Below are 288358 nucleotides of genomic sequence, written 5' to 3'. Positions count from 1 at the left end.
CACCATGGAGAAAATGGAGTCCAGGCATCAGTATGGAATTTGAGTCTTCAATCTCAAGTAATGGCTTGGGTTGGGGGCAAAGGAGAGGATACACAGATTTTATTCTGCCACTTTAATCTGGCAGCCTTGGGCAAGGCAGACTTGGAAGAGAGGAAAAACTGGGATCAGGAGAGAGCCAGACATGGATAGGAAGGGAAGAAGACCTAGGTATGCTCAGAGTCGTAAACCAGCAACAGAAAAATGGTCCCATTTGAGTGCCTTCATTAGTACTGGAATTAGATCACTCATGAGTGGAGAGACCAGGCTGAGGTAGATTCAGCCCAAAGAAAGCTCCAATGTCATGTGCTCCGTGAGCACGAGGGATTGCACGTGGCCGCCGTCCAGGTGTGGAGTGTTGAGGTCGTTCCAGTGAATAAATAACACGACTGGGAAGGAGGCTGAGCGAGGGCTGCAGTTAGAGCTGAGGTTAGAGTTGTGGCTAACCTTCTCACCTTCACGTGCAAACACTGGGCTTCAGCATTCCAAAATGTGTCTTTGGGGATTTGTTGTTCCTGAGACACCATGGGGACAAGTATGTGCAGGGTTATGAATGGGAAATTTGTTAATCCTGCAGGCGGTGGGACCGTGTTATTTTGTGATACAGAGCAGAGAGAAGAAAGACCTCCTTTAACTCCTTTCTTGTTTGCAAAACCAGTGCAGCTTAAGTTTCATCTCATAGTCATCCCTACTCATGTATGTCCGACTCCTACTTGTTCTCTTCCCATGGAGTAAAACTCACTGAAGACTTTATGGAAGTCACTGGGGATTCAGTCTGGCTCTGAACAGCATGAATGGAGCCCCCAGGAAACATGGAGTTTTAGGATGTATCCTACTAGTGCCTGCCACCAACCCAGGGTTCCCACTGAGCTGTCACTGAAGAATAAATATAAAATGGACCCACCATCATCTGGGAATAACCTAAATGGCATGGCCCCCTTTGGCACAATGAGAGGCGTGGGTCAGATCTACCACTGCAAAATGAGTAAAGATCTTTTTTATAAGACCTCAAAATAATAAAAATAGTGAACTAAAATATGTTTATTTCAGTGAACTTTATTTTTCAGGGAGATAGATAGTTTATTTGGTCTACACTATGGAGATAAGAGTCTTGATCCTTCATTCCTGTTGTGTGCAGAAGTGGAGTTTATTTTAAATTAGCAATGCTGAATTTTTTGTGAGATTTGGCTTTCATGGGGAGAACAAAAATGTTATTTTGGGCACCGGGTAGTGAGGGCGATTATGTGGCATTCTCAGATCAGAAAGAATAAATCCCCTGAAAATTCCTGGTTATAAATAATCATCTAATCTTCAAAACAATACCAAAGTCATCTACAATAGCCCTCCCTTAAGGTGTGTAGATCCTGGATTTTAGAGCAACTCATAGAGAAAAATGACATTGTGGTGACGCACAAAACTAGTCTGGGAGAGGAAAATTTAATTAAAATCCACCGATCATTTTCAAATAAACCTCTAATTTCTGTTATTTATTTAATAATATTTTCTTAAAGAAAGTTATTGTTAAACTATACTAACTTTTTATGGTTACCCCAACCAAACCAAAGTGTGTCTTTTTGTGGCAATAGAAGTGTCAGAATGCTATTAGCCCTGAGATTGGAGCCTGGGTGTCCTTGTGAGAAATTGTAATCCTCATCTGACTGCTCAAGCTCTTGCAATATGCAAGTATTGTTCTAGTTTATTCCTTTACTCCTGTAAGGAATCTGGACTCAAGTTACTTCTTTCTCTGTTAAGTTTCCAGGTGCACTGTTGGTATTGCTAGAATAATAACCCTGGAAACATGAGGTCGGCAAGCAGAGCAGTCACGTAAGTGACAAGCCCTCCACACCCATCCTGGCTTTTTCCCATGCCCAGTTCCAGACATAGAGGAACTGGTTGAATCATGTGTGCCTCGGATTCTAACCAAAAACAGATCACTCTGTGCCCTTAGAACATCCCCAAATTTCATAAATGTTCAATTACATGAGAAAAGACAAGTGAAATCCCGTTCAGTTGGCAAAGAAAGGAAAACTGCCAACTAGGGCCTTGAAGCCCTGAGCACAAGAGAAGGAATCTCAGGCCGTGGGAGGGGGGAAGGGCAGTGGTTTCTAATAATCAGAGAGAGAAAATGGGCCTGAGATCTATGCACGGTGGCCTTGCTGGAGTCAGAGGTTCTGACACCCTAAGAAGGCTTTAAAAGGAAAGGATGGAAATGTCTATGCTGTCGTCTGAGAAGTCAAAATGATAAACTAGACAACTTCTTAAGTTCAGGGTCCAGGTCACTACATTGAAGATGTCAATGAGAGTATATTGGAAGATACCACCGAAATTCAAAGTTGTGCTCTCACGCTTGAGCCTTCTCCTCTCACCGTGGGTACCATTCCATGGGCATCGTTCCGTGGCCACTGTTCTGTGAACACTATTCCGTGGGCCTTGTCCTGCAGCCACTTCATGGGCTGCTGGTTACCTGCACGCTCTACTGCTCTGCCAGGCTCGAACCTCCTCGCCAACGAGGGCTAGACTTAGACATCACTGCACCCCCTCTGTGTTTCTCCCTAAGAGTTTCATGGAAGGGCAATTCCATATGTGGTATTTGAAGAACATTTCTATGATGCCTAAAGTTTTCTGATTCCAGTAGACAGATTAGAAACTGTTCAAACTATTTAAAAATAGCTCTCTTCGGAAGATGAACACAGCTTGTATCAGTCCACGTAGTCAGATTGTAGCCATCTCCAAAAGTTCAGTAAAGACCACCCAAACAAGAAATAAAGCACCCAAATTTTGTATATGGAGGCCAGAGGGGAGACATAAGAGGGAAAGATCATCTTCTTCCCTTTGTAACTTGTACAAGTGAAAACGTCTGTTTTGGATGTCACTCAAACACAGTATGTGAATGACCAGGAAAAGGGCTGAGTGTGGGTTTCAGATGGGACAAGGTGAGTAACACTCTCACTTCTCTGTGTCATATAAAAATCGAAGCTCAATCATTTCCAGGTCACTGGATTCTGACATGTCTGTGCTGGTCTAAGCCCTCATGCTGTTAACCATAACACACTTCCTTTCAAGAAGCCTGAGAGATTGGAGTTAACGTTGAGGCATGTGGTTTATAGAATGAGCTTTGACGGATACCAAGCTCTGTTAGATGAGTTATTGAACTTCTTTCTCTGTCAGGTTTCCCAGCTATAGAGTAGGGATAATTCAGGGAAATAAACTCAATAGATTAGTGAGCTATTTTTCCCATACCTTGATTCTAAGAGGGTATGGAAAATTATAGTGAGCAATTTAATGATTTTACACTTTTTTAAAATGCCAAATGAATATGTTCAGGAGGCAGATGCTACTTACAGCTTCATTATAGGCCTCTGAAGGTGAAATAAGTTTATGGGTAGGATAATGCCCCAGATACACCGTGGGAACCCACATCATCAAAGACTGAACTGTGCCCAGCCTTGCACAGTCACCAACACAGGGAAGTGAGCTCATGGGCTAGAAAGATGTTTAACAACTGAATTTGAAATTCTAGGAACCATTGGTTGAAATTCTCTTTATTCCTGGGTGGAAGAGATAATCCAGGTAATTCACTTAAACCAGACCACCCCATTCCTGAAGCACTTTCAATCAACAAAGTTTTACAGCAAAGTCAATACTGAATCTTGTGAGTACAAATGAGTTTCAAAATGTATATAAGCTTATGTATGGATCAGGAAAGCTCTTCACATTTGTACCTATATAACCGTATAATCTGTATAACAATTTTTTGTGTGGTTTCCATAGAGGTGGCACCTTTTGGTGCTACCCTGGTGAAACTTCTACCAATGGAAATATAGATAAATTGCATCTTGGGTGTGGCCAGACTTCTGGAAACCAAACTTCTCTTTCCCTGGGATAACACTTACCTTTAAAGTAACTGGCCAATTTTAACTCTCCCATTGTTTTAACATTTCTACAAAGCCAGGAATATTTATAGCTGATTCCAAAAACTAAACAAATTTTGAGATTAATGAAACCTGTGCTCAGACAGCTTAACTAAAGACAATAAAATACTGTCAATGTCTTTTACCTGGGCATTTCTCACTTATTCATTGTACCAGTAAGTTACATTCAATGTAGAAAATTGTAATGATTCAAATAAGCTTAAAAAAAAAAAAAAGGAAGTCAGGAAAGCAGCAAGCAGGAAGGAAGGGAGGAAGGAGAAAGAAAAGAGGGAAGGAAATAGCACGTACAGTAAATATATGAGTTTATTTATGTTTGTAACTAAAACCGGATCACTGCTTTTAGTATACACTATTTTGCTGTGCTCTTTTCTTACCTGATGATACATCATCAGCTGCTTCCCAAGTCAGTAACTAGGAGCGGATTGTAGATGTCTTTGACCTTACTCCCTTCTGCTGTGGGACTCAGTCCCTGCACTTTAACCACCTTGCCAATGGCCCGCCCGGCTATTCCTTTAACATGATGGGTAGTTGCCTGAGAACCAAGGGAGCTGATAATGTGCATCTTAATCTGAACGAAGGATAAGATAGAATGAGATCTTCCAATCAAGCAGTGAGGTGGGGAAAACAGGGGCAAATTCCTTCTTTCTCCACCTTTTGTTACATTCAGGCCTTTAATAGATTGGATGATGTCTACCACGTCTAGTGGGGAGGGCAATCTACTTTGCTGAGTCCTCTGACTCAAATGTAAATCTCATCCCAAAACAACCCCCAGACACACCCAGAAATAACGTTTGATCTGGGCATCTCCTGGCGCAGTCAAGTTGATGCATAAAATTAACCACTGCATTGGCACACCCTTAGCATCACAAGCGCTGCCCAGAACATAATAGGTACACGATATTGTTGAATAAATAATACTTGTGACGGCTACATTGTAAGTAATTCTAAAACTTATTTACTGTGAATTTTTTTCATCGTTATTTTGGGCATTTGGGTTGTTTTCCTTTTTGTGTTGTCAACACTACTATTATAAGCATTTTTGTACACACCAGTTGAGAATGCCTCTTTAGCATAAATTATTATACATGTAATTGCTGGGTAAAAGGGTCCACATTTTTTGTTTAAAGCTCTTACAACATTCAACCAAATTGCCATCCAGAAAGGCTGCCCCTATTTACATTCTACCAGAGGTCCAATCCACTGACCACATAAGCAACCGAACCAGATGCAAGAACATTTAAAGAATTGGACCAGGTCTTTCTCAGCTGCCAGAACCTGTGACCACTTGAGCCATTCGGCCACATGACTGGGCCAGTTATAAAGAAGGAACTAATATCAGACATTGGGCAAAAACTTTCCTAGGGTGGAACTCAGATGATTGATACAATTTTCAGAGATAATATCCCAATCATTAAGCCAATTGATCCTCACAAGAACCCACTAAGGAATGGCACACAGTGTTGACCCATTGGTAGATGGTGAACCAAACCCAAGTTCACATGGGTAGGTGATCACCAGGATTTGTAATCAGAGTCAGGATTCCAGGCCTCTGGCCTTGAACTCTTTCCCTCTTTGCTCTCTCAACATCCAAGATCCACTCTTCAATCCACATTCACACTGGCCAGGAGTGTCCAAGATGGGTCCTTTAGAAGTGATTTTAAGAGATTCAGCAACACTGTAGTAGTATATTAACTTACGGAAATACTGTTATAACTTGTAGACTTGAGGGATGGGGAGAAAGGGGAGTTGGTGGGGAGAGAAGGAGAAAGAGAGAAGAACAATCCAGCTAAGGGCAGTTTCTTAAGAGAGAAGAACAATCCAGCTAAGGGCAGTTTCTTAACAATAGCTTTTGTAGTCTACTTGGCCATAGTAGACTACCATGGCTCTGAGTTTTTCCCTCTGAGTTCATAAACTGTTATTAGTTTCACATGTGTAAGAATATCATTAAAGAGATGCCATGATTTCTGCTGATACTATACACAAAAGATAAAAATCCCTTCCTCCAGGGACTTCCCTGGAAGTCCAGTGGTTAGGACTCCAAACTTCCACTGTAGGGGGCAAAGGTTTGATCCCTGGCCCTGGGAACTGATTCTGCAAGCCGTGGGGCACAGCCAAAAAAAAAAAGTCCCTTCTTCTTGCCCCCATCATTCCACTCCAACCCAGGAGCAAGTCAGCATAATATATCTCAGTAGACAGAGTCATGTCTCCCTTTATTAGCTGATATCCCCCTTAAAACCTTAGAAAAGTATATACTCATTTGAGGACTGAAGGTTTTTGCTTTTTAACAGAAGGGAAAAAAATTTTTTTTTACTATGTGAGATTTTTACCTGTCTTATTTTAAAACATTGAAAAATGCTTTCTTATCAAAGCAGGATATTTAAAAGTTTTGTTTTCAAAACTTCAACTGAGAAATAGCAAAAAGATAACAATTGTCATCAACATCTGTAAATTATGTGTAAGCTAATAGAAAAAGAAATCCCTTTCCCTGGCTATGTCTTTCATTTATAAAAATACAATTTCATAGATATTTTAACAATTCAGTTTTGCCAGTGTCTCTGATATCTAGTGACTTACCCACATTTTACAGATGGTAAGACTGGGGCTCAGAAGGAAATATCTTCTCCATCCACCATAGCCTTTCTAGAGCAAAAAAAACAAAAAACAAAAACAAAAAAAAAAAACTAGTAGCGCATTATTGACATTTTTTAAATTTGGAAGAAATGAAATCCACTGGGAACAACTCTCAAAAGGCATTTTGCAGTGGCTGATCTGGAGTGGAATTTTCCATGACCAGTAAAGACTCTGAAGCAAATCTGATGACCATTCTAAGGAAAGACAACAGAACCAGGCTAGAATCAGCGGCCAAAATACTCAAACAAGCGATGCTCTGGACAACCTTGGCCATCCAGCCACACAGATTCAACAGGTCTGTGGTGCATGCATGCACGCACACACACACACACACACGCACACACACGTACCGCTTCAGAGCCTCCCAAATGATTTTAAAGGGCAGCCAGGGTGAAGAACCCACAACAGCCAGTGCACACAGCCCAGCATTCAAGGTTCACTATATGACAATAATAGGAATCTTCCCTTAAACTTTCTCACTGAGCTCCAGCACAGGAAGTGATTTGCCATCTACAATCTCGTTTGATCGTCACTCCCTCAGCAGACAGGGATTGGGTCCTACTGGGTCCTAGGTGCTGCAGTACCACTCAAGGGCTTTTCCTACTAAGGGGTGGAGAGAATATAACAGTTATAGTGCTGGTGGGTGTGGGATCACTGCCCCCCAGATGGGTGAGGGGCAGTTGTGAAAGACCTCTGGGGGAGCCCAGCATTAGAAGCCAAGCTTTCCCCCCGATGAACTCGGGAAATCGGAGGTGGCCGTGGGGAAGGACAGGGGCTTGGTGGGATGAGGGAGCCAGGGGAGAGGATGTGAAGACGGGGTGAAGGGCCAAACCACAGGGACCCGGTGTGCCACCAACAGGACCTTAGCTTTCATCCCAGAGGCAACCGAAAGCCAAAGCAAGATTTTAGGCAAGGCAGCAGAAGGGACACATTTGCTTCTAGAAAAATGATACTTGTGTTTATCTAAAGGCAATATCAGTAGCAATACTTAATTTGTCAGTGAGACAGGCCATTGTGGGGAATAATAGAGCTTATTTTTAGATCCACCATTTCCTGGTGCCCCCAGCTGACCCCACTTCTGCCAAAACCACACCCTGAAGGCCGTTTCCATGTGATCTGCATCTCAGGGCTTCTCACCGGGCATGAGAGTGGACGTGAAACCTATGCGTGTGGGTTCCAGGTGAGCAGGCCCTTGGCTGACGTGGCAGGTCATCCCTCCTGCCATGGGCGGCCCCGACTGGGCTTCTCTTCCCCTTTCCCACGGCTTCACCAGCATGGGGGTGGACGTCACAGGAGTCACTGTCCTCACACAGTCCTGTGACTGACTTACTGCTCTCCCTCCTCGCTGGGCAGCCCCTTGGGGATGGCTGAACACAGAGACAGGATGGGGGCCCACACCCCAACCAGGGGTCTGCAAGGTAACAGCTGACCAGGCTTCCTTGCAGGGCTGCCTTCAAAAGATTTTCCAACCCCAATCAGCTTCCTAGAATGGAGAGAACCCCGTTCTCTCCAAATCTGTCTTCCCAGTATTTAGAAATTCGGTTTAAATCCCTTAGCAAGATGAAGGAGCCTGTGTGAGTTCCTGCAGGCAAATCTCGGGCTTTCACAAGAACCAGCTCCCTGCTGGCTTTGTGATTCATCCCAGCCTGCTGTCCGTTCCTCGGAGAGAGCCTGGGCAGGAGATGAATTCCCAGCGGTCCTGGCATCAGACACTTGCCTCTTCTCTTCCTTTTTAAAGAGCAAATCCTGTGCTCCAGGCACTGCCTTTGCACGCCTCTGTTTTTGGCAGGGATGTGTCTGCCAGCGTGGTATCCCCACTGCCTCTGGGACCCTGGTTGATTCTCCCCAAAGACTGTTAGCTTTTCTGTTCCCCTGATAGACATCAGCTCCTGCCAGAGAGAAACCCTGAGTGTTCCCACAAGGCTTCGGTGAGTTTGTTCACCTCTGGTCCACATACCACCCTTGAGTCTCCTCCAGGACACGGGAGGGCAGGGTCCTGCCCTCCTAGCCATGCTGTGGTCTCCAGGTTCACCTTGGGGCTTAAGAAAGGTCACCTCTGCACTTTCATGACCCACGAGAAATGCACACCTCCCACCCGACGCACCAGGCACCACCCAACAGAGGTACGACCACAACCAAACCCACAGTCAGGTTGGTAAGAAGCCCCAAGCCCCCCATGAGCTTTATTCTTTCAAGTAAAAACAGATGTGTGACATCACTGGCCATCCCAAAGGACTTCGGAAACGTCAGCAGTTTTTACGGACCAACAGGAACTTCTCTGACGTTTGAGAGAAACGGTCCTTTTTTTTTTTTAATTTTTAATTTTTATTTAATTTTTTTTTATTTTTTAAATTTTTATGGTAGTATAGTAGATTTACAATGTTGTGTTAGTTTCTGCTGTACAGCGAATCAGTTATACATATACATATATCCACTCTTTTTTAGATTATTTTCCCATGTGCAGAGTATTGAGTAGGTTTCCCTGTGCTATACAGTAGGTCCTTATTAGTTATCTATTTTATATATAGTAGTGTGTATATGCCAATCCCAATCTCCCAACTTATCCAATCTCCCAATTTATCCCTCCCCCTACCTTACACCCTCTACAAAACAGAAATAGAGTTACAGATGCAGAAAACAAACTTACGGAAACAGTCCTGGTTTTAGGGGTATGACTTTACCCTGAGAAACTTCAAGATTCTACACTGAGACTTCACCCTGAGTTTCCATCTTTCAAAATAGGGAACTGGAACAGGGTACCACTGTCAGGCTTAGGGTGGGTCTCTGACGCCCTTGGCCTCCGCCTCACAGCCCCTCTGTCCCTGATCCCCTCCCTCCAACAACTCCCCCTGCCTTAACGGAGCCAGTGGAGGATGGAGGATGTTTCGGGGTGATGGGAGAGATGGAGGCAGAGAGGGCTGTGCACTGTTAACCACAGACACTGTCCAAAGAATGACCTCCAGGAGGGGGGAAGGCCAGCACCTCAGGAAGGTGGTGGGAGGCGGGAGTGGGGATAGAGATGCTGAGTCCTGGGGAGGAGGTGTGGGGACAGGGGTTACCGTCTTCAAAGCAGGGATGCTGTCTTCAGGAGAAAGAAAGCCTACTCTAGTTAAGAGTGCTAATGCTCCTCCACTAGGAGCAGACGTCCCAAAGGAGCTATTAATGGGATCATGAATGGATAAAGAAGATGTGGCACATATATACAATGGAATATTACTCAGCCATAAAAAGAAATGAAATTGAGCTATTTGTAATGAGGTGGATGGACCTAGAGTCTGTCATACAGAGTGAAGTAAGTCAGAAAGAGAAAGACAAATACCGTATGCTAACACATATATATGGAATTTAAGAAAAAAAAAAGTCATGAAGAACCTAGGGGTAAGACAGGAATAAAGACACAGACCTACTAGAGAATGGACTTGAGGATATGGGGAGGGGGAAGGGTAAGCTGTGACAAAGCGAGAGAGAGGCATGGACATATATATACTACCAAATGTAAAACCAATAGCTAGTGGAAGCAGCCACATAGCACAGGGAGATCAGCTCGGTGCTTTGTGGCCACCTAGAGGGGTGGGATGGGGAGGGTGGGAGGGAGGGAGACGCAAGAGGGAAGAGATATGGGGATATATGTATATGTATAGCTGATTCACTTTGTTATAAAGCAGAAACTAACACACCACTGTAAAGCAATTATACTCCGATAAAGATGTAAAAAAAAAAAAAAAAAAAAAAAAAAAAAAGATGGCCAGGTTCCCACTCTATCCTGGCTGATTCTAGGTTCTTCCCATTTTCCAGCAGCTGAACTTGTGGTTCTTGATCTTGTGGGTCTTTGGGGACAAAGCCATGTTGCCTCATGAACCTTTAAGAAAAACCCTTCTCTTCCTCATCTCTAAATGCCAGGACAGTTAACTCGGGATTCAGAAAGAAGCTGATTTGGCATAATTTGAAGTTGTGTGTGTTTCTCTTCCTTGTTTGGCACATGTAATTTTAGTTAGAAATTAGTAAACAGGATACTGTGAACACAGTTTTAAAATAAAGTGATATTCTCTAGGTTCTTTTGAAAAACATGCAATGGGAATCATCGCTCCAGTGTTAACAAAAGAAAGTTGGAGAAAATGTCGATATATTGCTGCTTTATTTTCCTTAAACTGCTTAAGAATGGTCTCAAAAGTTGTAAGCCAGATTTTCTAGACAGTTAAATTAATATTGCCCATGGGAGTCAAGGGGTCCAAGTGTTGATTCTGTGTGATAAGTTCATGTTTCTCAAACTTTAATGTGCTCAGGAACCATCTGCGTCTCTTATTAAAATACAGATTCTGATTCAATAGTTCTGGGCTGGAGCCTGGGGTCCTACCTTTCTGACAAGCTCCCTGGTGATGCGGATGCTGCAAGGCTCTGAGTAACTTCCGCTGACTGGCCGAGCGCCTTGTTCCCTTTATGAGTTTAGACAGACTTCAAGGAAGGATGAATAATCCGCTTCTAGAACCAAGCTTCTCAGGTCATCTCCTTTATGTCTTTGGTTTTTGTTCTGTTTTCTTTTGTTTTGTTTCTGAATGGTTAAGCAAGAATCACAAGGCTTCCGGAAGTTAAAAAGTGGTAAAGGATGACAGGGTTTTGATTACACTATAAGTTAACAGATCAGTTTAAGATTTTGGAGGGCATGATGTTGAAGAGGATCCGAGAGAAGAAAGAGAGAGGAAGAGGCCAGCTCTGCTTCTGTGTGTCTATTTTGGACACGGCTCTGGGTTATGTATATAGTGTGTCTCTGCAAAAAGGAGTTACGGGAACTTGGAAGAGGTTATTTATTGAAGTATTTTAGAAGTAAATTCTACCCTTTTCAATCTTTTTAAAACAAACATCTCTAAATGGAAGGACCAAGGAAACCTCAGTTGCTATCCTAGGAATATAATCCAGAACCCAAGGTAGCACTTGTTGGAAAGAAATGTCAAAAGGCATATGGAAGGACAGTCAGCAGAGTGGAGTAAAGAAAGCCCTCCCTCTGCCATGGGGGACAGACCACACAAATAGCCAGTTACACAGGGGTGTATTGGTGCAGGTTTTGAACAAAGAACTCAACATATTTCTGCAAAAAGGGGGACAAGATCAAAAGAATACCCAGGAACTTGGTGAAAAGCTGTGGAAGGAACCAGATGAGTGACAAAGAAGGGGAAAATTCTTGGGAGTGCTCACTTTCCTGAACTGTAATTTCTTCTTAAAAAAACTTCTTAAGAAAACTATCGTAAGCCATTGTTAGGACCAGCAGTAGACAAACTGGAGGTTGCCTTAGACATCCTAAGCCTCAGGCCCATCCTGCACCCCTTTTCTCATCTTGTCTCCCCATCTTTGCCCAGCCTTTAGTCTCTACCATTGCCTCTACCCAGTTTCCTGACTTATACTAAAATAGAAGGGCTCTAAATGAGCAACATGGCTTCTAAGTACATTTGCCCAAATATATTCCACATTTTTCAATCCATTCATACTTACCAGAAAAGCCACATTTTCAAAACTGATACAGAAGAAATATTGAAGAATACTAATATCCATTATTAGATCTGGAGTGAGAGCTTGGTTATTCTGTGTCCTTTCCTAAATTTTTTTTTAATTTATTAATTTATTTTTATTTTTGGCTGCGTTGAGTCTTTGTTGCTGTGTGCGGGCTTTTCTCTAGTTTTGGCGAGCAATGGCTACTCTTCGTTGCGGTGCACGGCCTTCTCATTGCAGTGGCTTCTCTTGTTGTGAAACACGGGCTCTAAGCACGTGGGCTTCAGTAGTTGTGGCATGCGGCCTCAGTAGTTGTGGCTCACGGGCTCTAGAGCGCAGGCTCATCCCGGACCAGGGCTCGAACCCGTGTGCCCTGCATTGGCAGGCAGATTCTTAACCACTGCCCCAACCAGGGAAGTCTCATCCTAAATTTTTATAATATCTTATAGTAAATAATAAGAAATGAAGTTATACTTCAATAAAAAAAGAGAAATGAAGTGGGTGGCTTTATTATTGACCAGATTGACAACAAGCTTGTTCCTTCAGAAGAGGTAGGGGGACCTGAGTCCCCCTCTCTGTTACCTGCGGCTGACTGGGATGCTCTGTTTGACCTCCAGTGGTTCTGCACATCAGCATCTCCGGAGGAGATTTAATAATATATCCACATCTGTTCCTCACCCCAAACTAGTTAAATCAGAATCACAGCGGGGAGCAGCCTCTGCGTTGTATGTTTTCAAAGCTCCCCACATGCTTTTACTGGACAGCCAGGGTTGAGAACCATTAGTTTAAAGAATAACCATCAGGATGCCTTAAAAACATACCTGAAAATTATTAAACATTTAAACTCCCAACGTGAAAATCTTTTACCTTTTTCTTATTGCCTAGAACCATTTAAAACTCATGTGATGGATACCCCCCCTCCCCATCCCACAGCATCACCATCCCCAGCATCATCACCACCACCACTGACAACAACAAAAAGGTCAAAATACAGAGCTGAGGCACTTATCTTAAATTATCAGCTTTTGTATTTGGATATTCAAACCTTTAAAATGTGTAAAGTAGTGGCCATGGAAGGAGGTGGTAGCTGGGAGCTAAAAAAACATTGCAACCTGGGCCCCCAAGGGTATTTCTAGCTTTCATTGGGTATAAGAAACTGTGAAAACAGTCTCTCTTATCCAAACATCATACAAGTAATCGATCTATCAACCTTCCTTTTTACAAAATTAAAATATGCATTAAAGCTTTGTATTTGTAACTTTTAGAGACACGTGTAAACGATGCTTTAAAATCCTTGGTTTTCCAACTAGTATGGACCTTTGATAAGTGAAAGGCCAAATTTTGATCAATATATATAAGGTATTTTTGCTACAACTAAAATGACATACTGTGCAGAGTGGACAGAGAAAGGGGGGTGGGGGAGAGAAACTGTGTGTGTGGATGTGAGCTCCCTTAACCTACTAACTTGCTTTAGTAAAAGAGATGTTCACCTTTTAATCTCTTCAGTGTCCTGCTGAGAGGTCCAGCCTATGAAACTATTCTATAAAAACAAAAAAGGAGAAAAATCTCCTGCCCTGAGCGTTCCATTCCTTGTATTCTGTCTATAACTCACCTTTCTAGGATAATTGAACATTATTTACTTAGAGTCAAGAGATCAGGGTATACCCTCAGAATTCCTTGTGTTTAACTTCAGGGAGAAATTTCTCGAATTTCTCACCAGACTTTCAATACACATTATTTTACAGGAAACATTTTTATGAAGTTGCCCCCGTACGCCATCTTGCTATATTCGATTCTGCAAAGCTTTGGGGGGAAAAGGCAGTAGGTTCCAGCTTCACGTGGGGTTTGTTTTGTTTGCTGCCTCGCTTGCTGCTTGCTGGAGTGTGGAGGAGGTGGGGAGAATTACAGTTGGCATTCTCCTGAATTATACCAACGTGGTGCGCTTGCCATGTCTGTGGGGCGTGTAGGGGAAACCTTTTGACACAAAGAGTTGCCACCTATTATGCGTGGTTCTTTTCAGCCCCCAGAAATCAGAAGTCTCGGGGTGAGTTTCACCTACAGGAGGTGTGAGCCCGATCATGGGTGGGTGTGCTGCACAGACCTGCACATCTCACCAGGTCAGGATTCTAGAGCCACAGCGGCTGCCTAGAAGCAGAAGGATTGTGTGCTGTCAGTTCCTTACTCTCAGAAAGAAATGGGCCTTTCCTGAAGAGTTTATGAACAGATTTATAGGTCTCAACTCTTTGCCTTAGAAATGTGAATCGATTATAAAACACCTTTGAGAAAGATGTAAGTTCTGCCATCTGATTTCTCTAAACCCAGCATCCGACCAGGAAACCAACTAAAGAAATGGGTTTCTGCAGCCTAATTTACTACCATGAATTGAATTGTGTCCCTCAAAAAAGACATGCAGATGTCCTAACCCTGGTACCTGTGAATGTGGCCTTATTGGGAAATAGCTTTTGCAGACATAATCAAGTCAAAATGAGGTCATTAGGACGAGCCCTAATCCAACATGAGAGGTGTCGTTATAAGAACAGAGAAGATGATGCGATGGCAGGGAGGGAAGAGGCCGTGTGAAGACGAAGGCTGAGACTGAAGTGATGTGTCTACAACCCAAGGGATGCCAAGAATGGCCAGCAACACCAGAAGCTGAGAGACAGGCATGGAACCGATTCTCCCCTAAAGCATTCAGCTGGCTCTGCCAAAGCCTGGATTTTGGGCTTCTGGCCTCCACAACTATTAGGGCTTTAAGGTTTTAAGCCATAAGGTTTTAGGTTTCTGTGGTTTTAAGCCATCCCAGCTTGTGGTACTTTGTTACCGCAGCCCCCTAGGAAACAGATACACTATCCAAGATCCTTCCTCTCACGAGGCAGCCAGCCCTGAGCAAAACCGTATCTCTCACAGCTCTGCCCTGATCCCACTCTGGCCCTTCCTTCTGCGTTAGACCACCTTCTCCAAGGACCCTGACATGGGTATTCCAGCGAGCTTGTCACACATTGAGCCTTATTTCTCTTGGTGAAATGGAAGGCTCTTCTGCCTGTTGAAATAATCTGTAAGAAATCGCAATAAGAATCTCACCATCATAAAACTTAAAGTGGGCTTCCTTGGTGGCGCAGTGGTTAAGAATCCACCTGCCAGTGCAGGGGACACGGGTTCAAGCCCTGGTCCAGGAAGATCCCACATGCCGTGGAGCAACTAAACCCGTGTGCCACAACCACTGAGCCTGCACTCTAGAGCCTGCAAGCCACAACTACTGAGCCCACGTGTCACAGCTACCGAAGCCTGCACGCCTAGAGCCCGTGCTCTGCAACAAGAGAAGCCACTGCGATGAGAAGTCCGTGCACCACAACGAAGAGTAACCCCACTCGCCGCAACTAGAGAAAGCCCGCGCGCAACAATGGAGACCCAACACAGCCAAAAATTAATTAATTAATTGATTGATTGATTGACAAAACTTAAAGCGTTCAGAGGAGAAAGTCCACTTCCCTAGATCTGAGCCCACATGAGCCCCCATGAATGGAAAGTAGCAGGAAAACTCTTGCCAATTGACAGTAAACTCAGTCCCTTATGATTTAGGTCTGTGCAGGGGCCTGAGCCCACATACTGCTCCCCCCTCCCTTGCAGAGCATGTGGGCTTGGCGGTGGGAGTGGGACGGTTGGCACAGTGATGCCCTAGGTCTCGGCTCGATCTGCTGCCTGGTCCCCACAGGACCCGGCTCCGCCTCCTAGCCCTGTGGTCTCTGCCAGCCCACACACCTCTGGACCCTCCAACTCCCAATGCTGGTCTAAGTCTAGATGCCAGGATCTCAAACAGGTTTGCAATTCCCTGGGCCAAACATGAGCAAGCGAGCTGCAAATCTCCTCTGCACTGTGGTCCCCAAGCTCATCCCCTGCCCCCTCCAGGTTTCCAGCTTCAAGGAGACAGCTGGGGGGCGACCCCACACTCTCCTCTCACCTGGCCGAGTCTTCCCCACCTTCCCCCCACCGCCAGAGTGAGGTTTCTTGTCTCCTATTGGGTGACAGAAGAGCTGCTGTGTCATCACATCTTCTTTCCTCTTCAGGAGCGTATAGGCTTTCTGCTCTCCCAAGCTGCCCAGGCTCTGTGCCTGGTATCTGAAGCCAAACTTGGGAGAACTCACAAAAAAAGTCTGTCTGGCTCTTGAATTCCAAAACCCTGGCCCCCAAGACTGTTCTGGAGGTCAAAGCCAAGAATACCACCATTTGTCTTGCAGTGTTCTTTTCTGTCACCCTTCCCTGGGCTGAGGAGCCTTCTTCACCTGTGGATTGAAGGGTGGGAAAGCTAAGAGGAAAAAGGAATTAGGAGGATGCCGGGGGGGAGGGGGCATTAGGAGCTGGGAGGGAATGAGGTGTTTAGAGGGGATGGCAAAGGTTTACCGGCACCCTAAAATCTCACCTTGTAGAGAAGCTGCCTGAAACACTTTCACCATCCCCAGCATCAACACTGCTGAGTCAGAGAAGCCAGCCCTGTCCTCACAGGCCTATCACAAGAGGAGTGCAAACTGCCTATCCCAGTTTCTGTGGACCCCACCAAGCGCCTCCCCAGACTCTCTGCTCAGTCCTCAGACATCCAGCCACGGCAGCCACAAGACGAACACTTGCTGTGGCTGGCCCAGCCCCACACAGCTCCCAAACACCAACTGCCCAGCTGGGGCTACCAGTTATGGTCAAATAAGTGGAGGACTCTAACCTTCCTCACAACTGCCTTCCTTTGCTTTATCCCAGTTCACCTGACTTTCCTCCTGTATTTCCAGGGGTAAAGAAAAGAGAAGCTGTATCCAAATCATCAATGCATTAAGGTGGTGAAGTGCTTGAAGTCAAGCTACTTCTAACCTCAGGACCTTTGCACTTACTGTTCTCTCTGCCTACATCCTTTTCCCCCCACCCCCAGGAAATGTGCATCTTATTTCTTCTCAAAGAAATGTGCTTTCTATCTCATCAGAGAGGGAACCCCACCCTAAAACCACCCCATTACTCTTAATCTTCTTACACCCTTTAGTTTATAGCACATACTATCTCCTGAAATTTACACCTATAATATGCAGCTATTAGTTCCTGCTTTGATCTCCCACCAAAATGTAAGCTCCATGAGGGTAGGACTTTGTCTTGCTCATTGCTGTGTTCCCAGGACCTGGAACAGTAACTGACATAGAGTAGGCACTTAAGAAAGACTTGATAAGTGAATGGTGACAGCATCCACTGGAAACTATAACCAAACTTGAATGGGGCTTGGTTTTGCAACAAGCCAACCTGTGATTAATATTTGAGAGAGAGGTTGTCTTAGTAAACACAGGATCCCATGCTGACTCGGGGGTAAGGCATGATTATAAAACAGGATAATCCTACTGTAGCCCTACAAAGTTGGCCTAAGAGTTCTTTCACCTTGGAAGCTTCCGACACACAGAACTTCCACTAGTATCTGGGCCGTGGGCGTCAGAAACTCCTCCGTCAAAAGGAGACCACGCTGAGCCCTCAAACAAGCTCAGTAATGTGAGAGTATTCATTCAAGAGGGTGGGCATGGAGGAAACTGCTTTGTGGGTGAGAGTGATTGGGGGTGGGGCTGGTCCATGCTCCTGTGCATCAAGCTGGACAGAGAGAGAGTAGAATTTAGGAAAGAATCAGAAGTCCAAGGTTGGATCCGTCAGGGGAAAACATTAGTGAATTTTAACTAATTAAATCAACATACCACGAGGCTTCTTTTTGTTCCGGCACAGTGCTGGGACTGGGAAGAAGACCCCCAAAGTCACAGTTCCAGCCCTCAAGGAGCATAAGCCAGAGGTTCTAGAAATGGCTGTGAGGCCAGAGTGAGAGCTAAACTTTGAAGAGGCTGAACTGCAGCAAAGTGGCAACAGCAGAGCAGCAGCTCCCGGCAGCTCCCCCTCTGCTGGGACAGGTCCTCGATTCCAGCTTCCTCCAGTGGGTATATCCTCAGACTTAATCACAGGTTATATTTAAAAGTATCCTGCATGTGTGACACCTTATTAAAAGTGCCTTTCACTGACTATTTTTAGAGGAGATTAATCATGTTGCCTTTGGATTTGAAATTGAAGCAGGTTAGCTCTAATTACACGAGATTCTTCACGAAGCTTGAAAAGACCCAGATGATCCACCCCCAAGACCACATTATCCCTGACCCTGTGCTCTTGCTCTCAGGGAAAAGCCACTGGTCAGAGGCAGGGTGGGGACACTAGGGATGGTGCCCAGGTGTCACCACCCAGGACTGGGGAGCAAAGGCTATCGCAGTAAACAGGTGGGCAACCACACATCCTAGTCCATTATTTAAAACATAACCTTGTCTCTGATGTAGACTTCGGTTCCCTTGAAGTTCTTGATAAAAAAGATAAAGGGTCTTTTTTTATTTAACTTTTTTGTTCAATTTTTCAGAGGATTGCAGCCAACACATCAGGAATTTTGGCAGCAGGTTGCAAAAAGAGTTCTTAGAATGTACGTAGGATCCGCTTTCCTTCCACCCCACTCTGTTCTGGAGAATGTCTCATCCATAACAAAACTTGCCCCTCTTGTCATTTCATCTGCCAGGAGATGGCAGCCCTGCCAGGACTTCGGGAGCCTGACGGGGGCAGAGTATTAATAAATCAAAAAGGTGGGCTTCCCTGGTGGCGCAGTGGTTGAGAGTCTGCCTGCCGATGCAGGGGACACGGGTTCGTGCCCCGGTCTGGGAAGATCCCACATGCCGCAGAGCAGCTGGGCCCGTGAGCCATGGCCGTTGAGCCTGTGCATCCGGAGCCTGTGCTCCGCAAGGGGAGAGGCCACAACAGTGAGAGGCCCGCGTAACAAAAAAATAATAATAAATAAATAAATAAATAAATAAATAAATAAATCACAAAGGAAATGATCTTGAGAAAGCGTGTTTTAGAGAGGAGAAAGCATGCGGTAGTCCTATTGCAATTAACAAATTACCACAAACTGTAAGGCTTTCACGTCACTCCTTTATTATACCATGGTTTCCGGGGGTCGGACGTCAGGTGCAGCCTAGTGGGGTCCTCTGCTCAGGGTTCCACAAGGCTGCAATCAAGGTGTCTGCAGGGGTTGCAGTCCTTTCTGGGTCCTGTTGCAAACTCACATGGTTGTTGACAGAAGTTGGTTCCTTGAGGTTTTAGGACTGTTGGTTGCAGGCCCAGGACTGGGCTCAGCTCCTAAAGGCTGCCCACAGTTCCTTGCCATGTAGCCCTGTCCATGTGCCCTCTCAGCCTTGAATCCTTCTCTTGCTTCGAATCTCTCCTGTAAGGAGGAGCCCAATCTCTATGAAGTGCTCACCTGATTAGTTCAGGCCCACCCAGGATCATCTCACTCCCTTAAAGTCAACTGATTTCAGATCTTAATTACATCTGCAAAATCCCTTCACAGAAAAGCATCTAGTTTAGCATTCGAATGGGTCACTGGGAGGAGGTGTGTGGGCATCAGGGGGTAGGGATCTGGGGGACCACCATGGAATTCTGCCAACCACAAGACACCTTCGTCCATGTCTTCAAGATTTCAGTGGTATATCAACCCACTGTGCCTGTTTTAAAACTTTCCCTCTGCTCCCCACCGGTCCCACCCTGAAAGTAGGACTCGGTAAGCCTTGCTGTGTGTGCGGAAGGGACCTTTTCTAAGAACCAGGTCTCAACTCAGAACTAATTCTAATCCATCCCTCTGCCAAGCGGTCCAGGTGCAGTCAAGTTGGGGATGGGACAGGCAGAATGAGTGGATGTGCTGGATGGATGAAATCCAACACATGGCATCCTCTGCTGTGCTCAGGGACCCAGGGATGAATTGGAATTGGAAGAAGGTTTCTCTGAGGATGAGAAACTCTAGGCCCATATGGAAGAATAACAAAGAGAAAAGAGGGCAGGAAGCTGTGCAGCAGCAGAAGGCTGAGAGGCAAGAGGGCGCATGGTATAGTTCGGGTTATTTATCATTTATGACCTGGGGACTTCCCTGGTGGTCCAGTGGTTAAGACCTCATGCTTCCAGTGCAGGGGGGCAGGTTCAATCCCTGGTCGGGGAACTAAGATCCCATATGCTGTACGGCATGGCGGGGGCAGGAGTGGGGAACCTCTATAATTAATGACCTTCACTATTTTATTCTGACTCTTGAAGTAACACGCATTGTCATTTAGCAGATTCAAGGGCTGATGAGACTAGCTTGGTTTGAGCAGGGTTCCTGGAGGCTGTGGTTCTCAGCCCAGTAACTGGGCCCAGTCCTGACCCATTGAACCCAGGCACGGGGCATGAGATCCAGACATCTTTATTAGTGACGACTTTCTGAGATAAAAATAAAGACGCAGATGGGAGACTAGGAGAGTATAGACGCCTGAGTTTTAGTGAAGTTTGGGTTTTGCTTTTGGCTTTGGGCAGTTGTGAAGTTTTTCTGAATAAAGGAAAACTTGTGACATCAGTGAGCAAACTGCCACCTTTGGAAGGTTAATCTGGCAACAGGGTAGACACTTGGGTCTCTGCCCGAAGAGGAAAGAGAAAGGCAGAGAGCTGATGCTCCCCGAGGTGGAGATGGGAGAGGAGATCAGGGAGGGGGGCACGGGATGGAGATCAAGACTCACTCGTTGGTAACTCTGGGTCTGTCCAGAGAGCCTGTGAACTTGGGGGCAGTAACAAGTGAGTGCCTGGGTCCACCTCCAGAGCCACATTGCCATAATGCACTTCCAGAGGCTTTCTTAGGAGAGATGCAGAGACATTCATTGAGCCTGGACGACATGCCCACGGTGTCTGGCTCTGACATCTCAAGCCTCCGCTCAGCCAACACACGCTGGGAATCAAGAATGCTGCAAGCGGTTCCCTGAGCAGAAAGGTTTCTCTGCCTGCAAAGCAGCAACGTGGCCCCATCACTTTAGACATTTTAAATAGATGCCAATGTTGAGGGAAATCTTTCTACCATGGACAACCCATGAATCACAAAGACAAAGACAGGTGAACCAAGAAGCAGGGATGGCTCTGAGGGTCACAGCTCGACCTCCAGCAGATGGGCAGCTTCCTTCAGGCCAGTGTCCTGAGGCCAGGCCTGGACCACGGGTAAGGGCTCCCTGGGGTGCAGTGTGGGAGGGACTGGGCAAGCTGAGTGTTTAGCTACAAGGGAACGCAAAACACCCTGCTCTCAAGCAGCACTAAGGGTAAATTGCACGATTTCATATCCAGAAGGAATCTGAACAGTTTCAAACACAGTTACCCAAGCAACCAGAGAAGTGAACTGACCTGGGCAAAGCCATACAGTTAGGGAGCAAAGTGAGGATTCAACCCTCCCTCCAGAAACAGAGGCAGAGGGTGTCAGCCTCCCGGCCCCCAAATCAGAGCTGTGTCCCCACTACCCTGTATTGACCGCTTGGTCAAATGGGAGCATCAGATGACAAACTCCGCAGGAGGGTGAAACATCTACCTTGGCAGCAACCGATTCACTGGGCCAGGGGAGCCGGTAGTGCTGGAGCTGAAAGGGGTCATCTGCAGGGTCCTGCAGCTATGCCAGGCCACACTACCACCTCTTTTTACAAGGCCTGAGCTCAGAGTGGCTTTTACAGTTTTGAAAAGTTGAGGGAAAAAAAGAAGAATATTCAACGGAGACTATGTGTGCATTGTAAAGAATAATATACTTAAAAGCTGGCCCTTTCCAGAAAAAGCTTGCCAACCCCTAGATTCCGGGGCAAGCCTACATTTCCAAGAATTGCCAATGAACAAGGGAGGTGGAGAGACTCCTGGAAGGTGACCCAGCTATTTGGAGACAGAGCTGGAAACCAGGACCCAAGCAGTTTATTTCTACTACCTAGAGGGAGGGCCTACATGAGTGTAAAACATGTGAACACACACACTCACATGCACATGCACATACAGACACACATATATAGTCACGCATGAGTGCTCATGTATACACAAACTTGCACACATGCATACACAAATGTCCACACAATCACGCACATACCACATACTCATGCACACACGTGAATGCACACATGACCTACTCATGTACACACACAGGCTCCAGAGACCCCCTGAGGACTTTGCATCAGGACCTATGATTCAGGAATAATGATACTACTTTTTCTTTTCTTTTTTTTTTTTTTTACTGTTTTCTTGTCTTTTTTTTTTATTGGAGCATAGTTGATTAACAATGTTGTGTTAGTTTCAGGTGTACAGCAAAGTGATTCCGTTATACATATACATGTATCTATTCTTTTTCAGATTCTTTTCCCATTTAGGTTATTACAGAATATTAAGCAGAGTTCCCTGTGCTCTACAGTAGGTCCTTGTTTGTTATCCATTTCAACTATAGCAGTGTGATACTACTTTTTCATTCTGGCCTGCAAAACATTCCATTCATAAAGGCAGTTTGCAAACTCTGAAACACAAAGTGGTGTCTTATTTACAAAGCATCTCAAGCATGATGCTCAGTTCCTGGCACAGACTCACTCAAGTAACTCAAACTTTCATGAACTGTTGTGGCTTCAAATCTTCTTCCTCATTGGTGTCAATAGAGCGAGCTTCTTGTGTTAAAACCCTTCCTCCTTCCTGAGCCATCTCTGCTCATGGGTTCTTCTCCATACATTCTCTGAATTCCTTTTTTGGGGGAGGTAATGACTCTTTTAATACGTGTATCACACATGTTCACAATATCAATGCATTCTTGTTGGTATGCAAGACAGAGATATTATTTTTAAAGACCTTTAGAAAATATTTTGACCTTTGTTCTCCCTTCACACTCATTTTTTAATTGATTTGATGATGTCTGTAATGTCAATGCAAAGAAAAAATATGGAAAGAAGTTTGCCTTCTGAAAACTTAGAGCCAGTTCTCACTCTGTTTTCCTTGGAGCATGTGGTCTGTGAGCTCTCAGTGTTTCCCACCAAAAAGATTTCAGAGTCAAACCAGCTTGGGAAACACTCCACAAGTGGAGAGGCCCAAGTAAAAACACTTAGTGTTTCATTGAACCCAGAATTATCTAAATATATTTGCTCAAAAAACTTGCTGCAGACAACCTTGAAGGACTGACGGAACATGGAACTCAAAACCCTTGCTTCATTCTACACTCCCTTCTTCTTCCTTCACTATTGCAAACCTTCAGCTGACAGAATCACATTCCATGAGGCTCCCAACCAAGCCTACTTTTGGGAGAAGAATTAAAATCCAGAGGACCATCCTCCCCACCTTCCCCACTTCCCTTGAGGGGTAAGAAGATGATGACCTTGACCGGTAGCCCTGGAGTGGCCCAAGCCCTCCCTGTATAGCAGACTCTGAGTTTCCCCCAAACCAAGACTTTCGTTGTTTCTCTCCAGAAGTGGGAGGTGGTATACAAGGTGCTTGACAAAATCTGGTGTGACCCCTTTTTCATAGACAATGCCTACAGTTTTTCCTTTTGAAATGGAAAGCTATACATTTCAGGACCCCCAAGAAGCCTATACATCAGTCAAAACATTATTCTGCTGCTGCTTGGAGTTCTACAAAACCCAGGTCACCTTCAATCCAAGCTTGGGAGAGTTCTGCTTCTTTTTGAACTTGGTTTTATCCAACCTGGAACTACTGACTGTGTCTCCTCCCAACCCAACAAGTGTGCATGCATGCACACACACACACACACACACACGTGCACACACACACACCTCTTTGTAAGGCAGGCACTGATTTTTCCCAACAGCTGGGACTCTGCTTCGAGCTCTCTGATGTCACTTTGTCTGTGATGCTAAACTATAAACCACAGAGCCCAGACTTTAGGAGGGGGGAAGGAGATGTTATTTTGGACCATAGGTCTTTCCCTGTACCTGGGAATGACCTCGGGTGAACCCAAGGCACAATAAGCTTAAAGCTGTCCTGTCCTTAACTGACCCAGTGGTGGAGTCAGAGCAGCCAATGTTTGTCACAGCTGACCCCTCACCACCGCCACTAAGCTGCCTTGCTCTGGCGCAGGGAAGACTCATAATTAAGAGCTTGGTATTATAAACAGAGGACCACTAGGAAGCCATTGAGAATGCAAGTGCTGCTGCAGTCTGAAAATGCAGCCCAACTTTGTTCTGGGGACATCGCACACTGCCTTGTCCTCAGAGGAAACTGTAGTCAACACCCTGACTCGTACACATTTTCTGTGGAGCTGGCCATAAACCTGCTATGACCCTATCTGGACTGTGAGCAATTTGAGGGGAGGAACGGTGTCTTGCTCTTGCTCTCCTCCCATCTCTCAGCACTCAGCTAACCATCAGTAGCTGATCCACCCACAGCAGGAGGTAATCGACGTTTGTTGAATTGACTTGCTGTGAAGAACAGATTCCTTTTGCTTTCTCAGTCATTCCTTCTACAGACCTCACCAAAGAGCCATATGTGAGCATGAAAAATGATCAATAGACAGTGCTGGTCCTCAAGGAGTTTACAGTCTAGCACTGGATTCAGGCGTAGGTGGTATGCAAGACACAACTAAGCGTATCAGGACATCATGGAGGGTCACCATTGTCAGAGTGGGTGCCTGAGAAAGAAAACAGCCCTGCGATGGGGTCAGGCTGGCCCTCCCTATTCCCTTGACCTCCTTCCAACATGCCACTTCGGCCTTCCTTTTCTTCCTACCCCATGACCCCCATCCTACTCACCTTTACTTTTCCCTTTGTGACTCAGTGGTAGGCATAGTTTACTCGATACTCTAGGTGCCCTGATACGATTTCACCTGAGCAAAAATACAAGCAAACAAACATGACTGGAACAAACTGGTTCCCCAGTTTCTGATGTTGGGCACAGCTCTTGGCAAGGGTCTGATGCTAACACCTTCCATCACCCTGGCCAGTCCTGGCTCCTGGCTGTGGAGCTGAGCTGTACTGAAGGAGGAGGCTGGTTGACCAGCAAGCCTGCTGGAGGGAAGCCTGACCCATTCAGGAACTTCTTGAGAGTTTATGTATCGAACCTGCTTTGCCACTCACCCAACTCACAATGCTGCTAAATAAATCGTTGCCGTCCCACAAAGCTATTTGCTTGGAATTTCAAGTCACAGTTCAAGGAAAGAGGTAGAAGATGAGCATATTATAAGAAATACTTATTACCTCTGTTCCTCCTTAAGGAAGGTAATTAAAAAAAAAAACTCCCTCTAAACCCAGCAATAGTCACAATGCGATGTGACATTATAACTTCAGGCACAGGAATAATTCAATTATCTTTGAAGGTTACGTAGTTTTAAACGAGCATTTTGCTGTGTTCTGTCTCTCAAGCCTCAGCTGTTCAAAGCTGAATGCTTTTTGTTCTCACGATGCAGACTGACAGCAGCCAGGAAATCCCCAAAGGAGCTCAGCCCCTAAATGAAACCATTTAGCCATCACGTCTATGGAGGATATTGTCAGATGTAAGTCATTTTTTTTTTTTTGACTTACGCTTTCTTTAAGAAAATCTCATGATCCCCTTTCTTTCTTTGAGTTTCTCTTCTCCAACTTGTGTTTTATCTTGCAAAATGTCAAACAAATTAAGTTTATGAACCTCTGGTGCATTCCAGAGAAAGAGACAGACAATACACACCCATGTTTGTTCTGAAACCTGGTATTCTGTTAAGTACAAACTAAAACCAGTGCCTAAATCCACAGTCCCAGGAAATAAGGCCTCTGGACAGGGAGAGTAAGGGGGCCGAGCAGCCTCAGAGCACACCTCTAGACGCCCAGCTGCGGATGGGTGGAAACCCAGGGGGTCCAGCAACATTTCTCTGTTTCACCTTCCAGAAGGAAGAGCAAACTCCCCTGTGGGGTTAAATCTCAGTGGCCCTTTAGCCTAACCAGAATTTCTCATGTCACTCACTCCACATTAGGTCTGATGACTTCACAAAACATCCCGGCTCTTTCCCTTAATTTGGAAAGCAAATTATTCAGCTGGATTTTATACTTGAGCCTCAAGTTTTCCTGTTTAGAGGGGAAGAAGCATCTCTTGGATCAGCGATGTTTTCCCCATACACATCCTGCAGAGAGATGTGTTGACGCCATTAGATAAAAACCACAGGAATATTCTCATGCAGTTGCTTCTCCTAACAACCCTTGACTGGTGTAGAAATTGCAGATGATGCCAGTAGGCTATCTGCAGGGAAGAGGGGTAGTCCTGCTTTAGGCTTTCTGAGTTGTCACGAGAAACCTGGAAAGGAATGTGAGGAGGACTGGCTAGGGCAAGGGGCGGCAGGGAGCGGCAGGGAGGGGGGTGGTCCATGGTTTAATCATCATGATTGAATCAGTTGCTGTTTTCAAACCAGTTGTTGTCTTTTTATTTAATCTTCCACCCTGGAGTCACTGTTTTGGGTACAGCATGTGCAAATAGTGTTTGAATGGCACCCAGGTGCAAAACAGTTTCTATCAAACCATCAACTCCAGAGCTGAGCACTTTGAAACATGACTGAAGAATAAAAACGTTAAGTTTCCTTGACCTTGGACCACATGAGATAAATTAAACAGTGAAGCTATGGGCATTTACAGGTGGGCTGGTCGAGCTTCAAGCACTTCCACTGGATGATTTCTTAGGTAGTTGAACTGAGGTTGCCTCGGGTCTGATATCTTTGGGCTCTTGTTTGGTCTTTCCAAAATATGTGATTTCATGAATTCAATTATCCAAAATGCTGCTCTGAGCTTGGGCTTGGCCACCTTATCCATTTGCTGCTGGGTTATCCAGACTGAGTCCATTTGGGTCCACGATGTACATTTCCTACTGTGTGTTTGTTCAACTATCAACCCACAGACATGTGAAACTGTGCCTGGGGTTTTTGGTTTTCTTTATTAAATTTTAAAAATGTTTACACAATTTTTAAAGGTTACACTCCATTTATAGTTTTCAAAATATTGACTATATTCCCCATGTTGTACAATATATCCTTGAGCGCCTCTTACCCTCGATAGTGTGTATCTCCCACTCCTCCTGTATCTCCCCTCCCCCCCCTCCACTGGTAACCAACCACTAGTTTGTTCTCTGTATCTGTGAGCCTTCTTTTTTTTTGTTGTTTTATTCACCAGTTTGTTGTATTTTTTAGGCTCTACATATAAGTGATATCATACAGTATTTGTCTTTCTCTGTCTGACTTATTTCACTTAGCATAAACTCTCCAAGTCCATCCGTGTTGCTGCAAATGGCAAAATTTCTTTTCTTATGGCTGAATAGTATTCCATTGTATATATATACCACATCTTCTTTATCCATTCATTCATCAGTGGACACTTAGGTTGTTTCAATATCTTGACTATTGTAAATAATGATGCTAAGAACAGTGGGGTGCACGGATCTCTTTGAACTGGTGTTTTTGTTTTATTTTACTTTATGATTATTATTTTTTTCGGTACACAGGCCTCTCACTGTTGTGGCCTCTCCCGTGGCGGAGCACAGGCTCCGGACGTGCAGGCTCAGCGGCCACGGCTCACAGGCCCAGCCGCTCCGCGGCATGTGGGATCTTCCCGGACCGGGGCACAAACCCGCGTCCCCTGCATCGGCAGGTGGACTCTCAACCACTGCGCCACCAGGGAAGCCCATGTTTTATTTTAGATATATGCTCAGGGTGGAATTGCTTTATCACATGGTCGTTTTCATACATAGACAAGTAGCTGTCCCTCTGAGGATTGTTGCTCTGGGTTCACTGCCTAGAATTGAACGCTGGCTCTCCTGATTATTAGTTGGGTTGGGTGACTTTGGGCAAGTAACTTAACCTCTAAAAGCCTCAGTTTGTTCATCTGTAAAATGGAAACAAGAGAAGTTTTTCTCTTGAAGGGTTTTGGTGAGAATGAAGTATGGACCCTCAAGGCTTACATGGTCAGTGCCCAGTCACGGACCACATCCTATGAATTTTCACAGGGCCCTGTGCTCAGAAGGGCCCTATGCTTAGTTTACCACTCTGCTGTCATCATGAAATTCTTAATTTTTAAACAAGGAACCCGGCATTTTCATTTTGCACTGAGCCCTGCAAATTCTGCAGCCTGTCCTGAGCCCAGTCAATGTTAGTTGATATTATCAATCATCCCTACTGGTACTTCATTATTTCCAAGTTCAACACACAGTCAAAACCACAGATCTTTACTAATTACCTTTTAATTATATAAACCATCCAGCAATGTCGTTAGGGCTCTGAATTATTTAGTAATTTAAAAATAAGTTAGAACCCGAGCGGTCTGCCAGACATGTCCTTGCACTGAAGCGTCTACAAGCAAACATGGGGAGGATGGGGCACAGTCTGCTGGCAGGCACCAGCCCTGAGGTGTCTGTCCTGGAAAGGGCCAAGGTTATCCTTCGTAATAAGGAAAAATCGAAACAATGGGCTGTTAGCAGCCGCATGGGCAGCAGCAATCTCAGATGCACAAAGCCTCCAGCAGTGAAAGCCAAGGAAGCCCAGAGCAGAAGGTGGGAGACCCCAGTGGCCTGGTCCCTCGGGGGGGTTACTGGCCACTTGCTCTTCTATCTACCCTCACTCCCCACCCCAGGCTCTCCAGGTCAGCTCGGGGACAAAAGCACTGGGCTGGAGAAAGACGAGGACACAGGATGGGGGATTGGCATTTGGCATTCCTAGGAAGGGGGCAGATGCCCCACCGAGAGCTGGGCCTGGGGAATCAGAGCCAGGCAGCCACAGTTCCAGTTCTTGGCAGGCAGATTTCTGCTTTCAGCTTCCTTTTTCTTTTAAGAAGATTTTTTTCCTTACAAAAATAATTCCTGTTCATTGGAGAGAGTACTGATTCACCCTGGAAGGGGTGACCATGTCCAGAAAGGGCACCACAAACCTTGCACCTTCATTTCTAGAATCAGTGGTGGAGATGGAGCTGCCGCCTGAGCCTGCCCTGGGCTGAGGGCAGTGGGGGAGCACGTGTCCACCCTCAGGTGGTCCCTGCTCACTGGGACCTCAGGGAGGGGAGTGCAGGCCTTAGTGTGACTTTGGCCTTGTTGAGAGAAGGGAAGAGGAGGATTCTGAGCAGAGGACTTATGTTTTGAAAGGACCCCTGTGTTGAGAATATGTTTTCAGGGACATGATGGATGCAGAGAGGTTGGTCATGAAGCTGCTGCAGAGATGGTGGCGTGAACCAGGAGGGAGGTGGCGGTGGATCCGAGACTGTCAGACATGTGAGTCTGGAGTTCAAGGGAGGACCAGGTGGAGACATAAATTATAAACTTGGCTATCATCAGCACACAGTCAGGTATTTAAATCCAGAGTGAGAATGGAGAGGAGAACAGGTCTGAGGGCTGAGCCCTGGGGCATCCTAAATAATGAGGAACCAGCCAAGGAAACAAAGAAAAAGCGCAACAATAGCAATGAGAAGCCACGTGAAGAGGATGTGTCAGTGGCGGGGGGGGGGGAGGGGGGGTTGGGGGGGCAGGGTTGTGATCAAGTGTGCCACCTGTCACGGATGGTTCAGCAGGACAGGTCCCGTGGGCCAGTGGTGGCGTCCACCAGGCAGGAGCAGCTCACAAGGGAAGGGAGAGGGCAACCCCCAAGTGCAATGAGTTTAAGAGAGATGGAGGGCGAAGTATGAGTAGGTCTTCTAAGGAGTTTGCTGTAAAAGTGAGCAGAGAAATGGTGGTAGAGGTTAACGGGGGAAGGGGACAAGAAAAGATTTTCTTTTTAGGATAAGTAATGACAGAAGACGGGAAGAAGCTGAAAATGCTAAGAAAGAAGAGAAATGCTGAGCCATGGTGTCTGTTAGAAGGCCAAAGGGAAGGGGGCGGGATCAGAAGTACAGTGTGGGGATGGGCTGCCTAGGATGGGAGCCTGGGTAGTTCCTGGCTAGTAACAGGACCGAGGGCAGAGGAGAGAGGCAAGGATGCGGGCAGGTGGGCGGGTGGCACCTGTTAACCTGTGGGCGTTTCCCTATGAGGGCATCAGCTTTCTCAGTCAAAGAGGAAGCTGGGTCTTTGGCTGAGAGTGAGGATGGGGAGAGAGCTGGAGGTTTGAGGAGAGAGGAAAAAGAGAGTGGGAAGGTGGATCATTGCTCATCTTATCATCTCTAGTCCCTACATAATGGGCTCTTTTTTTTTAATGAAGATGGGAATAAATTTATTTATTTTTGGCTGTGTTGGGTCTTCATTGCTGCGCACGGGCTTTCTCTAGTTGCGGTAAGCTTGGGCTACTCTTCGTTGTGGTGCACGGGCTTCTCACTGTGGTGGCTTCTCTTGTTGCGGAGCACAGGCTCTAGGCATGCGGGCTTCAGTAGTCGTGGCTCACGGGCTCTAGAACGCAGGCTCAGTAGTTGTGGAGCACGGGCTTAGAAGCTCCACAGCATGTGGGATCTTCCTGGACCAGGGATCAAACCTGTGTCCCCTTCATTGGCAGGTGGATTCTTAACCACTGCACCACCAGGAAAGTTCCCATAAGGGGTTCTTAACGAAGGTTCTTGAATTCATGAACACTTATAAATCAAGGTTAATTAAATGACATCAGTCCAGACAGGTCTGCAAACCCTGGCTGTTTAGGGCTGGTATGTTTCCTGAGCTAGTTTAGGAGGTCAGTCAGTGTATGGTTGGACACATGGACTCTGCACTGCCCTGGCTGACCTCAGTCCAAGCGTCCCCACTGACTGTTAGCTATTTGATTTTTGGAAAAGTCATTTGTTTGATTTACTCTCAGTTTTCTCAACTGTAAACTATGACTGATACTAGTCCCATAGAACCACTGTGAGGATTTACTGGAAGGATTCATGCAAGGTGCATGGCACATGATAAGCCAGGAAAGAATGGTAGGCATCATCATCACTCTCAGTATAATTACATTAATAAGAAATGACTGCAGTGCGTTCACGGTTGGGATGGTGATATGGTCCTGGACGAGCCTGGTGAGTGATGACTGGAGTTATTGCCGTGTTCCAGGATCTGGACCTCAGGCCCCAAGAGCAGCAACTTGACTTTGTCAGGTCTGTAGAGAATGTTGAGCTCAGGGAGACAAACTCACATGAACTAAACTCACAGAAGACTGATGTATAAACCAGAAAGCCAACCTAGGAAACATCACTGCCAGTAGAAAAATCTACTGAGGGAGCCAAGTTATAATCAGAAGGCTGTTCAAAGAGTCTGGTTGAGTAACGTGAATGAATGAATGTCATCAGGATGCAATAATTACTCATCCACCTTTTGTCTCTACAGATTGGGTCTCTTGGGTGGAATGACAACTTTCTGCCAGTAGCCAGGGCGCCCTGTTCCTTAACTGATGCCAGTGACACAAAGGAAAACTTGCCCTTTGAGGTTCACAGGTCCAGACTCCAGACAATCCTCTTACTTAGGTTTATCCACATATTTTCTCCAGGAACCGTAAGAGCTGTGGTCCCTTTCACATCCAGGTAGCGTTGATGAGACTTCTAGGCCTGGGTTGTGCCTAGAAGAAGCCCTTAGAGTATCCATACCTTACAAATATTTATTTTGATTTGCATGTAAACCTTTGTTTAATAAACTCCCCCCACCCAATAAAAAAAAAGCTAAACTCTATTTTCATGGGGAATTTTACTTTTATTTTAAAATTCACACATTCAATTTAAGAAAAATGAAATCCATATGTTTCCAACTTATTTATTCTAAATCCATCAAAACATTTTAACAGTGGCCTAATGCCCAAGAATCATTTTGATGTCTCTTAATAGCTTTTTAAAAAGCTTTTCTTTAAACAATACAAGAAGAAACAGGTGGTTAAACTTCGTGAGTCAGAAATATATCCAAACACCAAACTTCTGTTGCTTTGGACACATTTTACTCTACAGGCTCACTTTTTTCCATCTCTGTTTATCTACAGTCCCCCCATCTGTCTGCCAGTTTACTCATCTGTCTGCAGAAACACATTGTTTTATTTTGGGGGGTGGAGTTGGTTTTTTTTTTTTTTTTTGGCTGCATTGGGTCTTTGTTGCTGTGCACAGGCTTTTTCTAGTTGCAGTGAGCAGGGGCTACTCTTCATTGCAGTGCACGGGCTTCTCATTGCGGTGGCTTCTCTTGTTGCGGAGCACAGCCTCTAGATGCGTGGGCTCAGTAGTTCCGTCACACGGGCTCAGTTGCTCGGCGGTGTACGGGATCTTTCCGGATCAGGGTCAAACCCATGTCCCCTGCACTGGCAGGCAGATTTTTAACCACTGCGCCACCAGGGAAGTCCAGCACATTGTTCTTTGAATGACTTCTTCCAGATTTTAGGATGGAGCCATGAGTCACATGTGAAGAATATCCAAGAGTATAAATCCTGCTGTTATTCAGGAAAAAGTCTCAGAGCCCAGCATGTGATTGTGCCCAGACCCCTGTCCTCTTGTCAAGAGTAGAATTGGCCTCTGACCCTCACCTGGCCCTCACCTGGCCCTCCACCTGGACATTCTGCTAGGGAGGTGGGTGGGAGTGCACAGGGTGCACATCAGCCTTGCATTTCACCTCTCAATTCCCATCCACCCAGAACTCTCAGCCCCAGACTTTGGTTTGAGCTCCTGCATTCATCTGAGGTTACGGCACAGGCAGAGCAGAGCAGAACATCAGGGTCAGAGGAATGTACACAACTTACGTCCAATGACAATCATGGCTGTGAGGTCCCCCAAGCTATGTCCTCAGTTCAGGACCCACAGCTTGGCTGAGTCCACCCACCCTGCCCTTCCCTGTGTTAGTTCTCATCCACTCAGGACTCTCCCCTCCACTGTTATTAAATTCATGTGTCAGTGGACAGCCAGTGCCAGACACTGGAGCCCTCAAGGACAGAAGGGGAAATAAAAATGGGGAATGGAAGGCAGTGGATGAGAAAGAAGAACTGGCAAAGTAGAAAGAAGCCTTGAGCTTGACAAAAAAAAATCTGGAGTGACAGAGATAATGGTGCATCCCCCAGTGGAAATGGTGTCTGAGTCTACGAGATCGACAAAGATTTCCCCAGTTCCTACTATGAGGCTCTCATGAGTGCCCAGGCCAAGCTGTAGTGCCAGAAGCAAAACCCAGCCAAGCACCAGGTGAAGTGCATGTAGGGACACAAAGAACCACAGTGGACAATGGCCTCATCAGTCCACCTTTGGATCACCTTTTAGATTGGACCCTTGAAGGGTCACTCCAGAATTTACATATTTCTTCATCAAATATAAACATCTGATAATAAGAAACCAAAACATTCAGGCATACACTGTACTGTGTACGTGTTCTCTCTGAAATGATTTATAACTCATTTAAATCCCTTCCCAAGAGCTGATTTTGAAAACAAAACAAGACAAATAATTCTTGAATTGCTTCCATTTTCTAATGCACTATCTGGAATAGCTCAGAATTGTTCTAACAGACCTCTGAAACCCAGAGAGACAGCTTTCAATTCTGGCCGTCTGGAGTTTTTAGATCTCAAGAGGCAACTCTGGGGATAGGTTTGGGTCCTTGCCAGCTAGGTACTTGGGCCTGAGCCAAAGAGATAAATACTGGGCCGCAAGTACAACAGATGCTTAAATGGTCTGTTCCACTCCTGAGATATCTGTTTAAAGGTGGCTGTTGCTGACATTATTCTTAAATTTTTAAGTTATCTAAGCAGACTTATAATGCCACATGACCTCCCGTGTTTCCGCAGGCCTGAGAAACTCCATCAGTTGTGTGGCCTCCTAGTTATTGCAACACACATGAGCAACAGAAAAGGGATAACTCAGCATCTAGTGAGGGCTCCCACCTCCCATGCTTCCAGGATGTAAGACATTGCTATGTAAGGAGCTCCCTTTGGAGAACTGTGATCTCGTTTTTTTTTCTTCCCAATATTCTCCCAGAGATCTGTACCATTGGCTGCCTGGCTTGCCTCTGCCTGTTCTGGTGCTTTGCTTTTCAACTCCTGCTACCCATAACACCTCACCCCTCAAGTCTGACCTCAGGAGAATTCAGTCCCTCGTTTAAATTGCTATGTCCTGGAACCCAGACTTTACGACTTAGTGCCTAGCAAAGGTGCCACAACCATCTGGTCAGCCAGCATGCTAATGGAAGAAGATGAGTTGGCTTTCCCAGCTCATCCTTTAAGGAGTCCTAAATAGGACTTTGCTGCCTTATTTGTAAGTGTGAACAACATCATAGATTTAAAACATATAGAAGGATAAAGGTGCCATGTTACCTGAATGGTGGGAGAAGCTACAAAGGGAAAGATAGAACGTATTTACTTCCTTCAAATCACTACAAGTCACCAACCCCCTGCATCATATCTATAAATTCTTCCAACTCCTGACGGGACTTAAAATGAGCAGAGTAAGCTAAACTCAAATTATACAAACATGTGAAAGCCTGAGGCAAATGTTCCCATCAGAACCCTGCTTAAGCAGATCCACGAATTATTGAACCTGACAACTCAGGAAAACGGTTATACATTGAAAACACAAACTGTAGCTAACTTACCTGATGAGTTTTTCCACTCTAGTCTGTAAAAACACCTCCTGGATTATTTCTATGAATTAATACATGGAAAGAAATGCCTGGCACATAGTAGGTGCTCAATAAATGTTAGCCATGACTAAGATCAGAAGAGGGGTCACCAGTATGAAGCACGTGCTTTGGAGGCTCCGGATATGTCAATAGCAGGCCTGTGTCAATAGTAGCTCATCACACTCAGGAAACCATATTCCTTCCCTGCCCTCACAATATGTGATTCATTATTTACTCCCAGACCCTCCAGGGGACTGAGTCGGGCTGCTTTGATAATCCCAAGAAACAATTCACTGCCTCGTGCTCAGCTCAGGGATCTGCAAAGTCTGGTTCGCCCCTCCCCCATCCCAGGGCCACTGTGAATTTGTTGCACAACCTGCAAAAGACCTCATTGGTACCTACTTTCCTTTTTCCCTCTTCTAAACTATGAGTGAGATAGCAAACACACAGCTTGAGAACCATGTTTTTTAAAACTGTCACTCACATAAAAGACTTCCAAGCATTTTCTGTACTATGAATTCTGAGGAACATTTTAGTTTTATTTGAAAATTGCCAGGTCCTCTTTCTTACTCACCCCACTCCTGCCCATGGTGGGAGCCCAGTGTAACTACTCTTAGGATATGACACGGGTTTTGAGCTACATGGATCCACACAGAGATTGCCCCCTGACTGGTACATTTCCAGGGCTCTGAGGCTGGTCCTCTTAATTTTCCAACCACCATTTATGTCCAACTCCCTCTTCCCTTGCTCAAAACACATGCACTGCTGCTGCCTCTGGACTTTTCCAGTTCTGTCTATATTTTCCCCACACATCCCAGGGAGATGTTCTTCCTCTCTTGTCTGGAGTTCAGCTTTAGTCTAGATCCTTCTCTTAACAGCCGTCCCTAGATAGAGTGTTAATATATTATCTCAGTTTCCCAAATGCTTTTCTTGATAAAGTGTGTAATTTACCTCCTGAGACACACAATATTTTTATTGACACGTATTCAATTTAATTCTGTGATATTTTCCTTAAAAAGACCTTTAGGAAAGTTTTTTAGAATTACATTCCGGACAGTATAAATCTCCATACTCACTGATCTCATACCATTCACCTTGAAATGTGCAGTAATTCTCTCTCTCAGCCCAACGACATATATTAAGAAAATAGTAGAAAGTGCCCCCCCGCTCCATTTATTGCATTGTTTACAGAGTGCTCATTGACCCTTGTCATTGCCATCCCCACCATCACCATGGTGCTGGAGACAGCATGGCGGACAGGACACCTGCCAAGTGGGAGACGTGTGCTCCAATGTTCCAATGATGTCTTAGGGCAGGGATGGTCCCTATCCCTGCTCCAGTGTATCCATTCAGAGGGGAGAATTAGCAATGTCTGTTGCCCCAGGCCTGCACTCTTCTGCGCGCCCCCCCGCACCTGCAAGTGGAAGGCCAAGTGTTCTTGAAAGTGAAACCACACTTGGCTCTTCAGAGACTGTTGACATAAATCCAACCTGCAACGTACCTTAATATCTCAGACCTGGTGACCTTGGGTGATGCCCTCCCTCCTCATCTTTTACTTTCTGTTCATCGGTCTCATTAGCTGCCTGCCTGTTGTTATGATATATTTACCATGTAGCCTTCTGTTATTTTTATCAGATGGTTTTTCACCATCTGCTCTGTGGTTCTGCAGAGGACATTGCTCTTTGTAAGGTGAGGTCTGGCCTGCTAGACAATCTATTATTTTTTCTCCTTTTACCCTCTGTTCCACTTCAAACGTAGTTTTTGGAAGCAGGTAAGATAGAAATCACACCTACATAAACAAATGTGTATATAAATATGAAACACAGAGGGCTCATTTAACTCTTCTTCCAAAAACTATAAAAGCATCTCTTGATGTTAATCTCAAAGGGAAGGATACAGGATCTGAATTTTACCCTAATTTAAAAAGAAAAATGAAAAAGTTTACTTTTATTTACATTGTCTGTGCTGCAAGCATGGCTGCATGGGCCTTTCTGGGGCCTGGTGACCTTTCAGCTTCCCTCAAACATAAAATGAACACAGACCAAATATTACATTTAACTCATTAATTAAACAAGGAAATCATACAGATGTTACAACAGGTTCAAAGCAGTCAAACCACAAATTTATATGGAGGAAAGTAATGTTGAATTGTTTTTTCCCATCAGGAAAGAGATTGATTGAACCTCCACCTGGCAGAATTTATTTGTAGGTCTATATACAATAATTGTTTGATTGGTAATTATAATTGCATTGCAATCAGTTCTCTACCATTTACAAATTACAAAAATATCTCCACGGCAATGAACAGCTCAAATCAGAAAACCCAGAAGGGTGTGCTCTAAATAATGCATCGTTTTCCACTGAGAACACCCAGTTATCTTCATTGCTTATTCCTAAATTTCCACACCCAAAGTCTGGCTTCCTGTTCTCCGTCTTCCCTTGTCTTTCTGGCAGCCGTTGGCTGTCTTAAGCTCATCTTGTGACCTCTCATCTTGACCATGACCTGGTGGCAGGTAAACCTGCTGATGCTCTGTTTTCCTAAGAATCACCAATTGATCATTCCAACTCCTTTCTGTCAGGGTTTCTGATCTACACGTCTCTTGCCCTCTCTCCCTCTTCCCACCAGTGCCCGGTAGGTGTGAACCAATGTCCCTCAGTCTTTATATCAGAATGCAATCCGGACCTCAATGTCCCAGCAGGGCCAGGTCTTCTTCTGCAATAAGAGTTGCACAAAAGCATATGAACAATCAGGCTTCTGGTTCCATGAAGTAAGAATAAGTGGCCTGTGGCCACTCAAGCCTTTTCTTTCTCTTTCCATCCATATACGGAAACCTCATGAGATGCTCCCAACACATCAGATCCACTTTTGTTTTTTGTGGGTTGTGCCGCTGCATGGCTTGCGGGATCTTATTCCCCAACCAGGGATCAAACCCATGCCCCCTGCAATGGAAACGCGGAGTTCTAACCACTGGACCACCAGAGAATTCCTCATCAGATCCAGTTTTTAACTACAATTGCTCTCTTGGTGTATCCGTCAAGGTTCAACCAGAGAACCAGGACCAGCAGGAGATATACATTAAGAGATTTATTGGAAGGAATTGGCTTCCATGATTAAGAGGCTGGTTGGTCATGTCAGAAATCTCTAGGGCAGGCTGTCAAGAAGGGAAGACAGAGGACTTCCCTGGTGGCGCAGTGGTTGAGAGTCCGCCTGCCGATGCAGGGGACGCGGGTTCGTGCCCCGGTCTGGGAGGATCCCACATGCCGCGGAGCGGCTGGGCCCGTGAGCCATGGCCACTGAGCCTGCACGTCCGGAGCCTGTGCTCCACAGTGGGAGAGGCCACAACAGTGAGAGGCCCGTGTACCGCAAAAAAAAAGAAGAGAAGACAGAAGCTCTCAGGCAGCAGCTGAAGTTGTCATCCACAGGGAGAATTTCTTCTCTCAAGGAAGTCTCAACCCTCCCCTTTGGGCCTTTCAACTGATCAAGTCAGGCCCACACAGGTAATGTAGGATCAAGTCAACTGATTACCTCTATGAAATACTCTCATAGCACCACCTCCATTAGTGATGAGTGAATAGCCAGGAACTGTAGCCCAGCCAAACTAACACACCACTTGGGAAATGAACAAGTGTGTCAATGACACAAGTCAGGTTATACTGTGGCCAAAAAAAAAAACAACAACAAACACTTGATGTGTAGTTGTCACAAACCCTGGGCTCTAGACCTGTCTCTGTCACTGGAGCCATTCAGGCTCCATGTACATCCATTCCTTCCCTTGTATAATGGTCAGATCTGGTCTGGGTAGGATTCCTGGTCTACTGAGCTAGTCAGGGCGTGATGTTTTATATTTGTGAGGGGTTGTTACTAATATGCTTCTAGGTAACTAATTGGAAACACTGCATATGTCTTCTGGTTTACTCTCAATAAGACAACTTCAAGTTTTAACAAATTACCTTAGAGTAACCTGTCGCATAGTGGGAGTGGAATAGCAGAGGAAACCTTGCCTTTAGACCTGACAGGAAGGACAAGAACCAGAAGACCAACAGTAAGTCCATTTTATTTCTTTGTCCTTTGACATGTTCAGAGTCAGAGAAGTGAGTGCTGTGTGGAGTTAGGAAGAAAACTCTAAACCCCAGTCTGTGTTAGCTTGCTTTGTGGTATGCAAATACCAACCAAGCAGAGAGAGAAGTTTACTGCCCATTTCCCCTACTTTGAAGCTCAAAGATTGTGAGGATAAGCCCCCTAAGAAGGGGAATTGGTTAGACCCTCAATTTGGAGAATTTGCATGTTGCAAACTTTGTCTTTCACACAGTTGAGTTGAAGAGGTTTTTTGTTTTCCTTCCAGTTCTTTAATCATGAAAAATTAGAGCTCACACTTCCGGCATATGGTTCTACTCACCTCATCAGGCTGCAAAGAGGAGGGACTGGGACTTGATCAAATTGGAGGATATTCACTGGTTCATCTCTAAGGTGTTGAAAAAAATCCATTGTTGAAATAAGTCCTAGCTTGAAAAAATTCACTTACTCTCCGCATAAAACTCATCACTCCCTTCAACATAGGCCCTTGGTTTTTAACTCAATCACTAAATTATAAGACCTACCATTAAGACCTAAGAAACAAGGGATGGGACCAAGGTCCTCAGTTATTGTATGTTAAAGTGTCAGCAAGAGCATAGCTCTTTAAAGGGAAGTCCCAGCTAACTCTCAAATTCTTTCTAAGCTGGCTCCCACACTTACAGAATGATTAAATTGGTCAGCTGAGGTTGGTGGTTCTACTTCTGGCTTTCCAGCAGAGGAGCTGAAATCCACATTCCATGGAAGAGAAATGCAAGTTCTGAAAGGTCAGACACATTGCTCCTCCCGACCCTGTGCCTTTCTCTCTCTTCTTCTCTTCTTGTCCCCTGCAAAATGGCCAAGAACTGCAGGTAGACATGAGTGGCACGTGGGTATCAAAAAACAACATCCAATTATCTGACCATGTTTGCATGAGGCCTCTTCCACTTTTTTTTCTGTACCACGGTCACTTCTATTTTTCATGTCAGCTGAAGTAGAATATGTCTTAGCTATTTCAGTATCACATGGAAGATACAGCTCTCTTTCACCTGGCACAAAAACAACAGTTTGAACATGTATCTGAATTCAAATATTCAAATTATATGCAAATCACCTGGTCAAAGGTGACTCCAGCTTTTCCTACACTCCCATCGAGTTCTCTTGCACAAGTTAAGTTTGGGGTTAGGGCTAGGGCTCTCTATCCAGGAGACACTTGGGGTCTAGTTCTAAGAAATGAACACAAGGAAACCAACATCTTTGAAGCTTCATGGGCCTAGAGAATGTCTTTTTGTGTGCTTGACTTTTCTGTTTGTTTATTTGGGGGAGACTGTAGGCTGATGGAATCATGGGTGTGCTAAAGACCCCAAAATCATTCCTTGGTACCATCACTTCAGTAGAAGTAAAATAAAGTGTCATCTCCATTTTGAGAGGGGGCATTGGTAAGGCGTATATTTGCTGGAAACTAGTGCCTTTTTAGAGACACTCCTGTGATAGTCCAAATTAGGGCAATTCAATCACATGACCTCAGCAGAAGGGCCTGACACCCTCCCACCCCTGAACCCCAGTCATATTTTTTTCATGAGTTAATGATATCTTTAATTCAAATAGGACTACAGGATTATTACTTATTTTTTAATTTATTGTATTGAAGTATAGTTGATTTACAATGTTGTGTTAATTTCTGCTGTACAGCAAAGTGATTCAGTTATACATATACATACATTCTTTTTCATTTTCTTTTCCATTATGGTTTATCACAGGATATTGAATACAGTTCTCTGTTCTACACAGTAGGACCTTGTTGTTTATCCATTCTCTATATAATAGTTTGCATCTGCTCATCCCAAACTCCCAGTCCATCCCTCCCCACCCCCACCCCCTTGGCAACCACAAGTCTGTTCTCTATGTCTATGAGTCTGTTTCTGTTTCTTAGATAAGTTAATTGTGTCATATTTTAGATTCCACATATAAGCAATGTCAAATGGTATTTGTCTTTGTCCTGCCCAGTCATGTTTTTAAATCTTCGTATTTTAAGGTACCTAACCACAAACAGAGCTTACAAGTCTGGGTAAATTGTTGTTTACTTCCGTTTAGGTTTTATCTCTTCCCTGACTCATCTTGCAATGTGTTGAACAATGGCGAGTAAATATTTAATTTGAATGCTGACATTTTAAAAAGAAAAACTGTTAAAGAGTGGAAGGTTCCTTTCCACGCCTATATCAAACATCAGGTGTGGATTGATGCATCGACACAGATGGCTTTCACACCAGCCTCAGCCCTACAGCCTGGCTTGTGATGCCTGATGACACACTGGCCATAAAAAGCCCACATTTTCAAAGGATTTCTCTGAGAGTCCAGTCATTTCAAGCAGTTTAAGCTCAAGCTCCAAATTGTCAATATAGTGTAAGCTCTTCCCTCTCTGCTGCCCTGCCACAAAAAATACCAAGCTCCATATTTTTTAATTGCTTCAAGAGATAATACAAAACAATAAGACTTTGGTAATCTATAGAACAATTTGTTTCTTACACAAGTCACAGCAAGTCATGTAAGTACAAGCTGAACATTATTTTAGAAGGGGAGCTTTTATGTATAATGGGCTTATAAACCCATTAGCTCCTAAATCCTGATAATTATGCATTTTGTCACAAATAGCCAAGTGCCTGTGAAAACCTATTTTAATAATATTTTAATAATGTCATTTCTTTATGCACAAAAATTGATTTTAGATGTTAACCGCACATTGTGAATAAAGCAAAATTGAGTCCAAAACATTAAAAATAAGAATGTCGGGCACCAGATGTACTTTTTCTGAAGAATAAACTCTCAAGGACACAATTATAAAATAGACACAGGCTTTTTCTCTGCACCCAGTCTAAACCAGGTCTTCAATAAATCCAAGCTGGTACTACTGGTGATACAGCCATCAAAATGAAGAAGTTGAGGGCATAGCATACGGCCAAAGAGCCATTCAGTTTCTCCTTATCATCAGATATCACTGTCTTGTTTACTTTTAAAGGCACAGTCCAGCCATAATAATCTCTGAATTTCAAAATCTTTGAACCTAAAAGAGTATTAATTCAAAATCAGTAACTTCTAACTAATTTAAATGAAGAGAACCTAAGAGATAAAGAATTATTTCTCTAAAATATTAATGACTCAAATAATACAAAATAAAACACATTTTTTGAAGAAAAGAATTCAAAACATGTTTTGCCTCACCCCTCAGTTTTCCTGGATTGATTCAGCAACAATTTCTTCCCAGCTCTTAATGTCAAGTATCTGAATTCCTCAAGGGGATTGCTCTGCTGTTCGCTGTCTTGAACTCACCTTGTCAGAATCTTTTTTCCTTTTTAAGAGTCTGTTCTACATCCTGGAAAATCTCCCAGCTGTGGTTATTCTTGTGTAAATCTGACCGCTTCATCTTTGCCTCAATTCTGCTTTTTTTTAATAGTGGCAACAAAGAATGTCACATGCCAGTCAAGATGCCTGCCCTAACTTTCCAATTAAACCCCGAGGCTGTCTATGAGAATGACTCAGCAACTTACATTTTTAGGGGCTTATACTCTTTCACAAAACCACCAAAGTATGTTCAACTAAATCACCCTACCAAACAGCACAAATATAAGAGGAGAAAACCTAATATTTCACATTCCCCTGACCATCCATACCTGGTAACTACAGTCCCTGTAGCTTCTATTTCAAAGTCAAAATGTACAGATTGGTGCCCAGAGTAAAGCAGGATCCCCAAAGCTGACAGATGCTGTCTTTAGGTTTTTTGTGGTATTTTGGCTTAAACTAGGATCATAATTTTTTCTGCAGTTTGAACTACTTAATAAAGCCTTCCTGTTTTAGACCTGATTTAGATACCAGGTCCTTACAGAGGTAAGGCAAAAATGTATGTGTGTGTGTGTGTGTGTGTGGTGTATGTGTGTGGTGTGTGTCTGGTGTGTGTGTGTGAGTGGTGTGTGTATGTGTGGTGTGTGTGTGTGGTATGTGTGTGTGGTGTGGGTGATGTGTGTGTGAGTGTATGTGTGTGTGTGGTGTGTGTGTGTGGTGTGGGTGATGTGTTTGTGAGTGTATGTGTGTGTGGTGTGAGTGTGTCTGGTGTGTGTGTGGTATGTGTGGTGTGTGTATGCGTGGTGTGTGTGGTGTGTGATATGTGTATGTGTGGTGTGTGTGGTGTGTAGTATGTGGGGTGTGTGTGTGGTGTGTGTGTGTGGTGTATATGTGTGTGCGGTGTGTGTGGTGTGTGTGGTGTGTGTGGTGTGTGTGTGGTGGGGTGTGTGTGTGGTGTATATGTGTGTGCAGTGTGGGTGGTATGTGTGGTGTGTGTGTGTGGTGTGTGTGGGGGGAGTGGGTGGCTGGCTGGGTGTGTGTGTGTGTGGTGTGTCTGGTGTGTGTGGTGTGTGTGTGTGTGTGTGGTGGTGTGTGTGTGTGGTGTGTCTGGTGTAGCTGTGTGTTTGTATACATGTATAAAGGCCACATGTACAAACAAAAAACACAAATTAGAAGGCTTCCTTTTGCCAAAAGAGGTACACTATTTTTTGCTTTAAATAGTGACCCAACCCCCAAACCTGACCACTGTGCATTTAAGGTAAACTTGGATTTAAAATTCACAACCAAGCTTTGGAGAATTTAACAGTAGTATAGAGTGAGGTTTACCTGATCATAAACGAGTAAAATATAGCCCTTTTCCACAGCACTCACAGGAGAAATTCCAACCACTGGTGATTCCAACACGTAAGATCAGAAGCTGCTTCCAAGAAGGGCTGTCTTCCAAGCCTCAGTCCAGGAGAGGAGAGCCAAGGATTGAACTTGGTTTGTTCCTTTGATGAGAATGGAGATCTGTCCTGCTGGAGGGCTGGAACCACCTGCTTACCGTGGGCTGACCTGCAGCCACACTACCAAAAGCTCAGGGTTCTCTGTGCCTCCCTATCCTTCCCAGTCTCTAAGCCACCAAAGAGCCCAGCAGCACCAGCTCCTCAGTGAAGCTGGTGGACCCTTCACAAGCCCTCAGCTTGTTCCTCAAATGCCTCCTCTGCTCAGGGTTCATGGCTGCCCTGTGCTTCATGGACATAGGACAGAGCAAGAGACGTGGGTAGGAGGCACTCTTGTGCTTTCAAGGGATGGTTATGAAGAAACTGAATATACCAGATGTAGCAAGAGACCGGAGGGAAGAAGCACTCCCATTCGTTCAAGAGATAGTTATGGACAAACTGAAATATGCTAAACATACTTCTACCTGCTGACGTGCGGAGCTCACCAGGCTGTAAACCTTAAGCTCCAGATGTTAAGGGCTGAATTGTGTCCCCTCAGAATTCAGAAGCTGAAACGCTAACTTCCAATACCTCAGAATGGGATCATATTTGGAAGTAAGGTCTTAAAAGAGGTAGTTAATTTAAAATGAGGTCCTTAGGGTGAGTGCTAATCCAGTATGACTGGTGTCTTTATAAGAAGAGGAAATTAGGACACAGACAGGTACAGAAGGCAGATTATGTGGGGAAACAAGAAGAGGAATATCTACAAGCCAAGGAGAGAGGCCTCAGAGGAAACCAACCCTGCTGACACCTTGATGTCAGACTTCTGCCTTCCAGAACAGTGAGGAAATCAATTTCTGTGGTTAAAGCCACTCAGTCTGCACTGCTTTGTTACTGCAGCCCTAGCAAACTAAAACACCAGAGTGGCAATCTAGGGTAGTGACTGAGGCAACTGTGAGTAAATAAATACCAATTTTATAATATAACAAATACTTAGTCTTCATCTTCTGCCTGCCACCCTTCTAAGGGCTTTTCATCCCTCACAAGAGTCCCATAAGCTGGGTGTCACACTACCTCCACTTTACAGATGAGAAAGAATTAAGGATTCACTTAAGATTAAGGATTTGCTTAACTATATATCTTGGAGATTTTTCCATGATAATTACCTAGAGCTATATTTTGATTTTTCATATATGAGTTATTATTTTACATTAAGCCTTCAAATCTTTAAAATATTTTTATTGTTCCTTATCTTCCATTTTATGGTCTAGGTTTCCTTTGCTTTGTTGTGTGATCCAATTTCTGCTGCATATGGTGCATATCCTTTATACATAGTTTGAGATTATAGACATTTCCTAGTTTCACAAAAAAAATAATACAATTCTTTTTTGTTTCTTTGTCTCCGTGCTGTTTTCTGAAGGAGACAAAGAAGCTCTTGTCTTATCATCTTAAAAGTAGGTGTCTCCACAAACAATGGTTTAAATAAATACTACTTGTTCTTTGTTTCTACCCCTAGAGAGTTCAAGTCAATATGTCTGCAATGGAGCCTAATCACCTCTAGGCTTAGAAAGAGCCCACAGGCAAAGAATCTGAAGCATTTAAGATGCCACTCAATGGTACTCCTATTCAGAGTATGGACTGATGAACCATATAAGGTGATCTCACACTGGAAGGAAATCAAGTAACCATCATATTTATCCATAGCAGCACCCTAGCCAGACACCTCCCCCAGTGCAGAGACCATTGATCAGACCTAAGACTGAAGAGAGGTGGCTTATTGTCACCATGCTGGTCTTTCCCATTTTTGCTTTAATTTTGAAAATTTTTGGACGAACAGAAGTCACAAAAGTAACAATACAGTACACATCCTTGTACCCTTCACCCTTCACATTTGCCTATTTGTGGATTCCCTATCTCTCTCTTTTGGACCATTTGAGAATTAGTTGTAGATGTCAAGATACTTCACCCCTAAGTATCTTAGCATGAATATCCTGGGAACAAGGACATTCTCCACATTGGTTTGAATACCACCTGCTCCACAGGCTCCCTTGCTGATCTCAGTAGAGATAGGGAGTCAGGAACAGAAAGGGTAGATTCCCACATAGGAGCCAGAAGCACAAAATCACCCTGAGCTCAGGACGTGAAAGAATGAATTGGGGAGAGGGCAAGAAAAATGCTAGCAGGGCTTCCCAGGGGAAGGGTCCAGGCCACAGGAAGGAATTGAAAACGTTTACGCTGGTTACTGCTCTACGTTGAGTAATTCTATCCCCACCCCTACACCAGAGAACGTGATCCAGTGAACGCCACAATATTGTATAGAATTGCCTCTGTGATATTTAGAAAGCAAACTTGAGTGATTTTAAAATGCAGGGAGCCTGAAGAGCTTCAAAAATGATGTTTGGATGCCCCCATCCCCCATGCTTCTGGCCGTGACTCCCTGACTGATGGAGAAAGCAAACACCATCTGCCCAATGTCCAGCCCCAAAGAGGTTCCAGGCTTAGGAAAGAATTTTTGCCTTGAGCTCCCTGAATCCTACCTCCACCCCTCCCCCTTGCCTTCTGCTGTCCTCTGGGACAGGGAGCCTGAGCATCTGCTGCCTATCAGAAACTGAGGCTCCTGGCTGTGCTGGGCCAAACAGCCCACCTTGTAACTAATAGTGGCAGGAGTCATTTTCTTTTCCTATGGATAAATATCAAACAATTGGGGATCACTGAATTGTCAGTGGGAAGCCCATTAGTGGGAATACATGGTTTAGAGAAAGATTCACTATTTGGGTGCAGGACTGGGCTTCCTAGCTCAGCAGCACTGAGAGGCCCATGTGAACACAGCACAAAATTATGCAATGACTGGTCCACAGGGAGAGAGGCTCCCCAGCAGATGCAGTCACTCTCGGCTTCTGCCTTTTGAATTGGAAATTTACGGTCGAATTTTTAGGTCTCATAAGGCATAAAGAAAGCTATTTTTTTCTGCTCCACTTATTTTTTTTTTGTCTCAAAATGGCTTAAACTGCACAAATGATGCAAACCCATTTTCAGTGACACAGACTAGGAATCTCAACCATCTTCTTCTCTCCTCTGGTTTTGTATAGAAAGGTCCCAGGGATAGTTAGAACAAAACAAGGTGAAGCTCATATTCATTCTCCAAAAGGAGAGCCTCTCCAATAGAGAGGCTTACGAGAATGAAAATTCCATTTCTCTCTTTCCTCTAAAGCCCTAGGACATGAAAGCCACATCCCACTCCAAAATCTTTTCATTAACTGCATCCTCACTGGAACACTTAGAATGAGGGCAGGCCTGAGTGGCAGAAGAAGAAGCCAGTGGCGTGAAGAGAAGAAAAGAAAAAATACATAGAAAAGACAAAAACAGGGAAAAAAAATTTTTTTTTAGTTTAATTCCCTTTTGGTCAGAGAACATAGTCCATGTGATTTTAATTCTTTTAAGTTTGTTAAGGTTTGTTTTATGGCCCAAGATATGTTGCATCTTGGTATACATTCTGTGGGCACCTTAAAAGAATGTACATTCTGCTGCTGTTGGGTAGAGTACGCTATGAATGTTGATTAGATCCTATTGGTCAATGGTGTTGCTGAGTTCCTCTATATTTCTGCTGATTTTCTCTCTGGTTGTTCTAACAATTGTTAAGGAGTTGAAGTTTTCAACTATACTTGTGGATTTGCATAGTCATCCTTCCAGTTCTATCAGTTTTTGCTTTACATATTTTACATCTCTGTTGTTTGATGTGTATTCATTTAAGATTGCTACATGTTCTTGGTTGGTTGACCCTTTGTCACTATGTAATGTTTTTCTTCATCCCTGGTATTTTCTGTGCTCTGAAGCCTATTCTATATGCTAATATAAAGCCATACCAGCTTCCTTTTCATTCACGTTTGTGTGTTATATCTTTTTCCATCTTTTTTACTTTCAACATATTTATACCATTACGGGAAACAAAGTCTACTGTGTTTACCTCCATATTTGCTCTTTCTATGTCTTTTCTCAGTTTAGGGTGTACCAGAAATTCTTCTTTTATCATTGTCTCTTTGTTTAGATAACTTCCTTCGCCATTCTTTTAGAGTGAGTCTGCTTTTGACAACTTCTCTTTGTTTTCCTTCATCTAAGAATGGCTTGATTTCCTCTTAATTCATGAAGGATGTTTTTGCTGGTATAGAATTCTGGGCTGATGATTCTTTGCTTTCAGTAACTGAAAAACATTGTGCTACTGCCTTCTGGCTTCCATAGTTTCTGATGAGAAATCCGCTGTCATTTGAATTCTTTTTCCCCTGTAAGGAATGTGTCGTTTCTCTGGATTCTCTCAAGATTGAGAAAATGGCATGGACATATATACATTACCAAATGTAAAATACATAGCTAGTGGGAAGCAGCCGCATAGCACAGGGAGATCAGCTCGGTGCTTTGTGACCACCTAGAGGGGTGGGATGGGGAGGGTGGGAGGGAGGGAGATGCAAGAGAGAGGAGATATGGGGATATATGTATATGTATAGCTGATTCACTTTGTTATACAGCAGAAACTAACACACCTTTGTAAAGCAATTATTCTCCAATAAAGATGTTTTTAAAAAAAAGATTTTTTCTAGTTTTCAGAAGTTTGATTATGATGTGTCTTTGTGTGGGTTTATTTGGATTTATCCTGTACTGGATTTACTAAGCTTCTTGAATTTGTAGGTTATTTTTTAACTTGGGAAGATTTGAATACTCTTTTAGTCCCAGCCTCTTTCTGCTCTTCTTCTGGTACTCTACGGCATAATTCTTAGATCTTTATTATAGCCCCACAGGTTCCCAAGCCTCTGCTCATTCCTTATTCAGTCTATTTTCTCTCTATTGTTCTGATTGAATAATTTATATTATTCTGTCTTCAAGTTCACTGCTTTTTTCCTCTGTCCCCTTCACTCTACTGCTGAGCCCACTCACTGAGCATTTTTTGCAGGAACTGTAATTTTTAGTTCTAGTATTTCCATTTGGTTCTTCTCTACACTTGCTAAAATTTTTTGCTGAAGCTTACCATTCTTTGCTAAGATTTTTTTTAAATTTGTTTCATCATGTTTGTAATTGCTTATTGAATCCTTTGTATGATGGCTGCTTTAAAATTCTCAGATAATTCTGAAATCTGTATCATGTCAATGTTGGTGTTTGTCTTTTCTCATTCAGTCTGAGCTCTTTCTCTTCCTTATTGTGACAAGTGAATTTTTTAATTGAAACCTAGGCATCAGAAGGATTGTGAGGCTCTGGATCTTATTTACATCCTATATTACAGCAGTTCTCCTCTGACACCACTCTGGTGGTTGTGGGGTTTCACCTAATTACTACCTAGTATGATGTCAGTCTCCACTGACATAAGGATGAGGGAGGATCCTTGTTACTACTGGGTGGGAATGAGAGTTTAAGCTCCTCAATGAGTCTCCAGTGATACCACCCTGGACAAGAGGGGTACCTCATTGATGCTTCCCCTGTGGTCTCCACTACACTTTGTGGAAGTGGCATTGTTATTGATGAGTAGTAGTGGAAGTCCTGACTCTGTACTAGGATTCTCCTAATGCTACCCCAGTGGGGATGGGGAGGGCTGCTTCACTACTGCTGAGTCTGGGGAGAAGTCCAGGCTCCCCATGTGGTCTCTAGGGGGAAGCTATTACGCCTCAGAAAGAATGAAAATCTGGGTTTCTCACTCTGTGTTCTCTGATACACCCCTGGCAGGAGGTTTGGGGTGCCTTGCTACACCTGGCAAGGGTAGGAGTCTAGCTTCCCCACTCATCCTCTGCTCTCAGGGTGATGTCACAGTTTTTTTCCATGTAGTTTTGGCTGGAGTACAGCTGTTATTATCTAAAAGTTTTCTGTCTTTCTAGACTACCTCTTTCCTAGTCCTTCGGCTAGAGAAGGCAGACTTTTGTGGGGGGGTGGAGGGGCATTTCTGTCTGTATCTATTGACATTTCCAAGTTGCCAGCTTCTATAGTGTCTGGTCTAGGACATAAGAAGCAAAAAGGAAAAACAAAAACAAAACACAGGAAACTCACCACCATGTTGTTCTTCAGGCTCAAGGTCCCTGGTTACTCTGCCATCTTCTCTCCACTTTTTATGTTTGTTATATGTATTGATATATATACAGGCAGACCTCGTTTTATTGTGCTTCACTTTATTGCACTTAGCCAACACTGCATTTTTTACAAATTGAAGGTTTGGGGCAACCCTACGTCAAGCAAGTCTATTGACACCATTTTTTTCATCAGCATTTACTAACTTCCTGTCTCTATGTCACATTTTGGTAATTCTCACAATATTTCAAACCCTCCACCAGCACAAAGATTACAACTTGCTGAAGGCTCAGGTGATGGTTAGCATTTTTAGCAATAAAATATTTTTTAATTAAGGTATGCGTATTTTTTTAGACCTGGTGTTATTGCACACTTAACAGATTATTGTGTAAACGTAACTTTCATATGCAATGGGAAACCCAAACAATTGTGCGACTCACTTTATTATGATATTTACTTTATTGCGGTGGTCTGGAACCTAACCCACTATATCTCTGAGGTATGATTGTAATATTCATGGTTTTTTAGTTGTACTTAGTGGGAAGAATAGAGAAAAGTACACGTATGCCATTTTCCCAGAAGCTCAATTTGGATGATTAATTGTAAATAGAGAGAAAAAAAAAGGAGGACAAAGCACAAAAGACAAAGGATAAAGTACTGTTTTCTTGTTTTCCTTTCTTCTCAGAGATGTGTGCTGCCTAGAATCAGCCATGAGGTACTTAATGAAGGGGTTACCATCTCTCCTTTCCCTCCTCTGCCCAAACAGAAGTCCAAGCTGAAAATGGGCAAGAAGCACAAGAATATGATATGATTTTTGTCAGTAAATGTTCCTCCATTCTCCACCCCTGTAAATGTCACATTTGGTTATGAAATTGCATTTTGCAAAATAACATTTTTAAAATATTCCTCCAACTTAGTATCTTAGTATTGACACAGATGAGAGATTGAAGTATCGCATCTCCTTTTCCCCTGCATCCTTTCTCACACATGTGTAAGTAACAGGCTGACTCCTGGTGACTCCAATAGCTGGGGCTCTCAGCTACCCATTTGGCTCCCCTAAGACCCAGTCCAGCAGGGATGGTGTCTGTTTTGAAAAGAAGCATCCACACCACTTCCCTGGACACCAACAGTGCCCAAGAGTGGCCTGGCTTGGGAAGGAACTGTTACTATGATCCACTGGGCTCCCCATATCACTGGGGAATTTCCACATGGGTTATCCAATATTGGGCAGCCTAGTCCTAAATTTCACCATTGAATTAATCTCCTTTCAAAAAACTTGATCATGGCCCTCCCAAAGGCTGTTCATGATTGTACCTCACAAAGCTGAGCATAAATGAATGCATGAATGGTTGGATGAATGAATGAATGAATCCCTTGATCTTCGCTACAACCCAGCCAGTTCTTGAGGGAGAACATGGCAAATTGCCTCATGGCAACACAGCACAGCCCTAGCGAAGGAAGCTATCTCATTCCTGCCAATGGAAACTATAGGTAGAAGTTAAAAGGCAAGGAAGTCATGAACTCTGAGCAACTGTTTTATCTGGGTAAACTGGAAACTGGAGAAAAATTGTTTTCTCTGGGAAATGGGCCTGGAGAGCTGCCACAGTACCTTTGTACAGGGCTCCCCAATACAACATTCAGTCATTAGCCAAACATAAGACATTCTAGGGACCATATGTAGCTCACCATTGGACTTGAGCTAGTCTTTAAAAGAGGATTCAACCTGCTGGGTGAGGTGAATTTTTCTAAACATCCCTTACATGGCAGAGTAACCAGGGACCAGTTGTTTTTCCAGTCTGTTCCTGTCATTTCTCCCACTTCACCTTCACCACCACCTCCATCACCCACCTCTGATCAGATAACAAAAACAACTCCATACAAACAAAAGCAAAAGAAATTAAGGATTTTTTTCCCCTTTGAAACAATTTTAGAAGGGCTCTTACAGGTCATTCTATTGCACCACTTCGTGGAGCAGAAATCCTTCTGGAGCTTTCAGGACAAATGATGACTCAGCATCCCATGTCAGGAAACTCACAACTGCTCAAGGAAACCTTATTCATTCTATTCATTCTTTTTTTTAAACAACAGTAATTTATTTTATTTTTTTAACGTCTCTGTTGGGGTATAATTGCTTTACAATGGTGTGTTAGTTTCTGCTTTATAACAAAATGAATCAGTTATACATATACGTATGTCCCCATATCTCTTCCCTCTTGCATCTCCCTCCCTCCCACCCTCCCCATCCCACCCCTCTAGGTGGTCACAAACCACGGAGCTGATCTTCCTGTGCTATGCAGCTGCTTCCCACTAGCTATCTATTTTACGTTTGGTAGTGTATATATGTCCATGCCACTCTCACTTTGTCACAGCTTACCCTTCCCCCTCCCCATGTCCTCAAGTCCATTCTCTAGTAGGTATGGATCTTTATTCCCGTCTTGCCCCTAGGTTCTTCATGACCTTATTTTTTTTTTTTTAGATTCCATATATACGTGTTAGCATATGGTATTTGTTTTTCTCTTTCTGACTTACTTCACTCTGTATGCCAGTCTCTAGGTCCATCCACCTCACTACAAATAACTTAGTTTTGTTCCTTTTTATGGCTGAGTAATATTCCATTGTATATATGTGCCACATCTTCTTTATCCATTCATCTGATGATGGACACTTCGGTTGCTTCCATGTCCTGGCTATTGTAAATAGAGCTGCAATGAACATTTTGGTACATGACTCTTTTTGAATTATGGTTTTCTCAGGGTATATGCCCAGTAGTGGGATTGATGGGTCATATGGTAGTTCTATTTTTAGTTTTTAAAGGAACTTCCATACTGTTCTCCATAGTGTCTGTATCCATTTACATTCCCACCAACAGTGCAAGAGGGTTCCCTCTTCTCCACACCCCCTCCAGCATTTATGGTTTGTAGATTTTTTGATGATGGCCATTCTGACTGTTGTGAGGTGATACCTCATTGTAGTTTTGATTTTCATTTCTCTAATGATTAGTGATGTTGAGCATCCTTTCATGTGTTTGTTGGCAGTCTCTATATCTTCTTTGGAGAAATGTCTATTTAGGTCTTCTGCTCATTTTTGGATTGGGTTTTTTGTTTTTTGTAATATTGAGCTTCATGAACTGCTTGTAAATTTTGGAGATTAATCCTTTGTCAGTTGCTTCATGTGCAAATATTTTCTCCCATTCTGAGGATTGTCTTTTCATCTTGTTTATGGTTTCCTTTGCTGTGCAAAAGCTTTTAAGTTTCATTAGGTCCCATTTGTTTATCTTTGTTTTTATTTCCATTTCTCTAGGAGGTGGGTCCAAAAGGATCTTGCTGTGATTTATGTCATAGAGTGCTCTGCCTATGTTTTCCTCTATGAGTTTGATAGTTTCTGGCCTTACATTTAGGTCTTTAATCCATTTTTAGTTTATTTTTGTGTATGGTGATAGGGAGTGTTCTAATTTCATTCTTTTACATGTAGCTGTCCAGTTTTCCCAGCACCACTTATTGAGGAGGCTATCTTTTCTCCACTGTATATTCTTGCCTCCTTAATCAAAGATAAGGTGACCATATGTGCGTGGGTTTATCTCTGGACTTTCTATCCTGTTCCATTCTATTCATTCTTTAGTTTTATTTGGGGATTTTGTTTTCTCTTCTTTAGAAAGCAAGGGATGAATTCCTTTTAGTTTTCCAGTTGTTCCTGAAGTTGTCATCATTATTACCTCTGGAAGTCATGGCTCTGAGAAGGAGAAGTCCTATGACAGAAGTATGTGCAGGTGATGGGGTACAGAGAGAACAGTCACTAGAAAATGGGTAGCTGGGTACAATGTCAAACAAGAGGTCAAATCTGAACTGATCCTTGAAGACAAGTAGGAGTTAAGTGTGCAGGCAAAGAAGATGTAAGGAGGGATGGAGCAATGCAATGCGTTCTGGTGCCAAAAGGGGCTCATTTGGCTGGAACATAGTTTAGAGGCAAGAAGTGATGGGGATTGGGCCTGGAGAGGTAGGTGGAAGCCAGGTCTCCAAGGGAAGTGTCCTGACTTACCACGAAATGCGGCAGAGTTGGGAGTGCAGAGCAGCGATTAGAGGACTCACTGGGCTCAGAACTTGTATGGTGGCTGAAAGGGAAAAAAAGGAAATAATTATGGAAACTTCTCCCTTTTCGCTTGTAAACAGAGACGGTTTAGCAAAGCTGATGCCTCTGATGAAAGTGAATGGGAGAGGCATCGGCCCCTGTAAGGGCTAGGATTCCTGGAAGATAGCTCTGGAGGTGACAAGAGCCTCAGAGAGATGCTGGCCCAGAAGGGAGGCAATAGATTGAGTGAAATGAGACCAAGAGAGAATTCCAGGCTGCTTCCAAGATTCAGTACTTCTCAGTTGAGTCCTGGGAAGCTGGAGTGAACCTAGCACAGGTGTGTCCTGGGACAGGAGTGCCTACCTGAGTTGGCAGCAATGAGAACGGTGTCTGTGTGTTTCAGCTGCCCAGGTCTCCTCTGTGCCTCTCTGCAGGCTGGCTCAGTATTCTCTTTAAAGGAAACTTCTTGATATGACGTGGGTGATAATGCTTGTCTTATATTTTATGGTATGTCCAGGAGCTCTAGGAAAGGAGGAATGAGTCACTCATCAATATTCCAAGAAACCTGTCACACTGGGCATTCACGAAACATTGCTGGGAGGTCGATGCAGGAAGTCTAGACTGTAGCCCATGGGGTTTCGAGCAGGGGAGGACACACGCAGAGGTTTGGAGAAATTCTGCAGCCATGGGATCCAGCAGTTTCTAACCCTTATCCCCACAACCTGTCCCTCTCGAAAGAAGTTCATGTGCTCAGCATACTTCCAAGAAAGAATCCAGGGTGATGTTCCAAATCCTCTCCTCCCACCTAAGACTAAGGGCACAGGGGAACTGAGATGATATGAGTACAAGCACAACCTTGAATTCATTTAATTTATTTTTGTAAGACATCCTAATGCCTCCACGCAGTAGAACCCTCCCTAGTCTGGTCAACATGGCTGCAGTGAAGCATCCTAGGGAGCCCCACAGGGTGACCTGTATACAAGGGACCTTAGAAAGGGTGTCTAGGGGAGACAGGGCCTCTCACCTTGTGCAGGGGAGGCCATATCTCCAAAAGCCTCCTGCGTGGCCTGCCCAGTATGAATTTCACCTCCTCCTTCAAACACGCCCCTACAAATTGTTTTACCCCATATCCTATCTTTAGATCACCCTAGGAGCCTTTCACTGAGTAAATCAAGGATAAAAACTAACTGTCCCATGTAAAATTGTACCGCACTCTAATGGACAATTTCTTAATTCCTCAAACCCCCTTGTCCCTTGGCTTCTAAGAGGGAGCTCTCTGGGTTTCTCCAAGGTTCAGGCCTTGGCACCAGCCTCCTCCTCCCACAGCTTCACACATCACCCCAACTCCAGCCCCGGTCTCCCTCCTGAGCGACTCAGCCTGCCCACCTTGGTCCTCCACAGTTTACACCCTAATTTTCTAAGCTGGCCCTCTGCTACTCTTCTTGCTCTTGACCTCAGTCTACCTGCGATCTGCTCTTCCTCGGGTACCAAGTTTCCCCACCTCTGTTTCTCCACCTGGAATATTCTGCCTCATGTCTCCCCTCCCCCATCACTCTTAGACCCCATCCCCCCTTTTTTGGGGGGCCACTCTGTGAGGCTTGCAGGATCTTAGTTTCCCGACCAGGGGTTGAACTGAGGCCCTTGGCAGTGAAAGGGCAACGTCCAAACCACTGGACTGCCAGGGAATTCCCTCTTCGACCCTTCTTGACACAGCAAAGCTCTTCCTCTAACTCTGGCTCCATGAGTCAGAACTTCTGTGTTTGACATTCAGCTCCACTCCTTCCCAGCTCTGTGACCCAAGGCAGTTTGCTGAACCTCTCTGTGCCTCAATGTCTCCATCCCCAAAGTTGGAGGTAATAGCCTTTATTCCATAGGGTCATGGTGGAAATTAAATGAGATAGTCTAGCCATGCACTTAACATAGTGCCAGGGTGTAATAAATGTTAAATAAATGTGAGGCATTACTATGTTATTGTCCCAAACCACAGCTGCATGCTGACTACTCATTTCCATGAGTTTTTTATTAGGCAAAAAGCTACTTCGTGGTTCTTAAATCCTCTGACCGATATTTTTCTCTAGCCACTCAAGGCAATATGTGGTACCACGTTATAAGAACACTTACTTGATTGGTTACCAGAGGATGGGGGCATTTCCCTTTTACATCAGTCCTCCGGTGACCTGCTATGGCATCATGTCAGGAAAGTGGAAAAGGGAAGCTGTGGATGGAGGCCACAGCTGGCACATTTATTGAGAAACCTAAGAATAAGGTGGGAGATGTGTGGCCCCTGTTTTAACCTGGAGGTGAGGTCCAATGAGCATACAAACTCATAAGATAACATTATCATTTCCCACTTTATATAAATGTTCCTTTAAGTGGTTGTAACTTTAAAAAAATCACAGTTTTCTGATGAATATAAGCGTACATTTTTAGAGAGATAAAAATATCCAGAATGCAAATATGACTGGTTTGAAATATATCAGCTATGACGAGTTTCCCCCTCATCCTTAAAAGCCTACTTCTGGGTTCCAGAAAGTAATGCAGTCGCACTGTTCAACCCACAGACCTCACTCAGCTGCACCAACTGCTGCCCTCTGTGTGCAAGGGAGCCCCGTGCAGCAGAAAATCCCCTCCTCCACCCTCTCTAAAACTTGGCATTCATGAATCAACCCCCCCACCCAATACACACACAGTGTCTTACTCGTAGCTGTGAGCTACAGCCAAACTCTGTTATAATTGCCCTCATTAAAAGCCCGTCTGTCATTTCAGAGAGAAGTATGTATCTGGCATGGTTCCAGTAGAAAGCCACATTCACCCTCACTGAAACAGAAGTATGGGTATAAATCTCCACACACACAACACACATCTCAAGCAAACTGCTGAGCTTTTATTTATATTCCCAGGTAGGGTAGAGAGAACACAGTCATACAGTAAGAAAATTAAATACCCACGGGCCCTGAGGGTCAATACTCTCCCCAAGGAGTTTGGTATGATTTTAACAAGACAATCGGGATTTTTTTCAGCATTTGTGGACATAGTTTGCTCAAACATGTCATCATGATTCCCCCAAACTCTAAATGTTTTTGTTATTCCATTAAATGTATGACAGCACAATTGTAAGTGGAATTCCTCTTAGAGCAAAAGAACCCAGCTCTTTCAAGAAGTGTGCCAAGGTTCTAGAACCTTGTGTTCTGGTGGAGGGTGTTGCAAATGGGGGTGTGGGGTGCATGGCCACCAGCTGTTGACACTTATGATGAGTGGTCTCCTGGAAAGTAGGCAGCCTTGGGTCTTATTAGTTTCAGGGAAAATTGATCTGTTGTATTTGGTACAAATGCCAGAGGTCAGTATTTGTCCTCTAATAGCAAGAACAGACTATAACCCTTGACCCCCACATGGTAGCCAAAGGGAATAATGATCACACACACACACACACACACACACACAAGGATATAACACTTGGGTGCATTAATACACATTTTCTCATTTGCTCTTTACAATGGGCCTGTGAATGAAGAAACACAGATAGATACTACTTATCCCCACTTTACAGATAAGCAAACTGAAGCTTCCAGAGGTTAATATAGTAAGTGGATAGGAAGTAAAACCAACACGAAAACCTTTTAAAGTCCCCAACCTCTACACTTCTCACTCACTCACATTCTCAAAATAATAACATCCAAGCAGCACAGACACAGTAAATAAGAACAATAAATTTTCAGACCAGATAGGCTCTTTTCTCCAAGACAGTAAGATTCCTGTATCGTTTTAGTTTTACAATGAGTAAACCAGTTGATTATGTCAACTATCAAAGCCTTTGGCTCCCAGAGCAAAGATATTGCTTAAGGACTCAAAGCAAACATATCTGTCTTTTTCATCTTAAAATATCACCAATACTCACACTCTCTCCCCAGCTAAGTGTGTACAGGTGCCCTCTTCACATAGCTGACTACTTCTAGGGGCACCTCAGCAAAGAGCAAACCATGTCTGAAATGAACAGACCAGGAAACTGTGGCCAAAATGTAAAGTGCCTTGCTCAGGATCCTAGGGTGTTTCCGTGGCAGAGACTTCTGGTCTACCATACACTTCCTCCCACCATGATGGTTGTGCCAATGGGAGCCTCTGGAAGAGGCTACTGGGATGTGGACTTGACTTTTCCAAAGGTCTCAGAATCCCTTACACAAATAATAAATTATGCAGTGATACACGATCACGTATGAGCATGCTTAGAAACAAAACTCAGAAAAGATGGTCAGGAGGAGTAGGGGGAAACTGCAGAGATTGACTGGTACCCAGGGAAGTTCTTAGGGATAAATTTGGGAGCACAAGGAGGAAATGGAAATTGGGTGATTGCCAAGGCAGGAAGGTACCTACAACTAGGGTGTGACAGGTAAAGACAGAACCATCCAGACAGCCTGCCCTGGTTAAAAGACAAGGATTGCATGCTTACTTGCTAGAGAAGAACTGACATATTTCAAGCAGGGGTGCCTGGGTCAAGCCTGCATTTTAGATAGATCCCCAAGGATTGTTTCAAGATAAACCTTCAGTGTTGCAGGAGACACAGGGAAGAAATATCAACATTCCCTTTAAGAGACGGCTGTGAAGGGAGGTCAAATTTAAGCTAAGTGAAATATCGGGGGTGAGAAAGAAAAAGGAGATGGGGAGTTCCCAGATTTCTGGCTTAGGTATAATGTGGGTTGTGATCCCATAAACCAAAGAGAGAATGGAAGAAATCGCCCAGGTGTGAGGGGCTGAGGGTTGGCTGGTGGAAAGTGTGTGGGAATGGAGAGTAACCGTGAACACGTTGCTTTGAAACATGCACTAGACATCTGTGTGGTGCTGTCCAGTCGACGATATTTCAATGTAGACGTCAGAGCTGGATGTACAAATTTGGAAGCCATCAGCCATTTGTGGATATTGGAACCATTGTTGTGAATGAGACTGCTCCAAGAAAGAACACAGAGAAGACAAATCTGAGAAACTCCAACCCAGCACCAGGATTGTTGTATAAGGACTCTTGTCACAATATATCCCTGTATGGTAGACCTTGAGGTTCTCGGGGAGTAGCGGTTGACAAGGAGAAGAGACCAGCTTGGTGGAACTTCCTTTCTTGGCATGGGCTTCAGTTTCATCAAGTGCATCACTGTGGAGTTGGACTTGACATTCCTGAAAAGATTCTCTTCCAGGTTTAACATGCTGTCGTTCCAAATCTCTTCCAGTATTGTAAATCCCATAACCAGGAATTTTACTTAGGAGGAAGCTCTTGGCTTTAGAAAAAGGAGGAGAATTTGCTTGAATGAAATGTAAATCCTTTATCGAGTATACATGTCATGTAATTGCAAACCTCAACTTTCCGATAATGAGGGAAGGACATAAGGAGTTTAAAGGCATCTCCTCGAATGACTAAACCACTTACACAGAAACATATGTCATGATTTCCACCATAAGTTATGCCATAGATGAGTCAAACTGGGAGAGCTAAATTTAGGACTTTTAAGGGCTCCTCCCCTCTCAATGTCAGAAGTTTCAATCTGGCACAGGGAAGAGGAAAATGCTGACACAGGCAGTATTTGATTTCTCCAGGATATCCAACACATCTGGATAAAAATAGCTGCAAGGAGCACCCACCAGCAAGACTGGAGTACAAAAGGTGGCGGGGTCCCTGGGTCATAAGAGATAACACAGTGATACACACACAAGAAGACAGACAAACTTGACAGGGCTTTGTAAGGCTATAATGCCTGGAATCTGGGTGCCTGTGGTTTGGGGACTCTCACCACTGGGGCCATTAGAAGAGGACCAAGCTGAAGAGGTGAGTGATACAGAGTAAGACTTGATATAGCACAGGGAACAAAGGGAAAGCAAATCATAGACCAGGATACAAGGGGAGATGGTGTAACTAGAGAGGCCAAACCAGCAGCAGAACTAGGCTAAGAGGTGAAGTGGAAAGTCAAGGACAGAGCAAGCAGAGACAGAACAAGTTTCCTCCAGGTCAAGGATGAATTTCACTGAGTTCTCACCATGGAGTTGCATCTATGCATGAATTGCCATCAACCACTAGGGTAGACTCGTCTTTGAAGCGGCCTCTGTGCACGCACCTGTGAACCCGCGTTGCTGTGAGATGTTCCTCTCTGCCAGTCTTGTCTCTGCCACCCAACGCTCTTAGCCTCTCCAGTAGCTGTGCTTTTTCTTTACATCTTGAAATAAATCACATGGCAGGCTAAACATCATAGGTTAATGCCACCACAGTAGGGTTGTAGATTATGGTTTCTTAGCTCCTTCTGTTCTCAAGGGCAATTATTAGTTTAAGTAAGAGGCAGTGCCCTGGTTTCACTGCGTTATTGCAGGGCTTGTGCAAGTCAAGTGTACTTGTGGTGTGCAAAGTTGTTTATTGACACTCAACACAGATCCTTTTAGTTTGGGAATGGTGGCTCTAGAAGAATGAATAATGATGCTAATTGTACTTCATCACCCAAGCCATGACACGTTGACTCTAGTGCTAGCCAAGCAGCTGTGAAGAACTCAACACTAAACTGTGGCCATGGGGGAAAATAAATGCCACCTTTGGCTTCTAAGAACCAGAGTGTTGATGGCACAGGAGCTAGAGGACAGCTACACGACAGAGTCAATGACATACCTACTCCATGTGAAAGCATGCTACTGTCGTTCATAAACAGAAGGTCGGAGAAAGAAAATTGACAGTATAAAAGCACAAGATACCACTTTTTGCTTATCAGTTTGGCAAAGATTGGGGAGGACTGCTAAAGCCACTGGCAAGTTGGCAAGAATATACAGGAACAAATGTTTTTGAACATTGTCAGAGCCAAAGTTTGCGGGGGACAATTGAGCAATACGTGTCAGAATTCTTAATAGTCATACTTTTTAACCAAATCATACCTAACTCTGATATTTATCCTCAGTGTTGATAGGACAAGGGTACAAATATGTGAGTTCAAGGATGCTCATCACAGCGTTTTATAAAATAGTGACAATCTGAAGCAAATTCAGTGGAATCTGGTTGAGGAAATTATGGTGTAATTCATGATGAATGCTATGCAGTCACTAAAAAATGATGATGTATTCTACCTTTATTGACACAAAAGATGTATGATACGGAGTTAAGTGAGAGTAGCTTACAACATCGTATGTATAGTATAGATATTTATAAAAAGGGGATTATATTTCCGTATCTGTATATATTTACAGGTATAGAAATGGTAATAGAAAGATTTTCACCAAAATATTACAGTGGTTTTCTCGTGGGGTGGCATCATGAGAGAACTATATTTTCTGATTTATAATTTTTCAATATTTTCTGAGTTTTTAAATAGTGAGCATGTGTTAGTTTCACCATCAGAAAAAAAATAAGGCTGTAAAAAAAACGTAAAATAATAGCAGCCAATGTTTCAGGTACTACACATGTTAGGAGCCTAAGGAAATTAAAGAAATTGAAGAGAACTTTCAGAAGAGATGACCATTATTCTTAATAGCTCTGAAGAGATCTTCTAATTAGGACAGATTCAATTTATGTATGTATCACTCTCACTCTCAGACTCAGTGGGTTATAGCCTACATCTGAGTTGAAACAAAATGTTTTCAGCCCAAAATAGATAAGGTCATAAACCCATCAAAAGCGATGACTTTCAAAAACACTCCAGGAATTCACAAAAAGTAAGACAAAGAAAAATGTACAAAATCTATTTAGCTTTTAGGAAAAAATGAGACCAAATGACTACAAAAATACCAGCTCCAAAAATACCAAAAATGCTTCAACAGGAGAAAATAGAGAGAAAATAGAGAGCAAAAGACTGGCATATGGATGTCAAAACTCCAGTGTCAAGGAGGTTTTGAAAACTGGCCGTGTGTCACCAATTATATATATCCAAGATCAATGTGACAGACGTTCATTTCCAAGAGCACTGGCAAGTTTTTTAGGATTCTAAAAATCTCTTTTCAGTGACTGACTGATCATATAGCAAAAATGTGAGATTTTAAAATTCATTTCATCATTGGTGACCAAATTCTAACATAAGAGAAAGGGAGAGAGAGAGAAAGAGAGAGCTGCTGTTACAGACCCATTGTGTTGACTCACATTTAAGATGTGCTTCATACATAATTATCTTTTCTTCTCACCTCCAGGAAAAGCACAAAGAGGAAATTTCAACGATGGCCAAGTTGACAGAATCCATGAGTAAGTAACATGAAATTTATTCTTCATTTTTGGTTTTGAATGGAAAACCACAAAATCTTGCAAAAAGCACCTCCCCTTGTGAATATCTGATTTGTCTTTCACTCTTGTGATAGCCAAGGTCTATTTAACACAGATCATATTGTGTTAATGTTACGTTATGTGTTATTCAAAATTCATCTCTCATGGTGTCCAATTCTATGCTGAAATTGTTCCCCAACATTATGGAGCTAAAGAGTCAAAATGAATTTTATTTGTAACACTGCGTTGAGCACTGGGACCCACAATAATTTTAAACTGATGTTTAAGAGGTTTAGACAAAGTCTAAAGCTGAAGTTTTATGCACAGATATTCCATAGGCTGGATAATCTAAAGAGAGGAAAGACTGGCTTATTGTTGTTAGACTTCTTAGGTGCTGTTCAGAAATTTCAGAGAGAACCATTAAAAAAATGGAGTACTTGAGATGTAAGCAGCTTGCAATGATTTAGGTTTCGAATCTATCAGTGGTATAATGCTCTAAGCTCTTAAGCCAAATAAACAGGATACACAAAGCGTTTTGAAGAGAAAAGAAAAATTAATTATAATAAATCCTCCTGCAAACTGAGAAATGCAATTTCCTGTGTTGACGTTTAACTATTAAAGACCATGTGGATATGAAATAAATAGACAATGCAGACTTTTTTCCTTTGAAAAGGTACATTTTCCTCATGATAGATTTCACATCTAAAGTGACAAGGGAAGCTTGCAAACGCTTCTCCATTATCATTAGGGCCATAAACACTTACTTAAAATTGGCCTGCAAAATTAGCCATGGATCTTGCACAAATTTAACTGGCCCCTGTCTCCTCCTTCTACTATTCCTCAAATCCTGAGACTGTTAAATACAAGTGTTCTCCTGCAGCACAGTCAATGAGCCCTTATCTCCAAAGGTACACCTCCTCCAAGAAAAAGTGATGTTACAAGGTTCTGTACATTGCATTTCTTTAATTCCTGACCCAAAACCTCTGCCTAATTTCATATGTCTTGAACACATGCTAATTTCACAATGGAAATGGCAGCTCACAGGGACTAAGGGAAGGACAAGATGCTCCCACGCCTCTCTTCTGCTCTCCTTTCTGGGTCACTCCCTGACCTCACTCCGTTCCACCCTTCTCTCTACCTCTAGCTTTGCAGATGGAAAAACGTTCCGAGGATTTGCCACTTGGTTTGAAGAACACCAAACTGGTTCTCTGTCAGGGAAAGGCCCTTGAGTCGTAGAGGGTGTTCTTCTCAGACCTGGAATGAAATAGTGAGGGTACCAGAACCACCATGAAACTGACATGCCTATGCTGTCAAAATATGGAGCGAGATTGGGACATACCAAGTAATTCACAATCCACAGCACTTTCACAGACTTAGTCCTAATCTCTAAGTCCAAAGTCGCCAACACAAAAGACTCACAGATTCCCTGAATGCTAGAAAGATCAACGGCTTGGAATTTAGCATCGTTTTCCATGAGTGGAGTCTGGGGTGTATGGTGCATTAAATCAAATAGTGTCTTGTGTGAGTTGTGATGCTAACAGGTTTTACCATGAGTCTCCTGTTAGAATTTGATCTCTAGTTCAGTGAATATTTTTTTAACTCACCTAACTGAATTATAAACCATTTAGGGCACTATAAGAGATCTACTGGTCAATATTTCTGATAAAGGTATTTTAATTTTTCTATATCTATTGAATTCAGATGCATTTAAATAAGAGCCCCTCCCTGATGTGTTGGTTTTCAGTTTCATGTTTGCCTCTGCAATAATTCTAAGGACTTTGACCTATGCATCCACTGGCTTAAGAGAATTCTGCCAAAATTGAATTCCAAACCCTTCGGCAGATGAAAGGGCATGGCCATTCTTCTAATTTGCTCTGTCTTAAAAAAAAAAAAAAAAAAAGAAGAAGAAGAAGAAAAGAAAAGATCACATAGATAAGCTCAATGCACAAAGGAAATTTAAAGTTTGAAAACGGACCTTGGACTCATACCCACCATTCCAGTCCACTGATCCTGACAAGGATTAAAAAACATTATAAAATATATGACATACTCCTACTCTTCAAGGCGCTCACTATGAAAGTTCATCACACGGTCAACACTAACAAATAGTTCATCAAAATTAAATTCCTGAATCACGTTATATACAAGTATACATTTATTCTACATAGGAAGCCTGCAAGGAAATAAATACCTAATTATGGAAGGAGAGCCTATCAGTGGGCTAAGCAAAGAATTAATATTCAATTACTGCACAATAAATGTGATGGGAGCATCAAACCCATGGCCACCAGAGAAAATGGACAAAAACAGAACCACAAATGCCTAGGACACAGTGCGCTGAATGAGTTTTCAGAGCCAGTAAACACTCTGCTTGTTAAACTGCCAAGCAAAAGCCATCTGGTTACTAGAATATCTCTCTGTCTAACTAGAACTAGAGAGCGATTCTTCTCCAATCACCATAGGGGTCCAAATGCTTTTGATGGCTATGCAAGTACCATCATGGGGATGGGATATCTTCTTCATCTCCTAGAGCAGGATGAGGAGTATTTCTTTCGATCGCGTGCCATTAATCAACCACGTCAAAAACAACAGCCTTCATCATTTTTTAAAGGGCAAACAAGGGACACAAAAATATGAACAGGTTTTCAAATGTTTAAGGAAAAACAACTTTATTTAATAAATACATGATAAGACTTCAAAATATATTTGTCACATTGTTGAAGGGAGGAGGGTCATGATAAGGAAGAAAAAACAGAGAAAGGAAGAAAAAAAGATGAAATATAAGAAAATGCACATGAGAAAAATACAGGGGGAAACATATATATAAAAAAGATCCAGGGACACCCCTGGTGGTCCAGTGGTTAAGACTCTGAGCTTCCAGTGCAGGGGGTGTGGGTTTGATCCCTGTTCAGGGAACTAAAATCCCACATACCATGAGGCATGGCCAGGAAATGAAAATAAATAAATAAATAATAAATAAATATTTTAAAGACCCAGAGAAGGAGCTATTAAGGAGGAGAGAGACAAAATCAAGGGCAAAGAGAAGATGAGAAGGCAAAGAGAAGGGAGGCAAGGACAGATATTGACAAGGAGGCTCAGGGGGTCTAAAATTCATAAACTACACACTTGCATTCATTGGCTGTGGTCATTGAACGTTTCAAAGCCTATTGTTTTTTTTTTTACCATTGCCCTTTGACATTTTAATCTCTGTTAGCATCTTAGAAACGGATATTCTCATACTTCATCCATCAGAAACCCTGTTCCAAATGGGACAGCAGAAAACCCCGCACTAGAGGAAGTTACTCTGAACTTGCTGGTCAGTAACCAGGATTTTACTACCCACGCACTAACGGAAACTTAGCTGAAAGCCTGACCCAAGTGGAGACTCCCAACCTTGTCCATAAATAGGCACACAGTGACCCAAACAAGGAAACCAAATCCCACACTGTGCTGTCCTTAGAGGTGACATTGAGGCTGTCGGGCTCTGTCCTGGCCACTCGAATCTAAGTCAGAGGGTGACAAATTGCAGGTGTCGAGAGGCATGCAAATAGCCTGGGGCTCCGGAATTGTGATCTGTACAGAGTACCTTTGTAGGTTGTTCTTACATAGATTTCTGCAAGTAATTCTCTTCATGGTTGTCACCTGCCAATGTATCCCCCCACACCTGGGAACCTGTCAGACACCACAGGGGTCCATTAGTACTGTGGATTACAATCAAATGTCTGTCTTGTGCATAGTGATGAAGTGGCAAGGGCCGGACAGGTGGGGATGCTTGGCCCCCATGCCTTCTGCAAGTTTCAGGGCCCCTTCCCGAGCCCCACCCCCAGGGCCCTGCAAGCATTCTTGGAGTCCCACTTCTGCCTCTTTCTGCACATCAGTCACAGGTATGCAGTGCATCCCTGCAGCAGGAGACGGTGCGCAGGGCCAGCCGTGGCTCACTCTGAATCATGGCGGGAAGAGTTGACTTCTGTTGCTTTCTGTCACCATCTGCCAGCCTCTCTCGGGCACGTGAGCCCCAGAGGATCCCTTCTGGTCCTCCCCACGAATCATTCTACCCAGGTTGTCCCCCCAGTTATCCCCGTGGTTATCACAACCGTAACACATCTGCACAGGAAACAGTTACTCATCATCATCTTCAAATGAAGAGCAGAGTGGCCACTGTATCCTGAGTAGCTTCAGGGGGTCCTTTCCCGGCCAGGACAGAAATGAGGGGACCCTGGTTCCTCCCACTGCCCGGAGCCAGAGGCCTGTTTCGTGAGGCACTTAGAGGTCTTGGTTGTCTGCATTAATGTAGAGGGAATTCCTCCTCCTACGATTAAAGAAATTGTTCAAATTTAGCCCAGACTTGCAATGTTCTAGTGTCAAATGAAATGAAGAGTGAGAACCAATTACAATCACCTCATATTAAATTAACTTCATTAAAGCACAGTGGTTTTTAAATCATTTATTCTCTCCTCATGGAGCTGCTATTATCACATCAGCATTGTGTTAAGCCCTGGAAGGATAGGGAAATGGGGTCCTGGCCCAAACCATGTGCAGCGTTTGGGGGTGAAGGGGGTGGGAGACTATGGCACAGAGAATCAGGGTCTTGCAGAAGCCACCTGGTAAGCACTGTAGCTGGAGGTGCATGCTTGCATGCGTGGGCATCATAAAGGCACACAAAGGTTACGCAGGTTTTACCAGGCAGCCAGTGAGAACATGAGTGCCCGGATCCAGGACCCAGGACCCAGCGTGGGGAAGCAAGGGCAGGCGGGGGAGACAGCAGATGGCTGGGCACATAGGCAAGAGTCAGGTCATAAAAGGACTAGTCTGCAGCTTCTGTTTTTTCCTGTGGATGATGGGGAGGCACTTAAGATCTGCAGGAAAGCTAAGACAGGAAAGGTGAGGCAGGGAGCTGAGGCCAAAGAGCCAGGATGGGCCCAGGGGAAACCAGAATAATCCACAAGATCAGGAATGGCCACCACGACTGCTCCAGAACCATCCCCCTAAGAAGAGGAAGCTCAAGTTGGAACCACCAAGGCCAGGAGCCAGGAAAGCAGGCATCAGGATTCTCCACAGGAGCACATTTGTCCCAAAGCATTAGGGTTCCTGTCAGTGGGAGAATAGAGACACCGTTCCCTTTGGTATTAAACCCATGGGGCCTGTCCCCCTTGCTGGGGTACTGAAAGCTCCTTATCCCCATGGGGAAATGCCCGCCTACCCTCTCAAACACACTATTGCCAGTGCCCTGCCCTACGCCCTCTTGGGTGAAAGGAAGATGTCACAGGTCCAGGCTGATGTGGGTACCCAGACTTTGGCTTCTGTTCATGGCTGGTAAGAGACCCCATAGCTGGATTGGGAGTTTAGAGCGATAGAGGTTATTTAGGACAGGGCAGAGATATTCTTTGCACTAGGGTGCGAAATGGCCCTCTATCCTCAGGGACTAAGGCTACACCAGGCCCACCAGATGGTGCTTTTTAAAATGTATCTCCTCCCTCCTGATAAAACTCAGACACTTTAATATGGAAATCTGTCTCTCAGGCTCGCACTCACACAGGTAGTCACAGCATCATCTCAAAAGTCACACGACTTGATTTTTAAAGGTTATACTCCATTTATAGTTATTATAAAATATCTGCTCTATTCCCCATAACCTTTAAAAACTGTGAATCACTGTATCATTCACCTGTAATTTATATAATGTTATACATCAACTCTGCTTCAATTAAAAAACTTTAAAAAGACAACAGAATACTAAATTCAAATTCTGAGGGAAATGATTTTCCACCTGAGAATTCATACCCAGCTGATAGATAAGTGGAAGGAAAGAATACAGGCATATTACAATCAGAAAGCATCCTTTAAAAAAAGGATCCCGGGCTTCCCTGGTGGCGCAGTGGTTGAGAGTCCGCCTGCCGATGCAGGGGACACGGGTTCGTGCCCCGGTCTGGGAAGATCCCACATGCCGCAGAGCGGCTGGGCCCGTGAGCCATGGCCGCTGAGCCTGCATGTCCGGAGCCTGTGCTCCGCAACGGGAGAGGTCACAACAGCGAGAGGCCCGCGTACCGCAAAAAAAAAAAAAAAAGGATCCCATGCATCCTTTAAAAAAAAAAAAACTTCAAGAAAGAGAAAAGAATACAAGAGGACACCATGCGTTATAAGAGCAGTGAAATTTTTAGAAAATAAAGGTGTAAGTCTAGTTCATTAAATTCATGCTAATCGCTAGGAAAACTAAAACCAGATACTGTTGACAGCATTTCCTCTGATGATTGGAAGTGGGTAGGAAGACCTTTTCCTCTGTATTTTATACTCTTCTTTATTATCTGCATTTATTTTTGTTTTGGATACAATTACTTGTAATAAAAGATTTAATAAAACTTCAAAAAGGCACCCCCTAAGAAAAGAGTAACATCGGGCTTCCCTGGTGGCGCAGTGGTTGAGAGTCCGCCCGCCGATGCAGGGGACACGGGTTCGTGCCCCGGTCAGGGAAGATCCCACATGCCACAGAGCGGCTGGGCCCGTGACCCATGGCCGCTGAGCCTGCGCGTCCGGAGCCTGTGCTCCGCAGCGGGAGAGGCCACAGCAGTGAGAGGCCCGCGTACAGCAAAAATAAAAAAAAATTAAAAACAAAATAAAGGAGTAACACCACTTAAAGACAAACCCATGCTCTTGAGCACTCATTCTTGCCCTTACACCGTTTAAATCGTCACTTTGTTACTTGTGATTATTATGTAAATGAACTCCTCTGTGACAGCCTCGCAGGGAAGCATCGCTACCTCTTGTTCCTGGAAAAGGGAGGTTTCAGGTCTTCTTAAACCCTGCCCCACACGCCCCATCCCTGTCAGCTCTCCCTGGCAGTGTGCCCTTGACCCTCCTTGCGGTCTTGACTTTCTCTTCCCGTCAAGTCTCCCTTCTCATGTGCCTTCCTCCTCAACAGAGGGCACCTGTTGCTCTGGCCACCTAGCATCTCCTCCAGACTCTCCTTTGGTAGTTAGTTTCCCACCTCCCTTCCTTTTGCATCTCCCAGCCTGAGACCGTGACCCCCTCCATCCTGCAGGTGAGTTGATGCAGATGGGCCACAGGGCTGGGTGCCAGCCAGCACAGGTGCAGACAAGCAGCCCCTCCCCTTCCCAGCAGCTCTGCCATGTGCTTCTGGGAATAGGTTCTGGAAGCCCAGCCTCCAGGCTGGGTCTCTCACTCCCCCCTGACTCTGGGAGCCCCGTCTTATCCCTTATCCATCCTGGTTGCCCACACTCGCCGGATTGCTCTGACACCACAACTAGCAGCTCTGACCAGAGCACCCTCCTTTCTGTATCTTCTTTCCTGGGTTACCTGCAGGACACTGGGAGGGGGGCACAAGAGTGGATGCTCAGAGAAGCCAGCGTGGAGGGGCATCAGAACGCAGATGGATGCAGAAGATTGTATTGTAGGATACGTTGGGTCCCTTCACAATATATCATTTCCGTCCCACCATTAGGCAGAAATGCTTCCTTTGATCCAAAGCAGAAGAGAGAGATCCAGCAGCCTCTTCCCTGCTTGTGCTCCTCTAAAAAGCTGTTATTTTTTTTTTTACTAAGAGGCATGTGCTTTCCTTACTGGAATATATCTTTTAAATTCAAGGATAATCACTTTCTGCTTGAAATAATGGGCCTGTTCAGTTGGAATCAGAGATTCTAGCTTGAGTTCAGAGGACCTGAAATGGATCATTGTCTTCATGCGGCTTAATGGCCCCAGCCACCACCTCCATGGGGATGGGCTTCATGCCCTGCCTGGTCCCCCCTTTTCCTCCCTCCCGTGTCCCTCAATGTGGGGACTTCGTTGCTTCTTTGGTTTCCATCTGCTTCCTGCCTTCTGAGGCTCCCCCGGCAACAGCCTGCTCCAGATAAGAATGCAGCTTCCTTCCTTGCCATCTCCAGAACGAGCATGTAACTTAAAGGATTTGACTGGTAGAAACACACAGCAATGTTCAAAGCAGCAAACTAAGTGAGTAAATTTCAGCTTAGGGTTCCTTACAGTTGTATAGATTATTACTGTTCTTCGTGAAAATGGAAATGGAGAAAATCTGTTTTCTCAAGTTCATTTTCCTTCCTTTAAGATTTTGGAGATCACTTTCACCCTCACCTTCTGATGACTGTTTGTGACTTGGTTGGTAAGAAACTCATCTCTGACACCGACAACTTCTCTCGGGCACTAGGAAGATCTAGACTGCTTTTCTTGCCTTGGGTACCATTGACATTCAGATCTGGATAATTCTTCATTGTGAAGCTCTGTGTATTGAAGGATATTTAACAGCACCCTTGACTTCAACTCACTAGGTGCCAGGAGCACCTTCCCCCACTTGTCACAATCCATGTCTTCAGACATTACTAAATTTGCTCTGCAGGGCAGGTCACTCCCCATTGAAAGACTGGGAATCACTGCTCTAGATAAACCAGGAAGAACCAGTCCTTTCTTCTTAGGCAGCAACAGTGGGACTTTCTAGTCAATTGCAGATCCTCCCGAGGTTTCGGTCTCCAGTATCACTCGCTGCTACAGCCTCTACTTGATTAATGCAGAGATGGAAACCTGAGTCACTCTTGGTGGCCACCAAGAGAATCCATCTCCCTCGGCCACCTGGCTTTGGGGACCATCAAGTCAAGAGTATTTCTATTTTATTGATGAAGCCATTGGATGAAGCTCCGAAGGATAAAGGGATTTTCCCAGTGTAATAATGTCCAAGAGGAGAGTTGGAAACACCATGGCTCCTAGGACTGGCAGAAATCGGGGAGGTGGAAGGTGCTTGGGGAGAGAAGCTGGAGACCTCCTTTCTCCCAGAAGCTGGGAGGGGTATCATTCCTTCCAAAACAGCAGTTTTTAGGACCTGCCCATTAGCTGTGGCAACAACAATTCTTCTCTCTCACTTTGCCATTCCGAGCCGTGGATGGTGGGAGGCCCGGCTCGGGGGCAGCTGCCTCCGCTCGGCCCTTCGTCACTGGTTTCCGTGTGCCCTGACCTCAGAGGGCACCAGTGCCATCGGCGTCTCACTGGAGTGTCTCCCTCTCTCATTTGAGATCACAAGGCCTCTGGTCCTCCTTCAGTTTCCACTCTTTTTACAGAAGGTCGTGGCACACAAAGCAGGTGTTCAAGGCATGAGTCACCACGCCACCAGCCCAGGTTGGCAACTTGGAGACAGTCGCCCTAGCCAGGCTGCCACCACCGTCCACGGGGGCCACGAGCAACCAAAAATCTCTGTCTCCATCACCACCACCCCGCATCCACACACATCTCAGCAGCAGGCCGTGCTCCCCAGGCCCTCTTTGCCAAGCCCACGGGAGTGCGTAGGTGACACCCCAGGGTTGTGGAGGAGCTGTGACGACCCCTCGGGACCCAAGTGCCGAGTACCCCCCCAATTGGGGATCCAGCTCCTCCCTTGTCTTTGCTCCAGCCCAAAGGAAAAAAATAAACAAATGCTTTTTTTTTTTTTTTTTGCGGTACGCGGGCCTCTCACTGTCGTGGCCTCTCCCGTTGCGGAGCACAGGATCCAGACGCGCAGGCTCAGCGGCCATGGCTCACGGGCCCAGCCGCTCCGCGGCATGTGGGATCTTCCCTGACCGGGGCACGAACCCGTGTCCCCTGCATCGGCAGGCGGACTCTCAACCACTGTGCCACCAGGGAAGCCCAACAAATGCATTTTAAAACTCTCTCACCTCCCACTTCCTCCAGTCCCCTTCCCTGTGCCCCACCCACTGCTGCCCCGGCTCTCTGCCCTCCCCTCCCCCCTCCCACGCACTGCCACCTGCTCCCAGGGCCCGCTCCACCCTCCCTCCACCTGCCACCGTCTCTCGATCCCTCCTTCCTCCCACTGCTCCCCATTCCTCCCCCTCCTCACATCAGCCGCCAAACCCCCTTCTCCACGTCTCTGCCGGCAGCAAGTTTCATCAGGGGAGAGAGTGGGCACTCAGGGTCTCAGGCGTCCCTCTGTGCCCTCAGGTTGCAGAGAGAAGGGTCCCCTGCGCAGAGGTGTGGCCGTGAGGAAGGCCAGAGGGCAGGGGGACCCATGGCCAACAGGGCTAGCGAGTATGGCCAACCCAGAGCCGGAGGATGTGAGCCGGTGTGCGTATAGGAAGCGCTTCCCTTAATATAAGGCATCTGAGATGTGAGCGAGCCGATCATCAGAGGGAAGAGCAGGGAACACTGAACTCTAAAGCCCGGGCTCCCAAGAGCACAGCACAGGCAGCGGAGAGACCCTGCCCAAACCTGAGGGCAGACCTGGACTCCTGAACATCTGGGTGGAGGAATTTGCTTTTTTACCTGTGCAGCCCTCTTGGCCTCAATGCTACTCCCCAGCAAAAGGGAATGAGGCCCTTCAGAGACGTTGTCATCACTCGTCTGTCACCCGCTGGTCCCCTGGTGCTAGGCTGCGGCCCCCTCCCCCCTCCCCGCCCTGCTCTTCCTCCCGGGGACAGGTGTGTGAGCTGGGACAGCCCCTGGGCTCCCCGCGGCTCCCTCTTGCCTCTCCCCTGGAGAGGGGAGGCCTGCCGGGGAAGCACCTGGCTCCTGGCGCTGGGGAAGACTAAAATCGGCTGACAGTGGATGTCACCTGGTGGGAGGGAGTCACTTCCCAGATCTCACCGAGTCTCGGCTTCACCAAGAGGAAAGAGCTGGTGGGGGCGTGTTCGACAGTAACAACATCACTGCCTACATTTCTCGTGCACTTTTCGGCTTTGATTTAATCTCTCACAAGATATTACAATTTCAGGCTCAAAGGCGTTAAAAGGAAGGGAGGTGGGAGGCGGGGGGTGTGTCTTGATGTTTAAATACTGACTCAGAGAATCGCTCTGCAGCCCAGAACTGCATTCATAAAGGTTTCTACACAGTTAGCAAAACATCTCTGGCATGCAGTCGACCTTCTAGGGAGAGCGTCATCCGTCAGCATGGTCTTCCCAGGGTCTGACTGCCACTCAGCCGCCTCCTAGCTGTGAGCACCCATGAATTACTTAACCCTTCTTCTCTGAGTTCCTGCCATGGAGCATAACAGCCACCTGGCAGTGTTTTGATAATGTGTATAAAGGTAATAGATATGTATATATAAGCTAATATATATACTTATCCATATAAGCTTGTATAAATAATTGCATTTGAATATGTATATACATGCATACGCTAACAGATATGATTGAAAGCTCATAAACATATATATTCATATAGTCACGTAAGTATAATGCATGTAAAGCATTTAGCATAGCAATTGTCCCCTATCAGGCCCTCAAAAACAAAAATGAAACTTCTTATGATCCCCACACCTCACTTTACTCACTATTCTCAAGCCCATTATAAAGCTATTCATATTGTGGGGTTTTGTTACCTTGTACTATACCTAACTCTCTTAAAGATCCAAGGGCTGTGGCATGGCCGTATGATTTTATAAGCTGGCATTAGGTACTAAAAAGTTCTTGTTGACTGCTTTCAGCTACCTTAGGGATTTTAATATGTGGTGGTTTTTACCTGTTGTACCTTTGCTCTGACAAGTAATATTTCACCTTATACATGGACTTTCATCCTTGCCAAAGAGTCTCATTGTGGGTTTCATTGCTAAATACTGTAATCCTTTCAACTCAGTATGCGGACACTTTCCTCCCAATATCATATGCTCTCTGCTGCAACAGATGTGATATTGATGATGTTTGCTCCCTAGATTCACACACAGTCCAGTTCACAGAATTAAGAGAGATAAACCTGGCTTTGGATTTCCTGAAGTCAAAGCCAAACCAAACATCACTCCCTGCTGGGTTGCTAGGGATGCTTTCTTAGTAGATATTTAATTTAGACTATGGCCCTGGCTCTCACCTAGGAGTCAATGTCCAACTAAATCAAAGAAAAGTGCCCCATGGTCATTGTATTCTGACTTCTAAATAATACCCTTCCCCAAATTACTATCTCCTCCAAGTTGCTGGGTCCCTAACCTGCAGGCTCACGACTTTGCAGTCCATTTTTCCACACACATTTTCAAAAAGGATGCTCTCATAGGAAAATGGATAGGAAGAAAAAAGTCTAGATTTTTTAAAATCCAGAATGTTCTTATTCCCGTGTAAGATGCGCATATTTTCCCCATGGCTTTAATGAAAAGGAAGATGTCAGATGCATGTCTCAGAGCCTCCCATGGAAAAGGTTTTCTCTCCATTTTCTCCTGTCAGACTTGTACATGTTACTCCACGACCATCAAGGAAGGAAGGAATAAGACTTTGAATAAATCAAGCGTTGTGTTCCTCAAAATGCAGGATTCTTCCTTGTGTAAAATTTTTTAATCTAACTTTTTAAATAAATCAATGGTGAGTCCATCACAAATAATTAACCAAGTAATCAATAAGTACTTACCAGCAGGCACGGAGAGTGTGTGGGAGGGGTGATAAATTATAAAACACGAGTCAGGACCTTAAGGCTGACATTAAAAATATAACACAACTTCGGACAACAAACTAACTCTTGTCCTGTTTTAAGGAAGTAGATGATAAAATTCCAAGTAAGTGAGGACCTACAGACCTCACCTTTTTTTTTTTTAACCAAGACATAAAATCAAATGAAGTTCAACTCACAACAACCCATTTCCTAGAGAAAAGTCAAGATTACATTGTAGTTCACCTCCCTGTCTTTCCATATTGGAAAGACCACAAGGTCATTATAAGGATAACCTTGAATCTGCTGGTTGTAAAACGAAAAAGTAAAGATTTGGACATTTCTGTACTTAATTATTATTGACCCTGGGGTATCTCAACACTAAAGGTGAGATTTGAAAAGAGAGAGACTCCTTCTTGGAAGAACCAGGAAGAATTTGGGAAAGCTGGGCCTTCAAGAATGGACAGGGTTTTTCCGAGGAGGTGAAGGAGGTGACAGTGCTGCTGATTAGGGGGTGGCAGGGAGCTGGGGGGTCGAGATGAGGTGGGTGGTCATTATCTTAGGAGAAAGTGGAGGCAGGAGAGCACAGGTGTATTTGGAGAACAATGATCAGGACACGTTGACTAAAGCTGGACATTTTAAGTAAGAAAATAGTAAGAGAGAAATCTAGGAATGGTGGATGGGATCCGTAATGCTGGAGAAGAAGTTTCTAAGTTATCCTAAAGCCAAACATTTTCTGAAGTTTATTCCTAGGGCCATTAGTCACATGACATCCTCAGACTAATTTTTGTGGTGTTGGTGATTCAACTCTTGTAGGGGGTACTTGCCTCTCCCCTTGAGATTCCCACTGCCTATTAGTGTAGTAATGGCTTTAAGATGCTCTGCAGGAAAGAAATCTGTTTAACGTCTTTAGTAGAGTGAAAAACTGGGCTCCACAAGAGATCCACATCCTGATCCCTGGAACTTGTGAATGCTACCTCATATGGAGATAAAAGGGGGAGAGACCTTTGCAAATGGAATCAAGTTAAGGATCTTGACTTGGGGAGATTATCCTGCATTATCCAGGTGGACCCTAAATGCAATCACATATGTAGAACAGAGGTGACAAAGTGAAGACAGAGCAGAGAGATTTGAAGATGCTGGCCTTGAAGATTGGAATGATTCAACCACAAACCAAGCACTGCTAGCAGCCCCCAGAAAGTGGAAGAGGCAAGGAAGTGGGAGTGTGGTCCTGCCAACACCTTGTCTCAAACTGCTCACCTCCAGAATTGGGAGAGAACAAATTTCTGCAGTTGTGAGCCACGCAGGATTGGGTAGTCTGTAGTGGAGGGCCTAAGAAATGAACACAAGGGGGGATGTTGGCCTAATGACAATTTTCCTCAGAATTACCTTTGTCTAACATTTATATGATTATAAAGATTATAAAGGTGCTAAATGGGAGATTAAGAAAAGATCTGGGATATAGAAGATCTAGGGGATTTACTAACTGGGAATTTTGAAATATCCTGATACTTACTGACCCTCTAAGTTGACCAGAACAAAAATATGCACTGTTTTGTATAAAGGCCCCTTTTAAATGTCAGTTTCACTAAAGCAAATTGTGCTGTCATATAAGACACACTCTAAATGTTTGTTAGAAATGGCTTGGCTCTGTGGCTCCAAGAAAGAGCACCTGTCTTTCAGTGAACCTAAGATGGGTGGTGAGAGTTAAATCCTTATAAAAGAGAAATGAAGTTATGTAGATTTAAAGTTTTTTAAGAAATCCCCTCTCACTGGTCCACAGGCACCAGCTCCAGCAAAACCATGGACCCCAACACCCAAAGGAAAGAAGGCATCTTCTCATGTCAAGCATATTGTCAGCAAAATATTCTTCTCTGTGCTGAGAAGGAAAACACAATTAAGAAAATTGTCTGGACAGATAATCCCCCACATAAAACAATAGCCAGACATCAGTTAGAGGCTCTGGAGCACAGAGCTGTGTGGGTTTTCAGAAATGAGAGCTCCCAGGTTGTAGGAGCCCCAGAGCTGGTCCAGGGATGCTGGATGCTGAGTGGGGCTGAGGGGACAGAATTGGGCACCTGGGGACACCGCCTTCCCCACCCACAAGGCGTGGGGTCGCTGCCGTATCCTGACACACTCTTCATTGTCAAATGGTGTCTGGGGGCTACACCCCAACGCCCAGACCTTACGTAACGAGGGACTTGTCATCTTCCATGTGCATCCCGATGGTGCTTACAGCTGTCTCTCAAAAGGGCAACTTCCAGGCAACTGGCTCATCCAGAACGGTAGCTGCAAGTTGCAGTTCAGTTCAGTTCTGAATGTCTCCTTTGAAACACTGTGAATGCAATGCTTTTTTTTTTTTTTAAATAAATTTTATTTATTTATTTATTTATTTTTGGCTGTGTTGGATCTTCATTGCTGTGTGTGAGCTTTCTGTATTTGTGGTGAGCAGAGGCTACTCTTCGTTGCAGAGCACAGGCTCCAGGCCCACGGGCTTCAGTAGTTGCGGTGTGAGGGCTTCTCACTGTGGTGGTTTTTCTTGTTGTGGAGCACAGGCTCTAGGCACGCCGGCTTCAGTAGCCGTGGCTCGTGGGCTCAGTAGTTGTGGCTCGTGGGCTCTAGAGCACAGGCTCAGTAGTTGTGGCACATGAGCCTAGTTGCTCCGCGGCATGTGGGATCTTCCTGGACCAGGGCTCGAACCAGTGTCCACTGCCTTGGAAGGCGGATTCTCAACCACTGTGCCACCAGGGAAGCCCTGGAGTGCTTTTTTAAACAAATAGGTGTGTCAAGTTCCTGTGAATTGATTCTCCTCCCCTGTTTGAATCCTTGCATTGACTCAGATACGAAATGACATCTCTGGTTGCTCCTGACTTCTGCTTGCCTAAAGAAATCTTTTAAATAATACAACCATTTGATAATATAATTCTAATCCAATATGCTTACAGCAAAACTCTGTCATTCAGCATTTCTTATGTAGTTGCTGTGTGTCTGCTCTTTTGCTGGATAAGATGGAAGATACAGACTCTATCAATGGAGCAGAATTTTCTAGTTGATTAACCAGACCCAGTTGTCTGGAATCTTCCTATAACCATATACAATACAATTAGGAAAAATAAGAAAATGACAAGGAAAAAGAAAGTACTCTACATGTATCCCTTACACAGTAGACATAAATATTTGTTAAGTGAATGACTGAAAACAGAGAATTTTTTGAAAAATAATTATCCTCTGAAGGGGAGTAATGGCTTTGAGTAGGGGGTTTCCTTTTGGGGTGATGAAAATGTTTGGAACTAGATAGAGGTGGTGTTTGCACAGCATTGTGAATGTATTAAATGCCACTGCATTGTCCACTTTCAAATGGTTAATTTTATGTTATGGGAATTTCACCTCAATTTAAAATAAATAAATACTTTCCATATTACACCCTGATGTACTGGGAACAGACAGATTTAATCATGTCTTCACAAAACTTTGCTACAGTGATTGTGATGACTAAGAAGCAGAAAGGTCCATAGACCAATAAATCTTTGCATGGGAAAAGTTTTTACTCTGCTAAACTATTTGATAAGACAAAAGTACTTCCAGAAAGTTCTCTTTCCCCTGTCAATTTATGGCCATCTACATTAGAGTATTTATTTTTGAGTCTGGACTGCTTGAAGCCTTTCCCATAAATGTGGAATCCTCAAAATGCAAATTTTATATGCCTGTGTGTCGTAGGCACCATAGTTCTTTTCATAAGAGAAAAAACTCATTTTCTTGATGAGGACTCTGAAGCAACACTGCTGGTTAACCCTTTGGCCCAAGGTGGGGTGGGAAGTGGACAGAGGGCAGAAGAAGTGAGCCTGAAATAGAGGCCCCCAAATTTCTATGTTGAGGGAACAATTTTCTTGCATAAAAGTCAGGGTTGAGAGAGGTGGCATAAAAGAATAAAAATGACTAAAACTGCAACTTGGGAGATGGGCAGAACCCATGTGTCATGATATTTTGGTGTATTTTGGCAGAAATCAAAACAAATAACTAGAAATCAAAACAAATAACCACTGACAACAGTGCTAGAGGGAAAGTGACCAATCTGGCAATAATGTACACAAAACAGCCTGTTCCTGACACTAGGGAAGTAAGAGTAGACATCAGGAGGGCTATGTCTTGTCAATTATGTATGTGCTGTGGTGTAGTAAGAATATATGTGGTCTTGTCCCTGGATCCTGGAACAGGGCTTCAAAACCCCTTGGAGTTTCTTCAGTGAAAAGAGTGTGTTTGTTCTGCTAACAAGGTGACTCCTGATGGGCCCCTAGGTCAACCCAGGATGAGGGCTGGTCACTAGAAATACCAACCCCAACCTTGGTGCAGGGGAAGGGACTGGAGATTGAGTTCAATCATATGGCCAGTGACTTCATGAATCATGTCTATGTACTGAAACCCCCAATAAAAACTCTGGACATGAGGCTCAGTGGAGCTTCCTGGTTGGTGAATACATTGACATCCCGGGAGGGCAAAGTGCCCTGGCTCCATGGGGAAAGGGCATGAGAGCTCTGCCTCTGTCCTAGATCCCACCTATGTGTGTCCTTTATAATAAACTATAATTGCAAGTCTAGCACTCTCTTCAGTTCTATGAGACATTTTAGTGGATTATCATACCTAAAGGCATAGTGGGAACCCCAGAATTTATAGCTAGAAGTGTGGTCAGACATATAGGTCAGAAGTGAAGATGGTCTGGGGACCCCTAAAATGCATCTAGCATCTGAAGTAAGGACAGAGCTGTGGAGAACTGAGCCCTTAACTTGTGGGATCTCGCACCATGGCCAAGTGGTTAGTGTCAGAATTGAATTGCAGCGCACCCAGTTAAGGTGGAAACAGGCCATATATATATATGATTTCAATTTCTCCCTCACCAAACAATGAAAGACATCCTTAAACAGGTAAAATTCTGACAGTTTAACTTTGGAAACCCAAACAGAAAAACCTCCTTCAGAACTTTATGCAATTTACTTTCATTCAAAATTATGAATTCTGATATATTCTTAATGCTATCTTTGGCTCTCTTTTTTTCAAGCAGAAGAAATATTACTTCTATTTACATGAAACTAGAAAATTAGGTGGGTTTTTTAATCTATTTTCCTCTCATCCTTTTTTCCAGATTTTCCTGGTGGGAAAATTGCTTAGAATTTAATTAATGGCTTCTTGGTGACCTGGCTTTCTCAACAGCCAAATATAAAAGATAAATGAATCAACTTATGGCAGTTTGGGAAGGCATACCTACATTCTTTTAGGAGCCTTTACGTACATCAGAACCAGTAGCATAAAGATACAAGAAAAAGCCAGTTTTAAGAAGACTGACAGATTTACTAAAAAGCATAACCACATAATTTTACAGGTAGTACATTATTTGAGAGGGAGTATAGTTTGAGACATTTCTTTCTTTTAAATATATTATTGCCTTTCAGATCTCCAAACATTCTCAAACTCTCTTGTCATAATCACTCTAATAATAAGTAATGATGGTTTTCAAATGCCAAGAGTTAACAAGTCTAAGAAGCAGAAAAAGAACAGCCTCAAGTTTTGAGGCTGACAAACATTCTGATTTCAATTCTAAAATCAGACAACTTAGCATAATATGCTTTTCAAATATTAAGATCTTACATTTTTCCCCTAGAACTTTCCAGGCAAAATAGTCAATCAAATTGAAACATATTTGGAATATTTGACTGTTTGCTGCCCAAAAAAATCCAGAATAACAACAGAAGAAATTATAAACAAAAAGTTAAACAATAACCACCTAAGGCAAATATCCCATTGGTCCAATGTAAATGAGGCCAAATAATATGGAAAACTGTTCAAAGATCCAAACAATTATAACCATACAAAAAGAGCTTTCATATTAATGAAGGGGTAAAATAATATACTTGTGGAAATTACCCACGCACTTAATTTTTTCAGCTCATCAAATATATGTTTGATCCCATCTGTTAATATTTTAAAGTTTCTACCCAACCTTTGAAGGGTCGTATCCTACAGTTTATACCTCTTACCAGCAGGATTCACAACCATTTTGATCCTTGCCTGAAAGGCAAAAAGATTGAGTATATATTGTTTAGAGCCTTAATACACATCCTCTAATGGAGAAAAGGTAGAAGAGGGTGAGGGAAAGGTTAAGAAAAAAAATCAGAATTATTCCTCTTGAAATCACCTCTGTTTCTCAGCAGATTAAAAATGTCAGTGTGACAAAAGAACAAGAGAAAACGCATTAGGACCACATAAGAGACCTAAAAGGTAACCAGGCTGGGGGAGGGGAGTCTTATCATGATGGAGAAACTGTCATTTTTAAATTGACTGTATTGTAGGTTACTATAGAGACCTACATTTCATGACCTGATGTGGGGCAGTGAACCTACAAAAGTTCATGACAATCAAAGCCTGCACACACTTAAGCTTTCATGGAGTAAAACATGGGGTTCTGTCATCATTTGGATGTCACTGGCTTATTAGGAGCCCCAAGGAAGGGCCATTGCATTCTAAACTGGCATGCTGTATGTTCTATTAAGTTGCCTCATTAGTCCCTGCCTGCCTTGCACAGGATGTATCCACACTGCAGAAGCCCAACGGACTGAAAGGCTGGTTTCCATGGAGATGTTTTGCAGCTTTGCTGGTATTTCCTATGGAAGGGAAGAGACTGTCGCGGTGCTCAACGTGTACACACACACACACACATACACACTCATACGTACACACACACGCACACATGCACACACACTTTTCAGTTAGACAAGCTGGCTATGGAGCAAGAAATATAAGATAATTGAGAGGGGCTAGCGGGGTTTGAGGAGTAAGGACTGGATTGGGGAATGTTTGGGGGGGGATCTTTTTTGAAGCATCTGTAACCTTTGGATTATGTGTTCAGCAGAGAGTGAAGAGAGGGCCATTTTGTCTGCATCTGGGCACAGGCGGATGCTGTACCTGAGGAGGCAAGACTTCCTGTGAGGGCAGGAGGGCTGGCCAGGTGTGGAGCTAGAGCCGAAACTCTCCCTAGAGAGCCAGGGAGACAAGGAGTCCCTTCCCAGTGTAACTGTGCGCCTCAGCATAACCGTATCGGATCCAACAACAGCAAAAACAGCCAACCTTGGCAGATGATTTCTGAACCAGGATGATGTTCTATTGTTGGCTGACTTGGAAAGGACTATGCACAGCCTGATGAGAATTTCACGCCTGAAACTCCCTCTTGCTCTTGCAATAAGGAAAATACTTCGGTGAAGTGTGGGAACAATTTCTTTTTATTTGGGGATCTGGTCATGTTCTCAGAACTACCATTATTAGCTGTGTAACTTCAGAGGATTTACTTGACCTCTCTGTTTTTTATTTATAAAACAAAATTAATAAGTTTGTGTAGCATTTAGTATGTGTTGTGGGCTTCTGCAAACACTTTACTTTCTCACTACTTTATCACAACAGCCTTCGGGAACAAATGCAGTTATTATCCTCATGCTATGGGTGAGGAAACTAAAGCACAGAGAGATTAAGAAACTCACTCAAGGTCACACATAGAGGAAGGAACGAAGTCAGGATTCAAACCCGGATCACCTGGCTCTAAACCCAGGTGCTCAGCCTCCATGCTACAATGCTAAGAGGTACTGAATCATTTTTATTCTTCTTGCTTTACCTGCATTCATGTATTTAAACTTAACAATTCTATAAAGTTGGTGCTAATAGACTTTCAGATAAGGAAACTGAGGCACAGAGAGGTTAAGAAAAAAAACAACACGCCCAAAGCTACACAGCTAAAATAGGAGGGGGTTGGAATTTGAACTCAGGCATTCAGGTTCCAGAGTAATCAGTCAAGGATCTGAAAAGATGGCAGTAGAAACCACCAGAAAGGGGGCAGCTTGGAGAAGCCCATGTGGCTGGTGGCCAGGGTCAGAGTGGCATCTCTTAGTCCAGCGCTGTTGAGTGGGTTGCCTTGCAGTTGGGAGGTGAGGGGCTTGCTTCCCTTGGGACCAGAGTAGCAGGTCAGTCCACCTGTGCCTCCCCACTATCCATGCTCAGCACAGCTAGCATCCTTGGCGTCCCTTCCCCTGTGAAGAGATCCCCGTCAGAAGGTTTCACTGCTAGAGCCAGAGGTACCCGCTCTGCCAACCAGCAAGACCCTGCCCACCAAGGTCCAGGCTGGTCCCTAACTTCTCCCAAGGTCAGCATGACTTGATGACTTCAGACAGCTCACGGTCCCAGCAAGAGGGTGGGAGAGGTGAGAAAATACATTATGACAAAAAGTGGAAACCACCTGAAAACACATTGATCTTTCAATGTGTAGTTTGTTACCCCTAGAGCATATGTTCACATAGAACAAGAGCAACATGGGTATGGACTGGCAATTATTTATTTTATCTACCGGTGGTACCTAGGGCATAGAAGCATCCTCAGGCCCTGGCCGTAACTTCTCCCCACCTCCCTGCCAGGGATTTGAGAGTTGAACACCACAAATCTAAGCCCACTCTCCTGAAACACAAGGACCTTATCTGTCCTTGGAGCCCTCAGCACCCGGCACAGTGCCTGGCACAGAGAAGGGTGTTCCAGGAGGGCCGGCACTGGACCCCCAGCACTAGGTACCCACTGGAGATCTTCTAGGATGGCAGTGCAGGGCAAGGAATGCAGCGCTGCTCTGGGCTTGGTCTCTGTCTGGCTCTGCCCATTTCAGAGGCCAGCATGGCCACCACCTTTCCCTGTGGCTGCCTCAAATGAGGACACTGGAGGGGGCCACAGGGGGCAGGGCAGGTGGAGGGCTGGGGCTGGAGGTGGGCATGCGGGGGGCAGAGCCCGTGTTCACCCAGACACCCGCCCCCTCCACCCTCTGCTTTTGCTCTTGTCACGGTCTCACCACTGCATCCCACGGCCTATGCCTGAAATATCCTGCAACATTGTGTGTGCTCACGTTCATTTATACGATGGGGGATAAGGCCAAGGGCTCAAAGCTTTCACCAGACCCCTAAAGGGGAGCAGTTCCAGGAAATAAGATCCCTGCTCCCTGAAGTCTGGGATCTGAGTACTTTTCAGAGAAGTCACCTGACATAGTCAAAGGGGTTCTTGCTATTCCACCAGAGACCACCCCTTTCTTCGTCCAGGCCCATGATCAGCCATGTGCTAATTTGGAGCCCAAAGCCCTGTCGTTGCTCCCTTACCACCCATCCAGACCCCAAATTTATGGGGATCGGAATGCACACTTACCGGCTATGTTTCTTAACTTTCTGGGGCTGCTTTAAGGACCTACTTTGTCTAAGGCAAAGCCTATTGGATTAGATGATCTCCTGGAGCATCAACTTTCTCCCCTGGAGGACCGCCTCTCGCCAAAACCCCATTCTGGAGACTCAGCTCTGTTACCTGCCCCATATGGCTTTGCAGGGCTGATGAAGGCAAGATTCGGTGATCACGTCTATTTCCTTAATGGCCAAATAAGATGACCCTTCAGTTAAATTCCCAGCTCCGATGCTAGGTTAGATGGGCGCCTTTCTTTTCCTTCCTGCAGCTAAACAGACTCTCTGAGACTGAGCAATGCTTCACTCTCCCCAACACTCTCAGCTCTGAGAGGCACACGGGTCTGGGAACCTCCAGCATGACCCAAGGTGGGGGGAGGTGGGTGAGGGAGTCATTTTAGCCAGCACGATTCCTCAAATGCTAGCTTGACCAGCCCTGGTATGATTTCCTCAGTAAGTTTTGGGCAGCCAAAGCCTTTTTATATATAATCCAGAAGATAATTGTACATTATTTCCAACTTCACAGGGGAGGAGGGACCCTCACATTGGCCAAGTTCCTTCAATTTCTCAGTTCTTCCAAAGTATGAGTCTATTCCTTGCTCTCCACCTGAGCCATATAAATAGCCCTGCCATTTAGTTGTCTTGCTGGGTTGGCACTGTTGCCATTTATCCTTCTGAGACGTCTTTATATTTGCAGAATGTTTCACCAACGTTATGTCTCTTGGCTAGTTTCCCTGTGTCTCCCCTTTCACTGCTCCTAGGACAGCACTGCTGTACTAACCAGGATACTGCTGGAAATGCATTGCTTACTGACAAGTCTAAGTTTGAGAGGATGCTCTTCTAAGCCCCCCAAAGATCATTTAAATTCCAGTACTTGGTAGTCATGTCAGTTTCAAAGCACATTTCACTGGCCAAAAAAATAAACCTCACAAACAAGAAAAGTGAAAGACAAGCTTTTCTTGATTATTCACAAAAGATGAAATGCAGTCAGGGGTCAATAGACGTGCGAAGGAAGGTCAATAACAAAAGAAATGAAAATAAAATCACCAAGGTGATCCCTCTTTGCTATTATACAGGCCAAGATTCTAAAGTTTGAAGATACCAGGTGGATGAAAGTGGGGGAAACAGGTGTTTTCACTACCCATTAATTGACAAGTGGATTATTGTAAATTCTGGAGAGCAGTGTGGCAATGTGGCTCAAACCCCACTCTCATAATTCTTCTGATACTTTATCCTGATGCTATAATTGGACAAGTGCACAAAGAGGTATGCACATGGTTTTTCATCTCAAAGTTGTTTATAATAATGAAACATTGGAAACAGTCTAAATTTCCATCAAGGAAAAATTAATTTATTTCACCATGATAGAATCATTCAATAAAATGGTGTGAATCCATTTATAAGGATGATATATATTAATGAACACAATATATGAAAATATCTGCACCAGAAATAATTGAGTGAAACAGATATTGGGTACGCTATGATCCTATTAGGAAAATATTGTGTTTGCCTGCATATGTGTGCATAAGCATTACTCATAAAGTGATATCTGGAATTATATTTACTAATAAGTTATGTTGTTATTTCTGGTGGTAAGATATCGAACTAGTCAGGGTAGGATAGACAATGCTGCATTAAGACATAAACCCAGACATGTAATGATCCAATACAATGGAAGTTTATTTCTCATTCATGTAAAGCCCAAATGATAGGGGGTGCTGGCTATGGAGGGAATTCAGACTCCCGCCATTTTGAGCTTTGCCATCTCCAGTGTGTGGACCCCAAGGTCACTTTGGGAGACCTTTCCATTCTAGTCTGATGAGAATACAAAGAAAGGCTATGCCCTATCACAAGGAAGGCCTTTAATGAGACGGGCCCAGAGGTACCATGCATCCCCCTTCTCATGGCCACCTAACTACAAGGGAGATGTCAGGACAGCTGTGTCCTCTCCTCAGGGAGGAGTCGAGAATTTGGATGAATATGTCAAAGCCCAGGTATACCAAGGTTTTCATTTTTGTGTGTTTTTCCTGCATTGCTTGAATTTAAAAAAAAAATGAGCTTGCTATTAACTTTACAGGAAAAAAAATTACAGCAAATTTCCTTTTTTTAAGAATAACAGTATCTTTGAAAAGAGAGAGCGAGAGATTAAGATAATTTGGGAGAGGTAGCCCCAAAAAAGCAGGGGCTCTAATTCATGCTGAGCCAATGTAGCTGTGTATCTGTACCCTGGGGGTCAGGTACCCTCTCTTCCTGGGTGCTCCCAACTTCAACAACAGTCAACAAGAGCTCAGAGAGTGAGGTGATCTTAGCCTTTGAAAACTCATGTTTCTGTTCTCACATCTTAGATCTCTAGGGTACAAAGTAGGGTGATATTATTGAATTTGATATTTAACACAAGGAAAAGTCAACTGCATTATTAGTGGATTAGCTGCTGTCTCTTTAAAACTATGCACAAGGCCAGACATAATCTCATAAAGTGAATGATTCGTGTGTTTCTGGGATGAGGTGGTGGGAGAGCTTTTCATTCAACTTTTCAACAGTCCATCTAAATTTTAGTTGTTATTCTCGCCCATGACTTTGGTTTAAAGCAGGTTATGGTTCTTTTCAGAACAACTTCGCAAAGCTAACTTGATAGCCCGTGACCAAATTAGTCAGCCCATCGAGGTCACACACTGTATTACGATTAACAATTGTAACGTGATGCTGTCACACCAGATGATAAGATGAATTCCACGGATTTCAGTAGACATGCTGTTAAAATGTATTCTAAGGTCATCTGACTAGTGGGTTGCTGTTTATTATTTAATTCATGGAAAAATCTATGCAGTTCACACTAATCTGATCATATAGCAAGTGTGTGACTACCTTGAATTCTACAGAGAAAGATGTTTGCAGAAAAGAAAGTCACAAATTAGCCATAAATAGCCAACAGCGTCCTGGGACTAGGCCTCTGTCTACTTCCCCTGCTGGATGTGCTCATTCCCAACTCAAAGCCTGTATGTTGGGTTGGTTCCCAGACCTGCCATTACCTGGGAGGTACAGGCTGCTGAGGAGGCAGGTGTGGTTCTTGACTGGCCTGATGTCTCAAGGCCCTGCAGTGTCTGATGTGAGCCCAGGCTGCCACATCTGCTTGTCAACCAGAAAGGAGGCACTGCAATTCAACCACTTCTCCTAATGGGGCTCTGGGCCTGCAGAAAGAAAGCATTCTGGGTCCAATGGGGATATTCTTAAATATGACCACTGCCATTGAATCTCTCACAATCCTTGACCTTCAGGGTCACAGAGTTGTGACTTATAGGCTTGAGAAACTCATTCCAGGGCTAAACTGTTGCATTTCTTTTTACTGGTTTAATTTAATTATGGCATGTAGTTTTCTTTTCATTTTTCTCAAAGCCGTGGGAAAACAGACTAAATCATCCCCAACTACATCAACAGTTGCCCTAATGAAACTAATTTTTCTAAGATTATAAAACATTAGCTTAACTACAATCAGTGCCCCTGACAGGTGGGGTAAGTGTAGGTCATTAGATGTTAAAAGCTGTCCCCCAATGCACAGATATGTCAGCAACTTCAAAATAGGCCAAACCTCATAAAAATTTCCTAAGAAAATGGAGAAACGAATTGAAAAATAAACTTTCTAAATTGTTATAGAATATTTTTAATTATGCTGAGAAAGAAAATGTCTTACCTATCCTATTAAAAAGTTATTTCCATTTACTCCTCCCAAAATACTCAAACAATATAACCTACAAATATTTTATATGCCTTTACAGAAATGTTCATCAGCCACTTCACCTGCAAAAATGGAATACACAACCTCCTTATTTATGTTTAAGTTTTACCTATTCATGTTTTATTTATTTATTTATTTTTTTGCTGTACGCGGGCCTCTCACTGTTGAGGCCTCTCCCGTTGCGGAGCACAGGCTCCAGACGCGCAGGCTCAGCGGCCATGGCCCACGGGCCCAGCCGCTCCGCGGCATGTGGGATCCTCCCGGACCAGGGCATGAACCCGTGTCCCCCGCATCGGCAGGCGGACTCTTAACCACTGCGCCACCAGGGAAGCCCCCATGTTTTATTGATGGCTTATAATATTCATCTTAGCAATTTATTACTTTCAAAAAGGTAAAAATACATTGCATATATTAAAATATTATCTTTGTCCTATTGATTAGAGAAAATTTTTATATTCGTGAATTTAGATCAAAATCATTATAGTCATAGTGACTAGAAAATGTAGATATTAAATTTTTTGTTCAAACCTTGAGTTTATAAGGTAAATGTATTCTGATCACTTATCAAATCAACTTGAAAGCCCTCCTGAAGTCTGAAAACTATCTAATGAATAGATCCCACTAGCAAGATTAGGGGAAGCAAGACCTTGAAATCATAAAGCCCTGGGGTGGAACTCTGGCTTTGCCACGTGCTAGATGATTTTAGAGGCGTCCTAATCTCTGTTTTTATGTCTGTTGCCTAATTTGCAGAAATGCGAATGAGAAGACTGGTCACACAGGGCTGTGGAGAGAAATAAATTAGGCCAAGTTCAAAGCATCTGACTCATATTAGACTCTTCATTAGGCTCATTTCTCTTTTCCATCTTCTTCTGTTAACTCAGCGTGGAAGGATCTAAATTGAATTCCAGGTCCCCCACGCTGCTCCCCACTTGGGGTAAACCACTTCTGCTCTCTGGATCCTTCACCTGCAGAAGCGGAGATTACCATTTCAATTTTCTACCAGCCATTGGCCGGGGCTTCTTCCCACCTCAGCCAGGACAGCTTGTGTGGAAGCAGAAGATTCATTCACTCGGCAACTATGTAAATATGCTCGAGTCTCTGTGTGCCAGGCTCTGCACTAAAAAAGCATCTTAGTTTCCTAGGGATACCATAACAAACTGTCACAAACTGGACGGTTTCAAACAATAGAACTTTGCTATCTCACAGTTCTGAAGGCCAGAAGTTCAAACTTAAGGTGCTAGCAGGTGCTCCCTCTGCAACCTGCAGGGGAGAACGCTTCTCACCTCTTCCAGCTTCCGGTGGCTGATGGAGGTCTTTGCGTTCCTTGGCGTTCCTTGGCGTGTAGCTGAGCACTTCGATCTCTGCCTCCACATCACAAGATCCTCTCCCTGTGCATCTTCACATTGTCATCTCTCTGTGTCTAAATTTTCCCCCTTCTAAGGACACCAGCCATAGGATTAGAGCTCATCCTAACCCAGTATCACCTGGTCTTACCTTGATGACTTCTGCAAAGACCCTATTTCATAATAAGTCATGGATAGTGGAAATTAGGACTTGTATCTATCTTTTGTGGGAACACAATTAACCCACAACAAAGGGGGAAGACAGTGGTGACTAAGGCCCTAGGGACTCTCAATCAGAGAGTCAGGCTCAGACAGCAAACGGATCAAATTCAGCACACAAAGGCAGCAAGAGACCCTCGGCTCCTTGGTTCTGGATGTGACATTTGGGCACTAAATGCCATTGGGGAAGGAGGTGGCAACTGAGACTGGAAAAGCATTTTTTTTTCTTTTACCATCATCATCTTTATCAAAATAACACAATTTTCAAAATTCAAGGAGAAGAATGGGACCACCTGGGAACCCCAGTATTGCTCCTCAGAGGTGATTTTTTTTTCTCATATAATTTTTTATTTAAATATAATTGACATACCATAAAATTCACACTGGTACAGTGTCCAGTGTAGTGGTTTTTATGTTCACAAAGTTGTGGAATCATCACCACTACCTCATGCCAAGACATCTAACACCCTGCAAAGAAACTGTACGTATTATCAATCATTCTATATTCCCCCACCCCTGGTAATCATTAACCTATGTCCTGACTCTAGAGATTTCCTGTTATGGATATTTCATATAAATGGAATTATACAATATGTAGCCTTTTATTTCTAGTTTCTTTTACTCAGCATAATATTTTCAAGTTCCATTCATGTTCTGTCCTTTTTATAGCTGGATAATGTACTATGGCATGGATATACCACATTCTATTTATCTTTTCATCATTTGATGGACTTATTTGGCTATTAGGAATAATGTTGCCATGAACATTCATATGGTAATTTCTGTGTGGACCTATGTTTTCAGTTCTCTTGGACATACACCTAGAAGTGGAATTGCTGGGTCATATGGCAGCTGTATGTTTAACTTTTTGAGGAACTGCCAATAAGTCCTCCAAAGCAGCTGCAGCAATTTACAGTCCTACAAACAATGAACAAAGTTCCAATTTCCCCTCATCTTCACCAACACTTGTTAGTGTCCATCTTTTTGTTTGTAGGCTTCCCGGTGAGGGAGAAGTTGTATCTCGCTGAGGTTTTGATTTGCATTTCCCTAGTGACTAATGATGTTGAGCATCTTTTCATGTACTTATGGGGGATTTTAAAATCTTTGGAGAAATGTCTCTTCAAATCCTTTGCCCATTTTTTAATTGGGTGCAGAGAAGTTTTGTTCCCAAACAGATTTTGAACCCAAAAATAAAGTTTAAAGAGGGAGATTTGGAAAGAAGTGAAGAGCAATATTAGCAAGAGTTTTCCACCAAAAGGATCCCCCATTCACTGAGGCACGACCTCTTTCCTCCATGCCTCTGGCTACAATGAAGTCAGGAGTTAGCTGGAAAGGACACAGCTGAAAGGTGAGCCCAGCACACACACAATGAGAGAAATACAGTGGGTACAATACTGGTATTTCTTCAAGTGGAAAGTAAGTGTCCTCTGCTCATTTTAATTTGAAGCAGAATACCACTTTCTTGTCACTCTACCTTCTGGTCTGTCATCTACCTTGAGGGGAAGAGGAAGTGTTTCTCCACCAATTTGAGGAAGCAATTACCAGCCACAGTGGTGACATCGGCTACAAAATCAAAAGTAAATGCCAACAATGAAATACCGCCTCACGCTGTCCCAGGAAGACTCTTAAGCCAATTAGAGTGGCAGGAATTATGATAAATGCTGTAATTATGATTCAGGCAGACAAACTATAACCCATAAATCTTCTGCCCATGCTCCGGCCCCAGCGTCCCACAGATTTATTTCCATTGTGGAATGATGTCTTGTTCTATTAAGTATGTTTGGAAATCACTCAAATGCTGTGTTATGGGAAGTGTGGATTTGAGGTCATAGATTCACAGCCACAACTGTCACCTAAAGGAAAGCACTAAAATGGGAAATTAAGTTTCACAGTCTACTCAGCCATCCTGTGGCCATGGGGGTAGGAGGACGTCGCTGGCAGGGTGGTGGGTTGATATTTTTTGCTCCCCATCACATGCCAGCTCTTCCAACTTACGCTGGAGAGAAGAATATAAATTTCGGTGGCCAAAATTTTTTTTTAAAAATCATAATTCTATGGAAGCCTCCACATGTAAATAGATATGCCTGAATATATTTATTTATACTGAAGTAAACATGATCATAAAAAGAGATTAAGCTGTCCCGATAAAGCTCAAGACCTCACCAATCTACTTTATGTTAGTGTGGTTTCTAGATGTATTGAGGAAGGGGTTATAGGAAATTATATAAACACAATTTGATGTAAGTGCTAAAAAATGTTATTGGAATTTTCCGTGTTTGAAGAGTTCTAGAATGTAATACATTATACAGGACCACACACACACACACACACACACACAGATTTCAATATAATTGTCAAAGGCTTGAAGCTTGACTGGCTCCCTGTGCTATGACAACTGTCAGCTGAGAAAGTCACCTGCTTGAAACTCACCACCTTCTAAAGGCTTTCAGAATTCTTACCGACACTGATAGAGTCGAAAGCTCCGCTGGCACTCCTGGGTAAAGCAACTGAGTGAGTGTCCTGGGGCAGAGGACCTCATTGGCATTTGCCTGGAAGATTCTAGAGTCTGCACATGCAAATGATTGCCGCAGTGTTGAATTGGTTCTTTAATTATTTTTTTAAACATATTTATTGGAGTATAATTGCTTTACAATAGTGTGTTAGTTTCTGATTTATAACAAAGTGAATCAGCTATATATATACATATATCCCCATATCTCCTCCCTCTTGTGTCTCCCTCCCACCCTCCCTTGCCCACCCCTCTAGGTGGTCACAAAGCACTGAGCTGATCTCCCTGTGCTAGCGGCTGCTACCCACTAGATATTTATTTTACATTTGGTAGTGTATATATGTCCATGCCACTCTCTCACTTTGTCACAGCTTACCCTTCCCCCCTCCATGTCCTCAAGTCCATTCTCTACATCTGCATCTTTATTCCTGTCCTGTGCCTAGGTTCTTCATAACCATTTTTTTTTTCTTTTTTAGATTCCATATATATGTGTTAGCATACGGTATTTGTTTTTCTTTTTCTGACTTACTTCACTCCGTATGACAAACTCTAGGTCCATCCACCTCACTACAAATAACCCAATTTCCTTTCTTTTTATGGCTTAGAAATATTCCATTGTATATATGTGCTACATCTTCTTTATCCATTCATCTGTTGATGGACACTTAGGTTGCTTCCATGTCCTGGCTATTGTAAAGAGTGCTGCAATGAACATTTGGTACATGACTCTTTTTGAATGATGGTTTTCTCAGGGTGTATGCCCAGTAGTGGGATTGCTGAGTCATATGGTAGTTCTATTTTTAGTTTTCTAAGGAACTTCCATACTGTTCTCCATAGTGGCTGTAACAATTTACATTCCCACCAAAAGTGCAAGAGGGTTCCCTTTTCTCCACACCCTCTCCAGCATTTATTGTTTGTAGATGTTTTGATGATGACCATTCTGACTGGAGTGAGGTGACACCTCATTGTAGTTTTAATTTACAATTCTCTAGTGATTAGTGATGTTGAGCATTCTTTCATATGTTTGTTGGCTATTTGTATATCTTCTTTGGAGAAATATCTATTTAGGTCTTCTGCCCATTTTTGGATTGGGTTGTTTGTTTTTTTGTTATTGAGCTGCATGAGCTCCTTGTATATTTTGGAGATTAATCCTTTGTCAGTTACTTCATTTGCAAACATTTTCTCCATCCTGAGGGTTGTCTTTTGTCTTATTTATGGCTTCCTTTGATGTGCAAAAGATTTTAAGTTTCAATAGGTCCCATTTGTTTTTATTTCCATTTCTCTAGGAGGTGGGTCAAAAAGGATCTTGCTGTGATTTATGTCATAGAGTGTTCTGCCTATGTTTTCCTCTAAGAGTTAGATAGTGTCTGGCCTTACATTTAGGTCTTTAATCAATTTGGAGTTTATTTTTGTGTATGGTGTTAGGGAGTGTTCTAATTTCCTTCTTTTACCTGTAGCTGTCCAATTTTCCTAGCACCACTTACTGAAGATGCTGTCTTTTCTCCATTGTATATTCTTGCCTCCTTTATCAAAAATAAGATGACCATATGTGCGTGGGTTTATCTGTGGGCTTTCTATCCTGTTCCATTGATCTATATTTCTGTCTTTGTGCCAGTACCATACTGTCTTGTTTACTGTAGCTTTGTAGTATAGTCTGAAGTCCAGGAGCCTGATTCCTCCAGCTCTGTTTTTCTTTCTCAAGATTCCTTTAGCTATTCGGGGTCCTTTCTGTTTCCATACAAATTGTGAAATGTTTTGTTCTAGCTCTGTGAAAAATGCCATTGGTAGTTTGATAGGGATTGCAATAAATCTGTAGATTGCTTTGTGTAGTATAGTCATTTTCACAATGTTGATTCTTCCATTCCAAGAAAATGGTTTATCTCTCCATCTGTTTGTCTCATCTTTAATTTCTTTCATCTGTGTCTTATAGTTTTCCACATACAGGTCTTTTGTCTCCTTAGATAAGTTTATTCCTGGGTATTTTATTATTTTTATTTCAATGGTAAATGGGAGTGTTTCCTTAATTTCTCTTTCAGATATTTCATCATTAGTATACAGGAATGAAAGAAATTTCTGTGCATTAATTTTGTATCCTGTTACTCTACCAAATTCACTGATTAGCTGTCATAGTTTTCTGGTAGTATCTTTAGAATTCCATGAGTATAGTATCACGTTAGCTGCAAACAGTGACAGCTTTACTTCTTTTCCGATTTGGATTCGTTTTATTTCTTTTTCTTCTCTGATTGCTGTGGTTAAAACTTCCAAAACTAGTTGAATAATAGTGGTGAGGGGCTTCCCTGGTGACGCAGTGCTTGGGAGTCCGCCTGCCGATGCAGGGGACACGGGTTCGTGCCCCGCTCTGGGAAGATCCCACATGCTGCGGAGCAGCTAGGCCCGTGAGCCATGGCCGCTGAGCCTGCGCGTCCGGAGCCTGTGCTCCGCAACGGGAGAGACCACAACAGTGAGAGGCCCGCATACCGCAAAAAAAAAAAAAAAAAAAAAAAAAAAAAATAGTGGTGAGAGTGGGCAACCCTGTCTTTTTCCTGGAAAAGTTTTCAGTTTTTCACCATTGAGAATGATGTTGGTCGTGGGTTTGTCATATATGGCCTTAATTATGTTGAGGTAATTTCCCTCTATGCATACTTTCTGGAAGGTTTTCATCATAAATGGGTGTTGAATTTTGTTGAAAGTTTTTCTGCATCTATTGAGAAGATCATATGGTTTTTCTCCTTCAGTTTGTTAATATGGTGTATCACATTGTTTGGTTTGCATATATTGAAGAATCCTTGCATTCCTGAGATAAACCCCATTTGATCATGGTGTACGATCCTTTTAATGTGCTGTTGAATTCTGTTTGCTAGCATTTTGTTGGGTATTTTTTCATCTATGTTCATCAGTGATATTGGCCTGTAGTTTTCTTTCTTTGTGACATCCTTGTCTGGTTTTGGTGTCAGGGTGATGGTGGCCTCATAGAATGAGTTTGGGAATGTTCCTCCCTCTGCTATATTTTGGAAGAGTTTGAGAAGGATTGGTGTTAGTTCTTCTCTAAATGTTTGATAGAATTTGCCTGTGAAGCCATCTGGTCCTGGGCTTTTGTTTGTTGGAAGGTTTTTAATCACAGTCTCAATTTCACTGCTTCTGATTGGTCTGTTTATATTTTCTATTTCTTCCTGGTTCAGTCTCAGAAGGTTTTGCTTTTCTAAGAATTTGTCCATTTCTTCCAGGTTGTCCATTTTATTGGCATATACTACGTTACTTGTAGTAATCTTTCACAATCCTTTGTTTCTGCAGTGTCAGCTGCTACGTCTCCTTTTTCATTTCTAATTCTATTGATTTGAGTCTTCTCCCTTTTTTTCTTGATGAGTCTGGCTAATGGTTTATCAATTTTGTTTATCTTCTCAAAGAACCAGCTTTTAGTTTTATTGATCTTTGGTATTGTTTTCTTCATTGTTTTTTCATTTATTTCAGATCTGATCTTTATGATTTCTTTCTTTCTGCTAACTCTGGGTTTTTTTGTTGTTCTTCTTCTTCTTTCTCTAATTACTTTAGGTATAAGGTTAGGTTGTTTATCTGAGATGTTTCTTGTTTCTTGAGGTAGGATTGTTTTGCTATAAACTTCCCTCTTAGAACTGCTTTTGCTGCATCCCATAGGTTTTGAGTCGTCGTGTTTTCATTGTCATTTGTTTCTAGGCATTTTTTTATTTCCTCTTTGATTTCTTCAGTGATCTCTTGGTTATTAAGTAGTGTATTGTGTAGCCTCCATGTATTTGTATTTTTTACAGATTTTTTTTCCTGTAATTGGTATCTAGTCTCATAGCACTGTGGTCAGAAAAGATAGTTGATATGTTTTCAATTTTCGTAAATTTACTGAGGCTTAATTTGTGACCCAAGATATGATCTATCCTGGAGAATGTTCCATGAGCACTTGAGAAGAAAATGTATTCTGTTGTTTTGGGATTGAATGTCCTATAAATATCAATTAAGTCCATCATTTTTAATGTGTCATTTAAAGCTTGTGTTTCCTTATTTATTTTCGTTTTGGATGACCTGTTCATTGGTAAAAGTGGGGTGTTAAAGTCCCCTACTATGATTGTGTTACTGTCGATATCCCCTTTTATGGCTGTTAGCATTTGCCTTATGTACTGAGGTGCTCCTATGTTGGGTGCATAAATATTTACAAATGTTTTATCTTCTTCTTTGATTGATCCCTTGATCATTATGTAGTGTCCTTCTTTGTCTCTTGTAATAGTCTTTATTTTAAAGTCTATTTTGTCTGGTATGAGAATTACTACTGCAGCTTTCTTTTGATTTCCATTTGCATGGAATATCTTTTTCCATCCCCTCACTTTCAGTCTGTAAAGTTTTTAATTTCTCTGTCAAGTCTGAATGAGACCCTTGCTGGGTAGAGTAATCTTGGTTAAAGGTTTATCCCATTCATCACTTTAAATATGTCCTTCCACTCCCTTCTGCCTTGTAGAGTTTCTGCTGCAAGATCAGCTGTTAACCTTATGGGGGTTCCCTTGTATGTTATTTGTTGTTTTTCCCTTGCTGCTTTTAATATTTTTTCTTCGTATTTAATTTTTGATAGTTTGATTAATATGTGTCTTGTTGTGTTTCTCCTTGGATTTATCCTGTATGGGACTCTCTGTGCTTCCTGGACTTGATTAAATATTTCCTTTCCCACATTAGGGAAGTTTTCAACTATAATCTCTTCAAATATTTTCTCAGTCCCTTTCTTTTTCTCTTCTTCTTCTGGGACCCCTATAATTTGAATGTTGGTGCATTTAATGTTGTCCCAGAGGTCTCTGAGACTGTCCTCAATTCTTTTCATTCTTTTTCCTTTATTCTGCTCTGCAGTAGTTATTTCCACTATTTTATCTTTCAGGTCACTTATCTGTTCTTCTGCCTCAGTTAATCTACCATTGATTCCTTCTAGAGAATTTTTAATTTCATTTATTGTGTTGTTCATCATTGTTTGTTTGTTCTTTATTTCTTTTAGGTTCTTGTTAAACGTTTCTTATATTTTCTCCGTTCTATTTCCAATATTTTGAATTGTCTTTACTATCATTACTCTGAATTCTTTTTCAGGTAGACTGCCTATTTCCTCTTCATTTGTTTGGTCTGGTGGGTTTTTACTTTGCTCCTTCATCTGCTGTGTGTTTCTCTGTCTTCTCATTTTGCTTAACTTACTGTGTTTGGGGTCTCCTTTTTGCAGGCTGCAAGTACGTAGTTTCCTTAGTTTTTGGTGTCTGCCCCCAGTGGCTAAGGTTGGTTCCGTGGGTTGTGTAGGCTTCCTGGTGGAGGGGACTGGTGCCTGTGTTCTGGAGGATGAGGCTGGATCTTGTCTTTCTGGTGCACAGAACCACGTCCAGTGTGTCTTTTGGGCTGTCTGTGACCTTATTATTATTTTAGGCGGCCTCTCTGTTAATGGGTGGTGTTGTGTTCCTGTTTTGCTAGTTGTTTGGCATGGGGTGTCCAGCACTGTAGCTTGCTGGTCGTTGAGTGGAGCTGGGTCTTAACATTGAGATGGAGATCTCTGGGAGAGCTTTTGCCATTTAATATTACATGGAGCCGGGATGTCTCTGGTGGACCAGTGTCCTGAACTCAGCTCTCCCACCTCAGAGGCACAGGCCTGACACCTGGCCGGAGCACCAAGACCCTGCCAGCCTCACAGCTCAGAATAAAGGGAGAAAAAAAGAAAGAAGGAAAAAATAAAATATAGTTATTAAAATAAAAAATAATTATTAAAAATTAAAACATAATTTAAAAAAGGAAAAGAAAGAAAGAAGAGAGCAGCCAAGCCAAAAATCAAATCCACCAATTATAACAAGAGCTAAAAACTATACTAGAAAATAAGGACAGACAGAACCGTAAGACAAATGGTAAAAGCAAAGCTATACAGACAAAACCACATAAAGAAGCATACACATACACACTCAGAAAAAGAGAAAAAGGAAATACATATGTATATCATTGCTCCCAAAATTCACCGCCTCAATTTGGGATGATTCGTTGTCTATTCAGGTATTCCACAGATGCAGGGTACATCATGTTGATTGTGGAGATTTAATCCGCTGCTCCTGAGGCTGGTGGGAGAGATTTCCCTTTCTCTTCTTTGTTTGCACAGCTCCCGGGGTTCAGCTTTGGATTTGGACCCGCCTCTGCGTGTAGGTCGCCTGAGGGCGTCTGTTCTTCACCCAGGCAGGATGGGGTTAAAGGAGCCGCTGATTCGGGGGCTCTGGCTCACTCAAGCCGGGGGGAAGGAGGGTTACGGATGCAGGGCGAGCCTGCGGCGGCAGAGGCCATTGGGACGTTGCACCAGCCTGAGGCGCACTGTGCACTCTCCTGGGGAAGTTGTCCCTGGATCCCGGGACCCTGGCAGTGGCGGGCTGCCCAGGCTCCCGGGAGGGGAGGTGTGGACAGTGACCTGCACTCGCACACAGGCTTCTAGTTGGCGGCAGCAGCAGCCTTAGCATCTCATGCCCGTCTCTGGGGTCCGCGCTTTCAGCCGTGCCTCGCGCCCGTCTCTGGAGCTCCTTTAAGCAGCGCTCTTAATGCCCTCTCCTCACGCACCAGGAAACAAAGAGATAAGAAAATGTCTCTTGCCTCTTCGGCAGCTCCAGACTTTTCCCGGACTCCCTCCCGGCCAGCTGTGTCGCACTAACCCCTGCAGGCTGTGTTCACGCCGCCAACCCCAGTCCTCTCCCTGCGCTCCGACCAAAGCCCAAGCCTCAGCTCCCAGTGCCGCCTGCCCTGGCGGGTGAGCAGACAAGCCTCTCAGGCTGGTGAGTGCCAATCAGCCCCGATCCTCTGTGCAGGAGTCTCTCTGCTTTGCCCTCCACACCCCTGTGGCTGTGCTCTCCTCCGCAGCTCTGAAGCTTCCCACCTCTGCCACCCACTGTCTCCACCCGCGAAGGGGCTCCTAGCGTGTGGACACCTTTCCTCCTTCACGGCTCCCTCCCACTGGTGCAGGTCCCATCCCTATTCTTTTGTCTCTGTTTATTCTTTTTTCTTTTGCCCTACCCAGGTACGTGGGGGTGGTTCTTGCCTTTTGGGAGGTCTGAGGTCTTCTGCCAGCGTTCAGTAGGTGTTCTGTAGGGATTGTTCCACATGTAGATGTATTTCTGATGTATTTGTGGGGAGGAAGGTGATCTCCACATCTCCTTTCTCCGCCATCTTGAACGTCTCCTGGTTCTTTATTGCAGACACCTCTTCTCTTCTCCCTGTGTATTTCCTTCTGAGCAGGTCTTACATGAACCTCTAACTGATTAAAATATTCTTTTCTAGAGAGATGGCTATGAAACACCTAAATCTGTATTGTTTTAAGCCACTAAGTTTCTGGTAATTTGCGGCAGCATGAAACTCACATAGATTTATTACCTTACAGTTTTAACAGCTAAAAATCTAAAATGGGTTGGCATATCTCAGTTCTTTCTTGAGGTTCTAAGAAAGAATCTGTTTTCCTGCCTTTTCTAGCTTCTGGAGCCGGCTATAGTCCTTGGATCATGGCTCCATGCTTCATCTTCAAAGCCATCAGTGTAGCAGCTTCCATTCTCTCTCTCTCTGCTTCTGTCATCACATCACTTTTGTCTTTTTCTGCTCATCCTACCACCCCACCCCCACCATAAGGACTCTTGTGATGACATTTAGGGCCCATCCAGATAATCCAGGAGACTCTCCCCATCTCATGATCCTTAACCTAATCCCATCTGCTAAGTCCCTTTTCGCTGTAAGATAACATTCACATGTTCTGGGGACTAGGAGGTGGACATTTTTTGGGGGGGTCCATTATTCAGCCTGCTGTAGTCTCCCCGACCTGAACACCAGGGGATTTGGGGAACTTTCCCCCTAATGAGTAAATAATGGAAAGATATTCAGATACTCCATCCCTGCTGTGGCTTCTCCCCCACCAGACGCAGGGATAGGCCCTGACATGCAATGATGTCAGAGCCCTAAAGTTGCTCTGTGTCTGCAGAAAGAACTGAGAGCTTGGTGTCAACACCAGGTTCACCACCTACAGGTCACAGGTTGTATAATTTGGGGCCAATCACACTTTCTCTGAGCAGTCACTATAGCTACTGTTTCATCAACCCTTTGGGAGGACATTATCTTTCATGCCTACCACTAAAGCTGACTGGGAGGAATAATTTTGAGATAATTTATGGACAGGGTTTTAGAAATAAAAATGGCAAATAAATGTAAGTCGTTTGACATTATCTTCTTTGTCCCAACCACACACACCCCTTGAGTTAGGGAAAGGGTGGGAATCTCCACTTTGCAGTGGAGAGAAGCACAAGAGTCAGAGAACTGAGGCAGAGATGAGCCCACACCCTTGGGAAGCCCTACCTTTGGGGTGGGGTTGGGAGAGGTTTACCCATGAACCACCACAGTGTAAGAGGCAAGTGAGCCCTATGAAAAGTGCTGCATGTACACAGAGGGCAGGCAACCCCAAACAAGCTTCCCCAAGTACTGTTTTGAATATGAGAAGAATGGAAATCTCTAGACAGTGTCCAGGAGAAAACACGTGGGCAGGGCCTTGGTGGAATCCTAGTTGTCCTCGGAGAGTTTTGTACATGGTGGATGCTCAGAAGGGTTGGTACCAAACCACAGACAATAAGTGAAACAAAAAGTTGGGACTGTTTCCAAGATTACTCAAGCAAAACAGGGATGTACTTTGATCCAGAATATCCAGTAGACTGAGGCAGAAGGGTTAGGTTGAAATATCCAGATTATATAGGAGGGACCCTGGTTATCTGAGTCCGAGAAGTTGGAGGATTGAGTAAGGAAGTAGAAGTTGTCATAAACAAGAAGACTCCCCAGAGAGCTGGCTAAATTAACAATTGGTCGCCCCTTTATCTCCAACATCTCTCTTCCCCACCCCTCATCAACCCCCCAACCAAGGCATTAAATCCTTTATAGGTGGGTCTCTCTGAGTCACGTATGTTGCCAGGTACTCTGTCACAAGTGAATTACAAAGTGAAATGTGTAATCTTTCAATAGATGCAGGATTTCATAAAGTCAATCGACAGTGATCAAGTTAGGGATCTCCTCCCATCACAGGGGAAGTCGTTGATACATGATGACCTGGCAGAGATGGGCCTGTGACACCCAAAGAGGAGGTGATGATGGGGAAGATGGCAAATAGGAGGTGCCTTCAAAGAGAATGATTCGAGTAGCAAAATGTTATCCAAAGCCCTTGGGGAAACAAAACTTCAGCATAGTTTTGCAGACCTGACCCTCTTTAGGACCTCTCTGATCATCTCAGTGTGTAAAATGAAGGCTATCTGATTGTACTAACATGCAGGGTTGCCAGAAAAATCACCCAGATGAAAAATAATCAACACTTTATCCTTGCTTTTTTCCTAAGAATTTGTGCATAGTTATGATTATAAGCATGTTCAGTGGAAGATAATGTAAACTTATTTTTATAGTTTTTGTTTCAGTTTTCAACATAAAGACCCAACAACCATACCTTTCTTTTATTTATTTATTTTTCTTTTTTTCGCTGTTCAGCATGAAGTTTTATTTAAGTGGATTCCCTCATGGCCTTCCCCCCCCAGCCTAATAAGGGCTTCCTACACTGCAGCCTCCTTATCCACCATCCCGTGTGGAATAAGTGCGTACCTTGCTGTGCAGCCAGGTCACGCTCTGCCTGGGTACCTTTGAAGAAGTCTCTGCTCCAGCAAAACCGGACACAGTTTGTTCCAGCCACTCCTTCCTTTTGCTCTTACAGAATGCTCCATTTCCAGTTTCTTCTAGGACTTTAGCTGAGAATTATAGCCAGGAAATGAGCCTCTTCTTACCAATGCCTAGGATAAACTTGTCAGCGGCTCTTGGTGTCATCCTAGGGGTGAGGAGTCCAAGATTTACAGATAAAGGGGTTGGCTGGCTCTCTTAATAAAAGCCACATTTTCATAGGCATTTTTGAAGAAAAAAATAATATAACAGTAACTTTAAAATAGAGTCCATAGGAAGACTAACCAGAGAGACAACTCTATTGTGAAAATGCTCACTTGAAATTCTGAGGGGCTTCTGAGGGAAATATCCAAACCAAACCACATTTTTTAAATGTTTAAGTGAAGGATAATCAGTAATCCTTCTCAATATCATGTAAGAAATTGAGTACAAGTCCCAGAATTATCAAGCAACTTATTTTGAGACAACTTGGAACAAATATTTGAATAGATATTTTCTAGGTGTTTTTTCTTTTCTACAAGATGGAACTATTTGATTTCTTTACACAAAGTTTTGTGATCTAAACTGCAGTTGGCTGAGCTATTATTTCCTCCACTCTGAGCAGAACTTGCCCTTGTCTGTTGGCCATAATTGCTGAATGGAGGGGGCTCACCTTGCTCAAGGTAGTGGGAAAAGGAACGGTCATCCTGCAAACACCTTTTCTCACCTTTCTCTCCCCTCTCCTCCCCTTCCCCTGAAAATACACACACCTTCTTGCTGCTTTTAAAAAGAAAATTATTCAATGGCACTTGCTAAAGGACAGTAAGGCAGATTTCAATCAAGGAGGGCTGTAGACGCAGGTATACGTAGAGGCTACTGCATTGGGGGTTTACAGGGGAAAGAGAAATTGGGCTCAACTCTGAGTACAGCGTGGGCAAGTGGGAGTTATAGACAAGGAGCAGGGTGGGGTCCGTGGATGGAAAATTACTAACAGGAGACATCAGGGGTAAGGGAGGGTCTGGCTAAACTGACCTAACAGGATTCTTGCTGAAGGCCTACCAGGGTGATCAGACACCCCCTGTGGGTGGTGGAGGATGAGGAACATGATCAGATATGGAGGGTGATCAGATATGAAAGGTGTGGAATTCTGGTTAAACTGGCTTAACAGAATCCGTCCTAGAATTGGACAATGTGGAGACAAACACAGAAGTCCAAAAGTGAAGACCTGGTTGAAAAAGAGCCCAGGGGACCCTGAGTAAAGTTTGGTCAAGGAGAGACACTTTGTCACTGTGCAGACCTCTGTTGCACTGGCTGACATGCTTCCTTGTTTCCAGCTTCTCCTGCCCACCCCCCTCACTTTGACATCTTCTCCTCCTCCCCCCCTCAAAGTTACTGGAGCCTGAGCCCACCTATGACGGATGACTAGCTAAGGTGCTTCCCCTCCTAGAAGCACTATGATTCTTTTAACAGCTTTACTGAGATATAATTCACATACCATGCAATTCACTCATTTAAAGTGGACAAATCATTGATTTTTAGTATAATCTCAAATATGTTCAACCATCACTGAAGTCAATTTTAGAACATTTTTATCACCTCAAAAAGAAATCTCACAACATTTAGCTATCCATATCCCCCATATTTCCCAGCTCTAAGCAACCACTAACCTACTGTCTCAACAGATTTCCCTATTCTGCACTTTCATATGAATATAATCGAACAGTATGTGCTCTTTTTTTCACTGGCTTCTTTCACTGAGCATGTTTACAATGTCCATCCATGATGTAGCATGTGTCAGTATTTCATTCCTTTTTATGGCTGCGTAATACTCCATTGTATGGATAGAACATGTTTTATTTATCCATTTGTCAGTTGATGGACATTTGGGTTATTTCCACCTTTTGGTTATTGTGAATAATGATGCTATGAACATTCTTATACGAGTTTTTGTATGAATGTAGGTTTAATTTCTCTTGGGACAGCACTATGATTTAACCACATTCAAGTGTGCAAATCCCCAAAAGGCTCCTTAAGGAGATACTAGGGGTAAGACTCATGGGACATGAGGCCAATGGGGAGGAGGATTCAAGGAAGAGATAGAGCCTTTTCTGTGTCTCTTCAGAACCAATGTGTATGGCTGCCTGCCCCATTTGTGTTGTAAGCACAGAGTAAGGGGTTTGGAAGCATAGGATGAAATCCTGCCTTGACCACTAGCTATCCACTGTTCTAGGGCCAGTTATTTCTGTTTCTAGGCTTCCACTTCTTCATCACTAAAACAGGACTAAAAATAGATATACTTTATAGGATTGCATTATTAGAACAATGTAACAATGCCCAGTGTAGAGTGGTTACTTAACAAGGGCATTATTACGTTAGGTTATCAATTAGGAACTCTAAACTGCAGGTGAGGAAATGTCTGACTACAGTGACTTGAATATTTGGGGATTGTTTATAAATCTCACATACGAGAAGTCCAAAGGTAACTAGTCCAGTTCAGCAGCTCTAGATTCTCTGGACTGTGATGAGTCCATTTCCCTTTGTTTCTCTTGGCCTTCTTCTCTTGGCGATAAGAAGGCTGCCACAACTCCACAAACAATATCCTGACTCAATCAGGTTCAAAGGAAGAATCTTCTCCTCTCTCATTTCTCCTTCACCCACTTCGTCTGCTGACTTCCCTTCAGGAGTGGAAAACATAGCCAACCCCTAGCTGTGAGGGAGGCTGAAAAAGTGGATATCTGGCACTTACAACTTCTGTTGTGGATGGTAGATTGGTGAGGGGAAAAAAAATAGGTGGAGAGATGTCTGTTGGTAGCAAGTCAACAGTGTCACCATCTTGTTTTTTTTTTTAATTGGGATATAGCTGTTTTACAATGTTGTGTTAGTTTCTACTGTACAGCAAAGTGAAGTAGAATTCCCTGTGCTATACAGCAGGTTCCTATTAGTTATCTATTTTATACATATTAGTGTATCGCCATCTTGTTTTTATTGTTGTTATAATTCAGTGTCATGGAAATGAAACCATATAAATTATTAATTCTGAAACGTTGTATTCTATTAACCACTTACTCCCGATGGTGTGTTTTACAGATTGCCATGGTTGCACAAGCAATCTCACTTGTTTTACTCTTTGCAACCCACACCCAGATCTTTCTGCACTGTAGCCACAAAAAAGACACAAAGGAGAATCCAGAGAGGCCAATTTATTGCCAACTGCAACCAAATGGACAAATAACATAAAGATTCAGCATATAGTAATGAAAGCACATGTAGGCAGGTAGTTTACAAGGAGACCTGATTGGCGTTGGGGAAGGTCCTATTTTGACTACCTTAAATCTCAGTATTAGAAGCAGGAGGGATCTCAGAGACTATCTCATCCAAGTACTTCACTTTGGGAAAGAACTGAAGCTAGAATTAGAGCCAAATACTTCTGAATGAAATGAAGCTTGGTGCTGCCTGTGGCCGCTCAACCAGGCTACTGGCCTTGAATCTGCCACCTTAGACTTCCAAAACAGCCAGCCACTTTGCCCCTTGACACCGAAGTCAATCTTTCCATGGGTTCCCAGGCTTAATCCATTTTAATGAATTAATCCTTTTTAACAGTTCTTTAATTTTGCTGAGTTTCCAACACACCAAGCTTCTAAGAAAGGGCAAGAAGAAGGCCATTGATCCAGCTAAGAGCAAATGACATTAGGTTTGCTGACTTGTCTTGGCAGCATTCCAGCCTTTTCACTTCCATGCAGTGTCCATAAAAAAGACATGAAGAAAGATCTAGGTGCAACCTTGCGTCAAGGCAAATATAAACCCCATTTTCTGGCCTCAAAGCATAAACAGTGGCCAAACATAGTCTGTTCTGTCACGTCAGATTCCTGGTCTCTCCTATATTGTTCTTGGATCATCCCTTCACCTCAGCCCCCATAGAACCTATAATTTTTCTGTCTTAAATGCAAGGGCAGGATAATACTATATCACACTACATCAAAACAGGGAGAAATCCCAGGAGGTTGATGACTAAGAGGTACCTTAATGCCTAAGGAAAATTTTTTAACCCCTCATGCCTCCATCTCCTCATCTGTAAAATGGGCATAACAAAAGAATTCCCATTCCAAGAGATTATTTAAGGCCCAAAGAGATTCCTTAATTGTCTTTCTCTTTTTTTCTTTTAAACCCCCTAAAATGGGGATTGAATTCTATGTGTTGATTTCACCTTCTCACAGGCCTAACTCAAAGAATGTCCCTTGTCCTTAAAAATGGAGGCCTTCCCTGCTCCATTAGCCTCTTCTTGTCCTGATTTCACCCCAGCACCTCGTGCTGTACCAACTGTAAATCACAATGGGAAAGGTTCCGTAAAGCAAACTTTCATCTTCCCACAGGCATCATGGGGAAAATATCTCCACAGGAGGCAGTCTTCCAGATAACAGAATTTACCCCTTAATAGTACCAACATGTTGGTGTCATTTTATTATCTCAATGGAAATTTTTCTAAAATGTGTTCTATGTTTCCCCACCTTCTTTATGTAGAGTTTAGACTGAGTATAATTTAACCTTCTGTCTATGAATTTGTGTCTGTTTTATAAACATACTTTAAGACATAGAGTTACGTTTGAATTTTAGTTTTGCTCTTTCCTACTTCAAATCAGCCACACCTGCCTCTAAGCCCTAGAAAAGTAGGGTTTATATGATCATTACCCAGACCTCCAACATACTCATAGACAGACTTGCATCCCTCCCATAGATACCAACTGCCTTAATTTTTTTGCTGTTATTAAATAGCAGATACAGATGCAAAATAAATATATTGTAGAAAAGTCACTCGTAATAATTAGGAAACTAACATTAATTATTTACTTTCACCATTCTTCAGTTTAAGTCCTTCATCTGTATTATTGCACCAAGTTGCTATAACATCTCTTTGAGGTAGCTATTATTTCATTATGTTCACTTTGTAGATAAGGCAACTGAGGCATAAGGGGTTAAGGGATTTACCCAAGGTCAAACATCCTACAAGTAGAAGGTCTTAACTTCCAACTCAGACAGGCTGTTCCAGAGACATAGCCCCCATTAACCAGTGTCTGTGACTAAGGGGTCACAGCCTACAGATTGTGAAAATAAATGAATTTAATAAAATAAATTTAACCAGCACTGTAAAAAAAAATGAGATAAAGAAAAAGGGAACAGAAAATCTTTCAGTGTAGAGTACATGGTAAATTAGGAAGAATTATGCCATGAAATTTTGGTTTGAGTCTATACACACACACACTCATATGTGTATGCATACACAAATATCTAAATATGACCACTGAATCATGATAAAAAAATATATTTCTTATCGTGAGGTATTGTCCAAAGAGTCTGAAAAACAATGGCTAAAGTACGACTTCTTTTAATGGATGGATTGTCTTTTACTTTCATACAGGTATGATTTCCTGCCTTCCATTTATGATAAGGGATGGTAGTATTAATTAACTTCAAGCAAACTTTCACCTCACATTACAAGTCAGGCACCAGCCGTTGCCTAAGTTCTGTGATGATATGTTTAAGTCTGTAGGGTCTGGAATCAGACTCTCCCGTGTTTAAACCCCAGCTTTTGAACTTCCCACCTGAGCAAAGTGTTCAACCTCCCTGAGCAATCAGTTTCCCCTGGAACTAGCACCCCCCTTGCATGGTTCCTCCCTGGCATGGCTCCTCTGTGGCATGGTTCCCGCTAGAACTAAATGCGATGATGCAGAGAGCTTGGCACCCAGGAAGCCTCCAAGACGAGGCAGTTCTTGCTCCCTTCACCAAGCTCTTCACTCCACAGCACGTGTGCCCAGGAAAAGGTGGCTTTGAATTCTATGGTGTCTGTCTGTGGCATCTCAGCTCATGGCTGAGGACGTGGAAAGGGGGAGGTGACTCAGTATCACAGACGTGGTCGCCTTCAGGGCGTGGCCCCTCTGGTTGATGGACACCCATTCACAGCCTACATGTATGAATTCCTTGTATGCAGGAAATAACCTACCTTGTTTGACAAGCCATGAGAAACCAGCCTCTCAAAAAGAAGCTGTTCCTTAATGAATAGGGAGCATTCTAGAAATAACACTTAAAACATGAAGATTTTCTAACCCCAAATCCCTTCCAGCTGACTCAGGATGAGGCCACCCCGACCTGATAAATGGAAAGAATGACCTTTCCCAGGTTCTAATGGGGTAAGTATGGAGTTAGGGCTCCCAGTGAGCCCGAAAGGACAAGCAAAGAGCCCCAGGGGACACCCTTACTTTGTGCGACCTTCAGCACCTTCAGAGAAGGGGCTCATGACCTTGTCTTGGACGAGGCCTCATGCATCACAGGACTTTGGTCAGCCTACTTTGTGGAACTGGCCAAACGACCAGCAACCCAGGAGAATTTCCATGTGGAAAGCAATAACAACTAGCTTTAGTGGAATGCCTCAGAGTTTACAAATATGCTTTGGTGCATATTGTCTCATGAAACCTTGACTGAAAAATGCCCCTTGATTAAAGCAGACAGATATTCTCACCATCAAGAAGATGAAAAGGGTGCAGGAAAGGTGACAAGAGCAGGATTTTCGTGCCCTTGCGTGATAGTGGGGAAATTACCTACCTTAGGTGGACGCATGTTCCTAATCTGCAAAATGCAGTAGTAATTAACCTGTTGTGTGGATTAAAGGAGACAACAAGCCCCAAACCCTTAGCAGGTAGTAGGTGCTCAATCGATCTTAGCTGCTTTTACTGCCTCTAGTTTCCCCTTCCAATGCCATTGAACCCCAGAATCTGTGCCCTTCCCACAAGATTGCATAAAGTTTGGCTTTGCTGCTTGCAAATTTTTAACATCATGCTCTTCAAAGAGATGGGCAAAGAGAGGCATTGCTGTGCTTTTCACGGTACGCCAAGGGGATAAAGGCAGGGAGGGGGATTGAGTTCAAAGAACAAAATTAATTAACTTGGCGATTGATCTGGGCAACTGGTGCCTCAGAGCTGAGCCCGCAGAACTCGAACAGCAACTAGAGTTGGGCAGGCTTTGCTGGAAACTCGGGGTCTATGTCAAAGGATGACTGGCCACAGAGCAATAAACAGAAGGTGGCAGCAGACACACCAGCATCCGTGGTCCGTGGACTGAAGTATTTCTTCACTTGCTTTCTCTTATCTCATTTTCGGATGAAGCTGCTGGCCTCGGAGGCTGCACACCTCCGTGTATTCACTGGCAACTAAACAGACCAAATTACGACTCAAGCACTGATGGATAAAGTCATATCTCTCTAATATTAATAAAAAGCCCCTGCCCAATTCATATGAAGAAAATAAGGTGGGAGGAAATAGGGACATTGTTAAAGAAAGCTAAAAAAACACACTTCAACCTTTGCCAACAGGTTAGAAAAGCCGTACAGATAAGCTGATTTTATTGGCCTGTCGCCTTGGAGAACTACAAAAACAAAGACAGGTGGCAACAAAATGTCCCATCAAGAAAAACCTCTTCAACTATTAGACAGCTATGGTCAAAACATTCTTGAATTGTATTTTCTTTCATGGATCCCAGTTCCTTTTTTATCAGAAGTAATTTATGCCCATAAAAATACTGTTGTCCCAGGCTGCCAACCCATCTCTAAAGGTATTCTTGAAACCTTTCTTTCTTTTTGTCAAAGGACAAAACGGTTGTCCCCAGCTCACCCTTCCCTGCACCCCCAGAAGCCCTAGCAAACTTGGCCTCCAGCTTAAAGCCCAGGTCACTCCAGTATGGACTGTAAGAGCTGTCATGGAGGATGGTCATGTGATGAAAACACTTGGGTCTGGGTTCACAAACCCCAGGTCAGAGGCATTAGGGAGACACAATCATTTTTCTTCATTTTAGAATACACAAGGAAATGTTTGTTTCTTTCTTTTTTTGAGGTAAGGTTAATCAGAAACTGCCCTAGATGAGTGAGAAAGAGCTGTTCAAGGACAGAGTCTTCCCATGACCTCATGGCTGGTCCCGAGGACGCTTTGTGGCTGGAGAACAAGGTCCCTCTCAGGGCCGATGTCCCAACAGCACCATGGAGCCAACACTGTGATGAGGCTTCCAACTGGACTGTGAGACAAAATTAAAAATAGACAGTAAAGATCTAGCAAAGGAGAAATCACAACATAAATTGGCTTTTGCAATCCAACTGTGATAAACAGTGGGAAGTAATAGAAATGTAATTGTGGAGCCCTTGGATGAGGTACTAACTTTGAACAGAAAGGATTCACATTAGCAAGCACCAGTATGATCCTTTGGGGCAGGGGGTAGGGGAGGATGCTTTTGATTTGATTAGCCTACTGCTTCAGCCCTGTTTACAAAGTTTTCTCCAAATGCTTACAAAGTGGGGAAAAGGGGAAGAAGTTATCCAGCAAAATATTACTCTTGCATTTTGAGGAGACTAGAGCCACAGTTCCCCCAGTCATAGGTAGGTCACCTACAGTTATCAGGATCCACCTTGGTTCTACATCACTTGGTTTCATCATACAGACCTATGCAGCGTGAAGGTGCTAAAAGTTTCAATCCTGACTCCACCTGTGGTCTGCACAGCCTTGGGCAAGGTATTTAATGGCTCTAAACCTCAGGCTCCTCATCTATGAAATGGAGATAATAACTGTGCCTGGAGGCTGGAATTGGCTGTGTACGCAGTATGCTGAAGATGATGAAACTGTTTACCCTAATTTTCTTGAGAGTAGTGAAATGATAAAGCTTCTAAAATAAGTGTCAACCTTTTTTTTTTTTTTTTTTTTGCGGTACTTGGGCCTCTCACTCTTGTGGCCTCTCCCGTTGCAGAGCACAGGCTCCAGACGCGCAGGCTCAGTGGTCATGGCTCACGGGCCCAGCCTCTCCGTGGCATGTGGGATCTTCCCGGACCGGGGCATGAACCCGTGTCCCTTGCATCAGCAGGCAGATTCTCAACCACTGCGCCACCAGGGAAGCCCAAGTGTCAACCTTTTTGATGATGACTCCACAATGAGGGTCACTTTTTCTTTAAGGAGTTCTTGATAGATTAACCAAAGAACCTCTCTTAGGTTAGAGAGAGGTTATTAGCTAGCTTTTGCTATGTAACAAACTTCCCCAAAGTTAGTAGTTCAGTGGGTCAGCAATTTGAGTTGGGCTCCTCTAGATGATTCTCCTCCCAGTCTTAGGGGTAGTCACACATGCATCCACGTCAGCTACTGAGTTGGCTGAGATGGGTCATCTCTGCTGAACATGGTCTCTCACCTGCCAGCAGGCCAGCCTGGGCTCATTTCCAAGAGATGAAGAGAACGGGCACCTTCACTTCTGTTGGCCAGAGCAAGTCACAAGGTCAGCCCAGGTTCAAGGTGGGTGGTGGGGGGACTCTACCTCCTATTGGATGAAGCTGCAAAGTCACATCATAAAGATCATGAATACAGAGGGTGTTTCTACAATCAATCACAGAACGCTGGTCACATGGTAGGAAGTATGTGAACAAATGTGCAAATGAGAATAAGAAGGATGTTTTATATCAGCAATTTGTTGAGTTATGTTAATACCACTCAAAAGCAAATTAAAGTGAACATTCTATGCTATATCTAAAAGATCAAAAAGAAGCTCCATGTTCCATGACTAGCTTCTGGAATGGGGCCCAAATTCTTGTTAAATCTTCATATTTTCATCTTCCATCAAATCAAGAAAGACAAGCTCATTGATTTTTTTTTTTTTTTTTTTTTTTTTGCGGTACGCGGGCCTCTCACTGTTGTGGCCTCTCCCGTTGCGGAGCACAGGCTCCAGACACGCAGGCTCAGTGGCCATGGCTCACAGGCCTAGCCGCTCCGCGGCATGTGGGATCTTCCCGGACCTGGGCACGAACCCGCGCCCCCTGCATCGGCAGGCGGACTCTCAACCACTGCGCCACCAGGGGAGCCCCCTGATTAATGTTATTTGTCTAAAATTGATGCAGGAGGAAAACTGGAAATCCATGAGAAGCTTCATTAAGTCAATAAGCAACGAATGGTATTTTAAAACTGCATGAGCAAATGCCTTGAGAATAAGTCATGTCCGCACACAATTGGTACTTGAAAACTGTGAAAACCAGGGCTTAATCACATTAGCTTTCTGTCTGTGACCTTAAAGAGGTCTCTCCACCTGGGATGGTAAGGACACAGGGATGAGGGCAGAGGTGGTCCAACCCCATTATTCTTTTTTTATTTTATTTTATTTTTTTGCAGTACGCGGGCCTCTCACTGCTGTGGCCTCTCCCGTTGCGGAGCACAGGCTCCAGACGCGCAGGCTCAGCGGCCATGGCTCACGGGCCCAGCCGCTCCACGGCATGTGGGATCTTCCCGGACCGGGGCTCGAACCCGTGTCCCCTGCATCGGCAGGCGGACTCTCAACTACTGTGCCACCAAGGAAGCCCAACCCCATTATTCTTAATTAAAGTCACTGCTGATGGATCCATGACCTTAAGAAAAATATTTCTGACCTTCCCATGACTAGGCTCAAACTTGAAACTTTAATTAATATTCCTTCATAGTTCTTCTGCCAGCTCTTTCTAACTCCATTTTAAATGTGTATGCTGATTTTTTTTATGTAGGCCAATTCCCTCTGCTTTCAAAAATAATCAATATTAGATTCCCATGGGCATCAGGCACGACCATTTCTGTTTTATTCCCAGCATGACTGGGTCCATTAAAACTCACTGCAAGTTCCCAAAGAAATACATTCATGTATTTGGGGATTCCAAGGTAGAGCAGCAGACCTATTCTCTTGGAAATGCCATGTAAAAATTCATGTGTGTGGCTTCATTCTAAATGAAGAAGGCTCTCAGAGATTATTTCCTTCCTTCAGAGCAAAAGAAGTTTCTTGAGATTCTTTGATACTCTCCAGTGTGAAAACAGTCAGCATCCTTTACAAAATCCCTGTTAGAGGAAGGATGAGCATGCCCCAGGCCTTGCCTCCTGAAAGGTCTGCCATGGGCATCACTCAGTCTAGGGATGCAGAGTTCCCTGCCCATCTGGAAACTGTTGTGCCTCAACCACCCTCCACCCGCAAGCTCCTCCCAGACTCAACTTGTCCCAAGGGGGCTTCCAAAGTTTATATACAGCTTTAGACAATTTTATACACAGATGATGGGAGAATGTTCCAACCCCCTGTTCATTTGTTGTCTTTGAAACTATTTTCTCAGATGCTGGCCTGGATTCAAAGTAGAGGACAAAAGAGAAGAGATTCCAGGTCAACTGAGGCCAGAACTTAAAAATAGTACATCAACCATGATTCAGGGAATATGTTTAGGAGGTCCTACAATGTGCAAAGCAAGCTCTGTGAGGTACTATGAGGGAGGCCTTGCTTTTAAGGAACTTACCCTCTACTCAGAGAATAGGACAGAGACATAGAGAAAATAACTGTTAATAATCACAGCTAAGATGTGTGTCCATTGTGTACTGAGTGCCTGTCAGCTGCCAAGATCACTTTATTTATATTGTCATATCCAATCCTCACAACGGCCTCATTTTAAAATGAAGAGACCACAACTCAAAGAACTTAGACAAGGTGTCCAGGGCCGCACTGCTAGTAAGTGGCAGATGCGAGAACCAAACTCCACTTAATCTCACTCTAAAGCCCAGCCTCTTCCCTCCACAGTAGAGCAAGAGTAGGCAACAGCCAAGTGGAGAAGTATATCCAGGCTCTGCACGTGGCCTTTGAGGCTGCCACAGTTGAGGTGGCTGCACTCACACCTGTTGGCCTCCTGCTCAGCTGAATTGTGGGGCAGGCAAAAGTGCCCAGAGTCTGATGCCCCATATGGAAGAGGAAGGCGTTGGTCCACCTAAGTGCTGGCCACATTTCAAGAAGACCCCGTGTTAAGCAAGATGAATAAGCTCTGGAGATCTTCTGTATGACAATGGACCTATAGTGAACAACACTATATTGTACACTCAAAAATTTATTAAAGGGACAGATCTCATGTTAAATGTTCTTACCACAGTAAAATAAATATTTTTAAATTTTTTTTTTAAAAAAGACCCCTGGGGGACTTCCCTGGTGGTCCAGTGGTTAAGAATCCACCTTCCCATGCAGAGGACATGGGTTCGATCCCTGGTCAAGGAACTAAAATCCCACATGCCACGAGACAACTAAGCCTGAGCCCACGTGCCACAACTAGGGAGAAGGCCATGTGCTGCAACGAAAGATCCCGTGTATCGCAACTAAGACCCAACACAGCCAACAAAATAAATAAATAAATAATAAAAAATTTAAAGGACCCCTGGCCCTACCTCTTCCACCCTGTGGCAGCTAATATTTCTGGTTCAAGTGCAATGGGCCAGCATCACACCAAGATGGAAAGCATTATATCACCAGGAAGGCAAGGAGTTTGCATCTCCCATGTCGACACTAACTCCAGCTGATTAATTCTGACTGCTTGGAAGGCTGGGCTCAAAAGTGTTGTAGGACCACATCAAGGCTCATCAGGAAAAGAGTACCATGCTCTTTGGCAATGCCTGCATGGAAGAGGGAAAGGGAGGTGTCACATTTGTACTACCTAGTTAATGATCATTGGGTGATGGCCACCCAGACCTGTGTTCACATCCCCTCCACTTCCTGTGTGACCCTCAGCAAGGAAATTCACTTTTCTGACCCCCAGTTTCTTTACCTGTAAAATGCATGAACTTTTCCTCAAAGATTTGTTCTGCAGATTAAGAAAATAATACCGTTATATGGCCTGAAAGTTTGTGTTGCCACAAAATTTATGTGTTGAAGCCTTTAACTCCTAAAGTGAAAGTATTGGGAGGTGGGCCTCTGAGAGGTGATAAGTTTTATATGAGATCGTGAGAATGGAGCCCCCATGATGGGATTAGTGCTCTTATAAGAAGAGGGGACACCTGTGAGGACACAGAGAGAAGGCTGTAGTCTACAAGTTGGGAAGAGGACCCTCACCAAAAGCCAGCTCTTCCAGCATCTTGATCTTGGACTTCCCAGCCTCCAGAAATGTGAGAAATAAATGTTGTTTAAGGCACTGAGCCTACGGTATTTTGTTATAGCAGCCAGAGCTGACTAAGACACATGTATAAAGCACTTTTCACGTTGCCTTTCTACACTCTAGTAAGCACTTAACTAGTGATAGATGTTGTTTTTATTTGTTAGTAGTGCATGCTAACTAATGTACATGTTACTCTGTGTTAACAACATATAAACAAACTGTAACAAGGATGAAAACCCAATTCACTGAGATAATGCAATTTCGGTGCATTGTCATTCCCAGATGTTAAGACCTGAATGCCTGTTAATTATGAGAGTACAACAGTGAGTCTTTGGAAACTGCCACGTGGTTTACTTATGAACAGTGCTAGTCTAAAATCTCCTTTTAAATGTGCTTCGAACATCTTCTATAATGCTCAGAACTCACTTGTAACCTAAGTTTTCCTGGTCCTCCTCATCTTGGTTGCATATAGAGCCGTATTAACTATGATAAACAGAATCCACTTATTCTCACCACGGATCCCCAGGCTGAATCTCAGCCTCCAGAAGTAACTCTTAAGCTCTCTGGAGACAATCAACAGTCTCAGGGGAAATTCCTGTCCCTGGGGCTCTGTGGTCTAAGGAGGTGCCTCCTACGTTCCTCCAGTTTTACCAAAACACCTGTTCTCAAAAGGGGGTATATATGAGTCTGGGGGTCCTTAGAAGATATATCCTTAGAATAGTCCCGAACTATGCTCAGAACCACAAGTCCCCTTGATGATTGAGGCTTAGAAGAGTGACGTAATATATGAGTTTCTGGAGGAAAATATTACATCTGCCTAGAAGAACCATTTTATGAGAATCCTGGGAGCATTTCTAAGATACAAGTCATAACGAGCAGACGGGGAATCTGGAGTGCTGGTTGGGAATTTTAGCATCCAGCTCTGCCAGCAATTCACACATCCTTGGATCTGGGTAGGCCCTATGCTGAGGAAGACAGACCCAGCCACTAGACCTCTGAGCAACAGAATGCATGACAGAGCAGCCTGGGGACATTCACTGTGACTCAGCACAGTGTAGGAGTTTGCAAGCTCACTAGGTGTCAGGATGCTAAGGGAGGCCCCCTGCTAACTAGAATAAGGCACCTGTCCTGAAGGGCAGGAGTGAAATCGAATACCTGTAATACTGGGGTATTAGTTTCCCAGGGAGGCCATAACAAATCATACAGACTTGGTGGCTGAAAACAACAGAAATTGATTCGCAGTTCTGGAGGCCAGAAATCCAAAATCAAGCTGTCAGCAGTGTCTTACTCCCTCCAAAGTCTCTAGGGGAGAATCCTTCTTTGCCTCCTCCAGTCTCTAGTGCCTCCTAGCATTCCTTGGCCTGTGGCCACATCACTCCGGTCTCTGCCTCTTTCTTCCCTCTGTCTCTGTGTTCCTTCCTTTTCTTAAAAGGACAGTTTAGAACCCAACCTAAATCCAGCATGATCTCATATCAAGATACTTAATTACAAATGCAAAGACTCTATTTCCATAAGGTCACCTTCTGAGGTTCTAGATGGCCATGAATTTGGGGGATACTATTCAACACCCTACACATGGCCATAGTAAACCCAAACTTCCTGTAGCAACAGAGGCAGAAGAATGGGTCTGGCTGTGAGCAGGGAGATCCATGGATAAATCAGTCTTCTAGCAGGTCCTTACATGGAGGACGGGATTTTTAGCTTGTGGAGCTGGGAGCAGTGGCTTTGGGTGGGAGACCACTGACAGTCAGCAAGAATGGTCAGGCCAGACAACAGCTGAGACACCTCTGTGCCCTGTTTGTCAGTGGTGAAAAGTTTATGTTTGGAAGCAGAGTTGTGAGTGGGAGGGTGAGAGAAAGCTGGAGGGGAAGAGGACACACACCGAGAGGCATAAATGCCAGGCAGGTGTAGACTCAAAGGGAGAGAGCTGTATCCATCTGTCCGTGCTGCTATAACAGGATTCCACACCAGGTGGCTTGAACAACAGACATTTATTTCTCACAGTTCTAAAGGCTAGAAGTCCAAGATCAAGGTACCAGCTGATTCTGTGTCTGGTGAGACCTCTCTTCCTGGATTGTAGGTGGCTGTCTTCTGGCTGTGTCCTCACATGGCCTTTCCTCTGTGCATGCAAATAAGGAGAAAAAGACAGAGAGACCAAGCTCTAGTGCCGCTTCTTATAAGGACACTAATCCTATAAAATCAGGGCCCCACCGTTATGACCTCTTTTACTCTTTCAACAGTAATTATTTCCTCAGAGGCCCCATCTCTAAATACAGCCACACTGGAGGTTAAGCTTCAATCTGTGGATGGGGAGGGACACAAAAATTCAGTTCATAACCAGAGCAAAATTGTTGAGCAGGGACAAGATACCTTCAGTCAAGAGACTACCAAACTCCAAGGGTTCAGGTGTCAGACCTGGGAGGTTACACAGGTATTAGGTCCTGGTGGGCCAGCACCCCATCAGCATACCCTGAGCAATGTGAATCAGTGGGGTTCCACTTCTCGTGGAACCATTACTGGAGGATTCCTGAGCTCAAGGCATGTTTTGGCACCGAGTTCATGGGACCTTGAACAATAACGTCTTTAGGAGTCATCATCCTCTTCTGTAAAATTAAGGGGTTGGGCTTGATAGATTTTTGGGCAATCCCATGATTCAAGGAGGAGGTATCAGGGGGTGTGCTGGATGGCAGGAGGAGGCCAACCTGGAATTTTATATGTTCATGGACTAAATCACTTGCAGGCAACTGCCGGGTTGATGGAGATGAGACAACCATATTTAGTTGACCCTTGAAAAATGGGAAGAGTTAGGGGGAGCAACCCTCCCCTAACCCCACAGTTGACTACCCAGGGAACTTTGTAGTTGGCCCTCCCTATCAATGGGTCCTCCATATCTGGAGGATTCATCCAACCATGGATCGTGTAGTACTGCAGTATTTATTGAAAAAAATCCATGTATAAGTGGACACATGCAGTTCAAACCCATGTTGTTCAAGGGTCAACTATAATTTATCATCCAAACCAGGTCAAAGTAAGGGCCCTCAAGTGGGCAGAGGGAGGAGTCATGGGTGTGAAAGGAGGCCAGCCACACTGGGGAGCCAGACCTCAAGAGGGCAGAGAAAGGGCTGGGAGCCAGAGTCAGCAAGCTCAGCCCTAAATGCCTGAAAATACATGTTCGTGTAGTATGTGTGTGTGTGTTCCCTATGTATATTAATTTCCTGTTGCTCCTATAACAAATTACCACACACTTAGTGGTTTGAGACCACACAGAGGGGAATTCCCTGGTGGTCCAGTGGTTAGAAGTCTGCTTTCACTGCCTAGGATGCAGGTTCGATCCCTGGTCGGGGAACTAAGATCCCAGAAGCTGCCGGGCACAGCCAAAAATAAAAACAAACAAAGACCACACAGGGTTAGTCTCTTACAGTTCTGGGTCTGGAGGCCAGAAAGTCCTCAAATCAAGGTGTGAGTAGGGTTAGTTCCTTCTGGAAGCTCTCAGGGAAAATCCTTTTCCTTACTTTTTTCCAGCTTCTAGAAGTCACCCACATTCCATGGCTTATGGCCTTACAGTGTTCTGACCTCTGCTTCCTCCTTCTCTGTCTGTCTCTCTCTCTGTCTGACTTTGACCCTTCTGCTTTGCTCTTATAAAGACTCTTGTGGTCACATTCCACATGAATAATCCAGGTTAATCTCCCCATCTGAATGTCCTTAGCTTAATTAAATGCAAAGTCCCTTTTGCCAAACGAGGTCACATATTCACCAAGCTCCAGAGATTAAGACACAGACACTTTCGGGAGGTCCTTATTTAGATTCCCATGGCATGAATGTTTGTATTATATATTATGTGTCTAGGTATTTCCAGGCAACACCCATTTGCTCTCTGCCCCCTTGGGCTGGGCAGTGCTGGACTCACAACTGTCACCTGTATGGAGGAGCTAATCAGAGGCCACATGGTTTGGGGAAAGACCACCATCCTGAGCTGGAAGACTGGATTTGAATTCTGTTCTGCTTCATAGTGACTATGCAATCTTAACCACACAACCAAATCTAGTATCAGTCTTCTCATCTATAGAATGGGATATTGGTAGACCCCACCTCTATTGTCATGATTAAATAAATTTCTCTTTTTAAAACGCTTACACTGGTGCCCAGCTCGTGGGGAACATTGGTGGGTGTTGCTCTTATCTTGTTCCTCATCAGCCTAGTTTTCATTAGTGCAGGTGGGTCCCTCTGCATGTATCAGTTACCCTTCTTTCGTTAGCAAGAAATCTCAGCTCTGACTACAGCAGGGAAAGTCACCTCCCCGGGCTGCTGTTTCAAGGATGTAAACACTTTCCTTCTTTCTCCATCTAACACTTCCCTGTCTGTCTCCTCACCCCTGCCTCTGCCAAGGTTTGAATTATGCTTGTGAGTGAAAATATTTGTCACACAACCGAGGCAGCTCAGATAGGGATCAAACTTGATATCCCCAGGGAACATTTGCCATGCCAAGAAGCTCCTGTCATGACCCACATTATTGAAAATTCCATTTGACTAAATACAGGATGGGTGGTGGGTTGGAAAAGGAAATCTGGCTGTTCCGAGCCGGGTTGATGGTAGCAGACGTGCGCTGCGTCTGGAAGGAGCCGTGCCTCACCCCAGGCCGACCAAGCTTTCCTTCTTAACATGCTGTTTAGAGCTAAGGCCCTTTGTTGAAAGATGAAAGATGAGACAAATAGGAAGATGAGACAAATTCTTTCTCTCCTTCTCTCTTTCTTTCCTTTTAATGAATAGACTTTATTTTTTTAAGCTTTAGGTCTACAGAAAAATTGAGCAGAAACTACAAAGAATTTCCTTATACCCCCTCTCTCCCTACCTCAGAGTTTCTTTTTATCTTTTTCTTTGTTTTTAACCTCAGAGTTTCTTAATTATTAACATCTTGCATTAATGTGATACATTTGTTACAATTGTAACAATAATTGATGAGTCAATATTGACACTTGATTATCAACTTAAGTCCACAGTTTAGACCCTCTCTTGTGGCACATTCTGTGAGTTTTGACAAATGTATAATGACATGTATCCATCATTACAGTATCATACAGAATCATTTCACTGCCCTAAAAATCCTGTGTGTTCCACCTATTCATCCCTCTCTCTCCCTCCCATAATCCTTGGCAACCACTCACTGATCTTTTTTACTGTCTCCATAGTTTTGCCTTTTCTAGAATGTCATATATTTGGAATCATGCATACAATATGTAGCCTCTCAGATTGGCTTCTTTCACTTGGTAATATGCCTTTAAGCTTCCTCCATCTCTTTTCATGGCTTGATAGCTCATTTCTTTTTAGCGCTGTATTCACATTCTTTCTTTATCTTATTCTCTCAAGGTAATAATTTAGATCCACACTCTATCTATGATCCTCAAACAGGCAGAATGTCCCCAGACCAACAGAGGAATAACAGGTAGTCAGAGACACCCCCACTACACACACACACACACACACACACTACCCCTGTGTAGTGGGATGACACAAGAAGTCTCCATAACCTGGTAGGATAAGAATCCAGCCATGAGCCAACCTGAAACACACCAAATTCAACATAACCACATTCAAAGGCATATACTGTTACATTTTTATTTCAAAGTAGAAGATTTTAAGTATATACTATTTCATTTTCATGACTCCAAAAAAGTCATCTCAGTGCCACACCACCATACAAGCAAACCTTCAAAGTTATATTCATCCCAGAATCCATAGCATATGTTCTTTTGCAGAAATATTGGCCAGTTTTTAAGGAGTTCCTTCCTGCTTGAAACAGAAGCTCCTGGGACCCAACTAACACTTGTCTTCCCTCAGGTCCCCTGAGTGAGTTGTTCTCAGTCAAATTCTTCTCTCCCAGACAGGCCCCATGTCTCCCCTATCAAATGGGCACTCGATTTCTGAAGCAGAGGAAGTCCACTTCCTAGATGTGCAGGGGGGTCTACAGGCAGATGCACTCACGGACAGGTCAAGGGCAGTGACTGGGCTTTTTACAAGTTTATGGTCCCCACATGTGTTACTGAACCAAACTTGAGTCCACTTGCCCATGAACAGTAAAGCCAATCTACTGACACTGGGTTTTGGTGAAGAAAAGTGCAGCATTTATTGCAGGCGCCAAGCAAGGAGTCCAGGCAGCTAGTGCTCAAAAGACCCGAACTCCCCAAAGGCTTTTAGAAAAATCTTTAAAAAGACAGGGTGAGAGAAGGGGGTTATGGTATATGCAATCAACTTGTGGACACACTTCTGACTGGTTGGTGGTGAGGTAATTGAGAGTCAACAACATCAACCTTCTGGTTCCAACCTATCTGGGGTCCACGTGCTTGTGGGCAATATGCAGTTAACTTCTTCCACCTGGTGGGGGTTTCAGTATCTGCAAAACAGCTCAGAGGACATGACTCAGAATATTATCTGTAGCCCTTGAGGAAAAACTAAAGGTCCTTGACTGTTTAATGGCCACACTGTTATTATTTTGTCTTGCTTGACTGTTTTCCTTTCTTTCTTTATTTGCTCACTTCTCTGATTAAATTTATTCTTTGACTAAAGGTTTTCTACAGACAAAAGGCAGACAGAGGACATGAGGCGTGAGGAGGGTCTGTTCTGGGAAGGCCCCATAGGGTCCTGATCAGATACACGTTGTCCTAATCACATTGCTACACCTTGAAGTAAACACATCAGCAGGTACCTCAACATGTTGACGTGGGAAGGCCAGAACAGTATCAGCTACAAAGATGCCTCACAAAGCTTATAATCAAGTGGGACAGAGGAATTTCATTGTGTACAAAATGGGCCTGTGATACCCTAGGCACATGTCACTAAATGGACTGAATGAAGTAGGGTCAGGACTAGGGTGAGGCCAGTGAGGCACTGGCTTCAGGTGCAAAATTTAAGAGGACAATGAGAAACTCAAAAATCAAGATGTTCTGATGCAATATACTTAAAAATTAAAATGAATGCAGAAAAATTCATGGTTAACAAAATATCAGCATCTTAAACAAAGACAGGACCCAACCCAGCACTTGCACGAGCCTCAGGGTGAGATCCTCACTCTCCTCCCCCTAATCCCAGCCCTAAGATGAAATAATGGGGGTGAGCATTCTCTGAAAACAGCACAGAGCTGCTGAAACGCTAGGTCATGTTACTAGGAGTCTATTGTTGTTGCAGATAATAAGGGCAATAACAATTCAGAGAAAAGACAGCTGTGTCTGGATGGACCCAGGTGGTTCAAGAAAGTGCCATGAGTCAGAGATGAGCTTTGATAGGTGAGTCAGGTCACAGAGGCAGAAGAGAGGCCGCCAGGGACAGGCAAACACAGAGCAAAAGGACAGACACTGTGGGGGAGGGGATACAGGAGATGGGAAGATATTGTCTTAATTCAAACAGAAGATGGGTGTTAAAGCATAAAAAGAAATATGGTGAGAAGGAGCCAGAGTCTGGGGGCCCAAAAGTTTCACCCAAGAGTTGGGATGGATGCAACAACCAGAACACAGAATTCCTTAATGTTGATTCAAAGGCAACTAATGAACAGAAGTAATGCTGTTGCTGCCTTTAGAAGTATATAGAGACTTATTTTCCATATTAAAAATAATACAAGCTCATTCTATAAAATTAGAAAAATACAAAAAAAGGAAAAGAGGAACATCTCCAGAAGTGTGATGCATTCTTTTTCCACATTCTCCAGGAAGAGACAGTTCTCTAGGAAAAAGTAGTTATGTTTGGAGGGCTAGTGCAACAAACTTAGAAACAGAAGAGGCTCAGAAGCCAGGTATATAGAAACATTGACTTTGAGATGGCAAAGTGGCAACACGTGGGGGTATAGGTCCTTCCTTTGGGAATTCTCACTTAGGCAAGTCCTGGCATACAAAATTATACCCCAACCCCTTGGAAGCTTCTGTTCAAATAAAACCCCTGCCATAGATCAAACACAGTTCTTTTTCTAGCCTGGAAAAAGCAGAATGGCCTTAATGCTTTGGGTCATGTTTTCCCTTCCTCTTTTCAAACATCTGCTACCAGCTTGATGGTAAGAACACTAGGAACATTTTCCTGTTCTTCGGAAACAGGCGTCATTCCTGAGTCTCTGAGCAGCAGAGAGCAAGGATGCCTGACCCTCCTGATACAATGGGCTGCCAGTGGGCTGGGCTGCTGTCAAGGGTGGCATTCCTGGTTCCACACACAAGGACCCATTGCTTCCCTTTCTTCTGTAAAGTTTAAGATTCCTTTCTTAGCACCCATGAAGCATCTCTTGCTATCAACAGATACCAGACACACTGGTAAAAGAGCCAGACTGAGAAGTCTACACCAGATGCTTCATTTCCTTCAGGCAAATAGGCAAGATATGTATTACGTGAGTTGATAATATAAGTGACAGTTGGTAGATGGTCGTTAACTTGACTTTATACTAATCTTTAAAAATGCAATTCAGCTTCTAAAAAAAGATGCCAATTCTTCACCTTTAATTAACTAAGCGTAATACTTAGTACTTCGTTCTTAATAAAAATATTGAAACCATGAACTTAGCTCTATTCTAAGTGCTGGAATACATGGCACGGACAATGTCTGTGAGAAGACAAAATATAAGAAGCAAGTATAACAACACAAGGATAAAGTAATACAGACCAGGCATGGGCCCTAAGGGTGGAAATGCAAGAGCTGGACCACTGCTGAGCAAGGTCAATCAGAGGACCTGGGGAAGGTGAAGCTGTGCATTGTGAAAAGGACAGCAGAGGTAGCACTGAGCAGATGAGGTAGAGGAGTGACAGACAGCAGTGACCTTTGTTTGCTAGGGGAATGAGAGCATAACTCTGTATGTGTGTGAGTTGCTATTATCTCCTAAAATTCTCACCACAAACAAGTACTTAGCATATTAGACAATCCTATACAGTAAATGCTTTATTGCTATTTCACAGATGAGGAAACCTAAGAAACTCATCTGAGGTCACACAGTTATCCGGGGCAGAATTGGGTTTCAAACCCAGCCTTCTGCCTCCAGAATCCTTGCTCTTAACTCCTATGCTATAAACGATGATGAGACATGGATAATTGAAATCTTCAGTGTTCTGCCACAGAGATGAGATTGGTTTGATAAGCAGGGAAGGAAGTGGCAAAAACAGTGTTTAGGAAAATTGTCACACTAGGATGACCCAAAGAGGGCACGGGGTAAAGAAAGTAGGGAGCCAGATATACCCTGAGAAAACCATAATTCAAAAAGAGTCATGTACCAAAATGTTCATTGCAGCACTATTTACAATAGCCCGAAGATGGAAACAACCTAAGTGTCCATCATCGGATGAATGGATAAAGAAGATGTGGCACATATATACAATGGAATACTACTCAGCCATAAAAAGAAACGAAATTGAGCTATTTGTAATGAGGTAGATAGACCTAGAGTCTGTCATACAGAGTGAAGTAAGTCAGAAAGAGAAAGACAAATACCGTACGCTAACACATATATATGGAATTTAAGGGGAAAAAAATGTCATGAAGAACCTAGGGGTAAAACAGGAATAAAGACACAGACCTACTTGAGAATGGACTTGAGGATATGGGGAGGGGGAAGTGTAAGCTGTGACAAAGCGAGAGAGGCATGGACATATATACACTACCAAACGTAAGGTAAATAGCTAATGGGAAGCAGCCGAATAGCCCAGGGAGATCAGATCGGTGCTTTATGACCGCCTGGAGGGGTGGGATAGGGACGATTGGAGGGAGGGAGATGCAAGAGGGAAGGGATATGGGAACAGATGTATATGTATAACTGATTCACTTTGTTATAAAGCAGAAACTAACACACCATTGTGAATCAATTATACTCCAATAAAGTTGTAAAAAAAAAAAAGAAAAAAGAAAGAAAGTAGGGAGCCAGGGTATGAAATAAAGAGGGCATGACCAAGGGGAAAGGAGGCATACCCGGAGGGTATGCTTCAAACTGGCTACAGAAAAGATCTTTGGAAATCCTAGGGCAGATTGGGAAACTGGAGAGGGTCGGAGCAACAATAACCCCAGGATGATGGTGGAGCAATAGTCCCGAGCTGTTAGCCATGACCCAGGCATTGGGGAGGGGTCTGCTTGGTGCCCACCTGGGGCAGCTGGAGAGAACTAGAGACATGAACTCAGTGTGCAACATGTTAGATTCCAAATTACCAGAAAAGTCGGCAATCCATCCTACCTCCAAAGAACCCACCTCCACGTGGATGCGCCTTCCTGTTCGGGGAGGGAGAGGAGGGTGGGAAGGGGGCAGGGCGAAGGAGAGCCTTAGGGCTTCCTACACCCTCCTCCACTCCCTACTCACAGGAAGGAGAAAATAGCAGCTACATTTTCCTTACCAGGAATTGCCCTGGTCCTGGGGAGAGCAAGATAAACAGGACATGGTGCCTGCCCTTGAAAATGAAGAGAAGAAGGTAGAGTGACTGCCCAGGATGTGCCCTGGTGGAACCCAGGATGCTACAGAAATGTCCAGAGAACCTCCACTGAGCCCTGGGGCCTCTGACCCCACCTTTCTCTGCCCAGCCCGTGAAGGCATGCCAGACACCCCCCCTTCAGGCAGCACAAGTTGAAGGAAACAACACACAGGGATCACCATACACAAGCAGTTATTTAGCACCTATTGTATACAGTTCACTGTGTAACCACACCCCAGGGGCACAGGAACCCATAAGTCCCTAAGACTGCCCTTGAGGAGCTAAATAGAATATTAGAACAATAGATGAGCATAGGAAAAAATAGGTTTTCTCACTAATAATGAATTTGCTAACATATTATGGATGAAAAAGATTTCTCCCACAAACTCATCATTTTTCCTCAGGAGATGCAATCATTTCACAGCATCCATGTTGAGTTGATGCTGTGATCCAGCATACACGAGCATATATAGTATAGCATAAAGAAATGGCAGCAGTATCTTCATAGTACTGAAATATGTAAATTAAGATATTTATCTTGTTTGAAATGTACTTTATCAGATTTAGTGGAGAATAAAATTTTTTAGAATGTAAAGTAAAAGATGTAAAAAGTAAAGATGAGAAAGACAAATAAACTCTGCAAAATTTTTGGCAAGAAGATAGTAAGAGCAAGAGAAACATATGCTATACAGATAAAAATCAGAAAATACTAAGGTGGCAGCATAATCATGAGACATTCTACCCAAGTCGCTTGAGCTTTATAATTTAGTCTTTTAAAATTAAACCCATTTAGAAAATTTAATTTTGCAGCATTGCTTTAGTTTCTTTTTTTCACTGTTGGAAAAATTAGAGAGTAGAATTTAAAAGTATGATAATTCTAAGATAAATGTTAAGTGCCTGAATAAAAAAATCAGTAATTTTCATCGACTCTAACCTGTAAATTGGTTGAATTTCTACTGTAAAATACATGTGTATATGCATGTGGATGTGCACGTGTGTGTGTGTGTGTGTGCGTGTGTTTCTATCAAGGAATACTAAATGTACAAGCTAGAAGATTTCCGCTTCACCAGCTAGGTACAAATGTAATAATATGTGCAAATAATGATAAATTCTCTTGGCATGCTATTTCCACTGGGGATCCTTTTGAGATTAGGATATGAAAATTCTGCTTTCAAATATAATTTTGGAGCACTCTTTAATTTTTGGCTCTTTGTCTTTATTATAAAATGTCTTTAAAAATAGGGTTAGAGTCTAATTTACTATGGGTGAAGTAAAAGGCAAGCTAAGGAGATAAGATTCTTCCCACTCAGAATTTTATTTATGGACCATAAATGTATGGATAAGTGTTTCCTAAAATATCTCTCATGCAATTCTAGTGTTGCAATGCCCAGAGGGGGAAAAAGTGTTCCATCTTCAAATAAGATGAGGAGACACCTCCTATTATGTTCCTTTTGGATCTCTCATGCGCAGTATCATTGTAAGGCTTTAAGAAATCTTGAAATAGAGACATCTCTTTAACATCATTTCTCAAACTTACTTGCCCAGAGAAACCCCTGCCCTTTTTTTTTCCCAGAAAGCATACTTTGTGGAAGTGATGCACATAGAACTACATCTACTTCAACCAAAAAATATTCATTATAAATGAAGTGGTCGTTACTGTATTTACTATAAATCAGAATTACCCATCTGGAAAGTTTCCTTGGATCCAGCAGTGCTTTCAGCTCCATTACTAAGGTTGATGAGCAGATACCCATTCCCACACCCACCAGAAGGTTAAATCAAGTGTATCCATTAAGGTTTACCAGAGAAGCAGAACAAGTAGGAAACATATATTAAGATACTTATGGCAAGAAATTGGTTTACATAACTGTGGAAGCAAATCCAAAATGTATAGGGCAGGCCATAGGGAACAGCAAGCTAGAACTCTTAGGCATGGGCTGAGGCTTCTGTCCTCGGGCAGAATTTCTTCTTCTCTTACAGCTGGTTGAATCAGGTCCATCCAGATTACCTGGGATAATCTCCTTTACTTAAAGGCCATTGATTATAAAATTTAACCACATCTACAAAATACCTTCACTGCAACATCTAGATTAGTGTTGGAGTGAACAACTGGGAACCATAGTTTAGTTACAGCGAAAAGACCACCATCCACTCCTGTCAACTTGGCAACCATGCGTGTCTCCTTCAACATACTTAATTTCCAAACAAAGACAATATCCAAGTCATAATTCCACCTAATGTGACACCAACATCCTTTGTTCAACCAAAAACACACTTTCCCTTTTCCCAGAAAAGGATGCAAAGTCCTTGAGTGATGTTCTGTCTTCTTTGATATTCTGGACCTCAAAAGCTGAGATAGAAAGTTAATGATTATTAATAGATCTTATATTAGATAATAAGGGAATAAGAAAAGAAAGAAAACAAAAATAGCTTATATATATGTATATATATATATTCCTTTTAAAAATTAGGAAGAAATACTCATAACTATCACAGTCCTCATTTCTACTTGTCACGTGACCAGATTATCTAGGATAATCTTTACTTCAGGTCAACTGATTATGAACTTTAATCAAATCTACAAAATACCTTCACAGCAACTTTGAGATTGATGTTTGAGTGAATAACTAGGAACTCTGGCTTAGCCATGTTGATGTATCTAAAAGACTATTATCTTTGCCTAGTGGGTGACCCAAATCTTCATCCTTGAAGAGTCTGGACCATTATCAGTCCTGCAAGTATGTATTGAGTTTGGTAATTTCCCACTGACTCTAATCACAGGCTTTGGCAATATTAAGAGACTCTCTCAAGTATTTCCTTTATTCCAGACATACTCTTCATTACCCCCCTGTGTAGTAGCAATCAAATTTCTCCTTGGTAATTAGAATCAAGTGCCCCAGTCAGTACATTAATCCCTTTCTTTGCCTGTTAATTCAGAGGCACGAGATGCCCAGAGCGGCTGATGGCAGTCACAACTTTCAGTTCAATGCAATCATAGTGCCTTCTAGTGGAAGAATTACTTCTTAGGGACCAAGACCTCTAGACCATCAGAACCTAAAGATGAGAGGATGGGAAGCAAAAATGTTGCTAGCGGATAACTAGGGGTAATAGTGAGCGGATCTGTGAATCTATGGGAGAAACAGCAACGTATATTGGATACAGATTTAGAGCATATACTGCATCCAGAGGACATTGCCCAAGCTCTGCCAGGTATTTCCACCTACCTAGTGCTGCAGCTGAGTCTTTAAAAGGCCATTCCACCATCCTACCAGGCCAACCACTTTAGGATGATGGGGGAAATAGTAAAACTAGTAAATTCCATGATCATGGGCTCATTACCATGCTTCATTTGCTGTGAAGTCAATTCCTTGATCCAAAGCAGTGTTGTGTAGGATATCATGACAGTGGAAGAGCTATTCTCTAAATCCATGGGTTGTACTTTTGGCAGAAGAATTTCACACAAGGAAGGCAAATCCAGATTAAGTATCTATTCATGTTTTAAAAAAAAAAGTGCTGACCCTTCCATGATAGAAGTGGTCCAATGTAATCAATCTACCACCAGGTAGTGGACTGGTTACCGCCTTGGAATGGTGCCATATTGGGGAATCCACATTGATCCAATCTGCTTCTCAGATTGGACATTCATCAGTGGCTGTAGACACGGTGGCTTTGTAAGTTCCTGATTCGTGCATAACCTCCATCCCTGCCACCATGGCCACTTTGTTCATGAGCCCATTGGGCAATGATGGGAGTGGCTGTAAAAAGAGGCTGACCAGTATCCACAGAACCGATCATCCTGTCCATTTGATTATTAAAGGCTTCTTCTGCTGAGGTCACCCTTTGGTGAGCTTTTATACGGGACACAAATATTTTCACATTCTTTGTCCATTCAGGGAGATCTATCCACATACCTTTTCCCTGGTCTCCTTGTCGCCAGTTTTCTAAACATGTTTTTAACAAATCCCTGTCTATCCACACTATTGGCCACAGCCCATGACTCTGTATAACCTCATACCTCTGGCAATTTCTCCTTCCAGACAAAATGAGCAACCAGGTGCACTGATTGAAAATTATAGCACTCTCATATATACCTATCTTGTGTATATCACTTCCATTTGACAAGGGAGTGCTGCTGTGCACACCCAACTAATCGCTTCGTGGATTAGACAATAACTGATACATGATGGACAGCTGAGTTCACATGGTAACTTCGTGGCCCACAGTTAAGTGTTTGGTCTCTACTAAGTAGATGACCAAAAGATATTTTTCAAAAGAAGGGTAGTTATCCACAAGGATGGCAGGAATTTGCTATGAAATGGTAAGGATCTACACTGTGATTCAACTGCAGAAGCCTGCCAACGGCATCAGACAGCATCCCTATCTGCACTGACACTTCAAACATGATCAGATACGCTCTATCTGGGTTCTGGGTTCTGGTCCGAGTGGCAGAACAGCTTGTATGGCAGCCTGGACCTGTTGCAGAGCCTTCTTTTGTTCTGGGCCCCACTATAAACTAGCAGCTTTTCAGGTCACTCAGTAAACAGGCCAGAGTAGCACACCCCAGTAACGAATATGTTGCCTCTAAAATATAAAGAGGCCCACTAGGCATTGTGCCTCATTTTTGGTTGTAGGAGGGACCAGATGCAACAATTTATTATTCAACTTGGAAAAGATATCTTGACATGCCCTACACCACTAAACCCCTAGACATTTCATAGAGGTGTAAATCCCCTGAACGGCTTGTGGAATTTATTTCCCAACTTCTGGCATGCAAACATCTTACCAACAAGTTTAGAATAATTGCTACTTCTTGCCTACTAGGTCCAATCAACCTAAGGTCACCAGTTTAATGAACCAGTTATGTCCTATAGGAGGGAGAGGTGATCAAGGTCCCTGAAGATTTTATTATGACATTAGACTGCACAGTTGATATACCCCTGAGGTAGGATGGGGCAGGCGTATTTCTCGTCTTGCTAGTTGAAAGCAAACTATCTCTGGTTATCTCTATTAACAGGGATAGAGAAGAAGGCATTTTCCAAATCAGTAGCTGCACACTAGGTACCAGGGTATGTGCTAATTCATTCAAGCAACAAAACCACATCTGGAACAGCAGCTGCAATTGGAATCACCATCTGATTGAGCAATAAATCCATTGTCATTCTCTGAGATACATCTGTCTTCTGTACCATTAGGCAAGTTGAGTGGGGATGTGGTAGAAATGACCACTACTGTACCTTTAAGTCCTCATTGGTGGCACTAATCTCTGCAATCTCTCCAGGAATGTAGTATTACATTTGATTTACTATTTTTGTAGGTAGAGGCAATTCTTAGTGGCTACCACTTGGCCTTTTCTACCATAAGCTCTCACTCTATAGGTCAAGGAACCAATATGGAGATTCTGCCAGTTGCTGGGTATATCTATTCCAATTATGCACTCCAAAACTGGGGAAATAACCACAGGATGGGTTCTGGGATCCACTGAGCCCACTGTGTAATGGACCTGACATTGATCACCTGACCTTCATAAGCTCCTACTCTGATTGGTGAACCACCGTGATATTTTGGAGCTCCTGGAATCTGTATCAGTTTAGATCCAGTGTCTGGTAAACTCTAAAATGTCTCGTTATTTCCTTTCCCCAGTGCATAATAACCCTGGTAAATGGCTGTAGATCCCTCTGGGGAAGACTGGGAGAAAGATTAATAGTAGAAAATTTTGACAATGTGCTGGGATCCTTCCTCTTGGGGACCTGGTTTCCCCCTTTTTAAAGAGGTTCTTAGTCTACAAACACACCCAAATCTGAGAACTGATTCAAGGGCCATGGTTCTCTGTTTTGTTGTATCAAGTTAGACTTCTGTTCACTAGACCTAGAACTCTTTCACTTATACGTCTCAGGTAAGAATTTAGTAGACTGTTCATTTGCTTCTTGTCTAGGGACACCATGATCAACCAGATAATACCATAGTCTCTGTGAGTCAGGCTATAATGATCACTGCTTTTGATTCCACCATCCTTTACAGTAAGCATGACCACCTCGTATTTTGCAATTAACTGCCAACACTTGGTTCCTGCCACCCTGGGATCCAATTACCCTCATTGTACTTAGGGATCTCAATTCAACAGTAGCAGTTACCACTGTAATTTCTGCCCCACAGAGAAGAGTAAGCATAGAACTCTTCAAGAATATTGGAGTTCCCCACATTGACTTATTTCTCACAATCCTGGTAAAAGGTGTGTCTTATGAATCATCCCCGAGTGAGCTGGTCAGGTCTTAAGAGGATAACTCCTCTTGAACAGTTCAATCTATCCCAAGTCTTTGGTTGTCTCCCTCTACGGTAGACTAAGGCCATTCTGACATTTCAACTTCATTTAGTTTAAGCCATTTTTGAGTCCACGTTTTATCCTAGCAAATAAACAAATTTTAGAGCCCTTTCTAACCCTCAAGATAAAATATTGAACGCAGAATATATGCCTAATAAGTCTATATCAATGGCAGGGTAAGTTGTGAACAGAATCCGCAGTGTCTTACAAGGAAACTACCTCAGGGGAGTCCATTACATGTTCTTCGGGCAGGAAAATTGAGAGGACTGGTGATTCTGTGTACTTTGTAACTCCAATGCCACTTTCCATCTTGTAAATCCAACTGTTTTGTTTTGGTTGCTCAGTTTATCATTTTTCTTCCTCCTTACTTTTTCCTTTAGCTTGATAATTTGGTAAGAATCAGGGACCCCCAGACATTTTAAAGATACAAGTGCAGTAACTCCCAAACCAGCTTAGATGTCTTCCTATTGTATTGTTATCAATGTGCATATTCAGAAGCCAAAATAAAAGCACATGGTCCCTCAGTGGGTTCCCTGCACTGCCATATCACAGAGTAGATGACCCTGAGTATCATGTCACACAGAGATGTCCCTGACTGCTGTGTCACAGTGACCTGTATGGGGTGGCCTCAGAGAACGGACTCTATCAACCAACCAGCTCAAGAAGGACAAATAGGCTGACATATGGCTGAGAAGAAAAAGTCAGACGACTCACGATGACTCATACAGACACTTGAAAATAAAAATCTATACACAGCCACCTACGGTATTTTAATTTAAAAAATTTACCCAAGTCCTGTCGAAATATAATTTGCATGAAAGCCCACATTGCTAAAAAAAATTTTCAGTTCTCACGTATGATTTCCCAGACCTGCAGACTTCTGTGTCTCCTTCTAAGTACAGATCATTTTCCAAGCTTTGGTGCATAAGACACAAACCCTGATTTAAGCTGAAATCTAATCAATCCACTCTTTTAGTGGAAACATGAAAATTAAATTTAAATTCTCATCTCAGAATTTTTTTGAAAGGCAACTTCAGGATTTGGGGAGGGAAAGGAAAACCAAACCTTTGACCACCATCTCTTTCATCTGGGTTTCTGACTTTCCTGCCCTCTCCTCAACCTTCTCATCTTGGCTGGGAAGTGGTGAGAGGGTGGGATTCGCAGTCACACCCCCAAGGGTGGCCCAGCCCCTCCCCTGAAACAGGTTGCTAATCTCCTCTGGTTGCTCCCTTCTCCATGAAGGGTGGGATTTGAACTAAAAGCTTCCAAGGCCCCTTGCAGATCTTACATCCCACAATTCTACTTTCTCTATGACCCTTTACCCCATCCTGTGTTGTCATTCATGGATTTGAAGGCCAACCTGGGGACACAAATGATGACGCACACCTGAGATTTCTCCAGGATGAGAACAAGGCAATTTGCATCCTTCCAGATCCCTTCTTTTTCATCTGGACAGAGGATGGGTGTCCCACAATTCTTAAAGCTATCAGATAATGAGGTTCGGGATGGTTCCGATCTCATACACAGAGTTCTCATCACTAAGATGTGGCATATTGGGGGTGGGGAGTCCCTCAGGATATCAAAGTTGGCCTCATAAGAGTTGCACCACATTTGTCTAGCTTCAGCCTTCATTTCCTTTGGTGCAACTGAAAAGCAGGTAGAGGATGCCTCTTCCCTTCCTGGGAGGCTTCCTCAAGCTCCCTCGAGGGGGCCCTGCCCCATACTGACTTCTCATACCTGGCTTTCTATCCCATTCCTGTTGTCAAAGTTTACCAGGCCCGTTGGCTGTTTCTTCTGCCTTCTGCTCCAGATGGACTACCACTACCATGGGGTCTAATGGATTAAATGCATGCTCAAAATCCTGCCAAAAATCAAGGCACTCACTGTGTTACCCACCCCCATGCCTCCTGTCCTTTCACCCATCCTTTTCTAGCCTAGAGACAACCCACCTGTCTCCACAAGGGCCCATGTCAGACACTGGAGACGGTCCCCTGGAGCAGGTATTTAAGGGGTGGTAGGTAGGCTTTCAGTGGCCTACGACAAGTCACACTGCAAGAGAGGCCTCCTACTGCACCCATGCAAGGAACCAGCTCGATCATGCATTTGTATTCACCCCTACTCCAATCCCTCCCAGAAAATAGCTGCCTAGAACTACACTGTGCTTTCTCGAGACGTAGAATTCATGAACACATTTCTGAGGACACGAAAAGAGAGTGTTAAATTTAACATCAGATAACTTTGCAGCTTCTAACCAGTGGTGTGCTGGTAAATGTTTATCAGCAGGCTCTCCAGGAAAAATATGTGCACACACATACACACACACACATTTATAATAAATTGTACCAATCTAAAGGATGTATAGCACACAGTTTACAAATAATAATATATGTAGTAACTTTTATTGTAAATTCCACTTAGCCCATTGATTCTTACAGAATGTTTTTATGGACTTTTCCAGAAAGCTTGTTTCTGCAGCCAAACTAGGGTGGTCATTGACAAATGAGTGTTGTTCCAATATGAATATGGGTTGAGATCTTCATTTAGTGAAACAAAGAAGGTGAAAATGCAAGTCAGAACTTCACTCATTCATCAGTGACGTGAACAACTTCTTTACTGAATCAAATAACAGTTTCGAATACTTGAAGAATATTTCCTGAGGTTTTTTGGAGGTATTCACAATGCAACAGGTACAGACGTGAGACACTCTTGAGTTTAATCTACATTATTAAAAATTCCCTATTACTTCCTTGAATCCAGACCAGGATTTCTCAACTTCACTATTGACATTTCAGACCAGAGAGTCTGATCATTCTTTGTCGTGGGGCCCATCCTGTGCATATTGAACGTTTAGCAGCATCCCTGGCCTCTACCCGCTAGATGCCAGTAGCACCACCATCCCCATTTGTGACTATCAAAAGTGTTTCTGACCAATGTCCCCTGCGGACAAAGTCGCCCCTGGTTCGTAACCACTGATTGTGATAATCAGCAAAACAATAAACCGAGCCTTGATTGGTTGTGTTTGACAACTTGCGTGGTATAAATACTCCCACCACGGCCAATTTCCAGCTATCAAAGTGACTTCACGAACACCATTTTGTGGTATTTCCACGTTATAGACACAACAGATGTAAATAACCTCAAGAAATAAACACAGTAAAAGGAGTAGGAAGGTGATGGGCTTTGAGTACTGATCACCTTTGTCTTGACTATAATTCATTTAATTGTAAGTTTACGTAGTTTAATCTTTAACAATGGCCGTGTTTAACAACCAGCTCGTAAACCTAAAATTTGAGAGTCAGCACTCACCAGCCAGTCGAGCGAGCTCCAGCACACCACTGCTTCTACTCCATGAGAGCATGCAGGGGTTTTTTGTTTGTTTGTTTGTTTTTAAAACAAGTAAGAAAATAATTTTATTTTCAGCATAATTTCTTTCATCTTTGTACTTTAAAGGGATTTGATCTTTTCAGTTTTAATTTTCCCCAGAAAACTTTATAAAGAAATTGTCAGATTTTGTTTATCTTCATATCACTGGCACTTTTTTTTTTTTTTTTTTTTGCGGTACACGGGCCTCTCAGTGCTGTGGCCTCTCCCGTTGTGGAGCACAGGCTCCAGACTCACAGGCCCAGCGGCCATGGCTCACTGGCCCAGCCACTCCACGGCATGTGGGATCTTCCCAGACCAGGGCATGAACCCGTGTCCCCTGCATCAGCAGGCGGACTCTCAACCACTGCGCCACCGGGGAAGTCCTCACTGGCACTTTTTATTGGAATTTTTATGTTGCCTTTCAGTGTCATTCTAGAATTTTTGATGAGGTATACTAGACAATTGGATTGGGTATGATTTGGGCAAAGATAGAATCTTGACATTTAAAAACAGAAATAGAAATTTAAGGTTCTATTTAATATTTTGTCTATTTTTTTTGACCCATTACTTTTAACTATTAACTGGGGTCTGGCTCTTTCTCTCTGTAAAGGAGCTCAATAGTTTCTTAAGGAAGTCTTTGCCCACTTTCCTAAGGTCAGCTCCTAATAACAATAAACCCTCCTTTGGGTATGGTAGTAGGCATGTGCAGTATAATTTTAGCACTCAGAAGCTAAGAAGTGGTTCTAAAGAATAATTCAATAAACTTCAAAGAGCCTTCAACATAAATATGAAATACTATGAACATGCAGCTTTGAGTGAAGTATTTGTGGTGCCTCTTAAGCCTGCACCTTGGCACAGAGTTTCTGGTTTGTTTGCATGATTTGCTTCTTCCACTCTCCCCTCAGCTGAGGCACGTTCTTTTGAAAGCGCTTTCAAAGCACTAGCAGATCACGAGATGACCAAGCACACACTCACCCTTAAAAATACAGCTGGCCAGCAGACGGCCTGGAAACCCATTTTGGAAAATCCCATGAAAAAGTAACAAGTTCCTCCAGGATTCTCTTCTGAACATTGCAGGCTGATGTCCCCCTCCTCCTTTGCTCCCCCTTCATTTGTCATGCTTCCCAGGAGCTCAGCTAATGGCTCACGTGGTCCTGTTTTCTCAACCTGCTACTCTGGAAGGAGAAAGTCCCTTCAGGTCAATTGCTTCTGTACTCATTTCCACAACAAGACACCTCTTACAACACCAGGCCCTCAACCTCACTCACCACAGTCTTCGTAAAGAGATGGTACCGGCTGTCAGTTTCCGTAGATGGCATTTGACCTATAATGCAACTTCATTTCTTTATTGCAGTTTGATTGCTGTACAATATTATATAAGTTACAGGTGTCCAATATAGTGATTCACAATTTCTAAAGGTTATATTCCATTTATAGTTACTATAAAATCTTGGCTATATTCCCTATGTTGTACAATATATCCTTGCAGCTTCTTTTATACGTTAACAGTTTATACCTCTTAATTCCCTGCTCCTCTCTTTCCCCTCCCCACTTCCCTTTCCCCCACTGGCAACCACTAGTTTGTTCTTTATAGCTGTGGGTCTGCTTCTTTTTGTTATATTCGCTAGTTTGTTGTATTTTTCAGATTCCACATATAAGATACCATATAGTATTTGTCTTTCTCTGTCTGAATTATTTCACTTAACATAATACCCTCCAAGTTCATCCATGTTGTTGCAAATGGCAGAATTTCATTTTTTTTTATGGTTGAGTAGTATTGTGTGTGTGTGTGTGTGTGTGTGTATACACATCTCACATCATATATATGTGTGTGTGTGTGTGTGTGTGTGTGTGTATCTTCTTCTTCTTTATCCATTCATCTGTCCATGGGCATATAAGTTGCTTCCATATCTTGGCTATTGTAAATAGTGCTGCTATGAACATTGGGTGCATGTATCTTTCTGAATTAGAGTTTTTGGATTTTTTTGGATACATACCTAGGAGTGGAATTGCTGAGACATAGGGTAATTCTATTTTTAGTTTTTTAAGAAACCTCCATATTGTTTTACACAGTGGCTTGATGCAACTTCAATTTAAACATAACCTGTGCCATAATAATCCACTCTGCTGATCAAGGACTTGGTTCCACTCTAGTCAAATATGGCCTTTGGGTGTGTAGTGATATACGATGTAAGTCGGGAGGAAACAAAAGTGTCCAAACAAGCAAAGGCCAGTCACTTATTTAAGACACATTCATTACGGTCCGTATGAGCCAAGCAATGTCCAGGTACCAGAGATACAGCTGTGTGTCATATAAACACTGTTCCTCCCCTCCTGCAGTTGACACTCCAGTAGGAGGGCCAGTTGTCACTCAAATAATCTCTCAAAACATCATCACAAATAATGCAGAGGGTGATGAGAAGGAGAAGATTTCAGAAAGCACGTGGCAAGACCCTCAGTGTCCTATCTGCCAAGGGAGGCTTTACTTCAGCAACTCACAGAAAAAGAGCAGTTTAGCCAGGAAGTCCTGAGGTCGAGTTTTGACCCTCTGCTCTGCCCTTCCTCAAGGGGCCTTGGAGAGTCTCAGGGGGGGCCTCGGAAGCCTGGATTTGGCTGTTCAGGCCTAGATTTATAGCCCGCAAGGGAGGCCTTCCTTGGGCCCAGAGAAAGCCTGTCATCTGGCTGGTTTATTTCCTGCAGGAGAAATAAAACCCTGAACGTGGCTGCTCGTCTTACAGCAGACGATGAGCCAGGGGTCTGCCTCTAGCCTTTGCAGGTGAAAGGGTGGCTTCCCCCAGGTGTAGGGATTATGGTGACCTGCCAGTTCCCTGCAAGAGGCCAAGTCAGGCATTTGGCTACTGGGAAACCCCTTCTCTGGAAGCCCTCTCCCCTCTTGAGACAGCAAAGTTGGGCTCATTTGAGGGGGCTGATTGTCTCTGTTCATCTTCAGATGCCCTGCAGACCCTGTGTAGACAGTCTGGCTGGGCAGTTCAGTAAGGGGCCCAGAAACCAGGCTTCACACACTTGACCATGAACGTCTCCAGGACAGGCAAGGTGGTGAGGTCAGAGGCGGATTCCAGATGCCCTAGTGAAAGCCAGCCTCTCTGTCCAGGAGGCTGTCAAGATCTGGGGCTGGTGGGGGAGGAAACAGCCTCGGTCTTGGCCTGGGTGTTGACTCTGAGGAAACATCACCCACGCACATGGAGACCACTTGCAAATCTTTCCTTCCTGGAAACGGGGTCAGTCTACCTCTGCTCCTGCAGGGGTGCTCCAAGGTCTAGGGTGATGGTGTCTGGAGGTAGGGGGTCCAGGGAGCAGCAGTTTCCGAGTCACCCAGCACAGGGGTCACAGCTAGTGACACTGGAGAATATTAGAGGGGATGGGGACTCCAGGAGTCCCTGTGGCTCAGACTCACATCTTGGAAGGGGCCACGGGGACACAGCAGACAGGGAACAGCAGCACCACTGGACAGCGGCCCTACCCTCCCAACCCTGGTGACCCCCCCATTTATCAGAGCCCCCAAATCTCAGCCAGCTGGTGCCACACCCAGAGGACTCCCCCTGTTGCCCTTGTCAGCCTTGGGGGTCTGGCAGGGGGTGGTGGTTGTCCTGGGGGAAGACCAACAGCCCCACCCGGAAGAATACGGCTTCTGAGAAAGAGTGCCATGGGGTGAGCCCTCAGCCAAACTCTGATCTAAAATGAAGAGAGTGGCTCTTCCACACGACAGAGGGAACACAGAAGGTGTGGGCAGCAGGTGGCAGGTGCTGTGCCCAGGAGTCACTCCAAGGCCATGTTCTCCAGCAGAGGGGCCGGGGTGCCTGGGTCAGGGGCTCAGGCAGCCTCACTGCACTAGTGCTTAGTCCATGGCTGCCCAACACCGTAGGCTCCAGTATCCCCCAGTCGGGACCGGGTGTGATGAAGGGTCCTCTTAGTCTCGCCTCTGCCAGTAGGTGGAGAAGGTCGGAGGTGGGCCTGGCCGGGACCTTAGGACACATGGAGCCACCTGCCCCGCTGGCATGCCTGAGCCTCACAGAGCAGCCAGAGGGGCTGGCATGGGCTCTGTGGCCCCTCCGGGATCAGGAGTGGGAAGCAGAACAGGAGGATGGAAGAGAGGTAGAGATGACGTTTTCCCTGCTATTCGCCCCCTGAAGATTCACCCTTGCTTTCAAGTCCTGGGGGGCATGAGAAGGGGTCTGCAAGCAGCAGTGCCAGGCAGGGTGGGGCGGCAGGCTCTGACCTCCGGGAATGGCAAACAGCCAGGGGTAGGTGAGGGCTGGCCTTGTGTTCTCCCAGGAACTTTGGAAAATTCCTCTCTCCTGATTCCCATCCACCAGTGGATGCCACCCATCCGTGGTTTTCGATGACTCGGGGCTTCTCAGAAGCTGGGGAACCACGGGGAACGCACAGCAGTCAGAGCAGCCTGTCCTCAACTGCCCACGTTTATCCCTCGGTGCAGATTCTGGTGGAGGGAAAGGTTCCCTGCTGAAATGAGATGGGAACATCATTCTTCTCGGCCGCAGCTTCTCACCCATAGCTGCCTGTTAGAAACAGCTGCCCAGGCCCCACCCCAGAGACTGGGGTTTAAATTGCCTTGCGGTGGAGCTCAGATGCTGGAATTTCTTAGAATCTTCCCCAGGATCCTAATGTGCAATCAGGGCCAGGGACCACAGCTGAGCAGCTCTAATCATAAAGTGCAGCTAGCTGGGTCCCCAGGACCCAAGGGAGCATGGCTCTTTCTGCCCAAGGCTGTGGCAGAGACCACCTACATCTTGGTGACCAGCCCTCTCAGCTCTGGTCAGCGGGTGCACTTGGCTGCGGGTGTGGTTGGCAAGTGTGGATCTCGCTGGGGAGCTTGTGGCCTCCTATTCGGGGCCCCCATGAGAGTGGCTGGCTTGATGTCCAGCCAAGGGGCAGGCAGTCCTGCGTGGCCAACGCCTGGAGGAGGGACCTCTTTCCTCCCCACAAAGGCTCAGGCCCAGCCTGTCCATCAACCCAGAACTGGAGCCCCTGTGGCCAGCTTGGCCCTTAAATGTTTTAATTTCTAGTAACTTGGGCAGGAAACCTCACAACCCTTTATGGGTTGCCTTCCACAGCCCAGGTGTCTACCTCCACCCAGGAAGCCACTGGAAGCACGGCGTTGGTGGGCAAGGCAGGGATGCTAAGTGCAGTGACACAGGGCCACCAAGCTGAGCAGGGCCCCCGGGAAAGCAGGGAAGCCACGTGGATGGGCTTTTCCTTCTCGCTTCAGCTCCCATTGGATACTTAGCTCTTTCCGTGAGGCCTCTGGGTGAGGGGCTGGGACGCAGAGGGGAGGAGAGCTGCAGAGCTTCTTGCTGTGGACAGTGACATCCAGTAGGTAGAGCTGGGTGCCCACTCTGTCCCAGCTGTGGGCAGATCCTTTCTAGAGAAAAGGGGAGTTTCCTTGAAAGAGTTCAACCTATCACAGTGTTCTGGGCACTCCAGGCTCGGAGTGACTGCCAGCCTGTGTTTTATGGCCACTATGGGCGTCATTATACCCTCAGGGCCACTGTCCTGATGGTGGGGTTGGGGAGAGAGTCCAGATGGACCTCAGATTCTCCTGATGAAAAAGGAAGAGGGTGTGTGATGTCCTTACCCGGTGAAGACTTCCACATTCGGTATCTCAGACTTCAGGTCACATCTTCCCCACACATTTGAGAAAAACTAGCCAACCACAGATAAACGTCCCTGCCCCCAGGGAGCTACAAGGTTCCAGGCTGGCCCCAAACCACCTTAACTACTGGTCTGCTATTCCTACATAACCCATGAGAGGTGGACCTCACTACCCTCCTCCCTAGACTTTATCGGACTCTGGAGTCAAAGGAGTAAAAAGTTTAGCAGTGAGCATGTGTGCATGTGTAAATGTGCATGCAGGCACACATGCACCAATGCACACAAACACACCAAACACACACACACCCCTCACACGCACACACATATCCCAAACCTGCCCATACTCCAAGGGATATGCCATGACAACCCTCATAGCCCAGTTGCGTGAGCCTGGACCCAGATCCCCGGGACCCCAGGCTGTGTCTTTCTTCCGGCTCCTTCCTCACCTCCTTGGCTTTGTCTGAACCAGCTGTGTCCCTCTGAGCCCAGGAATTCAGCCCAAGGCCCTCTGGCTATCCCCTAATCAACCCTGGGCTAACACAGTGCCCCCCAACTCCAGAAATGTGTGTTGAAGGGGTGGGAAGGTCCATTCCCAGCACAGGTAAGGAAAGTAAAAGAAGAGTGAGCCCTCTTCCTCCTGGGCCTCCTGTTCCGGATGACAAGAGGGCCAGGCAGGCTCTGATGAAAGGTGGGGAGGAGTGTTCTTGGACCCCAACATGTTGCAGATAAGGGTGAAAGGACAAGTCCTTGAGCAGGAAAAGCTCACCTGAAATTCAAAGTAGACATAGAAGCACCAGCACGTGACAGCTGGATGACTGGTGGTCCTGAAGCAGGATTCCCAGTCCCTGCGGTGTGGGACACCAAACTGAGTCAGAAGCCTCTCTCCTGTTTGCAGGGCCTGAATTTGCATCTGACTGCAGAGGGGAAGGCCCAGTGCCTCCCCACCACCCAATCCGTCCCTCATTTGGGATACATTGTCCGCAAGTAAAAAGAGTTTGAGAACATTTTGGGGGGAGATAGTATAGTGCAGTGGTTTGGAGCACAGGCTGTGGAATCCAACCACCACTGTCCAAATTCTGACCCTGTGTGGCCTTAGTTGTATCATTTAACCTCTCTGTGCCTCACCTTCCTTATTCATAAAATGAGGATAATGATAGCACTTTAATGTTCATATTGATTTGACATTGCTGCTTTACAAACATCCCAAAACCTAGTGGCTTAAAATAGCGGGAAACACTATCTCTGGCATTTTCTGTGGGCCAGGAATTTTGGGGCTGGCTTGGCTGGGCAGGTTAGTCTCAGGATTATTTGGGGTTCCATCTGATGTTGGCTGGGCTGTCATCTCAAGGCTCAGCTGGCTGGAGAGTCAGCTTCCAAGCGGGCTCACACACATACCTGGCAAGTTGGTGCTGGCTGTTGGTGGGAAGTATCAGTTCCTCCTGACGTGGGCTTTCCTGCAGGGCTGCTTGGGCATCCTCGCAACATGGCGTCTGGTCCCCCCAGAGAGAGCAATCTGGGACAGAGAGAGACAGGCAGCTGCTGTCCTTTTATGACCCAGCCTGAGAAATTCTAACACCAGCACTCCTATTCTATTCATTCTATTCACATTCTATTCATCAGAAGAGAGTACTAAGTCCAGCCCACATTCAAAAGGAGGGAAATCAGGGTCTACCTTTTGAAGGGAGGACTGTCAAAGAATTAAGGATGATAGGAATGCCAGGAGGGAAAGAAATAGGGTGCTATACAGAGAAGGCCAGAAAAGCTACTTAGATGATCTGGAGATACTTTCTAAAGGACAAGAAGCAACCAATACAGGCAAACCTCAGGGATATTATGGGTTTGTTTCCAGGCCACTGCAATAAAGCAAACACTGCAATAATGTGAGTCACACACATTTTTTAGTTTCCCAGTGCATATAAAAGTTATGTTTACACTAGACTGTAGTCTATTAAGTGTGCAATAATATTGTCTTTAAAAAAAACAATGTACATACTTTAATTTAAAAAACACTTTATTGCTAAAAAATGCTAACCATCATCTGAGCCTTCAGTGATTTGTGATCTTTTTGCAATAGTGACTTCAGAGATCACTGATCATAGATCATTATAACAAATATAATAATAACAAAAAGGTTTGAAATACTGCAAGAATTACCAAATGTGACACAGAGCCCTGAAGTGAGCAAATGTTGTTGGAAACATGGTGCCTATAGAATTGTTCAATGGAGGGTTGCCACAAACTTTCAATCTGTAAAAACACAATACCTGTGAAGTGCAATAAAATGAGGTGTGTCCGTAATGGGAATAGCCAAGGGATGGGCATTCCAGGTAGATGGAACCGTAAGCTCAAGGGCCCAACGGAGAGAAGGATCTTGGGGGGTTCTGGAACATCGGCGAGGCCAGGATGCCTGGAGCCAGTGAGTGAGGGTGAGCGCTGCTGGAACAGGGGTGGAAAGGCAGCATTTCACCTGTCTTTCCAGGTTCTCAAAAGCTCTGCCCCTTAGTGCAATCTCACTGCTTGCTACAGAGAGGCTCATTCAGGAGTGTTGAAAGGAGGGAGAGGGCACCAGGAGAGGTCAAGGGCACCAGGAGAGGTCAAGGGCACCAGGAGAGGTCAAGGGCACCAGGAGAGGTCAAGGGCACCAGGAGAGGTCAAGGGCATCAAGAATGAGACAGAGGCACCAGCAGCAAGACAGTTTAGAGTGGGCAGAGAGGAGGAAGGGAGAGCAAGCCACAGGCCATGGGATGTGGCTGGACAAAGTCAGCTCTCCAAGGCCACTGGCGTCACCTGACCTGGGGGAGCAGGAAGCTGAATTGGGAGACAGCCTCCTCCCCAGCCTTGAACATGGACAGTTCACCACTGGGCTGAGGGTCAGATGGAGGCCAGGAGGCAGTGAAGAAAAAGGCTCAGACAGTTTTTGCCAACCCACAGTTAGAGGGGAGGTGACCTCCAAGCCTCCATTTCCTTACCTGTAGAATCTCTAATCCTTACCTCCTACATCTGTAAAATCCCGGATTACCTCAACTGTGCTGGAGCTGCTCCTCTGGCTCAAGAGATCTGCCTGGTAAATATTCAGGGATTTTGTGAACTGGTTGTAAAACTGCTGATACGCCTGAAATCAGCAGTGGTGGGAGCATTTACACCACGGAAATTGGCAAACACTGCAAATCAGGACTTTTCTCCACCCCCCTTTCTGGGGTGTTGATTTATCCGCCTGCCACTTGCACGTGCTCTTGTTTTCAGAACTGAAAAAGGGGAAAAGATTTACAGCACCCAGCACACGGTAACTTCTCCCCAAACAGTTGCTACTCATCCACACATACTCTAATTAATGCAACCATAATGACCGCGAACACCTTTTGAGTCTAAAGACAGAAGAGTTACAGGACCTCTGGGAAGTCACACTGCATCCACCTTGCAGACCTCTGTGACCAGCCACCTCCATGATGCCCCACTGCTCTGGAGACTCACATTCTTATTCTGTCAAGGAAGTTATGTCACGGGGGCTTTAAGAGGAAAGACAGTTGGAGCAGCCTCCACAAAACCCCCTCCACTGCGGCCACGTGAAACATGGCTCCAAACCAAGGGGTCTCCTCTTTGCCATGCTCCCAGTCTCCCCCACCTGCCCAGGCAGGACCCAGGACCTGCAACTTCCCCAGACAATGCCAGGCAGTCATTCACAGCCAGCGAGCAAATGCAGGGGTAGGGGGTCAAAATCTGATCTCATCCCAAGAGCTGAGATTCTCATGCCTTCTTGCAGCTGTTGTTTTAATCAAGAGTCGTTTTTTAGGAGACACATTTTGTGATAGAATCAGATGTCAGTTCAGACGACCTGGGCTCAAGCCAGCCAGTTGCCAGATGTGTGACTTCATCCAAGTCAAGGTCATCTGTCGCTTTACTATAACATGGAATGATTGTTTTGACAATAAAGGAAATTATCATGCTGTAATTGAGCACTCATAATGGGCCAGACACTCCCCTGGGTACTTTACACTGGTGATGGCCACAAAGCAGGGTGGAAGTGGCAGGTGCCAGCAGGCTGACTGCCCTCCCGAGCAGAGGATGGAGAAAGAAGTCAGTGCCGCTCTGAAGGCTGGAGCCCCAGCCCCAGACTGAGCCTCTATCCCTTTGCACATCAGCTGTCTTCTCCCAGGGCCCCCAGCCAGCCCTATTCCTGGGACGTATTCCCTGAGCGTGGGGCTCGTGGCCCCCATGTCCCTTCAAGTGGGGTCTCATGTTCCCTGTGTTTATTACAAAACAAGGTCCAGCCTTTCATTTCTAACACAGAATGAACGATTATCTGTCATAGTGTTTGTTTCCTTTGAGTCAGTTTTTCTACTTCTGCTCTTTTTTTTTTTTTTTTTTTTTTTGGCCACACCGCACGGCATGTGGGATCTTAGTTCCCCGGCCTGGGATGGAACCGGTGCCCCCTGCAGTGGGAGCGCAGAGACTTAACAACTGGACAGCCAGGGAAGCCCCTGCTTTTGCTCATTTGTAATGATGGTTCTGCCAAAGTCATACAGGAGGCCAGCAGGCACTGAGTCCAGAGCTAGGAGCTTGACAAACCTATCTCACTAAATCCAGAGCTGTGCCACCAGCTCCATTTCCAAATGAGAGAACGGGGCGCCATTAGAGAAGAGCTCTAATCCAAAAGCGTCTCAATGAAACCAACCCCACTGGCTATTTAATTTCCTTCTCAATCTCTACCAAGTGACCTTTTAGAGCCACTGAATAAAGACTTCAGACAGTCCATGCATCCTGCAGGATGCATTCACCCAACACAGAAGTTTCCAGAAGCTGATGGCTTCACCAAGGGCCAACAGATGCCGTGTGAGAAGGGCTGGAGGGAACCGGCAGCCTCCACGCAGCTCCCAGGCTAGCACCACGTCCTCATCTCTGTCCCTCTCCCTGCGCTGTCAGGCCCCATGGCAGCACCCACCTCACTCCATCCCAGCTGCTCACGCTATAACCAGGAACTCAAGGTGGCTGGGCCACCTTTTGGGTCTAAGGCAGGTAGAGGAGGCCCCTTAGCTTTCACAGTTAAGAACATCTAAACCTTCTAAACTAAGGGCAGCTCAGGCCCTTCTTTCATTTAATTGCCACTGGTGACCAGTGCACACAGATTTGCATCTGTAAAGCCAGTGTGTTTGTTTTCAAGAAAACTAACCTCTCCCTGCTTTCTCTTTTGGATTGATTTTTTTAAAAAGACATTCAACTACAGATGAAAAGCTCTCAGGTAGCATTTGAAGATTTGCAGGACTTTTAGATAACCAAGAAAAAAGTCGCAGAAAAGAGCCTTCTATCCCTGGGGCACTGCTTTTTCTTGCCTTCTTTGAGGGCCTTTGCGTGTGTGTTTCTGTATTTTTTATTTTCAGGATACCACTGAACATGGGTATCTCAGAAATAAGGAACCAGGGACTATAAAAGTCAGCCAAGTTCCTTTTGATATTATTCCTTCTTTATTGTAATCTCTGTTCCTTCCGTGACATTAGATAATTCTATTTATCTTGACTTTCAACCAACTAAGCCAGTGACTGACTTTTTAGATTTCCACATGGATCTTTGAGGAATTAAGACTTGTTTCTCAGGGAGACTGGCAGTCTATATGTCTTAGTGTTGAACACGTCTCAGGTTGGCTAGTTTGTCACTTTGCTACCTGTTGCAAAGCCTCAGTCCTTCAGGGACACTCGAAGCCCTAAGACACCTCAGCTGCTCCCATCCCAATGGCACGCTGCTCAGCATGTGCTCACACATGCCAGCCTTTGGCTGGCAGCCATATAACCCTCAGCACTGAGAATGTGGCTAAAGGCCCAGGGACAGCCCCCCAGAAGGGAAATCCACCACTCCCAAACCCAAAGGAAAAAATCCATGTCTCTCCTTCACCATGGCAAACATCTAAGCTGGAAATGTACCACAATTAGGGGTGAGGCAAAGCCTGCCTGGATACTTCACCCCACAGCAACCCACTCCCTCCTGCATCTCCTGGTGGGCACGGCTCTCCCACATGCACCATCAATGGAACCTCACACACCCATTGTAGGGGTGAGTGAACTGAGGCAACTGATGGCATTAAGTCCCAGTCCCATCTGCTACGGCACAGTTTAAAACAGATAAGCCAGAACCACAGGAGGTAAAAACATAGTGTGTTTCTTCTTTCATTTATTTATTCAACAAAATGACATTTATCAGGTGTTTATGAACTGCCGAGCACTGGAAAGACACATCAGTCCAAACCACAGGCTTCAAGCCATCGTGACCAGTTCTGTGTTCTGCTCACAAACTATGGCATTAGAAGATACCTGATAAAAGGCCTCCTACTTCTCACAGACTCATGGTCTCTTAAAAAGCCAGTTTCATTTTGCTCAAGCAAGCAGCAGTGGAGGATTAGAATGTTCTGTCTTGGGATCCCAGAAGGCCTCCTTTCAGGGAAGACTCACTACCCTAAAAAAAAAAAAAAAAAAAAAAAACACCAGGAGCACATCTGCAGCCCCAGTAACTGCCTGGCATGGGCCTTCGTTGCCCTGGCAATGCTCTTCCTCTAGTAACATCTATTTCATATGCAAAAGGTAGAGAATGGGCTTGCATATGACATCCATGTTTAATTCTCCATTGATTTCAGTATCTTAGGTATTATCCAGGCTCCAAGACATTTTCACACATTCATGACAACTACCTACAGGCATGCTGCCTGATCTCAGACCCCACGAGGGAGCAGCCCTATGCTCCAAAGTCAGTTAGTACATGCTCCAGGGTCCAGCCTGTTCCCAGTGGAATAAAACCAGCCAAGGAAGTCCAGAGCATCCTACAGGAGTGAAGGCAGTGGCATCGATACCTCAGAGGCCAAGGAGAGAGAAGACTCAGACCAGCCCCCTGCATTACAGTCCAAGAGTGCTAAGGATTCCTCCAAGGCTCACCTATAAAACATCACAGTGAGTGTCCCTTTGTTCTACTGGTAACAGGTATTTCGGATGATGAAAAGAAATAGGAGAAAACAGAACAGAGGGCCCTCTGAAATGCATGCTTCCTTAGCATTGTCTGAATAGGCTTTCCCAGCTTCCTCTCCAGAGTCCCCTTTCAGCCTCAGGAGCAGTGCCTGGTGGAGAACTCCGAGACCTCCACATTCCTACCTGGTTACCAGGCAGACCACAGTCCACCTCTGCAGACACAGCCCTCTGTTTCTATTCTGATTATGAAACTGGGACATAGCCTCACTGTGTGAACAGAACGCTGTGGCCTTTGCAGTTGACACCTGGCTGAAGCTTCTCCCGTTGTGGTCTCTCTTCTATCAGTAACCTGCGGTTCCCAGGAAGAAACAGACCTGCCCTCAGTGTTCTGATTACAGGGCACTAGGGAACATCCAAGATCACAGCTGTCACCCGAGCCAGGAAATGCCATCTGGGGTCCTAACTGTTCACTCTGGGGGTCTGAGAAGTTCAGAGAGTCATGCTTCCAAGGTTAGGCATTAGAAGGCCCCCTGGGCTTGCAGAGGTTCAGGTGGCCTCCCTCACCCACCCTGGCTGCACACAGTGCATGCATTTGCCATGCACACGTGTGCTTTTTGCACGTAGGCATCTATGCAGGCGTCACCCAGCTCAGGGGTTGCCTTCTCAGAGGCCTACCCCCTGCTCCCTGCCGGGCCCATGCTGCCCTCACCACTTCTCACTCCTGGAAACCTTCATTTTCCCTTTCACTTAAGAAATTTAATATATACCACCTTGGGTTTTTGTTGCATTCTCAACTCAAGTATTAAATTCCCTTAAGAAATTTAATATACACCGCCTTGGGTTTTTCTTGCATTTCTCAACTCAAGTATTAAATTCCCTCCCAGGCAGAAGCAAAGCCTTACAGTTTCCTAGGGTCCCCTCAGTTCCCCACAGCACACAGAACCCTAAAATCACAGGTTTAGTGCTGCATCTCCTAGACTAGCTGGCCTGTTGAAATGAATGAGGCTTCTTGAGGAAGCCTATTGGGCTGCCTGGGGTCAGGGATTTTGTTTAAATAATGCCTGTGGCCACCTAGCCAGGTTTCCTGGGACCTGAAGCCTCTTTGGTTTCCAGGATTTATCAGCGCCGTTGGGTTCTGGTGGCTCTGGTGACCCAATAGCAGCGAGTCTGCCATGTCGGGACCCAGTTTCTCCACTTCCGCTCCTGCCTTTGCTCTCCTCTCCTTCTCAGAGCTTCCTCTCATTGCCTTCTCTCTGCCTCCCTCTTAGCTTTCGCTGCTGCCTGTGACTTGTCTATCTGGCTCACATTCCAGGGAGAGAAGAGACTGGGTGACCGGCCACTGGCCACTAGAGTCATCTCCTATTGGGCGGAGCTCCATGTCAGGTCATCCATTGGCTGGTGGTCAACAGCCTTTTTGGTCAGGTGTCCCTCTCTGGTCCAATCAGCTGTGAGCAGAGTAGCAGGGCCTCTTGGCATGAATCAGGGCAGCTTATCCAGGAAAATCCCTCTAAAGGGAGGCACAGCTGTGGTAGACTCTGCTGTCCAAGGTCTCATGAGGACACAGAGCAGTAGGCCTTGAGGTACAGTGCTTTTCCACTTTCCACTTGATGAATGACAGATCCTTGAGACTCCTGGAGAGCTTTTCTTTTAACGACATGGTTTTCAGTAGCCACTGAAGGTTAAATTGAATTTGCAAAGGAACGAGATTACTGTACATTGTGGATAGCTTTCCACTGCTACCCATTCTTTAACTGTGCTAATACACTCTTTTGAACTTGATGCATTCTGTTCCCACAATGGAAATGTCTTCTTTCCCTCTCTCCTTCCTTCCTTCCTTCATTTACCAAGAATGCACTGAGGAATGACAATATATCAAGTATTGTGCTAGGGCCTGAGGGTACAGAAATTTTTTAAAAAAAGTTGTTCCTGTCTTCAAAGACCTCGTAACAGTAAAAGAGCTTACAGTAGTACATGGGTTTGTGAAATGTTCATCATTTTTCCACATCATTTTTCCTTCTGGGAGGAAGTAGCTTTTTTTTTTTTTTTTGCGGTAGGCGGGCCTCTCACTGCTGTGACCTCTCCCGTTGTGGAGCACAGGCTCCAGACACGCAGGCTCAGCAGCCATGGCTCACGGGCCCAGCCGCTCCGCGGCATGTGGGATCTTCCCGGACTGGGGCATGAACCCATGTCCCCTGCATCGACAGGCGGACTCTCAACCACTGCGCCACCAGGGAAGCCCTGGGAGGAAGTGTTTTAAAAGGTGCCACAATCACACTTTTAAGCTCAGTACACAGAACCCAAATTACTTATAGTCAGGACCCTTCTGTGGCGCCGTAAATACTGCATTTGAAGCGGAGCCCATCCTTGGAGTTGAAATGTCTCTGGACAGCTGGGCTCCTTCCCTACAACCTCCCAGTCCGCTGGGTCTGCTAAGCACAGAAGCTCCTCACATTTCTCACTATACTCGGCAAGTGCAAACGCACTCCAAACACAGGAGTGTCCAGCCTTGCACTTGACTCCCAGAGGGCTCCAATGTGTACGTGTGAAAAGAGGCGCATCATCATCATAACAATAAGGTCCCACTTCCCTCCCGCTCTCCCTGGACCCAGCATCACCCAGGGAGATAGGGGCAAGGCCGAGCTCCTTAGCAGTTCAGCAGGTAGCGCTGTCCACATTTTCCTAATAAAATGCCCAGCAGCCGAGGACTCGCACTCCAGCCACATCATGAATTACTTTAGGCATGAAGAATTCCAGTGAGAGGTTGGACATTTAGCGAATGTTCATGAGGTTGAAGGCAAGCGGTGTTGCATCCTCTCTGTGTGTCCGGCTCTCTCCACTGTCTCTTGGACTTGCTTAAGCAGTTCCCTCCAAAAAGACTATTCCTTCAGAGCTCTCAAAGATGTTCCCTCCTCGATTGTTTAGTGACTTCTTCAAAAGGACATCATGGAACACAAATACAAGCGGTGTTCTCTTATTTCCGGGGCTTTATTGTTAGTTTCATTAATTTTGTTAACCCTAAACCCATAACAAGGGCTTTAGGGAATGTGTAAGAGATCGCAGCTTCAGGCAAGCTCCCAGTTCTTACCAGCTGTAGTTTCTAATAAAACTACTGCATAAATGCAGACTTCTGTGCTCTGCTACCAATAAAACCATAAGCTTCTAAAAAACATATCAACCCAAATGTTTTATCCCACAGATAAAGGTTCAGATCTGTGAGTTTGTAGCCCAGGCCCTCCTCTCCTGAGATAATGTCCTACTGATCATTAGTTCACACTGGCTTGGAGCTCCCTTGGCAACAGTGTGAGGGCTTATTCCTCCTTGACATCGTCATGCATTCTCCAGCACTTTGGCTCCAAAGGCAGTGGTTTGCCCTGCCCCCCATGCTGCCTCAATAGATTATGTCCTTACAACAAGCAAGAGGACTTGCTTAAGACCATTTTTCAATGTCCAGCATCTTTAGATTCCATCCTTCAGCTAACAGAAGTTTCTTAGAATCGTGACCCACAAACATAACTTCCCTCGTTCCTTGCAATACGATGAGCTTAAACACAAAGCCTCCCTTTAAGCTGGAGTCTAAGTCCTCTTGGAAGGCGGCCAGGACAGCCCTGACATCTCTAGTTTGTCTCCACAACACAGAGAGTTACAGTTGGGTTCTAGGCATGGGTCCTATAAAAATTCCATCTCACACAGCCTAGTGATAAATCAAATCCAAGTTTATTTATGAAGCGGCTCCTGCAGGGTCCCCGGCACAGTGCAGTGTTCTGTCTACCGGCAGAGGATGTTTCTTCAGGTTGTGTCGGTGTTTGCCCAGTCTCACCCACACATACTCGTTCTCTGCTCAACTGTTTCCCAAACAAAGTTGCTCCTGGAACAAACCCAGTTTCCTTGAAGGGATGCCAATGCCTGCTCCCACCCACCTTTCCCTCTGACCAGCTAGTTGACGTCTACATACCTGCTGTTGTGTTACCCAACCCACCTCCTTCCTATTACCTAGACTACCCAAGCTGCAACGCGAAAACTAGAAATTATAAAAATTAATCTATACATCTCTGAAAGTAGTGCCCTCCATCAAAAAGTGTAGGGTTGAGAGATACATATAATCTGAGGGTTAAATGTTTACTCAGGGTTGATTGCTCTTTACCTAGTAAAACAGCACAAGGCAAAGATCATCTTGGAATCCTTAATGTTCAGGTTTTTCCACAGTTTTATCCCTTGACATTTTTCCTGTCATTGCAGCTTCATGGGGCTCCCAAGTTTCTGGTCAGTGAAACCCCAGTGGGGATACTCAGACCCACAGGTTTGTCCTTTGTAGTACAAAGCCGAGTATGAATTTGAGTAAAGCAAGCAAACAAACAAAAATAAACTGCAAGATCCTGGAGTAGCTGTCAAATCTCAACCTAGCATGTTGGGACTTAACAGACAGGCAGTGGGAGAAGCAAAAAACCAGTCTAAGAAGAAAGGAACTGGATCTTTGAAATTTTTTGCTGAGACCTGACCCTTCTGATTATGAATTCTTCCATTTTCGATCACCAGTACACGCATTTTGTCATATTTTCCCCAAGATAAAACCAAACTCTGAGAAAACCTGAAACCCTGTGGAGATTTCTAGAGATGGACTCCTGCCATCCGTCTCTGAAAGTCTTCTCTCTTCCCATCCATGATGCCGTGGAGCCCGGTTCCCACGTCCCCACCTGCCACTCTCATCCTGGCCAAAACACAGCCGAAAACCCATCTCTTTTGTGAGCTTGCTCTGACAAGTACCATTCTGCAACAATTACCATATTCTTTTAGAAACATCTCGATTAGCAGAGCAGCTGTGAATCCACTCACAGCCCTTGGGGGCAAGATCCATTACAACCTCAGATTTTCCGAGTTCTGAGCACCTGCCGCCCTCCAGGGTGGAGGAGCCATCCTGTGCCTGTTGTTCTTGAGGGACACCAGCTCTCCCTGGGGTGGAATAAGTAGCTCAAGTGGTTTACACAGTCCACAAACCCTGCGGAAAGATTTCTGGTCCTGGTCTGTGTTGTCGTCTGATCTCTGCACCATCTATTCAAGGGAACAAGACCTTGTGAGCATGGAGTTCATGCCTCTACATCCAGTGAAGCCTTCTCTGCCTGCTACAGGCTCAGCAGCGTGGCTTAGCCTCCAGGCATCCCCACGTCACCCTGTGTTAGTTTCCGAATGCTGCTGTAGGTAGCTACCTCAAATCTGGTGGCTTAAACAACACAAATACATTATCTTCCAATTCTGTTAGAAGTCTGGACCGTTGGGTCAGTCCACCTGAATTCCTGTCTCGCTGCTGGAGACATCCCGGCCCTGGGTTTTGGCCTCCTCTTTCTTGTTACCAGCATCGCCTTCCTTGTGCAAATGAGAAGGCAGAAAAGACACCCAAGTGAGACGAAAGGGAGTGTCAGCTACCACCCAACAGAGGTCACGGAGACTGTTGCCAAGAGGCCTGCAACTTGGAGAATGTGCAAAGAAGCTGGCCAGAGGAATCTGAGGGGGAGCTGGAGACTTTGTCCTGCCCATTACACTACTTCCTTTTAAACCTCCAAAGATCTTTTTTTTTTCTTTTTTTTTTTTTGCGGTATGCGGGCCTCTCACTGTTGTGGCCTCTCCCGTTGCGGAGCACAGGCTCCGGACGCGCAGGCTCAGCGGCCATGGCTCACGGGCCCAGCTGCTCTGCGGCACGTGGGATCCTCCCGGACCGGGGCACAAACCTGTGTCCCCTGCATCGGCAGGCGGACTCTCAACCACTGCGCCACCAAGGAAACTCCACAGATACCTTTTTAAATAAATATTTCTAATAAAATCTGTAGAAGACATATCCTTGTCCCCCCCGCCAAAAAAGCAATACTGGGCTCAAATCAAGTTTTGTGCAGGACTGTGTCACTTCTGTAGGCTCTAGGGGAAAATCCATTTCCTTGACTTTTCCATTGTCTAGAAGCTGCCCACGTGACTCTTCCTCCACCTGCAAAACCAGCAACGTGGGGCCGAGTCCTTCCTGTGCTGCCATCTCTCTGTTTCTCCCTCTTCTATCTCCCTCCACCATGTACAAGGACTCTTGTAATTACAGTGGGCCAGCTGGATAATCCAGGACAACCTCTCTACTTGAAGGTCATCCGATTAGCAACCGTAATACCACCTGCAAGCTTAATTCCCCTTTGCCATGTAACATACATGTTCACAGGCTCCAAAGGTTGACATGGGCATCTTTGGGGGGACGTTATCCTGCCCACCACACACTCCATCAGACATCCTGCCACTTCCCCGCATAATGTGCTCAGGTGTCCCCTCCCACTTGCAAAACCAACCCCCTTTCCAGATCTTGGGGATTCCACCCTGCCCTTAGCAAGGCCTCTACCAGCTTTTCCTGATTAAACCTCAAAGCTTCACCCCTTGAGAAGAACCCAGCTCTTTGTTTCCTGAAGCCAAATCTTTGGAAAACAAAAGAACGTTGAAGAACTCCTCAAAGGCAAGACACACATCCCTCTGGCCTTCTCCAGGTGGGGAAAATACCTACCCCTTTCAGGGAGGGAGAAAAGACAGCTGGTTTCTCAGCTGTCTTTCTGATAATTGCCTTCTTGTGTCTGCTCGATGCCTGCAGTGTGCCTCTTCCTATCATTATGCTTGTCTGGGTTTGGGAACACATCTTATACTCCGGAACCTTCCACCAGAGCTCACACAGTGCCCTGCACCCATGTTCAAGCATTCACTGATTTCACACCAACACATGCAACGGGAGAGATTTTAGCTTTGTCTCGGCAGGGCTTCAAAAATCGTCAAAACTATAGAAGAATGTAGGGCTTTGCCACCAATCTCAATAGCCAACAAAATCCTACAACTGGAAAGCTTAAAACTTTTGCTTGGGATTTATTTGGATATTGTGCTAGAACATTTTAAAAAAACACAAGCCCTAGAGCAATCAAAGAGAATGAAGTACCATGTGGAGAGCATGAAAAAGTTGCAGACTACCATTCCAAATGCTTAGTCTTAAGGAAAGGAAATGACTCATTTGTCTATTCAAGAAACATTTATTGAGTTCCTATGATATGCAAGGCCTTGTTTGAAGTACCAAGTTTATGGTCACAGGAAACCTTGTGCTCTCTCTTGTTTCTCCACGGTTTAATCAGAGGGGAATTACTCAGAGTAGAGTGAGTATCATGGAGGATGTGGGCTTTGACGTGAGACAGGAGGTCAGACGTCCTGCGTAAGCTACAAAACTTTCCAGAAACTTCTCCCCCCTATATCTTAACAATGGTAATACAAAGGACACCTGCTCACAGCACTTGGAAGAAGACAGAATTGCACACATAGAGTGAACTCCATAAATATCCCTCTTCACTCCTCTCGTCTCACAGAACACACTTAAAACAATCCCAGATCACTAGACTTCCAGGTAGAAAGAAGGAAGTGGCTCTCTTGTAATCCCAGGCTTTGTTTAAACTGTTCCCTGTGTCTGGGATGTTCCTAAGCCTCCGCTTTTCCACTTAAGAACTCCCTGCTTTCCTCAGCCTCTCCCTTCACACCTCATCCCAGACACTTAGTCCACCATCTCTGCATTCCCACATGCTACGGACTGAATTGTGTCTCCCCAAAATTCGTACGTTGAAGCCCTAACCCCCAGTGTGATGGTATTTGGAGGTGGCATCTTTAGGAGGCAACTAGATTGTGAGGGTGAAGCCCATTAATTGAATTAGTGCCTTCTAAGAAGAAAACACAGAGAGCATTCTCTCTCTCTTTCTCTCTCTCTCTCTCTCTCCATCATGTGAGGACATCTGCAAACTACAAAGAGAGTCCTCACCAGGAACTGAATCAACCAGAGCCTTGACCTAGGACTCAGCCTCCAGGACTGCAAGAAATAAGTGACTGTTGTTGAAGCCCCCCAGTCGGGTATTCTGGTGTAGCAGCCTGAGCTGACTAAGACACCTGGGATCACCACTGCCCTAGTGGCCGTGTGCACCTACCTTTTCTTCAAGGCTGCGAACCCACAAGGGCAGGGCTGTGTCCTTATTCCCCATCTTACCCCAAGCATTTAGCACAGGATCTATTGCCCTGAATTGTTTCCTGTCGCTGCCATAACAAATCATCGCAAACTTGTTGCACTAATAACACAGATGAATTATCTTACAGCCTTACTCAAAAGGCTGACATGAGTCTCACTGGGCTAAAGTCAAGGTGACATCAGGGCTGTGCTCCTTGCTGGAGGCTCTAGATGAAGATCTGTTCACTTGACTCCTCCAGCTTCTGAAGGCCACCTGCATTCCTGGACTTGTGGCTTCATTCTACCATCTTTGAAATTATGCTGCCATCTCTCTGGTCTTCTGTCTTCCATGTTTAAGGACCCAGGATAATCTCCCAACTGACTAACAACCTCACTTTCATCTTCAACCTCAATTTCCTTTTGCCGTGTAGCATACATATTCACAGGTTTCAGGGAGTGGGATGTGAACACCATCGGGGCACTATCTTGCCCACTACAAGCCATAGAAGGAGAAATTGAATAAACCTGGATCTTAATTTATGATGCCTGCAACTCAGCAAAATCCTAACACCCTCTTCCTGCTGCCATCCTTTACAACCCATACCTCCGATAAGCCTGGTCTCTGGTCTTGAATATCTCAGGAACTTATTCTGAAAAACATTGTGTTAGAGATACAACACCAGTCCTATGATGCTTGAGTTTTTTCTTGCTGGCCTTTAGTCCAGCAACCACTTAATCTTCACTTGTCTCACTTGAATTACTACTGTAAGTGCAGGATAGCCTTCTGGGAAAGGCTCTGGAATGGGGATTCTGCCACTCTTCTTGCCCCTTCCACCTTCCCAAGAGGACACTGCTTCATGAGTGGGAAACCCTAGATAAAGCCCACACCTGATTTGTGCTTCTGGCAGGTTGGACCTCTAATGCTTTCTGTTTCTGGAAAATCATAGAGCATCTGCATCGCGTCCCAGTCATCTCTCCTGAAAGTCTCTCATCTGGGAAAATAGGGATGCATGCTATCTACTATTTATAAGGGAGTGTGGCTCCCTTGTTGATTTGGGGAAAAGTGAATTTTCCTGCAAAAAGCTCAAAGCGTTTTTATGAATATAACATTTCACTTCCCACAAGATCTTTACAGAGTTATAGACAGAAGAAATAAAAATGGCGGCAACTTATAGAAGTAGTACTGAGCATATTTAAAGGCAATAACTAAGATTTTTAAGTGTTTTACATGGCCACCCCACAGAAGGTAGGTGTTGGCATTTTCTATTTGACACCCCAAATCAACCTGACATGCAACCAGTTCATCTACAGATAGATATGTGTGTGGAAACATACACACACACACACATTCATATAATTTCATCCATCCACCAACTTACTCATTCAGGCAGTGTCTACTGAGCCTCCACTGTGTTCCCCACATCATCACAGGCACAGGGATGTGGAGAAAGTGGGTGAGATGTAGCCACTTACCTTTGAGAGTTCAGGGTCTGCCAGGGCAGAGTGGCATGGAAGCCAGCCATAGTCATACGATGTGCTGAGTGCTATCCTTTGCAGGCACTGGGTGGAGAGGATGGGAACCAACACTCTTGGGAGCTCCCCGGGGAGGGGAAGTTTGAGTTGAGTCCTGAGGGCTCAGGTAAGTTGTAGGGGGTAAGAAAGAGCATGGAAGACAGTGGAAGTGAAAAGACATTGTCATGTGAAAGGACACATGTGTGAAAGAGCACCGTGCCCTAGAGCACCCTGGGAACCCTACGTTCAGGCAGAGAGAAAACCAAGGTCACATCGTCAGTGGCGTGGGCAGCCACTGCCAAGGAGCTTGGACTTTACCAGTGGGGTCCCTGAACGATGTAAAGCAGGACAGGAACACAATGGGATCTGAACTGGAAAGAGCCCATGAGGAAGCTCTGTGATAAAGAAAGGAGAGCCTATTTCTGTTTTACACCTGAAACTAACATAACATTGTAAATCAACTATACCTCAATTTAAAAAAAAAAAAAAAGGAAGTGGAGGTAGGAAAGACTGGAGCCATGATCTAGACTTGGAGACACCTGCAACAATCCAGATGAAAACTGATAAAAGGCTGCAGAAGAGCATTTATGGGCTGATCACTTGTGTTTGAATGTGCGTTGATGCACAAAGGTACCTGGAAAGATGTTCATTAAAATGTTAACAAGAGTTACCTCTGGGGGCAGGACACAGGGTGAATTTTTTGCTTGCTTCTTTATACTTTCCTTGGTTGCTTGAAATTTTCTACCTGAGGATATGTTATCTTTATAAGCAAGAACAAACAAAAAAAAGTTTTGTTTTTGTTGCTTATTAAAAACTGACAGTGACCCTGAGAGACTGAATATACAAATAGGCAATGGCCAGACCATGTATAAAAATAGAACGTTGACCCATATCCTGTAGCAATCTGCCCAGGAAGCCAACCCCTTATGTGCAATAAACAACCCAGGAAGCTAGCCTGCTTCCTGGGTCACACTGTAGTCAGAGGTGTAGAAACCCAGACTGTCATCTCTAGTAAAACCCAGGAAACTAAATATTGACTTCCATAACAACTGGCTCAAAATGACCAGGACTTGATTAATAACTGACAGCTTTCCTAATTTTTGTCTCTGCTTCCAACTTAGTACCAACTAAAGAAAGCTAACTATGCACCCCTAAGCAATCACATAGGATACCCCCCTACCCATTGGCCACCCATAACTTCTCCAGACCCATAGCCTCCAATCAGGGCACACCTAAAGCCTTCCCTTTTCTCCACTATGAAGCTTTCCCACTCCTCTGCCTGCCTTTGAGTCTTTGCCAAAATTCAAGTTACATGGCTGACTCTCTTGCTATAGCAAACTCTAGTAGTCTTTGCTTTTCTCATGTGGTTGGTCTTCATTTATCCCACAACACAATCAGTTCTGCTACAGGGGGTTAGTAAAGTGGGGACAAGAGGAAACGCTTTTAGGAAGAAGAAGCCATGGGATTTGGTGCCTACTGTCAGTGGGGTGAAGGAGAGAGAAGCAAGGATGCCTCTGGCTTCTGGCTTGGGATTCTGAGCAGATGCTGGTGGCATCCGTGGAGTCATGTAAAGGGAAGGAACACATGAGAGAGGTATGTGAAAGGGTCTACAGGACACAGAAGGCACACATGGTGGAGGGGGTGTGGAGGTTAGGAGAGAGACTCTATGGAGGTGTGGGGAAATCTAGGGGAAACCGGCCAGGGATGGGGAGGCATCAGGGCTGGGAACAGCTGGAGCCATCACCACCCGGAGTCCACAGGTGCCAAAGAAGGAAACCAGAGAGAACTGTGGGAGAGAGGACCACCGAATGGGACTGTGGTGGTAGGAAAAGGAACTCAATCCATTTCAATTCAACCTGGAGCCCACAGGAAGGCTCCACTGTCCACTTGCCCTTCCAACTCCTGTCAGTGCTTCCCATGAGCTAAACCCACCAGGAAACCAGAGGACGTGAGAGACCCAGTGCATCCATAATAGCCATTCTCCTGTGATGTGGAGAATCAAGAAGGGGTCAGGGAAGCTCTGCAGGGGCACTTAGAGAATACTTAGCCCAGACAGCCTGGGGATAATGAGCTCCATGTTGAAAATGTTCATTTTGAGGTTCCCATGGGAAATGCAGGTGGAGCTGTCTAGCAAGCAAGTCAATATGGCAGCGTAGAAATTGAAAGATCTGAGTTGGAGAGGTGGGTGTGGAAGTCATCTAAATATCAGGAGAGTTTCAGCACAAGTGACCTCTCCCAGGGAAAGAGTGAGGGATGAGAAGAGAAGCAGGCTGAGGACAAACCCTGGGCGACCCCAGCACTGAGGTGGGAAAACAGGAGAAGGGGTCAGGGAAGGTCAATGGGAAGGAGAATGGATCAGAGACCTAGAGACAAGAATCAGGATGTTCATCAGATTTTCAGTCATACTTTTCAGCAGTCAGGTCTACCAATAAATTAGGGAAAGATCTAAACAAAGGTACAGGGTCAAACCAAACACAAATAACTTTTGAAGTTCATGGTCTTTGAGGGCTCTAGGGGGGAAGGGCAATAAGGGAAGAGTTACTGGGAGTCACAGCATTTGCACTTCCTTGAATGCATTTTCTAAAGGAGTCCCAGCAAGGGACTTCCCTGGTGGTACAGTGGTTAAGAATCTGCCTGCCAATGCAGGGGACATGGGTTCGAGCCCTGGTCCAGGAAGATCCCACATGCTGTGGAGCAGCTAAGCCCGTGCGCCACAGCTACTGAAGCCTGCATCCCTAGATCCCATGCTCTGCAATAAGAGAAGCCACTACAATGAGAAGCCTGTGCACCACAACAAAGAGTAGCCCCACTCTCCACAACTAGAGAAAGCCCATGTGCAGCAACAAAGACCCAACACAGCCAAAAATAAAAATAAATTAATTAATTAAAAATAATTTAAAAGATTTTTTAAATAAAGTAGTCCCAGCAAGCCTGTTTGACAAGCTGCCCTGGAGGAACTGATTTGGCGAGAAAGATTACGGTGACAAACTACGTGATTGTCAATACAGGCGACGTCACCAGTGCTTCGAATATGAGACTCATACCTTCAGCACGGGATGCCAATCAGTGCTTGGTAATTATTGTTATTTTTCTTTCAAAATCCCCGAGGAAGTTTTAACGAACACAAAATTACGAATAAAGTCATGAAACATCCAGTCGCGTAAACCAAAAGACACACTGCCTGGTCCTCACATTTCACTTCTTCCACTTGCAAGTGTCCATTTTTCCAAGAGCTCTTCCTCTCTGCCAAGCCCCCTTGTTGTGCAGAGCACAAAAGTAAGGTGCTCTCAATGTCTATTTTCTCCAGCCAGGCACAAATTAGGTTATTGTTGATGTGCAGAAAGCCAGCCCATGCTTGAACAAATGGGCTAAATGGCCACCGTTTCCAAAGATGGAAAACGGTTCACACTAGCAGCAATCTCTTAACCCTTTTTCGACTAGTTGTGTTTAATTCTTATTCATTTTTTTCCCCAAATCCTGGGCCCCCAAGTTTGCTCCTCCCATAAAGCAGCCCTTTTTTTCTCACTTAAGCCAGGCAGTTGGCTGCTCCGAATAATTCCAGTCCCAGCACACTAGGAGTAGGCGTTGTTGAGGAGTGGATGTTCCACAACAGCCCTGTCCAGTAGAAACATAACGCCAGCCACTCGTGTTATCTTACAGCTTCTAGGAGGCACATTTAACTGGAAAATTAAATAGGTAAAATTAACGTAGTGATATATTTCATTTAACCCAATATAACAATACAAAGTATTATCATTCTAATGTAATCAATAGGAAAAGTATCAATGAGATATTTTACATTATTGCATTATTACTTTTCTCATTATGTCTTCAAATCCCCTGTTTCGATTGCACCGACAGCACATCTCAATTTGGGTCAGGCTCGTTTCAAATGCCCAGTAGTGACAACGTGGCAAGTGGCTGTCATATTAGTGCAGATCCTGGACCCTCCTCTGGGGACCACCCCAGGGTTCTCTCCAGCAAAAGTTATTCATTCTTCCCAGAAAAAAATGAGCCCATCAGCCCATCCAAGGAGGAACTTGTGGGCTGCAAAGGCTCTCTTTGTTTTGCACGTATCAGGAAGTTATTAGAAATTATCATACTAAGTGAAGTAAGTCAGACAGAGAAAGACAAATACCCTTTGATATCACTTAGATGTGGAATCTAAAAAAAAATGATACAAATGAACTTATTTATTAAAACAGAAACAGACTGATGGACATAGAAAACAAACTTAAGGTTACCAAAGGGAAAAGGTGAAGAAGGGATAAATTAGGAGTTTGAGATTAAAATATACACACTACTATATATGGAGTGGATAACCAACAAGGACCTACTGTATAGCACAGGGAGCCATATTCAATCAATAGCTTGTAATAATATATATATGTATAACTGAATCACTTTGCTGTACATCTGAAACTAATGCAACATTGTAAATCATCTGTATTTCAATAAAAATTTTTTGAAAAGAAAAAACCTAAAAAAAGGAAGTTATTAGAGATGGCTGGTGCAGGAAGGAGAGAGCCGGCACATCATCCAATATGCCTTATTGTGTGATGAACAGCATTAATCCAAGCCAATGCAGGGTCCATTAAAGCAAACACACAAACAAAATCTCTCCTGGTCCACCTGAGCATTTATTTGAAAAATATATCTTGGGACTCGGGGAAAAGGAAATAAATAGGAACATTAGATTTATGGCTAGGAGCGCCAGCATCTCTGGATTTATGATATAAGCCAAAAGTTTGCAAAGCTAGATAAAACATGACTTTCCGAGGACATATCATTTGCAACTGTTGATTTCCACAGGCAAGGCAAAGTCGAGAGAGGAACACCAATTTCTATTTTTCCTTTTAAAAAGAGCAGATGTAATTACTTCAGTGTATGTACTTGTGTTGAGAATTCAATCCAGTGACTTTAGAGAAATCAAATGCACCTTTGCTGGAGAACCGAAAGCAAAGAGTGATTCAGTGGGAGGCTGAGCAAAACACACAGCACTGCCAATGGGCCCCAGGGGAGGAGCACAGAAGCAGGAGAAAATGCAATTTTAAAAGAACCATATCTCAAGAACATGAAACCCAAACAGCATTGCAGCAGACAGACCCCAGGCACAGGAAGCGCAAGGCCATTTGCAATCTATGGGCTGTTAATAAGTCAGTCTCGGGAGATACAGAACACCAAATGGGCATCATAGCTACCCCCAAGGGCTGCCTGTTACCGTGACCTACGCCAGTTGTCAGTGGGAGCAGAGAATCAAAAAGAGCTCACTGTTTAAAAAGAGTGTGATGTGAACACTGAACACATACAGCAACAGAAAACCCCAGAAGCCCCTGTGCCAAACCCATCCCTCCACCCGGCTTCTCCGAGAGCTGACCAGGTGCACAGTCCAAGAAGTTCCTCTCGCTGAAGGTGGGAGTTTTCCCCTTTCTACCAAAGGCATCTTCTGTGAGAAGCACACTTCAGCCACAGAACCTTCCAAGCTCATTCAAACGTAGACCTGAAAACCTAGGACCAGAATGGCCTTAAATTCCCAGACACAGCCATGTAGGGCTAAACAGCTTTATCGTGCAGTAATTTGCTGCTTTCTATACAGAAACAGTCCAGAGCTGTGGCTTCGTGGACCGAGAGCCTTTGCTGGTGTTCTGACCTCATCCCCAGAGCTCACTCAGGCCCCACCCTCACTAGCTGTGAAAGGACAGGAAGGAATCAACAGTCCCCTTTCCAGATCTCTTTCCCCCCCAGGATGGAAGACTCAGTTTGAGTCCTACTGTGGTCAGAGCTGCCCAAAGGTGTTCCACGATGCAAGGCTGTTGCCTGGGAAAACTGTTTCTTCCTTTTAGCAAGATGAGACCAGAAAACAAACACACAAAACTGGCAAAGAATCGCAGAGAAGTTGCCCTCTTGACTTTCCTTTGCCTTCACTTTACAAAGGTGCTTAATTTCACAAGAGAAACACGCAGTCTGAGTTGGGAGAAGAAGGAAAAGGCAAATATTTCCAATGCCTGATGAATATGCACAAAGTATTGCAGGTTCAAGTGGGGAATCGTCAGTAAGGAGCGAATGAATGATAGGTAGAAATCCAGCCGACTTCTGGCCACTCTAACCCCAAATGAGACTTCCGTCTCCAGCAAACACACCCAAAGTGAGGCAAGATGAAACAGGTCTTCCCTTGGCATCAAGCCCGGATGGAGCGGGGGGGCCTCAAGGAAAGAACAAGCCATGCTTTCTGAGAACACTGCCATGAACCCCATGACATTAGTGCCAAGCCAGGAAGGCCAACACCACAAAGGAAAAGATGATGCACCCAAAGTGATTTGTTGGGAAATTGATCTCAGGAGAAAAGCTCACTGTCACCCAGTCAACCGCAATGGCCCGTGGTGGCAACTTGTGTCTAATTTGCATAAGAACATGATTAAGGATGGCACCTCCCATCCAGTGAAATGCTAACGTCGGTTGAAGCTCACAGGCATCCATCACAGTCACTGGTTATGAATGACTTGCCAGATGTTCTAGGTTGGCTTCGGCCCGATGGTCGGCACTGGAGCCTGTAGGGGTGAATGGTACATGAACAAGGTGCTGGGGGGACAGTCCTCACCCTCTGTCCATCTCCCTGCAAGGCCAGCGGCCCCGGGCAGGCATCCCAACACGATCCATCTTCCAGTTGCCCGTATGCTTCTCAGGCTTCGGCAGATGGGGAGGCATGACCTTCTGGATTTTTACCATCCAATGCAACTTTTCTTTTTAGGTGAAATCCACATAACATGAAAACTAATTTTTTTATTTTTATTTTTTGGCCACATCCTGTGGCATGCAGCATCTTAGTTCCCCGACCAGGGACTGAACCCGTGCCCCCTTGCAGTGAGAGCGCTGAGTCCTAACCACTGGACCTCCAGGGAATTCTGAAAACTAATCTTTTTGAAGTACATTTCAATAGCATTTAGTGCACTGATAAAGGTGTGCAGCCAGCATCTCTATCAAGTTCCTAAACAGTCTCATCACCCCAAAAGGAAACCCCATGCCCATTAAGTGGACATCCCCTATTCCAACACAACCTTTAAAAGAACATCTTCCCTAATCACAAAAAAATATCTCCCCACACTCCTGCCCTGACCTCAGACCAGTTTCTAGCCACAAAAAAACGTGGCGTCCTCTGGCAGGGATTTAGGTTTTATTCATCTTCGTATCCCAGGGCCTAGCACAGTGGGTGGCATGTGGCTCCCAGTTGAAGTTATGGGGTCAAAATGTTAGAGACAGGGCGCTAAGCCTGCACTTAAGGCGTCAGGGATGCATGTTTCAGCTCATCTGTTTTGAGGCGAGCCCTGAAGCTGCACTTCACCCTAGACTCCGTGTGAAGTTCACCCAAGGCCTAAGCTGGCTGGGAAGCCAATGAGAGCCTCCAATGGGAGCCAGGAGGAGAGAATCCTCCTTCCTTTATGGAGTCCAGACCCCAAGGGCATCCCAAATGGCATGTCCACAGATGAGCTCCATGACACCGTTCCCTCTCCCCTTGGAAACCCAGCCATGGGTGGTCCATGGGATGCTGTGATGTGATAATATCACATCAGGAAACAGCAAGCATTTTTCAGGGATGGGCATTTGATTGTGACATATTTTCCCCCTAAGAATTCAGTCCATCTCCAATAGCAGCAGCAGCTGCTGCTCTAGGAATGGGGGCTTTGCCCTCATTCCCCACCAGCGAGGCTGCTGTGGCTCTTTCAGAGCAGATGTCCTTTTCTCTTTTGCCTCCAGCTGTGGGTTTCCACCAAATGAGTCACTTCAAGGACTTTAAGTCACTTGAGGCTTTAAACACCCCTTCTGCCTGGCTGCCCCACACTGTGCCTCTGGGGAGGGTCCGGGACTTGCACTGACCCTTTGGGATGGGGTCTGGTCTGGAGACTGCACTGGCCCTGGCACCAGCCTCCACCAGAGGCGAGAGCTTTGGGGAGAAGGGCTGGAGGGGATAAATACACAAAAATGCCCAAAGCCTGGGTGCTGAGGTCTGGGGTCTCCCTGGCGCCATGAGGGGTAGCACCACACTTAAACATAGAAGGATTGCATTTTCAAGCCCACAGGAAAAAATGCACTGGGTGAAAGCAGAAAAAGCCGCACAAAGAGTCTGTAGGTGATTCCCAGCCCTGGGCTGTACCTGTTTCTGGTTAAGTGATTCTGTTTTAGAAGCTCGACTTCCATCTACCCTCTGAGTCTAGCAACAGAGTCTAAGGTAACCTCCCATGTGTGTCAGAGAATCTTCCTCTGTTTGGATAATATGTCAGTCTCGTCTTTGCTGTCACCGGGTGACTGAGTCTCTCTTTCCCAAGTCGAAGGGAGGGAGGAGGATCGTGGGTGGATGGGCCCCGAGAACAGTGGGTACGCTGAGAGTCAGGGCAGCCTGCAGCGCCAACCGTGTCAGCCAGACGGAGAGCAAGGGGGCCCAGCCCTGAGCAAATAGCAAAGAAGGTCAAGTGTGGACCCGACAGCCTCCAATTCCCACTGCACCCCAGGAACCAGCAAATCTGTATTTCAGATACATGTTCTGTGGAACCTAGATGTGGAATTCTGGGAGAAACACATTTAAGCAATTACAAATAATTGTAATATTATATATCTATAAAGCAGGATGATTCGGAACAAGGCTAGCTTGTTCTAGAACGTTCCAAGAGCGAGACAGGGTCGGCAGCATTTCCTAAACCTACTCTCCCTTCACTTTCCTTCCCCTTCAAAACAGGATCCCTTCACCCTCACTCTGGGATGTAGAACTTGTTCCAGCCCGGTGAAGAAGTCGGTTCATACCGGCTCATGAGAGGCAACTGTTACATATTCAGGAATTTGGAGAGCTGGTCAACAGTTGATAGGTTGGAGTCAGCCGTCGTGGGAGTTTTTGCAGCACAGGAATAGGCAAAGTCTCTGATCAAGGCTTTGCTTCCCCCCTCCCAGCCACCCCCCGTGGAGCTGCTTTAGCGGCAAAACAGTGGTCTTAGCCCGATTTACGGAGTCTCCTGGACTTGGAGGGGGCGTCAGGGAGTCTGAGGATTCCCCATGTCTTGACCTCTCCTCGGTGGAATCCTTGGACTGGCTCCCCTTTGTGGGGCCTTTTGAGGCCTCAGCAGTTTCCCTTCTGCACAGACTGGAAGGGAGGAGGTGCGTTCCACTCCACCCCTCCCACTGGGAACACCTTGACCCAGCCCCCCAGTCTCAGCCCTAATGGGAGGAAACCCACCCCACACTGTTTGTGACATGTCCCCAGCCAGTGACTTAATTATGAAAAGAAAAATGATATTCCTGGAGCCTGGCCAAATGGAGAACCAGAAACCTGCATCCAGCCTAGAGATTCAGGTTCTGCTTGCCAGCCCCTCAGAGCCTTGGGGGCAACACACGGCGACTCAAACAAATGAGAAAAACATTGAAAACCCAAGAGACTGCGGAAAGCGAAGGCAGTGAGATTTGATGCCTGCTCAGTCACCTGGTGGGCTGCGTCTGTCAAGTGCCGTTTGAAGAGAACCCAGAATACTGGTACAGGTTCACAGAAAACTGGGCTGCCCAGGAAGTTGGGGCAGAGGTGACGGGATGGCCACACCTACCTGTCTGATGCAGGTGGAGGAGAGCCGTTCTCTTCTTTGAAACCTGGGGGAATGCAAGCCTCAAGGAATGTAATCATATGTATGAAAAACGGTGAGATGTGATTCTCACATCTACTGAAACCTCACGGAAGTCTTTTGAGAACTTATGGCTAAGATTGTATTTTATTTGCTTCCCAGGGAAAATAAGATGCAAGGTAGTTCATTGGATAGAGACCATTCAAAAATACATCAAGCTTTCTTTTTTTTTTTAAATTGAAGTATAGTTGATTTACAATGTTGTGTTAGTTTTTGGTATACAGCAAAGTGATTCAGTTATACATATATATATCTATTCTTTTTCATATTCTTTTCCATTATGGTTTATTACAGGATATTGACTATAGTTCCCTGTGCTCTACAGTTGATCCTTGTTGTTTATCTAGTTTAAATACAGTGGTACGTATCTGTTCATCCCAAACTCTTAATTTATCCCCCTCCCTTCCCCTTTGGCAACCATAAATTTGTTTTCCATGTCTGGGAGTCTGTTTCTGTTTTGTAAATAAATTCATTTGTGTCATATTTTAGAATCCACATATGTGATGTCATATTTCATTTCTCTTTCTCTGTCTGGCTCACTTAGTATGATAATCTCTAGGTCCATCTATGTTGCTGCAAATGGCATTATTTCATTCTTTTCAAGCTTCCTTTTAAAAGGAATTTCTTATTTCAGCCTGAAAAAAACAATTGTAGATGGGAAATATTTTTCAGGATGAAAGCTGATGGGGTAAGTTGTCTACCAGCAAAAAGGCACCTTTTGGACTTCCCTGGTGGCGCAGTGGTTGAGAGTCCGCCTGCCGATGCAGGGGACACGGGTTCGTGCCCCGGTCCAGGAAGATCCCACATGCCGCGGAGCGACTGGGCCCGTGAGCCATGGCTGCTGAGCCTGCGCGTCCAGAGCCTGTGCTCTGCAACGGGAGAGCCCGCAGCAGTGAGAGGCCCACATACCGCAAAAAAAAAAAAAAAAAAAAAAAGGCACCTTTTTTGGAAAAAAAGGCACCGAGTGGTGGGGAAGTAAGGTCAGTGGCCCAAGATAAGGGACCAAGTGGTTGTCTGGGGACTTGAGTCTCCAGACCCCAAATCCAGTGCATTTGCCCTCTGCAAAGCCCTGGCTGAGGACATACGCATTCCTGAGTGCTAAGGCAATGATTGCATGGAACAGGCTTCTTTTCAAAAGACTCTCAAATGCCAACAGCAGATTTTGCCAGCACAACACAGATTTAATGAAGTGCAAAATGTAGGCCTTTTGCATTCCAACCGGAATTTCACCAGGAATTTAAGCCACATCTCCAGTAAAAGCAATGCAGTTTCATTGATGCAGGAATTAGTGTAATCACTGAAATACTTTCGGAGGATACAAGCTTTCATAGGAAAAGAGGCCGTAGGCTTTAATCTGCTCGAAATGCTATCGCTTAAACTTTAAGTGCAAAATTAAACGACAGGATGCTTATAGATCGTGCAGTAAAGGTGAAGTTGAGGGGGGAAAGGATTCAGGGAAATAACCATTTTCTTGTAAAATTAAACATACCTTGTTAGAGCAGAGAAAATACCCTGAATCCTGCTCTCCATCCCCCCACAATTTTTTTGTTGGTAGCAGGTGGAGTCTCCCAACAGGTGTTTCATGATGGGGACCAGTTATCCTGAGCCCTCAATTATCTGGTCACTGCTCTGAGTGACCTGCCAGGACCCTTCACCTGAAACCCAATTATTGTCGCTCCCAGGAAAGGGGCAGCAGAGGAAACAAAATTCAGTTTTCCACTTGCTAGAATTCTTAACAGCAAGGGGTCTGTGGGGAGCAGTGAGCGGAAACAATTGTCCAAAGTTGGAGCTCTGGCTAACGTGAGGGCTGAAGTCCTCCCTCCACTGTGAAAACCCGCGATGTGGTGTGGCCTGACTAGGCTCTGCCAGTCTTGCCCCAAAAAACTAACAGAAACGTCATGCCCATCAGTCAGGGAGGGACTGGATATTCTGAAACAGCTTCCCCTGTCCTCACCCTAGAGCTTACCAAACCCTTCATAGAAAATTTGGCACCTCACAGTTCTAGAATCTTCAGGAGGTCGTCTTGGAGCTCAGCTCTACTGCAGAGCTAAGAAACTACTTTCTCACCTCTCCCAGCCCCTCCTTGTCCCTCCTCAAGACTGGAACGTCACATCTATTCTGTTGGCTCTCCGGGATGGAGGACCGCAGTCCAGGGACAGGAAGAAGAAAGCACTGGAGCGGCTGTCCCCGTTCTGAGCTGGACACAGCCTGTCATCCTTCCTGTGCCAGGCACGGTGCCTTCAGCAGACGGGAAGGGGTGGTCCTCTCTCTGCGAGCGATGCTCGAATTCCACCCCTTCCCAACCCCGGGATATCTTATTCACTCCCATGCCAGTGCTTCCCTCCAGAATTCCCCATCGCTCCGTTTCCACCAGCTCCTCCCCCACCTCGTTTGGAAATCCAGGTCTCATGCTTATTATTCCCGGCCATCCTGCCCTCTCCCTCCACCTACAGACAAAATGTCTCCTGCCTCTTCAGCCCATCATCACCCTCTTCCCCTGCAGCCTGACTTGCATTCTGACCGGTCTATTCGGAGTCACCAGTGGTCTCCTGGCTGCCAAACCCAATGACCTCTCCTCTGCTAAATGTGGGGCCTTGGCTTCCCTGACCTGGACTCTCCCCTCAGCAGAGCCTTCTCCCCTCTGCTAACTCCCTCTCTCACTCCCTCCTCAGACCACTCTCTGCCGATACCCCCTGGGTACCTGTGGTCTCTCTATGCTCTCATGTTCTGGGACAGCTCGCCCATCGCCTTCAACACCACTGGGCTGGGACTTGCGCATCTCTGTGCTGTTTGATTAATGAAAAGAGCCCTAGACGCGCAGCCAGCACCCTGGACCAAACACAGTTCTAGCCGTGTAACCTCGGGCGAAGACTTCAGCCTTTCTTTTTTTTTTTTTTTTTTTTTACTGATTCTTCCTTTTGTTTCAGCACAGACTGTGACTGATCCTGTCTTTATTTACAATTTCGGTATTTTGCTCATCATGTATATTTTTGTGTTCGTTTTGATTTTTTTATTATTATTAGTTTCTGCTTTATAACAAAGTGAATCAGTCAAACATATACATCTGTTCCCATATCCCTTCCCTATTGCGTCTCCCTCCCTCCCACCCTCCCTATCCCACCCCTCCAGGCGGTCACAAAGCACCGAGCTGATCTCCCTGTGCTCTGCGGCTGCTTCCCACTATCTATCTACCTTACGTTTGGTAGTATATATATGTCCATGCCTCTCTCTCGCTTTGTCACAGCTTACCCTTCCCCCTACCCATATCCTCAAGTCCATTCTCAAGTAGGTCTGTGTCTTTATTCCTGTTTTACCCCTAGGATCTTCATGACATTTTTTTTCTTAAATTCCATATATATGTGTTAGCATACGGTATTTGTCTTTCTCTTTCTGGCTTACTTCACTCGGTATGACAGACTCTAGGTCTATCCACCTCATTACAAATAGCTCAATTTCGTTTCTTTTTATGGCTGAGTAATATTCCATTGTACATATGTGCCACATCTTCTTTATCCATTCATCCGATGATGGACACTTAGGTTGTTTCCATCTCCGGTTCAGCCTTTCTTGAATCACTGATTCAAGTCTGCCACACCGATTCCTGAAAGATGAGAATGAGCTGAAATGTCAGGTGAAGCCACAGAGCTCAACACTGACCCATAGGAAGGATTCGATAAATATTCACCCCACCTTCCAATGGCCAGTCCCCCTTTCCAATTTAAAATTTTATAAAAGACACCAGAATTTTCCCACCTACCACACTGTTTTTGGACACATGAAGTCCTAGAAGGTCTTTTTCTTTGCAACCCTTTCCCTTCTCCTCCACCTTCCCCACTCTAGAGTGACCCTTACCCCCGACACACCCCCGCAAATCCATCACTGCTTGATTTCGGTCTCTTCCACTCTACGGTGTAATTCACTCCAAGAGCACCCAAGTGAGGCAAAGTCCTTCTCACTGCCGCACTGTCCCTTGCGTTGCTCACACACACATGCACATAGGCACACACATCCTCACATCTCTCCACAGTAGCCAAAGGGAAAGAATATGAGCTTCAGAATCAGGCCAACATGATGGAGAGTCCTATTTCAGCCCCATTTTAGATGCATAAGCTTCAGCAGGTCACTCAACCCGACAGATCTTCATGGCCTCCCCTGCAAGGTGGGTCAACATTTCCTGGTGGCTATGATGCCCCACCCAGTACTTGGCACGTAGTATATGTTCATTAAAGGTTGGCTTTCTTTTCCCACCTCCTTCAAGATGCCTTTGCTAATTAGCCCAGCCACTGCCTACCCTTGTCTCTGACATGCTGGCAAATTCTTAGTCTCTCATCCACCGTGTAGAGTGCAACTCTCATTGATATGGGGCAGTGTGCGCGTCTCGCATCACCAAGCAGGTTCTTCGCTTCCAGATGGGTCTACCCATCTGTGTCTTGGATTGCATCCGAATTTCTCAGTTTCCAGGACAGTGTTGAGCTTCTGAAAATTGTGATTATTACAGCTACAAATTGGGTATCTTCTTCAACCCAGACACTCATAATTTGTAACCATTTGTTCAGTGTCTGCTACGGACCAGGTGATTTATTTCTTTTTCACAGTAACCCAGCAAAGTAGGTCTTATTATTCTCATTTTATAACTGAGGAATCGGACACTCAGAGACTGAAGTGCCCTGAGCAAATGCACACGGATTGGAGATGGGAAAGCAGTGTCCCAGACAGGCCTGCCTGCTGCCAAAGCCCAGTGCCTTGTCCCAGGCCACACTGCCCAATGCAATTATGTCATTTCATTCTCCCATCAACCCAGCAAGGCAGCATTTCAACCGTTTTACAAATAAAGAACCTGTAGCTCGAAGTCCCCCAGCTGGTGAGCAGCCCAACAGAGGTGCCTCAAGTCTGGCTGAGGCTAAGCCACGCACTGGACTAATCAGGAGAGAATCAGTGGAGGAATTCTCACTCCAGAAGGAAACCTCCAAGTCCAAGGTCTCTGAAGAAGGGGAAACCCTGAGGCAGCCCTGTCTTCAGAGAACAGGGAAGGTGGGAAAACTCAGACTGGAATCCATGGACTCAGAGCTCACTCTGGCTCTGCCTCCTGGCAAGTCAGTTGGCTTCCTGGGGCCTCACTTTCTTCCTGTGTAATAAAAAGAGAATGAAATTTTGCCATCTGCAGCAACATGGATGGACTTGGGGGGCATCATATTAAGTGAAATAAGTCAGACAGAGAACGACAAATGCTGTATGGTATCACTTATATGTGGAAACTAAAAAATACAACAAACTAGCGAATATAACAGCAAAGAAGCAGACTCTCAGACATAGAGAACAAACTAGTGGTTACCAGTGGGGAGAGGAGAGGTGGGGAGGGGCAACATAGGGGTAGATGATTAACAGGTACAAACCATTAGGTATAAGTTACAGGGATATACTGTCCAACACAAGGAATATAGCCAATATTGTATCATAACTGGAGTATAGCCTTTAAAAAATGTGAATCACTATATTGCACCTCTGTGACTTATAGACTATTATACGTCAACTATACTTCAATAAAAAAATTTTAATTTAAATTTAAAAAGGAGGGGGACAAAGTAAATGATGCCCACAGCTCCAGAACTGCTAGCTAGGCACGCAAAGCACTGACTGGACCTCAGTCATCTTGCTCCCCTCCTCTGGGCACCCTTGTGCAGTACACACCCTACACAACTGTATGCAGTGGTCCTGAGAGGTTCTTACTGGTTCTCACCATCCAAGGTTCAGATTCTTGAAATCCAATGAGAAGGGAAATCATGGTATTGAATGTTGGTCTCCTTTGATCTGTCCAAAGTGACCTGTCACTTCCCTCCTTTGAGCACTGAACTTGCACGTTGTACAAAGTCATATCCACGTGCAGAGCAGCCAGGGTTAGTCCTCTGACCTGGCAGTGGGTACTAGACATTCTAAATTTAGCTTCATGTTGTGGAGCCCCCAAGCTAAGATTTTTAATAGGAACATTTGCCCTTTAGTTTCTGTCACATATTCCCAGTGGAACGTAGTAGCTGTTCTGCCACACAAACACACCTATGACTGTAAACATTCCAGTCTGACAGAATTTCTGATTATTATAATGGTCTCCCATAGTTACAACAGCTCAAGGTACAGGACAAATAAAAACGACTTCACCTCCCTACGACACATCAGACATCAGTGACAGGCATCACCACCAGCCTCCAAGGAAGGAGACTCTTCAGATAAGGACTTATGCAAAATGACAAGCATCAGGGCAAGGAGCCAAAAGCAAACTACTGACTTTGAGCTTTAAGCACCACTTGTAACTACAGCTCTGAATTTTCTCTCAAATGTGTTCCAGTCGTCAATGGGAGCATCAATGGAAAAATGCAGGAATGAATATAACAGGAAAACCCCACCCTGTCCTCTGTCTGGAGCATCATCACCTGCAATTCATTATTGCTGTTTGTAAACCTTTTCCTGAAGTAAGACAAGAAAGCATTTTAGAAGCTAATCTTCCCCTCTCGTTTAGAAAATAGATATGCTTTTCTTTTTGTTAACACAATTTACTTTTTTATTGTGGTAAAATGCACGTAACATAGAATTTACCATTCCAACCATTCTATAGAATCTACAGTTCTGTGGCATTAAGTACATTCGTATTGTTGTGCCACCAACGCCATCATCCATCTACAGAGCTCATTATCTTCCCAAACTGAAACTCCATGCCTATTAAACCCTAACTCCATATTCCCTCCTCCCCCAGCCCCTGGTAACCACCATTCTAATTTCTGTCTCTAAGGATTTGACTACTCAAGGGACCTCATATAACTGAAATCATACAATGTTTGTCCTTTTGTGACTTTATTTCACTTAGCATAATGTCCTCAATGTTCATCCATGTTGTAGCCTTTTTAAGGCTGAATAATGTTTCATTGTATGTATAGACCACATTTTGCTTATCTATTCATCTGTTGATGGACACTTAGATGTCTTCCACCTTTTGGCTATTGTGACTAATGCTGCTGTGAACAGGAGTGTACAGGTATCTGTTTACATGTGCTTTTCTTGACCAGTAAGGATGGGGAAAGCTTTGGCTGATCTGTGATTATGCAGAGTTCAGTTATTTGCATTGTGAGATGCAGATTCAATTCAATGAGTCTACTGAGGTACAGATTTCTTGCAATTCACACTGGAAAATGAGCCCATCTGAAGCTCCTCCATGACACAGAGCCTGAGACAGATGTCGCCAATATTCCCTTCCCATCTTTCTCCTTTCCTCCTCATACCACACTTACCTCTCGGGAGGAAGCTTCATCCCTTTTTCTGTATGCGCCCATCCACCCTTGCTCTTGACAGCACTATGTGTTGACTTCCATTCCACCAGACCCCTCACTCCCACACTCCCCCCTTCCTTGTTGGGTCAGCCTCTCCGCTTCAGCTTCTTCTCAGGATGCAAATGTGCTAAAAACTCCCTGGGTTCAAAGTCACCAACTGTATTAGTTTCCTTGGCTGTCACAACAAGTTGCCACAAAGTGGGGGGCTTAAAACAATAGAAGTGTGTCCTCTCACAGTTCTGGAGGTCAGAGTCTGAAATTAAGGCATCAGCAGGACCATTCTTCCTCCAAAAGTTCTAGGGAAGAATCCTGCCTTGCTTCTCAGCTTCCAGGGGTTCCAGGGGTTCATTGCCTTGTGACCACATCACTCCACTCCCTGCCTTTGCCATCACATGGCCTTCTCTGTGTCTCTGTCTGTCCTTTTCTGTGTCATATGAGGATGTTTTAACTGGATTGGGGGCACACCCTACTCCGGTATGATCTCATCTTGATCCTTAACTACATCTGCAAAGACTCTACTGCCAAATAAGGTCACATTATGAGGTTCCGGTGGACATAAATTAGGGGGGTGGGACAAGGTTCAACCCACTACACTAGTAAATCCCAGTTGCCAAGCCCAATGGACATGGCTCAGTAGTTGTCTGCAGAATTTGTTTTGTTTATTTAGAACAGAAATAGCTTTATATTTCCTACTGATTTTTTAGATGATAGAGCTATTAATGGAAAGTTTAAACATAAAAAAATTGAAAGAAAGCAAAAACACCCACAAACTCAGAAATTGATCTCAATTAACATTTTGGAGGACATTCTTCTACACACACACACTAATGCAAAAAGGCAATATATGCAAAGTAAACTATATGTTTTATTCTCTTTTTTCACTTAACACTATGGCATGGACAACCTGCCAGGTTGATAAACACATACTCATTCATTCAATAAATAGGTGCTGGGGCTTGCTATGTGTCAGGCACTTTTTCCAGAGCCTGAGATCCATCAGTAGATAAAACACACAGAGATCTCTGCCCAGGAACTTCCTTTCTGACAGTGCTAACAGACAATAAGAAATTAACTCAATAAAAAAACTCTTTCATGCTGGAAGGTGAAAAGTGCTACAGAAAAAGTAAACAGTAGCATAAGGAAGAGAGATGTGAGGACCAGAAGGAAGTGATTGAGATTTTTAAGAGCAGGTAAATGTCCTCATTAAGAAGGTGATTTTTACACAAAGAGTTGAAGACCCCAAAGTATTGGGAAATCATATTTAATAACTGCACAGTATTCCATTGATTATAGCTGCAACAATATGTTTAACTAGTGCTCTGTGGATAGACATTTAAGTTATTTCTAATTTTTAACTATTATAAATGAGGCTGCAATATCCCCTGCCTACCATAGATAAATGTTTGTAAAATTATTTTCTTAGAATAAATGTCTAGATCCAGAATTGCTAATACAAGGCATCTAATCATTTCTAAATTGTTAGAGCTACTGTCACTCTCTCCTCCAGGAAGACTTTGCCAGTTTACACATCTGATAATACATGCAAGTTCACAATTCCACTGCCCCCAACACATACACTCCACATACTGTATTTATGGTTTATTTTTAATGTTACTAACTTTAGAGTAAAAAAAGTTATTATATTTGCACTGCTTTTACTTTGCCGTGGTTGAACATATGCTTTTCAGCTCCGAGTATTTCTTCTCTTATAAACTCCATATTCATTTCCTTTGATCATTTTTTTCTACGGGGGTATTTATTGCTTTTGTAAATCAGAAATATATATGTGACGTGTGAAAATATTTTTTGTGGTTTGTCTTCTTGCTTTTTTTTTTACAAACATTTATAATTTTCATATTGACAAAAATACCAGCATTCCAAGATAGTTTCTGGATTCCTCTCATGGTTAGAAAGGCTTTCTCAACTCGGAGAACTATAAAAACACTCAAATCTTCCACTCCTTCTGTAGTTTTTATGTTTTTGCACTTAGATCTTTGATCCACTTGGAATTTATTCTGATATAAGGAAGAGGGAAGGGATGCATCATTTTTCTTCCAATTGTCCCTACAGCGTGTGCCAAATGCCCCCTTTGCCCCCCTAAGACTCCAGTTCCGCCTGCCACCTGGCTACCTGCCTGCCCTCCCTCTTCTCCTCACATCTCTCATTCCTTCCTCAGCACCCACTCTGGGTTCTCTACTTCTGGCTTCATATTGTAATTGTTTTCCAGAATCCTGTCTTCTATATCCTCTACTCACTCCACAGCCTCCAGAAGAACTTTCACCCATGCCCATAGTTACACTTCCACGCATATGTGCTAACAACCTCCAAATCTAGAGCTCGGTCCAGGTCACTGATAAGCTTCAGCCCATAGGAGAGAGCAGACACTTGAAAAGAAACCTGCCCAAACCACATCGTCCTCTGCCTTCTGGTCTCAACCATCCTGCCATCCCCCATTCTCCTGCCCACTCCCCTCCGCAGTCTCTAATCTCCAAATTATTTTAGTTTTGCTTCTTATTCAGCCCCCAATCCACTGCCCCCTCTTCACCCTCATGGCTGCTCCCTTAATCCAGCAGCTAGCCATTTCTTCTTACTAGCATGCCTCTAACCCAGAGGTCAGCAAATGACAGCCCAGGGAGTCAGATCCAGCCTGCAGCCTCCTTCTGTGCTGCCCATGAGCTAAGAATAATTTTACAATTTTAAAGCATTGTAAAAAGTGTTTCAAAAAAAACACAAAGAGTATGCAACAGAGACATGTGTTGCTTGCAAAGTCTAAACTGTTTACTATCGGCCCTTTGCAGAAAAAGTTTGCAGAACCTTGCCTCTAATCTACACTCCACTGGGAGCCTCCAGTGGTCTCAGACCTGCAGGCATTCTGTATACGCCCACCACTCCTCTGCCCACAAGCACCCCATGGGGGTTACTTATGATTTTCTTAGAGTCATGTGAAACAAATATCTCAGTTTCTAAGTTACCAGATATATGGGATGGAACACCTTCAGATCAAGTACTTGATAATTATCTAGCTTCTATGTGCTAAATTCCATTGATCACATGTCAGGAGAGTCTCAAGGTTTTGTTAGAAAATACCTTTTTTTCTTTATGACGGTAAAAGGAATATAAAGTCATTCTGGAAAATTTGGAAAAATCAGAATGTTTAAAAGGAAAATTAAAAGCACCCACAACCCCCCTCTCAGAAGTTCCCTATTAACATCTGTGTGCATTTCCTTCCAATCTTTGATTTTTTCCTGTGCGTTTGAGATCCATCCCATTTTTCCATTGGGTTTTTCCCCCACGATACTAAAAATTCTTGAAGTGCTCTTCGGACATTTTCTTAGACACCGTAAGTTTCCCCCATAGAATTCGTATATAATGTGCAATGTAGAATTTCCCATCAGGAGAGCATCTATTCACGGCAGCCTTCTCTCCACAAGCGGTGCCCCCAAAATTCGAGGTGCTTCCGGTAATTCTGGGATCGGGTCCTTTCCAGTTTGTAACTCAGTCACATGTTATTTCTTTGAGGTTAAAGTTCAACACCAGGCTATTTTGCACCTTACCTAGTTTTGTGTAAATTAGTCATCTTTCTAATAGAAAGAAAAAGAACATGGGGGTGGAGGGAGGCGGGAGAGTGGCTTTTTCACACAGAGTCACATTTACTCTAAACCAAAATAACTCAGGTTAAGTAAATCATCAAGATCCTTGGCGCCATTCCTCCTGTCCTTTTGCACGCTGTACAGCACTTCACAGTTAGCAGAGAATTCCTCTACATTATCTCTGGTCAAGCCACGTGCACGATGCTGAAGGACCAGTGTGGCGGGTCTCACCGCAACTCTGAGGCGCATGCACATGGCTGGGGGCCCCGGGGCAAGATCCTGAGAGGCGGTGGGGGTCGAGGAGTGGGGGGTGAAGTCTTTCGTGTCCCGGGCTGTGCAGGAATGCAGGGAGGTTTGTCTGCCTTCCCACCCGCAGCTGCAGCTCCCCACGCTGAGCAGCTCAAATGCTCTTGCAAATGCAATTCACACCACCCGGCCAAATTCACACCTGGGATTCCAAGAATGGTGGGAATGTAAATTGATACAGCCACTATGGAGAACAGTATGGAGGTTCCTTAAAAAACTACAAATAGAACTACCATACAACCCAGCAATCCCACTACTGGGCATATGCCCTGAGAAGACCATAATTCAAAAAGAGTCATGTACCAAAATGTTCATTGCAGCTCTATTTACAATAGTCAGGGGATGGAAGCAACCTAAGCGTCCATCATTTGGTGAATGGATAAAGAAGATGTGGCACATATATACAATGGAATATTACTCAGCCATAAAAAGAAATGAAATTGAGTTATTAGTAGTGAGGTGGATGGACCTAGAGTCTGTCATACAGAGTGAAATAAGTCAGAAAGAGAAAAACAAATACCGTATGCTAACACATATATATGGAATTTAAGGGGGAAGAAAAGGTCATGAAGAACCTAGGGGTAAGACAGGAATAACGACACAGGCCTACTAGAGAATGGACTTGAGGATATGGGGAGGGGGAAGGGTAAGCTGGGACAAAGTGAGAGAATGGCATAGACATATATACACTACCAAACGTAAAATAGATAGCTAGTGGGAAGCAGCTGCCTAGCACAGGGAGATCAACTCAGTGCTTTGTGACCACCTAGAGGGGTGGGATAGGGAGGGTGGGAGGGAGGGAGATGCAAGAGGGAAGAGATATGGGAACATATATATATGTATAACATTCACTTTGTTATAAAGCAGAAACGAACACACCATTGTAAAGTAATTATACGCCAATAAAGATGTTAAAAAAAAAGAAAGAAAACAGAAAGAAAGAAACGTTAAGAGCTAGAGAATCAACATTCCCTCTGTATCTCCCCTGCGTGTGCATTTGCATTCCTGCCCGGGTGCTGAAGCACGCTCACAGCTCAGACCTGGAACGGCCCTCTCCCCAGTCCAGGGCTCCCTGACACCGCTCTGGGCAAGGCCTGGAGGCTGTGCTGCCTTCTTCTGGCCACTCCACACCCCCCCACTCCTCGCCGGCCTCACCTCTTCTGCCCCTGAGACTCCCACTTCAGTCACCTCTACTCTCCAGGTACTCTCACATTTCATTGGCTTTTTTGGTTTCTCAACTCTGCCTGTTCCCCACCAGCCACTGTAAAGTGGGAGGCCCGGCTCACCTCCCCATCTTCCCTTGGATGCATCTCACGTGCACCCACTGCCTCACCTGCAGTGGTGCCTCTGAGGCTGTTACCAAGTCCAAGCTCGTACTGCTTGCCGCACGACAGGCCGATAAATCAAGAGATGAGCTGTTGGGGCAAGGAATAACGATTTTATTCAGAAAGCCAGCAGACCGAGAAGGTGACGGACTACTGTCCCAAAGAACATCCTACCCAAGTTAGAATTCAGGCTTCTTTTGTGCTAAAAAGGGAGGGGCTGTGGTTGGTTGTTGCAGAGTTCTCGGTGTCGGGATCCTCTGTTATTGCAGCTATTCATGTAGGTCCAGTTCATGATGTTCCTATAAACCTCCAAGAAGACAGACTGTTATCCTCTGTTCTGCAACTTTTTATCTCATGAATGGAAAAGTGTTACACCTTTAAAGGTCAGAGCCTTGAGAACGGGCTATCCTGTATATTTCGGGCTCTAGGCAACATTCTTAACTTGTAGCAAAAGCAACAGAATACAAAGGTTAAAGTAAAAGAAACAGATCCCATATGGAGTCAGATTTGTGCTTCCCGACTCCAAAGCCACCTTTCCACCATACTCCCTGGGATGTTCAGCTTTCTTTGTTTGCTTCCATTTTTGTTTGCTTTTAAAAGGCACTTAAGTAGCATATGCATTGATATTTTTTCCCTCACACAAAACACAGACATTCAGTTAACCACATGCTAGTTCATTACTGTCGACTAAATAAAAGTATATGCACACCTAAGAGTTGAGAGTTATGTTTTATTCAGCAGATACATTGAAGACTTCAAGCCTGGGAGGCAGCATCACAAGTAACCCTCAGAGAACTGCTCTGAGGAGGTGGGGGGAAGCTAGGATATACAGGAGTTTTACAGCAAAGGGCGGGTAGTAGGAACAAAAGATTACTGTTAATAAAAGAAAACTAGGTATCTCAAATTAAGGAATTTAGTGCTTTTCTACACATAGGAAAATGCAAGACTCTAGGCTCACTGAAATCATTCTTTTGATATGCACCTCAGCTATCCGGGGCCAATATCCCGTGTTTTCACATCCAGAGTCTCCTCAAGGCTCACCATGGGGAGTGGCCACAGTCTGATGGCTGCTTGATGGCAGATATTCTTTGTTTCCTTCCTGAGTTCCCTCAGGGCTCACCAGCTCACCATTGGAGGGCTGCAATTGCTGATGACTCTGACATCCTCTGTTTACTGATATGGCTGGCAATGTTTTATTTCTCAAAAGACAATGTTAGAAAAACAAAATTCAACTGAGTACATTTGAAGATCGAGTTGGCTTTATTCAACAATTCGTGAATCAGGCAGCATCCCATCTAGCAAACAGACAGGAGGGGCCCTGTACAAAATGGATGGCTTTTAAAGGCGTAAAGGGGTTGGGATAGGAAGTCATAAACAATTGAGGATTATTTCAAGCAAGGTCACTTGCCTTGGGGGAAGGCAGGGGTCTGTGTGGTAGGCTACCTCATCTGTGGCCAGGAAATTCCAGACTGACTGGTAAAAGGTCACATTCCTGGGAGGCACTGAACCTGGATAGGTATTCAGTTCCCATTGACTGATGTAGAGCTTAGCACAAGTGACTCCATTTTTGGATGCCTGTTTCTTTTCAACAACACCAAACCCTAACACCCCATCTTCACTCTCTTCCTCACTCCCTGCTCTTTCCCACTGCTTATCCATGTCAATACTGCTGCCCATAAAATTAGACAGAAGGCTCAATTTGATAACAGACACAAAATACATAGCTGCTTAAACACAATTTTTTTTCTTGTTTCTAGTTGGATGGCAGCTCTCTGCCACCAGCTGGGGAGCCAGGCCCCTCCACCTCATGACTCCATCATCCCTGGTAGAAGGGTCAAGGGCATAGGAGGGGACACACCCACTATTTAAGGCCTTGGCCCAGAAGGGCACACCCACTCCTGATGGGCCAGGACTCGGCACGTGGCCACCCCTCAATGCAAAGGAGGCTGGGAAATGTGGTCCAGTCCTGAGCTAGGAGAAGGGAAAAAATGGATTTGGAGGATCAACTGTCAGGCTCCCGGGACTGTCCAGAGCACTTATCTCTACTCCTCCATTAACCCTTCAGAGAGGAAGGTTACAACTGAGCCAGAAAATGGAGAAGACAGCTTCGCACCGGGGGCTGGGGTATGTGTAGGTTGCCTCCATGAAATGTTAAAGCATGGAGGATGGCAGAAAAGTGTTGGGAGTCAGCTATTCAGACAAAACCCCCTCTTCCACTTCCCACCCCCGGGGAAACAAGAACCCAGGGTGACTCTGCACAGGCAGCGAGCTCCTCATCTGGGCCAGAGCCAGACCACACTGCAGCTCTGCAGACAAGGCTGCTCCACGCTGGTCGATCCTGAGCCGAATTCAGCCCACGTGAAGTCACACTTAGAGACTCCCTCTCAGGGTGAACTTAGCAGCAAGAGCTCAGACAAGAGGCCCCCTGGGCCACAAACATCCCACCTTGCCAGGGGTGCCTGCAGTGAGCAGGGACGTTGCCCGTGACCTCCATCCAGAGCCCCCAACCCCCTCCATACTGTCCCAATCTCAGCTGCTTCCTTCGACTCCCGTCCTGGTATCTGCTTTGAAATAAAAGCAAGGCTTTATTTACAAATGAAGAGTTACTGAGGGTAGCGATCTACAGTCAAAGCTATCAAACCAAACATCAAGCTTGCAGACCAAATGCTGCCTCTTCCTTGTGCTGAAGTCTAAAACCGGATCTCTGGGATTGATAATTAAGGAAACTAACCAACCATGAGCAAGGTTAATCCGTAAGTTAAGTTGGTACCACTCAAGTCCCATCCCCAGCTGTTTTCTTGTTCAGATAAATGTTTTTTCTCAGCAGACTGTGTTTCTCCCTTAACCAAAGGGAGAAAATGCACAGCAAAGTCAAATGACACAGAATAAAAGCCTGAGGGAAGAAACTGCTTATAAAACTTTCAGAAAGCTTTGAAATTATTGGCTGAACAAGTAATTTCATACAGTGGTTTGTATGTATTTCACAGCAGCATCAGTTCCAAATGTCCCTTTGCACTCGGATTCCGGGAGAGTTTTCCTAATGCTTCGTCATCAAATGATTGTACTGATGCATTAATCATGAAGGCCATGAGAAAGAAAATAACCACAAGCCAAAACTGCAGATGTTAAGTGTTGAGGCAGAAACCAAATGAAATGTGTAAACACATAGAAAGAGAAAGAACATTTCCCCCACACTTTTCTTAACCTTGGCATTGCATCAACCATTAGGGTAAAATGCATGCATATTTACCAATAAAAACCAGAATTTTTTTAAAACTGAAATTTGGCTGACACCTTAAAGAGTTCACTCAAAATTCTTGCCCCTAAATATAAGGAGAGTGGCAAAGGAACAATTTATTACAAAAGAATGTTTATTACATGTCTGTTCCATGCAGGCACATATCATGCACGTGGTTTTGTTTAACTTTATAACAACCCTATGAATTGGCTATCATGATTACCATTTTGTAAATGTGAAAACTGAGGATCAGTCAATGAATTTTAATAGTCTATTGGTCTACTCAGGCTGCCATAACAGAATACTACAGACTGGGGGGCTTAAACAACAGCAATTTATTTTCTCACAGTTCTGGGGGTTGGAAGTTTAAGATCAAGGTGCCAGCAAGGTTGGTTTCTGGTGACTTTGGTTGGTTTGGAAGACCTTTCTTCCTGGCTTACAGACAGCTGTATTCTCACTGTGTCCTCACGTGGCCTTTCCCCTGTGTGCACACCCCAGGTGTCTCATCCTCTTGGATTAGGGCTCCACCCTTATGACCTCATTTAACCTTAATTATGTCCTCAAAGTCCCATCTCCAAATACAGTCACACTGGGGGTTAGGGCTTCAACATACTTGGGGGTGGAGTGGAGGTGCAATTTGGTCCATAACTGATAGCATGACCAGGAGCCCACAGTTGCTGAGTGGTAGAACCAGTACTGTCTGAATCTAAACATTTCTTTATCCAGAGTGCAGTGCCTCTCACATACCACAGCATCTCAGAGAGAATGTGGACACATCCCACTGTAAAAGCTGACTCTCAGAACTTGCTGGCAGGGAGACAATTTCACAGCAGTTAAGCTCTGTCCCTGTGAGAAGGGTGATGAAGTCCTTACACAAGCTAGATCACAGAGCCCAGGAGTCCAAGGCAACCCATCCAGATGACACCCCCCAAAAAAGGCTTCATCTATGCTGTTAATAGCTACACAAATGGTCAAATGATGGTTTCCTACCATATTCCATCCACAGTGGGATTTCCATGACCTCCAAAGAGCCAGCTTTTCATTCAGTTTTTCTTTTCTTTTTTCCAAACCACCAGCTAACGTCCTGGAGGGTGACTCCATGGACCAGGATGTTGAGAGCCCTGTGGCCATTCACCAGCCAAAGTTGCCTAAGCAGGCCAGGGACGACCTGCCAAGACACATCAGCCGAGACCGGACCAAAAGGAAAATCCAGAGGTACGTGCGGAAAGATGGAAAGTGCAACGTCCACCATGGCAACGTGAGGGAGACCTATCGCTACCTGACCGATATCTTCACCACCTTAGTAGACCTCAAGTGGAGATTCAACCTGTTGATTTTCGTCATGGTTTACACAGTGACATGGCTCTTTTTTGGAATGATCTGGTGGCTAATTGCATACATCCGAGGAGACATGGACCACATAGAGGACCCTTCATGGACTCCTTGCGTCACCAACCTCAATGGGTTTGTCTCTGCTTTTTTATTCTCCATAGAGACAGAAACCACCATTGGTTATGGCTACCGGGTCATCACGGACAAGTGCCCAGAGGGAATTATTCTCCTCTTAATCCAATCTGTCTTGGGGTCCATTGTCAATGCATTCATGGTGGGATGCATGTTTGTAAAAATATCGCAACCCAAGAAGAGGGCAGAGACCCTGGTTTTTTCCACCCATGCGGTGATCTCCATGAGGGATGGGAAACTGTGCCTGATGTTTCGCGTAGGGGATCTGAGGAATTCCCACATCGTGGAGGCTTCCATCAGAGCTAAGTTGATCAAATCCAAACAGACCTCAGAGGGGGAGTTCATCCCCTTGAACCAGACGGATATCAACGTAGGGTATTACACCGGCGATGACCGTCTCTTTCTGGTGTCACCACTCATTATTAGCCACGAAATTAACCAACAGAGTCCTTTCTGGGAGATCTCCAAAGCCCAGCTGCCCAAAGAGGAACTGGAAATCGTGGTCATCCTAGAAGGCATGGTGGAAGCTACAGGTAAGGTGTGCCCCATCCGGGGGTATCTCTGGGATCGATGCTCATTTTAAACTGAACCTCACATTCTTATGTTGACAAAATATGGAAAACTGAACCTCACTCACTATTGATGCCACCTCTTTATTCATGAAGTAGTATGTGGCCTATAACCTTAAGTATGTCCACCACAAAGTCTAACAAATTAGCTTTTTAAAAACCCTTGGGAAAATAAATTAATAAACAATTTTTTTAGAACACCTCTTAATATATTTTAAATTTTCAAATATTTACTTAAATTAAAATTTGATCTCTCTCTAAAGCAATTTTTAGATGGTTTTAAAGCATTGTTTAAATTAAATACTTGAGGTTATTTATTGCCAAGCCAGGAGGAAGAAGTTAAGCCTTTCAAATGAAGCCTGACAAATTGCTTTAATAAAAATACATGTTTGCCCCTTCTTTGGGAGCCATTTGCAAGAACCATAGCCTTGCTTTTTCTTTTATATCAAGTGAGCACTTGGTATCTTTTCTCTATACTCTAACTGCCAAATCCCCTGTAGATATAATACTGCAGACCCAGTAAATAACTCTAATAGGAAAGAAAAAAAATTGAGATCCACTCATCATAATCCTATTGACTCATCTGCACTGAACAGCTAACTACTGGTGTATTTTAACAAAGATGATCTGTTCTAAAAATAGAGAAATGGTCTGTTTTTATTGAAGTCTTCTCTCATATCTTTCCATACGTGTTACACATCCCAGGAGCAAAGGAGGTTCTGCCTGTATTTATCTGTAACTTTCTATGAAATAGAGCCATAAACTCTGCCTTAAGCTAACAATAGTGCCCCGTAGGAAAAGTATAAACAAGAACACTAATTCAAGCTTTGCTTTGCTATTCTTCTGAATCATTAGTCTTGGGATCCTCTTTAGTTATACAATCTGCCCTTCTGTGCTTTGAGGTCTTCAACTTGAGGCTCAAGGTAGGTTTACACAATCTGAAAATGCACGGCCACCAGCCAGACCCCAGACTCTTCATCCACCCGTAACCTGACCTCAGTCATCTGTCAAATGAAAGTCATTGCCCCCATGTCCCAGCCTCCCTGGACCCAACAGGCAAAGTCATTACCTCTAACAAATTTCTCTTATAGTGGTAAAAACTTTTGCAATAGTTTTTTAAAATGCAGCAAACAATGAAAATGTGAGTAAAAGGCTTTGCATGAAGTGTGATCCTTTGCATAAGGCAAAAGGAACGTCTAAAACAAAAATAATCATTGTGAAATTATAAATAAGTTCTGCACATGTGCACTGGGCTATCTGTACCCTGAGCCTGACTTTGGGGTGCCCTCGTGAGCCAATAGTTGTGTGGGGGGAGGGGGGAGTAGGGCGGAGAGAAACCAACTCAATAAGGGAGCTCCGTCATTTTCCCACAGACCAGAAACTACTCCCACCTCGGCCAAGCACCTGGACTCTGGGTCCCCCTAGTGGTAGCCACTGAGATACAGTCTCTGGCAGCATAAACTGACCACTTATGATGCGCTTTTAATATTAGATTTCTCGCTCTAAACTCTCCGAATAGGACAGAAGGGAGGGGAGTGGACAAGCCTTGTTCTCCTTCCGTCTCTGAGCTCAAGAAGCAAAAGCCAGTGGAGACGTACCCTCTGTTCACTGGTGTTAATCTGAGCTTCAAATTGCAGGAGCTGTGTTCCCTCAAATCAAAACCCAAGCTCTAAAAATAAGTCAGTCCAGAATAAGCAACTTACCTTTGTGATGTCTCTGAGTCGGAATTCTCCCTGGGGCAGACCCTGTCTCTCTGAAGATAGTTTGTAATGACTGAGCCTTTCCAAATAGGGGAACATCCTTTTGTTGGTGGTTAATAGTGATACCTCTGAGCATTCGGTGGCCTTTCTACTGCTTTCATAGAGAAAACTGGGTATTTGCCAGCAAAAAACGAATCAAAGGCGACCACTATTAACTTTCTAAAAGTAATAATAATAATTTTCTAATTTCTGGAACGTGGAGGAAGGAGTGTTCTAGAAAGTTCTGGGTTTGTCTGGAAGCTGGACACATCTTGATCCTTCCCTGATAGGATTCATACGGTTCAGTCTTTCCAGCACATCTCTTAATCTTACGAGGCACACTTTTTTCTTTGTGAAAACACAGTTGGGATTTATGGGTATTAAGTAGGCCCTTGGGGTGGGGGGAATGCTTCAATGAATCAAAGCCACAGGAAAAAAATAGATGTGGACCAAATGCACCCTGAGGAAAACAGATTCACAAGAATCTAATTATTCATTGGAAGGCTAGATGGGAAATCAGGAGCCATGAAAACAGCAAGCTGACACAAAGGGGCCTCTGCTTGACTCATGCTTTCTTTCAAATATGTCTTAGTTGCCCTGAAACTACTCTCAGTGACCTCAGTTAGGTTGCCTCTTTCAAGGACGAGCCTCACCATCGCCACCACTGCACCCTCGATGCAATGCCCCCCCTCTTTCTGTCTTGCACGTTGTGGGCACACAACGACCCCAACGTGGTATTTTCTGGGGATCCGAGCTACCACGCAGTAGGCTGACCTGGCAGGTCCTTTAGTCCCCTGGGTGCTCAGGCCCAGCACAGGTCAGCTGGTTGACACATTATATGCCCACCCCAATTGTGCTGCCCCAAGCCTGCTTTGTCACATCACTCAGGGTCAGGCTCGTCTTTAGAAAATGGGAGTGAGCTCCTTGAAGGTCAGAGGTGAGTCTTGCCGACCTTTGATGTTCTGCAGGTCCTGGCCCCAGTCTTTCACTCAGTGAGTTCTCTGGCCTCATAAAAGACAGACTCACACCCACAAAAGACAGACCCACGTTCTTGGTGGATGGTTTCGGTCTGGTCCTGCCCCAAGTCAGGGGGATGTGTCACCTCTCAAGAACCTTCCAGTCATGTGGTTCTATTTTTGAAAATGAATCAAACCCTGGAAAATTCTGACACCAGCCACCCAGACATCTGGGAACTGGCCGTGTCTCATCCCACAAATATATTTTTAAAGGGGGTCCTTTATGTTCCTGACATAGGGGCAATTTGGAGATAGTGATGTTTACAGAAGGGTTCATAGCTACGTAAACAAACATGCCGAGCAGCTGTGGCAAGTGTGCCTTAAATAGTAAAGCATTCATATAGACTGTTATTTATAGAGGGCAAATTGGCATAGAGGCTAGATGACAGCCACACAGAGCTGGGCCCGGTGCCAGCCATCTCCTCACTATAGGCTTTCTGATTGATGAACTTCCATATTTACCCCCAACGATTATGCAACTATGACAGGCAGCCCTTTCCAACACCTCAGCAAATATGTCTCCTTAGAATGAATCCCATTAAGCTTTTTTTTTTAATTTTTATTTTATATCGGAGTATAGTCAATTCACAGTGTTGTGTTAGTTTCAGGTGTATGGCAAAGTAATTCAGTTATACATATACATATACCTCTTCTTTTTCAGAATCTTTTTCCATATAGTTTATTATAGAATACTGAGTAGAGTTTCCTGTGTTATACAGTAGGTCCTTGCTGATTATCTCTTTTAAGCTTTTTCTTTTTGCATTTTTTATTATGGAAACTATAAAACTTATACAAAAGTAGACCAAATCGTATAATCAACTCTCATGTACCCATCATTCAATTTCTATAATTGTCAATTCATGGCCAAACTTGTTTCATCTGTGTCACCCACTCACTAACTGCTCCTCCAGCGTCATATTTTATCTGCAAATATATCCATATGTCTCTAAAAGATAAGGCCTCTTTTAAAAACATAACTGTAGGGCTTCCCTGGTGGCGCAGTGGTTAAGAATCTGCCTGCCAACGCAGGGGACACGGGTTAGAGCCCTGGTCCTGGAAGATCCCACATGCTGCGGAGCAACTAAGCCCGTGTGCCACAACCACTGAGCCTGTGCTCTAGCCCATGAGCCACAACTACTGAGCCCATGTGCCACAACTGCTGAAGCTCATGTGCCTAGAGCCCATGCTCCACAACAAGAGAAGCCACTGCAATGAGAAGGCTGCACACTGCAACAAAGAGTAGCCCCACCTCCTGCAACTAGAGAAAGCCCGTGTGCAGCAACGAAGACCCAATGCTGCCAAAAATAAATTAAATTAAATTAATTAATTTAAAAAACATAACTATAACACTGTTATGACACCTAAAACAATTAATGATCATTTCTTAAGATCCAATATCTACTCAATGCTCCGACTTCCATTTGTCTCATAAATGTCTTTTTAATTTTTTTTTTAAATCTGCTGTTTGAATCCAGATCAGGTTAATGCACTGTTATTGGCTGAGATCTCTTCCAAGCCTTAGTCTATGAGCTTCCCTTTCATCCCTGTGGGGTTTTTTTCTTTCAAGTTTTTCTCAAAGAGGAGAATTTCTGAAATATTTATATACTACATAGAAAGCTGGGGAAAGTGGAGGGCGGGAGGAAGCCAACTTAGTGAAGATATACTAGATAACGTTTTGTAGATGAGGAAGCAGGGCTGACTGTCCAGAAGTCAGTATCTATGGGTTACCAAGGAGGAGGGGGAGTGTACATCAGAAGTAGGCAAGCAAACCGGAAGTAGGTGAGGGCAAACCACCCTTCCCCACAGGAAAGCTCAGTTCTTTATTCACATGAGGAGAGCTTAGTCACATAAATCACATCACAGATCACAGGATTTTTGAGTTGCATCCTCGCCCTACTCTTAATTACTTTACAGGTGAGGAAATGGAGGCCCAGCAAGACTAGCGAGCTGGCTAAGGTGTGATAGTTATGGGCAGAGCAAGAACTTGAAACCCTAAACCACTGATGGTGTCCAGCCTCCAAGTTCAGTGCTCTTTGCATCAGGAAGGCTGTTGGTTCATGAAGATTCTGTAGAGCATGCACCCAAAAAGACAACTGGTATTTAACGTGCAGACAGGCTCTCTTTTCTCCCATCATTAGCTCTTTTTCTTTAAGGCTTCTCTTTCAGTCTCCAATGTTATCAGTTCATTTTAAAATTCTTTATTACATTCACATGAATTTTTAACAAGCATATATTAAAATGAGATGTGCCACAAAACTGTTCTGAAATCAAAATTAAATAAGCACCGTCTACAAAAATACTCCTGGAAGAATATAATGTTCTGTCAAATCTGATTTCCAAGAAGCATAGTTAAATGCTTCTTTGCCATAGTTAAAATGCCACTTCACTATAACAGAGGAGAATATGAGATCACAGAGTTTGAAAAGGTGGCATTTCTCAGCTAAGATGGTTGAGGGTTAGCATTACAGTACTTTTAAACTGTTTCTACTAATGATATTTCATAGACGTTGTATTTTTCAAATCTTACTTTCTCCTTTAGATAAGTAGCTGCCATTCCCTCCACTGGCAAGTGATTGTCTCCAGATTTACCATTTTTCTTTTAAGAGTTGTAACCCCAGAGATGTGGGAACATATGTATACGTATAACTGATTCACTTTGTTATAAAGCAGACACTAACACACCATTGTAAAGCAATTATACTCCAATAAAGATGTACAAAAAAAAAACATAACCATTATAGATTATAAGCAGTATAAAAGCATTTATAAAGTATTTTAATTTTTGAAAATTAGTATGTTCTTTTTAAAAATTTAAGCGTTTTAGTATATCTGTTACATAATTTCCTCATGCTTTATATTATTCTAGATTGATATGTATACTTGTTAACACATGGAATATTTTCATACTTGTTAATTATGAGCAAAATGTTTAAGTGCTAAACACAAAGTTTCTAAGCTTCTACATACAGTGGATATTAACAATCAAACTTTATTAAATATAAATATGTAAACTTCAAACTTTCATCTAGAGTTGAAATATCCAGTACTGTGACTGCTCATATAAAAATGCTGTTATTTCACAGTGATTACAATATTTACAAAATAGGAACTCAAATAATGATGCAAATAAGAACACCTTTTGCTTGGGGAAGACTTTTGTTTTTAATTTGCTTTCTATTTTCTAGTTTGAAAAATTACCATAAAAATGGTAAACACAGAAGAAAAAAAAAGAAGAGTTGTAACCCCACCTACCTAGCCTAGGAGAAGAGTTAATTGATAAGATTTGGAATGCTAAGATCTTGGGTGAAAATCTCGTGGTAAATCTCTATAAGGCGCAATTTAAAAATTCAAAGACATGTGAATTTATTTTTCCTGGATGGAAATCTACCACTCATCAACATCAAGAAATCCAACCATCCTTTCTTCTTCGAGCATTAGGTTCAGGTGATTTATTCAGGGCTTCCTCCCAAATGCCTAACTCAATACAATATACCTAGGTAGTGTCAGTGACTGGATAAAAACTGGTAATACCTGCTCCCTAAATAGGGTAAACTTTTTGTGATCCTAAGCAGCTTGGGGACACTGTTCTGGTCCTAACAATCTGAGCTTGGACGCAGTAGAGCACACGTAGAATTTTAAACTTTTCCACCACCCCTCTAGAAGAAAGATACTGTAACTCTGTTAAACGTTATACCTCTGTTAAACATTATACCTCTGTTAAACATTTCTCATAATTTAGAAGGCACTTAGGATCTCATAACTTAGATAGCAGTGTACTGAGGTCACCATATACTATTGTGGTTGAAAAGACAAAAATACTGGATAATTATAAAACTTTTCATTATTAAAACATAATAGCAGGAAATCCATTGTTCTTCCTTCTCCAAATGGGCCGTGAGGAGCTCATAAAATAGATGTTCATTAGAAGTCAGGAATGGCCGCACAATATATACAATTTAAAGTTCAAACCCAAGGGAAAAAATAGACTAGCGTCTAAAAGTTAGCTCTGACTCAAACTCTGAAGTCAGTACTCATGTTGGAAAGAAACTGCACCGTTCAAATTAAGAGATGAGTATCAAAGAGTGGGAAGCCTCTAGTTAGTGCATCCTTAAATAAATCGAGCTTTATTATTTCCCAGGGCATTCAGTAATATGAGTGCTGACAGCATGATGCCAGTGAAGCAGTTCTACCTGACAATTTCTAATGACCAGAAGAGGATCACTGGGGAAAACCATATAACTTATTCACACATGCAAACACACACACACACATATGCAAACACACACACACACATACACACACACACACACACACACACACACACACACCCCTCTGCTAAATAGCTAAACAGACAGAAGCCAGAGGGGCTTCTTCCCCAGTTAAGCATGCCCTTGCTCCTGTGTTTTACACCAACTCACACCAACTCACTTTGTAAGTGAGTTTGTTTGTTCTATTCATTATTTAGTACTCCTCTTCTTTAAAAGTAATCTCTCTTGGCCATAGCTCAGCTTATCTGTATTTCTTTGTATCATTTATACTGTCAGGCAATCCTGGGTTCAAACCACAGTTGCTGTATTCACTGTCTTGCTTAACTTCTCTAAGGCCTCAGTTTTGCCTCTCTAAAATGGGAACAACAATGGTACCTACATCGTTGGTGACCTTTCAGCTTCACGGATTCTGTTAGATCAGATCATTCCTTCCCCCATAGACTGCACAGGGGAAAGACAGTAGAGAGGAGGGAAGCCAGGCATTTGGGAGGGTCAGTCCCAGGGACTGGCTCCACTGTTTCCAGGGACTGTGCAGCTGGCGTCTCCACACGATGACAGCTGACCCTCCTCAGAAGGCACTCTGAATAGTCAAAATGGCAAATGTCAACCTGCGATAGCCGGTGCAAGACATGCACACTCACAACGTGAGAGTAAATGCCAGCCTGGCCTCTGTCCCAGTTACCTACCACGAATGATGCGCTCTGAATTCATGAGGATAGAATGGACTCAGAATAGACTTTGCATTCCTATAGATAGTAACATCTCATCGTTATAATTTCTGCCCAAAGGGGACATGAATATAGATTATTCTCAAGTCTTCTAAGGCAGCGGCTCATGGAGGAAAGGACCAAGAGTCTGCATTTGAAAACAGGATTTCTATGTTCCCAATCCTCCTCCTAGGTTTTTATAAGAATGCTATGGTGTCAGCTGATGCCCCAGTTTGGAGAATGTATTTTTGTGCTGTTAATTCAACTGAATAATATTTATTTACATAATAAGTCCTTAGAGATACTTCTGCTTTAAAGTATAGATATACTTCAACAAAGTGGACAGGAAATGTGCATTTCTATATGGCCACCTCCATTGTTCTGTATTTACTGAGAAAGATCAAAGATACTGTACAGTCTGGCTTGGCTCAGTCATGCTGCAGTAACAAATACCTCCAAGGGCTTAGAGCACAAAGGTTTATTTCTCATTCCTATTACATGTCAGTTGCAACTCTGTTCACATCCTGTTGACTCCAAGATACAGACGAAAGGAGCAGCCCTACTTAGGACTTGCCATTCTCATGGCAGGGAGAAAAAAGAAATGACAAAACGCCTCGCTTCTGCTTGCCATTTATTAGTCATAGCAAGTCATATGGCAGTGCCTGATGTCCATAGAATGGGGAAATGTAATTCTCCCACAGGGACTTGGAATAAATAATTCAGAACAAAATAATACAATCTACCACAGGTACCCAAGTGGTTTTGAAAACCCCTAGACCGAGTTAAAAACTTTTTGCAAGTTAGGGCTTAAAATGTGCGGTAGTCGTTAGTGTTGTTTGTGAAATATGTCCATCTTTCGTCCTTCTAAACACGTCAGGATCACATTTCCCTGTTTCTGTTGGACACGGCCATGTGACTTATATTTGTCCCAACAGTATATGCATATGTCATGTGTATCACGCTGCTGGAAACCTTACAAGCTACATATGATAATTCCCTTCCTACTTCTATAGTTCTCATGGAAGCACATGTCACAGTGAAGTTTCTGTCATTCTGGACCCTTGACTGGCTTTGAAGAGAAGACCCTTGCCAGCTCACTTGGGACTTGTAGCATGACTGACTGAGAAATAACCTTAGGTTGGGTTAAGCCACTGAAATTTGGGTTGTGTGTTACCACAATATTAGCTAACCTCTTTGGCCTGATACAAAATTTCATGCCCTGATACAAAATTTCATGCAAACATTTTGACAGGTTGGCTGTTGTATACTGCTCATGGCCCCAGACTTGCCATGAAATGAATTTTTGGCTAGCTACTTTGCAAAACTTCTCCTCCCTCCTTTAAACTCTCTCTTCACTGCTTAAGACTCTGAGGTCAGACAGGCTGAATTCAAATTCTGCCTCCACTCCCAACTGTCCATGGGATTGGGTGCATCCGTTTCCTTAACTTCACCAAACCTTTTTCCATTCTGAAAAATGGGAATGATACTTCTATTTATAAGGAGATTCCGTGAGATAATACAGGCAAGTCATTCATCCTGGGACCATAGTATGTGCTCAATAAATTTAGAGAGTGAATCTATGATTCTGTAAATCATACTATTCTCATCCATCATTCATTAGGTGCCTATTGAATGCCAATTACTTTATGAGATGCTTTCCATACATTCTTTTCAATCCTCAAAGCAATTCTGAAAAGTAGGTACCATCCCCATTTAACAAATGAGGAGGTTGATTCTGGAGTAGGGAGTTGGGGAGAGTAACTTGCCCGAGGTCACCCAACTGGTGACGTAGTAAAGCAGGACTCCATCTCAGGGCTTCCCACCTTCCCAGTCTGTCTCCCTTGTGCCTCTCCAGGGAAGGCACAGTACACAACAGCACACTGAAGGTAGTGGTTATTGATTAAAGGTCATTAGTGTGTGGACGGTTATCGCTCAGTGATATATTCCCTTTTGATTACTGGCCTTGGCTTCCCCATCGGGCTCCCCTCACCAGACCGCAGGAGGCAGGTACGGGCAATCTGCTGTTTCATAACCGTTGGCACTGAGTCTCTTGAAAGGGCACCTACTTGTTCATACTCTCAGATTCTGCCCAATTCAACGTTATCAGGCAACCATGCCACTTGACACCGGGCCAACCCCATCTAAAACAGCCTGGTGCCATGCCAAGTATAACCCAAAGTGCAACCAAGCAGCCAGCGCAAAAACCCTTAGGGGAGAAAAAAAGAAAGTTTAACATTGAAAGGGAAGAATCAATCTTGATGCTGAGCTTTCTGCCAGAAAGCACAATAATAAAATGATTTAGACTTTGACCAGCCTAAGTAAACCCTGTTGGGGTTTCCATTTCACTGCAAAACATCCAATAAGACCCTTTTGGGGGTTTGAGGAAGATGATGATAATTTTTCTCTTGTCACTGAGGCCACCCTTAGAAGATTTTAATTAAACATTTGAGAAGTAAATACATTTTCTTTTACATTTTCTCAAGCATAGTTTCTATAGGGTGAATATTAATAGAAATCTGTGAAAGCTGATGGATAAAGGAGAGGTTAGTGGGTAATGATATTAGAGAAGAACGTACAGCAGGGACCTCCAAGGAGACAAGACTGAATGTTGAGCCTGAAAGGAACTAATGCTACATTCACATTGGCCCTCAATGAAGTATCTTTAATACAACTCAGAGAGCTAAAGTAGTAACAAAGTATTAGTAATAAAGTATTTGCTTTAGATACTTGGTTGTATATGTTGTCTCTCTCCCCAAAGTTGGAAAAAGTGTAAAACCTAAGGAGAACAAAAATGATGCTGCAAAACAAAAATGTCTACGATTCTTACAGAAACGCTTAATAATCCACAAGGTCCAACATGGGGCAAGAAAGATTTCCAAACACCTCCCTGGGGCTTTACAGCATGAGTCCTTTATGTTCACCCAGAGGGACCTCAGCATGTCCAGCCTCGCCTGCAGACCCTGTGTCAGCCCCCAAGGCTGGGGGAAGAAAGAAGCCACATTCATTAAGCTAAAAACAGATGGGTCACGGCTACCTGGAAGGAGGCTGGCAGCTTGACTGGCCATCAGCAAACCAGGCCAAGAGCTAGGAAGGGCAAGGATGTTTCCAGTACCACCTCAAAGCCTCTGCTGCTGTGGGGACCTGGCACAGAGTCACACCCTGTGTTTGGTGGATGACTTAGCAAAAGCCTCACCTGTGACCAGAAATGCTCACTCCTGACATCAAAGAGACTAGCTGGGTGCACTTGGAGCTCCCGTGTCAGCAAAGCAAAGTGTCCTCTATTGCCACGTTGAAGGGTGGAATGACACAGTGGCACTTCTTTCCTTGAGTTCACTCCAATACATGTTCACCCAGGTGGAAGAGGGCATCTCATGAACGAGGAGCATCTGTAACCTGGGCAGGAGATGGCCTAGTAGACAGGAGACGGAGAAGATGTTAGGCAAAAATGTGCCGTGGCCTTCAGTGTTTCTCACAGGCCCCACCCTGGGGTGTCTTCTTCTTTTTTTTTTTTTTTAATTAAATTTATTTATTTATTTATTTCTGGCTGCGCTGGGTCTTCATTGCTGCGTGCGGGCTTCCTCTAGTTGTGGCAAGCAGGGGCTACTTTTCATTGCAGTGCACGGACTTCTCATTGTGGTGGCTTCTCTTGTTGTGGAGTATGGGCTCTAGGCGCACGGGCTCAGTAGTTGTGGCTCATGGGCTCTAGAGCGCAGGCTCAGTAGTTGTGACTCGCGGGCTTAGCTGCTCCGTGGCATGTGGGATCTTCCCAGACCAGGGCTCGAACCCATGTCGCCTGCATTGGCAGGCGGGTTCTTAACCACTGTGCCACCAGGGAAGTCTGGGGTGTCTTCTTATGATGAAACAAAATCCACAGATGGACCCGAGGCATATGCATTTACTTTTTTTTTTTTTTTTGAGGTACGCCGGCCTCTCACTGTTGTGGCCTCTCCCGTTGCGGAGCACAGGCTCCAGACGCGCAGGCTCAGCAGCCATGGCTCACGGGCCCAGCCGCGCTGCGGCATGTGAGATCTTCCTGAACTGGGGCACGAACCTGCGTCCCCTGCATCGGCAGGCGGACTCTCAACCACCGCGCCACCAGGGAAGCCCTGCGTTTACATTTAAATGCTTAGTCTCTTTATTTTCCCATCCACCAAAATCATGAGCTCCACATCCTCCTCTCTCTTCAATCCTACAACATCACTCCCTCTTAAATAACAACCTGGCTTCACACTTTGTTGAGAAAATAGAAGCAATCAGACTGGAACACTGGTCTTTCCACCGGTCCCTATCTCACCACCACACCCCCACCTCCACCACCTGGGCCTTTCACCACTGTCTGGAGCCCTGTCCAACCCGGGGCCCAACCTGGACCGCATCCCTTCAGCCCTCTCAAAGACTTTTAGACCACACCATCTTCTTTCCCCCATCATCAATTTTTTTCTTAATAGTTTATTTCCAACAACATAAAAATATTTCCTAATATCTATCATTTTTGAGAACAAACAAAAACAAAACTAAACTTCTCCTGGTACCATGTCCCTTTCCAGTACTGTCCCATTTCTCAACGCTCTTTCCCACATTACTTCTAGGAAGAATTGTCTGCATCTCCATCCCCACCGTTTTACTTCCCTTTCCAAATGAGCTACCATTCCTAGCACACCACTGACACACACCAACAACATCCATCCTGCTAGCTCCAGAGGCCACCCCTCTATTCCTGTCTTACTTGGCCTCTTCGCATCAACACACTGACCACTTCCTCCTTCTCCAGGCTTTCTTCCCCGGCGTTCACCACTACTTCTGCTTTCCCTCCTTCTTCAGTGAAAGCTCCTTTCCATCCTCATCTTCAAGCTATTTCTCCTTTTCCCCAAAATCTCAGGGCCCATTCCATCCAGAGTCCTAGCCTCCATTAATTATCCTTTTCTGTTATTTCAGCCAGGACCTTGGCTTTAATTACCATCTTTTTTGTATGTGACATCAAATCTCTATCTCTGGTCCTAACCTCTCCCCTGAGCTCTGAATTCAAAGATCCAGCTGCCTACTTGGCATCCTTATTTAGATGCTTGTACAACTAATGTGACCAAAGCAGAAACTAGATATCCTAACATCCCCTAGAATCTGCTTCCCTCTCCATCTTCCCCATGTTCATAAATATCATCATCGACCATGTAATGACTTACATCAGAAACTTCGGGAGCATCCTTGATTCATCTCTTGCCCTTACCGTCCAGAAGTCCTATAGATGTGACTTCCAAAATATGTCTATCTCTAAGGCTACTGCCACAGATTGTCATAATGTGGAGCCCATGGCATTCAACTGGGTCTCCCTGTTTCAATTTGACCACCCTACACAAATTCGTTTTGCACACAGCAGCCAGAGTGATGTTAATAAAAATGTAAACCAGAGCAAGTCATTCCCATGCTTAAAACCCTCCCATGGATTCTGGCTGCCCTTGGAAAATCCAGATTCCCTGCCACGGCCTACAAGGCCCCTCTGGCCTGGCTCCAGCATGCTTTCACCTCCAACCACTTTCCCACCCAACTCACCACGCTGCAGCCACGTGGGCTCTCCGTTCTGAGCACAGAGCTCTTGTGCAGGGAGGTCGTCTCTGCCCACCAGATAGAAACCGGCTCCTATCACTGTGCCTCTGTCATTCTGTGCAGAACTTGCCACCAGCTGATGGTATCCTGTGGACTTGTGTGTCAACAGTTAGAATGCAAGCTCCTTGAGAATAGTGCCTTGTCCTGCTCTTTGCCATAGTATACTGGGAGTTATCCCAGTACCAGGAACAGTTCCTGGACCATAGTAGGGCACTGCATAAATATGTAGGTGCAAAATAAGTGAATGGAGGGATGAATGCATGAAACATCCTATAGGGTCACAAACCAGATTCGTCCCTTAAGCACCAGAGAAAGTCTAGAGTCATTTTAAATTGCCCCCCTCCCCGCAAACCAACCTGGCCTTGATCCACCTGCAGCATCTCCCTCCTGACATTAAGAAACACTCTGGAAACTAACTCCAAGCACCCCTTCTTCAAGGCTCCCTTCCACTACCCACCGTTGAAAATCTCAGTGGCTCCCCAGGGCACTATCCTGGGCCCTGATCACTCCCTTCTGCACATCCTCCCAAAGCAACCCACCCCTGCCTCTTGGCATCAACTCCTCTAGGTGTGCAGGTTGTTCCCACAGGTACAGCCCCACCCCTGCCTCCTGAGCTACAGACCCAGACAGCTAACTGGTCCTGGATGTCTCCATCTAAGTGGCTCTCAGGTCCCTTAAACACAACTTGTCCTCAACTCAGACCTGCTCCCTCTCCTGTATTCCACCCCTTGATGAATGGAACCTCTAGTCTTTGGTTGCCCAGGTCAGAAACGTGGTTGTCATTTATGCTCTCCCCTCCCTTGGGCACTGCATTCTTCTCTCTCCTAACCATTTCCCCAAGCCCACAGGGCTCCTTTGTGCAAATGAAGAAAAGCCATCCCTCCTCAACTCTACTGCCATCTGCTGGGAAATTTGTGTCATAAATATATCTGTACCACTTAGATTTAGTGAGTTGTGCAGTGTACAACCTGCACAACTGTATGTGGTGGCCCGAGCTAAACTTATCCATTCCATCTCGTACCCGTCTCTAGTATCCAAACGTCCTCTCCTCTCCAGCATCTTGGCCACTGCACTGGTTCACAACACCCCTCCCTCCCTCTGGGCTATTACACTGATTCCATACTGACTTCCCTAATTATAGACTCTCATTTCTACAATTACCCTCCTTGAAATTAGTAGAGCAAACTTTGTAACTTACAGATCCCATCTCCTCACTCCCCAGCTCAAACATTCTCAGTAGTTTCTGGGTAGCTAAAGAATCAAGTCCAACCTCGTTTGCATGTCACAGTCTTGCCACCTGTCCAGGAGCCCTGCCACTTTCCCCACTACCTGCTTGTGCTACTGAAATTCCTGAACACACCATGGGTTATTTTGCCTCTGGCCTGCACATGCGCTGGCATTATCTCTGCCTAGAATATCCTCCTCCATTTATCTTCCCAATAACCCCTACTCACCCACCAAATCTCCCTTCAATTGCTGCCTCCTGTGAAATCTTCCTGACTGCTTGGCAAACTCTGGTGTCCTTCCTCTTTGCTTCCCCTGCGTTTCTACAAATCTCCATGATATCTGACTGCATTGTGGATGACTGATCACGTGGCTGGGTGTCCCCAACAGACTATATTTTGAGGATAAAGATTATGCCCTTTTTCTCTATCCCCAACAACTAGCACAGTTTGCCACATGGTAGGTGCTCAATAAAAAGAATGAATACATTGATGGTTTTGTAAAAAGCAAGGTCTGGCCTTTCTAAATGTGTCTTAGACTCCCGGCAGCATTTCCTTTTCACCTGGCACCACCTTATTTCAACTCTACTGAGAGCCAAGGACTACATCTGCCTTCCCAATGAGGCTGTTATATCATTTAATTTAAAAATTAAAGACTTTTTATTTAAAGAGCATGTTTATTTTACAAGATCCTTTCCTCATCCAGTATTCACCAGGCATCTTATAAAGTCCATCCAATGTAAATACAGATAGTTTAAAGCAGAGATCCAAAAGGCAAACTTGTCCCAGAATTTGGTCTTAAATTACACAAGGGGCTCTTCCAAGTAGACATATCTCTGGTCCCCTTTCTAAAGCAGGTCTAGTCCACTGGAGGCTCAGTGGGGACAGGAGATGGGGCTCCCATAACAAGAGTCCTTCATGACTTTCTTCTCCCCTCATCCCACGCATGGATATTTCCTTCTGATGTTATCTGGCTCTGCTCACAAATCTCCTCCCCTCTGCCAAAGGACCAAGCAGATAGCTCAGAAGAGCAAATCATGGGAAAGGGAGATTCCTTTACCCAAGTTTCTAATCCATCAATAAATAAAGGCTCTCTCACTATATAAACCTCACCTTCTGCAGTGATGAAGGATGAGGGTAAGTGCTAGATCAGGACACACCAGCCCACATCTGAAGCATCCTAAGCTGGCTTTCTGAAGGTAAAAACTCTACAGGCAAAGTGTCTGAGGCTGAGGCATACTCAATCTGCAGGCAAGGATTTTCCAGAACCTCCCATGTGCCTTGCATTGGGCAAAGTTAGACAAACACAGTCCTGCCCTGAGGGAACTCACATTTTAGAGCAGGAGGTTGGCAAAATGTTTTCTGTAAAGGGCCAGGTAGTAAATACTTCAGACTTTGTGATGTCTCTATTACAACTACTCAATTCTGCTGCCTTGGAGTACAAGCAGCCACAGGCAATATGTTTCCAAAGGACCGTGGCTGTGTCCCAATAAAATTTTATTTATGGACACATAATTTTCACGTGTCATAAAATATTATTCTCCTTTGGGGTATTTTCCAACCATTTAAAAATGCCAAAACTGCTTTTAGCTCTCTCCTGTTCTAGGCGATGGGACTGGACATAAAAACAAGTTACTATACAAAATGGAATAATGTATATACAGAGAACATTTTTAATGGGGAGGTGTGCCAGCGGGTACGGGAGCTCTGCTCTTGTACTCCCAGCCAGAATCCCACTTCAGGTGTGTGCCATATCATAAGTACCAGTGACAGCAGCAAGCATGGCACCTCCAGGGAGGCGAGGGAGCAGCCAGAATCCAGGAGAGAGGAAATCACTTACATTTGCTCTTCGCATTTTCAATCCCCCAGAATGAGAAGATAATGGGGGGCAGAGGGTTCCTGTCCTTTGAGAGAGAGCTATAATTGAACTTCTGTTCAAAAGCAGAGATTCATCAGTAAACAGCACTATTATTAACATGATGGTTTAAAGGGAAAACAATTAAAGAATGTGAGTGTCTTTGTTTCGGGGGGGTTCGCACTGACCCTTCCTTTTGTGCTTGCTCTGTTTTTCTTTGGCTGAAAATTACTCCCCCTACTTAAAATTATACAACTCTCTCCCAGCAACATTTATTCTTTTGTTAAGTTAAAATATTTATTTATTAATTTATTTTTTATTGACATATGGTTAATATACAATGTTTCTGGTGTACAGCAAAGTGATTCAGTTATACAGATTCTTTTCTATTACACATTAGTATAAGATATTGAATATAGTTCCCTGTGCTTTATAGTAGGTCTTTGTTGTTTATCTGTTTCATATATAGGAGTGTGTATCTGTTAATCCCAAATTCCTAATTTATCCCTCCCCCACACCCGTTCCCCTTTGGTAACTAGAAGTTTGTTTTCTACGTCAACATTTATTCTTAACATCAATTCATTTGGAGGTTGAAGGTCCTAAACTCCATTCCATCCCGAAAGAGCCTTTCTTGGTCCCAACTCCCCTCTGACCCCTCCCACTCTCACTCCCATTTTCTTAGGAGGCTGAGGGGGACGTATAGCAATTAGCCATCAATGAAGACACTCAACCTTTGCTATGAATTACACATCCACACAACCCCGCCCTCTATCAGGCGATCATGGGACTCAGTCCACAAAGAAAGGTGTCCTTAACAAATTCATTGGAAATGCCTCCAATAAAACAACTTGCTGTCAACACAACTGCCATTGACCCAACCAAATATGGTAGGGGGAAGACCTCACCAAGACCCAATACCTGCTTTGGCTGTATTGCTACCTAATCACAGGAGCTTGGTTCAGAATAATCACAACAAACTCTTGAAAAACAGTTGCACATTGGAACTTGCCTTGAAAAAATCATTTTCCCTAGAATGGATTGTCACTGGAAAACACACGTGGGAAAGCCTCAGCTTCTCTCCTGGTTCGCTTTTGTTCCCCATCTTTCCCACACTGTTTTCTGTGGCTTCTTTTCCTCCCATTCTGAATTCTCCACACCTTGTAAAGTCCAGCAAGCGCCCCTTCCTCTGCAAGACCTTCACATGACGCAGCCAGCCCCTTGTTCTCACCTCTAATCAGGCCCTGTAATGTCCCCTCCTTTTCCAAGTGTCATTGTCACCTCCCGAGTGGACCCTAAGCTTCTTGTCTTCTCTCTCTCCGGTCCCCGTGGCACCATGCTGAGCACAGGAGACCACAGTGCCCATTGGTGAGGGCTCGGGGACCTGTCTAGGTACCTCCTGAGCTGCCCCCTATGGATCCCAAACATGCCAGGAGTTCTTTGCTAACAATTTGACAAGTGTTGGGGCCAGAATCTGTTATGAGGTCAGTTAACAATTTGACAAGTGTTGGGGCCAGAATCTGTTATGAGGTCAGTTATAGACACTCAGCATCACTCACCCATTTCGGATCCTCACGTTGATCCTGTTCGCCGTGCTATATCATGAGTCAGGAACAGCAGGAACCGTCTTGCACATTTTACCACATTTGCTCAATCTACATACAGGTATCAACATAGATACATGTGCTTATGCATATATATGAATTTGAGATTTTTTTAAATCATTTGAAAGTAAACTGTAGACAAGCTGCCACTTTAACCCTAAATTCTTCAGTGTATATTTTGTAAATGCAAAGACAGTCTTACAAAACCACAGTCTAATCATCAAAATCAGAAAATTGATATTGATACAAGGCTATTATCTAACCTAAAGACGATTCAGATTTTGCCAGTTTTCCAAATAATTTCTCTTATTGTCAAAGAAAGTCACAGGCCGTACTTTGTTGTCATGTCTCGATCTCCTGGGACCTAGTGGAGCTCCTCTGTGTGTCTTTAACTTTCCAAACACTGACTTTTTTAGAAGAGTAGAGGCCACTTACTTTGTAAAACGTCCCTTAATATGGATTTTTCTCATGTTGCCTTGTGGTTAGATTCAGGTTTTGCATTTTTGACAAGAATACGATAGAAGTGAAGCTGGGCCCTTCTCTGTACATCAGATCAGGAGGCACGTGATGTTGGTTTTTCCCAAGTTGGGTAGGGGTGCCTACCAGCTTTCTTCATTGTAAAGTTATTGCTTTTCACTTTGTAAAAAGCATCTTGCGGATAGACACTTCGAGACCATGTAAATATCCTGTTCCTCCACAAACTTTCATTTTAGCATCCGTTGATGATTCTTACCCAAATCAACTATTACTAGGATGGTTATCAAATGGCAATTTTCTAACTCCATGATTCTTTCTACATTTAGGTGTTGGCTTTCAACACTAAGGAAGAGCTTTTCTCCCTGCATTACTTATCTATCTATCTACCTACCTATATCAGTTTGGACTCACTGAGTCTTATTTTATCCAATGGATTACAGTCTGCTTCTACCATTAATTATTTGTGATGCTCCAAGTATTTGAGATTTGGCCAATGGGACCCCGTACTGACAGGCTTCTTATCCTTTGAACATTTCCCCATAATGTTTTTGTGCTTTCTTGCTTTATGGCACAAAAAGATGCTCTAGGCTCACATTTGAGTTTTTCCAGTCCCTGCTATGGAATCAGACATTTCTCCAAAGATTTTTTTCCTTTTAGTAGAGTATGGTCTTTAGCACCAAGACTTGGGCACTAGGTGTGCAGAACAGATATCTATATTAGGCTCCTCCAATTACAAAGGAAAATGTCAGTTCTACCCCAACTCTGCTGGCTGCTAAATGTATGTTCCTGAACTAAACCAGTTCAGAAACTCTGCACTCCAGAAACTTGTCAGGGGGAAATCTCAAGCTCTCATCCTCCAATATTTATCAGAAAGTTGGTCTGGAGTGAAGCATATGGGGAAGCCTGCCTGAAGTTACACAGACCCCACATTCTTCCAGAAGGTCTATAACCCAGCTTTTGGACCTACCAGAGAAGCAGAGAATAACCCTGGACTTAGAAGCCCGCTGCAGAAGGGTTTTACTGAGCTGCGTGAAGTATAACCAGCCCCGTGAAACGGACCTTGTGTCTCCTAGAAGGCAATGTTGACTAGAGTTCACAGTCCCACCAGTTTGTTGCAAGCTCTCAGGAGACATTTCTTCATGTCACAGCACTAAGAATAGCTGGACTTTTGCTTAGGAATTGATTTCCTTTTATGTGATGTGTGCTGTAAGTTCTGTATCTAGCCAGGTCTCCCTTGTGGTTGCCATAATGCCTAGAACCAAATTTGGGGTGCATGTAGCAAGGCTGCATGTGGTTGTGGTGTGCGTTTTCATGATGCCTCATTCCTGGTGCTTTTTATGACCCCATCTTAGGTGGCTTTCTCTCCATAGCATCACCCCCATCATGACGGTGCTATGTATATATAGGCTACACGTATTAGTGGTGTAGAGCTGCCATTAAAAATACCACAGGCTGGGCAACTTCAACAACAGACATTTATTTTCTCACAGTTCTGGAGGCTGGAAATCCCAGATGGGGCTGGTGGTGGCAGATTTGGTTTCTGGTGAGAGCTCTCTTCCTGATTTGCAGATGGCCACCTTCTCCTTGTGTCCTCAAAGGGCCTTTCCTCTTTGTGCTGGGAGCAAGAATTCCCTCCCTCTTCTTAAAAAGACACCAATCCTGTGGGATTAAGGCCTCAGCCTTATGACCACATTGAACCTTTGTTTCCTCCGAATAGGACCCACCTCCAAGATGGGTCCTATTTGGAGGAATAGGATGTGCCTACAGGCACGTTGGGGTTTGGGGCTTCAACATGAATTTGGGGTGAGGGGACACAGCTGAGGCCATCGCACCATGTAAACTGCTTCTATCCTTGTGGACCAAGTCAGAGTGATAATAAAGGGACACAGTGTTTGCATCCTCACTAACAGTCTGCAGCCTTTATTGCACTGACACCTAGAACACAGACCCTGACATGCCTACCACTTGATCAGTTGTGCTTTATCTAAAATTATATACAGCAAAATCCACTAAAACTTGGCTCAGTATTCTATAATCAGACAGTATGGAAAAGTCCTTACAGTGCCCCATCATTCCTTGCCCAGAACAACCCACAACCCTTCTCTCTTTTTTTTTTTTTTGCGGCACGCGGGCCTCTCACTGCTGTGGCCTCTTCCGTTGCAGAACACAGGCTCCGGACGCGCAGGCTCAGCGGCCATGGCTCACAGGCCTAGCCGCTCCGTGGCATGTGGGATCCTCCCGGACCGGGGCATGAACCTGCGCCCCATGCATTGGCAGGAGGGCTCTCAACCACTGTGCCACCAGGGATGCCCCCCTTCTCTCTTTGGTGGAACGTGAGCTCATAGTTGCTGAAAGAGCTATCGGGATGGGAAGGTGAGAACCACCAGGGTAAACACACAGCAGGGCAGCCATGGATCCAGTCAGCCTCATCTCAGAAAGCTAAAGTCTGAGGGCACATGACTGCCTGAGGCTGGAGTCCTGGGCTTGCCACGTGTGCCGCCCAGCCTGGAACTTTCTCCCTCCGGAACCTTCCCTACACTTCCCTTCCAAGTCCCTCTGGCAGGAAGGGTGCTGCTGGCCCAGCATCTGGCCCAACAGGGTTCATCTGTGGCTCTGGGAGCTCTGTTTCAGCTCACGTGATAGGGTTTCTGCTTTTCTTCCCAAATCGTCTATCGATTCATTTTGAATTATCAGCTGTGCCGTGGCATCCACCCTCCCCTGATCCCTCCTGCTTACAATTGCCTGAGGGGCTCAGGGAAGCAGGCCTGCCCAGCAGAGAGGCCCAAGGCTCTGTGCACAGCTCCTGCACCCCACGTACGGCTGCCCTGGCCTCCCCTGTCCTGCCCAAGAGCCACGCAGCGCGCCTCGCCTCACACCTGCTTTTTGCCCACGGGATTTGGCCATTTGGACCGTGGCTGTCAGGTCCAAGCCGTCACCCAGGATTCTGTCCTGAGGACTCATCCATCATAGCTCCGTCACCTCCAGCTCAGGTACCGACCCAGGGCCCCCTCCTTGTGAAAGAGGTATTTGAGACACCACCCCCCAGTCGGCGACATTCATCAAGAGACCACGGTATTTACACCCCACCCCTGCTTAGATGTCATTGAACTAGTCATTACTGGATTGCTGCCTGAAACATCGATTCTATCATCAAGAAGCAAGAAAATACCTATGACATAGCACTTGGCACTGTCAATTTTAGAAGGAAAGATTATCACTTTTAAATAGTTGATCTGATAGAATTCCAAATTGGATTAATGTTATTAATTTCCTGCTGTCACAACAGAGAGTATCATAGGAATGTTTCTCCCTACCCATTAACCCTTTTCTTTAATTGATTTACAATGTTGGGCTAATTTCTGCTGTACAGCAAAGTGATTCAGTTATACATACATACGTACATATATATATGTATTCTTTTTTTATATTCTTTTCCAATATGGTTTATCACAGGATACTGAATATAGTCCCCTGTGCTATACAGTGGGACCTTGTCGTTTATCTATCCTGTATATAATAGCTTCCATCTGCTAACCCCAACCTTCCACTCCACACCCCTCCCCCTTGGCAACCACAAGTCTGTTCTCTGTGTCCGTAAGTCTGTTTCTGTTTTGTAGATAGGTTCATTTGTGTTGTATTTTAGATTCCACATATAAGTGATATCATAGGGTATTTGTCTTTCTCTTTCTGACTTACTTCACTTAAGATGATAATCTCTAGTTGCATCCATGTTGCTGCAAATGGCATTATTTCATTCTTTGTAATGGCTGAATGGTATTCCATTGAATATATGTACCACATCTTCTTTATCCATTCATCTGTTGATCATTAACACTTTTTAATAGAAGCCGGAAAACAAAATGGAACATAAACAGAGTATAGCTAGTCATTAATGAGACTGTTCTTACAAGGTTGCTCACAGAATCCGTTTCGTTGTCATTATTTACAATACAAATAAAGATACGTATGAAAAGCTACCCCTTCTATATTAAAAGTAAAACTTAACATATCTAATCCATCCCTTTTATTCTAACTTTAACTAAATAACCATTTAGTTGAGGGAAGTGACTTTCGAAATTTGGGCTAAATAGATATTTCCTTGGCATATTGCCAGGCAGTTGTGGATCTCAATGGGAGATCTGTTTCTTGGAGAATGTCAAACTGTCAATACTCTGACACTCTGAAAGTGAATTATAAGTACTCTCCTGTCTTCCTGATTCACTCTGAAGCCAGGGTCTAAACTCTATTTCAGGGAGAGAGAAGGGCTCAAGCCCTGGACCCTGAAGTCCTCTCTGAACCAGGAGGACATAGTACGTCCAACCAAGACATGGCTTATATTGGCCCCCACTTTCCCATCATTTTCCTGATCTTTTTACTAAAATGGAAAACAAGGATGGGGCATTATTCTTAATGTAAGTGCAGGAATTGGGGTTGGTACAGCTGAAGAGGTTATACTTGATCTTGTCTACTTTAAACCCCTGAGTTTAAACACAATTTGAACCCCGTATGCAGCTCCTTGGAAATTATTCTGAAAGGGAAAAAAAATAAATTGCATTTATTTCTCAAAGGGAGAGGGAGAGGAAGTTGAAACACAAAAGTTAAATGGGAATGTGGGTGCCTCTCAATGTTTTTTAACCTCTGGAAGTGGACACATATATCAAATTCCATTGCCACCAACCCCAAGTGACTATCAAAGTGTGTTAGAATTCAACTATGTCAGGGATTGCGTGTAATAAGTGGGCAATCAGCTGAGGGTAGAGAAATTTTCTTTTAATTACATAGCAAAACATCTCAGAAGACATATTTGATCCACGGTGGTGGATCATAGCAAAAGCATGTTGAATGAATGAATACATTCATGTCTGTGCCCCTGTTTTAACTTAATGGGTCCTGCAGTGTCCACGGAGTTCTAATGGCTGTGCTTTCCAGGTAAGCACAGGTGTGCTAGTAACTCTACCAATTCCACCCCTGCCAGGTGGCTCCAGCCATGTCTCACTACACCCCACTATTATTACTGATTTCAACTCATGCCAAAAACCGAGAAAAGCACAGTAGCCTGAAGCTAAACCTGGAGACCATTCCAGTCAGGGGCAAAATTGTGAATCAGTTGCAGGGCAGGACATCCAAGAGGAGTTCTTCAGAAGTCAGACTCAGCTGGTGCTTTCACCCAATGGGTTTCAAGTCCTTCCAGCTTCCAACAAGATCTGCTGGGCTCCTTGATAGCCAGCAAAGTGAGGGGTTAGAACCCAGCTTGGTGGCCAACTCTTCACCCATATTGAAGGTAAATTGAAATTGAAAAGTCACCTGAAGCTTCACCATGAATATGTTACTCTGATCTATGCCTGTTTCTGATCCATCTTCTGTTTGGAAAAGGAAGGACTGTATGGATTTTTTTTTTAATTCATGTTTTTGCCCTTACTGTGGCCATAGGCTATTATCTGGGCCAGGTGCCATCCTTGGTAACCAGGTCCCCAGAATTGAGCAAAATATTCACAGGGCATTGGCAAATTAAAAAATCTTGAGGTTTCCTAAGGTTCCCACAACCAAGACCTTGTATCCCACCAATGCCTGTTACAGCTGTAAAGGTGTGTAGCTGCCCAGCAGACAGTGGCTGAAGTCGAAAATTTACACCCACATTTTATTAAAAGTCTTGTAGTTGACAGTCCTTGAATTTTATACATTTAAACAAGATTCAAGGGGAAATGGTTACTGTCAGGTGTATGCTATAGAGTGGAAGCACCTAAATGTAAAAAAACCAAAAAAATTAAATGAAAAATGATAAACCTCTGGACATAGAATAGTTCATAATGATGACCACAATGAAATAATAGTAATTTTTAAGTAATTATATCATGTGTTGATTATTTGTCAATTTTAATTACATAATGCTATACTGAGAAGGCAAGGGTTTTTATAAGGACAGTCTCTAGTTGATTTCAGTGGATGTCTTTCATCTTTCTAAATCCTCAATCCAAAATTAAGTTCACTAAGGATACAGCAGCTTGGGCCATTGATGATGAATAAGCTGGTGCCTTGGCCATTTGAGACCCAACCTTTGATTCTTAGCCTGGGACCCAAACCAGCCTGGATGATGGCGAAGAGACACTGCTTCCCTGATGTGAACTAAATGGTGTGAGGAAAGGATTTTCAGGTCACCCAAGCTTCCCACCCACTCCTGATGCCTGACAGGATATAAGAGACTAAGCCTTGTCTTTCACAATCAATGTGAGATTCAACATACAAATAGCCCAGCATGACATGTCCTGTGTTCTGACACTCTGTGGCAACTGTTTTCTCCTATTATCAATAGACTGTTAATTCCTGAGAGGGAAGAAAGGAGGAAGGGAAGGAGGAGGGGGATTTATTGAATGCTTACTAAGTACTAAGAACTAGGGACTGTGGTTGGATAGAAGATAGATAAATAACACTCACCCTCTTCTTGGGAGGCTTTGATAACAAAGAAACAGAATGTGAACACCGAGCCCCTTAAAAGGAAAGAGAAAAAGAAGGTGGAACCCCTTTGAGGGGGGAGTGAGAAGAAAAGGAATATACACTTTGCCTACCAATTTTTCTTGTCACCTTTCTCCTTTATAACCCAGCAGACCTTCTAAAATTCGTGATTTTGAAGTGATTCCAGGGTAGGAAATTCATCAAGATTTCATCTCATGAAGGACAGTGGAGGGTAGGAGAGATCATTTGCTTCCTTACTTGGGCTCAGTCAACCAGAAAAGGATCCCTTTTTAAAAGCTGTAGACCCTGAAAGTTCTTTCCTAAATGGTACTTCTTACTCTCTCCTGCACTTTAACTGTACTTTCAAGAATATATGTATATTCTAATATATAATATATATTATAATGCAACATATAATATTATATATTGTACATATGCATACATATATGTACATAAATATACATATACATATATACACATTATGTATATCTATATGCATATATTTAATGATATCTTCACTACAATTGAATTATTACGTTGGCCAAAAACTTCATAACATCTTAGGGAAAAACCCAAACGAACTTTTTGGCCAACACAATACCTTAGTTCAGTGTATATTCAAAGAGTTCTCCATTTGACCTCCAGCATGCTCTCTCTGGATCTGATATTTTAGCCAACACTTCCACCCATAATGTCACTGTGTCTATTAAATACCTTTTCTAAACTGTAGGACTAAGAGAAAATATTTACTAAGCAACCAAGTCTGGTTTCCAGCCAAGTATCAGTACAGACAGGTCTCATTAATGAATAATCTCAGGTATCTTCTCTGACACCTGCATCCCTCTTCCGCCACTGGAATTCAATATCCCAGAACAAGCCTTGCCAGCGTTCAAGAAAAACCAGAGCTTGAGAGTAGTTAAAGCAGTAAAAAGAGATTTTAATCAGGCACTATTACAATAGGGGAAACAAAATCTCAGTGTAGAACTGGGCTCAATTCCAAATACAGTGTGGACCAGCAAGGACTTTTAGCCAAGGTGGTGGAGGGGGAAGGTGTCAGTGGATGGAAGAATACTAAGAGGAAACAATTGGGGTGAAAGAACATTCTGACTAAACCAACCTAATAGGACTCTTACTGAAGGCGGGCCAGGGTGATCAGACATCATCTAGGGATTGGTGAGGACCAAGAACCAGATCAGATACTGAGGGTGATCAGATATCAAGGAAGGGGGAATGGGGGTTCTGGCTAAACCGACTTAGCAGGACTTTTGCTAAAATTGGGCGATGCAAAGACAGACACATAAGTCCCGAAGTCAAGGCCTCATTGGAGAGAGGCTTCAGAGGAGCCTCCCTAAAGTCAGGTCAGGGACAGTCTTTGTCACCAGCAGTGGGTTGTGTTACACACTCCACTAGGCTGACCAAGACGGTGCAATTCACCAGGGAGAGCAGTGACCTCTTGTGACCAGAAGGTGCATGCACGTCTTGACCCTACCCTGTCCTTGACCCAGATACCTGGTCTACCCGGACCCCCAGTTCCTTTATCTGATGAGAGGGGATAATAACCTGCCTGGCTTAAATGAGATTACATAAACGAGCTTAGCATAGAATCTGAAATATTGCCAATCGAGAAAAAAAAAGTCTTGCTTTTTAAATACTGGTATCTCTCTAGTGCTCTGAGGCTCTACTCACCTGTAAAATGACAGATAGTTCAAACTCCTAAAAATGTCAGGTTAGAAAAAGCACTCATCCTCCTTATTAGCTGGTAATTCTTTCTTAGGTTGAATCTCAGCAGGATGAGCTGGGAATTCCATCACATATAATTCAGGTAACTTTAGAACACGTTAGCTCTAAAATTATCTTTATAGGGAAAAAAAAAACCTGTCTGCCAAGCCCTTACCAAAAATATCAGCTAAACTAAGAACTGGAGAGCTGCCCGTTTCTCATCAGGTGTTCTGTACCTGAACCAGGTCAGACGAGAGGGATGCCTTCCATCTTGGATGCTAAGACTCAGTGAACAAGAACAAGAAAATTTAAATCATTCAGAATCATTGAATATGGTCTAAATAGCACTAAAAAAATTCCAATCATCTGACACTTGTTTATCCAGCAACTTGATCCATCTAGATTCCAGAATCCAACTAAGAACCCAAAAGTGAGGGGAGAAATGCAACCACAAAAGACATCAGAGTGTCCACTGATTAAACCTCATGCATTTTTTAGCACAGTATCTAAGGCTGACGTGAAGATAAGCAGAGCCTGTTTCTTTCTTTTTTCTCATAAGAAATCCTAAGGTCAGTTGACTGGATTCCCAGACCAGAGCAGACCAGAAGCAGTAAATAAAGGGACGAGATGGGTTTGTAAACAGCTGGCATGTGGAAAGCAGTGAGAATTGGGTCTGGCAGCAAGTGAGGAAAGCCCAGAGCCCTACACCAAAGAAAAAGAGCACAAACACGCAGCCGTTGGAACTATTTAGGAGAGAAGCCCACGTCCCTACACCTTCCAATCTCCTGAGATCAGGTCTGCACTGAAGCGCAGCACAGTATTTAAGGTTTCAGCAACATGGCACGGGGACATGAGAACATGCTTAGATGACACTCGGGCATCGTCCGCTTGCAAAGAAAGGGGAGTGTTTGCCACACTGCCGAAAGAATTCTGGCTTCAACCGAGAAGCGTTTGTTTATTTATATTGCCATTTAAGGGGAAAACCTCTGTCGTCTGGAATATCCATCCTGCGGCGTGCAATCCCACGTGGCTGAGCCAGTGGCTGGGGCCCAGCCAGGTATGAGCCTCCCAGGCTCCCAGCAGTCCAGGTCTCCAGCCCAGTCTGTCCCAAGTGAGGACGCCCCTGTCACACTGTTCTAACCCAAGCCAGCACCTAAAGCGCTTCTAAGGGCCCTGGCGGTCTGTGTGGATGACGCCCTCCGCCCTAAGGGGCTTCCCTGTGTCCTAGAAGATACCCTGCCCTCTGGGGGCCTTAGATGCTCCGTGTGAGAGGATGGCGTGGACTAGGGGACCAGCCCACTGGGGCAGCCACGTGAGCCACTCTGGGCCTCACTTTCCTCATTTATTTGACCAAGTGTTCTTAGGAGCTTGAATGTGCCTGCCTTTAGGGAGGGCGCGTGCTCCGGGTTTTGCTGCAGGCGCCCTCTCTCCTCCTGCCCCCAGCCCTCATTTTCACCTTCATCCTCTCCCTCCCCATCAGGTCTGTGTCCTGGCACCTAGGTGCCCAGGAGTCTGAGGCCTGTGACCAAATACCTAGGCCCCCGTCTACCCTTGTATCCTGGGAGCATCTAACGCAAGGAAGGGGGCATGTGGAGGTCAGAGCACCAGATTCAATGCCTGGTTTTTGTTTTGTTTTGTTTGCCGCACCACGCGGCATGTGGGATCTTGGTTCCCTGACCAGGGTTGGAACCTGCGCCCCCTGCAGTGGGAGCACGGAGTCTTAACCACTGGACGACCAGGGAAGTCCAATGCCTGTTTTTTAAATCATAAGAGTTCTTTTCCTCCCACACAACAGACAGCCTGATCCACCACCTACACAGCCAGTTTGATTTGGGTAATGAATCTCTCTTTATTTGCTTCAGTCTAAAGCAATTAAATTTTACCTGTCACTGTCCTCAGCTGTACACATAAGAGTCATCCAGAGCAAAACCATTTGATTGCCAAAGAAGGATCAATGTCTGGTTTCTCATTTTTTTAGTCACTTTGATCTTGATGTTTTTACATTGCAAGTAATAGTGGTACGTGGTAAGGAATTCCAATAGCATAAAAGAATGTGTAATGAAAAATACATCCCCCGCCCACCCCCTCTTTTCTGGTGCCTCTACCGGGAGAGAACGGTTCACAGCCACTTGTATGCCTTCCAGAAATGTTCCATACTTATTAAAGCATACGTCCACATGCATGAATACATATTTATATTTTGTTACACAAGTGGAAGCATACGTTTTTGCTCCTGGTTAATTGCTTTTTCACAATGTAATCTATGTACAGATTCAAGTATTCTTTTTGTTTGTTTGTTTTACTGTTTTGCTTTATTTATTTATTTATTTATTTATTTATTTATTTTAATAGATTTTTTTAACATCTTTATTGGAGTATAATTGCTTTACAATGGTGTGTTAGTTTCTGCTGTATAACAAAGTGAATCAGCTATACATATACATATATCCCCATATCTCCTCCCTCTTGCGTCTCCCTCCCACCCTCCCTATACCACCCCTCTAGGTGGTCACAAGGCACGGAGCTGATCTCCCTGTGCTATGCGGCTGCTTCCCACTAGCTATCTATTTAACAATTGTTAGTATATATAAGTCCATGCCACTCTCTGACTTCATCTCAGCTTACCCTTCCCCCTCCCCGTCTCCTCAAGTCCATTCTCTGTGTCTGTGTCTGTATTCTTGTCCTGCCCCTAGGTTCTTCAGAACCATTTTTTTTTATTCCATATATATGTGTTAGCATACGGTATTTGTTTTTCACTTTCTGACTTACTTCACTCTGTATGACAGTCTCTAGGTCCATCCACCTCACTACAAATAACTCAATTTCGTTTCTTTTTATGGCTGAGTAATATTCCATTGTATATATGTGCCACATCTTCTTTATCCATTCATCTGTCAATGGACACTTAGGTTGCTTCCATGTCCTGTCTATTGTAAACAGAGCTGCAATCACAGCAAGATCCTTTTTGACCCACCTCCTAGAGACATGGAAATAGAAACAAAAATAAACAAACAGGACCTAATGAAAGTTAAAAGCTTTTGCACAGCGAAGCAAATCACGTATTATTTTAAACTGCAAAATAATAGTCTATTTTATGGATGTGTGATCATTTATAGAGCTAGTCCTCTACTGATGAATATTTAGATAGCTTCCTACATTTTTTCTATTACAAACAACACTACAAGGCAACTCTTTGATTTCCATAAAATAGATTCTTAGAAGTGAGATTGATGGGAGAAAAGAGGATATGCATATTTTGCTTTTAAAGATACTGCCAAGTTGCCCTCAAGAGGTTGTGTTGATTTAAAAGCCTGCCTCCAGAGGGGCTCGTGCCTGAGTAAACAGATCTTCACCCACGCTGGATATAAGCAGCTCATTGATCTTTGCCAGCAGGATAAGTGAAAACTAGGTGTCATTTACATTTCTTAGAGTGGAGCTGAGCATTTTTTATATATTTCCTGGTGCTGCTTTTTCTGCCCTTTGCCCATTTTTTCCAATGGATTTTTAGCTTTTTCTTATTGATTTGGAAAGCCTTGTTTTATATAAAGAAAATTAGCCCTTTGCCAGTTACATGTTTTACACATACATGTTTTTCACAATCTATCCTTTGTCTCATGGCTTTCTTTGTTTTATTTTTTTATCTTTAGCCTGGATATTTTTATAATATTTTTTATTTGATGTAGTGAAATATCACTTTTTTAATAAGATCTCAGTTTTATGTCGTAGGCATGCTTATATTTTAGGTACATAGGAATAGGCCTTACCTATTCCTATATTATTAGCATAAAATAACTCTGCTTTGTTTTCCCATAGTCCTTTTTTTTTTTTGCGGTACGCGGGCCTCTCACCGTTGTGGCATCTCCCGTTGCAGAGCACAGACTCTGGGCGCACAACACACAAGCTCAGAGGCCATGGCTCACGGGCCCAGCCGCTCGGCGGCATGTGGGATCTTCCCAGACCGGGGCACGAACCTGTGTCCCCTCCATTGGCAGGCGGACTCTCAACCACTGCGCCACCAGGGAAGCCCCTCCCATAGTCCTTTTAATAGTTTAACTTTCAGACTGAGATCTTTGATCCAGCTGGACTTAGCTAGGGAGCCAGCTTGCATTTTGCTCTGAATGACCAGCTGATTGTCCAAACACTATCCATTGAATAATCATTTTTCCCTCAGCTGATTTGAGTGCTTATCAACTTTGCACTTTATGATTTTTCCTGACCCTCTTCAGCAAAAGAAAACACAAGTCAATAGTAAATATTCCTGATCTTTGGGTGACTGTTTCAAGTATCAGTCTAAGCTCCGCTAAGCTGCTTATGCCAACACGACTTTTTACAATTGTTATTATTGAACTGTATCCCCCAAAATCCATATCGTAACGTCCTAACCCCCAGGACCTAAGAATGTGTGCTTATTTGGAAATAGGGTCATCGTGGATGTAATTGGTTAAGATGAGGTCATACTACAGTAGGCTGGACCTTAATGCAAAATGACTGCTGTCCTTATAAAAAGGGGAAATTTGGACACAGACACGTGCTCAGGGAGAATGTCACATAAAGATGAGGGCAAACATAGGGGGGGTGCAACTTCAAGCCAAGGTTCACCAATGATTGCCAGCAAAGCCCCAGAAGCCAGGAGGGAGGCCTGGAACAGACCTTCCATCACCACCCTCAGAAGAAACCAAACTGCGCACACCTTGTTCTCAGACTCCGGCCCCCGGACCTGTGAGACAGCAGCTTTCTGTCGTTGAAGCCCCTAGTCTGTGGCACTTCCTTATGGCAGCCCTAGCAAACTAATACAACAATTAGAGAGAAAGTTTTGACTTCTTAATTCATGGCTGGAGACCAGTTCATTTGCTGTTGGAGAAGCTTGCATGGGGAACATCTCCCCTCTGTGCAGGTCGGCCTCACACAGATGTGGTCACTGTCCATCTCAGGCCATCAGTGAGATGCACTCTGGGCCTCACTCCCACCCACCCTGCACAGTTTGATGCTGCAAGCAGCCAGCTCACCAGACTGCAAAAGCCATGCCCTCTCCCTCCGCCTATCCAAGTAAGGGATCCTCCCCTGTGGTACATCAGGAAAGAGCTGGGCCGGGGGTCCAGACCAGCAACCTGCCATGGTGAGGCAGCCCCCTCCCCGTACCTGGCCGCGCTCAGCTCCCAGCCCTGGCCTTGGCTTCCTTCCATCATCTCCCCTCCTACCACCTGCCAGGCTCTGAGCTTTCCTTCCCTCTTCCTGGAAACAAACAAACATGCTGAGCTGGGCAAACAGACCATTCCGACCATTGAAGAGACAGTGCATCTGAGTTTCCTCAGCTGAGAAATATTATCTACCGTGTGCTCCTAAAACTGTAGAAAAGCCAGTGGGCTAAGTGAAGGAAGGGGAATGGGAGGAAAAGGATGCTCCTTTCAGGGAACCCTGAGGAATGATTTATTCAAAGCTGCTCTCATTAAATGCTGTTTTTTTAAAAAGCAAGAACCGTGAAAATCCTTCCAGAAATGGGGGTTTCTCAACAGCCACATCACACTGAAGTCCACAGCCACGTCTGTCACCGAGGAATCCACCTTTGCGACACTGGCCCCATCTTTTTCTGCAAACACGCCTTTTCTTTCGGGATTGCTTTGTGCTTATATGTGAATTTTGGGTGATGGCTTGTAGCTGATTTCCTCCCTCTGGGAACACACAGCTGAAGAAATTATAATGTAAATCAGGATGGTAATATGATTCAGAGGACACGCTTTTCCAGGAATGCTTCCCTCAGAGATGAGAGGCAGCGTGGGTGGAAGCATGCTGGATCTACTCAGAAAGGTGAGCCTGGATGCTGGAGCTCTGGTTTGGCCTGAGCACTGTTCCCAAGGGTCTGCTGCTCCCTGAAGCATCCCAGCCTTTGCTCCCTGTGGCTCCAGAGCTCTTGAAAACTGCTGGGTTTGCAGCACCTTCCCAGCAGGCTGCAGGGTCAGATGGAGCCCCCTTCAGTAGTTCTTGGGTCAACAGAGGACCACTCTGTCACTGCTCAGGCACCAACCGATATGTAGGGGTTTGAAGGGTGACCCGCCCCACAAAAGATGTTTATACCCTAAGCTCCAGTATCTCTGAATGTGACTTTATTGGAAAAAGCGTCTTCAAAAATGTAATTAAGCTAAGAATTCCAAGATGAGATCATCCTAAATCCTGTGACAAGTGTCCTTATAAGAGATAGAAGAGACAAAGACACAGACACAGAGGAAAAGACCACGTGAAGATGGAGGCAGGGATTGGAGTGATGTGGCCACAAGCCAAGGGACATCTGGAGCCACCAGAGGCTGGAAGAAGCAGGAAGGATCCTCCCCCAGAGCCTCCAGAGGGAGCACAGCCCTGCTGACACCTTGATTTCAGACTTCTGGCCTCCAGATCTACAAGAGAATAAATTTCTGTTGTTTCAAAGCCACCCGGTTTGTGGTGACTTGTCATGGCAGCCTTGGGAAACGAACGCTCCATCTCTCCAAGTAATCTCTCACCTTCTGCTATCTCCTCACAGACCATCTAAATAAATAATATTTGTGGAATAAAGAAACGGACAAGACAGAAAAGTGTCAGGTCCAGGCCAGCCCCCCAACATGTGGGCACGCCAGACCTCTGTCGCCCCGATAAAGAAATAGAGAAACAGGTACCGAACACCTTCATCCGCCAGCCAAGGCCAGCATCCCAATCACACACCCTGAGCTCAGATTACGCGGGAGCTCCAGGGACGGTGGTCTCAGTTGGCCAAGGTGGCTGCCCAGAGCCCTGACCTTCCAGAAAACGCCCTTTTTACCTTCTCTTCTTTTCCTTATTTTTTGTTGCCAGCTGACTTCACTAGCATAATTCACCAGCCACATATACACTCACAGAGAGAAAGTTTAATGAACAGCACGATGAGAAAACATGACTCATGTTTTTCCTTTTTCAAAAAGGTTAGGAAGGATCTGAGTGCAGACATACTAAGGAAGCAAGCCCTTGGGGGATGGATCAGAGTGAAACCAGCAGGCTTGTGCACACACTTTTCAGAAGCTCCTGACCAAATGACAGGTTTCTATTCTGCTCAGGACAGCGCAGGATCCTGTGCTAAATTCATCGATAAGCACCTGTCACTCTCCTGTCGGACTGAAACCAACACAGGAACAATCCACAGAAGATGAAGAGACGGGTCCAATCAGAGAAGCTTGGCGAGTTATCAAATTACCATCTATCTGGCTATTTCTAGATCATCCTTCACTTGGATCATATTATCCGTGCCGACACTTTGGAATTTCCTCCCCTCATCTGAGAGTTTCACATTGTTGCATCAAATGAAAAATGCCAGGAAAAGTCAAGCATTGAAAACTCTCAACCCCTGGAAAGTTAGAAAGACAAGAGGAAATCTCAACCTTGGCATTGTTATTTCTGACCGGGGCCATGGGACTAAGCTTTTTACTCCTTGATACCTAACGGACAGATTTCTTGAGGTTACTTAGAAATCTTGCAGTCAGCTCTAGGGTCATAGATCCCTCCACAACTGGCATAATTCTCATCCCAGTGCCCTTGATGGGAACCTCTGCAGAAACACAAGATCTGCCACGAACAGTGAATGCTGCCTGCTCTGGAGAAGGGATTCTTTGGTGAGCCCTGAGGTCCCAGAGGTGTGGGTTAAAAAAGCTCCATGAAGGGTCATGGAGATTCTGGCTGCAGTGTTCTGTTCAGTATGTGTATTAGTATGGACTCTCCAGAGAAACAGAACCAATGGGGTAAAGATCAATAGATGATAGATAGATAATAGCTAACAGGTAGATGTAGATAGACAGACGACAGATAAAGAGACTTGTTATAAGGAATTGGCTCACATAGCTATGGAGGCTGAAAAGTCCCCAGATCTGCAGTTGGCAAGCTGGACACCCAGGAGAGCCAATGGTGTAGTTCCAGCCCAAGTCCAAATCCAAAGACAGGAGAAGACCAATGTCCCAGCTCAAAGACAATCAAGCAGAGGAAACAAACCTTCTCTTCCTCCACCTTTTTGTTCTATTCAGGACTTTAATGGATTGGATGACCTCCCCACGTTGCGGAGGGCACTGTGTTCTGCTTAGTCCAACAATTCAAATATGAACCCTATCCAGAAACACCTTCACAGACACACCCAGAATAATGTTCGACCTGGGCAGCTGGGGGCCCCATCAAGTTGACACATACAAAGGAATCATCACAGTATGGATACCCCAGGTCTCAATGGCAGCCACATGAGGCCCAGAGTTGGCTGGTCAGCTGCTCTGTGGCTCAGACGGTGAGCATCCTTGGAGACTGGTGCAGTCTCAGAATTGTTGGTTTTGTGCAGGGGGCCGGGGTGGGGGATGAAACATGCTAGGTGGTCACGGGAAGCACAACTCTGAGAAACAGTCGCATCACAGGGCTGAAATGGGCGTGCCCTTGACAGCAGCCAAATATTCTGGAAGCCAGCAGAGTGTCGCCATGCATGCTGGTTTGACCTTCCTGCAAGAGCCCTTAGAAATTCACAGTCAGTTGCTCACTGAGGCCCTGGCTGATTGGACCAGGGTCGCAGTCTGTGATGAGCAGAGTTTCGTTTTACCTTCACTCACATCATTCTTGGGCACATCTTTCACTCTGACCTGTCCCCAGAGGGCTTGCTTCCTCAGGAATTTCTGCACCCAATTGGAATCTTCATATGCTCTTTTCACTCCAAAAGGGGACAAAAATGAGTAAAGAACAAGTAAGAAATGTAAAGCAATTACACTGCAATAAAGATGTTAAAAAAAGAAAAGTCAAAAAAAAAAAAAGAACAAGTAAGAATGGGCCGTTATTTATAGATACTCCTGGCCAGTTGGGGAAACCAGTTGAGAGGGACTGAATGGGATCTACACATCTAGCTTTTGTATCAGAGGAAAAAAAAAAACACAAAAAAAAACATGACGTGCTGTAGACCACTTATTTATATACAAATATCTAGCTAGAGTCAAATAAGAATTTTAATAAAAGTTGTCACAACAGTAACTGGCCCTTCTGCTGACTCAGGGCTTCCCTGGGAACTGATGCTCACAGATACACAGTTACTTCAAAAATATGAGTAATGAGGATGTTTGATAAAGATTTTTCAGGTCAATAGATAGGGTTCTTTCAACCAAGTCTAGAAGGGGAGACTGTATGACATGCTGAGTCACTGCAAAAGGCAGCAGGAGAATTTCCTGAGACAAACAGGGCACAGGACTCAGCACAACGCCCAGAGCCCAGAGGGTCCTCCATGGTGACAGTCACTCCCCTTCATTCACTCCCTCATCGGCCTGTGGACATCCTCACCCTTGTGATGCGTTTGGGTTGGCAGAGCTCACCAACTAGTTAGGATGAGTGTCAATTCCCACCTTCCATTCATCACCAAGAACTCTCTTTCTTCCCCACTCTTCGACCTTTTTTTGTTTTTGTTTTTGTTTTTGCGGTATGCGGGCCTCTCACTGTTGGGGCCTCTCACTGTTTTGGCCTCTCCCATTGCGGAGCACAGGCTCCAGACGCGCAGCCTCAGCGACCATGGCTCACGGCCCCAGCCGCTCCGCGGCATGTGGGATCTTCCCGGACTGGGGCACGAACCTGTGTCCCCTGTATTGGCAGGTGGACTCTCAACCACTGTGCCACCAGGGAAACCGCACCTTTTTTTTTTTTAATTTTTTTAACGTCTTTATTGGAGTGTAATTGCTTTACAATGGTGTGTTAATTTCTGCTGTATAACAAAATGAATCAGCTATACAGATACATGTATTCCCGTATCTCCTCCCTCTTGTGCACTCTTCCACTTTTGCCCAAAATTCATGCAATAACTACCAGTAATAGTTAAAACTAGCCACCACTGATTGAGCAATTACTGCATGCCAGGCACTGTGCTAAGTACTTTATATGGACTAACTCACAGAATTGTTATTGACCTTCTATGATGGAAATACTGCTATTATCACCCTAATTCTGTGGGTGAGGAAGCAGAGATTTAATTCACTTGTCCAAGGGCACAGGGCTTCTGTACTGGTCCTCTGTTGCTGCACAACAACGTACCCCAAAAGTTAGTGGCTGAAACAACAAGTAGGTGTTGTCTTACAGTTTCTGTACATCGAGAATCAAGAGCTGCTTAGCTGAATGGTTCTGGCTCAGGGTTCTTCATGGGATTGCAGATGAGCCAGAGCTGCGGTCTCCCAGGGGCTTGATGGGGCCGGAGGATCCGCTTCCATGTGGCTGTTGGCTGGAGGCTTCAGTTCCTTGCCTTGTGGATCTATCTATAGGCTGCTTGAGCATCCTCACAACATCAGAGATAGTTTTCCCCAAAACTGGTGGTCCAAAAAAGACAGAGAGAAACCTCAGTGCCTTGAATGACCTCATCTCTGAAGTCACACGTCATCACTTCTGCTTTTACTTCTTCACTTAGAAATGAGTTACTAAGTCCAGCTCACACTTATGGGGAGGGAAATTAGGCTCCAACTCTTGAAGGGGGAATAGCAAAGCATGTAAATGGTGGAGCTATGATTTGGATCACTCAGTCTGGCTCCAAAGGCCATGTACTTCACGGTTATGGTCATGATTCCTAAGTTTACTGGATAACATGGGTCTCTCAACCACACATGCAAAACTCTGTAGCTGGTCCAGTTATACTCCCTTCCAGGTCCAGGCACCACCACCTATCATAGTGGCTTTCTAGGTGTTGCTGGAAATTGTGCAACAAGAAAGACTAGGACCCTAGAACAGAGGTTTCTAAACCTCCCAGAGAATATTAAGTCACTTAAGAGTACACTCCCCACCTCTCTCTGACTTTGCTGTGGAGAAGCCATAATTCTCAACTATTATTCCCTGCACCCAGAGGTATCTATCTAAAGCACAGTGCTGACCACATCACTCACTTCCTCAGATCTTCAATAGCTCCCCATTGTCTATAGGATTCAGTGGTACGTCACTGAAGGCTCTTCACAATGTACACCTAATTACCTGTCCAGTATCATCTCTGCCCTCACCTTCACTTCAGCAACCCATGCCTCGGCCCCAATGAACCACTCACTAAATACTGTTCCCTCTACATAAATGCTGGTCCCACGGCTCTCCACTTATCCTCCAAGGCTTTCCTGATAAATCTCTCTCTCTGAGATCTTTCTGACTACCCGCCAAGTTAGCCAGCAACTTCTCTCTAGCCCCATAGGACTTTGTACATACCACTCAAGTTGCATTTAACACATTGCATTGTGAATTTATACCCTCCACTAGAAGGATATTTCTGTGAGAATAAGATCTGTGGGCCAGGCAGACAGCAGGCACTCCAGATGTTTGCTGATGAGTAGATGGATGGACAGACGAATGGTTGGACAGTTGGCTGCCTGGATGAATGAGTTGATGGATGGGTGAGCAAATGAATGGGTTGATAAATAGATGGGTGGGTCAGTGGGGAGATAAATGAGTGGATGGATGGGTGGATGGATGATGGTTGGATAAATGATTGGATGTATGAAAGGTTAGGTTGGTAGGTATATGGGTAGATGGATGGGTGAATGGCTGGATGGAGAGACACAGCTTCTGATCTCATGGAGCTTATAACAGTCATATAAAAATAAGATTAACTATTGATATATATTCTAGAGAAATTTACTAAAGAAAAATGTTATGGAAAATAGCCTAATCGGGATAAAACCATATGAAAAACAAAGTGTAAAATTTTAATACAAACAACAACAAAAGGGGAGGAAAAGACAGGAGAAGGACAGGAGAAGAAATGAAAGGGCAAATAAAAGCACCAGTATTTCACAAACCCAAGGATTTCGTTCTCTTGAGCAACGTTATTGTTTTTCCCCCAAAGGATTGAAAATAAACTCTCTTGGCCAACTTGCTGTCTGGGTAGGACACAGGCTGCATATGTCCCATGTGCCTGTGAGCAGACCCAGCACTGAGCTGTTGCCATGGAAAAGCCATTGTCCCGGGCTGTGTTTACAGAAGTCCTCTTCCTCCCCCGCCCCCAGGCTGTCACAGAGCACCAGGTTGGAGCTTGCCTTAAGCCACAGGAGGGATGGGTCCTGCAGTCAGAGGCAATTGTCCAAGGCCAGCAGGGTGGTGGGCACTGCCGGCATGCTGGCATCTGGGGAAAGTGGCTAGAACCGATGGTGGATTTCAGCCACTGAACAGATAGAGCTCCCGGGTGCAGCCTCAGCCTAACCAAGAGCCCTATCCTTACAGTCAACTGGGACCAGAACTGCAGTCACTCCTCTTAAGGTCTCAGGCCACAGCGCTGGAGAAAGTGGAGTTCGTGAAGGAGCTGCAGGGCCACTGTGGGACAGGAAATCTCCAGCAGTGTGGGCAGAGGCCCTCGGCTTTCTGTCACGGTTCCTCCACCTTGGTGCTGCTCACATTTGGGGCTTTTGGTTGAGGAGCCATCCTGTGCGTTGTAGGGTGTTTTGCAGCAGCGTCCCTGGCCTCTACCTTCTAGTTGCCTGCAGCAGCTCTCCCCCTGTTGTAACCATCAAAAGTGTCTCCAGAAGTGGCCAGTGTCACTGGGGGTGGGCAAAGCTACCCACTGAGAACGACTGATCTGACAGGAAGGTCAACCCCTCTGCTTTCCTGTTGTTTTGTTCATTCACTTGTCACTTCCCTACAGGCCCACCACAGGCACAGCCCCTCACTAACATACCCGTGTCCTCCAGACACCCAAGACCCTGTACACATGCCCACAGCCCTCGGGGGCCCTTCCACTGGGCCCTGGGATTGTTCATCCGTGTTCATGCTTCGTTCCACAGTGATTTATCAGGTGCCCAGTGTTGGCTGGTAGCGGGATACAATGGTGGCCAGAGGACAAGTCCTGCCCTGGGGAGCTTAGAGCCCATCTGCCACCCGACTATGAGCTCCTTGGGGTCACAGGACACATGCCTGACCCATGGCAGGACCACCTCCTGGAAGAAGGGCCCACAGCCCTCTCTCAGCCTCTGACCCGGCAGTCAGTTCTCCAGGCTGCAGGCATCGCCAACCTTGCTTACCGCCCTCAGACCGCGGGCCCTCCATCCGGCCTCTCCCAGCACAGGTCAAGCTTTCAGATGCCCACAAGTCTCCTGGGGATGGTGTTGACAGGCAGATTCCGACTTAGTAGGTCTGGGTTCTGCGTTCCAACCAGCTCCCAGGGGATGCTGCCACTGCTGGTCCTGGGGACCACCCGTGAGGGGTGGTGGTCCAAGCCACAGTTAGGAAATCTGACAGATGCCTCGGGCAGGGTTAGTGCACCGCCTTCCATGGACATGGGGACTGCAGGGGCGTCCACCCTAAAGATGACTCTAGCAACAGGAATTTGAGGATGGGGATAACACTGACAGACTTCTCAGGGGCAGACCTCCAAATTCTTCTTCTCCAGTACACGGAAATCGTGTAGCAGTCAGCTTGCTGGTTTGCTATTGCTTCTAGAAGAAACGAAGGCATCTAGTGACAGCCTCCAGGGTCTGAATTTAGAGGTCAAGGCCTCCTCTCTTATCACACACCCTCTCCTTGGGGCTGGAAACTTCTGCTCAGGTTGGGGCAGAGAGGAGGCGGCCTAGGACTAAGGCACCCGGGGCTAAATTCATCGCTGCAGCCATCCCCTCCCAAATCCCAGGACCAAGGAGAGATCAAGGAACAGCTCCTCCCAGAGATGGTGGGGTCCCGAGGACCCGAGGTGCAGCCCGAGGTTTCCCTGCGACAGCACCTTTCCTACATGGCGTTCGCGGGGACAGCCCAGTGCTCTTTGTCCAGCGCTGTCAGCAGCGACCGAAAGCAACCTAGGCCGTCTGACCATCCCTGAAAGACACACGAGTGTGCGCGCCACCTGGTGGTGCAGAGGCCACACAGCGGGCCTGAGAGGGCTGCGCAGCCGAGGTGTCCATGGGGCTGGCGGACAGTTTCTAAAACCAGTGCAGTCGGTCGCTGGAAAACATCGCTGAGGTTTATTCTGTGCGCATTCATATCTCTGAGGTATAGCCATCACCTCTGAAACTCCAGATAATGAACGGAAAGGGCTGTGAGGTTTGCACTGACCCTAGACCAGACACAGTAATAGGACAGTAAATAAAATACGGTTAAGGCCTCCTGGGCTCAGTCCAAGCAAGACACGTAGAGCATGATGTGAAGGACGTCCGCTGAGTTAAGCCCAGGGTACCTGGCAGCTCTAAGCAGGGCAACCTGAGCCCACCTGGGAGGCTGGGGGTTGGGGGGCTGTCTGGGGAGAGCCGCCCTTGCCACCTTAATGGAGCAAGTTGTCTGTATTTTATGCATTCATTAGTCATTAACTGAGCACATACTATGCAGCGTTCTAGGCAGTGTGGACACAGCAGTGAGTGAAGCAGGCCCCGGCTCTCATGTGTTTACGTGCAAGGGAGCAGGAGTGAGAGGCCAAGTGAGAAAGTACATGGGTCGGGGTGGGAGGTGCACAGAGGAAAAGGAAGTGGGAAACGGGGCTCTGGAGCAGGGGACGGGGGAGTCAGGGAAGGTCTCTCTGAGAAGGTAACGTTAGAACTTGCCTTGACAGGGAAGGTGTGGGCCATGAAGATCTAAGGGGGAGAGTGCTCCAAGCAGAGAGGACAGGAGTGCAAAGGCCTCGCGGTGAAAGGCAGCGTAGAGAAAGCAAGGAGGCTCGTGTGGCTGGTGCGGACGGGAGAGACGGGGTGGAGCGGAGAAGCGAGACCCCTGGCTCCAGACCCGGCAGCCCTCACGGGCCACTGTAAGGACTGAGGCCTTTGCTCCGAGAGGCGAGCCGTGGATGGAGCTGAGCTAGGAGGGGCGAGACGTTCCATGCATTTTCAAAGGATCATCGGCTGGTGTGTGAGCTGGGATGACCCATGTCCAGGTTTGCCTGGGATTCAGAGGTTTCCCAGGATGTGGTAGGACATTCAGTGCTAAATCTGGGAGTGTCACAGGCAAGCCTGGACCAGCTGGTTACCCTGCGTGTGGCCAGCAGTCAGGAGAGGGGGAGAAGTCTGCTGCGGGAACTCAGGTGAGACGCAGCGCTGGGGCAGGTGGGGCTGGAGGCGGGAAAGACACCCATGAGCTCCACATCTGCACCTGGGCATACACATGGACTAGTGGGTTCTTCCCTGCCCCACACTCCAGAATAGCCTGTTTTTCACTGCCTCCATGGACCCCAGATAGAGGCCAAGTTCACGTGGGTGCATAGACTGTAATCACTGAAGGGAAACCCCAGAGCTGAGAGTCACACCATGAAAGCAGACAGGTAAACCCTGCTCTTCAGCCGTCTTCTCTTCCAAGTCTCCTCCCGGCGTCTCCAATGCACAGACAGGACAAGGAGCAGCGAGAACCCCTTCCCCTTCTTGCAGCCACTGATCCACCTGGCAAACTCCTATTCACCCTTCAATGCCCAGTCCATCTTTTCTGAAGACTTCCTTGCAACACTTTCACCCAGGCACCCCTTCTCTTCTCTCTGCCCCTTCTAGCCTTGAACACACCTCTAAAATTAAATGCCTCCATCTATCTGGTTACCACGTACATCAGAGTCTGCATCCTCAGGTCTGACCCCTCCCTACATCCTGGTGCCCAGCCCCTCATCTGGTCCATAACAGGGGTATGATGAGTGAGTTGGATCCAACCACAGAAACAAGTGGGCTTGGCCATTGGACTAGGAGAAGCCCTGTTCTGAGACACACCCTCATCTCCGAGGCTTGGAGAAGAAACCTGTGCCTGAGAAAATGAAAGCCCCAGGAGGGAGGATGGATGGGCTAGAAGAGCTGCTCCCTGGAGAGAAGCAGGGTCAGACAAGGGAGAGGAGGCAGCCACCTCAACTCCCCTCCTGACCTCAGGAGCATCTTACAATAGTAGGCGCTCATCATGCTTTCAGCATGCACAGAACTGCCAGCACTCCTGCAGCCGAGGTCAGGCCACCAGGAGAAAGGGTTCCAGTCCACAGGGAGCCTGTCCCCAGTGGTCCTCAGCTATGGCTGCATCAAAACCATCTGGTGAGCTTTGAGCAAATACCGCCCCCAGGCAAAGACACCAGAATCTCAGGGTGGAGCCCAGGCATCAGTTCTTTTGAGAAGCTCCCAGGATCTCTGATGTGCACCCAGGGGCAAGAACCACTTCCCTAGCAGGAGTGCTTCTTGCCCTGTGCCCAAGCCCCATTTGGATCTGGCCCCACTGCACGAGATGGACCTGGAACACTGGTTCTCAGTCAGCAGCAAGTTTGTCCCCAAGAGACCCTTGGCAATGTTTGGAGACATCTTGGTTGTCACAACGGGGGATGAGAGATGCTGGAGAAAATGGGGATGCTGCTTGACATCCAACCATGCTGATCCAAGAACCCCTACTGCCTCTTCCTGTTGAGCTCTGCCAGAGCTCTGCTGTTCTCGCACTGGGGCTCTGTGGGCTGACCCTAGGCTGGGCTGGACTTCCTGGTCCAGACAGGATGTGCATCGCCTGGGGCTCTATGTGCTGAGAGCAAAGAGCTGCCAAGCACTCCCACAAAAAAGAATTATCCAGCTCGAAGTACCCATGGTGTGCTGTTGAGAAACCCTGACCTAGAGATACAGGTGGTGAGCCGGAAGGAACTAACATTCATTGGCACTTATTGTTACACACCCAGCTCTGGTCTGGGTGCTTTGCCTCTGTCGTCTCATCTGATTCCTAAGGGGAAAACAATGAAAGAGGTACTAGCATTGGATTCCCATTTTACAGATGAGGAAAATACATCTCGGAAAGGTAGGGGGACCTGCCTGAAATGACACAGCAGTGCTGGCGGAGGTGGATGTCCCAGTGTTCCCCAGTCCAAGCTCATACTGCTCGCTGCACTACAGGCCAGTAAATCTAGAAAAGAGTTTTTGGGGCAAGGAATAGGGACTTTATTCAGAAAGCCAGCTGACCGAGAAGGTGATGGACTCATGTCCCAAAGAACCATCTTGCCTGAAGTAGAATTCAAGCTTCTTTTTTTACTAAAAGGGGAGGGAGTTAAATCAAACATTTCCTGGTCCTGGTCAGCCTCCGGAGGGGATGTGTTAACTTCTTCCTTCCTGTGGCCATTCACCAGTAGACCTGGTCAGGGTGTTTCCTGTGAGCTAAACAAAGGTATTTTAACGTAATGCTCAGTATGTATAATTTAAGTTTATAGGCAACATCCCTTTGGTGATTAACTTGTAATAGAATGCAAAGGTTCTTCCCTATGATGCCAGCAGCCTTCTTAGCAGCTCATTCCCCTCATCATATAGCAGCACCCGAGTCATGCCATCCTGCCCAGACCATGAGGGTCCAATTCAGCCGAGGGTCTGCCCAAAGGATCCAGGCTGGGGACTTGGCAGTACCCAACAGGAAGCCAGGACTAGGGTACTCTTGGGTCGACAGAAGTTGACCTTTCCCATTCCCCAGTCTCTCCGTCATACTCCATCTTCTCCCCTCTCATCTGAGCTCCCACCCTGGTTAGAATCCCCCCACTCCTGGTTGTTTGGTTTACAGAAAATCATTTCACCAGTGCAGGCCACAGCCTTCTCACCTACAAAATGTGGAGTAACAGTATCTTGCTCTCGGGTTCTCAGGGTGGCCGTGCAGTATAAAATCAGATCACACGTCAAAAGCAACTAGCAAAGTCCCTGGGCACCATAGCACGTGTGCTCGTTTCCTCCTTGTACCCACATCCCATCCGTTCTCTGGCTTCCATAATGTGTCTTCCAGGAAGCCTTCCCGAACCACGTCTGACACTCCCTTCTCCAAATAACTAAACCACCAAACCTCTAACACGCATTCACACAACGCTCCCTACTGCTGTTCAACTCTCCATCAGGGTATTTTGTTTCTCAGATACGCTTTAAATTACTAAAAGGGAGTAAACTTTCAAGTACACAATTTTCTGTGATCCTTGTTGGAGGGATGAACGATTTCACCCAACACACCCTTGGATCCACCTAAAACCCTATGTTAGTCTTATTCGTCTGCCTTGAACCACTGAAAGAGGCAGGAGGGGCTATGCTCCTAGACAGAGCTGTGTGAATCCCAGCTCTAACTCTTACTGGCACCAAAGTGGCAATCTCCCCCCCTTGAAATTAGGTGGACTAATTAAAAATTACCTCCCCACCTGATCTTGCTGTGTTTCCTTTTACGATTCAGAACTACTTCCAGTTGCCATGAACCTGCATCCTGCCAATTGATAAATGTTTATTGTAAAACCAGAGTGAGTAATGATTACCCCTTCTCTGAAGAAATGACTCTTGCAAAGATTACCACATCCCCTACCTTGGATGGCCTTGTCAGCTAGGCTCTCTCGGGGACAACCTCCCCATGTGAATGCTCTGTTTTACTGTTGTGTGATCTATAATAATAATAATAATAGTTACTGTTTATTGAATGACTATTCCCCCAAGTGACTTCCATTCATTATCTCCTCTAATCCTCACAAGGATCCCAGAAGGTTTGTACTGTTGCTATCCCATTCAACAGGCGACTAAACCAAGCCTGAAAAGGAAGGCAAATACCATAGGATATCACTTATATGTGGAATCCAAAAAACAAAGGATACAAGTGAACTTATTTCCAAACCAGAAATAGACTCACAGACATAGAAAACAAACTTATGGTTACCAAAGGGGATAGAGGGGTGTTGGGGGGAGATAAGTTGGGAATTTGGGATCAACATGTACACAATGCTATATATAAAATAAGTAAACAACAAGGACCTACTGTATAGCACAGGGAGCTGTACTCAATGTCTTGTAATAACCTATAATGGGAAAGAATCTGGAAAAGAATAGATATATTATATATACCTATATGCATATATGTGTATACATATATATAACTGACTCATTTTGCTATACACTGGAAACTAACACAACATTATAAATTAACTATACTTCAATTAAAAATTAATTAAGTAGGGCTTCCCTGGTGGTGCAGTGGTTGAGAGTCCACCTGCCGATGCAGGGGACGCGGGTTCATGCCCCGGTCCGGGAAGATCCCACACACCACAGAGCGGCTGAGCCTGTGAGCCATGGTCACTGAGCCTGCGCATCCGGAGCCTGTGCTCGCAACGGGAGAGGCCACAGCAGTGAGGCCCGCGTGCCGCAAAAAATAAATAAATCATTCATTCATTCATTCATTCATTCATTAAAATTTTTAAATTTATGAAAGGAATATTTCCTTTTTCCAATCTCTGTACAATCAGTTATCTATCCGTTAAATGTTTAAAAGAGCCCACAGTAAAACCACTTCAGTTTTTGCATCTAGTATTTCTTTTTTATGAAGTCTTTTAACTACCAATTTAGTTTCTTTAATAGTTATAGGACTATTCAGGCTTTTCTATTTCTAGTTGAGTCAGTTTTTGGAAGTTACATATGTTTTAGAAATTTGTCTATTTCATCTTAATTTTCAAATTTACTGGTATAAATTCATATTTCTTGTTACATTTTTACATCTCAAGGCATCTTCAGTATGTACACTCATTAATTCCTAATGCTGTTTATTCAAGTTATCTTTTTTTCCCACTGTGTTCATCTCTTTAGGGGTTGGTCAATTTCATTAGCCTCCAAAGGATCGACTTAATCCTTTCCATTACATTATTGTTTTCTCTTTCATTATTTCCTACTTTTATCTTTATTGTCTCTTAACCTCTTTTTCTTTGGATTATTTCTGTTACTTTTTTCTCTTAAAGTGGGTGTTTCACTCATTCATTTTCTGTCCTCTTTTTCTTTTCTAATATAATTTAGAGTTAATTTTCTAAGAGTCCCTTTAGTTTCATCCCACAAGCTTTAATATGTAGTTTTAAAATTATGGTTCAATTCCAAGAGTTATCCAATTTCTATGATCTCGGATCATTAACAGAAAAATTATTTAGACATGACTTTGTTTCCAAAAGCATGGTATCTTATTAATCTTCCTTGTTATTGACTTCTAATTTAATTTCGTTATGGCTGGAGAATGTGAACTGAATGATAGTTCTCTGGAGTTTATCAAGTCTTGGCTGCTGATTTTGTACATAGTCAATTTAATAAATACTCTGTATGTCTGTAAAAAGAATGTGATCCCAGCCCTTGGATGCAGTGTCTGACACATGTTCTCGATATTAATTAAGCTTGTTAATTGTGTTTTTTGTATCGATACGTGTGTTCTTACTGATTTCTTGTCTGTTTAATCTATCTGTTACTGATAGAGCCTTCATTACATTGGTGAATGTGTCCATTTCTTCTTGTTCTATTTTGAGACATGTTATTAGATGTACATAAATTCAGCATGTTTATATCTTCTGATGAGTAGAAACTTTTATCATTATGAAGTGATCCTTTCATCTCTTGCAATAATTTTAGCCCTAGTCCATTTTGTCACATATTAATATAGATACACAAGTGTTCTTCTGGTTACTATTTGCTTGATATACATCTTCTTACTATTTTTCTTCAAACTTTCTGTACTCTTCTGTTCTATGAATGCCTCTTTTTCTTTTTATTTTTATTGGGGTATAATTGATTTACAATGTTGTGTTAGTTTCAGGTGTACAGCAAAGTGAATCTATTATAGAAATACATATATCCACTCTTTTTAGATTCTTTTCCCATATAGGCCATTACAGAGTACTGAGTAGAGTTCTCTGTGCTATACAGTAGGTACTTATTAGTTATCTATTTTTTACATAGTAGTGTGTGTGTGTTAATCTCAATCTTCCAATTTATCTCTCTGCCCCTTAACCCCTGGTAACCATAAGTTTATTTTCTACATCTGTAACTCTACTTCGGTTTTGTAGACAAATTCATTTGTAGCCTTTTTTTTAGATTCCACATATAAGCAGTATCATATGATATTTATCTTTCTCTGTCTGACTTACTTCACTCAACATGAGAATCTCTAGGTCCATTCATGTTGCTGCAAATGGCATTATTTTGTTCTTTTTATGGCTGAGTAATATTCCACTGTATATATGTACCACATCTTCTTTATCCATTCCTCTGTTGGTGGATATTTAGGTTGCTTCCATGTCCTGGCTATGGTGAATAATGCAATGAACATTGGGGGTGCATGTATCTTTTCAAATTATGATTTTCTCCAGGTGTATGCCCAGGAGTAGCATATATTGCTGGATCATACAATAGCTCTATTCTCAGTTTTTTAAGGAACCTCCATACTGTTCTCCATAGTGACTGTACCAGTTTGCATTTCCACCAACAGTGTAGGAGGGTTCCCTTCTCTCCACACCCTCTCCACCATTTATTGTTTGTAGATTTTTTGATGATAGCCATTCTGAACGGTGTGAAGTGATACTTCCTTGCAGTTTTGATTTGCATTTCTCTAATAATTAGTGATGTTGAGCATCTTTTCAGGTGCTTTTTACCCATCTGTATGTCTTCTTTGGAGAAATGTCTATTTAGATCTTCTGCCCATTTTTTGATTGGGTTTTGTTTTTTTGATATTGAGCTGCATGAGTTGTTTGTATATTTTGGAGATTAATCCCTCGTCAGTTGCTTTATTTGCAAATATGTTCTCCATTTCTGAGGGTTTTCTTTTCATTTTGTTTATGGTTTCTTTTGCTATGCAAAAGTTTTGAAGTTTAATTAGGTCCCATTTGTTTATTTTTGTTTTTATTTTCATTACTCTAGGAGGCGGATTGAAAAAGGTCTTGCTGCGATTTATATCAGAGAGTGTTCTCCATATGCTTTCCTCTAAAAGGTTTATAGTATCCGGCCTTACATTTAGGTCTTTAATCCATTTTGGGTTCATTTTTGTATATAGTATTAGGATGTGTTCTAATTTCATTCTGTTACATGTAGCTGTCCAGTTTTCCCAGCACCACTTACTGAAGAGACTGTCTTTTCTCCATTGTACATTCTTGCCTCCTTTGCATAGATTAGGTGACCATAAGTGCATGGGTTTATCTCTGGACTTTCTACCCTGTTCCATTGAGCTATATTTCTATTTTTGTGCCAGTACCACACTGTTTTGATGGACTGTCTCTTATAAATAGGATGCTGTTGGATTCTTTAAAAATTCAGTAGAACCACCTTTGTCTTTTTACTAGGGAATTAGTTGAGTGCTCTAGGTCAGAGGTCTAAGGGGGGTTTATACAACTTTTCTGTTCACATACTCCTTAAAAATTTGGGCAAACAGGCCTCTCACAGAGTTTTAATTTGACATCTAACATGTTTATCATAAGTTTAAGTAATTGCAAAAGATTTTTTGGCATACTGTAAATACTGACATTAACTATAAAATGATTACATAATTCATTTAAATATATTTTATGAAATATAAATATATAGCAATTTAATAGTTATCACCAATTTAAAAACACAAGACAAGCTTTTCTTTAAACATCTGACATTTTACAGTGTCTTTTTTTTTCCCTTGAACTTGTATTTTCATTTCACCTCCCCCAGAGAATTCTATCATAGTGTGTTACATTTTTTGTGCTTCCAGATCTTTTGATTACAATGTCAGACTTCTTTGCAACAAGAATACATATACAAATTTAAATTTGAAAAAAAATTCTTGTAATCATAAAACTTCAAGGATTAAACTGTTTTCTTCTACATAGATATCATTACAACATAAGTAGAACACAAATGATCAAAATATAAATATATTTTAAAAAACATTAAATGGAGTTCCCTGGTGGCCTAGTTGTTAGGATTCAAGGATTTCACTGCTATGGTCTGGGTTCAATCCCTGGTCAGGGAACTGAGATCCCACAAGCCATGTGGCACAGTCATAAATAAATAAATAATATATTAATTTTGGGTAAATAATTATTAAGTACAAACAGAAAAATTTTATTAGATATACATCTCTTAAGGACTTGTGTGGAGTTTTTATTTTTCTCATGTAGCTGTAGATACTATTACTTATTGGTAGTCTGAGACAGGGATGAGCATTATTTTCATTCCAATTTGTTATTTGTTTAGCTACAAGTACTGATAAGTATTATTCCTATAAATACATAAATAGGGGTAGAATGCATATCACTATAGCTTGTCACTCAGTTCTTTGAACTTCTTTGGAATAATTTGTTTTAAAAATTACATATTGATTAATCATCAAAAAATATTTCAAATGATCCACATGCTGAGACATGAGTTAGGTCCTGTTTTACTTTTTTTTGTTTTGGGTTTTTTTTTTAGTTTTTCTCAATGTATACCATTTTTAAAGTCTTTACTGAATTAATTACAATATTCCTTCTGTTTTATCTTTTGGTTTTTTGGCCATGAGGCATGAGGGATCTTAGCTCCCTGACCAGGGCTCGAACCTTCACCCCTGCATTGGAAAGTGAAGTCTTAACCACTGGACTGCCAGGGAAGTCCCCTGTTTTAGTTTTGTTAAAAGCAAATCCTTAGAAACCAGCTACTTACAAAAGGGTTTGTTACTCTTACCGAGTCCAGGCTCATACTGCTCGCCGCATGACAGGTCATTAAATCGAGAGATGAGTTGTTGGGGCAATAAATAGCAACTTTATTCGGAAAGCCAGCAGACTGAGAAGATGGTGGACTCGCATCCCAAAGAACCACCTTACCTGAGTTAGAATTCAGGCTTCTTTTATGCTAAAAATGGAGGGGGTGTGGTTGGTTGTTGCAGACTTCTTGGTGTCAGAATCCTTTGTTCTTGCAGCTGTCCATGTAGGTCAGGTCATGATGTTCCTATAAACCTCCAACAAGACAAATGTTATTCTCTGTTCTGCAACTTTTTATCTCTGTATGAATGGGAAAATGTTATACCTTTAAAAGTCAGAGCTTTGAGAATGGGCTGTCCTGTATATTTCAGGCTATAGGCAACATTCTTAACTTGTAGCAAAAGCAATAGAATACAAAGGTTAAAGTAAAAGAAACAGATCCAACATGGTGTCAGATTTGCTCTTCCCTATTACTTACTAGTCAATCACATTCTAGTCACATTCTAGTCATTACAGTCAATCACATTCTCAGTTTCAAAGAGTTATACAGAGTGTGGGTGTGGAAGGGTTATCAAGACTATTACCAAGAATATCTAATACTATTAACCAGTATCCAATTAATTATATAATAATCAAAATAATCAAAGTTAATTATGCTGGTTACTCTTGTAGTTAGAGGCATATCTTTTAGACTATTCTCCAAAAATTTTAGAAAACTAGAAATATTCATTTCAATAGAACTTTTCAAAGGTAAAGTTGAATAGGGTATTCAGTAATTAAAGTTGTGGCAAATTTTAATGCAAATCTTTGCCCTGGAAGTCTGAATAATGTTGAAGAAACTCTAAAACACTATCTTATCACTGATACATGCTGCCTTCTCTCAAAGATGTCATAATGACCTGCTAGAAGTGGATAGTCTCACTTTCTCATCCTTAAAATCATGCAGATGGTCCATGGAGTGAGACACCAGCATAAGACAGGGCTCCCCAAGATCAACGGGGTTAATAAAGCAAAGTGTGCAATTCCTGGTGCCAGGCCTGCATGCAGTAAGCTCTTTCTGTCTCGAGGTGGAGAACAGGCAGAGAGGGTGCTCGGAGGCCGATGGGCCTTGCCAGCATGCCTTCTCCCAAGCCCAGATATTTCTAACACAAGGAAGCAGACAAGGCATGGAATCCTATGTGTGTGTGCATGTGTGCGTGTGTGTGTGTGTTTGCTGCTTGGGTGACAGGAGACATCACCGTCCAAGAGTCTTTGTTTTGTCCTCGTGGGAACAATACATGCTGTGGCCATAGTAGGAAATGAAAGGGACAAGGTGGCTAAAGGGAGACTGGTGCCCCATGTGCTAGCCTGCTCTGCAACTCATCTGGATTCAGAGCATCGCACCTGGGCCAGAACACCTGTGTCCAGTGCTCCCCACCCAGGGCAGGGCATACAAGACCCAGAGTGGTGCCCAATTAAAAGCGTGTCCACCGGCTCTGATATTTCTTATTGCCCCTTTGGGGCCTTGGGAAGTCCTTTCACTCTGGGACACTGATGCTGGTGAAATGTGGCCATTCTCAGTCAAGAGCAAGGAGACAAATCACAAAAAAAAGTGGGGAAAAGGGACTTCAGGTGTGTGCCAGGTGGACGCGTTCGGGAAAGGCTCCCCAGATGGTGAGGCTCTGCAGGTGATGCTGTGCCGAGCCTTCCAGGCAGAGCCCGCCACCCAGGTGGACCCAGAGCAGCCTCACCGCAGTGGCCCCTAGCCATCTCCACTTCCCCTCCCGTTCCCTCTTCCTGCCCTTCGGGACTTGCCTTTCCTCCCAGCTTCGTCTGTACCGACACCTACGTTTTTATCGTGTGTCGGTATTTTAAGTATTTCTGAAGGAGACAGTTTTCCAGTTGCCTACACTGCTAGACGCAGAAGTGCTTGGGTAGTTTTACAAAAGGTTTTGAATCTCTACCCGGTAAGGAAGGCCAGAAGAAGCCAGGAGTGTACCAGACCTAATCCTGAAGTCGCAAACTTGACCAAGCGTCACCCTGTCCCTGACAGCCCCCACCTGTGGACTGTGGTCCTTCCACTGGGTTGGGCTGGAGACCACTGGCTCATGTGAGTAGCCTCCACGGTGAGGAAGCTGAGGGACCCCAGGGAGGTCCCGGGCCGTGGTGAGCACAAGCTCCCCTGCCCTCTGGATGCGTCTCCCATCCTTCCTGTGCTCTTCCCCTCTTTTATTCCTGCCTCTTTCTCTTTCTCAAGCTTCCTTTTTTCCATTCTCATCTTCTCTGCTACGTCTCAGACCTACCTGGATGCTTATAGCATCTCTAGCAGTTGGGGTCACAAGAGATCTGCCCCAGATGTGAGGGGGTGGCAGCTGAAAGCCGGGGCTCGGTCTTCAAGGGTCACCCTTGGTCACCCCTTTTGGTTTCACTTCTACGACTCATTTGGTGCCAAGTTCATGGTCAGGAATGCGACCTCGCAGCACATTTCTTATGTGGAACAGTGTGATCTGACTGTGCTGCAGGTTCCAGCCGTGCCTGGAAAAAAACAAAACCCAGGGACAACCTGGAACTCTTCCTCCGAGCTCCACCCACCGCTCTGAGAACCTCCATGTAGCAAGTTCTAACCGACAAGCCCTGACAAAGCAGAGAAGCATTTGGGACCAGGAAACTTGATCAAAATACATCTCATTGGAAAACAGAGTGAGGAGTCTTCCCAGCTCTGTTTCCAGCTAATGTAAACGCTGAAAACAAATTACTCACTTGGGGAGTGAGAACAAGGGGTTTTCTGTTTTGAGGTGTGGGAGCCAATATTTCTAGACAGATAATGTTTGGGGGAGGCAGAATGGAAAGAGGATTGGCCTGGGGAATGGAGGGTCTAGGTGAGCCCCCAGGCTCTGCCACTAGCCGGCTGGGCCGCCCGGAGCAAGCGGTCACTGCCTGTCTTCCCACCTGCCACAGGAGGGGGGCGGGGACGGCCTCTGGTGTCCTCTCCAGCCCTGAGGAGGCAGGATCTGTGCCACAGAGAGTTCTTTTGGCCTCAGCATCCCTTTCCCTCCCACCAGTCTTGCCTCTGGTGTGTGCATTGCCTGGTGTGCCCTTGGGAATGAGCACAGTATTTAGGTATATTTTCTCTTTCCCCTCATTCTGTAGACAAGCCAAAAAAAAAAAAAAAAAAAAAAAACTATCACCACCCCCCATTTCTGCAAGGCGTTTTAAACCATCAGAAAGTTGCACACAAGCATCACTTCTGCCTGCTCGCTGCAACATTTTAGCAAATGAAAAGCTCATTTCAAATGTTCCGCACTGCGGATATTTTAGGACCAATGTTAAATGGCTGCACAGCAGCAGAAACTTGATAGAGACACTCGCACACGTGCAGAGGCATTTCCACGAGATCTCAGTTTTCTCATCCAAACTAAATTGCAGTGTCATGCTTGTCTTCAGGGTCCAAATCTTCCGTCTCTCCCTTGAATTCACTGTGTGTTCCTGCTACATGCTTGCGATGCTCTGATCTCGCTTTTATTTTCAACTTAGTCACTAAAATGAATGTCTCCGTCAGGTTGTGGCTGGTATGAAATCAGTTAATTGGGCCCTTTCTGCAGATGGCCATGTCCCCTGCCCCCACCTCACTCACAGAAATTCCGTTCCATGTGTAACAAAGTGATCAATAAATATTTACAGAAACAGGAGGCTTGTTTTAGGAGAAAACATCCTAGTTAGAAACAGGAGGCTTGTTTTAGGAGAAAACATCCTAGTTAGAAACATGAGTCTCAGAGCTTGAGTCCAGTCAGGCAGGGTGTGATGAACTTGAATAGCCAACGGACCTGAGTTCAAATCCCGCACTCACCACTTCACCAGCCTGCAAGACAACCACGGGAAAGACACTGCCAGAGAACACAGTGTGACGTTTGCCCTGAAAAGGCGCTTCACGTTGCAGGGACTTTTCCAAAGCAGGTGGTGGCCCAGATGGGTCAGTTTTGAGAAATCACCACTTTATTTACTTGTCTTTCTATGAGGAATGATATGGCAAAACTGAAGGAGTGTGACTTCCACCAAGTCCAGAAAATCAGGGGAGCCCCTCTGGTCCATTGTGGTCATCCCAATGGACCCTCTCCCAGTGGAGAGAGTCCCTTGACTTTATTTTTTATAGCTAATATTTTATAATTCCTTTAAATGGAGTATAATCCATAAAAATTTTGAGTCACTGCGTTATACTACCTGAGCTAATATAATATTGTAAATCAACTATACCTCAGCAAAAAATTAGGTTAATAAAATTTATAAAGGCTCGGGGTCAGCGTTACGAGCCAGCAACCTGTACACAGGGCCCTGACTTAGTTTAATGCTCCGCTGTCACAGTCTTAATATTCTTAGCAGTTGTGAACAAGAGGCCTATATTTTCACGTTGCATCAGAACCCACAACTTATGTAGCCAGTGACAGTGTCCCTTTAAAGGAAGGAGCAGAGAAGAAGGCGGGGAAGAGGACCCAACGTTCCCCACGGCGCTTGGGCAGGCCCTCCTGCTGCTGATGGAGAAGTGGGGCTCTTCCAGGGGGTGGTGGGGCAGACCCCCGCCCATCTCAGGACCAGCTCCTCCCGAGTCACAAATGCCTCCCTGGACTCCCACTGGCTGTGCTTCCTGGGGCCAGAGCAAGAGCAGAGGTGGCCCCCCCAGGACACATGCCTCTTCTCTCCAGTCCCCGTCTCCCAACTGGTCCAGCGGGGGTCCTTGGGACCTATGTGGGTTCACCCTAGCAGGTATGTCCAAGGTCTCCTGCAGCCCCTCAGGCCCAGGGGTGCCCACACAGCCAACTCTGCGACTCTGGCCAACACGGGCCTTGGAATAAGATCAGAGCCGCTTGCGGGAGGGCATTCCCAGGTCCCAGACACCTGGGGTTTGGTGGGAGTGGAGGAGGGGACTCCTCGTCCCGGGGAGCGAGGCCGGTGCAGGCCCCAGGGCAGGAGCACCCCGAACTCCCCCTCCACCCTAGGGGCAGCCTCTCCCCCTCCCCCGGACCTTCCAGTGGAGCAGCACAGGGATGCACCTGGAACCTCTCTCCAGGTCAGAAGGAAGCACAAGTGCCATGACACTCCCCAGGGGTGAAGGAAGAACAAACATCCCCCATTCTTTCCAGTGGTTTCCAGCACCTTCCAGAGAAGAAAGCCCCAGGGGCCAAGTCGTGCACGACCACTACCTCTGTCCTCAGCCCACACCCAGCCAGCACAGCACCCCGGCCAGAAGCCAGACCAAGGGTCTGTTCTCCAGGGCGCCATCCAAGCAGGCAGGCTGGGTGAGGACACAAATGAAAACTGCCCTTGGATTGGATGCCAGCTCCCAGCTCCGGGAGCTCCACCCGGCTCACTCCCTGCAGCTCTGCACAGCCTTGGGGGGTGAGAGGTGCTGGCCGCCCCCCTCAAGGTGGGGGCACCGGGGGCCAGAAGTCAGCCCAGGACAAGGGCCACCAAGCCATCGTCTACACCAGAAACCAAGCCGAGTCCGCAGCTGCGCCTTCGGAGGGACCAGCAGAGAGAGGTGAGCTGCTGGGGATGTTGAGGCAGGCCCCTTAGCGGTCATGAGGGGTCTGAAGCCGACGGGCTCAAGCCCAGCATGCACCTTCCAGGGAGGAGTTATCCAGCCTAGACCCTGGACACACCCCGGAAGGAGCCCCAAGCAATGTGATGAAGGTGCCGGTCCCCAGGAGCAAACACAGTGCCCGCAATGCTAGGCAGGGAGGAGGTGGTGGAGGGCAGCAGACGCCAGTCTGGGGAGCAGGGGTGCATCACTCTGGGGGGTCATAGCACATCACGTTGCACCCAGGCAACGTGGCCTCTCAAGCCCAGTCCCCATGGGCGTTCTGCTCCATTCAAACCCATGGAAAATGTGCTGACACTGAGCCATAAGTGATCCATGGACCCAGGAGCTACGTCTTTCAGGCTATGTGCATTTAAAAGCCTGGAGCCTAGCTGAAATCTTGAGAGTGAATTGGTAAGAGAAGGTCTCAGAGGTGAGGCGGGTCTGTTATTCCATCTGCAGAGAAGGCTGGATCCCAAGGGAGCGTATAAGGGGAGAGGGTGCTGAATACTTCACTCATGTCAAGGGTATTTGCCTCTGCCTGTGTCCCCTGCTTTTGAATTTTCCCCCCTGGAAAAAGGCTGGACCTAGGGTAGGCACTAACAATATTTCAAATGAAAAATACAGTAGAATATATAGTGACAACAACAAAAATAGCATTGCTGCTGTGAATGCAATATGCAAGCATGCTGTGCCTGTCCGGTCCCCATCGGCTGTGCCAGGATGATCAGTGGCCATCATCAGCACGATCCCTAAGCCCACGGGGGTCCCATGTGTTATGGGAACGTGGAGAGAAACCACGGGAGAAAGGTGGTGGTATGACACTGTGTTCATGCAATGACCCCGGGGCTGGGCTGCATGCGTCCCAGTAGTGGCATCAGCCAACTCCAGACACAGGAGAGGAGAAGGTGGTGACAGCACCAGAAGCCGGGCCAGGGGAGGATGTGCCTCTAGAACCCGTCCTCAGCACAGCACCTGCTGGCCTGGCCTCCCTTTTGCCTCCGCTCCCTTCTCTTCCATCTCGAGGCTGGGCTCCAGGTCATGGTCTCTGAGGAAGAAATGCTACCGCACCAGTGTGAGTCATCACTGCCGGGAACTCCCGGGTTATCAGGAAGAATCAAGGGAAAGCCCTGCACTAATCATGGAGCTTTCAGAGGCCAGGAATCAACTGAACAATCATGGAAGGTCACATCACATTTGAACAGACCATTCTTTAACTTTGCAAAGAATTTTCCCACCATTGTTCTCGTCCATCCTCCCCCACCTATGTCCCAACTTCCCCCTCATACACTTTCACACACTCACTCACACACACAATCACAGCCTGCACAGAGATCCACATAAAATCTAGAATCACTTCTTCCTTGGAATAAAGAGTCTGTTGAAATTCTTGTAAAGAACAGCCAGTGAGCTCATTCGGCTTCTTTACAAAAAATAGCAGCTTTGATTTGCATGTCACATTCAGAGATGTCATCTTTGAAAGTGTAATTATTTCAGAAAGCAATGTGGCTACCACTGCGGGGGGTGTTGGTCTGGGGGCTCAGGGTTTCACATCGTAGCACTGGGTATCAGTTACCCTCTTCAGTGCCAGTAACACACATGCGTGCATACACACGCACACACACACACACACACACACACACACAAGCTGGAGCACAAAGACCAGTGTCACAAGCCCAGGCAGGACTAACTAAGATACAGTTTGACCCAAGAGTTCCAACGATGTCATGGGACCTTCCCTTCCTCCTCCTCTCAGCTGTACTTCCTCTGTGCTGCCTCTGTCTCGGCCAGCCTCTCTCACACCTCTCAGGTTCAAGTTCAAAGGGGAAGGGCTAAGGTCCTTTCCTGTAGCCCCGTAAGTTCTGAGAATCACTGTGATTGACTTGGGTCCCACGTGACCTCGGGAAGGTCCACGCGGGTTGGCACTGACCTGGACACGGGGTCCTCACCGGAGCCCAGGAAAACAGCTGTGTCCCCAAACACAGCCAGGCGCAGGACAGAGAGGATGAGGAAGCAGATGCTGGGGAGGTGAACCCCAAATACCCACCACATCGAGGCTCCTCCAGGAATTAGCCTCTGCTTCCAGCAAGTCACTTAATCATAAATTTGCTCATCGGTCAAAGGGGAATGGCCGCAGCTACTCCCCTGTCGTCACAGAGAGCTTGAGAAGATCAAAGGAGGCCAGTGGGAGTGGGAGGGAGGTGGGGACAGGCCCTGCCCGAGGGCACAGTCAGGGCTCTGACCCCCGGCTGGCCGGTGCCCTTTCTCCTGCATGTGCTGCCTTCAGGGACTGTGGGAAGGGGATCTGGGATTGTCACTGAAGGAAAGCAAGCTGGGAGGAGTTATCAGGAGACAGGGCAACTTTATTTCCCACTGGTCAATACAGGGGACTGTTAGTTACGTCAGGAAGACAGGAGACCAGCCAGAGAGCTGACAGCGGCTTCTGTCTGCCCAGCGCTGAGGGCGATGCTGCATGCTCCACGTGCCTCGGACACAGCAGCCCAGAGGGATATCGGCTCCCTGGCCCCAGGAATGAATGAATGAAAACATTGAGGAGATGGGCGGCAAGCTGACAAACTGTGCAGGATGCTTTTACATCCATGGTCCCCAGTGCTCATAAAGCTCCCACGAGACAGAATGTCAGCTTCTAAGAGATGGTGAAAGGTGCCCAGAGACAACCAGCTTCCTACATGGGCATCTCTTGCACGTGGCTCCAGACCCTTTTGGGGTCTCCATGCCTGAGCCTCCTCGTCGTCACGGGGTCTGTGCTGGAGCAGGGTGACTTCACACTTTGAGGACTGTCCTTTAGAGTATGGAGTCGTCTTACCTAATTTTTCTGGAAGTTGTTATAACTAAGACTGTGTCTCCAACTTTCTGTGGAAAGCATTTCAAGCCCCAAAAACAGGTCATATATTCTTACCTAGGGTAGCCTGTTAAAGATTTAAAATATTACATAGGAGAGTAAGAGAGGCAAGATAATTAGAGGAATACATTTGCTCAGAATACCAGATTAGAATTACATCAGAACTAGAGGCAGGATAGGGAAAAACTATGAAAGAGGAGAGTATATAAAATACTAACTGAAGTCCCATAATCCCAAATGTATTAGTTTCCTGCCATAGCAGAGTACCGCAGACTGAGAGGCTTAATCAACAGAAATCTAGTCTCACAGTCTGGAGCCAAAAGTCCAAGATCAAGGTGTCGAAAGAGTTGGTTCCTTCTGGGGGCTGAGGGAAGGATCTGTTCCAGGTCTCTCTCCTAATTTCTGGTGGTTTGCTGGCAATCTTTAGCATCCTTGGCTTATACATGTATCACCCTGATCTCTGCCTTCATTTTCACGTGGTGTTCTCTCTGTGTGTGTGTGTGTGTATGTGTGTCCAGATTTCCCCTTTTTATAAGGACACCAGTCCTATTGGATTAGGGCTACCCCAATGACCACATTTTACCTTGACTAATTATATCTACAATGACCCTATTTCCAAATAAGGTCACATTTGAAGACACGGGGGTTAGGACCTCAACATACGGATTTTAGGGGGACACAATTCAACCCATAACACCATTCATCCTAGAATCAAAGACCCGTTGATAATGGTGGTTTCCCTAAAGCATGTGCTTTATTTTTTTCAACACATTTGGAAGCTTGCCTCTACCATCAATCACTCACCCTACTTCCCCCTAGAGTATTTTCGTCCCTCCCTTCCTTTGTTATAACATCCCATGAAGAGAATGTACATTCACAGGTCCCAGCCAGCACCCTCCAAGCCTCATGCCCTGGCATGCTTGGTGACAACTTCCCACCTCCAGCTCAGCCACAGCCTCCACCCTGGGCTCACAGCCTTACCGCCAACCTTACCAATCCATTGACTTTACTCCAAATCCATCATCACTTCTTCCTTTCTCCAGCCTAAGTTCTTCACTTTTTCTTCATGCAGCCTAAGTTCCGTCTTCCACCACTTTAATAAAATTCTTGGCAGTACATTAAATTTTTCCTTTCACCCTTTTGTTCTGTTGCTAGCATAGTTGCACCAGCTGGAAAAATGTCAGCTCTGCGGAAAGCCAACCATCCACCAGCCCTAAGCTGCCCTTGAGCAGCTGATCTCTGCTGGATAATCCCATACACGTGACGGGCAAATGACCATTGTTATAAATTCATGGCACCCAACCTCACATGGCCCTTCACCACCACCCAGTAATACCACTATATTTCTCTGGTCAACTTGCTCTCCCAGGCTCCATGAGAAGCATTTGAAACTTTCTCCACTCATCCCGCCTCAGCAAATAATCACACCCCTTACTTCCTAAAGGAAATGGAAAACATCAGATGAGCACCCTTCGATTCCTCTGCAAAACAAGCCTATGAACCTCCCTCCACCTCAGTTCATCCTTTCCTTCCCTCCATTGCAAGAGAGAAGGTGGCCCTCTTCCTACTCCTATGCTTTGGATCTCATCCCCTCTCATCTTCTCCAAAAACTCAGGTGACCAACCACCCCAGTTAACCTAAGGCTATTCTGGGTTTTGCACTGAAAGTCCTGGGTCCCAGGACACCCCTCTGTCCTGGGCAAACAAGGACAGCCATTCACCCTAAAACACTCTAGATAAGGTCCTCTTTCTCCTGAATATTCAGCCTCTCCCTTGCCAGTGAATCCTTTGCATTGGTTTGTAATTGTACTCAAGTCTCTCTTATTAAAAACCTAACAAAGGGGGCTTCCCTGGTGGTGCAGTGGTTGAGAATCCACCTGCCAATGCAGGGGACACGGGTTCGAGCCCTGGTCTGGAACGATCCCACATGCCGCGGAGCAACTGGGCCCGTGAGCCACAACTACTGAGCCTGCGTGTCTGGAGCCTGTGCTCCGCAACAAGAGAGGCCACGCTAGTGAGAGGCTTGTGCACCGCAATGAAGAGTGGCCCCCGCTCGCCGCAACTAGAGAAAGCCCTCGCGCAGAAACGAAGACCCAAAACAGCCAAAAATAAATAAAGTAGTTAATTTAAAAAAAAAAATTGGGCTTCCCTGGTGGCGCAGTGGTTGAGAGTCCGCCTGCCGATGCAGGGCACACGGGTTCGTGCCCCGGTCCGGGAAGATCCCACATGCCGCGGAGCGGCTGGGCCCGTGAGCCATGGCCGCTGAGCCTGCGCGTCCGGAGCCTGTGCTCCGCAACGGGGAGAGGCCACAACAGTGAGAGGCCCGTGTACCGCAAAAAAAAAAAAAAAAAAAGTAAAAAAAAACTAACAAAGATAAAGAAATGCTCCCCTGTTTCCACAGTTCCCCATTGCTCTCTTTCTCTCTCCCCACACAAGCAAATTAAGAATTGTCTATACTTCCCTCCTCCCTCTTCTCTTTGCCCATCCACACCTCCCACGGGGCTCTGACCCTGCTGGTCCAGCAACACGTCTCTCACTCAGTTCCTCAATGACTTCTAGTCTCCAGCTCCAATGAGCCAGTTCCAGTCTTCACTTTCTTTGTCCTTCCAGCCAGTTTTGAGGTTGACCACACTTTCCCTCTGACTCTGCTCACTTCCCTGGGCTCCTATGACCTCTAACCTTCGTGGTGTTTCTTCCCCTCTGTCCATCCCTCAGGTTCTTGTTCAAGCTCATACTCCTGTCACCAGCCATGAATGTCAGAGTTTCTCAAGATTCAATCTATGCCCTCTTCTCCCTCATTCTATCCTGTCTCCAATTCTCATTCCCACCCACAACTTCAGTTACCCCACACCAGTGACTCTTAAGCTTACCCCTAACCCAGACCTGTCCTTAGAGTTCCTAAATGCTTCATCCAACGGCCCCCGTGAAAGCTCCTCTTGGAGCTTGGGTTTCAAAGGCACCATAATGCAACACAACCAAACTAAATTCACAAATACCCCCTAAGCCCAGTCCTCTCCCAGGAGCCCACATGTCGGTGTACAGCACCTCCATCCATCCAGAAACCCAGGAGACATCGGGCCCCTGCATCTTCCCCATGCCCCTCTCCAATCCAGCTTCCAGCTCAGCCCATTTCAATGCCTACCTCTTGAATCCATCCACTCTCTCCCTCTCTGCGGCTGCTCCAATCACCCAGACCATCAGGAAGGCCTCTAGCTGCCCTCCTGTGACCACGTGCGCTGTCCTCCAGCCCACTGTCCACACTGCAGCCTTTTTCAATGAAAATGCAGATCAGGTCCTTTCTGGCTCCTCCTCAAAATGCCCCCAATGACCTCTTATTGCTTTCAGAGGAAAGGCTGAGTTATTGACATGACCACAAGCCTGTGCGTGGGCCCCTGCTCACCACTCTAGCCCCGTTTCCCATTATGGCCAGCCCACACTCTCCCACCACAGGGTGCTGGCTCACCAGTCCAATAACTCCCTTCTCTCCACATTCCCCTTCACCTGGGTAATGTTAATTCTAACCCCAAGACAGCCTTCTCTACTCACCAGTTTATACCACGTCCCCACCCTTATCTACACCCATAGCCTTCTATACCTTTTTCTTACATAAAACTCATCACAGTTTTTATACACTGATCAATGTTCATCACCCCCCCCTAAACCACAAGTTTCAAGAGGACAGGATTTGTGTCTGGTGTTATTCATTAGTGTGTCCCATAACCAACACAGTGCCTGACTCGTATAATAGGCGCCCACACTTGCTGAATTACTGAATGATTTTTATTTATGTACGTGACACCTGATCCAGGCTGGCTGCGAGAGTGAGCACCCACTTCAAAATAACAAAAGGTTTGTGTAGTGCCAGTAGAATCAATCAAGTAACCCACTCTGGGGATATTATTTAGATATTATCTTCAAGTATTTAGTGAGCTTATGCAAAAGATACAAAATTCTGTTCAGGTTATCTAATTAAGGGATGAGGGTGGAGGTGCAGAAATACATTCACTAAACTCCATGGACTGGGCTTCCCTGGTGGCGCAGTGGTTAAGAATCCACCTGCCAATGCAGGGGACACCGGTTCGAGCCCTGGTCTGGGAAGATCCCACATGCCACGGAGCAACTAAGCCCGTGCGCCACAACTACTGAGCCTGCGTGCCATGACTACTGAGCCTGTGCACCACAACTACTGAAGCCCGTGCGTCTAGAGCCCATGCTCTGCAACAAAAGAAGCCACTGCAATGAGAAGCCTGTGCACCGCAGCGGAGAGTAGCCCCCGCTTGCCGGAACTACAGAAAAGCCCACGCACAGCAGCGAAGACCCAACGGAGCCAAAAATAAATAAATAAATAAAAATGAAAAGTAAACTCCATGGACTTACCGCCTAGTTGAGGAACTAAGACTCACACTTAACTTTTTTATAATAGTGATAAATAAAACCCTAAAAAATGGTCAAGGGAAAAACAATAGACAGAATATGCAAAGACCCTAGTGAGTGGTACAGACAAAAAATGAATCAGAATTCCTGAGAATAAAGCTGGCTGGGATGCTCAGAGAGGCCTCCTCATGGCATTAGATGGGACTTTGACAGGCAGAGGAGGAGAAAGAATATTCCAGAAGGGAGGAATGGCACAAAGGTGTGGAGGCGGCTGCCCTCCAGCTGCTCTCTTTATGGAGAGCTTACAATGGATCAGGTAAAATTCCCTGCATGTCTTGTATAGTACACCCCACAGCAACCTGGAAAGTCTTATTATTCTTCTTCTACAGATAAGGAAACTGAGGCTCAGAAAGACAAAGCAACTTGCCCCAAGTCACACAGCGAGTGGCAGGCAGACAAGGGTAGCCTACTCCCAACAACGACTGTGGGCTGCCTCCTTCCTGCCCAGACCCACCTTGCCAGGGCTGATTGCTCACAGGGGACAGGAGGGAACTGGCCCCAGACATTCTGAATCAGCCTCGAGCGGGCCAGGCAGGATCAAAGCCACATCTTAGTGCACTACTTTTCTAGAATGCAGACACGCCAGACAGATTGTTTTAAGAGCTGGAATGAGAGTTCCTGGTTATTTCCACAAATGAGGACATGCTTTTGTTTATCAAGTCCAGAAAGAGATAAATAGACATGTGTCTCTCTCATACTCTGCCATGAATCTTTGTGCTTTACGTAGAAGTTTGAGGCTATTCAATCCCTATAAGAGTCCAGGGCTGAACTAGTCTCCAGGGATGTAGAAAGAGAGACAGACAGACAGAGCATGAGAGACAGAGAGAGAGAGAGAGGAAACCAAGCAAGCTACTGGGTGCTCTCCCTGACCCAGGGCGGGTCTTTCTTCCATTTCTTCTATTAGAATAACACTGTCACTTTTGTGAAATACAAACTTCTTATCAGATCACTGAATCAGTGAGGTACAGGGAGCTCCCAAGACAGATTGTTAATAAAAATCTTAAAATTATATTTGAAGGACTGCCAGCTAAAAGGCAGATTCCAACCCATAATGGAGGAATGCATGTATAGTTCAGAGTCCATTAAACATTTAACTTAAAAAAAAAAAAAAAGTGAACATTTTGCCCCAAACGTGTCACCAAGGAAAGACCCTATAAAATGGTCAGGTGAAAAGTAATGCAACCACAAGTCCACTCCACCTCTTCATTTAAAAGCAGAGCTGGAAATGTACAAGGGAGGGCAGAAAGGGAGCACTGTGCCCAATGTAAACGTGTCAAACCACGCAGAATCTCCACAGACTAAAACCATCCCGCAAAGAGTTGAGAAAGCCTTTGCAAAAGCGAATGCACCTAATGAGATGGTGCTGGATGATTTGGTGGCCCCTGCAGGCAGGAAGGCTCTCTGGAGCCTGGAGAGGATGGAGCCCATCTGTGCACCGCTGCTGGGACCCAGGCTGAGGAGCAGTGCCTGTAGAAGCACCCCCAGTTTCATCTCCTATTGACCTCTAGCCCACACTCTCTGCCTGAATCCCTTGGGCCCACGTGCAGACCAGCACAAACTCACCTCCACTCCAGACCTCGGTGGCCCATTTCTTGATTATCTGTCTCATTTTGTTCTTTCATTATTCTATCCATCCATTGATTTATTGAGCACCTGCTATTTGCAAGGCATTGGGTAAATACTGCATTAGGTAGAAAGCTTACTCTTGAATAGAGAAAAGGAAAGTGAGACAGATATGCAAATAACTATGGCTCAAACAGGAAATGAGCTGAGATGTGGGGGGGCCCCAGCTCAGTCTTCTGTGCTTTGGGCCTTCGCCTTGGCTGGTACTAATCACTAGGGATGATCTCCCTCTTGGCATTGTCTCTGCACCCCTTCTCAGTCTTAATAATGCTACCTGACACCCTTTTATGCAAACATTTTAGCGTTCTTTAAAGTTGGTCTTCCACTATACATTTTCTGATTAATGCAGATCAAGTCCTAAGTTATTACTTTCACAAGCATTGGTGTACACTCATGATCAGTATTTTCACAGTAAAGGAGTCCTTATGAAGTGCTGTGAGTTGTAAAGTGAAATACACGGCCTCCAATGAACTGAGAAATATTCCCCAAACCCTTCTCCACCAAAAAGGCCACCAAGGGGACATAAAAAAAAGCCACCAAGGCCGTCCAAGGGAAGCAGGGCTGCATCGCCCATGAAGGTCTTGGCAGGGGCATATCCCTGGCGCATATAGAAGATGCTCACTGAATCAAGTTTATGCCATGTGGTCACCTTCTATTCAGTGACATAGAATAAACATACGGGATACAAATGTGGCTAAATCAGAACCCAGGCTACTTCATTTGGAAGCAGTGCCTTTTGAAACCTCAGCAACGGACAGCCCACCAAAGGCAACCTGTGGTTCATGGCTGCATCTCTGTAGATGGTGCCAACAGCCCCTGGCAAAAGACTACTGTCATCCCCGCAGCTTCCCACCATGGAAACCCTAGTTTCCAATTTATTTCATCGTGAGGCTGTCATGGAGGGCTTCTGCAACCTACAAAAATATTCCTCTCTATAGGTCTCCTTCAATTTCTCATTCTGTATTCCTTAATAACTTGTATTGAGAAGTTATACAGTTGTAATGAATTCTGAGTCTGTGGAACAATACTGAACAATTAGAGGAAACTGAAGGAGTGGCCAGAGGAGAAAAGGCATCCCATCCTCCTTCTAGGAATATAAATGCTAGGATTCCTTGGGTCAAAACTTCTCAGGTCTCTTCCACCATAGCTTATGGACATTTTAATTGCAAAAATTAAATAGAGGTGCTTCCCTGGTGGTGCAGTGGTTAAGAATCCGCCTGCCAATGCAGGGGACACGTGTTCAAGCCCTGGTCTGGAAAGATCCTACATGCCACGGAGCAGCTAGGCCCGGGCGTCACAACTACTGAGCCTGTGCTCTACAGCCTGCAAGTCACAGCTACTGAGTCTGCGTGCCACAACCACTGAAGCCCACATGCCTAGAGCACATGCTCTGCAACAAGTGGAGCCACCGCAATGAGAAGCCCGCGTGCCGCAACGAAGAGTAACCCCTGCTCACCGCAGCTAGAGAAAGCCTGTGCGTAGCAATGAAGACCCAATGCAGCCAAAAATAAATAAATAAAAGAAATAAATTTATTTTAAAATTTTTTAAATAAAAATTTGCAAGGGATTTGAAAAAAAATTAAATAGAAGTCAAAGGGAGGGAAAAGAGAAACACGTTGATTTTAACATTACAAGTTCTTTTAAAAAAAAAAACCAAACTTTAAAACCCCAGCATAATAAATCCAGTAGAATGTAGCTCTAGAAATGATGGACCCCGGGAAATAACAAAAAACAGGGGAGGAGACTAGTTTTCATCATCTCATCAGGCTGAGAAAGGTCTTGTGACATCTATGGTCCGGGAAGTAGCACAGTGAAATCAAGACCCTCTCTTCCAGGAGCAGAAAACGTGCACCTACTGACAGTTTGGTTAGGAGAAAATGCTAAAGGAGTGAAGTTAGATTATCCAGAAAGGAAAATAAACAATTCTGGTTTTCATCCCCCAATCTAAATATTAACTGGATGACATCCATCCCCCTGAGGCCATGGACCAGTTCTCCAGGTTGATGCCCACCACGTGTGCACGAGCACTTCCCAGAGGAAAGGCCAGGCGGCTTTCCCCATGGCTCCCCTGAGGAACGTTCTAAGAGCTCGGCAAGCAGGTGGCAGCAAGGAACCCGCTACTTGCAAGACTATGGCCCCAAACTCTGCACACAGAGCAGCCGGCCTCAACGATGCCAGCCTCCACCCTCTCAGGCAGAGCCTCTTCCCCTGTGGGCCCCTTCCAGGCCTTGATCCCCAAGTCCTAGCTCTTTTGGAGAGCATTTTAATTCTTGAAAGAGAAAGGCAGAGGTCATGCTCAAAGCTGCCTCTTCCATGAGCTCCTGACATCCCCCCAGGACTGTCTAAAGAGCATCTGTGGCAGCAGCCACCCTGTACTGGCTACTCCAGTCCAGAACAGATAATGCCCGTAACACCTGAGACATGGTGCTGGCTCAGATCACGGGTCCCGATCTGAGGTTCAGGAAACACAATCACTGTTAGCGGTGCTGTTACTTCCTCACCAGCTACACTGATGTCAACCAAGCCACAGACCCTGCCCTCCATTTCCTCCAGGGGTTAACTGTTTTAAAATAGAGAAACAACTTTTCTATGTATCAGTAGAAAAGTTGAGGTTCATAAGGCCAACAGATCAGGAGATGATTGCCCTTGCAAAGACGACTTGTTACAGATCCCATGGCACGCCACGCCACGGGGTGGGGGGGGTGTTGGGAAGAGCGCTAGGGTTGGCCAGGGGGCAGAGGGAGAGTGGAAACTATGGGGAAAGCTTTTATTGTGGTTTCTGTGAGGAGTGTTGACCTAAAAAAAAAAAAAAAAAAAAAACCACATATTGGGCTTCCCTGGTGGCGCAGTGGTTGAGAGTCCGCCTGCCGATGCAGGGGACATGGGTTCGTGCCCCAGTCTGGGAAGATCCCACATGCTGTGGAGCGGCTGGGCCCGTGAGCCACGGCCGCTGAGCCTGCACGTCCGGAGCCTGTGCTCCGCAACGGGAGAGGCCACAACAGTGAGAGGCCCGCGTACCGCAAAAAAAAAAAAAAAAAAAACACGTATTTTACCAGCAAAGTGAGTTTATTCAGGAATAGCAAAAAATTGCAGTTCGGGACAAGCAAACTGTGGTGAACCATAGGCAAGTCCAGAGAACAGAGGAGGCGGCTTGAAAGCAGGGAATCGAGGTGGGCCGTGGGGTTTGCCATTAGTTGCAGACGGCGGGCAGCTTGCGCTGTAGGGTCAGAGGAAACCTTTCTTCCTGCCCGGGTCTGTACGCTTCAGGGCTTCCCGGCTCCATTTTCAATGAGGTTTCCTTTAGCCATTTTCACAGGAGGGAGGGGCAAGGCAGAATGGGCTGGTTTGGGTGATTTTAGCCGACTCCGAGCCTAGGAGCTGCCCCTGGTTGTCTGACACCTGGCCCTGGGGTGATTAGGGCAGGTGAACAGTGGCCCAGGAGTGTGAAAACCTCATAGAGGAATTGGTTCAGAGTGTCGACTCTGGATTGGTCCGTTTGTACTTAAAACTTTCTCTCACAGGCAAGCTGTTTACTATCAATCAACATGTGCAGGGATTGGCTAACCCTGGGAGGGACAGTCCCTCCAGGGTCAGCAAGGCCCCAGGTGTCAAAGCATCAGAACACAGAAAATAAAAGACATGGTTAGTACATTAACTCAGAACCAAGCCACGAAACAGCCACAAAATACTGCTCCCCCAGCCCACCCTGACCCTAAAAACATACACGGCCAGGTCTTTATACTTAATAAAGCACTCTTAGAAAGACCCCAAAAATCACAGGGTGCAAGGAAATGAGCTAAAAAGAATCACCAGTGCATTGAGGGTACAATAAGCATAACATAACAGCCTAGGCTTAACAGATGGTGCCATTGACTAGGAACGCATTAAGGGCTCGGCACCGTGCTAGATACTCGTGTATTATTCCATCTGACATATGATTTGTCTTCCTCCCACTGGGACTGAGGAGGGGATCCCCCCTGCCTTCAGTCTGCCCCGCGCACACAATCTACGCCATGCTGCACAAGTGCCACTGTCACAAAGAGTCTGAGTTAATTGCAGATACACCATGACCTAGAATCCAGGCACTTGCTGTTCCTGTCTCTGGGGAACTCTGCTCAGCATCTCCGGCACACCGGCTGGAACATCGCAGCATCCCTCCCGGAGGAACAGTGAGAAGAGATGGCAGAGATTAGCTCGAGGAGGAACACAGTGTCGTTATACGGACACTTCTTGCCTTAAAAGGCAGAGCCAAGTAAATGATGAGGCTCCCAGAACATGGTATCATGCCAGGATAATAACAAGCAAGAAGTGAGAATAGAAACCAAAGGGATGGTCCTGTCACTGCCCGGAGCTCAGGCGGGCTAGAACCCAGACACCTGGTGGCGATTCGGAGCCAAAGGATGACACGTGGTGGGGGTTTATCTCGCCACACCAAGTTTGCATTCGTTCCTTAGAAATGTTTGATTCTCATTTAACATCAAAGCCCTGTATTTGAAACGTCATACCCTCCTGGGTTACATTTTTCACCATACATGGTTTGGAATGAGGAATGTAGAGATTAGTTGATACATGTACTTGAAATCAAGGCTTCAACACAGAATTTAGCTTAAGCAGGCTAACAGGATGATGCCTCCTTTCTAACGGTATGACGCATGTTTACGAGGATGTGCTCATTCAAAAGGCTTGCCTCTCAGGCTACAAGCCAAACCCAATTTTCCGCATGTCAGGAAAGAATCCAAATTTGAAGAAAGGGAGCAGAATAGAATCATAAGTAGGAGTGACCCCAAGTTCGTTAACTGTTCACCCTTAGTTGAAGAACAAGGAAATTCCAACAGATCACAAGAATGTCACTAGATCTGTAAGTCAGTCTGTAAAGGTCTTCTTTGTTTTTAAAAATCTGTTGCTTGTGGTTTAAAAATCCTTTAGGGTCTGGTTTTACTGGGGTTTTTTGTTTGTTTGTTTGTTCATTTTTTCAAAAGAAAAACACTGGCTTTCTTGCAGTCGGTGTTTCCCACACTTGCTGCTTTTTCCCTTGCCCATCACTTTCCCTCCCCCTAGGGGAAGGGCACCTTCGAATCCTCCAGAAAATGATTTTGAGGAAAGGAGAGAGGGCAGGAAGTTTGGCTATTGTTTTGCAGGTATGCCCTTAACTTTAAGAAGAATTTAAAATATGCTCAAAGCATTTCCTTTTTTTCCTTCAATTTTATTGAGATACTATTGACACACAGCACTGTGTAAGTTTAAGGTGTACAGCCTAATGATTTGACTTACATGTATTGTGAAATGACTATCACAATACACTATGACTACCACTAATATCACTACTAGTTAACATCCATCATCTCATACAGATACCCAAAAAAAGAAATGAAAATGTTTTTTCTTTGTGATGAGCTCTCAGGATCTGTTCGCTTAACAAGTTTGAAATATACCATACGGTGGCATTAACTATGGTCATCATGTTGTACATTACATCCCTAGGACTTATTTCTCTTATAACTGGAAGTTGGTACCTTTGGACCATCCTCCAGTTTCCCTTCCCCACCCCTCCCACCTCTGGTAACCACAAATCTGATCTCTTTTTCTCTGAGTTTGATGGCTTTTTTTTTTTTTCAAATATAAGTGAGATCATACAGTATTTGTCTTTCTCAAGCCATTTCCTTCTGACAGGCTATTAACAAGGCAGAGTACAAATGGGTCCTCCGAGACACGGAAACTGTATCTCTGCAAATTGATCAAACGTGGCTCCCAAGGTGTAAAATTAATGAAAACATAAACAATTATGAAAAGGCAATAAAAGTGAACTATGTCTAGGCCAGGCTTAAGCAATACTTAATTTTCAGTGAAGGGTCTCCAGTTTTTGTACACTTCTGAGAGATAAGACAGATTCATAGACCTAAAGGAAAATCAGGAGGAGGGGTCGCCCCATTCTGTTCCCTTCCCACGCGTAAATCATCCCTAAAAAAAATCGAGGGCTGTACACATGCCTCTTACAGGCAGAGACAAACCTCAGGTTGGAGAACTAAAAGTTGTTTTGATAGGTGTTACTGGCTTCGTATTCTTGGCCAAATCAAATGCAAATCAGTTGATGTTCTTTTTCTCTGGTAACTGTGTCACCTTTGCCGAGACCCTTCTCTTCACTTTCAGCTTTCTACACAACTGCCCAGGTGCAAATCTGTGGCAAGGGGTGGTCTAGAGACCTAGGTCACCCACTGGGATGCCAACGGTATCCACAAGATGCCAAATTGAGCCTTTGTTGAAGTGTCTAGTTCTCCATGGTAGCACCTTAGCCCAGAGCTTGTTTGCAAGTGACGGATGGAAACTTCAAGGCACAGGGGATCTGCTAACCTGAAGCCCCGTCCTGCCCGGTCTTCAGGGCCCTGCTAAAGGCATCCTGGTCCAGAGCCTTCCCAGCCGGCCCCAACCCAGAGAGAATCCCTCAGCCTTTAAACTTGGAAACACTCCCTGGGCTGCTCATTTAGGTTTGATCACAGGCAGCCTCTAACTACCCATTATCTTTTTCCCAGGTAAAGGCGTTCCCTCTCCAACCGAATTTGTGCTATTGTAAAGGTTATCAGTGAAAGAAATGCTGGTTATGCTTTGTCATTTCCTCTCATTTCTTCAGTTCCCCAGATCTTTATTGGGCACTTACCATGTCCCACTCTGGGCACGGTTCCAGAAACATAAAACAGGAACAGTCCCTGCTGTCACAGGGTTTATGTTCTATCAGGGAATACAGGCATTTCATCAAGAATTGCAGTGAGAGACAAAGGGAACAGGCGGGTGTGATGGGTGAGAGTGACAGGGAGGCCTAACTCAGTGCAGGGGTTAGGAAAGACCCCCTGGAGAAGGCAGTATGGCCCCCGAGGAAGGTCTCAAGCCAGCCAGGTGAGAGGAGGATGGACTTCAGGTAGTGGGAGCAGAGACCCGGAGAGAAAGCTGTAAGGATTGGGGGTTTTATTCGAGGAGCAGATAGGGAGTCACTGAAAGGCTCTAAGCCAGGCACAGATACAATCAGGTCTGCTTTGTTCCAAGGTCACTCTGGTGGCAGGAGGAGAAAAGAGAGGAGAGCAGAAAGGCTGAAGGCAGGAGTTGCTGCTGGAGATGATACGGGTCACGGTGGTGGCCAGGAGGGGAGGGAACAGCAGAGATCCCAGCCATATTGCAGAGGCAGAATCAACCAGATGCGTTCAGAGAGTGGATGCTGGGGGGAAGGAGAGAATTCTGTCGGGCTGGTGGTAATGGTACCTGGAATCAGAAACCTGGGATGAGGAGCAGGCTTGGAGGGAAAGTGGCTGCACATGTTCCATCAGGAGCATTTAATGAGACATTGGAGGGGAGATGCCCAGTGGGCAGGTGAATGTCTGGGTCTAGAGATCAGGCATGAGGGTCAGGCTGGAGGTTTGAAAGCCAGCAGCACATGAAATCACATGAGTGAATGAGATCATCCAGGGAGAGAGTGTAGACAGAGGACCCCGAAGCCCCAGAAGAAGGCCGTGATGGCCAAGAGGACCGGCATGGCCAGCTACAGAGCCAATCCCATGAGCCTGCACATAGTAGGAGCTCCACAATCATGTAACTGACTTTTGCAGGGCATGATCACCCATCTGTTGCCTGCCCGCTGTTTCACCTGAGTTTGGGGTTTTATAAAAAGCTAGATAGGTGGGATGAGGTCATCATCTAGAGTTTCCCTCAACATTTTTAACTCTCAATTGCCACAAAAACAATGTAGGCAGTAGTTCATGTAAGTTTTAGTCTTCTCAAAACCACAGTACATGCTTTTAACACCGATGAATCAATGTACCGGGCAGGAGCCCACAGATCCATAGAAATGGTCCATCTGTACATCTGTACCCATCAGAAAGATCCTAAGTCTTTGGAAAAAACTGAGCCCCACGCCCAAATGTCTATATTGTTCTAATTATCAAACTCAAAACTGGTTTTACTAGAATCTTAAAGTCAGTTGAAATAGGATGTTTATGTTGAACTCTACAAAGAGTAATAGGATCACATAAGTTTTCCCAAGTTTTGTAAACTCATCAGAGGGCATCCTCAGGCTCACAGACTCTGATTTTCCCCTCCAAGACAAAGGCATTTTAGTTATAAATGTCATTTTATGTCTTATTTGAGAAAGAGTTCTAAAGATTTTAAGCCAACTTTTAAAAACTTGTTCAAGGGGAGTTTATAATTTTATAGACAACACTCAGATAAGTAGAGACAGAACTGACTTTCTCTGTGACTGAAATTAACTCTTCTCTTAAGCTCCCTTTTTGTTTCCTCCTAGAAAAAAGAAATCTTAAATTTGGGAATTAAAAGGTAACAATCACTTCCAACTTTTTTTTTTTTTTTTTTTTGGCCACACTATGTGGCTTGTGGGATCTTAGTTCCCCGACCAGGGATCGAACCTGCGTCCTCGGCAGTGAAAGCACAGTGTCCTAACCACTGGACTGCCAGGGAATTCCCTCACTTCCAACTTTAAATGGGGTTAACTCAGATCTAAACTGTCGTTCGAGATGTCCCCCTAGGCCACCCTAGGATCGCTCTGAATTGGGGTGGGTTGTACATCATTTTGGCACGAGGGATAGAGGGGTGTGGCTTAAGTACATCCTGTCTCCTTGCTGCACCCCACCCCCAAGGTCTTCGAGGGTATCCCATGGTGTTCCTGTGTCAGATGCAGGTGCCGAGGCTCCTGGGTAGAAGTTTCTGGGCGACTCTCCCCACTGGGCCTGCCAGTGGCTCCACCCTCTCGGTGGAGCGATGTGGGAACACACACACACACTCCCGCGTACACACTCTGGAACACACGCACTTGCACACACACGAGGGGAGCTTGCACAAGGGCAAAACGCACCCACATACACGCAAACATGCACAGTGCACTCACATGCACACACATACACACACCCACCCACTCTGGGGCCCGCCCCATGCTGCTACCAGACACTCCCCTGTCGGTGCTGGCAGCCAGCCTCTCAGAAGCTGGGCCGACCCCAGGCTGCTCCATGACATCTGAAATCTTCCAGGACCACGGAAAAGGCACTGAGTCCTGACGATCTCCGATTCCACTCCAAACTCTTTAGGGCCTTTTGTCTTGGCCTCTTCCCAAGGTCAGGCCCAAGGCAGGGGGCCCTGAGCCATTTCCTGGAAACCCGCGCAGCGTGCAAACACTAGTCACATCCCCAACACCTCCACCCGGTCCCCCTTCTCTCCCCAGCTGGCCTCACTTTCCTGAATGGCACAGGAAGACTTCAATTCTCAGAGCTGTGGCTTCTGGAACTCCCAAGTCCTTTTCATTTTCTCTCCACAACATTTTGCTCTCGTCAATGAAAGCCCTGCTGTCCAGGCCACTGGTGCAACTTTGGACTCAAAGTGTAATTTATAGTGTGTCAAAGCTGAGAGCTGGCCCCTCTCCACCCACCCCACGAAGCCGTGAAACGCATTCACGCCATGAGTGGGAAGACACAGGACAGCCAGGAATAACCTGGGATCATCAGGAACAAAACTGCATTCACAAACGTTCCAAAAGATTTCCCCTCTGCATGTCCATGGGTCCCTCCAGGAAAAGCCCCACTGCAGGAATCGGCTCTAAAGTGATGCTTCCTCGATCAACAGAGAGCACAGTGAAAACTGAAAGGCTGGTGGCCGGCGTGGGACAAGCACTGACAGGGGAGTGTCTGGCAGCAGCGTGGGGCGGGCCCCAGAGTGAGTGGGTGTGTGTATGGGTGTGTGCTTTGGACGTCAGCATCAGGACCGGTTTATTGCTTAGCACATTTGATAGCATCTCTGTGTAGGTCTAGACCCAGAGAAAATTCTCACCGTCTCCTTGCCCACGCCTTTAAAATTCATATTTTTTGATGAGAAAAAGTAGATAGAAATGAACATCAAGAACAGCTTTGAAGGGGAATTGAAGTTTGGGGGATGCTTTAAGGCAATATGCCATTCAGGAGAATATGGCCAATCACCCTGAACTGTCGTAGTGATAATGAGAAACGCATTCACTCATTCATTCATTTACTGAAATTTGATGAGAATTTATCATCAGTGGTGCTGGGTCATTGGCCCTATTGCAGCCCTCCACTGGAAGGTCAGCTCTATGAGGTCAAGGTCATCACTGAATCCCCATCACCAAGCACAGAATATATATTGAACTTTGAAGGTATTCAACACATTTTTACTGAACAAATGAATACATTAATCTTCATTTGGTTTTGGTCTAGTTGGCAGATCAATGGACCCATGTGTTAACCCCAGCAGTCTGGCTAGAGAAGGTTAACACATATCAGGGCAAACTGGTGCCAGGGTCAGACAGATTGTTTTAGGATGCTGTTGACAACCAGGCTAGAACACTTAGGGGGTCTGTTGCCTCTCACAAGTGCAAAGTCCATGGACAGATAAGGTGTCTGCTCCCAGTCATCTTTTCCTATCTCTCTGCTTTCACAGCCCCAGTATGGCCACCAGCAGCCAGCAGGGCTGTATGTGCCCTGGTTCATGATCATGAGGAGAGCTTACTTCTGACCATCACTTTATGCAATGGTTTGAAATTCATCCTGAACGAACCACTGAAGGAACATCATATGCCTTCTGGAGCCAATGACCGTGGCCAAGAAAATGAAATGTATCAACAAGCTTAAGCCAAGTGGGACCCCAAAGTTCATGGGCTATAGTGGAGGGGGTGCACCTAATAAAACTCTGAGGACCTTTAGGAAGAAGGAATATAAGCAATAAGTATTCATTGCAAGTTCATGATTATCCTCCTGTCTTAATCCTTCTTTGTTTCTCTGAACAATCCGCTGTCCCACGCTCTGCAGAAAATTTCAAACCTTCCCCCACCCACCTCCTACTTCAATAAGAAAATAGGCACTTTCAGACAGAAATTCGCTCAACTCTGCCCCGTATCACAAATCTACCTGGACCAATACCCACGGTCTGTAAGGACAGAGCTTCCTTCCGCCACCTTGATTTCCTAGCTTTACCCGTCTCTCCAGAACCATAAGCTACTGATTACATCTTCTCCTACATTAGATGGAGCCTCTCCCCCTCAACCAGAGTCTTTTGCATCAGTATTTGAACGTGGGCAGGTGTCCCACGTCTTTAAAAACTCACTCAGTCCCATGTCCCTTGCTAACTATTGCCTTCTCTCCTCATCTTCATAGGCTCTTGAAAAACTTTCCTAAATTCACTCACCCCATTTCCTCACCCCAAACCCACTTCTCAAACCACTTCACTGACTCCTTTACCCATCAGCTCTCACTAAGTTGATAAGGACCACCGTCTCTGAAATCCAATGTATACTTTTCAGTTTGGGGCCATTTTCTCTCATCGGTTCTTGGCACTGTTAACCACCTGCCTTTCTTGAACACTCCTCTCCCGTGGCTGTGCCACCCTCCACTGTTCTCTCTTTCTTCCTTTCTCTCTAGCCACCCTCTCTCTCTCTCAACATGCTGGGCAAGCTCATCCTTCTCCACCTTCAAATGTTAAATTTTCACAATAGTCTCATCCTCAGTTTTTCTCATCACAAACCCTTCCCTGGGCAAGTTCATCTGCCCCCAGGCTTCAATTCCATCCACATGACACTGACATCCCAAGTATATACCTAATCCAGACCTCTTCTGTGGATCTGAGACTTGCTTATCCCAAGGACCTATTCAAAATTCTTGCATATCTCAACGTCACAATAAAATTAACATTCCCAACACCAAACATGTAATTTTCCTGCACTCAAGATTCCCAGTGGCACCATCATCCATCCCATTGCCTGAGCCAGAAATCTGGGCACCATTCTTGGCTCTTCCTTCTAGCTCACCCCCATGAATAATTCATTACAGAGGTCTATCCGTTTGGCCTCCTAAATACATCTTCAGTCCATCTTAGTCTCCCATCTCCACTGGTTCTCTTCTGCTTCTGATAACCATAATTTCTTCTTTGTCCTTTTGAAGTAGCTTCCTCACTCTTCTCCCCACATACACTTTGCCCTCCTCCAAGTCATTTTTCCCTCTGTAGCCAGAGCAATATTTTATTTAGTTCCTCTCACCCCTACCCCAAGCACACTAGTCTTTCAGTTTCTTGGACATCTCAGGGACCCTCCTCCAACAGAGCCTCCTTCTGCCAGAAATGCTTCCTTGATATAGTCCACTTACCCCTACCTCACTCATTCCGTTGCTCATCCTTAAAGTCTTAACCCAAATGCCACATCCTCAGGCACGGTTTCACTAATTCCCACGCCAACCCAAGTGTGATTTCCTTCTTATGTTTTATAGAAGAATCTACCTTTCCTTCATTGCATTGATTACAGTTATAATTTTACATTCATTTAGATGTTTATTCCATTCTTAGAAGACTATAAATCCGATGAACCCAGGGACCATGTCATCTTCTGATGCCCAGAATTCGTCAAAATGTCACATAGTAGGTCCTCAATAAATATTATACGATGAATAAATAAATGAATTATTATCACCTGGGCCCTTTTATTCATTTAGCCATTAACAAATACTTACTGGGCATATTATCAAACACTGTTGCCAAACACTGTAGCAGGGGACAGAGATAAAGTAGTGGCCAAGACAGAGCTCCTGCCCACAGGCACTCCCATCCCCAGACTTGAAAATGTAGGAATAAATATTGACAATTGCAATTTAGTGAGGAAGATTCTGGTAGGGTGAGCACTGGCCACTGAGAAAGCACATGACCTGCCTATAACCCAGTTGCAGTTTAACTAAACCCTTTCTTCTCTATTTTCCCATAAACCTCTTCCTCCTCACATGCACGCACACACCTTCTCCTAAAGCAGAATTGTTTTGTTCTTTTGTTTTTGCTTCTCTTTGTTTTGTTTGAACCTAGGATCCCACAAATTTCAGCGAGTTCCTGAGCCCTTGAGCCTTTGCAAACAGTTGTATGTTTGCATATTTTAAGAAGAGAGGATCCATGAATTTCATAAGATTCCCAAAAGGGTCCTTGACCAAAAAAAGTTAAGAACCACTGCCTGGAAAATGCAGAATAATGGGGAACAATGAAGAGATGAGTGACTCTTCAAATATCAGGCATCAAAGGGTATTTTGAAATGTTCAAAGAATAGTAAGGCATAAAGTAAACACTGACATCAACAGGAAGATGAAACATGATGTCTGTCTCCAGATCTTTCTCTGAATGGTTTTTATTCCTTTTGAAAAAAATCAACAAGCAACCAAACACTTGATGTAAGGGAAAAAATGCTATTGATCAATGCTGCTAATTCTACAAGAAAGGTCAGTTTTATGCTTGACCAAGGGAAGGAATGGCACTAAGAGAATTGCCAGTGATGTCCTTAAAGAGAGCCCTTACATCAAGGCTTTCACCTGTGAAATTTCTTGTAGATGCCGTCATCGTTTCTCTACTCTGGTCATTATTTTCCCAGCTATGACAGATGAGGAATAAGAGAAGCTAAGTAGCCTACCTAGGCCACACTGTGGCTCTGGGAAGCCCAGATTCAAACCTGGGCCTGTCTGCTTCCAGCTCCCACTGTTCAGCTCCACTGCATCATTGAGAAGCCTATGGATTCTATGATAAAAGGAAATGAGCACGTCCAGAGATTTCAAATTGCTTTAGCAGAAGAAAATCATCATAAGCTTCCTGTCCTGAACTATATTCCCTCTGCAGGGTCAAAATGAGAAATAAGAATGTGTGTGCATCTAAGTTTGCTTTTTACAAAAGGAAACACAGGGTAAAGCAGAAACAAATGAAAATGGCCACGTATAGGAGGTGGGCAGAAACGGGATAGAAAGAGGTGGGAATGAGACTTTTCTGAATATATCTTTTTATGCTGACTTAATTTTTGAACTATTTAAGTGGTTTAAAATTTCTTTAAAAAAAAAAAAAGGACGACAAAAGCAAATCCTAAAAGGAAATACAATTAGAAACAAATGAACCTAACTAGATATAAAACAGATAACAAGGCCACATAGAAAAAAGGATGAATCCAATAACTTTGGAACTCAGTACTTGGATTGCACTACCTCAGTGGGAATAGCCTAAGATTTAAAAGAATTTCAATTTTTAATTTTACCTCATAGGTTTGTGGATGATGGTTTCAAAAGTACACAGAGCACCTGTACTATTAACAAAAGGTTGTTTATTCAGATCATATGAGATAGTTTGCTACTATCTCTTTCCTTCGGTAGAAACTCACAGGACTTACAGAGTAAAAGGAGGAAGTGTTAAGATAGTCTTTGATTGGTGAGTGTTCTATTACAGAATTTTTGGAAGCAGGGAAGTGTTCTAATTGGCTTTCAAGTGCATTTGGCAGTCTTTGGTTCACTATTTACTGGTACATACTGGGGCTTTCTTGTAAAGTCACAGGGGCTTTCCTGTTTCAACTAGAAGCATATCTGGTCCTCTGCTGTGAGGTCTGAGTCTTGTACAAACAATTCTTCAGTAGACTTATAGGTGTGATAATTCCAAAGCTGCTTTGTGTGCTCATAGGATAGAGCCAATGATAAATGTATAGATTTTTGGGAACCCGGAACTGTTGGAGAAGAGAGAAACAAATAAGAATGGGAGAGGTTGAAGAAGAATCCTGCCGTTTATGATTTGATTTGAGGCTATCTCATGATTTCTTTCAAAAAGAATCAAGGTAGTTTAGTGTCTCCAAGCAACATTCTGAAGCTGGTAGCCACTGCTCCAGATTGAGTAGAGAATAAGTACATTTGTATGGAAGACAAGGTAAGAATGGACAGGCTTAGGAGAGCTGGTGGGGAACAAATGGTAGATATGATGGGAAAGACAAATGGTGAGCAGGTATTATTTGTCATCAAGTTACAACACCCTGTGGCAACATCCCTTGGGCCATGATGATTCATCTACTCTCCATTTTATTTTGTAAATATAAGTATAAGGCACTTCTAGGACTTATAAAGGTCACAATGAACACATGATCCCTGTTTTCAAAAATAGATATAATAGTGTGGCAGTTGAGGACATAGGCTCTAGAGACAGGCTCCCTGAATTAGAACCCTAGTTCCACTCTTACTGATATTAGTCTGCTAGGGCTGTCATAGCAAAATACCACAGACTGGGTGGCTTAACCAACAGAAATTATTTTCTCACCATTCTGGAGGCTAGAAGTCCAAAAGCAAGGCACCATCAGCGCTGGTTTCCGGTAGGGCCTCTCTTCTTGGCTTGTAGACAGCCACCTTCTGGCTGTGTCCTCACGTGGCACGTGGAAAGAGAGGAAGCTCTCTAGTACCTCTTCCTCTACAAGGACAATGGTCCTACTGGATTAGGTGACTTTGTTTAACCTTAATTCCCTCCCTAAAGTTCCTATTTCCAAATACAGTCACATGAGGGGCTTAGGGTCCAATATAAGAATTTTGGAGGCACACAATTCAGTCCATAAAACTGTGTGACCCAGAAAATTTACTTAACCTCTCTTTGTCTTAGTTTGCTTATATGTTAAATAGATATCGTAGCATCATCCACCTATGAGAGCTGTTGTAAGATGTTGTTAGTTGGTTGATGCACATAAAGCATTTGGTGCCAGGCATACAATAAACACTTAATAAATAATGTTTCTTACTTAATTCAATACTTGATTTATGAATTTATCAGTTACTTTGGAGAGAGTACAATTGGGAGTACACGTGTAGAATGCCTTTTATTAAACATTTTTAAAAAATACACTTTTCCATATTTTTTTGTGTAGCTAGAGGTGAACCTCACTGGCCATCCAAAATTTCAGTAACAGAAGAAGTACAACTGTTTATTGAAGTTATTCTTAACCTGAGCATAAGACAGGGCTTGTTGTTGTTTAAATGATCAGCAGTTGGCTGAGCCTAATGAATTAAAATCACTATTACATTATGGCAGAGATTACTCTATACTGCTTCTTTTTGACACTGGGCTTGGTAAATCACCAAGATCGTTCTCCCTCACAAAGACTTATAAACATTAGTGCAGAACACTTTATTACTGCACTAATTCAGTGCAGTTTTTATTGAGAATGAGAACAAAGAGTAAAGGAAAACATTACATCATGTAGCCTGGTATTTGAAATAAAAAGACAAAACGCCTGCAGTCAATTCTTTGTTTCTGAATATTGGCAATATAGATTAATTTTACAGAATTCCAAAGTGGTGAGGGTGGTTTATTCCATCTTATTTTATTGGAATCACATTCTCCAGGCAATTTTGATGCATTCTCTATCTACTGAGTGCATACCTCCAGCTTTATCCAGAGGGCTCTCTCTTGAGGATGACTTTCATCATATTGGTATTCTGCACAAAACATCTCCAGACATCATTTGTCGCTGTGAATCTAAAATTAAGGCTTTGCCTGTTAAATCTCCATCTTGCAGGGTCTGACCTGTGTTTTCTCAGTGCCTGTTAGATCCTTCAACTGGGCCTCAGTCTGGTTTCCCGGCTTCCTGGGCTTTTTGTTCACCACCAATGACAAGCAGTCCCTCCTTCACCACTCCTTATTCTAACGTAGTCTTACTCAAGGAATGAAACACCACCAAAAAGATGGACAGTTTCTATTCACTTCCAAGTGAGTTAAACTCTTGGAAGATTAACCAGAGAAGCTCTCAGTGGAGAAATTACGAAGTGCAATAATTTTTTTTAAGTCACACACACACACACATGCGCGTGCGCGTGCCTTTGAGCTTTGGGGAAATAACTTAGACCAGACAACGCTGCTATGGAAATCAAGCAGGTTCCTCAAGCACAAAGTCAAAGGCATGCCTGACCCACGAACACACCAACAGGCCGTTCCTCCTCTAACCCCACTGGCTTCAATGATGTCTTGCAATGTCAGTGTCCACCTGTTTCTTTCGAGATTGTGAGGCCAGATTCCCCAGGGATGTGACATGAGTGGTCTCCACACCTCAGTTTCCTCATCTGTAGAACAGGGATAGAATAATAGCAGCTGCTCATGGGGTTGTTATAAGGATTAAATGAAATAGCCAAGGTAAAGGGCTTAGGGAAGCCCAAGCTCACAGTAACTACTTGGACTACTTGGGAATATTCTATGAAGATGACAATGATGTGATAATGAGGAATGAGAAGAAACGGGGACTATCATTCATAGCACAGGTCTCACATGCCACATCCTCCTCCCCGATTTTGTCTTGCCCACCTCTAAACTGACTCTCAGTTGTGGAATTTCCTATGGTCATTTGTACAGAAAGCAGTCAAGGAGGCTAAGTAGACAGCATCCTACTCTACAGAGACCCAGTTTCTGACTCACTGTCAAGGAAATAAAAATGCATGAAAAACTAGTTGAAGGGTGAGAAACCCAATCATGTATTTCTATTTAACCCCACTAGCTGGATCATGGAGCCAAGGAGACCATGGATGGAGTTTACGCCCCAGATGCACTGAGCCTCCCTTCTTCCCCTGCCCCCACCATACATTCCGAAGACCCCAGGCACCCAGTTGGATGTCAGTTATCATGAACCCTTGGTCATTAGGGGACGCAGGCAAGGGTCCTCATTTCTGGAAGTCCCAGTCAGAATTCCTGATTCTGAGCTTCTACAGGAATGAAAAGACGGACTGTAAGTTCCCTGAGGCTGGGAAACCAGTACCTAGCACATGGATTCCATTTAATAAATATGACCCGAATAAATGAGTGGTTAACAGTTCTGATCACAGGGTAACTTTAAGAAAAGACATTATAGCTATTTTGAGCCAACAGATGTTTGGAAACATTTAAATAATAGTACAAAGGAGAATTATATAGATTAGATTATGTCACAATTCTTTTTTATTGTTTCCAATCCTTACATAAAAAAATAAGTTTGTATAAACAACAAGGACCTACTGCATAGCACAGGGAACTATATTCAATATCTTATAATAAACCATAATGGAAAAGAATCTGAAATATATATATATATGTAAAACCGAACCACTTTGCTGTACACCTGAAACACTGTAAATAACTATACTTCAATTAAAAAAAGAAAAAAAAACTGTTCTGAAAACACAGAACAAGAGGAGCCTTTGCACAAAAGATAAGCAGGCTAATACTGCAACAACAAATGGAATTAGCAATCTTTTAAAGTATAGCACTTGGTAAGTACACAATAATGCATGTCACGTATTACATTACAGGGTATAAGAAAACACTTCCAATTTGACTGTTCGATTTAAGAGCTAGAACATTACTGCTATATCTACTTCAGTATTCCTTCTCCACCCTAATGTAACTACTTATTTTTATCATTCTCTTAATTTCTTTAAAAAAATAATTTTGAATGTGCCCCTGAATGATATATTACTTATGCTTACTTTTAGCTTTATACAAATGGTATCATTTTATATATTCTATACAACTTGCTTTTTCACTCAATATTATGTTTTCTAATTTATTCATTTATACACTGATGTTTATTGCCTATTTTCCATGGATTCATCCTGTTGTTCTTTTACTAATTTCTTAAGTTGGATATTCTGCACAGACTTTCTTCTTTTCTAATATAAGCATTTAGGTCTATACATGTTTCTTACTTTCCATGTATCCCACAATCTTGACATTCTACATTTCAGTATCATTCAGTTCTAAGTATTATTGAACTCCCATTAGAGTTTCTTTGTTGAAGTCATTTCAAAATATGATTATATGTTATGAAACACATAGTAGTTTCTTTTCATTTATCGTTTCTTTTCATTCATGATTTGTATCTATTCATACACAGAATTAGGGGATACTCTTCTTCAGTTTTGTCCTCTGTGAGATTCCCCACCCTTTTCAGCTCCCAGACCCCCTCATCTCTGTCTATAAAGACAGGATTTCTCTCCACGTGTTGGCCACCCATACTGCTGCCTGGTTTCACAGGCTCAGAGTTCATTCTCAGAGTAAGGCAGTGAGAAGAGAGGAAAAAGCAGCCACAAACTCTTTGATCCACAGAGACCTCTTTTCCCAGTCCTCTGGCCAGAAAGATTTTCTCCCAGCTCCGGACTACGCAGAACTTAGGGCTGGGTGCAGAGACACAAAAATTAATGAGGGCTCCCCACCCCCATTCTCCAGCCCAGAGGGGCACCTTGTCCTGGTCCTTTGGGCAGAAAGACAGGGTTTCTCTCTGAGATTTTGTTGCAACACCACAGCCCAGTTCTGCATAGGGACCACTCTCAGGTTAAAGCCAGATGATAAAAGAGAGAAAAAAACAAACCAAGAAATTTACCTCCAAACAAGTCATTCTTCAAGTTTTGGTACCTCTCCCCAATCTTCCCACTAGTGGTAACTTTTCAGAGTCTGCAGGTTGTTGCATTTTGTGTTTTGTCTAGAAGTCTTCATTGTAAGCAACGGGAGACAAAGGCTACACTGACTCCATCTTCACCAAGCCCAGAAGTCCCATCCCTTACTTGTTATTGAACTTATTTTTGATTAAAATTAGGGAGTTTCTAACTTTCCAGGGTCTAGTTTGTATTTTAGCTGAGGGTCCTTCCTAGGTAATCTGACATGACGTAGAAACAGAAATCTCCCACTTTCTTTTCTAAGGACCACAAGCCATCTTTTAATTTAATAATACATGTCAGACATTTCCAGTCAACATTTCTCTATAGTTCCTTCGGTCCATTCTCTTCACTTAACAACAGGTATTTGGGGGGAACCTCCAATGTTGAAGCACTATGCTAAATGCTAGGAATATGGAAATAAAGAAGATAAACGAACTTTGAGGCATCCACAGTCCAACAAGGAAACCAGACACTTAGCATGAGCTGCAAAGGCTGTGAGAAAGCTGTGATGGGATGTCACTGAAATGTCCTGATAGCTGCGGGCTCCTAGCTCCAACTTAAGTGGGGTCGGTCACAGAGGGCTTTAGAAAGGAGATAATAAATCAGCTCTTAAAAGATGAGCAGGAGTCCACCGGGGGAAGGGCATTCAAGATAAAGCAAATAGCACAAATACAGGCATAAAAATATAAATGCAAATGGCAAGACAGCCAGCATGCTCAGAGTAAAGTCTGTGATCTGAACTTGGAGATCAGATTTCTCAGGTTTTATTCATCTCTACAAAAGGAGCTTCTCTTTTTCCAGAGATTACTTCAAAAACCTACCTCAGTGGCTTCCTTGGTGGTGCACTGGTTAAGAATCCACCTGCCAGTGCTGGGGACACGGGTTCGAGCCCTGGTCCGGGAAAATCCCACATACCGTGGAGCAGTTAAGCCCTTGTGCCACAACTACTGAGCCTGCGCTCTAGAGCCCGCGAGCCACAGCTACTGAGCCCTCGTGCCACAGCTTCTGAAGCCCACGTGCCTAGAGCCCGTGCTCCACAGTAAGAGAAGCCACTGCAATGAGAAGCACACGCACCGTAACAAAGAGTAACCCCCGCTCGCCACAACAAGAGAAGACCTGTGCACAGCAACATAGACCCAATGCAGCCAATAATTAATTAATTATTTTTTTAAAAAAAACCTACCTCAGGACACCATAATGATCTTTCTGATATGAAAAACAAACACAACTTGCATACACACTGATTGAATCTTTTTTTTTTTTTCCTGACGACCAGGCGGTCTCCTTTTACTTTATATTTCTGTACATATATAGATAGGTAGTATCTAAACTTTTATGTGCATGGTAAATATGCATGTATCATTCCTGTTTTCCATTATTAGTGTTGTGGATATTTTCATGTTTTTCATTTTTAATCTTTTTTATTAAGCAAAGAAAATTCTGCATCCTCGGCTCACACTCATTTCAAAGCCTGAAACACAATCCATGAAAAATTAGTCTCAGAGTCACGGTCGCACTTCAGTGAGTTAAGTGACATCAAAAATCACAAGGGCTCCACTGTCACACACTGATGTAATTTTGGCGGCTGCACCTTAGTTGGTTTTATTTTGTTACTTTTTCAACATCGGTAAAAATCACATTTTTTCTAAGAATGGACTGGGACCAATGTCAATATGTAAGACAGGAATCTTTCTGAAGAAAATGAAAATTATCAGCTTCCACTAGAAATACTTTTTGATCTTGTTAGACAAATATATTAATATTCTTTTCATCTCTTTTCAAATGGATTAGGACACCAAAAGGTGAATAAAAATTGGGAAAGCAGGCACAAGCATTTGTTTAAATCTCTCTTCTTCATTTTTGATTACATAAATTAATCCCATTAAAGGGGTACTATGAAAAGCTATTTTACTATCCATGTGGAATTCAATTAGCACATTCATTTGCTAGGGCTGCCATAACAAAGTACCACAGACTTGGGCGGCTTAAACAGGAATTTATTGTCTCATAATTCTGGAGGCTGGAAGTTCAAGATCAAGGTGTTGGCAGGGTTGGTTGCTCTCTCCTCGGCTTATAGATGGAGATGACCATCTTCTCCCTATGTCCTCACATGGTATTTCCTCTACACATGTCTGTGTAACTTATCTCCTCTTCTATAATGACACCAGTCATATTGGATTAGGACCCCCTCCCAATGACCTCATTTTAACTTAATTACCTCTTTAAAGACCCTCTCTCAAGTCACAATCTGAGGTACTGGGGGTTAGAACAACATAGGAATTTGGGCTGGGGGACAGTACAAAGTTTAACCACTGTTTGTTTTCGACAAGCGGCCCAAGGGAACAAGTTATTTGCATTGGGCAAACTCTGTCCCAAGTCAGAAAGAGACAAGCCTTGTAAATGGGATTTTCTAGGGAACTGCTAGAAACTTCAAATGTTGACAGTTCTGAGCATGAGGCTTTGAAAGAGCTCCAATCCTGTTCTGACCCCTCCAATGGTTGCTAGACTGCTCTTTTGCACCATGATTGCAGGCTGTTTATTCTTAAGGCTAACGTGAAGCTGAGCAGGGGGAAAGTTCAAATTTCCCAAAGCTCAGGGTTCTTACTGTGACTCAGCCATTTTTCTTGAGCAAACATTCCTGGAGTTCATTTACAGAGTTCTAGAAGGTTTGCTTTGTCAGTTTCTGCCAGCTTTCTCATTGCTTTCATGGAGGAGAGGGTTGTCAGAGGTCCTTTCTCCATCGGTCCCAGTGACATCCTCTTGGCTGCATCCTGTGTTGTTTCTTCATACCTGTATCCCAAGTTTCTAATTCTCTCTTCAGTCAATTCCAATTGGATGTTAAACCTCCATATAGATTTTAATTTTAATACTTGTATTTTTAATTTCTAGTTCCCTTTGGCCATTTACATAGCCAGAAATCAAAATCTAGGTGAATTTTATTTTATTTGCCTGTCTCTGTTTTCTAGTCATGTCACAATCAACATATGCTTCCTTAGTGGGAAGAAAAGTTTGAACGTTATTTTATCACCTTTTCCTTCTGCCTTCCTGTTTGTGCCTCACTCTGAGCCCACAGAGCCCTGTCATCCCCTGTCTTCCCCCACCGCTCCCAAACACAGATAAAGAGTTGGTAACTCAGAAGAGAAACGTTGAGAAATAAAAGCAGGATGCTGTTGCTCTTTGCTTTACAATGCCCAGTAGCCCTGCTGTACTTGTTTCAGAGGCATGGGGGTGGGCGGACCAAATAATTGGGTAGTCAGGGAAACACTGAGGAAGGGTAGCATTCAGTTTTGAGGTTCAGAGGAAGAGCAGAATGTGGGTGAGGGCTGTATGGGCTCAGACTCTGCCAGCTGCAGTGGGTCAGTCACTTCAGTCCCTGGGCCCCAACTTTCTTCTTCTAGCCACGAGGAACAGGTGCACTGCTGTGGGAATATTTTGTAGATCTGAACCCTTCTGTGTAAAACCTACATGTGTCCTGTTCTCCTTACCACACCTGCATTCAGCATAAAGCAATTGCCTAATATATCTTATAGGCTGTCCTAAGGAATAATATACTGACTGACTGGCTGGCTGCTTCCCTGGATGAATGAACACAGGGCTGCAGTAGGACTATGGTGAGTCCTACGTGGTTTTACCTTTGCGGGCCCTTTATTCCATTTAAAAATTTTCTAAGTATACTTTTATATAATTATATAATATAATATAAAGTATATAATCTACCTTATGTAATATGTAATATACTTTATATAAAGATGAATATTTTCATGGGCCCCTAAAAGCACTGTGGGCCCTTGGTACTAGACCTACTGAGCTAATGGAAAGTCAGCCCTGAAGGAATGGCTGAATGAAGGCTTCCATTTCCTGAGAAGTTTCATAAGAGAATTCTTCGACCTCAGAAAAAAAATGCACCAATGGCATTCCCCGTATTTTACACCAAGCCTGTTGCCTAGTTTCCTTTTCTAAGGAGATGGGTGGGATTTCCCTTGTTCTGCTTTTTCATATTTAAAAGGAAGCTATCCCTGACTCCTGGGCTGCCAGGAGCTCATATGGCATTTTTGTGCAAATTAGAAAAAGTCTTCTTGTCTATAAGCAGGAAGGGTGGGTGAGATGGGGGGCGACTTTAAAGTATTATATTATCACACGATCTGAACAACCATCTCCACTGGTCCTGGGGAAAGTACAAATTCAGATCAGCATCCCTTCCAACCTCATTTGGGGGACCACAGTAGCTGCCTCTGTGTCATGGCAATGGGAGGGTAACACAAATCCATGGCCTCCAGCTGAAAGGCAGCATAAGTTTAGTTTAAAATGTCAAATTTCATTGTAAGTCTGTGGCCAAAACCAAGACTCAAATCCCAGCAGGGCTCAGGCAAAACCTCTAAAAGCAGTGTGAGACCAGAGTCATGACCTCAGATGATCCTAGAGTAAAAAGTGGACAAGGCAACACCACATGAGTGTGCACCTGTGTGCATGTGCACACATGCTTTCCTGTGTGTGTGCCTGACCTTACAGGCAAGTGCCTGAAAGTGCCTGATGTGAGCCAGAACTTTCACGTTGCTCCCTGGGATTCCATGCGGAAGCCTGGGGTCTCCATCACACGCCCTCCTGCATGGTAGCACATGTCTACAACAAGAAAGACACCTCCTTGTAGTTGTGACACTGTTACCAAGTCCAAACTTGTACTGCTCACCTCACGGCAGGCCAATAAATCAAGAGATGAGTCGTTGAGGCAAGAAATAGCAACTCTATTCAGAAGGCCAGCAGACTGAGAAGATGGTGGACTCGTATTCCAAAGAACCATCTTACCTGAGTTAGAATTCAGGCTTCTTTTATACTAAAAGGGGAGGGGGTGGGGCTGGTTGTTGCAGACTTCTTGGTGTCAGAATCCTTTGTTCTTGCAGCTGTCCATGTAGGTCAGGTCATGATGCCCCTGTAAACCTCCAACAAGACAAATGTTATCCTCTGTTCTGCAACTTTTTATCTCTATATAAATGGGAAAGTGTTATACCTTTAAAGGTCAGAACTTTGAGACTGGGCTATCCTGTGTATTTCAGGCTATAGGCAACATTCTTAACTTGTAGCAAAAGCAATTGAATACAAGGTTAAAATAAAAGAAGCAGATTTAATATGGAGTCAGATTCTGTTCTTCCCTATTATAGCAGCCTATGTGGGTCACAGTCTCAACACCACATGCAGCAGTCCTGCCTGTCTCCCTGAGTCCCCTGGGTGATGCAAAGCCCACAGACAAACACACTAAAGCCTCCATTCTCCTCTCTGCAGGGATGACGTGCCAAGCTCGAAGCTCCTACATCACTAGTGAGATCCTGTGGGGGTACCGGTTCACCCCTGTCCTGACGCTGGAGGACGGGTTCTACGAAGTCGACTACAACAGCTTCCACGAGACCTATGAGACCAGCACCCCATCTCTCAGTGCCAAAGAGCTGGCCGAGTTAGCCAGCAGGGCTGAGCTGCCCCTGAGCTGGTCCGTCTCCAGCAAACTCAACCAACATGCAGAACTGGAGACTGAGGAGGAAGAAAAGAACCCTGAGGAGCGGACGGAGAGGAATGGTGATGTGGCGAATCTAGAGAACGAATCCAAAGTTTAGTCCCCTGGCTGGGCCACGCCTTCTCCTCTCCGCCCACAACCTTCCCTTGTCTCTCATTCTCTTTCTTTTCTGTCTCTCTTACTTTGTTCTTTCCTTATATTGAAGTTTGGCATTACCAGAAAACAAATCTTCAAGGTGTAAAATATCTACCTGCCCTCTCAGTTATTCAGATTGACAAGGCAGATTCAGATTGGGTTAAGGTGTCATGGGCCCTCATTTGTGACCCAAGCCTGGTCTCCTCCCTGAATACGACACATCCAAGTCCTAGAGATTTCTGCTACTTACCTGCATGTGTTGTACAATACCAGATCACTCAAAGAGTGCGTCAAAGAGTTTACCTGGGATATGATGAGGAAGGTCTCTGGTGCCTATTCATTCATGCAGTGAGACATAGAGTCGAGCCCTCAGTTTTATACATCTCAATAAATTTCATCTACAGAGCAAGGTGCTTGCCCTCTGCGGGCATTGCAGTTATAGGACCCAGGTGAGGTAATGACAAAATACTGTACATATGTATGCCTTATGTAATTATTTTCTTTTGCAGTTAGTAATAAAACCCAGCATGTACAAAAGTACTGTAGAACAAAACTTCTAAATAATGTACATAGATGTAAAATTAATGTAGGTTTAGATATATAACTTTAGAAATAAGATTTAAAAAAAAAGATTCCCAAAGTACAGTAGGCATTTCTTTTCTGATGTCCTGTTTTCTGGATTTCTTTGGTCCCATTGACCGCTGGCCCTTTAGTGCATGGCCTTTGCTCCGAGTCCCAGACTGGCAACCGTTTGGGTACCTCACTGTTCCCTTTAATTGAATCTAATAAGCCATAGGTCTGGGAGAAGTTTGGAGGTTCAGTAGATGGCAAAACACACCACCAGTATGCTGATATACTGTGAAATGTTTACAAAACTGAGGTCTCTTTTTTAAATAACAAGACCTCACTGACTAGCCTGGGGCAGAATTTCAGGAGGAGGACATGCTCTGGCATGTCACCAACGATGTGTGTTTTTTGGTTTTGTTTTGTTTTTGTTTTCTGCCACACCTTGCGGCTTATAGGATCTTAGTTGCCTGACCAGGGATCAAACCTAGGGTCCCAGCAGTGAGAGTGCCAACTCCTAACCACTGGACCACCAGGGAATTCCCACCAATGACGGGAATTATGTGTTTATGCTTTTCAAGTTAGCTCTCACCCTTTGTAGTACCACAGTTTGAGAAACTTTTCTTCTACAAAACCATTGACTCTCCAACTATTTTCACTCTATAATCACAGTTAAAAAATGAGACAGGTTAAGTTAGTAAAAGATGGTTTGAGTCTAAAGTCATGAAATTCATAATGGCATGTAATGGGCGAAGTATATTGTAATCACTGATCTCACACACCTTGACTCCATCTGGCACTCTTCCCATACCTGGGGGGCTTATCCATCAGCATTCCTTGCATTGGTATTTTTTATTATTATTATTATTATTATTATTAGTTTATTATTATGAAATTTCCAGAGTTCAATATTTAAAGATTAGATCAACAATCTTGGTGACTGTCTAAGAAATCTTTCTAGAGTATGCCACAGGTTAGAAATCAAATCCAAAGTGTCTCCCAATCAAAGAAAACAAAAAACTACAGCCTTAATTCATTTTAATCTGCAAAGATAAAAAGAAAGAAAGAAGGAAAGAAAGGAAGGAAGGAGAGGAGAGAAGGAGGGAAGGAAGGAATAGTATTTTGCACTGAAAATCTAATTTTCAAAACAAAAAAATATCCAAATGAAAAAATAAGAAAAGGAAGAGAATCTTAGACAAAACCTCAAGGGCAGGTGGAGATTTTGCACTGAAACAGATCTTTCACATTAAGTTGGCATTTATAAACTGTTTGTTCCCTAACATAATCATCCATCATAAATATTCATTGACTGGATCCAAGTTCATTTTCAACGTCTACAGCTGTGCTCAGTTTGAGGCTTTGCACCATGGAGGTCAAAGAGCTCAAACTAGCTGTCCCTCCCTGCTGCCCTTGCCTTCCCTGACCAGATAGCACAGACCTTCACACTGTAGTTTGTCTACTAAAAAGCATGTCCCAGAGATAAGGAAAGTAACTCCTCAATTTGACATGGGGGAGTGGGTCTCTCTTCTCCCACTTCTGACACCTTGTATCAAGACAACTGCTTCTTGGCACTGACAGTATGGAAAACAAAACTGTTGGCCATAACTCTTTCCTTTTGCCAACATTTCACTTTTCGCATTGAATATTTGTTGAATCATTTATTCATTCCACACACTCCAAAGAGGAGGTTGTAGTTGAGGAGGAGGAGGGAGCCCCATACACTTCTTGCCAGGCTGTGGGGAGGTACTGTGGCCTTACCTCAGTGTAGCCTTAGGAAGGGCCCTCTTGCCTTGGGGGCGCTATCCCTGCAGCATCACCAGAGTTGCAGGGCGAGGCATGGTAGCACAAAGCAAGATCAGCTGGGGCTGCAAAAAGTCTGCTAATTTAGCTCCTAAAGACTCAATGGGCCTTTTTAAATCCATTACTAAGGCTTAAAGGACAACACACACCCTGTTGTCTGGTTGGAAGAGCAGTTGGGGGCCCTTGAGCACAACTGAATGAAGAGCCTTGACAACCCTTTGGTCAGACACACACGTCAGTTCTGTATCTGTGACGGGGCACCGAGGTGTGAGGTCTTTCTCTATTTCTCACTGTCTTTGGTGTCAATGTGGTTGGAGATGGAACAAGAACCAAATCTCATTTTTGTAATGTGAGCCTCTGAATCTTTAAATGAGGATGCTCCAGAAGAACCTTTTATTAGAATGTCCTTATCAAACATGTCTATTTTTCTACAATTATTGATAACACAGTTTAACAGTGTATTTTGTGTCAACTGTTAAAATTTGGAACTGAAAAAAGCTCATTAAGACTGAATTTTCTAAGTAGCAAGTATTGAATGGTGTTTTTCATTAACAGTTCAGCAAAGATGACCCTACAATTTCTACCCATTCTCTTCCACCGTATCCAGGCTCCAATCACTCAGTCACTTTGTTAGCAAATCCAGAGCTATGGAAATAAATAAGCCTATTTTAATGCACCAATACTCATAATGAATGAGGATCATGCTCAACTTGATATTTTGGTCTGTTTGATGGTGTATTTGAGTCCCTTTCCCATAAAAGCATGGCAGTATCCATTAGCCAGATAAGAACTTTGGGCTAAAGGGTTACAGTTTGCCACAGTTGACTCCAGTTTGGAGGAAAGGGCAGACTCAGCTGGGAGCATGACCTCCCCAAGGGCTGACAAGACCCTCAGATTCTCATTTCCACCCACCCCAACATGCTTTCCAACTGGAAGAGCACCTATTTATTTATGTCAGCTTTATGTAACTGATAAAATTGTTTATGTCTTTGGATGTCCCATGGGCAAACTATACTCTTTTGGATTAACACCTTTGCAATCACTGTAATGTCAGGTCATTACTTTTCCATCCCTTCAAAATATGGCCTTTTGGCCTGGTTGGTCCAATACATAGACACTCTATGTCCAGGAGAAGGAAACCCCTCTTTCCCCACTCCCTTCCTCCATCTGTCCCTCTCTTTTGCTCTTTCCCTAGTTCTCCAGTTCCAGCTCCATTGATTTAGTTCAATATCTTATGTTCCCTAACAGAAATCCAGCTACTGTTTCTAAAAAGGTCAATCTATTTCTTAAGCACAATTTTCTCTTGCTGGTTTAACCAAACTAGGGCTCTGAAATGTCTGTTTTTCATTATACTCTAATTTAAAAATTATTTATGACTTCATTTAAAAGTCTAAGTTTTGAAGCCTCCAAGCAACATTCTTATGTTTTCCCTTGCTACATTTTCTTACATTTCAGGTTTCTTACTTTTTCCCCTTTGCTTTTTTATTTAGATTGAAGCCAGTATCTTTGGGATGTTCAGAAACTGTTTATAAATATGGGAACTGGTGGACAGAGAAAGAGACTCTAAAAATTCCATTAGAAAACTACTTTAACTCAGCAAAATAATGTGAAATCATTTGCTTAGCTAAGTGATACAAGATTAAAAAAATATATATATATATATATTCATAGTCATTTCCAAAACAGCTTGCCAAGAGTCTGACTACTTTACAGTCTTTCTTTCCTTGACTTGGGTGATACTCTATGTGATTCAGAAGAGTCATAAGGGTAGTTGAAGATTAAATGTCCTACATAGATGGTAAACATTATCTTCTATGGTTTCATTTCAATGGAAGGCTATAAAGTCAAAAAACATAGGCAACATATACATAATAGATGATTCATTGATATTACATTACGATATAATCAACTAATAATACCTTGTTTCTAGACTCTATGGCCACCCTGCATTTAAGAAAATGTTATCCTTTAATTTAAAATTGAGTAAAGCATACCTCTTCCTAATATTTCTGCCCTTAACATCTTGGAGAGCTTTTGATGTAGAATGCCATCTAGCAGTCAAAGCTCTGTCAGGCTACTATTTGATTTTGACAAAGCACAGTATGTACAAAAATAACCAAATAATATTACACCCTACGTTGTGTGGTGTTTTGGAGCATTCAGAGTACTTGCACAAGTTTTCTCATTTAATTCTAATCCACCATCAGATCTTGAGTATTATAATTTAAGTTTTATAGACAGAAAACTAGAGTTTGGGCAAACTAACTTCCCCAAGGCTACAAGGCCAGTCAATCACAGATCTTGGTCTCAAATCCAGGTGCTGAGGCTAAAACCATGGGCTCTTTTTACTACAAAAAGGGTCAGCAAACCAACTCTGCTCACAGAATCTGGCCCACTGCCTGTTTTTGCACTACTTGCGAGCTAAGACTGATTTTACATTTTTAAATGGCTGGGAAAGAGAAAAAAAAAAAAAGAAATAAGAGAAGGATACTTGGTGACATGCAAAAATTATATCAAATTCAAATTTCTGTGTCCATAAATAAAGTTTTATTGGAACACAGGCACACCCATTGGTTTATCTGTTTCTATGACTGCTTTCACAATACACAGCAGAGTTGAGTAATTAAAACAGAGGTCACATAGCCGGAAGACTAGAGTATTTACTCTCTGACCCTTTACAGGAAAAGTTTGCCAACCCCAGTACTGTGCTATTAAATACTATTAATACCATTAAGTACTATTACATATTGTACTGTACTATTAAAATATTCCTGGGCAAATTAGAATGATGACATTCTTTTCTGGTATAACTCTATTTTCCAGTATTGTGCTTAGGTTTGTTCAAGGAAAAATAACTCATTTTTTTGTAAGAGAGACAACTGCTTCACAGGACTTTGAGCTGGGTCTCAAAGAAAAGCTCCTTTCTTTTCATAACCATTCCCCCAAGAGTGGTAAATAGAGTAAACAGTCAGGCAAGAGCCAGTGGCCAGCTCAGAAAGTGATGTGGTACAACTACTCATTAATGAACAATTTAAAAAAATGGGAATTCCAGGGGCTGGGCTATTGCTTCGCTGACATGCATAGGTATTTAAATATGTAGACAGCTGGGGCCTGGGTCTCTGCTGAGTAGGATGAACTGGACTTGCAGTAGTTGTCACACATCCAAACAAATTCCCTTCCCCTACATGCCTTCCCTCTAATTCTTTCCTGGAATAGAACTAACTAGACTGCTGAGCTGTCTCTCCATCTTCCCTTGCTAGTTTCCTCTAGCCGACAATTGATCAGCATGATAAAAAGAACCTTAAACCACCACTCCTGTTTAGTTGTACTTGTTCTGGCTCCCTCTTGGTACTCAGCTAAAAGTTTAACATGCAAATAAAAACTAAATGCTTCTCTTAGAAAACAAACAGCTTCTGTGAAAGAGCTCAGGAAGAAACAGAGGCATAGTAAAGGGTTATTGCATTGTTTGCTGCTTTCTGAGTCTGAAGCACAAGATAAAAATTGGTAACTACAGAAATATTGGATCAAAGAAATTCAGACAATGGAGTTTTGAGATAAATCAATACTAAATGACATTCTTTAGTATCACTAAGCTGAACTCACTTTTATTCTAAGGAAGCATTTCCAAAGCCAGACATAGGTCAGCCAAGTTACATTTTTTATCTCTTTAGTTCTATTGAAAAATATATCAAGTTCTCTTATGAGTGCTTTCCTGGAAGTTAGGTGGAAAAGAAAAAATTTTGTCATAAATCATTGTGATGCTGTATTGCTGACAGATAAATGATGGAAATTGAGATGAATTTGGTCCTGTGTCTGAAACTAAGTAGTTCATGGTAACTGCGATCATGCAAAAACTTGCGATCTTGCAACTGCATGGAACAGCATAACTAAGTGGGAGGGGAAAAAATCTCAAAGTTCAACACCATAAAACTTAAATAAATGTTAAAAGGAGTCAAACTGTTACTTGGCCTCATTACCTTGGTGAAAGAAAGCTTCATGCATCCACCTAATTCAAATAGGAGAGTTGTAGGGAAAGAGGACAAAACACTTTAGCACTCACAAGAATAGTTAATTGAAGTCGTCAACATGACTAAGTGATTGAGATTTATCACCAGTGAAAATGCTATTTATAAAGTTATTTTTAGACACTACCCCCCTAGACATCAGTCCTAATGTGCCCTGTGGTCAGCTAGAGATTTGTGACCACATAAGCAACAGAGCTTGATTTCAGAGAACTAAATCTTCCTACTAACAAAGCGTAACTGACCATTTCACGATTAAGGCTACATACCCGTTGTATTAACACGGATCATGAATACTGTGGTATCAACCAGCCAATCTTTATAAGAATAGGAAGGGCTGTTTTTCTCAGGCAATGTAAATATCTGCTACCAACAGGCACTAGTGAAATAAACATGTAATTCATCATCATTTCTAAAATTCTAACAGAAACCACAAAATATCCATCCAAAGGAGCAAACGTCCCTGGAGTCCAGGATCGGATCTCTTTGGCTACTTAAACCCCAGTCCAAGCTGAATGCCTTATGGAATATGTCAATATTGGGTCTATCACCACTAAACACAAGTAGCAGAACTGGATCAGCTGTAGCGCACAGAGCTGGGTTGTCGACAGCTGTGCATGATTGGAACCTCTGGGTCTTTAGCCAGCCTTCTTAGACAAGGAGAAGGAACACTGTTCTCAGATCCAGGCATAGCAGGTGCCGTTCTGGCATCATATCTCAGCGTGGCTGACTGGGGGGGTGGTTATGAGCCATACCCTCCCTTGTCCCTTGGCTCAGCCTTGGGTAGTCCAGAAGCCTTGTTCACCCACCACCTCTCTGGGTGAGCCTCTCCCTCCAGCCCTGGTTTCTGCCCATTTAGACAATGAACCCCCAGAAGTGTCTGCTGGGAAGCCTGTATCTTTTGAGCTTCTCTTGGCCAGCACACTTGACCCCACAGAGCACCCACGTGGGTTAGGGATGATGACTCTCCCTAGAAGAACTGAAGTAAGACCTTTTGAGTCCCCTATGCACAGGGATGCCCCTCCCATACGTAAGTCAAAATCAAACAATACTAATGCATAAATGAAGTAAGTGTAAGGACGTCCAAATAGTTCTCATTTCCCATGGTGATTACCTCACTGCTTTGTTTTCCTTTACATATCTTTCTTCAGCCTCTATAAATTCTCACTTTTCAGCCATCTCCCTAGATGGTCTGACCTTGTCTCCTTTTTTTAAGTGAGAGGTCTTGATCTGTCACCACAAATCTACTCCACAACCAAACAAATGCTGCCCCAGTCAAGAAACTTTACATCCCTTCTCTTTCCTCTGGCAGAGCCACCAAATGTGGCAGCAGTGTTTTGGGGTTTTCTTTTTATTTTCAAGGAACGCCTCTGGATTGCAACTCTTGGAGACACAACTTGTGCTGTCCCCAGGTGCCCACCCAGCTTTCACGTCATCTCAGGTGGTCATCCAAGCCTTCGATCCAGCTCCTCTTTCTGAATTTCCTCCCTCAGCTAACCACTAACAGTCATCTTTCCTGGCACCTTCCTCTGAATGTTCATTCCATTCTTGAGCAGTAGCCGAAAACCTATTATTGGGGCTAGTCCTATCTCTTACCACTTCATTGTCCACCACCAGTTTTAAATGAGCATATACTATGTTCATGGTCTGACTACCTGAGACCAAAATGTAGAATATTTTGCTCCTGCCACATAAACGTGAGCTATTGAGAGCCCACGAGTGATGGTTGGGCATTTTGACATCAGCCCATAACTGAATAGAACATCAGTGAAGTCTTGTGCGGAAGAGACAGCTGTACTTTTCCAGGGAAACCTTCTTGTCCTTGTGACTAGGTTAGTCAGCTTGCCAAAGATAGTCCTGAATATCTTTATTCCACCCAATGATTCTGCATCTAAAATGAGAGCCACGCAGGGACAACAGTGAACTCAAGCGTGTACAGGATTCTGAAACAATGACCCCAAACTCTGCCTGTGCAAAGTGGTCTTTCCTCCCTCACCATCTGCACAGACTGTGCTCTGGGGAAAAATCCAGCACCTATGTGGTGCCTGGTTACCCAGGACATTCATGGCTGCTGCCATGGCAACCATAGCCTATCGGTACCGACCACTCCATGGAGTCTTTGATGAGAACCTGCAGAGGCCCCAGGGGGCTGAGGCTCCCCAGGACTGCTCCACCTGTAGATAGCCTTGGGGGAAACCAAGGACACATGGGACAGTGCCCAGGCAAATAGGTATTCATTCAGCATGCCAGGTGTGAGATATTCCTACCCTTCCTCCTAGGACGGCATGCACGTAGGTGGCCAAACTGCTCCTTAAAAAGCTATTCTTTAAGCCATCATCACCATGCACACACTCTCACACCAAAATCACATTTGCCTTTAAAAAAAAAAAAGATTCCAAAACCAAAACTAAATTCACATCATCTGATGTAATAGATGTTCAAAGAGCTGCCATCTTATTAATCTCTGCCTAAAAGATTAAGATTGGTCCACAATAAATAGTTAGTGTTTCAATAATAAGCTCAAGTACAAACAAAGGCGATTTTTAAAATTTACTTACAAATTCTTTTAGAAGCCCTAATTTCAAATCAGAGGTATTCATTTTTGCTGCCAGGATGCAAAGTCCCCCCAGTACTATTTCTCCTTGAACTTGCCATTTTCCATCTGGCTTTGAAACTGAGAAAAACTCCTTGACATTGGCATGAAAGGTGAAGTGGAATTTATCACTGTATCTTTTAGAGTTCAATTCAGTCTGGCCCCATGAATCAGGCTGGAATAAACTCTGCTAACCAGGAATGTCTCAGCAACAATCCCACTGGACACCGACCTCATGGAAACTTTGGACATGGTGGTAGTCAAGATGATGGCCTGCTTTCAGAGAGAGGATCTTAACATTCAAATCTCCAAGTCATGCCCACACTGTACAAGTCAGGCCAGATCAGATCCCAGAGTTTGCATTTCACCAGGTCAGCTGGCCGTGTTCAGATGGGTGTTAGGGAATAAGTGAGAACTTTCCACAACCTGAGCAGCTTGACTTCCATCTTACTTTTTAATTCTATTACAACAGGGATCAACAAGACGTGTGGGCTCTTCTCCTGTGGTTCCTCTCTATTTGTATCTTCATATGCTTTTCTTCCTTTTCTAAAAGACTCCGCTAAACATACACAATGCAGTGGGAGTTTCCAGTCTTTTGTAACTAACACATCAACTGACAAATGCATACACACATACATACATATACACAAATATACATGCACACGTGCGCGCACGCGCACACACACACACACACACTTATCCTTCCCAATCCATTATGAGCTGGTCCACATAAGTGAATTTCCAGAAAGCCAAAGCCATAACAATAATAATCACTTCCCCCCAGACACCCCTCACCATCACTGTGATATTCTTTCTGAAATGTACCATAAGCTTTCCTGAAGCCACAGGCAACGGGTCATACATAAAGTAGCCTTTTTTTTTCACTGGTATGTAGGAAACCTGGATTCAGTCTGAGGAGACTGGGATTCTGGTCCCGGTTCCATCCTCAGATGGGCCGTGTGATCTTGGATAAATAAATGAACTGCTTTGAAACAGTTTTCTCATCTTTTTAAAAATTAATAAACCTTATTTTCTTAGAGCAGTTTTAGGTCCACAGCAAAACTGAGCGAAAAATATAGAGACTTCCCATACACCCCGTCCCTGCACATGTGCAATCTCCCATGTTATCAACATCCCCCATCAGAGTGGCTACATTTGTTACAATTGATGAACCTATCTTGATTGTTGTTATCACCTAAAGTCCATAGTTTACATTAAGGTTCACTCGCGGTGTTGTACATTCTATGAGTTTTGACAAATGTGTGATGTATAACGACATGTATCCACCATTGTAGAATCATACAGAATAGTTTCACTGCCTAAACATCTTCTGTGCTCTGCCTATCCATCTCTCCTTTCCCCTAAACCTTAGCAACCACTAGTCTTTTTACTGTGTCCATAGTTTTGCCTTTTCCACAAGGTCATATCGTTGGAATCATACAGTATATAACCTTTTCAGATTAGCTTCTTTCATTTAGTAATACACATGTTAAGTTCCTCCACATCTTTTCATGGCTTGGTAGCTCATTTATTTTTAGTGCTGAATACTATTCCATTGTCTGGAGGTACCACAGTTTATTTATCCATTCATGTACCAAAGGACATCTTGGTTGCTTCCAAGTTTCGACAACGATGAATAAAGCTGCTATAGATATTTGTGTGCAGGTTTTTTATGTAGACATCAAGGTTTTATTTTTTTTCATTTGGGTAAATACCAAGGAACATGAAGCCTGGATCATATGATAAAACGATGTTTAGTTTTGTAAGAAACTGCCAAACTGCCTTCAGAAGTGGCTGTACCATTTTGCATGGCCACCAACAGTGAATGATAATTCTTGTTGCTCCACATCCTTGCCAGCATCTGGAATTGTCAGTGTTTTGGATTTTGGCCATTCTAATAGGGGTGCACTGATATCTCATTGTTTTCATTTGCATTTCCCTGATGATATAAGATATGGAGCATCTTTTCATATGCTTATGTGCCACTGTACTTCTTCTTTGATGAGGTGTCTGTTCACGTCTTTGCTCACATTTTTTAAATTTTGGGGGGGCATAGTTGTTTTACAATATTGTGTTAGTTTCTGCTGTACAGCAAAGTGAATCAGTTATACATATATCTACTCTTTTTTAGATTCTTTGCCTATATAGGTCATTACAGAGTACTGAGTAGAGTTCCCTGTGCTATATAGTAGGTCCTTATCAGTTATCTATTTTATATATAATAGTGTGTATGTGTCAGTCCCAATCTCCCAATTTATCCCTCCCCCCACTTTCCCCCCTGGTAACCATAAGATTGTTTTCTACATCTGTGACTCTATTTCTGTTTTGTAAATAAGCTCATTTGTACCATTTTTTTAGATTACACATATAAGCAATATCATATATTTGTCTTTGTCTGACTTACTTCACTCAGTATGAAAATCTCTAGGTCCATCCGTGTTGCTGCAAATGGCATTATTTCATTCTTTTTTATGCCTGAGTAATATTCCATTGTATACATGTACCACAGCTTCATTATCCATTCCTCTGTCAATGGACATTTAGGTTGCTTCAGTGTCCTAGCTATTGTAAACAGTGCTGCAATGAACATTGGAGTGCATGTATCTTTTCAAATTATGGTTTTCTCCAGGTATATGCCCAGGAGTGGGATTGCTGGAACCTATGGTAGCTCTATTTTTAGTTTTTTAAGGAACCTCCACACTGTTCTCTATAGTGGCTGTACCAATATACATTCCCACCAACAATGTAGGAGGGTTCCCTTTCCTCCACACCCTTTCCAGCATTTATCATTTGTAAATTTTTTAAAATAAATTTATTTATTTATTTATTTATTTATTATTTATTTTTGGCTGAGTTGGGTCTCCATTGTTGCGCACAGGCTTTCTCTAGTGGAGGTGAGTGGGAGCTACTCTTCCTTGTGGTGCACGGGCTTCTCATTGCGGTGGCCTCTCCCTGCCGCTGAGCGTGGGCTCCAGGCACACGGGCCCCAGCAGTTGCAGCACACAGGCTCAGTAGTTGTGGCTCTTGGGCTCTAGAACACAGACTCAGCAGTTGTGGCACCCGGGCTTAGTTGCTCCGCAGAATGTGGGATCCTCCAGGACCAGGGCTCAAACCCGTGTCCCCTGCATTGGCAGGCAGATTCTTAACCACTGCACCACCAGGGAAGTCCATTTGTAGATTTTTTTAACAATGCCCATTCTGACCAGTGTGAGGTGATACCTCATTGTAGTTTTGATTTGCATTTCTCTAATAATTAGTGATGTTGAGCATCTTTCCATGTGCTTTTTGGCCATCTGTATGTCTTCTTTGGAGAAATGTCTATTTAGACCTTCCGCCCATTTTCTGATTGGATTGTTTATTTTGTTGTTGTTGTTGTTATTGAGCTGCATGAGCTGTTTGTATACTTTGGAGATTAACCCCTTGTGGTCACTTTGTTTGCAAATATTTTCTCCCATTCTGTGAATTGTCTTTTTGTTTTGTTGATGGTTTTCCTTGCTGTGCAAAAGCTTTTAAGTTTAATTATGTCTGATTTGTTTATTTTTGTTTTTATTTTCATTATTCTAATTTATGTCAGAAAGTGTTCTGCCTATGTTTTCCTCCAAGAGTTTTATAGTATCCAACCTTACATTTAGGTTTTAATCCATTTTGAGTTTATTTTTGTGTATGGTGTTAGAGAGTCCTCTAATTTCATTCTTTTACATGTAGCTGTCCAGTTTTCCCAGCACCACTTACTGAAGAGACTGTCTTTTTTCTCCATTGTATACTCTTGCCTCCTTTGTCGTAGATTAGTCGACCACAGCATGGGCCTAATCACTTTGCCCATTTTTTAATCAGGTTACTTTCTTATTGTTGAGTTTTAAGAGTTCTTCATATATTTTGGATGATAACAGTCCTTTATCAGATGAGTCTTTTGCAAATATTTTCTCCCAGTCTGTGATTTGTCTTCTCATTCTGTTGACAGTGTCTTTTGCAGAGCAGAATTTTTTTTTTTTTTTTTTTTTTTTGCGTTACGCGGGCCTCTCAGTTGTGGCCTCTCCCATTGCGGAGCACAGGCTCCGGACGCGCAGGCTCAGCGGCCATGGCTCATGGGCCCAGGCGCTCCGCAGCATGTGGGATCTTCCCAGACCAGGGCACGAACCCGTGTCCCCTGCATCAGCAGGCGGACTCTCAACCACTGCGCCACCAGAGAAGCCCAGAGCAGAAATTTTTAATTTTAATGAAGACCAGCTTATCAATTCTTTCCTTCATGAAATATGCCTTTGGTGTTGTATTTTAAAAGTCATTGCCATACCCAAGGTCATCTAGGTTTTCTCATATGTTCTCTTCTAGGAGTTTTCTAGCTTTGCATTTTACATATAAATCTATGATTCATTTTGAGTTAACTTTTGTTAAAGGTGTAAAGTCTGCATCTAGATTCTTTTTTTTTTTTTTTTTTTTTTTTTTTTTTGCCATGCCACATGTGGGATCTTAATTCCCTGACCAGGGATCTAGCCCTCATGCCCTGCATTGGAAGCACAGAGTCTCAACCACTGGACCACCAGGGAAGTCCCCTAGATTCATTTTTTTTAATATGAATGTACCATTTTTTCCAGCACCATTTGTTGAAATAACTGTCTTTGCTCCATTGTATTGCCTTTGCTCCTTTGTCAAAGTTCAGTTGACTATTTATGCAGGTCTATTTCTGGGCTCTCTATTCTGTTCCATTGATCTGTTTGTCTGTTCTTTCACCAATACCTCACCATCTTAATTACTGTAGCTTTATAATAAGCCTTGAGATTAGGTAGTGTCAGTCCTCCAACTTTGTTTTTCTCCTTCAATATTGAGTTGGCTATTCTGGGTCTTCTGTTTCTCCATATAAACTTTAGAATCAGTCTGTCAATATCCACAAAATAACTTGCTGGGATTTTGACTGGAATTGCATTGAGTCTGTAGTTCAATTTAGGGAGAACTGACATCTTGGCAATATTGACTCTTCCAATCCATGAACATGGACTATCTCTCCATTTATTTTGTTCATCTTTGATACCTCTCATCAGAGTTTTGTAGTTTTCCTCATACATATTTTGCTAGATTTAAGCTTAAGTATTTCATATTGGGGAGTGCTAATGTAAATAGTGGTGTGTTTTTTATTTCAAATTCCACTTGTTCATTGCTGGTATATAGGAAAGAAAGTGATCAACTTCTGGTAAATTAACCCTGTATCCTGCAACCTTGATATAAGGGCTTATTAGTTCCAGGAGTTTTTGCTTTATTCTTTCAGATTTTCTACATAGACAATTTAGACAATTATGTCATCTGCAAAGAAAGACAATTTTATTTCTTCCTTCTAAATCCCTCTAAGCACTGCTTTCACCACATCCCACAATTTATGATAAGTTGTGTTCCCATTTTCATTGAGTTCAAAATATTTTTTTAATTCTCTTGAGATTTCTGCTTTAACCTATGTGTTATTTAGATGTGTGTTGTTGAGTCTCCAAGTACTTTGAGATATTTCATTTATCTTTCTGTTATTGATTTCTAGTTTAATTCCACTGCAGTCTAAAACAGACATGGCATGACTTCTATTCTTTTAAGTTTGTTAAGGTGTGTTTTATGGTCCAGAATGTGGTTTATCTTGGTGAATGTTTCATGTAAGCTTGAGGGAAAAAAATGTGTCTGCTGTTAGTTTCATCTTTTTCAGCAAGTATTTGAATCCCACAGTCTCTGTGTCTATGACTCAGTATCTGTTCCAGTCTACATCACCATCAGATCTGGTCTATACCATCCTTCCTTACACTAAATAGCCCAAGACGGCTTAGCTTTAAGTCTTAGCTGCTTTTAAGAGTTTCACTGATTCCTTTGCTGACAGCAGTGAAATTTCATCATCACCCATATGCTTGTCTCTAGCTTCCCCTTGCCAACCACATCCTTCTCTCCTCTCTTTTACCACAACTAAACCTGTAGCAAATAGACAAGTTGTGAGTGTGAGTTAGGTATCTCCTAGAAAAATGAGGTATTACCAGAGAAGCACTATACTCTCCTCTGCAGTAGAAAAAGCCCCAAGGAAGCTTAGCATCTTTGATAGAAAATAAGTGCATGCCTACATCTTAGGTTCATCCATGAACAGCTCAGTCAGCTCCAGCAGGTTATTGGCAACTTATTTTTAACCTGAATCCAACTCTACCTTTTCTGAAGCATGCACCTGGGATCCCAGGCCAGCCAAAACAAAAAAAAGAATTAATATTAAACCAAGCAGAACATAATTAAGGAGGCAAAAAGTTTACACCATAATAACATTTTCATTCAACTGCTTTATTTCAACCATATCACTCTCTTCCACTATTAATTGAAAGATAATTCATTATGTTTGTCTTTCCCAATAAAATAGCACAATACTAAGACCCCAAACATTTACTATGGCCCTATAAAATATGAGGTTGTTATGTGAGCCATTTCCTACGATAGAAAGAAAACTATTCTGGAAAGTTCACTAGTTCAAAAGTCCTAAGCAGTGCCTAAACTTCAATAGTCTTAACCTGAATCTGTGAAATTCAGGGTAATTCTTAATCTGGTTTGAGCATTGCATGTTTGTAGACATCCATGTTTCTCTTGACCTGGAAGTCCTCAGTCCTACCATCACACAGAACTGTCAGGAGCTATTTAAACAAAACAAAGAACGGTCGCTCCCAGGACCAGGTCATCAAGCTGGGGTGTCACTGGGGTGCATGTTGGTGTTCCAGGTCCAGTATCCATTCCTAGAGAATGCAGGTCTTCTAAAAAGAGACAAGGCACAGACATATTTGATCTTCAATGTTGTTCCCAGAAATTCTTTTAAGAACTTGAGTTTTGATAAATTTCTCCTACAGAGAAATAAAATATTTCATTTTCAAGGCTCACGAAGTTCACCAATGCTGGGAGCAGCCATGCACTTGTATTTCCATTCTCAGGGATCTAA

The 288358-nt window shown here is 44.3% G+C and overlaps 1 protein-coding gene across 1 annotated transcript; it reads left to right on the top strand.

Moving 5' to 3' along the window:
• Window positions 1–61466: 61466 nt before the first annotated feature.
• Window positions 61467–272410, top strand: KCNJ6 (potassium inwardly rectifying channel subfamily J member 6; the record flags this gene model as incomplete). Its single annotated transcript, XM_079705338.1, has 3 exons — window positions 61467–61491; window positions 182182–183102; window positions 272085–272410. The coding sequence occupies 3 exons, from the start codon at window positions 61467–61469 to the stop codon at window positions 272408–272410; spliced, it is 1272 nt and encodes a 423-aa protein (XP_079561464.1).
• Between the last annotated feature and the right edge of the window lie 15948 nt (window positions 272411–288358).

The sequence above is a fragment of the Hyperoodon ampullatus genome (genome assembly GCF_949752795.1).
Source record: "Hyperoodon ampullatus genome assembly, chromosome: 5".
In the NCBI taxonomy this organism is placed as follows: Eukaryota; Metazoa; Chordata; class Mammalia; order Artiodactyla; family Ziphiidae; genus Hyperoodon; species Hyperoodon ampullatus.
Note: the sequence above shows the minus strand (reverse complement) of the source record. Positions and strands in the feature narration are given on the sequence as shown.